This window comes from Homalodisca vitripennis, chromosome 5 (genome assembly GCF_021130785.1).
Source record: "Homalodisca vitripennis isolate AUS2020 chromosome 5, UT_GWSS_2.1, whole genome shotgun sequence".
NCBI classification, from domain to species: domain Eukaryota; kingdom Metazoa; phylum Arthropoda; class Insecta; order Hemiptera; family Cicadellidae; genus Homalodisca; species Homalodisca vitripennis.
This window is the reverse complement of record NC_060211.1, coordinates 167,031,789-167,259,980: the sequence shown is the minus strand read 5'-3', so window position 1 is coordinate 167,259,980 and position 228,192 is coordinate 167,031,789. Positions and strand designations below refer to the sequence as shown.

The 228,192-nt window shown below is 33.5% G+C and overlaps 8 protein-coding genes across 8 annotated transcripts; 4 read left to right on the top strand and 4 right to left on the bottom strand.

The window, feature by feature from the left end:
• Window positions 1-11,889: 11,889 nt before the first annotated feature.
• Window positions 11,890-14,516, top strand: LOC124363702. Its single transcript, XM_046818965.1, has 4 exons — window positions 11,890-11,975; window positions 13,238-13,463; window positions 14,178-14,294; window positions 14,380-14,516. Exons 1-4 carry the CDS (start codon window positions 11,890-11,892, stop codon window positions 14,494-14,496), a joined length of 546 nt encoding a protein of 181 aa, XP_046674921.1. The 3' UTR covers window positions 14,497-14,516.
• A 5,602-nt stretch (window positions 14,517-20,118) lies between these two features.
• Window positions 20,119-27,991, bottom strand: LOC124363953. Its single transcript, XM_046819223.1, has 4 exons — window positions 27,830-27,991; window positions 22,932-23,172; window positions 22,085-22,180; window positions 20,119-20,349 (listed from the first exon to the last, which is right to left on the bottom strand). The coding sequence occupies exons 2-4, from the start codon at window positions 23,169-23,171 to the stop codon at window positions 20,248-20,250; spliced, it is 438 nt and encodes a 145-aa protein (XP_046675179.1). The 5' UTR covers window position 23,172; window positions 27,830-27,991; the 3' UTR covers window positions 20,119-20,247.
• Window positions 27,992-28,313: 322 nt separating this feature from the next.
• On the top strand, window positions 28,314-38,912 carry LOC124363113. The gene is made up of 2 exons (XM_046818242.1): window positions 28,314-29,760; window positions 38,223-38,912. The coding sequence occupies exon 1, from the start codon at window positions 28,743-28,745 to the stop codon at window positions 29,745-29,747; it is 1,005 nt and encodes a 334-aa protein (XP_046674198.1). The 5' UTR covers window positions 28,314-28,742; the 3' UTR covers window positions 29,748-29,760; window positions 38,223-38,912.
• On the bottom strand, window positions 38,126-85,576 carry LOC124363112 (pre-mRNA-processing factor 40 homolog A). Its single transcript, XM_046818241.1, has 18 exons — window positions 85,418-85,576; window positions 81,613-81,850; window positions 79,477-79,543; window positions 77,019-77,160; window positions 72,799-72,947; window positions 72,474-72,523; window positions 72,125-72,211; window positions 70,221-70,357; window positions 68,994-69,254; window positions 67,621-67,849; window positions 66,627-66,760; window positions 65,137-65,251; window positions 63,817-63,929; window positions 62,661-62,768; window positions 61,137-61,331; window positions 59,287-59,394; window positions 55,790-55,942; window positions 38,126-38,369 (listed from the first exon to the last, which is right to left on the bottom strand). The coding sequence occupies exons 1-18, from the start codon at window positions 85,418-85,420 to the stop codon at window positions 38,193-38,195; spliced, it is 2,466 nt and encodes an 821-aa protein (XP_046674197.1). The 5' UTR covers window positions 85,421-85,576; the 3' UTR covers window positions 38,126-38,192.
• Window positions 85,577-91,979: 6,403 nt separating this feature from the next.
• LOC124363111 (MOB kinase activator 1B) lies at window positions 91,980-109,161 on the bottom strand. The gene is made up of 5 exons (XM_046818240.1): window positions 108,901-109,161; window positions 102,020-102,186; window positions 100,965-101,192; window positions 97,425-97,588; window positions 91,980-94,939 (listed from the first exon to the last, which is right to left on the bottom strand). The coding sequence occupies exons 1-5, from the start codon at window positions 108,912-108,914 to the stop codon at window positions 94,859-94,861; spliced, it is 654 nt and encodes a 217-aa protein (XP_046674196.1). The 5' UTR covers window positions 108,915-109,161; the 3' UTR covers window positions 91,980-94,858.
• A 10,767-nt stretch (window positions 109,162-119,928) lies between these two features.
• LOC124363110 (stress-associated endoplasmic reticulum protein 2) lies at window positions 119,929-125,642 on the top strand. The gene is made up of 3 exons (XM_046818239.1): window positions 119,929-120,197; window positions 123,127-123,199; window positions 125,093-125,642. Exons 1-3 carry the CDS (start codon window positions 120,114-120,116, stop codon window positions 125,128-125,130), a joined length of 195 nt encoding a protein of 64 aa, XP_046674195.1. The 5' UTR covers window positions 119,929-120,113; the 3' UTR covers window positions 125,131-125,642.
• Window positions 125,643-128,449: 2,807 nt separating this feature from the next.
• Window positions 128,450-183,416, bottom strand: LOC124363109 (syndetin). Its single transcript, XM_046818238.1, has 18 exons — window positions 183,080-183,416; window positions 170,463-170,663; window positions 168,374-168,510; window positions 167,055-167,232; window positions 162,639-162,827; window positions 161,078-161,269; window positions 157,813-157,939; window positions 156,749-156,923; window positions 153,512-153,701; window positions 151,571-151,771; window positions 150,411-150,493; window positions 147,669-147,861; window positions 145,843-145,950; window positions 144,934-145,116; window positions 137,588-137,746; window positions 134,748-134,869; window positions 129,893-130,082; window positions 128,450-128,732 (listed from the first exon to the last, which is right to left on the bottom strand). The coding sequence occupies exons 1-18, from the start codon at window positions 183,137-183,139 to the stop codon at window positions 128,616-128,618; spliced, it is 2,805 nt and encodes a 934-aa protein (XP_046674194.1). The 5' UTR covers window positions 183,140-183,416; the 3' UTR covers window positions 128,450-128,615.
• Window positions 183,417-186,905: 3,489 nt separating this feature from the next.
• On the top strand, window positions 186,906-198,917 carry LOC124363108 (prohibitin-2-like). Its single transcript, XM_046818237.1, has 8 exons — window positions 186,906-187,296; window positions 189,394-189,514; window positions 191,999-192,224; window positions 193,393-193,518; window positions 194,773-194,880; window positions 195,356-195,433; window positions 196,595-196,691; window positions 198,549-198,917. Exons 1-8 carry the CDS (start codon window positions 187,167-187,169, stop codon window positions 198,662-198,664), a joined length of 1,002 nt encoding a protein of 333 aa, XP_046674193.1. The 5' UTR covers window positions 186,906-187,166; the 3' UTR covers window positions 198,665-198,917.
• The last annotated feature ends 29,275 nt before the right edge of the window (window positions 198,918-228,192 follow it).

Here is a 228,192-nt window from a genome sequence, read left to right as displayed (position 1 = left end):
AAAAGTTAAGTTAAAGTAAAAAAAGAAGTGCGGGTTATCTTCGAAATCCTGGCTTAGAAGGCAAACGTAAAGTAGATTAAAAACGTTTTTGTATAAGTAAAAAAGGTAAAAAATAGTGTTTTATACTTAACAAGATCTACCTGAAAATACAAAAAAAACACACACTTCTCGTTGAATTTTTCACTATGGAACGCATTTTTTCTCTTGACACATAGATAGTTCAAACTTGTTTACTGTTTTGTAATATCACTTTGGGAAGGAAAATACCAATGTTTTTAAGGGAAACAATTTTTAATTCAATTCCAAACGTATTACAGCAGCGGTTATTCAGAGTAACCTGCAGGCCGATCACTCCCCCAACTGTGAAGACTAACAAATATAATATTTTATATAATCAAATATATGCATTCTTAGTATTAAAACCCAAAATAAAAAGAAAAGGCATTAGCTTTTTCCACTCATGTCCCATACCTTTTTCTTCACGGTCTTCTTTTTTCAGGTCAAGTATAAGTGTAATAAAAAAGTATTTATTTATCTTCAACTTCACCAGGTAAAATGGTAAGGTTATTGTTCATACTTTGCATTTGATATTTCCAATATGTATGAAGTCAAAAAACGTTATTCTTTAAAACAACTGAACAATTCACATAGAGATTACTGGAATGAGAAATAAATTAATTTTAACTGATTTAATTAATCTAAAAAGCAAACGTTTTAGGGGCAGAGCTAAAAATATAAAAAATATGATAGTATTAAACATATTCAATAGTTTTATGAAATACTGAACTGGCGTCTGAAATTAAATATATTTTACCAAATCAGCAACACACTTTTTTGTATCACTGAACGATGACAAATGTTCGGAAATCCCTGTTTTCTTCACAATCTTTCCATCGACAAAAACAAACTAAAAAAAAAACTTAAAGATATTATTCCCTTTTAATTCAGAAATGGATTTGGGTTAAAATAAATCGTAAGTAATTACTCTCAGACCCAAAAATTCAAAAGTACTCTAGTTTTTCTAGTACTATTTATATATTTGTTGATAAAACTAAAAAAAATAGGATCAGTGATTTAACTATAAACCAATGCAAAAACATTTGTTTCGTACTATGAATTTAAAATTCACCTGTTGATATCATGCAAAATTTGAAGAGAAAAAACAGTATTTACGATATATTTTATTACTAAATTTAAGCAATCGCTCTTGTAATCAAAAGTAATAAAAGTGTGTGAGTGAATTAGTTTCATATTTATTTATTTTTTGCCGTGCTAAGCAGTTTCAAACGGTGGATAGTAAGTATAGGCAGGAGTGCAGTACTCGCAGTTTCACTCGGTTGTGACGTTCTCGTTAGCCTCGGGGGTAGTAAGAGGAGTGTCGACAGAAGGCACGGTTTGTGTCAAACTCGTAGCAGCATCCGCCACAGCGGTCACGATAATAAGAGGAATCTGTCGAGAAAGACCAAGTTGTACCAACAAAAAACAATTACACACATGTAATTTATTTTAAATCGTATATAATAATAATAGACTAATAAACGCACTTAGGACACTTGTAGGCTTATATAGTCCAGTATACAGGGTGACTGGCTCTTGGTGTGAAAAAATAAATCTGGTAATATAGACTTAGGGCAGTAAGAAACTATTATTTAAAATTTGTTATCTAAAAAATCCTGTTTGTAGCGATTTTTTCCATTTTTCAGAAAATGTATGTAATTATGTAAAAAACAGCATTTTTCTTCAATTTTTACTTTGTAAATAATTTTTTTATTGGTGCTTTCTGAAAGTTTATAAAATTTCTATTAAAAAAATACCATAATAAGCAATTCACATAACTTTATGTGATACTTATTACCAATAAAAGTAAGAAAATTGAAGTTTCTTTTAAAATTAAAAAAAATGTAAACCAATATTTTGAGCAAATTTAAGTGAGATTCAATTGTCAAATTTCACAAAAACTTGTCCATTTAAATAAGCTACTATTTAACATAAAAAAGTATTTATTTCTCTTTCAAATAGCTGGAGAAAAGTTAAGTTGAATGTGGAAAAACATAAAGGTTTTAATAATAAACAAAAAAAATCAGATTTTATTTTTCCATTCACCATACTATATAGGATATATAGGATAGTTAGTAATAGTGATTTTTTTTCTGGAAGGCAGTGTGTACATCAAAGTTTATACTACCCTGAGTCTATATTATTACCAGATTTATTTTTTCACACCAAGAACCAGTCACCCTGTAGTAAGAAACACATCATTGCAAGCCTGGCCTTATGGACAGTTATCGCACCCCACTTCCCCCCTCACCTTGCGGCGTTGCCACATTGTCATATCAGCTGATTCTCAGTATTTTAAGCGACGCGACATTTTACTTCGTTCCGGTTGTTTACATCCGTTTTGTTCTTCGGCGTTAGATTACTCTGTTTGTTTTTTTTCATGTTGTGTGTCATAGTGTAAACACGTGTTTATTTCAATCGTGAAAGTAAAGGATTCATGAAGATAGATGAGAAGTTAAGGTAGTAAAAGTCGCTCAATTGTTGAATTCAGTCGATTATCTAATCATTAATTATTTTTCGTTTCAGTTGGCAACACTGCGCCACGACTCAGGCTTGCATTGTATATCTCGTAATATTACACTTGTTTCATTAGTTATTTTTCGTTACAGTTGGCAACACTGCGCCACAACTCGGGATTGCATTGTAGGCTATGTCTCGTATTGTAACACTTGTTTCAAAAAATTTATCAAATTGAGTTATCAATAAGATATCTTAAAAGTTTTAAAACACTAATATCAGCTGATCAATAGTGAAACTCGAACTTCTTAGAAACAAAAAATACTCTTACAATTTTATTAACATAGTTAATAATAGTTTTAAATAGAATAATAATTATACAACTTAAAATGTTCTTAAAGCTATTATTATACGAATTGCTTGCTTAAGATCAAATTATATTGGTATCATCCTTTAAAAAATACATTGTACCACCCCTACGAGTTAAACTTTTAAATAAATAAACTTTAACCGTATGTTTCTGAAACTGGCATACATTCCATACAGAAAACGAACTAAAGTAATAATGGAAATATTTTTATTCTTGCATCACAGAATTAAAGAATACTTACTACAAGAAACATAGTATAGCAAATAGAACAACATAAAGTTAAGACGCACAAATATTACATGATAATGATATAAAATTACAATGACTAAGAAATAAAATATATTTATCTTCAAAACTGACCCTAGTTTTGCTAATCCCTACCATTTAGGTATTGTAAAATTTCGTCTATATTCATAACTCTGTTTCCATAAAGACTCATTTAAAAACTAATACTAGCCAACATAGAACATCTAGTGACATCATGGTATACGCTTTTAAATTCGCGCGCGCGCGCGCGCGCACACACACACACACACACACACACACACACACACACACACACACACACACACACACACACACACACACACACACACACACACACACACACACACACAATATATATATATATATATATATATATATTCTAATTAATTATATATTAATATATCTATATATATCTATAATATATATTAGATGAATATATAAATATATATATATATCTAATATATATATTCATCAAATTAATTCCATCTTTCTTCCCGGCGGAGCAAGTACTTTTTGTGATTCAACGTTCATTGAAATCATATAGATCTCATTATATACAACAAACACATACATACCTTCATCAAAGTAGCGATAAATTGAGTAATAATTTGTGGGAAGGTCGGTTTATTCGGTTGGTCTTCGGATTTCAATAACAATTCAGGAACTGTAATCTCAGCTCTCAGTTTACCTTCCTGAAACACAATACAGGTACAAGCTTCTTTCGTTGTGTATTTGTTACAAGTCATGATTAATCAGTCATTGTACAGGGTGTCCTGTAACTCTCAGGACAAAGGTACAACACGTTATTGCTCAGGTCAAGACAAACATATTTCACCATATGAACATGGATCTCCGATGCTTAGTTTCCCATCTGTCGGTCTGTGTGTGTTTTTTATAAGAAAATTCAAATCTTAACAACTATTAAATTAAATTATACCAAATTTGGCTCAAATGTTTATAATAACGAGGTCAGTTACTGGAAAAAAATATAATGAGATTATCTTTAGTATTTTTAAAATGGCGGCCATTAAAACATTTAAACTTTGAATATCTTAAGAATTAGCATTTTTTTCTCAAGAATAGCAAGAATAATAGCTTTTAGAGGATTTTAACACAGATCTAATGACACCAAAATTATTTCAATCGAATAATAAACAACTGATTTAGAGCAGATTTACTGTGACAAGACATGGAGATTTGCCGTTTATTCAATTTTTGTATTGTTGGGTGTTCGCTGAGAACCTGTTTTATAAAAAAAAAAAAAAAAACTCATACAGACGGACAGATGGGAAACTAAGCATTGGAGATCAATGTTCATATGGTGAAATATGTTTGTCTTGACCTGAGCAATAACATGATATACCTTTGTCCAGACAGTTGCGGGGCACCTTGTACATAATATCTGGTTAATATGCATAAATACCGAATTCACAAGCCAAAGTGATCAATTACTCTTCATAACGACTCATTATACATAGGCTAATAGATAATGTGATTTTGCTAAAGTAATAATAGTCATAGATAATAAACACTTTGACCAGACATTATAAAAAAAGGAACTCAAGTTGGTCAAAGTAGTAATTTCAGTAAGATGGGGGAAATCACGTGACAAAATGACTTTGTGGAATGACCTAACCTAACCCAACATGACCTAACCTAACCTATAATATGATGTCCTGAGCGTACCTAATCTAATCTAATGATTGGTTAAAGTAATAAATAAAGCATGTTTAATCACTTTGACCAACTTTTAGTAAGATAATTTGTATAATGGCTGGATAAAGTGATAAATATCTCACTTTGACCAAAATCACTAGTTATTATATTACTATAGCTGGATATTATATTATCTAGCCTAAGTACTTTAGCTGTGACATATTCATCAAGACTCTTCTGCGAGTCGGGAGTAGACTTTCCTATTTTTAATTCTGTTGATTTCATAAAGGTTTTTTATTAGGGTGGCTTAGTTAGATTTTAATTTAATGTTTTTCAGAGCGAATTTCTAATAGCTTCACCGAAGACAAAACCAATATTAAAACATTTTTTTATTATTCTTCAACGGTTTATTGATAGAATTATACATCTTGGGAAATTGTGTAATGAGCTAATTTTGTAAAAGTAAAATGGACTGAGATTTCTTTTATTATGTTTAAGAGATATTATTTAAGACAAAGCGTGTTGTTAATAATTTGTATAACACAGAAATTACTTTTTCTATATTGATTGAAATTTTATAAACCCAAAACATGTTAATCCTTTTAAGTCATTGTTCATTTACATACAGGAAATATTTTAAATCCTTATCACCAGCGTTTTTCTGTGGTTCTGATTAAAAGAAACCGCCAAATACCGCTATCCTTGCAACATTACCTATAAAAAATCTTCTGATTCTCAGGATAGATATCTAAAAATCTGTGTACTAAAACTTTCAACAAAATTAACCGCGCCGAATACAGATAGAGTAGTTAATTTGTTGGTGATCTAGGCACATACCAACAGTCGTTATTGCACATGCAATATAACTACGCCGGGTCACCCAGGTTTACTCCCGTATCATCTACATTTGAGTTACCTAATTATTAATTAATACGATTATAATTAATGCAACAGTAACTGTATAGCGATGTTCAAGACAAGTCATTCTGTTGCATTAGTATTTTGGTGCGGTCATTAAAACTACTTTAACTCTAGTTCAAATTGTTCTGTTTAACAGTTTAGTCATAACATATTTTTTGTTTACCGGTGTTATAACAACAGTCGTATCAGAATTAGAAGATTTCGCAGAGTATTTCTCGCTGACATCAGTTGATTTAACGGTCTCTGGAGCAAGACCTACATCAGCAGCTGGAACATCTGGAACCTGGACAGCAGAACTCTGATCTGCAGGAGCCGAGAGCACCACCGTGCACCCTAAGGCCACAATCCACATCCCCACAAGAAATTGCATCCTGAAGAAGATCGTTCTGTAAAAATAATAAATAACGCAATCTTCGCGGAAACATTCATTATAAATTACTACAGTATGTTATAAAGTTGTTATTGTAATTACATCAATACCAACACTCCATTATCTAAAAGTACAGGAATTTGTAAACTCTTCTAATAGTTACACGAACAGTAACTCAAACTAATTCAAACCCTCTGGTATATTAATGAAAAAGATAATGGGATTTCCTAAAAAAAAGTGTTTGGCAATTTCTTCTAAAACCTAATAAATCAAGCTTTCTTATTACCTATTTTTTCTTTGAAAGCGATCCTCTGTTTCACGTTTTCTAACAAAGGGGAACAGTTTTGTTTGTCTTGTACACTAGGTTTGCTGGAAGTTCTAATCGTGTCACTGATTGAAGATCACTTGAGTTTTAAACTTCACTAGTATTGTACAGGTTATCATGCATTTATAGTTCTGGTCAATTAATGGAGGAAGCAACCAATAAAAATACTTTTTGGCATAGTTTCATGATCAACAACAAGACAAACCCAACACTGGCGTTGGAAATATAATTCACTCAAACCAGAAGTGCTCATGCAGGTGCAAAACCTACGAAATTGCGTGCAAAGCCGCGGGTAACTGCTAGTAGTATTATAAATGCGAAAGGACCTTTGTTTATTTGTTTTGCTTTTACGCGTAAACTATTCAACCGATTGTACTGACATTTTACATTGACATTCTTACGATCCTTGGGATGAATATAAGGCTATTCTTTATTTCGAAAATCCCTCTAGGCTATGCTCCAGTGGTCTCTAAAGAAGCAATGTGATATGTAAGTTGTGTAATATTTAATTTAATTTAATTAGTTAAATGTAATCATTCTGTGTAAAAATTGTAACTATGACAGCACGACCATTTATTTGATTAATTATTTAACCAGTACTATCAATTTGTTTACATTTTTATAGAGTGAAGACATAACAAAAGTAACAACACTTCAACATTGTCTCAACAAGGCAAACCAATTAATATATTTAGGATTTTATCTATTTTAGATAAAATATTATTGGTCTGCTATATTGGAAATGTGTCTGATTAGACATTGTGGGAACAAGTGAAATCACAGAGCGATACACAAATCAGTGAAAGACAATTTTTAAGACAGAAAATCGTCGAGGGGACATCGCAATTCTTTCGCATCCATTTCTCACTGATGAAGTACAGTATAAGATACTGATTAGGTATATCAATACTGATATCATTCCTAGACTGAAGCGAGGAAATAGTATGCTATTTCAAACATGAATTAGGTTGCAAGAGCATCTAATTTACTGTATGTAGTTTATATATGGATTACAACTGTCATAATGTAAGTATTCAAACCTGTTAGTATTATGTTAATTTTAGTTTTTAATTTTCAATAACAATATATATATATATATTATATATTATATATATATATATATATATATATATATATATATATATAATTATATAAGGGCTAAACTGTTTTTAATTTAACCTCATTTAAATATATAGGTCTATTGTTTCTTGGGGCAAAATAGCAACCCCCAATTCTGCGTTAGAAACATAATTAATTTGAACTAGAAGTGAAAAACCTGAAATAAGAAGTAGGCCTACTCGTACTTTTGCTTAACATATTTGACATGCTGGTCCTTTTAATACTAAATACTGAAAAATGGATACCTACCTGATGCTTCATACATAACTAATTTAATTTTTAAAATATCATAGGCCCCTATCGTACTATACCACAAGTGCTTTCACTTAATAAAGCTATAAACTTCGACTTTGGAATACCTTTGGAGTGGTATAAAATAGTACAAGCGTTTTACTGAATTCATGGGAGCTTTTCATTTAAATGCACGAAATTCAAATTACGGACGAAGCCGCGGGTACATACTAGTATTAATATATGGTCTCAATAATTAATAATTTCAATAATTAACATGTTTTCTCCAAATATTAGGATGTAAATTCAGTAAGAAAAAAAGTGTAACCGATTTTGTCTATTCTTCGTACGTTATTTATTTAATTAAAAATTGATTTTCTTAAAGTTTACGTATAATTTTTATTGGCTTATTTTACATCATTATCTTAAGAAATTAATTCTTTACAAGTTTTGTTAAAGAATTTTACGTGTTTGTTACACATTTAACAAAGTTAATCTACTTGAAACCTAAATGAAACCTGTTTTTGGACACCGAATTTTGAGTATTTCTTCAGATATCTTAAAAATTACTGCAGCTAGAGGTCTGGTACCAATTTTATTCAATTTTTAAGTTCAATTTGCATAATATAATTAAATTTTACGTCCTGTGTAACGCCCAAAATAATTTAATAGGGCTCCCTTTTAACGGTGGCACTGAAATCTGGGCGAAATCTTTCACCCTGTATAGCTCGCTAGCTAAGCGTTTCTGGACCTATGTGAATATGAACTTTTTTCGATATTTTCACCGTAAGAACAAGTCCTGACAGTTCTCCGTTTCTTCATGGGACACCCTGTATAACTACACTTAATAATTATTTATTTTGAATATAAATAATTGATAGTACAGTAATTTTTTATTATTAATTTTAATATGAATAGTATTAATAATCAATAATACTTCAACTTCTCAGCATGTACTAATTCTCTTAATTATCCTAGGCTCATATAGATTGTCAGATATTGAAAAAATAGCAGTATCTATTCCACTAAATTGTGGAATTTATATAATTTCAGCTGAAAAGCTCAGTTAAAAAAAGACTTCTGTAGCAATTTTTAATAGTTTTTACAATTTATAGTTATCAAGTGGTTCAAAATGACCATTGATGAATGATTGACTGATCAGTGAAGTTATTTTTAAATAAAATTAATATCTTATTTTTTATATGAAATGCAATTGAAAGTATTGGAATCCGAACAATTTTCAACTTAGACCTTCAAAAACGGGTAATATAGAATCTGAGAAATGCTATGTCTAATATCTTAAAAGGGCAGAAAGTATTCGCCATAAAGTGGTTTTTATAAATATGAATAAATTTTAATAGCATTACTTTTCCAGACTATTGTTATTTAATAATTACTCGTACCAAATCTTGTACTCTTATTTCACGTCAGCTAAGAGTTTCTTAGATTTTAAAAGGGAATGAATTACCTGTACGATGATCTGTTCAAAGTTTCCAGGTGATGTGCTGTTGTGACATAAACCTTAGACTCACTCCTCACTAATGGCGATCATCAACTTATCAGTCCATTAGACTTTCATAGGAAATCCAAGAGGTAAAAACAACAGTAAATAAAGAATCGACTAATTTACAAGGCAGTGATGTATAACAGAGAAAACATAGAAATTGCCCCGCGACATATCCAAACAAAAACTAAACATACTGCATGACAAGTTTATATAATTTAAAACAAATACTAATTTAACTATGTTGGTATAAGATACAAGCATACAAATAAATTCCAATGAATTTAGAAGAAATTTGTTATTAAACACACATTTATATCTACATTAACAATTATTCGTACACATCACGTTCTTGTTGCCGCATGAAATTTACAATTAATTATTGAAAGTTATCCTCTAAAGATGTACATTTACATAGGTTAAAAGGTTACATTTTAGGGTTTTTAAATAAACAATAACTGATGTATTCCGCATCATGTTTCACTGTACGCTTGTTGACATCTCCTTAATTACGAAGCTGAAGAATAATCATATTATGTATGATGAGTATTATTAGGAAATTTTGGAAGGCAATTATTCTATTCTTATGCTTACAGATTTTCAACTAAAAAAAGGTGTTATGTGTAAGAATTTTAAAAACCGGCCTAACTTTTTGCATAACCTACGTACTTAATAAATAACCACAAACTGTGTACGTAAGAAAATTCTCATTAGAAAGTTGCAAAATATTAAATTTTAGTTAAATAAACTAACAATTAAGTTATTTTGAAATATTTGCAGAATTTTTATTTGATCTTCACTATTTACAACATAATTTACAATATGGCAAAAATATGCTACTTAAAAAAGGAAGTTCAATCTTGATGTAAAAAATGAATAAACTCAAACATCCCAGCCATTGTTATACAACAATGATACAACAATGCATTGTTATTGCTTGTTCCAAGCAATGGAATACTCGACGTGGAGTTGTTGTCTATTCCTATTCATAGATCTTCTATTTACTGTAAATCATTCACAGTCTCTGCTTGTCGACTCTGGAATAATCTCCCGGATCATATCAGAGGTATTCGTCGTAGTCGGTAGCGGTTTCGGGGGGTGCTTAGGGATCATCTGTTTCGGGCCTCGTCGGGTTGACGATATCATGGCATAGAGTATGGGACGATGGCTTTGTATGAATGGTGATGGGCAAATGTCTGTTAGTTTCCTTATAATTTTTATTTTATTTATTTATTTTAATTTCATGAAAAACCTTCTTTTTATTTTATTATTTTATATAAATATAGATGATCATTTTTGAATGTAAACCAGTAATGTGACCATACTTTGGGTCTTGTTTTACTCTAATAGTATCGTTTATAAATTTATGGTTAGGTGTAAGAGAGGACTATTCCTAACCTAGCCAATTTAATATGTTTTTATTTGTGTTCAATATAGACATTTTTCATTTCATTGTTAGGATATGTCATATGGTAATTGTTTAAATTTGTAAAAATCATATCTGGTGGGATGAAAGCGAAAGATCAATTAACAGCATGAATGTAGAATATTCATCTTTGTGAAAGACCATTCATTATAGTGTACCTCAGGGTTCAGTGCTGTGACCAATTCTTTTCTTCATCAAAGTGTTATTTAAATGTTCTCCTGTTGGTCCTGACAAAATATTCAGACAATTCTATTTGCTGATGACACCATGTTAGTTGTTTTAGATAATAATATACTATAAATATTCAGTATTTTATGATTAAATATTCATTAATATGCCAACAAACAATTTGTTGAGATTTCTGCCCTCTCAATTCTTCTTTTGCAAACCACCCACAATATATTATAATGTTTCTACAACACTGGAATGTCCTACAAATTTTATGTTAGTACGTTGATTGGATTCCGAGAATTTTTACGAAGTATATATACAAATATATTCCATATTATTTTAATGCAGAATACTTTTTTACCATTTTGAACTATTTAATAGCTTACGTTATGAATGGTGAACATTACAGCAGAATATGTTTTAATGTTTTATTCGCTAGATTGCATAGAAGTAGACAACAATATCTCCACATGGTGTATTATACCTAATCTATGTATGTACTGTATATCTTTATCTCCACATTACATTCTACACATAACGTAAAGCAATGGTGGAAAGGAATGATTCAATACGAATGTTAAGTTCAGCTCCATTTCACCTTCCACTTACTGCAGCATCTGAAATCTGAGTAATATCTTGACTCCTGGAATCTGGAATCAAACTCCATCTGAAGAGATCCGAAAACAGTCGGCGGCGAAGAAGCTCAAAACAAACTCGAAAAATGAATATTAAAATTCAGTTTTACATTTTTTTCAAGTGCTCTCCTAAAACTTACAGATTTTTGACATGTTCTTTACCTTTGGGGTACAGATATAGAAGTGAGAATTCATGCAACATTTCTAAATGTCAATTGGTCCTTGAGATATTTTGAGGACAGATCAGACAGACAATAAACTTTGCCAGTTCCCTAAGGGATAAGCTTTGCTAAAACCTAGCCAATAAGTTGATTTTTATTTACAGTTAGTTACCTTCGCTGTTTGGGTTTCCTGTGACAATCTAATGGACTGATTAGCTGATGGTCACCATTAGCTTGGTGACACTAAAGTTCAGATCTCAGCAACTGGCAGATCTCCTGGAAACTGTCAACAGGTCATTTTACAGGTACTTCCTTTCCTCTTCAGCTTTAGCTTTATTAATTTATGTTATTTTAAACCGAAAAAGCTTTTAGTTTCAACCATATGAGTGTGATACAATTGTTTCTGATGGTAATATCAGAATCCTAGCACGTAGAATACATATTTTAAATAAGAAAAACACATATAGGATTTGAAATTTTAGATTATTCTAAACAGAAAATTTGTATTTACAAAAAATTAGTTCACTTAATGATTTAACAATGAAATACATGTGCAGCATTACAACAAATATTTTAAAATAAAAATTTTATAAACACAATTTTTTTCTTTGTTGAATTCAAGATTTGGAATTCTAGATAATAATGCAACTAATGATCAGATTCCATTATATGCCCCAATGCTTAAACTTTTTCAATGAACTTAGAACGTTATAAAACGATGTAGTTGAGTAACAGACCTAACATTCCATCAATCAACAAGCATTTCCAGGTATTGCGATCGATATTGTTGTCGCTGTTATCTTATCTTTCTCGAGAATCCCGATTACGGCAGGCCGCGCGGCATCACATGACTAAGTTTTTTGCACGGTACATAATTGCCTTTCCATTACAATTCAATTTATATTTCTGATCAGCCCCTCTAGAATTTGATATTTTACTGATAGGTACTATCTCGAGGGATGTTTTTCTTTCGTTGACATCAGCGCGGGCTTCGGATTGGTCCAATTTAGGAACTTGTTTATAATTTAAATAATGCCTCTACCCGTGCCCAACACGGTTGTCGATTTCATGTGTATTAGGTATTAATGATCCATATCAACCATATCAGCAACTGGCGATCAGCGTCGATATGGCAACACCGCTTCAAACGTCATCGGACTCTTTTGGTGCGGACCACTATAGAATAAAGTTTCTTCACAATAATCAATATCAAAAAACCAGTGAGAGGGTTATGAACTGCCAGCAACGCTGGTGTATACACAATGCCTTGAAAAGCTTAATAAAATAGGTTTTGGAAGAAATCACCAAAGCATTTACTCTTTTTAGGAAATAGCTTAAACCTTTGAAACTTTCGTTGCTATTGAATACCGTTAGTTTGTGTTATTGTACTCTCCAAATATTACCAGAGTGTGCCAACTCCGAATAATACATACTGTACTGCTTGGTAACAAAGCTTTGGTATTTTACTGTTACAAAAACAAGTTTAGCATTGTAATTCGTAATGAATAAAGTGTATTTAGGGAATTGAGTTACTTATTATTACTTTAACAATAATGCTCTTCTTCAGGATGCAATTTCTCGCGGGGATGTGGATTGTGGCCTTAGGGTGCACGGTGGTGCTCTCGGCTCCTGCAGATCAAAATTCTGCTGTCCAGGTTCCAGATGCTCCAGCTGCTGATGTAGGCCTTGCTCCAGAGGTCGTTAAATCAACTGATGTCAGTGATGAAACCTCTCTGAAATCTGCAAATGATTTCTCTGCAATTGATGTACAGCCGAGTATTGTCTTGACGCCGGTAAACATAAAGATATTTCATTTCTTTAAATTTAATATTAAGTAGAATAATTTAAACTAAGAGTAATTTGGACCAACATATTTTATTAATAATATATTGTAACATAACAGCCTAATTAATTGTTTAGCATATAGCATTACAATTATCCTTTGTTAGAAGTTTATTTTTGGCGATGGAAGGATTTTTAAGGAAACAGGATTTTTTTCCGGACATTTGCCATCGTTGGGCGAAATAAAAACTCAGTAACACTACGTTTCGAGATCTGCAATCTGATCTCTTCTTCAGGTAAATTACTAACCTAACACATAATTACAAGCTAGGTTCAAATAAACAAATCATACCAGAGCGTTGTGACACGCGTAAGTCAGGAATCACAACCACCATGTTGTGTGTCAAATCCACTAACTCTTAAACATGCATTTAATAAAAAACTAAACACAACACTAATTATACAACTAAATTACATAATACAGGTCACAATAGGTCTGCATTCGTCGACCAACCACCTACGACTCCGTTAGATAATCACCAATTTCATTATCTAAATTTAACAAACACGACATATTCTAACATAACTGTTTTTTTTTTTTTTTTTTTTTTTTTTTTTTTTTTTTTTTTTTTTTTTAATCAGAAAAGTCTCTGATTTCTCTCCTGGCTCTTGGATAATGCTCGATATACACAACTAAAGAAGCTTTTACCTCTCTTGTGTTTCAGGACGGCAACCTAAAAGCTGAGGTTATAGTTCCTGTCTCATCTTTGAAATCCGGTATCCAGGGGAATACAACGAAATCCACTCAACTTATCTCACAATTGATCGTTAATTTGCTCAAGGTGGGTAGTTAGGTTTTAGTTGAAAAGTATATTATTGCTTTGTGTTTATATTGACATGGTTTGTAAAATTTGGTCTCTTTGGCAGGTTCCTATTAATGTCATTACTACTGTGGTTGAGTCAATATTTAATGGGATCCCAACCACTCAGGCCGGTGGGCAAGTTACCGTCACTCAGACTTCTCCTGCAGTCGCCAAGACGTAGTGAGGTTACGACACACCATGTACTTACTTAGTACCTACAGTTTGAACATGTTTAGTAAGCCAAAACAAAATAAATCTTAAACTTACTCATTTGGACCCTTTTATTAGTTTTGATTCCAATTTTCTCCTCGACTTTCATCTCACCATTACGTTTTGTGTCTCAACGGTTTGTATAGTATCAATAAGTAAGTTTAAAATCTCATTAAGCAACAAAAATTGTTCTTTGTTTGTTTAGTAGTTAAATTATTATTATAATTCTTTTAATAATTGGAGTGTTAGGCATAGCTTTCACTAAGAAAGCTACCGGCTTAGACTTTGGGGTCCCTCCACATTAGTCCAAAAAGGTGTAGGGGTTACTGAAATCGTGGGAGCTATTCAATTAAATACATAGAATGTTGCAGATAAAATTGCTGCCAAAGCCGCGGGTAAGTGCTAGTATTATTTTAATGCATATACTCATTATTTTTAAATTCAACACTACTGTATATAGAATGTACATACAATGAATGGCATATCCATTACAAATCAGAATTAACTATATTATACACCAGTGGCGGATCCAGAGGAGGGGCTATGGGGGCCCCCCTCCGAGATTGAAAAAAATGTTTTTATGATAAAAAATTAATTAATCTCGTATTGTAACCATAAAAATTAAAACCTAACCTAACCTAACAAAATTGAGCTGGTACGCTGAATTTTTAATTTTATTTTAGGTATGTGTGGGACAACTCCTTACTTACCCACAATGGTTACACTTTCTAGTGGTGTTCTCACTGACCCATCATGTGCACAATTGAGTGCACTACGATTTTTTTTTTTTTTTTTTTTTTAAGGACCCCATGTGCAGTGGAGCAACCGAGTTTTCTATCATAATATTTTTATTTTGATTACTATATTATTATATTACTAATATTTTCTATCATTAATTTATTAGCATCTGGAATTTGACACTGTCATAGACTTGTAACAGACACTGCACTAAGAGGAAGGTGAACTGGAGCTAAACTCAATATTCACATTGTACCAACCTTTCCCACCATAGCTACGTTATGTTTAGTGAACTGGTTAGGTTTGCACTTCACACTCACCCGCACACATTTATTAAAATTGTTTTCAAATATCTGGAAGACGGAAGTGAATGTCTTTATACCGGAACTATCGAGAAGTAACGAAAATCTAACCAGTACACTACATTTTAGTTACTTCTTTGTTTGAAGTTTGTTTTTGACGATGGAAGGATTGTGAAGGAAAGAGTTTTTCAGGACATTTTTCATCGTTCAGTGATAGAAAAAAAATCAATAACACGTCGTAGGTGGTTGGTCGACGAATGCAGACCTACTGTGACCTTATTTTGTAGTTCAGTTTTAATAATTAATGTTGTGTGTTTTTTTTAATTTTTTTATTAAGTGCATGTTTTAGAGTTAGTGAAGTTGACACACATCATGGTGGTTGTGATTCCTGACTTACGCGTGTCACAACGCTCTGGTATGATTTGTTTATTTTAACATAGTTTGTAATTATGTGTTAGTTTAGTTATTCACCTGAAGAAGAGCTCAGATTGCAGAAACGTAGTGTTACTGATTTTTTTAGTTACATTTTTAATATCTGCTAGGAGTGTGAAGTTGGGCTAAGCATTTTAAAAATCGAAACAAATATTGGGAAGTGGGATTAACGGTTTTTTTATGACTGAACTTACAAAAACTAATAAATACAGGACTAGTACGGTAAACTTAATTTTAAATGTTTTAAAGTTGTCTATGCAAAAAGTCATAGCCTACGATTTTTTTCTGAACTAACGAAGAAGTAACGATTGAGATTCGAATGGAAAGTGCAGATTTGAAATTTTCATGGGACCTCAGCGAAGGCTGTTGCGACATTTCTTCCACCTTGTTGTTATAAAGGAACAGGCGTACTCGATGAAGGCCAAATTCGCATTTGAAGTGCAAGTTCTAGTTCTCGGTGGAGTGCGAGCGTGTAGTGTCGCCATATATACACAGGCCGCGGGGACTGCAGGCGGGGAGGACCATGCTACTAGGTGTCGAAAGAGAGTCACTTCTCTCTACCTGTAAATATAGATACAGTAATAGGAATGGTAGTCCCCACACAGAGCCATGAAATGGTAACCTGTGTGGACACTTACACCTCAGTAGCGGCACTTGTTCTCCTTTTACTAATTTAGAGAGACTAATTAACCTACTAGTAACATTTTGGAAATTTTGTAACTTATCATTTATTTTGATGTAATAGGCCTAATTTATTTGTTGTATCACTTACAACTTATAATAAACTAACTTATATATTATATAAACAACATTTTTTATCCCCTTATATTTGTATACATGTACAGAAAATATAATTCTTATAATTAATTAAGATATTACTATATAGACAAGTTTCAACAAAAATTATTTGTCCAAAACACATAATAACTTATATGACCATTTCTTTCCCAAATTTTTAATGGTTATCCCTTAAAAGATATCGAAAAAGTTTAAAGAATTAAAGATGTTTATTGAATATATGTAAAAAAAACTGAATCATTTTGGCCCCATGTTATGAATTCGTAGAGTTTTGCTCGAATGTGGATGGTCGCCATCTTGAAACTTTCGTTCGTTAAAACAGACTAACGAACACATCCTATAGCAGAATTATTGTAATTAACCTGTTAAAGAAATTTGTCAAATTGGTTACTTCCACTATCTCTACGTCTTATCTGAATTACAGTAGTTGTAAAATTGTGGTGTCAATAAAGCGTCAAAATTAACAGCTATTAACTCACGTAATATGTAAAGCTTTCCAGTTTCGCCTAAAACGCTCCATCTTTAAAAAAAATCCCCACATATACCAAAATTGCACGGAGATTAAAGCCAGAAAAATGATAGGCCAGTGAGGTACAAAATATATTGGTCAAGACACACCTTCAACGTTTCCCATACAACACAAAATCTATTCGCCAACATAACTTCACGGTTCCTCGCGACAGACTGACGAATTAATATTAAGTAAAAGCAAATCTAGAGTAAAATTTGTGCTTAGATTAGATAACAATGAGACATAGAAGATGTCACTCCCTAGCCTGCAGTGGTTAACATAAATTGTATTAGTTAATATTACGAGCCAAATCTTCAAAACTAAAGAATTTCAAAATGCTCGATACTGAGTCGGCGAGTTTTTTAATATAAATATCACTTCGAGAAAATAATTTTCTCAGAATCAATAATAATTAAAATTCATTTATTTTTACGACGGTCGAGAATTTTGTCTTTCTTCATTTCACATGAGGCTGTCATCTCTAAATCTCAAAATTAAGATGAATTATTATTAGTTTAGATGTTTGATTCGCACAACACTGACGGGACAATATCCCGTAATGTTGGAATGTTAATATAATTGTAGCACTTTCAAATATTTAGAAAGTCTTGAAACCGTACTAGGCAAAAACCTTTACAACCATGTAATTTTTTTTTAACATGGACTTTATTTTTTTAGAATTGTTTTGCCGACTTAGTCACGTTTGACATGGATTTAAATTAACGTTTTAAGATAAATAAGTCGTGTGGGATATAGGAAGAAATAAAATATTATAAAGTAGTTTCATTTGTGTTTTATAACATAAATAATCTTTTTGCACACGACTTTTGAACATCTACGGTAATATAGAAAGAGTGCGCAGTAACTGTGTAATGAAGAGTTACAGATTTGCAGTTCTCGGTGGAGTGCGAGCGTGTAGTGTCGCCATATATACACAGGCCGCGGGGACTGCAGGTGGGGAGGACCGATGCTACTAGGTGTCGAAAGAGAGTCACTTCTCTACCTGTAAATATAGATAATAGGGATGGTAGTTCCCACACAGAGCCATGAAATGGTAAACTGTGTGGACAATTACACCTCAGTAGCGGCACTTGTTCTCCTTTTGCTAGTTTGGAGATTTAAATAATAATAATAATTGCATTGTTTGTAAAACTAATTAATGTGGCTTTCAATTGTTACAAGTATGTCAACTCAAGATTGACACTACATTTCTGCTGCCACGTGTACCTCAACTTTTAAATTGCACGTCAATAAATAATTTTTTACCTCAATAGTATTCACTTAATGCAATCCTTTATTTTAAAGTCATTGATTAACTCTTACAAAAATAATATCCTAGGAGTTCAGGAGGGGGACTAGGGGCCATGCCTCTCTCCGGGATTAAAATAAGTAAGTTTTCATGAGAAGATATCTTGATAATTCTCGTATTGCAACCATAAAGAATAAAATTATCTTAACGTAATGAACTAAACGTTGAGTACGTATAAAACTAGTTCTAAAAATTTTTATCTTTTGTTGTACGTATCGAAATGTGAAATCACCTGTTATAGTAAAGATAATGGTAAACTAAAACCAAGATGCCCCCATCCGGAAATCAGAACCGGATCCGCTCTTATTTATTTATTTATTCCAACGGTACAGGCCATTTTTATAATAAAGGTAAAAGTTAGATGGCAAAATGTAAATAGTACATGTATATCAATAGTATACAGTAAGAACGTATAAAAACCTAAATAAATACATAAGTAACAGTTCACAACAAAGTACGATAACAAACTGCAAGAATAGTAACAAACAATAGCAGTAAGAAATACTTCGTACTTCCAATTCCGCAGGAGTTGGCCCAAACTGGGCTTCTGCAGGTCAAACTGCCCCAGGAAAGGGTCAGGGTGGGTAAGGTACAATGCCCTCACAAAATTCAAAAAATTCTTCTACACTGTAGAAACAATTTAAGACTAAAAAGTTCTTTAGCTCACACTTGAATTTTTTTATAGAATTTAAATCTTTTACACTAGAAGGCAGAACTTGAAAAATTTTGTTTCCAGAATAATCCTGTACAGTTGTAAATCGTAACAATAAAAAGAAATAGTATTAATACACTTGTTATATACTATGTAAGAATAAACTGATTCCATTCAGCGAACAAAGTCAGCTTTTAACAAGACTAAACTGATTTCTTGCAACAAACGAGAAGTGCAATAATAGCAATATCCAACATGGCGAAGTTATATGTACTGTATATCTCGTACTTTAGAGTTGGGTTTATTTTAAACTTAGTGGAATTCTATTATTGGTTATATTATTCTTCCGGAATTTTCTTAGTTAAATAATATTTTTTTCGATAGAAATTACAACACTGATGCTATAGTTTTATTATTACATTATGTAATACCTATTCGTTTTAATTAACTTACAAATATACAATGTTTTGGTTCAAAAATTAATAGATTATCACCATCTAAGAATTTCTGTTCACATCGTGCAGAATCACTTCACGCAGTAAAAACTTGTCGGCCTCTCTGTGGACAGCCATCATTGGTCAACGAATGTTAAATCAACACTGCCAATAATAACCATCCGTCTATTCATATCAGTTGAAAGCGATCCAATGAACGACCAATATGGCTTCCTTATCGTCGGCTGTCAGCTTTTCGAGAATTTGACGTTCATCTTTTTTGGCGTTATATATTTATTCATTCTTGATTATTTGTAAGATTATTCTAACAACTAAGGTTGCGTAGGTTGTTAATTGATGGAGAAAGGGAGGGGATAACAATACGTGAGTGGTTATGAAACACAAGTCTTACGATTATTCATTTATTATAAACGGGTATTGTACAATTCTTTATAAAAGCTACAAACGTTAAAAAAATACGTTTTGTATACTGGACGATTCAAGTTGAACATGAAATTTCCATTACAAAAATACCCTATTTCAAAGTCAGACACTTGAAAGTATAACTTCATCTGTAGTACCTTCATTTGACGTGCCCGTCGCTCTCCAAACAGCATCACGCAACGAATACAACATCCGGACAGGCAACTAACAATACAGACAAACATTATTCAACATCCGGACAAGTACCAACGATACAGACATCATGCAATATCTGGACAGGCAACTAACAATACATACCAACATCATTCAACATATTAATAAGTATCTAACAATAGACATATGTTGGATAACATTCACCATATGGAAAAGTTTTAAACAATACAGAAAAATATCATTCAACACCTAAACTTACAGGTATCTAACAAACAAAAATCACTCAACATATGGATAGGTATCTAACAATACAGACAAACATAGTTCAATATCTGAATAAATATCTAACGATACAGACAAATATTATTCAACAAATGGTAGCTTATATATATCTAACAATGCAGGCAAACATCATTTAACATCCGAACAAATACGAGACGAATATCATTCAACACATTGTAGCCTAGATACTAACAATACAGACAAACATCATTCACAAATGGTAGCCTAGGCATCTAACATTGCAGACAAACATCATTCAATATCTGAACAAATATCTAACGATAGAGACAAATATCATTCAATACATTGTAGCCTAGATACTAACAATACAGACAAACATCATTCACAAATGGTAGCCTAGGCATCTAACATTGCAGACAAACATCATTCAATATCTGAACAAATATCTAACGATAGAGACAAATATCATTCAATACATTGTAGCCTAGATACTAACAATACAGACAAACATCATTCACAAATGGTAGCCTAGGCATCTAACATTGCAGACAAACATCATTCAATATCTGAACAAAATATCTAACGATAGAGACAAATATCATTCAATACATTGTAGCCTAGATACTAACAATACAGACAAACATCATTCACAAATGGTAGCCTAGGCATCTAACATTGCAGACAAACATCATTCAATATCTAAACAAATATCTAACGATAGAGACAAATATCATTCAATACATTGTAGCCTAGATACTAACAATACAGACAAACATCATTCACAAATGGTAGCCTAGGCATCTAACATTGCAAACAAACATCATTCAATATCTGAACAAATATCTAACGATAGAGACAAATATCATTCAACAAATGGTAGCTTGAAGATGTCGAGAAAAGCGTATTCTGATTCCTAACAAGTATCTAACGATACAGACATACATCATTGAACATCAGAACAAGTATTAACGATACAGACAAATATCAATCAAACTATGGTAGGTATCTAACAATACAGACAAACATTATTCAATATCTGATCTGGTATCTAACTTTAAATCGAGTTAATTTCAACCCAAAAGTATTCTTACAAATAAAATATTAGGCCTAATAAATGTATAATTTTTGTACTCTGCACAAGACAAAGATCTCTAAATCATAACAACAAATTACTCTTCCCTTGACCTTTTTCATAATGCTCTAACTTTTAAGCTGTCTTATAATTCTTCTTCTCTTCTAATAATAATGACATATAAACAAATATTCTATAAGTATAGATCGAAAGGTCGTTTTTAACCATATTATTTTGTATATCTTTACAAATGAATTTTTTAAACTCCATACGCATGTTTTAAACCTGTTCTGCAATATTATGATCTACTGAACAATATAATCGTTCTCTTGTAATATTTCAATATAATTTCAAATAGCTGGCTAAATTAAAAATCCGTTTGACAAATTAAAGTAATTACCGCACTTTTTTACGTTAACCATGTATCTCATATTAATATTAAATTAATAAATAAGTAGTTTTGTTATTTACCTGAATCAAGTAAGAGACATAATTGGAAAAGGATTGCCAATAAGTAGGGCCCCTTTTTTGTTCGACGCCACCTGTTGATGTAAACGTCCTGGAATCCTTAAAATAAAACGATTTCTAAATATTATAATTTATAAAATGTTTATGCCATAACCTAATTTATTGTTAAGCAGACTCAACTATGTGACTCGTGATACTGTGCTGACACACGTGTTTAAAATATCACATTTACTATCAATAAATTAGAAAAACTAAATGTTTTTAAAAATGTATTTAATGTAACCAGTATGTGTGTGTGTGCCGTTCTCAAAAAGGACTAACAAAAAAATAATAAAATTGTACATCAAACAAACAAAATGAACATAAAACACACAATAAACATTTATATATCTCACATCTGTCCATTTGGCCAGGTTTGCAATGATGCGTTTCGTACTGTAGAGACTTGAAACCTGGTACCTGGTACCAAAGAAGAGCCATTTCTCTATTTATTTTAGGGTAAAAAAATAAAAGGACAGTTCATCCGTCTATCTCTCCCCTCACATCGGTTATGTATTATCTTCTCGAATTTGTATGCAAAATATTTACTTTTATCTAGTATTATCTGGAATTCATTCAAAAGCAAGAGTAGACTATATTGTTTTTAGGAGGACAGTGTTTTGTTATGAAGTTATATTTTATGACAGTGTGGCTTGCTTAAGAGATGACAAATTTTAAATTTTAGTATGGATAGTAGTTTATAGACTAAACTGGATGTATCTTCTATGCTCAAGAAACTTCAGAACCAGAAATAGTTTTGTAATGTAATTTCTGGTCTCTGCCAATAAACGTGCCACTATACTATACTTACATACGGTACTACGATGTCATGGTCTGAGATCTTGAGTGTGTCCTGCAACTGGTCAAGGGAGACGTCAACCGTCGCAGGTGGAGCTACGTCGCTGGGAGCGTCAGGCTCTCGAAGAGTTGGAAGGACGTTCCTGATCTCTTCATCTGGATTGACTATAGTAGCATCCTCGACGGCAACACTCTTAGCTGCCGTCAATACTGCTCCAAAGGCAACCAGCGACAGCAAGTAACCGGCAAACATTCTACACACATTCATTTGGATTACTCCTAGTCAAACTCGCTTTAAATGTACGGTATACTGTTTTAGATGCATATTTCATTATAAGAAATGCAAAGGGTAGCTGAGTTGGGTAGCAGTAGTATTCTTACTTTATTACATTCTACATTGAGGTCAAGAACAAAAACATAGGGCCAGAAGCGGCTGCCTTTTACCCCTCCCCTCTCCTTGGTCATCGGCCCTGTTCTCTTTGTTTCAGATGACGCGCCGCGATGCAACAGGAAATGCCAACATTGAGTTCTCCGTCATTGCTTCACCTTCTGTAGTTTGGGTCTAATGTGTTGTTTGTGATTTTGGCTCCTGTGTAGTGACATCGCTTGGATCGTTCTCTCGAGTCTGAACTTCATGCCGTTCGCAAGGTACAACTTCGGGTGGCAGTCCATTGTGTTACAGTTTTATTGTGGATATTTAATTTTGTGTAACAGAGAGTAAGAATTTTAGTGATGTTCATAGACAGGCCTGATCAATCTAGCAACTCCTTATCAGCTGGTTATCAAACAAGCTGCACCTTCAGCTGGCAAAACAATTAACTCCGACTTTCCTGCAAGACTTCGTTGCTCACCGAGAATGATCACCTTGCTTAACTCCATTTTATCCTCTCTATAATTTTATGTTTGAGAGTTGGAAGTGAATCTCCATGAGGTTAACTAATGTCTTTAACTACACTGCTTTCTTCCCGGCCTATTATAGGACTTTTGCCAGATGAGATATTTTAATATTATTTTTTAAATTATAATGTGTTTATCATGAATTTATAAATACTGTTTAATGTAGATATCTGGGAGTTAATTATTCTTTTTTAACCAATCAGAGTAAATTTAGTGGTGAAATATATGAAGCACCTTTGGGTTTAGTGTTGTTACAATTTGTAAATTGTATTTATAAATTGCCATCAATAATTGTAAAAATTAACGTGCTGTTTTAACTGTTTGTATTAATTTTAGATTCAAACATTTTGTTAAATTTGTAAAAATGTTGTTTGATATAATTTAAACGACATTGTTTCATGTCCTAGCACAGTTAAACTGGAGACAACTTGCTTAAATGCTGCTGCCTAACTGATAATAGTGTTCTATTTTGCTGCAAATATTCAAACTGTTTTCTTATAACGGTAATAAAAAATTAATGTTTGCATATTATATAAAAAGAGGTTGTTATGGAGAGGATGATTAAAATAATAAAATAAACAAACACATTTACTTGTTTTTAATTATTCTCGTGTCTATGAAAATGTATGTTGGGATCTGTGTTATGCCTGTTAGTCTATTTTAAGTAAATTATTATTAAAGCTTATCTCAGCTTGATAACCTAACCTACTTGGAACATATGATTGGACGCTTACCTGCCGCTGTGTTCCACCGACAGTGAACCCTTCCGGGGGACTGTAATCAGCTGTGGGTGTTAATGTTAATTGTTAACTACTTAATGTTAATTAGGATTTTTATTGTTATTCAAGCCCATGTGTGGATTTCCTCGAAACACCAGTAACTAGTATGCCTAGGCTGTCTAACTCGACATCAGGGAAATTGATTTTTACTCAAACTTTGTGAAATATATGAACTATGTTCGATATTTTGAAGAAATCGCCTTTGCTCTACCTCGAAGAGCTTCAGTGCAGTGCGTAGTTGAATAATTAATTTTCTATTTTATATACTAGTATGTATTCAGTAAGTATGTGTCTATGTTTAGTAAAATATTGTATAATTTATTGTAATGGGTAAATACTAGAAATATTAGAGTCCGGCCAAGGTATTCTATATTTTAGTGTTTTTCTATCAAATGTTGTTCAACACACTTGGTTTTCATTACTAGCCAGTGTAACTTGTTATGTTAAGTTATTAATTTTTAAGTCAAAACAGTTACTTAGATTTTCCTAAAACTTATCATTTGCAATCAATGAGTTTAACTGTCTTAGATGCACTTGTTTGTCTTCATTCTATATTTTAAGTAGCCCACTACTAGTTTGGTTGGTTACAATTTCATTTATTTATATCATTCAGTAACAGGTGTTTCCTTGTTCCGACTCCGTCCACAAACCCTGAGGCTACTGCTGAAAACAAGTGGCGCCCTCTTATAATCCTGTTTACAGATAACTTTATGATTTTGTTATTGTATGGAAACCACGCACCCTTTCCTCTACTCCTAGATTGAGCAAACTGGGACTGTTACAATTGCCATGTGTTTTAGTTTTTAATGTCTTGCACATTTTTACACATGAGGAAGAGGGTTGATTTCAATTCTCGAAACCTAGTGTTATAATTTGATTTATCATATAACGATACAAATGTCAAAGATATTACTATTCTATCAAATCATCCATCGTCAATAATCAAAGACTATTATTGCTTTTAACTTTACACTCCTACATTAGCCATCCATTATAGTAAACTATAATATTAGTTGGTAAGTGTTATTTTTTGTATCTATTATAGATAACCATTTTCTCTACTTCTAAATTAGTTATGGTTCCTTTATTAGAGATAAAAATAGACTTAGTACATTTTGGAATAATATTGCGTGCTTATAATATTATGAGAGATAGAGAGGATTATAATGAGGTTTTTAAACCGGTTGGAAAAAGTAAATTTGTTAGAACGTAATAACCTTAGAAGTAAATTGTTGAATTTATTGCCACTATTAACATAAAAGTCACGGTTTACACCGCGTCGAAACATTGAGTAGACTATACAATTAACTTCTTAAAATATATTGGCCATGCTTATTTATTTTGGGTATTTATCAACAATAACGTATAATGATACAATACATTTGGAATTAAAATTTAAGATCTTAAAAGATTTTCAGCTCCATGTTATATTTGTAAATTATAGTTGAACTATACATGTATAAGTTTTTCTTAGAATTTCCTCTCAAATAGCTTAGACTAGAGGGGATAAAAAGTAAACAAGTGGTTATGTTTAAATAAAGAGTATGAATTGAATTGAAAAATATATTATATATTTTTATCTAACAATCCTGTATTTATTATATTAACACGACGTAATATCTCCTTAAATCTTTGTAATAAAACGCAAATGCATTGGGCCTTTTTTTGTTTCAATTTTTATGTAAAGCATTTTCGTATTCTACAGTTTTTGCACCAAGCCACGTGATTTTCGAGATATTTGTATTGCAAGTTAAAGCTAGCATTAACTCCATTTTCGCCTCCTCATATATGAACCCGACACTCTACACTTTTAATGTTGATTACTAGTTACTAGGAAGGTAGAAGAGATTGTCACTTATTGAGAGAACTCGGTGTATGATTGCAACCTAAATTATTACACTATAAAACTTGTAGAAATATGTGTTTACTATTTAAAACTATACTTTCTTTTCCAAATAATTTATAATTGCTACTTGATTTGTACTTGATTTGATAAACGTATTATCTAAGAACCTGTTGACTTTGAGTAAGTTATAATTAGGATTATCCAAATGTTTGACGTGTATAATGTAAGCATTTGATAAAATTGTTATAAGGTAATCACGCTTCTAAATTTGACATGTTGAACAACAGAATGGATATAAAATGAATGAATGAACAGTATGGATGTTTGCCCAATTTGAATAGGATCGCTTTATAACTTAGTTATGTCCTGCTATTATTTATGCGTAACTTCTATTTATATTTAGAAAATTGAAAAACCTGGCCATTGAGATCTCTAAACTACGTCACCAACAAAGTACTGATAGTCTACAGATACCTATTTTTTATTATACAATATTAAGCTACATTTAGTCACAAGTAGGTCTGCCTATTAGGTGTGTACATGAATTTTTAGTTTGTTATTTCTCATTAGCGTACTTATTATCAAACCCAAGATTACTTACCTGTTAAGAAAATGAGAAATCCTAAGCAGCTATCTGGGCAACTATTATAGTTTTGTAGCTGCTCTCATCTGGACTAATGGACGCAATAATGCCATTAGGAAAGATAATGTCTATGAGATAAGGGTCAAGAATTAGTGTGCTATCTGACTTTTGACGTTGCAGAAAACATGTTGTTATCACCATTTCTTATGGAAATTTGTAACATGGTAATTAGGAAAGGAAACGGAGATGTAATTATTAAACAATATGAAGGGTCATCATACATTTGTGTATGCAATGATTGTTTAGCAACAGATACATTAGCTTAAAATTAACGCATATAATCAATTAGGTGAGGACCAAAATTTAGATCCTATAAGAAGACATAGTCATCCGTGAAATCTATAGATGAATTCTTTTTTAGAAAGGTATCAATATTGACAGATGCGCTAGTTTTTGAGAAAATTGGAATGGTAGAGTAGAAAAAGAATTAAATACCGAATTAGAAATTTGTTAACATGTCATATTTTGTAATTGACACAATTATAAGTACTTGTCAAACTCGTAAATAATAGTCAATAGTATCTAGTTAATAATTATTTAGATAGCATTTAAGTCATATATAAAAGAAATGGCTAACAATTCTCAGCTGAATTTCCTAAATTCGTGCATGACCCAAGGTAAAGCATTATGGCATAAGCAATGAGATAGAAATATTGAGTCAAATGAGATCCCTTATTGCTCCATAGTCTCAAATGTATTAATTATATTCACCATTAGATAGATAGATAGCCAATAAGTAGGCTTACCTTTTTACTAAGTTCCAAATATTTCTATCACCTGCAACTGTGACAACTATTTCAATTTTGTTTTATAGATCCAATCCAGTTTGCAATACGTAGAGACTTAATTCTAATGCCTTGATAAACAAACAATCATAACACTATACTCAAATTAAACACTGTAATGTAAATAAGCCCAGTTGTTTTTTTTTCGTATATATATTTTTTTAACAACATTAATCCAGCGACATGAAAAACCATATTATTCCCCTGTGAATGCTATGAAAATAAATGTGCAAACATATTAAACCAACACTTAGAACCAAGTAAATAAACGCATTAAAACCCAAATGTTCGTTAGAAAAGACTGAATGGTTTGATTGTAGGGTTTTTAGCAAATTCTTTTTATTTACAATATAAAGTTGAAAAGATTTTTTGAGCCAACAAAGACTACCTCATGATTTATATGACCGTTTCTGCATGTTTACTCCTCTCCTCTCAAGAACTGTTGTAAAACAGCTGTTTTCGTTGTTGCTGTTCTATCCAACCATTCTCAAATAATGAAATTGTTTTTGGTTCGTAATATTATGCCCCACGAGTCCTATCCTATCTTATCCCTATCCCTAATCCTAATTTGAGCGAGTAGTGAGTAACTTTGTGAGTTCAATTTAGTCTATTTGTTCAGTGATCAGTGAGTTGTGGATTGTTTCTTGGTTGAAGAGTGTAGGGATGATGTGGCGTGGCTAGTCATTAGTAGCTTATTTTATCCAGTCTTTATTTACAATGTAATTTCTACCGCACAGCATCAAATCTTGTACGATAAATGTCACCAAATATTTGACCAATTTTGGATTTGTCGTTAAGTTATACATGTTGAATATAACCTCAAAACTTTCTCTGGGTTAAGTTTTATGTACCGGTAAATTAATTTGGTTTTAGAATGTGGTCAATTCGTAAAGATAATACAAATAAAAGAGAGGAAACTGATGATGACGATGAAATAGTGGACAACAGTAAACCTTTTACTTTACAAGATGTGTATAGGAATTTAAACAAACCTAGGTTGGAGGTCCTTCAATGGTTTCAAGAGTTAGGGCTTATTGCTAGAGAATTTTTTTGTAATGCTCCCAACTGCAGTTCCTCAATGACATTAGCACCGTCAACTTGTATTGATGGTTACCAGTGGGTTTGTTCAAATCGTAGTAAGAAACACTCATTCAAAAGATCTGTGCGTAAAGGCACTTGGTTTGAAGGCTCAAGACTTGCTATGGAAGAAATCATATTGATGATATACTTTTGGGTTCATGAATTTATGCAGTCACAAGTTCGCCAAGAGTTAAATATAACAAATTCAGAAAGTGTTGTTGCATATTTCAATTACTGTCGTGAAGTAGCTGTTGATGTCATGGTAAAATCATCCCAAAAGGTCGGTGGTTATGGCTTAGTTGTAGAGGTTATTGTTAGTAAATTTAATAGAAGAAAACCTGTGAAAGGGAAAAAGTCGGAGGAACAATGGGTTTATTGTGGAGTCGAACTGGGAAAAAGTACTAGCAAGTGCTTCATGGAACCTGTAGATATTCATTATACCACAACCTTTATTGAAGTTATAAAGAAGAACGTAATGCCAGGTACCACCATTTACTGTGAATGTTTAAATGTTTATCAGGAATTTGATTTACAAGGACTTCAAGACTTATGTTCTGAACATTCAGTTGCTTTGACTGATAATCTGACAAATATAAACACCATAAATCAGCCAGTAGAAGGTCTATGGAGTTTGCTGAAGCCAACTTTACCTCCCTACAATCGGCAGAGGGACAAAGCCATGTTTACAGGATATCTTGGAGAATATCTGTATCGTAAAATGATAAGAGATTCTTCAGATAAATTCTTGAGATTCGTAAATGACATTGCCACTCTATATGAACCGGCAACAACTGATTAGAATTCAGCAACAGGTAAGCACCAATCCAGTTTGTAATAGGCTAATTTTGTTATAATACACTAAAATTATGTTTGTGGTGTAGGCTATTGTTAGTTAAAAATCTGTTGCCCCAGGCATTTTAACTGGTCAGGTAAGCTACATTAAAAATCATGATTAATGTAGCCTACAGATTTTTAAATTCTGCTAACCAATCCATTTATAACCCTAAATATACCAGGCTGCAGTATAATAAGCGGCCACCAACACCTATCGGATGATAATTATCAAATGATTCGAATCATTGATATTTATGACTAACTTATACAAATGAATGAAAACAAAATGTCAGACCAAATAACATAATAGATATTTCAAAGAACAATATGGTTTTGATTGTTTTCAATCTTAGAAATTAACGTATAAATATTAATATCATTTACAAATTAAAATTTAATATATAATAATTAGAACAAAACAATAACATTTAATTACCCTAGATGTATTTTCAAGGATAAACGTGACTGCTTGTGAAAGAAAGGGGACACCCACGTCACTGTTCTTGCCACCATTAGTCAATAACGAAACACATGATTTTAATTTTAAATGTATTTCCAAACAAAATTTTTCTTTGAATTAATTTTGAGCGAACTAAATTAAGTTTTGTGCTTTTAAAATCGTATTATGTTGAAGCTATATGTTTATATGTAAATAAATGTATTTGTTTCAGATTGCATAAAATAACTAAACTATACTTAAATGACGTTTGAGCAGCTTAGTACCTACGATTATTTTAGCCAATCTGAAATGGCATTTCTGCAGCTACAGATGCCGTCAAAAGTACACATTCATTAATAATTAAAAGTCATAGATGGTTTGATTTCAACTAGGCTATAATAGTACATGATTTTTCATTATATTCATAATACCAAATTTAGAATGTTTAAAAAAAAGTTATTGGGTTTATACTTGAGCCAAGCGAAGTATGAACTTATTTTCTGTATAGACAGATGTGCAACCTTGGACATCTGTCTATAAAATTAGTGAGTACACAATCAAAAAACATTTTTGTTTGAAAGTCGTACAGTATCACTTTGAAAAATATTTATATTTATTATTTATTAATTACAAACAAGCATTTGTCATGTAAATAAATAGTTGTAGGCTACTATGCAATGCATACCAATGTAGAGTATTGGTAAGAAGTGTCAGTCAATTTCCAATATTTTAAAATGTCAATTGTTAATTCTGAGCAATTTCTTTTGTATTTTTCTTTTTTTGTAGCCTATATCAAAGAAAGAAACATGAAAATTAAGTTTCAGTAAGTCATTATTAACGTTGTTGAGCTATAAAAGGACTCTGTGGAATGGACTATCACATCACTCTTTTGTTAGGCATCTTAAAAACATCATCCTTGTTCAACAGCTTCAGAATACTTCACCTGTCAGTGATCAAGACTGAACTTTAATCCCTGCCTCACCAGCCCTAATCGATGACTCCTTAGACTCTGAACCCACATCTCATCCACATTCTGAAGAGCAAACTTCAACCAACCAACAGGACACTGCTTTTTTAAGGGATCTAAGCCTGTTTCCACCATTGTAACAGACTTGGAAAATATTTCAGACAGCCCTCAAATTAAATGCTCCATATTCCACCAAAATGTCCAACACCTAAGTTCAAAAATTGAAATTTTAAAACTAAATTTGATTGAAATAAAACCTGACGTCTTAGCTCTGTCAGAGCATAAAATGTCTGAACCGGAGCTTTCTTTATTACATATTCCTGAATACCAGTTAAACTCCTATTTTACAAGATCTTTTCTTTTCAGGGGGCGGAGTAATGATTTTAGTACATAAAAATATTAAATGCAAAAGAGTTTTAATGCCTTCTGTTCAATCATTATTAATCGAAAAAGAATTTGAGTGCTGTCTGTCTGAAATTTCTTTGCCTAATTTTACATTTGTTTTAGGAATGTATCTATAGATCACCCTTACAAAAACCTTGTTGACGGATTTCCTGTCTAAATTTGAAGCAATGTGTAGTATCTTAACCCATAAGTACAAACATATAATTTTTAGTAGGAGATTATAACATTAATATTTTAAAAAGGGATAGACTATATTACAAACTTATTAGTATTTTGAAATTATATAACTTAACCTACAGAGTTTAACTTTCCAACTCGAGTATATATGGGGGCAGAGAGTGCTATTGACAATATTGTAAGTAACATTAAAGATAAAGAAATGTAAGGTAACAGGGCTAATAACACATATCTCAGACCATGATGCTCAACTCTTTGAAATATTTGGTTTAGTAAACAATAGTAGGAAAATCTTAAAGAAATACTGTAGGAAATTTACACAGAATAATATAGACCTTTTCTTGAATAATCTGTATGGAGAGTCTTCTTGGTTGAATGTTTATCAGGCACCAGTAGATTTCTAAGTATAATCAATTTTCTGACACCTTTTTTTACCATTTTTAACAACTGTTTTCCCAAAATTATTACTTCGTTGAGGGAAGGTGATACAAACCAATGGATGACAGATGAGATAAGAATAAAAAAGGATAACATCTTTCAGTTAGAAAAAAGGTTTAGACAAAATAAAGATGAAAAATTAAAGATAGTTATATTAAAAACCAGAAAAAGGATTTTAAAATCATGCATAGAGAGGGGACAAAAAGAATTCTTTGACAGTAAAATTAAAAATTTTGGAATAGCGCTAAAATTGTATGGGATTTAATAAAAATTACAAGTAAAAAAACAATCAAATCAAAATTCAAACATTAAAAATTGACTATAATGGTAAAACAATAGCTGATCCTATCGAAATAAGTAATACGTTTAATAATTTTTTTTGTTTCAGTAGTTGATCATTTAGTACTACCTAAAATCGATAAGGATAATAAAAAGTGTAATTTTTATGATCCTGTAAAAAACAGATTCAAGTTTAGCTCAGTAAGTGAAAAAGAAGTAGTAAAGTTAATAAATTCTTTTGAAAACAAACTATCAACAAGGTCATGATGATATTTCAATCCAATATTATTAAACAAATTTTGCCTACAATAATAAAACCTTTAACTCATTTAATAAACTCATCTTTAATCTCTGGTAATTTTCCTGATAAATTGGAAGATAGCAAAAGTAATCCCAATCTTTAAAAAGGGTGAAAGTTAATGATCCCTCATGCTACGCCCGATTTCACTGCTTCCAGTATTCTCTAAAGTGTATGAAAGGGTGGTTTATACTCAACTAGTTAGTTATTTGGGTTGAGTGTGAATTATTTGACAAAGAGCAACGTGGGTTTCAGGCAGGAAATCTACAATAACAGCTGGGATTGAATTTATTAATTCTCTAATAGACTCAGTAGATAAAGGTGAGAAAATTGTAGGAATCTTTCTAGATCTTAGTAGGGCTTTTGACAGCGTGTCACACACGAAGAATTGTTAAAAACCTTATCAACGTTAGGTATTCATGGTAAAGAGTTAAATTGGTTTGAGTCATACTTGAAAAAATCGACAATACGTTTGAAATTGAAAATGCAGTGTCCAATATACATGATCAATATGTTTACATCAGAAAATTTTAGCTCAGAAAAGTTAATTATCCCACATGGTGTCCCTCAGGGATCTATTCTGGGCCCATTATTATTTTGTGCTACATACGAGGCTTACCACGATTGATCCCTAAGAACAGTACTATTTGCTTGTATGCAGACGATTCTAATGTAACAGTGTCGGGAAAATCAAAGGAAAGATTAGAGGAATCATCTTTTATTTCACTCTCAATAGTCAAAGAATTTTTTTGACAGCAAAAATCTTTTAATAAACTCAAATAAAACAAACTTCATCTCATTCTGTACTAAGCAAAATCGAAGTAATATAGAGCCAACTATTTTATTAAGTGAAATGCCACTAAAACAAGTAGAGCATACCACATTTTTAGGCCTCAAAATTGACCAAAACCTTAGTTGGGATAAACACATAGACCATGTAATAAACAAAACCTCTTCTGGGTTATATGCATTAAGACAAATGTCTAAAATATGCAACTTAAACACTTTAAAAACAATATATTATGCTATGGTTCATTCACACTTGGCTTACGGTATAAGTGTGTATGTTTCTACAACAAAGAGTAATCTAGACAGGTTACTTCTTCAACAAAAAAGGGCAATTAGGATAAATATATAACTTAAAAAGAGATGAATCAGTCAAGCATCTTTTTGTAGAAACAGCGATACCCAACAGTCATTGGACTGTATATATTGGAAAACTGTTAGCTATACAACAAAATTTGCAAATCCCTCTCAAATTCCCAGTAGACATGATCATGATACTCGAGTACACAGGTAAGTGGAACGGCATAATTTAGAGTTCTACAAAAAAAAAACCACGTTCATAGGGACAAAACTACTATATCACCTTCCCAGAAGCTTTTTACTGGAGCAAAATAATGAGAAATTTAGGAAAAAATTAAAGGAGTCTTTGATTAAATTAGCTCCTTACTCCTTGGAAGAATTTTGGGAAACAGATTTAGAATAAGAATTCACTTAATAATTTTATTTTAATCATTATCAGTTGTATTAGTTTATAAAGTGTAAATTTAGAATAGATTTTTACTGTAAATACTTTGATTGATCACATATTTAGTTGTTCTTTATGTATTCTTAGTGGTAAATCTTCTTTTTTTAGTTCTAGAATAATTTATTTCTTTAAATGCTACAATAGTACTTGTTTTTTGTTGCATTATTGTTAGCATGTTGTAACAGGGACAACTAATTTAGATTTTATTTTTAACTTTAAAGACATTTTTGTAATTAACACATCAATCTGAGCATTTTAAGCAATAATAGTCTTCTTTACTACCAATGATGGTCCATATTGTAATTTGTTTTTTGACCATTTAATAATTGTATTTTAATTATAAACTTCCTGACACTATTCAATGTATCATATGTACATTATTAATGAATAAAGGATGTTTTGAATTTGAATTTGAATAAGAATGTTCATTGTTCACTTGCTCTCATGTTATGTATTACTCATGTAAACCCGCTACCTCAAGATTTCGGAGGTCTAATTGGTAAAGCAGAATTTCAAATTCATTACTATTACAATTAGTCTATAACAAAAAAATATCTATAGAATCATAGTAAAAACTCCAACAACAGTCTAGTTTTGTAAACTGCTTTCTTTCGAACTAACATTTTATATACTCAAAACCTCCTCAAAATGTAAAAAAAAAAAAAATGTAAATGTTTTTAATTGACGCTCAAAGTACTAAAAAAATCCTATACTTAATAAAACCAAGCCAAACTAAAATAACATTTTATTTCAATGTATCTTCCAAATTATATCGAGATAGATCCAAAAATAAAGTTTTTTTTTTTTAAAAATTTGCCATATTATCCTGCTATTAATTGTAGGCTGTTGTTGCTTCTACTTATTGATCAGCAGCAGTGTTGTGGCAATATTAAACATGTTTAATAGAAAAAAATGTTCATTTAATGTAAATTGTTATAAAATACACTTAAATTTTACATTTTTATATATATTATATGTATGTATATGTATTATATGTCTAGTTTCAAACATTGGTACTTATGCAAGTTCTTTAAACTTCCAGTTACTTACCCGGAGTTGTTTAATTTATATATGTTCTTAACCGGACAGTGGTACTGATAGTGTTAAAACAATAAACATTCTAATACTATCCTTATCTTACCTAATTATCAACATGTCTTTCTCTTTGTACTATTCTGAAGAATTAAATAATAGAAAATAGAAACTGAAACTAATCCATGTTATGTAAACATATATGCATGTAAATTCATTTAACCCTTTTAGGACGACACATAAAAAAAAGATATTTTTGCATACACGTGATCTGACAGCTGTTGTGTGTTAAAAAATATATAGATATATTACCAACATGAATGCATAAAATATTTGTAGAAAGATCATAGGACATACTTTTTAGCATGGAGAATCATGATTTTTTAAATGTTTTCTGACTCATAAACATAAAAGCTGGTTACATACAAGGACGTAGCCAGCGAGGAGATCCAAGGGGTCCGGACACCCCCCAAATTTTCAATTTGTTCAATTACTTTTTTTAGTAAACGATTATTATCATTTAAATAATTCAGTATTGCTGACGTATACTGCTGAAAGATCGTTATCAACAAAGGAACGGATCAAGAACTTTTTAAGGAACTAAATGGGGCCATACTCTCTGTCCACTACAGGAAAATATCAGTTGTCTGGACCTCCCCAAAATGTTTTCCTGGCTACGTTCTTGGTTACATGTAGCCTGCATTTTCATCTTGTGGGCTATAAATAGCCTATCCTAAAAGAGTTAACCACAATCAGTATTACCATTGTTTCAACCAGAACAATGCAGGTAATTTTATAATGGTAACTTATCATTGATATCAATGCTGATGAATGAAATATTTAAAATTTAGTGGCTTGAACCAGAATTACTTTTAAAATATTAATTTTGCCAACTACAATAATATATCAAATAATTACTTCCACATTCACAAAGTTGGATCATATAAATAATTAATAATAATTTATTGCCTTGTGATGGGTTGTTTGTGTGGATTTTATACTGTACGAGGTGTGTGCAAAAAGTATCCGACCTTGACGTCTGGCATGAACTGACGTTACTCGGCGGCAACGGCAATCTGGTCCCCTTCAAAGTACTCCCCTCCACAAGCCACTACCTTATTCGAACGCTCCTCCCATTTCCGGAAACACTCCTTAAATTCATTTTGCAGAATGGCTAACAGGTCCTTCGTCGCATTTTGTTTTATTTGTTCAACATCGTCAAATTTTTTCCTTTCAAAGGAATTTTTAATTTCAGAAATAGCCAGAAGTCACAAGGAGCTATGTCAGGGCTGTAGGGAGGCTGTCGTAGTTGGTTGATGTCGTGTTTGACCAAAAAACGCTGAATAAGATTTGAGGAATGAGCCTGGCGCGTTGTCGTGGTGCAGGATCCAGTCACGGCTTGTCCACAGTTCAGGTCGTTTCCTTCGCACTGCATCTCGTAGCCACCTTAGGACCTCAAGATAATACTCCTTATTCACTGTCTGGCCTCTTGGAGCATATTCGAGATGGACAACGCCGTCCTGGTCAAAACAAACTGTCAGCATTGTCTTGACATTGCTTCGACTTTGTCTTGCTTTTTTCGGCCGTTGCTCTTCGTGAGTTTTCCACTGTGAAGATTGAGCCTTTGTTTCAGGGTCGTAGCCATAAACCCATGACTCATCACCAGTAATAACTTTTTTAAATAGCCCTGGGTCACTTTTTATCAAATCCAGATTGTCCTGTGCGATTTCAAGTCGACAGTTCTTTTGGTCTTCTGTCAGCAGCCGAGGAACAAATTTTGCCGAAACACGGTTCATTTTTAAATCTTCGTGTAAAATGTTACAAACTGACGATTTTGGTATTCCTAAATCTTCTTCCAGCTCTCGGACAGTCAATCGACGGTTTCCATTAATTGCTGCACGAACGCGTTCAACATTTTCAGTGTTTCTGGCCGTTGAAGGCCTGCAAGATCGGTCATCACTCTCCACTGATATGCAGCCATTTTTAAACCGCCTAAACCACTCTTTTATTTGTGTATTGCCCATAGACACATCACCATAAACTTTCCTTATCATAGTAATCGTCTCTGATGCTGAATGGCCAAGTTTTTGGCAAAATTTAATGCAAATGCGCTGCTCAACACGTTTAGTCATATTGAAATGCGACGCACACACACGGCAGTACTGTACGGAACAGAGCACTGTGACTCACTGAGTGATCGGATCGTATTCAATGCCTAATATGGGAAGGAATAGGCTCGCCCCTCCCCTCCAATAACCGGCTCGAGCCGGTCGGTTACGCCGCGGCCGCCTACTGGTCGGCGGTCGGATACTTTTTGGACAGACCTCGTATATATCTTACCTCTATGTACTGTCCAAAACCAAACTTTTCTCAAACTCATTCACTACACTCATAAATTATACTGCTTATGTAGAAATACAGTATACATTAAGAGCTAGTTGTAGAAAGCTTCACACCATAAGAATAATTTTGACCACTTATTTTTGTTAATAGAATTATGGTTTGTGTTCAATTTCTAAGATGTGATTAATATGTATCAAAAATACTTTTTAGCATATTTTAGTTAATTTTTTAGAGTATTTAAAGCATAAGGATGGCTCGTACATTCTATTCAAATATATTCGTCTGTTGTTACACAGTCCATGATACAAAACAGAAATAATCAATTGTCTGTTTTATTTACCTAACTAGTGTTTTATTTTGCTGTATTTAGTTTTGAAAAGTTAATAAGAGTACAAAAACGATCAAAATTTGATGGGATTAAGAAAGCACAACAATTTCAGTTATTCAAGCGTACTTTAATACAGTCCCTAAAATACGATATGTACAAGAAATTTAAAATGTTTAATCAGCTTCTTCATGCAATTGTTGCAGGAGTGCGTTTCGCCTCCGTTCCAATTCTTCATCGCTAAGCTCTTCTGACTTGGACTTGTGCGGCTCTGGTCCTGCCGAAACAGCCACTTTGCCCCCCTCCACCAACTTGGGCTTGTCTGGCCGTGCTTCCTCCGGACTCGATGACGGCTGTACAGAGAGCATGTCGTGTTATTTATTTATTTATCTCTCAAACATACATTATAGTAATGTAACGTTGCTTTAATTGTGTAACTTAGTGAGTAAGTTCTATTTTTTTGAGGAGAAAGCTCAAGTTTTTCTGAGAATCCATGTTATTTAAAATATAAGTTGTTTGATAAATTAAGTTTTAATCTGTTCACCGTAGTGTAATAAAATATCTAATTCGAATCTTTAAGGAATATTAATTTCTTTCGATTTATTTAATATTACTCCTATTGTTTTCTAGTGGTAGTAAACTCACAATACATGATTATAAAATGTTTCCATTCGTATTAACTAAAACTACTAAGTTTTATACTTTTTCAAATATCTCATAAATCGTTATAATTTATCTCTATCACACAATTTATGTTACAAGGTTTTAAAATTTCTATAAATTGTTTGAAGTACTACTGAAGCTAGCTAAGGGAGAACAGTTGATACCTTAAGTTGCATTATAACTTTCAATTGTATTACAATCGACAAATAAAGAATCATGTTACTTTTTGAAAAGAGCTTTAATTCAATTTTGCTACATTGCCTCATAGTTAAACATTCTGTATATAATATTTATATCAGACACAGCCAGAAAGTAAGTAAAATTTTGCCAAAATGCCACTGCAGCACTATTGTTGGCACTTTGCACATGTGCACTTTTTTCTTAGTGCATCAGCTTCTCAGAGACGTTATATGGTTGATAAGTCTTGTGTTTTGTGTTTGTTGTGGCATTTCATATGTTTAAAACAATTGATGATTCTGCTGACTGTAATATTCAGTTTGTTATTTCGTTTCTGAATACAAGGAATACGGTAAACGAAATTCATCTATCTCACATTACAGAGATTTTTGGTGAAAGTGCAATTCAACATTTCTTTATTTGTACATAAGTACAGAGGGGAAATCAGGGCCACATGGCTCTTTCTTACATTTAACCTCATCAAAATACTAAACCAATAGATAACTTCAGAAAAAAGTTAATCAACTTAAATCAGTTCTATCAACAGATTGAAGGAACAGCAATGGGGAACCCTTTATCATGTTTTATTGCAAACATTTTCCTAGCAAAATTTGAATTAAACGTGAAACAAAATATGACTTATTTCCCCAGAGTGTGGTTACGTTATGTTGATGATATTTTCGCCATATTTAACAAAAACCAAGAACTTAAAAATTTTATTAATCAACTAAATACATTTTATCCGACTATTAAATTTACTTGTAAAATTGAAACTAATTCATCATTACCATTTTTAGATGTATTAGGGAAAAGGAATAATGGCGACATAGAATATGACATTTAGAGAAAACCCACTTGCAACAACAGATACATACCACACGATTCGAACCATCCACCCTCCCAAAAAAGAGCTGTTTTCCACACAATGATTAATAGATTACTTACAACACCTTTAAAACACGATGAATACTTGAAGGAAATAAGAAACATAAAAAGTATAGCAGCTTTCAATGGATACTCAACTAAATTAATTGACAGTTTATTAAAAAAACAAAAGAAGAATTTATCAAAAACATCAAGAACAACTTTAAAAAGTTAACAAAAAGAAAAACGGAACTGGCAATCCATGAGTTATGGTCCATTTTATAAAGAAATTAAAAAAGTATTCAGAAAACATCTTGAAATGAACATAACATTTTGCACACCAAATAAGATAAATAACCTAAAGAATCCAAAAGATAAAATTTTAGATGAAAATAAAAGTGGCATTTACAAAATTAACTGTGAAGATTGTGATAAAATTTATATTGGCCAGACAAAAAGAACCATTAAAAAAAAAATTAAAGGAACACGAAAGATATTATAAATATGGACAAACTGAAAAATCACTTGAACCTGTCAAATAAAAGGCGAGCTAGGTGGTAAGCTTCTTTATTGAAGATTTAGATAAGCTGACCACACAAGAGTCTGAAGAAAAGTCGAAACTATGTTGAAAAATAAGAAGGTACAAATTGTGTGTAAAAATAAAGTTGTCTTTAAAAAAGCTTTGGGTTTATTTCAATATAGTGTTTACTTTCCGCACATGCCTAGCATCTTCCCGATTGATATTGTTCCTAAACCCAACTTCTTTAGCAATCATTTAATCCTTATTTATCGACAGACCAGTATTTGTGGCATTCTGTGACGTGTGATTCTTAATTAATTCATAATACTTTTAACATCAATTGTGAATATCTTCATTTTGACCTCATAATAACACTGTTGACGTCAAACACTCTTACACACTTATTTTTAAACATAGAATTATGGAAGATGTGTAATTTCAAATATATTAATAAACATCCAAACGCTTTTAATTTTTGGTTATTCAGAAAAACTCTCAAACAATTTTTACAAGTTATCATTTAACACGTTCATGACAACACTTACCCCATCGGGTACAAGTGCTCTTGTACTGAACTTCCGTTGTGTACCCAATCGGGTACATACTGGGCTTTCATAAAGCGTGACGTGTGCCCAATGGCATTTCCTATTTAATGCATTTTTATTGCTTGCCTATCTTTTTAGTTTGTTAAATTTGATCCCACACTTTTTTTCCCTTGGGGCGGTCTACTGCCATGCACTTAAGCCTCAAGGGCTTTTTGCACACCCCGGAAACGCACCATGAGGCCCACCAGTCTACAATTTCAGCAGTTCCACAAACCGCCGAAAACAACCTATCAGGTCCTCCTGGGAAAATTCACCACCCCTGTCCAAACTACCAAAGATGGCATACCGCCACACTTTAATAAATACCTCAGACTATCGTGTACCCCGTTGGGCACAATATTGGGCTTAATTTTTAAGATAAATTAATTTTTTAGGTACTCCTTGTGGTACACAGAGAAACATTAGAAAACATTGAAATAATTTTTGTGTGTGTAAAGTTAGGAAGCCTACATACTTTTCTCGTTATACTTAAAAGATTTAACGTTAAAAAAACTATTACGGTTTATTCCCATTATTATTTAAAATTCAAAGGCACATAAAAGTCAGGAAATAAGCCATCGTCATGAACCTGTTAAATATATTAAAAGTATAACCCTTAAGGCCATGTCACACTGCCGTGGCGTCGCGTCCGTCCATCCATAGTATGAACGTCCGCGTATGCCGCGACGGTCTCGAATCCCGTCAAACTACCAGATACGCGTCCGCCAACGCCACGTCTTTCTAGGAGTTTCTTAAGCATTTCAACTACTTTGAATTTGTTTAGTTATACACTGATAGTAGAATTAATAGTTTGTTATAGCTCTACAAAATTAATTTATTGTTCTGGAGCGTATTCATTAATAATTATTATTATCAAAATTATATTTTCATTATTACATGCAATACTATTTCTATTATGAACTTAGTAATTAGGGCATTCAATACTTTGATATACCTCTTTAAAACTATTGGTTTTTATATATAAGATGCACTTGAAAGGATTATTTTGTAATTTTTGTGTTGGTGTTTTCAGTTTTGTAATAAGTCTTTATGTTTTTAAATAAGGCGTATTTAATTTTGTTATTTGTCTTAAAATAAAATCAAACATAATATGAAAAATAACAAATAAAATGATTGCATATAAACATGACACCAGAGTATTCATTAACCCTAGAACTGGCGGTCATTTCATCCTGGAGTGTCGGGCTGTTTTAGAGCTTCGCGCAAGGGTTTTATAAACAAATTATTAAAAATATAAAATAAAAGGAGTAGGCAGTGGCAAGAGCGCGCGGTGCCCCGGTGAGTGGGTTTGGGGAGGTGCTTTATGCGCATGCGCGAGCCTTCGTAGCATCGCCGACGTCGGCCAAGGATCGCTCCAGCCGCATAGCGCAGCAGACGGTGGCCGACGCGACGAACGTTGCCCCACGTCGGTTATGTCAGTGTGACTTGTCCTATTTGACAACATGGTTAGCGATTATTTTAAAAATCCATTCGCAGATGGACGGACGCGACGCCACGGCAGTGTGACATGGCCTTTACACGAAAAACTAAAATGTGTTGGATGCGAATTTATTATGTCTTAAAATAAAATTGTCATAAATGACCAAAAACAAAAGTGTACAAATGCTTGAGGTTTATGTATAAATGTGTATGAAATGTTCAGATGTATATCAATACAAAAATGTATCTGTTTTATGAGATAATCTTCTTGTCATAAATTGATTCATCTTTACAATCACAATGGTTCTAGAAGAAGATATCACAATAATTAAAATTAAGAAAATATGAAGTGAAAAAGAGAACATTTGAGATAATATAGTTTTTTTCAATTAAAGGAAGCTACAATAACTCTCCCCTCAAAATTTAAAAATAATATATATACTAATAAAAAATTAAATTATAATTTCAGATACGCCAGTGCCATATAAAATGTTGGAGAATGCAGTGACTATTGACCTGAAAGATAAAATAATGAGGACCACTCACTATGACCCCAAAGCAACATAATATTTAATGTACGTAGTTGCTGTGTGACTACTAATTTACGGATTTAGAGCACGTAAAGAATTTGGTATATAAATCCAAATATTAGTTGGATAGGAATTGATATGCCAGTCTTGAGAATTTCATGACCCTAAAGATGATTTATTTATTGTTTAATTATTTTTATGAATTTTTTGTTCTAATTACATAATTAGGGCTTGTGCAGACGAAGTGTAATGACGACTAAAATCACAAACAAGGTCAAAAAGTGTAATTAATTAGCAAATACTACGGAGAGACCATCTGTAACTTATGAACTGATATATCCCTTAGCTTTGACAAATGTACTTTCTTTGTGAAAATTTCACCATTAGTGATTACTGATTTGAAAAGATAACGGGGTTAAGGCAAAGGCTGTTTACAACAAAAGAAATTCAATGTTTCGAGAACTGGTGTCAAACACACCATTGAGGTGTAAAATCTTATAACATAAAATTTAGTATGCAAAAAAGTCATCACATGTCTTCAAACACACAACACTACACTCGCAACTCTCAAAAATATCAACCCGTTAGATTACTGAAGAGTGTGGGAAGTAAGTGTTGGAAAAAGTTAAAAATACACTAATTCCATTGTGTTATTTAATTCTTCCAATTCTCATATGTGCAGATGCACTGGCACTGCAAGTACTGATAAAACCACAGAGCATTGAAATTTTTAAAAATTGTAAGACATTGAATGCAGTGGACGCACATTACTACTTTCCTATCGGTACACAAATGGAAAAAATGAAGGTCGCAGTGAAGGTGTAAAATGTTTTTAAAATTAATTTTGCTTAAATATTATTGTATTATAGTTGTAAATTTTTAAGATAATAACAAGAAATGATTTACCTGAAAGAATCAAATCTGACGCTTTGAATTTTGTTGTCCCAGTACAGAAAATAAAATTGGGAACAAATGAACATAATATTTTTCAAACCTTCTGGTTGCAGCTATTCTACAGTTTTAAGTTTAAGTTATCTAAACTTTCATAATCAGTGTTTATGAATTACCAAGTCGAGATACCGACATATCCAAGTGTGTATTTGTGGTGAATATAAATAATATCGTGTGTGATGGGCTGGTTTAGGATTGGGTGTTTTTTTGTGAGTGTAATTAATTGGTATAAAAATGGTAACTAATGTACAGTTTTAAGTGGAACCTTAACCATGGAGATAACTGACATTGGCTGTGTTGATAGGGTTTGAATCCTGTTTTTAATGCTAAAGTTACATTTACACCATCATCAAAATATTACCTGAACATCTTTCACAAGGCTTTATAAAACCAAATGAGTTGGTGTAGTTGTCAGGTGACAGGAAACTCATTCCAGTACATCCTAGTTTTTCAACATCCTAAAAATCTGATCTCAAGTAGGACTGCATCGAAAGGGTTAAAAATAATTATTTTATTCTCAGATATATCTTTCTCAGTCTGACATTTAAAATCAACCATCAGACATGAAAAATAAAGATAAACAGTGTCAGTCAATCATATAGAGACTGACTTTTTGGCTGGAAGTTACAAATTTTAGTCTTCTTACCTCGTTTTCTGATGCTGATATATCCATGATTTTTATGTGATATCACTAAGTGTACCACGCTCAAAAAATTATAATCTGCAAAAAAGTTTATTCTGAATGTCTTAAATTAATTTGATAGTTGATAATTCTCATTTGGACCCTCACTGAAACTAGAAATGTCCCTATTGATTTCAAACGAAATAGGTTTTGTACTTATAATGCAAATTTTCTCTTGCCTTTTATACTATTATGGATTTGTACACCTATATTCCAATAGGTAAATAATTAATTACTACTTAATTGTAGAAGAAGGTGGTATACAGAAGTTATCATTTAAATTTTAGAAAACTGTGATCCCATTTGAATATTGTAAAACTTATTCTAATTTTAGAGTTCTTTGGGGAAACTATCTCTTTAGAGTATTTGGTTAGACTCTTACATTTAATGATTTGATCAGTACCAATGCCCTTTTCACTACAAATATATTAATGTGAATACCACGATGATAAAATTTGATGTTAATTTACATCTGGTGAATTGTCTTTTGCCAGCTAATTAATCTGGCACATTACTTTTTTATATGCCAAGATTTACACCAAGCCTTATCATCTCTCTGCCAGTTTATTTTATAATCATATTGTTATTATTATTATTAATTTTGTTAATAGTAAATTCCCTACAACTAACACAATGCAATACAATTGATGTAATTATTTTATTTCTCAACCGATTTTAACAAATTTGGCATCGTTAGTATTGTCTGTGTATTTATTGTTAAAAATCGGATGTCATAAATAGGGTTTACAATCCAATTCTCACACTATTCAAAACAGTTTCTCTCAAAAATCACACTCTTCAAAGTCTAACTACGAATTGAGTCTACTAGTTCTCTCATAACACAAAGTGAGTATATCTTGCATTTAACTAAGTTTTGAACCCAATTTGCAGGTTATCGTACAAAAAATCACAACTCAATACAAATTAAATACGCTAACTAGTTCATTATATTATAGACATCAAAACATAACAAGACAGATATACCTTCATATGTATTACTAAATACGAGTACACAGAATACAATGGTTGAAGATACATTTTTAATCAAATTTAACAATCAGTTCTCACGTTACGTTCGGGTCACATTTTCTAAATACCTTGTGCGTTTAATAGACATCATTCAAAGGTCAATCTAACCTCTCCATGTTCCTCTCCAGGAGGGTTAACTTAAGTTATACCTTCCAGTTGAACCTACACTGGATAAAGCATAAACCGAAATGTCACTAACATCAGAGCATCTCTATGGATGTCCAGGAATGGTACATCACTAACCACATATGTCAAGGTAACAGGGTAAGAGGGTTGATCAATAGGTCTAGAGAGTGGATGAAGAAGAGGGTTGATCAATAGGTCTAGAGAGTGGATGGAGCTCCCTCACAGTTCAAGGCTGCTGCTAACCTAAACATGAGGGAATATTGTTCCCTGCCCACTTTGACCACGAGTATTACAGAGCCACTCTTTTCTTTTTCTAAGGTGACATGACTGAGATGTAGTCCCTCCCTATCTCTCCTCTGGGAATCCTGATAGAAGGTGGCCCTAACTGCTAACCTTAACCATCCTGAATATCCTGTCACTCTGGAAGCAAGTGCAAAGGTCCCTTTAGATTGAAAAATTTATAGATTATTATAAGATATGTTTAAGGAATAATCTTCAAACATGGCAAAACAATTGTATGTTAATATTAACACGTTCTTGGTCTGATTGAGAAAAAAGGTACAAGATTTAACTTCCACAATATCTTTACCGTACAAATAGTAATATTCTAGCTGTAATTCGTATTTTCTATACTTATTTTGGCAAATCGTAGACAGCCTAACGCATCTATTTGTGGACAACAACTGATTAGCAGTACGCAAATTACCAAATGCTAAAATATGTTTTTGTAGTTCTTTCTATAAGACTACTAGCTGTTTCCCGCGGCTTTGCACGCTTCTGGTTCAAGTGAATTATATTTCCAACAGTGATGTAGAGTTTGGCCTTGTTGCCACAACCAAGAAAATTTGTCCGAAATGTATGTTTATAACCATTGTACACGCAAATGTACTTTATTATAAAATGGTCTAACACTCAAGCTTTAAGTTCAACCAGAAATTTATTTTAAACACAAATATACATCATAACTTAGCTCCTTCAAATAGTGTTTGGCTATTTAATATACGTAACTGTCTTGTAGTTGCAGTTTATAATGTGCAGGCGCTTTGAAAACATTTATATTTTGTAGCGCTGCCTTGTGGTAAGTTACATACATCAATGGGCATAGCATATAAACCTTCCCCGTGTAAAAATACATAAACATACAGATTTTCATAACGAACAGTCAAATAGTTTCTGAGTCTAATAAACACACAAACATTCATTTATATATATATATATAGATTTAGAAACCTACGGTAACAAAATAATGTGCTTTATAAATAATATTTTAATTAAAGTTCACAATTTATATGCCAATGCCAGCATGCCTGCTGATTCTATTTAAATATCTATCCATACATTTTTACATAAATGGTATATTATTCTGGAAGCTCATGTTATAAGCTACCATTCTATTATTTAAAAATAAAAGATATGACTTGTAGTTTAAAAAATATTTTCATTTCCTTGAATCTCTGCAAATTTCTTTAGAGTAGTATGGTATTCTTAGGCTTATTTTTTCCAGAAGGTAAAACAAAGTTAAAGGTAGAGTTTAGATGAGAAGAAAGTTTGTGCACTACAGATCTCTGACCCGCAATGCTGGACTGCAGTCTGCCCCACGGTAGCACTGTGTTGGTAATTGTTTTTTCTCTGTATTTTTCCGAATTGGATACATGTATTTTTCAAACAGCACAGAAAGAAAAGTTATTAGGTATTACACAATATTACTTCAACACATTGAAAGACACAGAGATAAAAACTTAGAAGTTTAAAATAGATAGTAACGACGAATCGGCACCAAATTTTTTTCATATCAATAGCAACGATATTAGTTTAAAAATGGACTAAAAAGGCAGACATTTTTGACCGGAACTCTAGAAATTTGAAAAAAAGTTCTGAGTGGCCGTCCTGATTTTGTATACTTCCGAGTCCTTTTTAAATATTTTTACTAAAAACATATAGTTGGAAAATATCTATAATAATAGTAACTTATTTATTACCTTCTAAAAATTAAATTTAGTTGATAATCCAAACCTGGCTCCAAACAAGCCCTGTCTTGCAGTCTGGGTACTAAAATACATAAAATATTTTCTTATATTCTTCCTTGCAAACACACAATATCTCTTATATGGTCTCTTCTTTTTTCCTTAGGTGGAATTCTTTCGAAAATGTGCCTTTTGTTAGTCTTGATGGTTGGAGTTTGGCTGAGAGACACTCTTCTACTACTCAATACTTCTCAAAAATTTCTATTCTAAAATGGTGTAGGTATATTGTTAAAAGAAAGCTCTAACCTTCTTAAGAGTTAAAACTCATAGATAGCAAAGTTTTGGCTCAAACTCTACAATATTTTTAATGTACTATTGAAATGCTCAATAACTATTTTAATTTTGAAGAATTGTTTGGGTTCTTGAAGTAAATTTAGTAAGTTCAAGCTTTTCAGGAGGCATTTTGCTTGGGAAATCAGAGATGTCTATTATGGGGTTTTTGGAGTAATAAGATCTTTGAGAATGTTTCTGTGCAGTGCCTCTAAGTATAAAACAATATTCCACCCCAAAAGAAGAGTTCAACAGTAACAGAGGTTCAATCCAATTCTCAAGACTCCTACCAAATATGAAACCTATATCTGATACATACATATTAGTATAATCAGCAATATTTTGCATTAGCTGATAGTACAAAAATATATGCAAATAATATTTACAGGAATGTTAGGACATTATGTTAGGACATCTTGGTCGTCTGCAAGATGGTGGCAGGTGAAAAGTGTATATGTGGTGGGCTCGTGCTCAAAAGCAGTGTTAGATAGGCATAATGCGATAAGATGTGTTATGGAATCTGTAAAAATGGTGGCATATTGCTTGTGCAAGTATTTCAAAGCCTCAATACGATCATTTTAAAAACATTTTCAAGTATGCCAGGAATAAAATGGTACTGTGTTTCTTGCCTTCCAAATGCTGTTATCAAACAAAGTACCGAGTCTGCGTCGGGAAACTGATCTGCATCCGTCGAACGAATCTGACTGCTCCCGCGATTCTTAACGTTGTAGTGACAGAATTGGAAGAAATAACCAAAAATAACCTAAGTTTGTCTAAAAGGTTAAGTGAACTTGAAAATGAAAATAATGTTTTTAGGACACAGCTAAATGAAATTATGCGGACATTTTCCATGCCAACTCAAAAATTGAAACATCCACAAACGAATCCAAAGAACCGAATCGTTCTGAGAACGGTTCAGGGAAAGAGAGTTGTTCCAATACAACGAACAGCGTAATAAATCCAGAAATAGGAATGGAACCTAACCCCTTAGTGAATATGTAAATGAAATTACCGATGACAAAATTAAAAACCCCATCTTACGTGATATTGTTAAAACCCGAACTTCTAAACGGCTTACAAATAGAATATGCCAAGATGTAAATAACAAAAATGTTGAAGCAAGTCTAGGCTCAAATAGTGACTCGGACACTACTCGACTGAAACCTCTTTGGTTGCAAGTGACGATGTTTCTCCTTCTAAGACAGAAAATAAGTTAAATAAAGATTGGGCAAGCTGTTGGGCCTAGAAGGAAAAATGTGAGAAATAAAATAGGAAAGCTGGACAGTGAGGTTAGGAATGGACTTTGCAAGGCTAATCTAGGCCTAAGCAAAAATAGGGTAAGCCCATACCCAGAGTCATCCAAATACAAAAAGAAACACTCTATTATAATCGTGGTACAGGTGATAGTGTCTCATCAAGCCTTCTCGGTGCTAAGAAGGCTTGGTTTCATTTGGGAAAAGTCGCTATGGGAACGAGTGAAGAGGATGTTCAATGTTTTGTAAGTAATAGCCTTTCCTAATATTAGTTTTAGTGTTGAAAAACTTGAAAACAAGGGAGTAAACAAGAGCTTCAAGCTAGGAGTAGATTTTTTACATAAAGATAAGGTTATGGATTGTACCCGCTGGCCCAGAAATGTAACACTGAAGCGTTTTTTTATTCAGAAACACACAAAACTCTCAGTGTAACTTAGTTTTCTCATTTGTCTAACACTCAGTCTAGTGATATTATTCCTCCTAGCTTAAACTCCCAAACAACTAGACATAGGCCTAAGTTAAAAAAGCCTATGAAAAATTAATAGCTCAGACAAGGTAACTAGCCTCAATAAATGTTCAATGTTTAAGAACAAAAATGGAGGTTCTATCTTTCTTTATATTGGAAACTAGACCAAATATACTGTGCATTTCAGAGCATTGGCTAGTTAAAGATGAAATTGATGTGTACACCCAAATTGAAGATTTAATTTTTGGCGGATGCCTATTGTAGACAGGAACATAAAAAATGGAGGCACAGCAGTTTAATGTTAAAAATAATCTTAGATATAAAAAACTTAACCTTGAACAATTTTGTAAAGAACTAACTTTAGAAATTGCCGCTATTTGAGCTCTTGGACTCTTTAATGATCATCATGTCGATTTACCGCTCTCCTGATGGTGATTTTAGATGAGTTTATCCAACTTCTGGACAAATGTTTTACTTTTCTTTCTCGAAAATAAGAAAAAACTTGTGGTCTGTGGTGACTTTAATGTACACCTGGAAGAAAAATCACGGGAAGAGAACATTTTTACAAACATGCTCATTAGTCATGGCCTATACATTTCAAACAGACTACCCACAAGAGGCACAGCGTGCCTAGATTCCATGGCTTACAAATTTTTGATTCTTGGGATTATAAGGTGGAAGTCATTTGAACCTATGATTGCGGACCATAGTGCAGCAGTTATTATGACAATAAAGTCAAGTTTGGGAAATGGTAAACACAAAGAGTTTCATGCATGATTAAGTTATAGTTTTACAAAGCGCCGCGTCATCAAGGATGAGCAGCTTGCCTTTACTAAGGAGGGCTCTAAAAAACGTAAACTGGCCAATTGAATTGGGTGATCACTATTTATCTGAGCACTCCTTTGATAGATTTCTTCAAACCTTTAATTACAATTTTGATATATTTTTTCCATTAAAAAAACCTTTTAAAAAAAACATCCAGAAAAACGGAACTAAATGTCAGTTTAAAGATAAATCTTGGTATAACAGCAGACTTGCGGGAGCAGACTTAAAAACATTAGTAGTTCTTCTAAAATGATCATTATAAATCAGCAGTCTCACCAAATGACCGTGATGAGTACTATGCATTATATTGTAAAACAAATAAACAATACAGACTGGAAGTAACAGAAGCTAAGAAGGCCTTCAACGTCCACACCATCAGGTCATCCTCCAACATGTGTAAAGCGGCCCTGGGATATTATAAACTCACACAGACCTAAGAAACCATATGCTTCCTGCTCAGAAAGTCCTGACAACATAAACAATTTCTTCATAGAGGGCTGTTGAAGAGATAGTGACAAACCTTCCGGAGATGGGACTTTAACCCTCTGTATATTGGCAAATAGGCCTAAGCCTATATTAGACCATTGGTTAGAGGTGCGGCCACTAGATATTATAAAAATAGTAAATAGGCTAAAGAACTCTAAGAAGCCCCGGATATCTATGGTGTTTCCTTGCTTTGTTTTGAAAGCGGTGATCCATGAAGTAGCAAACCCTCTATCAGTAGTAATAAAACAAGTGTCTTAGTCGAGGTATCTTTCCCAGATGCTTTGAAGATTGCACGCACAGTCCCCCCATCTACAAGAAAGGAAATCCTGAGGAACTGGTGAATTACAGGCCAGTTTCAGTTCTGCCAGTGGTGTCTAAGGTCATGGAGTCAATAATGAAAAAAACAGTTGGTTGATTTTTTTTTGAGTCCAACAATCTGCTGAGCAACACCCAACATGGCTTCAGAAGTGGACGTTCTACAACCACTGCCTTATTATCCATAGCATCAAAGATAATGGAAGCTTTTTCGAGGCTGGCGAATCAATGGCTCTTGCGCTCTGGTGATCTGAGCCGAGCATTCGATTGTGTGCCGCATAAGATACTACTTAGCAAGCTTAAATTCCTATGGGATCGAAGGAACAGTTCACAAAACTATTTCCAGCTATCTCGAAAATAGACCAACAGAGGGTATCGCTTGGTGGGGCTACTTCAGGAAGTAGAGAAGTCATGCATGGAGTGCCACAAGGTTTCCATCCTGGGACCTTTGCTCTTCTTAATTCTTGTGAATGATTTAAAGACTGGGAGCAGGGCAGTGCTGTTTGCAGATGACACTACGCTTCCTGTCCCAGAGGAAAGCTGATACACTCCCGTGCTTTCAGGAAGCCGAGGACTTGTTAGCAGATGCCAAGAGGTGGTTCACCACAAACAAACTAAAATTAAACGAAGAAAAAAACACAACGATATTCTGTACTCTAAAAAAATGAGATGTCATAGAGACTGTGATGAGGCCGTTAATTTACTCGGTTTCTGGCTGGACCCGAAGTTAAATTGGAATTGCCACATAGACAAAGTCTGCACAAAACTCTCCAGGGTTTATCTTCTTGCTGAGAAAACTGAGAAACGTGGTACCAGAGCGGTGCCTGGTAACGGTGTACCACGCACTTTTTCACAGCACCTAGCCTATGGTATTCTGCTCTGGGGCCATGCATCAGCATGCAGCAGAATACTTGTTCTCCAAAAGAAGGCGCTACGCATCCATTACATCTTCAGACATCTGGAGCATTGTAGGTCTAATTTCAAACGCCTCAGGGTATTAACGGTTCAAGGCCAATATGTAATGAACTCTCGCTTATATACGTAAAGGAGAATGAATCTCTGTTTGGGAGAAGACAAGATGTTCCATGGCTACAACACACCGCCATGCAAAAGACCTAAACACCCTAAAATGTAGACTTTCAAAATCGTGTTGAACCAGTTTTCCAATAGCAGCGGTCAAACTATACAACAGCCTACCGGAAAGCATCAGAAATATGAACACTATTAAGTTCAAGGAAGCCATATGGTCCAGACTTACAAGTAGGCCTATCTATGCACTCAAGGAACTTGAAGAGACCCACTGTTCTAGTCCCTGCCACCATAAACCTTTGTAAATAGTGTATATAGTTTTTAAATACTTGACAAAATTGTTTCTGAACAAATTGCAACACAGTTTTTAAAACAAAATTGACACAGTCTATCTGGTTTTATCAGTCAAAGACGAAGACATCAAGTATCAAGTATCTATTTCGAAATGTTTTTCCTTTTTTTTCCCACATACAAGGGAGTACCCAAAAGAAACCGGAATTACATTGCCATGTGCGGAGCTTGTATAGTACGCATTTCTGCCTCTAGGTATGTATAGCGAAACTCATAGCCAGTTCAGTGCTTTATCAATCTGGCTTGTTCCGTTCATCTGCAGTGATTGCTTTTGCTAGTGTTGTTTAATTCTTGTTTCGTTTTTTTTATATAAAGTTTAAGTAAACAACGTGCAGCTGTGATATTATGTTTTCTGCACAGTAAAAATGCTGCTGAAACTGTTTTAATGTTGAAAACAGCTTACCAAGATGAAGCTATGAAAAAAACTCAAGTGTACGAGTGGTTTGCTCGATTAAAAATGGTGACATGGCGATTAATGACGAACCTCGTTCTGGACGTCCATCAACTGTCTGAATCGACGAAAATATAGAAAAAAATTCAACAGCTTGTGCTTACAAACCGTCAACAGTGGGTTATCTTTGAGCTCGGTTCAGCGAATTTTAACGGAAGATTTGGGAATGAAAAGGGTTGCTGCCAAGTTTGTTCCTCGGGTTCTGACTGACAATCAAAAGGAACATCAATCAGGAAAAGGAATGTTTTGGCTAAAAATGGCAGTCCGCTGCCCTACGCACCTGACCTGGCATCGTGTGACTTTTCTTATTTCCACGCATGAAAAGGATGGAAATACACAGAAAAGGACACTGATTTGACAACACTGAAGAGGTCAAGAAAAACACAATGGAGGAGGAGCTGTCAGCCATTTCTAAAGATGGTACAAAAAATGTTTTGAACAGTGGAAGCACCAGTGAGACAATTGTATTAGTTGTAATGGAAAGTATTTTGGAGGATATAAGGTTTTTTTGTAAAAAGTTTGAAAATATATAACTTTTAAAAAATAATTCTGGTTTCTCTTGGGTACTCCTTGTAGAGGCTACCGTACTCATCTATAGCTTCAATAGCATTATGTAATTTTTCTTAAATTTAACTAATAACTTTCAACTTTTTTACGGTTGTTGCTTTTAGTATTGAGCCTGTTTTATTCTTTCTCAAAAGTATCCCCTTGCTCAAATTTTAAGCACAGTTTTCCACTACTAGACCCAGCATTTTGGTCATTGTACATTATTCAGAAACGAATCAGTATCAACTTAATTTCCAGTTCTAGTCAAATTCTTCAAAGAGCTCTGTCGTTTGTATAATTACAGGAGTGTTACTACACTTTAAAGAAAGCTATACAGGATTTGTCCGTAAAGTGTTAAGATTGGCTGAAAGGAAGATGGAAGATGTTGCTGCATCAAAAAGACTGTCACAGGTTTTTGAAGCCGACTTCCTGGAAGCCCAGATGATGTCTATCAACCCAGGAAACTATGTTGAGATTTTAAACAATTATATCAACTGAACCATTGAATTTTTTTTACGAAACCTAGCCTCATTACTTCACACATAAATCCTGTATTACAGCAAACACATATTAGTCACAGGTACTGTATTAACAAAGAAAAGAAGAGCATGCTCTGAATACATGTTAATTTTGGTGAAGGTAAAGTGTAAGTACAAATATTTAAAAAGGTTTATCACATTGTACACATTTTTACATTGATAATTAACATTAAAATAAGCTTTAATAAAACTCCATTAGAATAGCAACTTATTCACTTTACATTAGTGAAGTTTTCGTATTATTTGAAGGATTAAAAAGTTTTCCAGGACTTCATGAAACATATTAAATTTACATTAAGGTTTGTCCGAAAAGTACCTGATTTCCACTGCTGGCTGATTATTCTTTGACTGTCGCCTGAGATCAGTTTTGGGAGTGGAGTGAGAATACTTCCTAGACTGCCACCAGAAATTCATTTCGCTCTGCCCAGTGAGAGAGTCAAAGTGCTCTGCTTCGTATATTATCACAAGTGTTTGCATTTCACTACAATTGAACATTGAGAGCAAAGAATTAACATGATGTTTTGTCAGAAACCTGGCAATTCTGCTTTAGAGATAATCTTTAAAATAAAAAAGATTTTGGTGACGAATTTATGGGTGATACTCAAATAAAAGAATGCTTTAGATAATTCAGAGATCCCTACATTTCATGGCTGCGTTTCAATGGAGAGTAATCCAAGACCTGGCAAGCCTTAACAGGTAAACATCTTGCAAACACTGAACCTGATTTTGTGGCAATCAACAAACATTTTTGATTACTTTTATGGCAATTGAAAAAGATCTTTGCATTTAAAAATCTGTAAGTTGTGAAATTATAACCAGTCGTCATCTTGAATTTTCTAGATAACTATTTTAGCTGGGTATCACCTATAGACTTGATATCAAAAACTTTGTGTATCCCAGAGATTATCTCTGAAACAGAATGGTCCATGTTTGATACAGACTAGTCATGGTGAAATGCTATGCTAGCACATGTGATAACTAAGAAACAGAGTGCTGTGATTCTCGGAAGGACCTCTATCTCCGTAACTGATCTGAGACAGACGCTTGTGTAATGATCGGCCAGCAAAGGGAGGTCGATTACTTTCCGAATAAACCTAGTTTATCTGTCTAGGGACGGAATACTGACAACTTTTACAATTAAAAATACCAAAAATATACTAAATACACAAAATATAATTTTTCATTGCCAAGCCAATTGACATAATTCTATTCGGTATAGATAAAAAAAATGTAGAATAAAACAAATTATACTGAATGTGTATCTAAGACAGATCGGTATTAAAAAACATTTTTTTTACAAACTAATGCTTGAATATATAATTGTGAAATCACCGAAAGATATATAATTTTTTATTTCAAAATATTCTTCACAGAAATGAAATAACTTAATATTACAGATTGAAGAAGGACTTTGGACGATATTTGAGTATGAGTGAAGAGAAATAAAAATATTTAAACCACCACTAAATAAAGAAGCTAACAAGTAAATCAATAAAAATTTCCAAATAAAATAGCCAAAAAAATAGAATTTATTTATTGATAAAACGCAACAACCTATGATAAACTAAGAAGTGGAGACAACAAATGGTACAATCGGTCAGTTAGTGGGAGTAGGAGAAGAGAAGATGTTAGGCAGACACCACTCAACTCACCGTCGGGCTGCGACTCCCGCCTCTTCGCTTCTTGTTCTTCTTGCGCTTGTTCTTTCGCTTGTGTTCCGAGTCCGAGCTTTCCGACTCACTGCGGGAGCGGTGCCTGCGCTTCTTACCGGCCCGTGAGTGCCCTCGGTCAGAATCACTCTCAGACTGCACAATTACATTCCTGTTAGTTTACAATCTGCTAACAAACTATATTCCAACAGTTATTACAGTATTTTAAAATCAACATCTGAATGCAAAAGCTTGTCTCACCTAATTCCTGAACAAGATAATATTGGTGTAAAAATTCTTGTCCCTCGAATCAGTAAAAATAATACAATACCAGTAATGTTACGGATAAATATTAACCAAGAAATTCTTCTACAAGACCTCAAGATGCTTACTGAAATACAACTCACATCTTCTCTTAGGATAAAAAGCTTATAAATTGTACTTAATCCTGTAAGAACCTTAGTGCTGCTTCCGGAGTGACAAGATATCAGGATGGGTAAGGTTAGGGAGTAGGGGCCGCCTCCTATCGAGATCCACGAGGAAGAATTAGGGCACTAATCTCAAAGTCATGTCTCCCGGGAAGAAGGGGAGGCCAGCTCTGAACCGGCCTCTCCAGTCAAAGCAGGCAGGAGCCTTGTTGAGGCTAGCAAGAACCTCTGAGGTTAGGGAACAAACCCCACCAACTCCAACAGTCATCTCCCAAAGTATGCTAGACCTATCGAATTACCCTTGCACTCAGAATCTCGACATTTGCGGTTAGTGATGTTCCGCTCCTGGACATCCATAAGGTTGCCCAGATTTAAGTGACACAATGGCTTTTGCTGTACCCAGTGTGGGTTCAACTGGAAGGTATAAACCAGCCAGAAGTGATCCCTGCTGGGTGAGCTCCTTCTTTGGAAGAAGCTTATTTTGCTTTCATTGGAATTCTATCCGCAACATTGTCATCTATCCATTAAAACTAAATTGAGTAGGCAGAGAAAATAAAACAGCTTATCAGTTAGCAATCCAACAACTGTAATCTAGAACTAAAATCAGACGTAAGGTGCCTTTCAAGTGCAAAAAATGGAAAAGGCTAGAAACGAAAGGCCTAGATGGATAAGGCTAGCAGTGAAACAAACCACCACTTCGTAGCACATCAAATAAAACAGTAGAGACGTACATTTCACACATGCTTTTTTTTAGCACACGAAATGTACAAATTTAAATTTAAGTATTTACAAGTATAAAGTATTTACGTATAAAGAACTGTGAATTATTTAGAATAATTATCAGCATAATTTGGAATATCTATCAGAAGTGATAAGAGTATTAAAAAAGTATGTTTTTAATCATATTTTGGAGTCAATTATTGTAGATAAAAACATTGTTTACCTGGGAAAAAGTACAGAATATTTAATGACTATTTGATAAACAAAAGAGCCTGTCTCACAACAAATCCACATGTACTTCACATTCCCTGAAGCAATATGATTCCATGGAATAGCACTATTAAAAAATCAGCCTATAACAGGAAGAAATATATTAATTATTTATGCCGTTAAAGCTAAAACATTAAGTAGAGTTTACAGGATGTGGTCGAATGAGTTCCTTACAAGCAAAAGGTATTACCTCAGACCCACAAGCAAGGTAGAAGAATTGAAATTTAAAACATATATGTACGTCCTTGGCTTCAACAGTTTTGAAGATCAGTAAAAGTTAACACCACAAAACTTATAACATCATCAGAAAATTATGATCTGAAGACAATGTGGCTTCATTTCAGGAAGATGAACTGTTATTGTCATCATTGACCAAATCAAACAAATAGTGCCTTCCCGGATTTCAGCATGGCATTCAAAGCCTCAGTTACAGAACGCTGTTGTCTATGCATAATCAGCTTTTTTGGGAACAATGAAAAACAATGAGGAAAAGAGAATAAATTAATAACTGACGTGAAGTAAGTCCCCAATGGAACTTTAAATGTTGCAATATCTAAGAAGAGTATTTGTTAATTATGTTATTAATTTACTTATTTATTTTGTTCGCGCCAATACAGATCTTGATGATATGTAAATAAAGATGATTGACTATTTACTATTGTTCCTCAAGGATCAATAGGCCTTGATACTTGTGATTTTACTGATGACACAACTGATTATTTAGAGACCTTTTCTGTACTCTCAGATTCAGGTGACTCAGTTCTTATCACAAACAGTAAAATAGTACCAGAAATTGAAATTAACACCAATGCTTTTGTAATTTTTTCCCAAGGATATGTCCGATGAACTATGTGGTTTTAAATGCATCAAAGACCAAACACCTTACTCTTGGTATATATGCATCACCCAACCTTAAAAAGGTCCAAACAAGAAAACCACCTGTTTTAGAACTGACAATTAGATGTTTTATCCAAACTTAGTTCAGCACTTTTCGTAACAATGCATTGCAACAAAAACTTCATACTTCACTATTCGAGATCCATATCTATTGTGGCATAGTTCTCTGGGACATTCGTGCTGGCAGCCCCCAGTGAATGTTGTTTCACAAAAGCTTGAAATACATATTATCTTGGCTGGCCTAGACTTTTAATAAAGCTGCAAAAAGCCTTTCAAAGGCATTGCAATAAAAATGATAATGATTCTTTACATAATAGAGGTATTTATTCCTTTTGATGTTTTTACTCTACAGCAAATGAAAAACATTATTCCAGTCTTTGCTGGAACAAAGTTATTCAAAATGCTTTTGAGAAAAATGAAAAACTGCACTGTACTAAAAATTATCAGGTGAAGTAACCAACAAAACTAATACATGTAATACATGACAAGTAAATGTGGAAAGAAATGTTCTGATTCTGATCTAAATTTATGACAGCTTCTCTTTTTTTCTATCCACTGCTATTTCTGAAGAGAAATCAAGAGTGGTATACATGATGAGTATGTAATTGAATGCATCAAAGAGGCTGTTGTCTTCAAAACTGACATCCCATGCCAAATTTGAGAATAGAAGTCCAATACTAACTGAATTGATGCCAATTCAATGATGGAACAAACATATAAAAAAGTGTATACTTTTCTCAAGTTTGGACCAAAATGTTTTAGATATGTATATGTTAACTGTAATCAATCCTTAAATGATTAAACTATGTAAAAGATTGAAAATCCATTCTAAAGCACACATTTTTCCAAAGTACCACATTAACTACCAAAAGTCTTTTCTTTATCACCAACATTAAAAAACATTATCCAGAAATGTTTGATATTAAAAAGACTAATTTTTGATTGGAGAAGGATATTCTATTGATCAACTACAAAATAAGACAATATATTGATTGATGGAATCATAATATCCCAACAGCAGAAAAAACTGAATAAACTAAACCAACAGATTACCAACATGATTACCAACGGAATTTTAAACTATTTTGGATTCTCTTTATTTCCAGGTTTATAAAAAATCATAAATTACTATATAGACTAAAAACTCCCTCATGCCACTGCCAATACCAGTGATGCACTGCTTACCCCACCAGATCTGGATCGAGATCTTTTCTTCTGCTTCTTATTCTTCTTTGACTTCTTCGATCTGGAATGGTGGTGACTGCAAGCTTCTTCTGTCTCGTGTTGGTACTCCTGTTAGAAAACAAACTTTAAATGTAATCACAGCCCCAGCCAGCCAATACATAAATGGCATCAAATGACATATTTTTTACGGATTGTAAATACATTGTTGATCCTCCTTACTTACTGGACCTAATAATCTTCATTCATGTAAAAATTAAGCCATCCAATAATTAGATTTTATATATTTTATTCAGTTATGTATTACTTATTAATTATTACTTTATTCACAGTGTATTCAGTTGTGTGAGTCTGATGAAGCTTTCCTTAAAAGCAAAAGGTGTCAAAAAAAATAAAATCTAATTATCGGATGGTTTGTTTTTTTAAATTAATGAAGAAGATTGTAAGTCGTATATTAATTATATTTACTAGCATTTGGTTAACACAAATTTAGGATGTACCAGGATCCAAAATTTCAACTCAAATATGAAAAGCTATTATTTATTTTGAATAAAAATCAATACACAGAAGCCACTCTGTCCCTAACTACTAATTGTTATTACACAATATAAGTAAATACATATGTGTAATACCATATAATACCAACTTATATTTAGAGAAAAACTAATGTTGAGAACAAAATTAAACAAAAGAAAATATCACATCCAGTCTCGTTTACAACAATAAGGAAAATATATACATGGAAACTGTGAAAAAGTAAATTATTCTAATTTCCTTATTCATATGCTTCAACATTTTGCCACTGTTGCATATAAAATGAAAGAAAAGTAATCGGACTGCCTTACTAGCCACCATAGTGATATCATCTGTACAGCTCTTTGAGTAATTACTGCAATCAATTCCAGCAAATGAAACAAATTTGTAAAAAATTGTTTACTGAATTTGTTTTACTAAAATGATAAAAACAAAGTCACTTCAAAAAAATAAATTTAAGAAGTCAGTACTTACAGTAGGGCACGTAGTTTTATTTGGTGCAGTCTACTTATTTTTAAACAAACTTATTACTTTATTTTTCCTCATGAACTACTTTGAGTCAGTTTTATCAATAAAACTTGAGTCAGTTATATTTTCAAAAAGAAATGAAAATATTATTTCACATTCTTGCACACTACTATATTTGCATACAAAAAAAAAAAATCACTAAAACACAATTTTTGTATATGGAAAAATAATTTTTTTTATTTCCGTTTTTATTTTAGTACTTTTAAGGAAATCTGTTTTATAGCCAAATAAAAACTCAAATAGGATAACCTACACAGTTTATAATGTTTTAAGTAGTCTTGTTTAAGGACTGTCAAAACATGTTTTACGATATAAAAGCCCTAGATTATAAAAGCCAAATCATCTCTACCAACTATGGCGCCCTATTATTGGCCCTTATTACAACATTCTCTAAAATTCATATAAATTATTGTTGTAGAATGTGAATAAGATTTTCATTTCGCTCAAAGTAGTCCATAAGAAAAAATTGAGTATAATCTTAATTAATTAAACAATCAGTGTAATTTTGATTTAAGAAATTGTTCACTTTCTAGAAGGCTTAAGAACTTTAAAACATTGTTTCAAAATGAAAACTTGTAAGTTTGACAGGGCTTAATTTAACTACTAATTACAGTAACTAAATTTTCGAAAATTTGAAATTCTACAAAGCATACTATGAAACCATTAGAGTACACATACACAAAGACAACACTAAACAGCATAGGTGGTTGTGATATAAATATTGTAACAATAGTAAGTTTAACTTCAAAGTAAGTTAATCGTATTCAGCTTAAATGTTTTGAAATTCTAACCTTGAATATCCTGAGCCGCTCTGACTCGATACCGACAGCTCTGAACGCCTCGTGGTCTGCCAACTTCTCCCGCACATCCTCCCACACAGTGTGATAGTCCACGTCAGTGTCCCGCAGCAAGCTGCGGAAAGACGACTCCAATTTCCTCAGCCTCCTCGATTCTTCTTTCTGTCGCTCCCTTTCCCGTGCCTCAGCCTGAGAAGCGGTTTTACAAATATAATTTGACAACACAAAATCACAAAACTACTAACGCTGGCTCTTCTTCTTCAACTATTGCAATTTATTTTTATCTTTCAATGCAAAAGTGTGCTAAATTATTGTTTTCTTTAACATTATCTATCTTACTGTGAACAGTTTATTATTTTTTGACATGTCCTGCACTCTATTCAATGTTCATATACTATGCTTGTTCAATTCAAAATAAATAACAAATTTTACAAACTATACGTCTATGAATATCATAAAATATACGTATATACTCAATTACAGCATGAAAACACCCTAATAATGTGCCTCATAATAATTTGCGGTGTACTTCAAAAGAAGTTGTAGTTAAGTACTTTATATGTAGTTTACCAACTGCATTTGTTTTTGTTTATATGTGATTAATTTGGCAAAAAACACTTAGGGTCATCATTGCCTGTAAGACAAAAATGGAATTTGACACTTACTGAAATAATATAAGCTGATAACAAAAACTATTAATATAATTCAATTAAGTAATTTATACAACACCCCAAAAATTGAGCAGTTTTTTTTATCAAACAATCTAAATTTATTGGTGATGTTATTCTTTATTTAATTTATTGGTAATATATGCCTTGTACTATGTCTGCAAGTTTTTTAATTTCATCTAAGCTTCACAGTTTTACGTCCTATTACGACAGTTTAGGGAGACCATATGGTCTTTACTTACAGTTGAAAGTTGACCAATGTGAAAGAAAAAGTTCCTCTAAAAATATGAACTTAGAATGTTACATCTGCTTACCGAATGGCTGCAGTATAGTAAGAGGCCACAACTGCAATCGTATAAGGATACCAAATTATCAATTAGAAATACTTAAACTATCAAATACAAAAACATTTTAATAACAGTTATTTACAATATTAATGTTTATCAGTTCTTTTCAATGTATTAAATAACAATATTGTTCCAAATTAATTCAAACAAAGTATAATCACTTATGTGGTATTTGAGTAATGGCCGCTAGTATATGTGTCATGTCACTAGCTGTCACACACATTTATCCTTAAAAACAGTAAAAATTAACTAAATGTTAAACTGTTTTGTTTTGTTACATTTTATAGATACACATAACGTAGATAGTTTTTTATTCATCTATAAATTATTAATAATTTAGATTTAAAACAGCTGAATTATATTATTATTTAAAATATCTATAACGTAATTCGTGTCAAAATGTTTGTTTCTATAGTTTAGATAAAATTAGGTTAGATAAAATCTGATTCAATTGTGGTGTTGGTCTCTTATTATACTGCAGCCAACCGAACATAATACATTACCTTTTCTAACAATGCGTTATAAGTGAGTTTGACATTTCCGGCGTCTAAAGTTGCAGACCTCCTATCCTCACACACGACAGTGGCAAACTCTTCAAAAGTTGTGGAAACCTATAAAAACAAATAATTATGTAAAAAATGTACATGTCACATAAACTAATAAGATAGCTAGCTAACAGCACATATCTGCCTATCCAAATCTGCTCTGAGCTAGTCACACAGAACAAAAAACAAGTGCAAAGGATTCAGAAAACTTTGGCCTGTCCTGGAAGTGATATAAGGACAATTCTCCAAGTGCCTATTAATAATCCAAAGATATTTATCAACCTGATCTCCCTGATGGATTCAATTAAATGAAAAAAAATAATTGAAAAAATGCAAGAGCTTGCTCAATAATTTACACCAAAAAAAAATATTTTATATTTAATTTTAATGTTCTGGATATGTTTGTTTGGTTCATAATCAGATTACGAATGTTTCCTTTCGAAGGATGTAAATCGTGAGATGGATATCTGTTTCATGTACATCAAAACAAAACAAAACTAAGAGGAAGGTGAACTGGAGCTGAACTCAACATTCATAGCAAAACAAAAATATAATACATGAATTTTGAACTATGAAGTAGACGATGTTTCAAGTAAAGGAAATAAATCTGTAGATTTTAATAAAATCTTCCAAATGTGTATATCAAAACACCCTTACAGGGACTGACTTTTTGCACCTTGATGAAGTAAAAATAAAATGTAGACCCACTATGCATCAAGTATCTATGCAAAATTTCCGTCATATTCCCGTCTCCTACGAGTGAGATGACAACATTTAAACTAAACTGGAACTAGATTATGTCTTTTGACACAAATCTAGTGAGTCCTCAAAAAGTATCAAATGTATCTAGGAACATCATTATAAAAATTTAAAAATTATATAATTGGAGAATAGAAAGTAAAAGATAAAACGTAAAGATAAACAACTACATGGTAGAATATACATTATCTGCCTGGAAGTGTGGATGGTATTTTTACTACAAAACTATACTGAAATGAATGCTACAACAAACACAAACTCCCCATAGAATCAATGATTTACAAGCATTTCAGCTTCATATTTCCATTTTAGTTCAGTTTCATTGTTTACACCACAAAATGAAAGATTTACTTACTTCCACATCAAACCCTTTTTCTTTGAGAATTTCTTTTATGATCTTCCTCTCGTCATGGAATCTCGATTTTAGGTCTTCAACATAAAACTTGAACAAGTCCAAAGGTGTTGAACCTAAACAAAAATTATAACTATTAGAATGCATAACAAAACTCATAGTTTATAACTTAGAACAGACAGTATAAACTAGAAAAAAAACCTGGTCTCTAACATTATTAACCCTCCAACTGATGACCGACAGCACAGACTTTCATCAATACCGCTTGTGAACTGATAAAGACGGCAAAGCCGTCGTCAACTATCCGCTATTATTACGCAAAAACCATTTCAGTTATAAAGACATAACTTGCACCAGTCGCAATCCTCTACTCATAAATATCAATTCATTTTACATAGTTTATATTCGTACTATTAGTTGTTTTCAGCTGATATCGATCCAAATGCTGTACGGCATACAGCTGACGGACTATGCAGCTGGTGACGCACTGTGCAGCATTGACGATCTTTATTGCTATAGATGCGAGGTTATTATGAAGACTAGTTGTGTATAATTTATATTATTATGTTGTGAAATGGGTGATCCTCACTGTTCAAAAGATATACCTGATCTATTGGATGATGAAAGTATTAGTTTTGATGATGAAAGTGACATATCGCAAAATGAAGTGCATGATGATTATTTCATTGTCAGATTTGTTGTCAGGTTGTCTGGATGATTATAAACCGGTGGAATGTGAAATGGGTTGTGAAAATTTATAGTGACAGTGAAGACAATTCATCACTATCTGATATTCCTCTTGCCCAAAGAATTCATCAAACACCAATATGGGCACGCGTAATGTCAAAAAAAGTTGTACATACTTTACATTCTTATCAAAAAATCTTTTTTGTGTTATAAATAAGTGTATATATTATGTTATCCTTTTTTTCACTATAAAACTGTGTATATTTTGTACATTTACAGTATCTTACTATCTCAAGTCATGTGACAGTTACATGGAGTGAAACTTAGAAAACAAAACATTTACTATACACATTTTTAAATTTATGTACAAATAAAAAAACAATACCTACTCTAGTAAGTAAATATTCTTATTATTTTAAAATTTTCTCTGGTTTTTAACAAAAAATTAATATACATATCACTTATTACTTAGCATTAAGCACATAATAAACAAAAATCTGAAAATATGCTGCGCAAAGACAAAATCCAGTGTATCATTCTGGGAGTTTCTTATTATCAGTCGGAGGGTTAACTAAATGTTGGTTTTGGAGCTGACATTTATTCTGAAAGAACACATTGGTTCTTGGTAATGTTTACCTGGTTGACCAAGCATGGCCGAGAAGCGAAGATCTGCACTGATAATGGGGTACAACTCAACCCACAGCGACATGGAGGTCAGCTTGCCCTGCTCGTGGAGCTCGTCTAGCAGCATCTGTCACAGAAAAAATGTGTTTTCATTGATTACCTTCACTGATATTATTATTATCTGTTCTTCCTGAATTTTGGTTTGGTTTAAAATAATAATAACTTTATTTTTTTCATATTCATGGACATCACTAAATCGGAAATACTGAAACTAGAGAGTCTGAGTAGTTTTAAGAATCTTACAATACTAAACAAATTGTTTTTATATGTTTAAATCAAATTATAGTACTTTGGTATTATCCGAAGGCCACTAGTTTTATAACAGTTTCTCTTACCAGGGATCTAAAAACTTACATTGCTAAAAAGAAAGGACTTTACTCAAAGTACTGTGGAAATATCTTGTCATTATAACAATTGGTTTTTCTAAGGAATTGATCTTGGTGCACCTTCAGCACCATCCCACACTTCTAACAAAGAATGAAAAACATTCCTCAAGATAATACCTCAATTAAAGCTCAGATCACATGAGCACTAATTAAATTTCCTAATTACATAGCCTAATAATAAATAGTTGATAAGGACAGAGTGGCCTCTTTCTCAACGACATCACTTCCTTTAGGGAGGCACACGACAAAAACCGATCTTCAAAATGACATGTAAGTTCAAAGTAAGTAAAATAATGTCTGCTCTTTCTAATAATGTAGTTTTTGAGGCTCCCGGCAAGAAAAAGTGTTCTAAAAATAGTGGCCTCCGGATAATACCAAAGTACTCAATTTATTTTTTTGATAGAGTACTATAAATTAAAATTTAGGTTCCGTACAATCGGAAATCCTAAAACAGATATAACTAAGAATGTTTTTACCATTACATAACTTTCCAAATTACAAGTTACATTTGTATGACTCTTCTTCTTATCTTAATGATAATGTACAAGAGAATGTAAATGGATAAATATATTTTTATTTTAGCAATACAGCCAGAGTTACCGAAAGAGAAATATGTAGGAATTAATACACAAGTTTTACAGGCTTAATATAAACATTATTATTATTATTATAAATAGTACATCACAAAAATACTAAGGTATTTTTAAATTCAAATGTTTATTAAAGTGACTGCTTAATGCACAAACAAGAGAAATTTAAGAGAAAAACATCCAATCTAAAATAAATTTGTTGGCAAAATCCTGAATGTTCAATACCCCTTATCAATACACAACCAGCTGATAGCACAAGTGTATCGTAAATTAGAGAGGACCAGCTTGATCAACAAGCCAATAAACCAATATGGTCAAAAAGCATTTTGAAATTCTTGTGAATGGATTTGTTATTTGTAACATTTTATAACCTACACAAAATGCGTTTCATTTCTATACAAATTTTAAGTTTCCAGGTAAATATTATTTTAACTGGTAACTGTAAGGAATAACACAAGGAACTTACACCAAAGTTGTCCCTGTTTTTTCTCTGTTGCCTTTTTACGCGTTTCTTTTCTCTTTCCTTCTCTTCTTCTTCCTCCTTTTCAAGTTCTCTTATGTGATCTTCGAAAACAATGAGTGCATCTTCCTTGTCCATACCTAAAAATATAACATTATTCATAGTTACAACTTAGTTTCAAGACTTGTTAATAAAATACCCACTTTAGTTACTTACACTAAGCTATGATTAGCATAAAAATACCCAAAACCCTAAGTTAACACTGACCAATTATACAGTTAAACCTGCCATATCCGGCCTAATGTGGCAATGGGATAGACAGAATGTCTTTACAACCTGATATTGAATTGTGATTTGAAGAATGTATGCCACTACAACAAATGTACTACTGATGTCTGGATTTACTTTTTGAAGACACTACATAATTATGAAAATTTTAAATACTGAACTGAAGTTTTTTCCTGTTAAATTATATAAATTTATATTACAAAAATGTTCATTCTATTTGAAACTTTAAAACGAAAGTAATGCAAATTTTCAATTGTTACAGTTACGTATGTACAAAATCATGTAATTCAAGAGGGTATATAGTACATAAAAACATATTATCAAGAATCAAACATTTAGTACAGTAAAATACTAAAAATTAAAATCTTAACTTAGTGAAATTTTTTGTAACCACATTGTATATTCGAAAGTAACAGCACCGATATCACAGTTTTGCCAAGGTCATTGTTTATAATTAACAATAACAAGTTCGCCATAAAAAGAAACAAAACCTTCGACAGCTCTCTATATCTCTCTCTCTCTCTCCCACCCTCACCTAAACCAGTCGACATGAGGGAGAAAGTTATCAGGCTTGTCCATGTGGTATTTCTTGCTCAAAAAGCATACAGTTACGGAACATTTTATTGTTTGCCACCAGTCGGAATTATCAGGGGTGCCAAATTTTGCAGAGGCAGATATGACAGGTTAGAAGCACAAGCAGCAGCTGACTAACCGAGTAAACTGGCATCATCCGTGAAGTTAGGGTTGTCCAGCAACATCTGCTGTGCCTCCTGCCACGTGGTTCGGTGTTCTATGGCAACCATAGAGTCCAATATTGCTGCCAACTGCCGCATGTTCCTCTTCTTCCGAGACTTTGCTTCTTCCTTCTCTCGCTTTGCCAAGTTGAAGACACAATCATCGTAAATATCTCTCCTTTCCGTGTCAGACACGTTTTTCCAAACCTGAAACCATTTGGTTTGAATAAATGAGTCATTCTCCAAAAGATACAATATAACTTATTCTACAATACTGTCTATTTTCCACTACAATTAATTTAGCTAGTGAAAGTGTTTTTTGTTAATGTAATGAATTCCTACGTGACATTGGATACTGATCACATACTTTCTAATATTTATCATTTTGGCTTCTTTTTACTAGACATACTGAATTGAATTAAATTTATTCACATATCTGTATGTTGCAATCAGTTGACAAAAAAATAATATATATATATACAGTGAAAAGTCCCAACTAAGACTATATGATCTGTGAGTGGGAACGAGTACCTTTATCAGTCAGTTGGTATCTTAATTATCCATGAATAACTAACTGTACAGTACTATTACACAAATAACAAACTTGATTTGGCTATCAGATAACGGTAGTCAATGTGAATGGACTAATACAATGTTTCACTTTTTAATTGTTTACAGTAGTCAGCTTTTTTTATAATTGTGGTTGATTTAATCCATAGTAAACTAAATCAAAAGATTTAACGATTTTGATTTTAACTTACTTTTTTGGCTCAGATTAAATAATTAGTTATTTAGACTAATCAATTGATGATTCTTATACATTTCTTATTTACAATTTTAGGGCCTCAAACCTATGGAGAATGCAAGTGACTGCAGAAGCATCAGTATTTAATAAGACAGAATTCAAATCAGAATAATATATTTTAAATGTTTGTGAAACCAAAAGCCTATAAAGTGGCCAGGGTGTATTTCAAATTAACAGTTGAGTTATGAATAGTCTCGGTATTCTCCTACAAAACTGCGGATCATAGCATTTTCAGACTTTGGATAGTATAAATAATCTTCAAATTGGCAAGAATCAGCCTAGACTAATTTTAGTGCAATAATCATGATGTATTTCATCTCTACAGTTGAATGACAGACAGTAACGAGTTAAAATAAAGGGCTTTTTTCTAAAACAAACTTAATGTTGTTCTTAAACATTCTTACTGAAGAATCTTTCTAACCAATGAATAAATAGTTCTTGACAGTTTATTTACACATAAATATATTTCTCTCCCGAACGTTACTTTCTTCTAAAGATAAATTCTATATACGGTACTAACAAAGTCTTAAAAAATCTACCACTCACATCAAGATCACCAAATATCTCCTGACACCGGTAATAACGCGTTGAGGAAGTCATCTTGTCCGTCGTCATCAGGAATTCTTCCAAGTCCTCTTTTGCTTTCTTAGCTCTCATTCTCTGTTCTTCCTTTTCCTCCTTCAGCTTCTGAGTTTTGTACGCATTGAAAGCCTGTTTCTTCTCATTTAGGTGTTTCAGCTGTGGATAACGTGGGTCGGAGGAGATCATCTTCACTGCCTGCTCCCACGAGGCGTTGCTTGGAACATCCTAGTGAGTTATACAGAGTCAGTTTACAAATAAACTAAAACACAACCACCATAAACCACTCTACCCAATCACCATAACAGATCTATAACATGTGACCTTAATTTAGTCCAGTCTTTAATAAGTCTGACTGATTATCGTAACTTAATTTGTTATCAAATATTTGCAATGCATCCTAATATATTCGTTTCCATTCAGACAATCCAAACCTAATAATAACTTCAAACTAAAATCAAATATAACAGATTGCTGTTAATATTTAACTTTAAATTTTTAAGAATCGTTCGGGACTATTTGTTATCATTACATTTTCTGATCTTATTTACTTCTGTACTTGAAAATTTCTTCTATTCTTCTATGAAATCTATATAATTCACACAAAAATAGATTTATATTTCATGTTGCTATACCTGGGTTACTAACATTGTTGAGAAATAAAATGTACTTATATTATATAATGTACATCCAGAACCAATCTGATATTTACTATTATTTTAGTGATATTATTTAATTGAGACAAATAAATTGTGCAAAAATGTGAAAAAAGAATATGAATAAAGCTGGAAATACATCCAAATAGTAGATGAGCTCAAGAGTGGAGCGTAAAAAACATATACTACAGCTCTACACGTTCATGGCAATATGAAGCAATGACTGTGCAATATTACCAATAATAATAGATATATGCTATCAAACTTTGCATACTAATTTTAATGGGTAAATTTTTGTTCAATCTTAATCTTGGTATATTGTACTACTGTTGAGTAATATTATTTTTAATAACAAAATTTTGTCCAGTACCATAATAGTTACATTATAAAGCTAGGATACATAAGAATGACAATTAATAAAATCATTTTAACTATTCAATATTTGATTTCAAGGTATTATTCAGTTCAGTATTTGCACAGTCTTAATTAATTATAACAGAGACACGAGTGATGTATAAGGAAATTACTCAATACGTACTCTTTCCTTGAGAAGTTCTTTGAAGGCCTCAATGGCTTCTTTTTTGTCTTTGAAGACCAGTTTGTTGGGCTCTGGAGTGCTAGTTCTGCTGTCTGGATTTGACTTCAAGCCTGGTAGTGAGGATGTGCTATCCTCATCTGAAACAGTTCAGTTAGGTTCGGTTTGTGTTTCATTATACAACATTAAATTGATTACATTTCGATTATAATTATTAAAATACCATAATTTATTTGAAAAAAAAACACCTCAGCGTTGAAACTAACTTTAACAGAGAAAAACAATTTAATGATAAGTGAGGTCCATATTAGAAACTGAAAATTATAAATTAACCATTACAATTAAAAATTATAGAATCAAATGTCAATAATTCTATAATTGATAAATTCTATAAATGATATAAAGAACTAAGAATTAGAAGTAGTCAGTTCCTAAAACCAGCATTTCTATTTGAGAATATATAACAGCAAATTTGTTTAAATTCACTGACATTTCTATTAATGACATAAATATATGTATGAGATTGTAACAGAGCACTCTGTTCAGAAATTTTTACCTTAACAAGAGCAACTGCTTCAAACACCTGTTTATTACTCTCTGGTCCGAAGAAAGACATCCATTGCAAACATTATTAGCAGCATTTCTATAATGTGAAACCACTAGTTTTGACTAGTCGCTTGTATTTTGTTATTTTTTATTTTATTTTAAAGTTGTGATTATATCAAGTGACATAAAACTCTTCATCGTGAAATTTGCCATCAAGTGGTTTATAACAACCAAATTTAGTAATGTAAATATGGGGTTTTAGTAGAAACGCAAAATTTTACTATGTTTTTAAAAACATTAAAATAGTTTGGGGAAGTGGAATTTTTAATGTTTTGCATAAAAACCTTATGGAGACATTTTTATATTTTGAAACAAATTTTTTTATGTTTTTGTATACGGCTTTACTTTGGAAATTTTTTTAGTTTTCATTTTTCCACTTGTAATGCCAAAAAAATTGTAAACTGAAATACAAAAACAGATCCAACTGTATAAAAATATTCTTTGCAATGTACTGAAAAAGAAAGTATATAATACAATAAGTATATGCATATAATAGTATATGTTTCAATAATAAACATTCTGCATAGATTTGAATGATGATCTGCACAACTAGCCGAATAGTGCCTGATGTTACATGAATTTCAACAGCCAGATCCAGGGTTAAACGTTTAACCCTTCCCACGCCATAGACAGATATATTAGAATGGTAGACTTTGACCAAAACTACCAAATACAGTTATATCCCATATAACTTATGGGATTATGGAGAGTTTTTTAGTTCAAAAAAGGTCTTCGAAATGCTTGTGCACGCTCCATGCTTATCGCGGTTGCCAAGGAAGTATTTATAAATGACCTTCACTCTGCAGCAGGGGTCATTTTTCTAACTCTATCCACCTGCTAGCCAGTTCTGTGTCTCCTACAGAGCCATAACCAAACATATCCGTGGTGTGTATTACAATTACTTTTGTTACGAGTGCGCCTATACTACGTATCTCGTTAATATTTTTCATTGTGTGGTAGCGTTATGATTAGTTCGAAATATTTATCTTGTTTCATAGTGCGACCAGGTGTATTTTAACTTTAATAGTAAAATTCATTTTTTATCGAAAAGGAATATATTCTATAAAAATATAGGGTTTCTTTTTTTTAATTTTTACGCTAATTTTAATTCAAATATCCTGTTGTATACTTTTTTTGCTTTTACCTTTTATAATTTAGTTATAATAAAAATTTGCTTTGAACTTAAAGAAAAAAATTTTGTTATTTGTCTTGGCGTTATAGGAAAGGTAATGGATTTATTAGTGGTGTGCAAAAGGTTAATACTCCACTATAAAACAATACACCTAGAGACTATTACTCACCCATCTTGACAGGAGGGGTAGGAATGCTGATGGCCGCCAGGGTGGCCGCAACTGCCTGGTCCAGAGCAGACGACGAACTTGACTGGCCTGCAAGAGATTCTACTGGTCAGTTCTTTATGTTACCATTTATAAATCACATATGAATATGATTCTGTACATGCACTATTTAGTCAGATTGAACATGTATTATTCAATTATACTTCATGTAGTTATATTCTGGTTGAAAAGCACCAACAATTACAATAAATTCTACTAATGCTTATGCTAATTTATTAACACTTATTTATCAAACTGCACATGAAAATGAATCTTACTACCGTTATTGAAAACTAAAATGAGTAAAACTTACTTGTTGATGATGTGGTAGATGTTGGTACTTTAGTTGGTACTGAACTTTTACTGAAAAAAGACAACATAGAATTATGAACACAATGTTGACACACTTTCTTTCATATTATAATTATTGCATAAAACGACAATGCATTCTAGAATTATGTTGTATATCTACAATATTACTTTATATAAATGGAAGACATTTTTACTTAAAATGCTATAACTAACCATCAAAGATCAAAGTTTTTAGACAGATAATTGCCTATCTCCATAAGTAACAAAACATTTAAGAAGTAATCAATGTTGTATATCAATCTTTGTTTTTAATTAAAAGAAAATACCTTGACTTCTCTTCTTGTGCCAACTTTACTTTGAGTTCTTCCAGTTCCGGGGGAATGGTCCACCGAGATTCTTTGGTTGACAAATTGTGATAGTAGGTTTTCCCTTGTTCAGATCTGTACTCCTTCCAGGGACATTGGGCTATTAATAACTGAAATAGTAACACGCCATTAAAGAAAAAGTCAAACATAAATTATGTACTGTGCGCATTTAACATATTTTCTGTTTCAAAATAGAATTAAATCGTACAAAACCAGTGTTTACAACACTAAATAAATGAATGAGTAAGAAGTACAAACCTATGCTATAGACTCTGGCTTTCATAATTTATATTCATAAATGAAACGTACGTGTATTTTTTTTTATATTTAAAAAAACCGTTGCGAGAAGAGTAAAATGTTAGACTTAGAGCTAAAGCTAAAAATAGTGTAATAGTGATCTCTTTACCTTTGACTCTAACACTCCTAAGCTCTTAACCATTGTAGAGGAGTCAACTGGAGAAAATACCAAAATTCCTAACTATGAACTGGTAGGAAGTTTCTCTAGGATGCATCATCAAAAAGGAGGTGTAGCCATATATAAACACTTAAATCTGGGAAATAAAGTGGACAGGATTGATTACAATTCCAGCACTAGAGATGATTATGTGAGACCCAACTTATCAAAATCAAAGAAGGTCAAAAGAGCATCTATGTGTTGGGGTGTTTATAGACCACCATCTGGGAACTTGGATGAGGCAATCGATCACTTAACAGAGATCTTGAACACAATCCCCTTTCAACAAAGCATTATAATTGGCGACATAAACGTGGACAACCTAGTTCAAGGACAGTCCCTGTTTGAAACTTAAATGACGCTCTTGCACAATGTGGTGTTAGGAGATTATCACTGCCACCTACCAGAGTAACCCAGCACTACATCAACATCAATTGACTGTGTCTGCTCCAACATCCCTTTACCAGAAGTCACACTAGATGTCTTGACCACAGGGCTTTCGGATTCACAACGCACAGCTGTGTTAAACGAATCTGAAGAAATCACCTGTTCCCACAACTTATTCAATTAGAAGACATCTTAATAAAAATAAACCTTGACAGCCTGAGTGACTACTTAAAGGGACTTAACTGGGGATTAGTGCTTAATGCACCAGCTGTGGACACTGCTTTTAGAAATTTTAGCCAAATACTTAACTCTGCAATGAACCTAACATGTCCTTATAAAAAAACCAAAGCAAAGCGTAATGCAAGAGCTTGTCACTTTAATGATCCAGAAGCTCAAAGACTAAAGACCGAGTTTTTAGAAGCCTTAAATAGAGAAGAAACCACAGGTTGCGTAGCTGCTAAAACCCAAACAGCAGAAAAGAAAAAAGCCTATGATATGAGACTGAAATATCTAAAAAGGCAAGCAATAGTAGACCGCATAAGCAACTCAGAAAACAGGTTCAAAAGCAGTCTGGGACACAATTAATAATGAACGCCATAAGAAGAAACAGGACACTCCACTTGAATTGACAGTCAATGGCAACAAATTAAACAATCCATTCAAAATAGCTGAGCACCTAAATACTTATTTTACAACTATAGCCTGAGATAACACTAAAAGAAGCAGGTCAAACTTCAGATAATCTCAAGGAAGCCTCAATGCACCACCAATGCACCTGAATTTGTTATTCATAGCACTACACAGGCAGAAGTTAAGAAAACCATCATGGCAATGAAATCAAAGCCATCAGCAGGCATAGATGATGTCTCATCTATCTTACTTAAGCACTGTGTTGATGAAATTACACTGCCTCTGACTGATATTATGAACAAGTCCTTAGCTCAGGGTATTTTTTCCAGCTGACCTCAAGATTGCCAAAATAATCCCTATTAAGAAACAACCACAAAGCACAGAAGCTGGCCACTTTAGACCAATATCTCTTGTATCAACCATCTCCAAGATATTTGAAAAAAAATTGTTTTAACAAGATTAATAACCCACCTCATGGACAATAATTTGCTCAGTAAACACCAGCACGGATTTTTATCCTCTAAATCTACAACCACAGCTATCACTGACTTCTTTGAGAATGTAATTGACCAAATTGAAACTGGAAAAATAGTATCTGCTATTTTCTTGGATCTAAGTAAAGCTTTCGACACACTGGGACATAATTTACTTCTTACTAAGCTGATGACTTTAGGAATCCAAGGCAATGCAATAAACTGGTTCAATAGTTATTTGAAGAACAGGACTCAACTAGTAGAGCTGAAATATACAGCTAATAACACAGTTTACCATGCTAGGTCAAAACCCCTCAATATAACAAGAGGGGTCCCTCAAGGCTCAGTACTGGGTCCAGTATTGTATGTATTGGTAACAAATGACCTCCCAGATTACCTAAAGGAGCAAGCCCACACCACAATGTACGCTGATGACACAGCTCTTATACTTGCTGAAAAAGGCCCTAATGATTTAGATTGTCAGGCCTTCATTGCTTTCAATGTGGCAAAACAATATTGTCAAGAGAACGATCTTGCACTAAATGACAGCAAAACTAAACAAATCCTGTTTTACAAGAGCTGCAAACTTAACCGAGGGGTTGCCAATGGTGGAAGTTGACCAAATACCTAGGAGTGATCATTGACCAACATCTGTCCTGGACCCCTCATGTGGACATGGTGTGCAGGAAACTGAGTACTGCCCTGTATGTTGTAAAAAGAATAAGGTCTGTTGCAGATCTGTCAACAGCCAGGGTCGCTTATTTTGCCCTATTTGAGTCTGTTGTGAGGTATGGTTTTGATAATATGGGGAGGGTCAAGTATAGGAAATATGACTAAAGTTCTTAAACTTCAAAAGAAAGCGGTAAGAATATTAGCAGGTCTAAATCATCTTGACTCGTGCAGAGAAGTGCTTTCAAAGACCTTGGAATTCAGACAGTGGTGGCTCTTTACATACAACAAACCATTCTACATGTATTTAACACTGATTACAATAGACTGGGCGAAATTCATTCATATGGAACCCGCAATGTGACAGACTTCGTCTTACAACCTCATCGACTCACCATGACTACCAAGAAGCCATCTTATGCAGGGTGCAAAATTTTACAATCTCCTACCAAGACACCTCAAGAGTATAACAAGAGAGTCAGCGTTGAAGAGGAATCTCAGTGCATGGCTTGCTGACAGGACTTTTTACTCCATCGAGGAATTTTTAAACTGGACATGACATTTTTATCTTGATCTATGTTTTAAACTAGATAAAATTTTTACATACATATTGACACAATATTCTGTACTCAATGTATATGAATAAAGTTTCTCTTTGATTGATTGATTGAACTAGTGAACGGACGCTAACCTTGCCATATGTGCGTACAAGCTTAACTGCTGTTGTAGGTAGCATTGTGCACTTAGACCTATAAGGTCTTTGTGTAGCTTCCAAAGTAACAAAATAAGTAAGCTTGAAAGATTGGGACATCTCCTGCCAAGATCCCATCATTGTACAGCCACCATGAGGAGTGAACACTCACACTCACTATCTTAGCAAGAGTCACCTTGGAAGAAAAGGAGGTCAGCTCTGTTCCAGCCTCTACCAGTCAAGGATGACTTCTACCCATGCTGTTTAGGCTTTCTAAAACTTTTAAGTCCCACCCATTCCAATGATCATGCTCTGCAGTAAATTAGATCTATCAATAAAATGATTCCTGTGTTCTTTCCTAAAATCGTAACAATTGTCATTAGTGATGTGCTGCTCTTGGAAGTCCATTGGTTTTCTCAAATGGAATATCATAATATATTTACCGCACCTAGTGTAGATTCTGCTAGCAGCGTAAACCAACAAAGAGTGTACCATCTAGGGTTAGAACTGTTTTATTATCTGCTCTTATTGCATTATTGTTGACTGTTGCTATCACATTTATATATCATTCTATATATTTCTGTATTTTCAATAATGCAATCTAAAACATAAACTAAATCAACTAATGCTATGTTAATGTTATCTAAATTGAAATGGGACTAGACAAATGTTAAAGTGATTAAACAAATTATGAATCAATTATCGATGAATGGGCACGCATTCTTCTTTGGCGTGAATGAACTAAATTAATCCTTTCTTTGGTATGAGGAGTTGGACTTGACGTTGCCATAGAAGATTTATTTATCTTATTTATAATAACCAAACAAATTAAAATATTATACCCAATGAGGTTTTATGATTTTATGTACAAACTTACTTCAACTGGCGATTTGAGCTCATTTGGTTTCTCCCACATGCTTTGTTTGGTTGATGTGTTGTAGTAATATGTTCTTCCATCTGGAGCCTTGTGTTCCGTCCAATCGTGTTTCTTCTTGTCCTTTCCCTCACTTTGACTGTCCCTAGGGGAAATGTTAAACCATAAGTAGTGAAGTATCAAATAATCTATCTAGGCTAACAGTACAGTACACCAGAATATTACTAGTATTACAGAATATTACTTTTGGATCAAAAACATAGCGTAACAGTACAATTCATTCTTTAACAAACTGACACAAGTAAGTTTTCATTAGTTCACTATTACAATAACTGAAATGGCAAAAAGGTGGTACCTGTATGCTAACCAATTAGCTTTGTAAAACAAAGGAGCTAATGTAGATCAACAATTTTCTTCTTTTTTTTAGTTTGTTATTGATGACGATGGAAGGATTGAAAGAATAACAGGATTTCGGACATTTGCCATCGTTATAGGTTATAAAAGGTATAATACATGTTGAGGATTGGAATGTACCTCTTCGTCAGGTGGGGAAGGTATTAATATATACAAAAATAAGTACCCCACTGTAGCTGTGCTGGTGTGATGTGCGATTGTAATTCTCGTACTCATGATTTGTGCTCAGGACTTGCATCCTGTGCAGTGACAACGCCTGGACTGAACTCCAAGCAGTTTTTGGGTACGTTTGAACCCTCTTCTTTTCCTTCTTTCTGCTCTTTATTTTTGTATGTATTAATACCTTCCCCACCTGACGAAGAGGATAGATTCCGATCGTTGAAATGTTGAGTCATACCTTTTATGACCTATAACGATGACAAATGTCCGAACTCCTGTTATCCTTTCAATTCTCTTCTCCTATCCTACCTACCCCACAATCATTGAAAGCATTTCTAATCTCTCTTATGCTATTGTGTCATATTACATTTAGCTTTGTGCAAATTTGAAGTTGAATACATTACTGTAGAATACATACAGAACAGTGTTTTCAAGTGTTAGAAGCTTACATTTTTACCAATTGGATCAAAAGCAATGTTGTATCTGACAAATGTTGTGTAAGTACAACTTTAATATGTTTTAAAAATAAAATAATACATACATTTATTTCTATTTATTGATTTTATTTAAAACTCCAACTGGCAATCATTACATTTGTTGGCTAACTATTTATTAACAAGATGGTGGCGAATGAAAAACATCTCTCAATATGATCCCTATAAGGAAAGAAACAAAATTCCAAACACTCAGAATTTTCCTTTTAAAAAAAAAACAAGAAATAGTGTGAATGGAGACACAAGAATGCAAAGGTTGTGAATCAACAGAAAACACACATTAAATTTAGTGAAAGGTAGGTTCCATACTAATGGGGTTTTGTCAAAACTTGTTCTTTTTAACACATTAAACTGAAAAGGTGCTCTCTTATAAACTCATTGGAAACACAAATAATGATTCTTTCTGTATACATATCTCATTATTAGTTTTTCATCCAGTTGTAACGATTTTGACATTGGTGTATTAACAGAACTGTAAAAATGTAGATGCAAGAGCTGTAAGCACTAAAAATGTTTGGGAAAACTATATTTAGTTGGAGGGTAAGATCTCCATTAATTTCCTTACGTGTGCATGAAGAGGATTGTATAATAATGAATTACTACCAAAAAGAATTACTGCTGATTAATTATTAGTTTTTTCAAGGTTGGTTAAAATTGTTATAGAAATTGCTGGAACTATTCAATGACAATTTATTATTCTTGGCTGAACAATACCATAAACAAAGAGAGAACTGTGTTACATTGTGTTTTAATATTACAACCTTATTCTCAAAATACATCAATATGAGAATTTATCTATCACATATGGTTAAAAATACCTCACCAAATCGCATGGTTTTTTAAAAACATGGTGTTTATTCTTTTTTGAAGCTTATTTTTGACGATGGAAGGATTGGAAAGGAAACAGGATTTTTCTGGACATTTTCCATCGTTCAGTGAAACAAAAAATCAACACTATCAACACAATCAAGTAACACTACGTTTCAAGATCTGCAATCTGATCTCTTCTTCAGGTAAATAACTAACCTAATACATAATTATTACAAACTAGGTTAAAATAAACAAATCATACCAAAGCATTGTGACACGCTTAAGTCAGGAATCACAACCACCATGTTTGTGTAAACTTCACTAACTCTAAAACATGCACTTAATAAAATGGTGTTTATGTTTTATGACACAATTTTACTGAATAGTTGCAGTATTGTGAAAAATGAAATGATTTTAAACAAAAGATATAAACTAGTCTAGAAGTAAGAATGTTAACTTCATCTCCTTTTCAGCTTCCACTTAGTGCAACATTTGAAGTCTGAACTTGACATTCGTATTGAATCAACCCTTCCCACCACTGCTCTACATTATGTGTAGTCTAGAAGTACTTCAAGGATACTTACCCTCCTCCAGAAGGCAGGCCAGGACTGGGGGAGAGGCCTGGAGAGTCCTGAGGGATGGGTGCATCACCTGGAAATGATAAATTAAGATGTATTAAATAAAGTTTAACACAATAGTTAATAATAAATATATCACATTAAGGTGTTTAAAATTCATTTACACAAATCCACGACTTACAAAGCATTTAGCCTACAAAGTAAGTTTGACTTCAACCATAGCATGTGCCATATTCAACCACACTCTTTGATTATTTATAGATTTCAAATGAACAAGGTGCATTAAATAAAACCTAAGGTTACAGGACAATTTGTTTTAACACCACTCTATATTGAATAAAAGTTTGTATTTTTGTATGCAATTTAAGTTTATTATATGACGCCTTATAGCTAAACCACTGTGAAGAATTGTTTAAAATTGTAAATAATTAAATATTATTAAGGTTTATTTAGGTTATTTAAGTTTAACTAACTTCAGTTTATAATTTGAACAGTTATTTAAGTTCAAGATATTTAGCATGTTAAATTCAACATCTTGCATAGGCATATATCTTGTTTTAACCCTTTGAGTGCCACAGCATATTTTCCAAGTCATGCGCTTAAATTGCCGGAGCATTTCCTTCTGTTTTGCAAGCGTGTGGGGAAAAAACTATATTAAAAAAACTATTCAACCGATTTGAATAATGTTTGTTTAGTTTGTGTGTCATAAAACAACGTATTTTTTCCATATAATATTATAATTTTATTTTTATTTACACAAAAAGAATATAGGTTATAACAAAAAACTAAAAAATGAAAAAAATAAATTTTAAGTTTGAACTAAAATTTTATATATACAATTTTTTTTATATTTTTTTATAGCTATACCATTAGAAAGAACATTAAAAACTGAACAAAAATCATGCATAATATAGTTTTTTACAGTAATATTTAACCAGATACTGCAATATATACAAAATACAACAAAAAGCAATTTTTGTTCAAGTTTGTCAAAAGTTTAGAAACAATATTATAACTATCCTATTTCACTCAATGAAGTAAGACGACTGTAAAATACTAATTATATAAAAAGTATATAAAAATATACACAGGCCTACAATATAACCTTACTTCACCTAAAATCAATAGTTTGATTGGAACTTGCGTTTTACTTCATCACCAATCCAACAATAAAATACACATCACTAAACAAATAAACACGAAAAAAGAAGTTTATAAATGCATTGTAAGTTTTACTGAACACAATTGCAGAATAGTAATAACAACAGTTTTCAGCATAAACACACGAAACTAGCACAATGTAAACACCCAACGAACCAAACTGTGTAGTTAATGGCAACAAGTAACAGCTGACCAACTTATTGCGTCATCTCTTTTTTTTATGGCAAATAACTACAAGGAGGCGGTAAACAATAAAAATCAATCACAATTCATTGTTCAAAACTTGTAGATTGCAACGAAATAAGTTATTTGTCAAAACAAAAATGAATTATATGTGATATTAATTAAATACAAATCGTCTACTGGGTAGATGCCGGCAATTTATGCACATTTCACAGCATCTACTATGTAGACGCTGCGGCACTCAAAGGGTTAATGAATACTCTCATTAGATTATATATATATGTATGTATTTACCTTTAATTTTCTGAATGAAACCTTTGTCAATTGTCTCATCTATGTCATTTTTCATTACTTTTAGTAAATGCAACTAACATAAAAAAAAAAACATTTCAAGTCAATTTCAGTTGTACATAAATCAGAATTTCGCGCGAGTTCAGTATTTTCCGCCGTTTATTAGAAAAACCAGGCTTTTTTCTTTGTAATAAAACACATATATTTTAAATATATTATATTGTATAATTATGACACTTTTAGTTTGAATTCGGTACTATAGAGTACTGTATTCTGGATTGCCTTAAAATATAGACCTAGTTTGTAGGGAAATATATGTTTGACCTTATACAGTATATTGCTAATATTTATAAGTTACAAATAACTCATAAATATTTGCTACTTTTTATTGTTGATACTGCCATAAAATCCTATATATATTTAATTCGTTTAAAGTATTTAATTCTTGAGAGATTAAGTTACATAAATATTAAAAATAATACATACATCAGTTACATCATTTATTACCTGGTGGAGGTCCGAAACCAAATGGTGGGGGTGGCAGGCCAAAAGGCGGAGCCATTGGTGGTCTAGGAGGTAAATGCATATCACTAGGCATCATTGGAGGTGGAATAAACCCTGGAGGAGGTCCACCTCCAAATCCTCCAATTGGTGGAGGGCCCCGAGGTGGAAGTCCAGGCATTGGAGGAAAAGGACCTCCAGGACCAAATTTGCCAGGTGGTCCGACTAAGTCATCCCCAGGATTCTAGAATCACAAAAATTTATTTTAAACCTTAACAGTTTATAACACAAGTGATTATTTTATATACCATCTACTGTTTTAATGCTTTATTTAATAATATAATTAAGTTCTAAAACACGTTAAACTTAGCAAGTTAATGTTTTTTAATTATTTTTAAATCAAGCTTGAAACTCAAACTGTTAAAAAGATTAAGAGCCTATCTAAAACTATTTTAATTTTAGGATGTGCAAGTAAAATAAAATAAAATTGCTGAAATGGGCTTGGCATTTTTTGGACAAATTTTTGATTATGCTCCAGAACTAAAAGGGTTAAAAAATTCTGCAAATCACAAAAAGCCTGGATTAGACTTTAATAAGCGTCCTATACGCTATTTGGTTGTTTTTATATAATGGCTGTTTTTATCCGAATAAATAATTCTATATTATAATTTATTTAATAAAACATATAATTCGTACTTATTAGTTACAGTCATTTTTCATGTGAACAATAAACAACAAGAAGTAACATACTAATTTGATGAGAATTTGAAAATGACCATGAATATGAGGGGGTAGACTTAAACACTCGTTATTCGGTTGTTTTTATCAAATGGTTCGATGTTTTTATCTGAAGCAATAATTCGATATTAAGATTAATATAACTTAGCATAATGATTTCAACTTATTAGTTATGGTAATTTTAATGTAAGCAATAAACAGCAAGAAGTAACTAATATTTTGAGACTTTAAAAATGGCGATGAATAAGGAAAATATATCAGATATTTGTTACAAGTGACGAGATTTGTTTATGAGGCTTCAACATGTGGGTTTGTCTCCTGGTAACCAATGGGGAGAATTCTTTCCTCCATTTCACGAAAGTGGTTACTCATTGATATCTAGCTGGGCAAGTTATTAACATTGTAAGATTTCTTTGATATCTAAGTCTAGGCCATAGTTGGTTTTGTTGTTTTGTAACGTCAGTGCTACATTGGAGTTTTTTTTTAAATTATAATGTACGAGATTCTTCTTCTTTCTGTATTTTATTAAAACTTATTGTGTACGATTTGTACATATCGAAGTTGGATAATATATCGAATTGTCCAATAAAAACAACCGAATAACGAGTGTAGGCCACTTAAGTTTAATAAAGTCTCCCCATATGAGGAAATTACGTGATACAATTCTAGATATACATGTGGGTTTGGCTACTGCCTTCACAAAAGTGGTTGCTCACTTCTATCAACACAATCTATAAATATTGTAACATATTTCTGATGTGGAGGTCTAGGCCATAGTTGGATTAGTTAATTTGTAATGTTATTGTTAACCCTTTTAACCCCAGCCATTTTTCCATGGACTTGCCAGAAAGCCCATGGCAATAAGGGACCGTAGTGCAGAATTGAGGGAAAATACATCTAGTTTTCTTATTTTTGAAGATAATTTTTAGGTTTTTGTTTTAAATTGTTCACAAATAAGTGTACTCTTAGATGTAATAGTTAAAAAGTACTTTTACAGAATGATTTGTTTTTTTTTAGCGTATTTATACATAGAAAAAAATTTTATTTTTTTTTTATTTTTTATAGTTTGGACATGCATAAAGGGTAGAAAAAAAAATTGTAGCCCCTGAAAAATGAAGCAATTTTGTTTTACACATATTTCTTACTACACACACAAAATTTAAAGAACTTTCCTTGATAAATGCAGGAGATATATCCAATTAATTGTATTGCTGCATAAGCACTTCTTCATATATTTCCACATACACGTCAGTAGAAGTATACAGATATGTATACTTGTTTTTGCACTTTTGAAATAATAACAATTGTAAAATAACACAAACTAATTGTACAGTGGTTTGTAAGACTAAAACTGGTTTAATTTTTCAAAAAAGTAAAAGAAATAATATTTACAATATATACATTTTATATAAACAACTCAATTCATTGTCTTCAAAAATAGCACATTCACCACTAATAATAGGGTACTTTGGGATTATACCGACCACACCAGTATGAAGAACACAAAAATATAAATTTATAGAAACAAACATGATAGAACGAAAAAACAACTCTTTAATTACAAAATTACAAACTTACAAGCATTTCCAGGCATTGTGATCGGTATTTTTGTCACTGTCATCTTATCTTTCTCAAGAATCCTGATTACGACAGGCCACGCGGCATCACATGATTTGCACGGTACATAATTGCCTTTTCATTAAAATTCAATTTATATTTCTGATCAGATCCTCTAGAATTTGATATTTTACTGATAGGTACTATCTCGAGGGATGTTTTTCTTTCTTTGACATCAGCGCGAAGGCATGGCACTCGCATTTTGGGTGGCGGAGTGTGATCAAGAATAAAAACAAGTTTTGAGTGTTTTTTCAATAAAGAGTTTAGTTTTAGTTTGATCATGTTTGTTTTTATTGAATTTTTGTGTTTGGAGAAATGTAGAGGTAAAACACGGAAGTACAACAAAGCGACGCACCAGCTGAACGGGCAGCGAGACTCTGCAATCACGTTATCTACTAGACCGCTCGACTTTGACCTCTGTCTGAGGATGGGGAGGGGTTTGCGATAAGACGATTCCTGTTTTATATTGACGAAATATTGTTCTACGCTAATCTAGTAATCAGTAGAAGCAAAATGTCAAATAACGATTCATGTCTAGGTATGGTCGGTATAATCCTAAAGTACCAATAATAGTGTTTATCAAAGTGTTTTCACTCACTCACTGGTAACTTTTCTCTACGACGTTTACTCATGGTTTTTTTACTAATAATACAATAAATCACACGAAAAACAACTGCTTTCAATCACGCAAACTAATTGAGATTATAAGTCAGCATACAACAACAATGCAACTGAAGTCGTCTGACAGCTGACATCGACAAATAAACTACGCTCAACGACGACGAAATACGATGCCAATTGAAAGTTTTATTGTTTTTTGCGTGTAGCCCGTTTCTTCACCGACTACTATACCGAAACTGATGGCATTTGGACATATTGTTAGCCAGCTACATTAAATTCTCGAGACGTCCGGTATATCGGACGTTGGGCATTTTAGCTAGACCACCTCTGTCCGATATATCGGACGCTGGGGCTAAAAGGGTTAATTTTATGTGATTAAAAATTGTAATGTATTATTCTTGTTGTAAATGAATAATTCATTTTTGTTTCGTACAATTAATATATAATATTGAATTTGGATAATAGTTTGACATTAACAATCTAATAAGGAGTATAGGCCGCTTATTAAAATCTCCCTAAACCCTGTCAAAGAACAATCAACTGTCAGATTAGTGTTAATTCTTATATCTAAATAGACTAAGCTAGGCCTGGCCACAAGAAAGCAGTAACATGTCAAGACAATATATGACTCCTCTTTTCACTTGTAAATTCGTGTAGAGATCTTAGGGTTGAATACATATGCTAGTTTATTCATTATTAGGAACAGTAATTTAAGTGAATCAGAATGATGCACAATAAAGATAACAGACGATAATTTTTGTTCTATGAAGTGAAACCTAACCTTAACAAATCACAGTTTCAAATTTACCATCACTATTTTCTACTTATAACTTACCATTGTGAGAGTGAGATAAGTATTTCCTTTAACTCGTTTAAGTTTAGCCTCCACACATAAACACCTTAGTACACTAAAACCAACATTCTGACATCAACAAACTGACTCGGCGTCCTAACTCGTGAAGTGCGTGCTTCGGTCTGGGAAGATCAGTGTTGCCAATTTATTTTACCCAGAGAAGAATTCCTCCCCGATTTGTTCTCACTAACAAATTTAAATTTTCCCACGAGGCCCCACTAAACTAGAAATGTCCCCCACATTCCCTATAATATAATTATTTTGTCATATATAGTAGGTTTGCAAGATATGGCGTAGATTACTACAAAGCATTTTCAAGCAATAAAAAATAGTTTGTTATTGACGATATAATGTATAATGTTTGTTTTTCTTATTTGATTGCTTACCCTTTTTTTAATTTTTGTAAATATTTTTACAATTTATATTAATATGAAGAAGTGTACTTAGATACACGAAAAATTATAAACGTTTTGAACAATTATACCGTGGTTTATTAGTTGAATAGAAAAAATATGTTGAGAATATATATACATCATATTAGATACAACTTAGTAAATACAAAAAACATTACACAAAATGTAGGAGTTGAAGTTTTTGTTAAGTGCCTTTATAGTTACATTTTTAAGTCTACAATTAATTTACACCCAACTGAAATAATGGGTCATTTATAGGTAAAATAGGGTGTTTTTCGAGAATCCTTTATAGAAAAGGTTAAACACTGGACACAACATCTTCACTTACTGTATATTCACTTACTGTGTAAACACTTTCCATGGTCATAGTCCTGATTTTCCATCAATTCTTCATCTTTGATGTTCTCCTTTAGCATTGTGCCTTCTTTGGTGGCAGATTAGCATTCAGCTTTAATGACATCCAGTTGATAAATATTATTATAGCATTTGTAAGCAATTAGGCCCAGGTTTTTTAACTAACAGCTAAAAACTTCTACTCTACCTTTAATCCCAACATTGTAAGTGATAACAGTACCTAGAGTTCCAACTTTAAAGATTGATGTTACAGCCTAAAAATTTAATTTCAAGAATCTTTGACACGAATACAGAGTTGAAAATTGTATTTACTTTGTGTACAGCCATTTAAGCATTTTTTTTTTTTTTTTTAAGCAAACCTGGGTTAACCAAGCACCTGTAAGTAGGCAACAGCTTCTTCTACAGCAGATTTCTAAACATTTTTATAAATGTAGGATATACCTTTAAATAGAGGGTGTCCCAAGAGTAACAGGCGTTTTATTCTCATCAAAATGTGAAAAAGTTCATATAAGCATATGTTCGGAAACGCTTTGTTACTGAGCTACGGCTAGCAAAAGATTTAACCCGATTTTCTGGGAAATGACGAAAATAAAGTGAAACTGGTGTTTTTAAGGCGTAAGGTTTAGGTGTTAAATTTATTGGATTTTATGCAAAGTGAACTGAAAAATTGAATAAAATAAGCTCCAGATCTGTAAGACCACCCATATCTGAGATATCGGACAAAATATTCAAAATTCGATCTCGAAAAACGTGCTTTGTTTAGATATTAAGTACATTAACTTCATTAAATTGGTGATATACACACAAACGTTTTTACTAAAACTTGTATATAATTTAATTCTGAAGAGAATGATGTAAAATAGGCCAATCATAAACAAACACAAGGTTTAAAAAATTAATGTTTAATTAAATAAAACGCACATACGAAAAATACGACAGCAAATGAGAATGAAAAAAGTTAATGTATGCAATTTTAATCGGTTAATAATAACTCAGCTCTTAAGTTTGCGTAATAGAAAACAAACTCTTAGAAACTTTGAAATTAAATTATTTTTATGTTCATACTATTTAACTAATGATATAAAGTGACGCCTAGAAGCTTTACTGGCTTCAAAATGGAGTCTTTCATTTCAGTTTTGCTTAGAGAGAACAGTATGATTTCAGTTTTATTTTCATTAATTTTTAAAACATTACGCTCAAACCACAAAGAAGTGGCATTGATTGTCCTCTTGGTGTTACCAAAAACATCATCATCTATACACTTGCCCTTTACTATTATAGAGCTATCGTCCACGTACAATACAGTATTACTACACAAATTAATTGGCAAGTCATTGACATATACAATACTTAAGAGGGGGCCAAGGACAGAGCCCTGTGGTACAAAAAATCAGTAACACTACGTTTCGTACGTTATATAAGTTATATTATGACTCCATATCCATAATACTGTAATTTATTCAATAAAATGTCATGAGAGATAATGTCAAAAGCCCTGCTGAGGTCCATCAGAGTCAATTCCATGTAATCATGATCCTCAAAGCTTGTCAAGATCTGAGACACAACATTATCCAATACCTGAACTGTTGAGTAACCCGGCCTAAACCCAAATTGGCTATTTGAAAGAATATTATTTACATCTACAAAATCCAGGAGCTGATTCTTAACACAAGTCTCTATAATGTTTTAGAAAACATAGAAACAATTGTTATTATTCTACAATTATCTACATATGATATATCCCTTTTTTTAAGAAGGGAATACTTTTCAAAGATTTTAAACAATTTGGAAATTGTGAGGATAAGCTAAGATTACTATATCATAAGTCAATAGCAGGCTATAATTATAAGAGCAGCAATAAATTTAACTAATTTATTGGATAAGTCAAAAATATCTTCACATTTGGATGGTTTAACATTTTTAACTACGTTACATATGGTTTTACATCTACTTGTTTAAAAACGAAACTGGCAGGTGAATTTTTAGCACTTGTAAGAAATATTACTATCTGGTGTTCTATATAAAGCAATAAATATTGAATTAAAAATATTTATTAGCTATATACAAATAGCTTCAATGAGTCTGGGAAAGGTTAAATGTGAGACATCCAATATTTCAAATTGAGTATGATTTTTAATTAAAATATAGGCCCCACTTAGGGATTATCTCTACAATATGCTGATGCCAATTGAAAACCACTGGGCACATCTAGATTTACTTAATTTTTAAGAAGCCAGTGTTCATGAATTAAAACATCACAATTAGCTTCATAAAAAAATTGTTAATTTATTTCTTCACTGTAGAAAGACTAGCACTGTATGAATAAAGGTTTGTTTCTAGTGGTGCAGTGGGATCTGATGGTGGACAGTTTTCCAAAGAGGCCCACCTTTCCTTTTCCCCATATGAGTGGGGATGAGTGGTTCAAAGCCTGAAGTGAAGACTGCAGCACAGGTGCCATCAGCAGCATTGGAGTCAGTGATTTGGATGTTAAGTGTGCCTTGGGTTGTAGACAGTTCCATCTTCTTGGTCTTCTCCAGTGCCTCACAGATCTATATTGCAAGCCAGTGCTTGCCACTTACATTTAAGTGCATGCCATGACAAGCATGTAAATGTCTATCTGGGTTACTATTATTAACCAAAGAAACATTTGGGAACTCTTGACTAATAATTTCTATTTTTTATTAAATTTTCTAATTTCATTATTAACACACATGACCAATTTTAAGTCATGCCTAATGAGTAAGTCTAGTAAGATTATTCTAGAACCGTTATATCTGTCCAATGCTCTCCCAAACACATTGACTGCATTCTGAGCTTCATTACAAGAAATATCATTAGATCCACATGATATGGCAAGCATGACCCAATTTGTCATGATTAATGATGTCAAAATTCAAAATCAATGTTCAGCAAAACCTCCAGACTTAACAAACCCAACAGCATCCAATAACTCTGAGCGCTTATTTAAATGAAATGTTAAATCATGACCATGCCTATAAAAAAATTAATTTTTGTTTAATTTTGTTACTTTCTCTTATATTAATGAGGTGGTTGTGAGATTGTTGAAGTAAGTTTGAAGTGTCAAGAGTATTAGATATGATAATACAATCACTGGCATCAGACCTTTCAAATTCAGAGACACTTTGGAGGACTTTGAAGAGGTTTTATGAAGTGAAATCTAAATCCAGTAATGACTTAGTTACATTGGATGATCATCTATGTTGCCTCCAAAATGAGGTTGTGGATACTTTTGGCCATTTGTTATCGACAGGAGTATTTTGTTTGTTATTGTTAAAAGAGGAGACGTAAACAGGACAGGTAAATTTCACTGGTCTCAAAAAATTTTGCTGTTCTTGCTGATCTGAACTTTCTTTTTGTAGTATTTTAATTATATGCTTCCAAAAGTGCGTATTGTGTCAAGCAATTTTTTGTCTCTTGTATTATAAATTACACAAGCCCTACAATTTCCAGATTGTGAAATACTCTTGTTTTCATTATCTCTACCTCTTTTTCAGAATTTAGAGTAAAATTAGCTCATTTCTTCACAATTAATTTCTGTTCTAAAGACTATTTCATTTAAAAGTCCATTCTCTCTCTTACAAAATAATATTTTAATTGATTCAATGCTCTCTTCATATTCCTTTTACTTGTCCTAAGTTCAAGAACACGAAGAGAACTTTTGTTTTTCTCTTGATGGAGTTTGTTGTCTGGAAGAACAAAGCAAAATTTAAACAATAGAAAGACAAATGGCAGTTGTTGATTCTATATGAACAGCTGTGTGGTTCAAATAACATAATAGTAGTTATTCTCTTGTTCGATAACACTTGTAAGCTGGATTAAAAAAAACTGGTAGGAAATCCTCACAGCAAAACCTTCTGGTGCAATTGCTGTCTTTAATTTGTTGCTGTGGGTATCTAAAAGAAGACGGAACACTTGCATTTCCACTAAATATTTAGTGTAGCAATACTTAAGAGTGTGCTATGCAAGAGACATGTCTAAACCTGCACACTCAATTTAAATCAGTCAATACTTCCTCACTCAATACGCTCAACATTACATTCACTTCTACTCAAAAAACATGCTCGAATATTTTTCCCAAATAAATCTTTCATGTTATTTATGATTTTTTTCTAATAGGTTTCATTGGTCCTTAAGAATAAAATGACCAATAATCAACTAGAGGTGCCAACATACTCATGTAGATAGTTTAAGACGAATATAAATGAAGACGAGTGTAATAAATGAATGAGCCATTACCTGCTACAACCCAAGATAAACTGATTAAACTGAATCCAACCCAATAAAGAGGTCCTAAGTTATTTCATGGATCCTGGCCTTGGCTATATTGATAGGTCACAGAAATCATAAACTCAAAGTTAATAGTTAACTGTAATTGTAAATGGTAATAGACTTCTATCTTATAATTACTATACATTGTATAGAAATAACATGATGGTAAACATTAGAAATTTGGTCTGTGGGCTAGTTTGGTGGTTGTGTAATATTCATTATGAGATATTTGGAGAACTTGGGTCTTTATTCATATCCAAATAAATATTATTGCAACTTACTATATTAGTGAAATCTGTGAGAAGTACAATCCATTTCTGTGTTTATTCTACAATGAGTTACAGCTGAGATGAGGACTTCACACATTTAACCTGCCACCATTTTGAATTTTATAGTCTTGGAATGTTCATGAATACTGTAAATTCATTCTATACAAGTGTGCATGCAATAACTGTAACAATTGGTGCAATTCACCATGCAATTTGTTGGAATTGGTATAGAATTACAGTAGAGCTAAAAGTGTGTACTACTGTAGTTTGTCTGGAGCCTCAGAAGATTAGGCGGCCCTGACGTGTACACACCATCACACGCGCAGCCCGGCCTACCCACCGTCACGTTTCTTTCGATGACACTCATAATACTGCTACTTTTTTTTATTTTGTTATTTTAGGTTTATATTCTTATAATTTATATTTCATAAAAATAAAGTCCAAACATGTAATGCCTATGAAATTCCTAACCTACTTAGAAATAAGTGAATCAATGATCAACTCAATTTTGTAATATCAGTTACTTATACTTTTCAATAAAAACCTGTTAATATTGTTAATAAAAATTAAAAATAGAAATTTTTATTTGATGATTTATGTTAAATATTAAAGAGTTAGTGAACACTCTCGTTATTAGATTAATAATACGCTAATCCTCGTTATCGTTTTTTAATATATTTTATTTATTTGCTTTATTAACAAGTTTTTAATAAAAATAAAGTCTAAGTAATTGATGTTACAAAGTTGAGTTAATCTTTGTCTCCTTTATTTCTAGGATACTTCAGGAATGCCATATCCATTTCGTGTTTGGACTCTATTTTTTTCAAATAAAATGAATATTTCAAAAATATTAACCTAACATAAAAATTTGCAGTTTTGTGGACTAAAGTCTAGTATGTGAGTCATCAGTACAGTAATGAGTCATCAGTAATGGTAGTCCAGGATGCACATGTGACAGTGTGCACGCATTTGGGTGCAAGGGTCACCTTGTAATTCTCTGAGGCTCTTGAGGTGGCGAGCAAACTATACATATGCTTCTCATCATCCAACAAAAACTCTTATGATAATATAACTTTGGACAGAAGTAACAACTGGAAAATGTAAAAAAATTCTTTTAATTACTTGCTTAAATACAATTAAATATATGACAATTAATCCAATAAGATTTCTTTAAAATATCTGAAAATATACTTCATTGGATGGGTTAATAAATTACACTTTTTTTTAAGATTTTTATTTATTTTTTTAAGTTTCTATACAAATATCAAACAAATAGAAAACAAGCAAAATACAAGCAGGCCATCATTGACATAATTATTTCAAAGTTCCAAAACATTTAAAAATACTGTACACAAACACGTATAAGAATAACAATTAAATGTAGTTAAGAGATTTCTTAAAAACAGATCATTAATATAAGTAAAATTAAGAGAAACTTATCGCAGGCACTTCATAAAAAAAGTAACACTTTATGCATTTCTTAACAGAACCAAATAATCCCAATTTTTTTAAGGCAACAGTTTTGTTACGTTCATAATAAAATATTGCGTTATAAAAAGTTTCCTTACCGTACAAAGTTTTATTACAAAGGGTTTAATTAAACGTCTTATAAAATGTTGTTTTTTTAATTTTATGTATTAGTCAATCCTTAAAGTTAATAAGTATAAAATATGCCTTCATTGATATTGTTACCAAAAATAATTAATTTTTAAAATTAATCATTTAGTAACATGTATTATGATGAGAAAAGAAACAGAAAATAAAATAATACATTATGTAATTGAGAAGCTCTTACAACTTATTGAAGCTTTTCTTTAGTTGCCACACATTGCTTCACTATACACACAGCCTACAATAGTATATTTTAAGTTCATATTGGGAATGATTATTCCCATACAAAATACCTTTAATAATTTTTAAAATGTTTGTGCTTTTTACCTAAAATGTAATTATTTAATTAACATTCACAGGGAAAATTTAAGAGACAGAATTGAATATTATTTAAATTTAAGTTTGAAACAGGAAAATTAAAATTAACCACTAATGAAATATTTAATTACAAGGTACTAAATATTTATTATGACAAGGTAAATTAGTTTAATCCCAACACGACTGACAGAATTTAAATTCCGATAATCAACATTAAATTCAACCCTTTTAAATAGCAAAGTTAGTTTTCACAGATATTGAAAGTTACGATTCAAAAGGCCTATTTTTTTTGTTTATGGTCATGAAAAAAAAAACTACTATACATGGAAATAAACTGTTAGCTCAATTAAAATAAAATAAATTGTGAAATGAGATTGCCGGACCGCAACCCACCACTCCAATCAGACACTAGTATATATTTGACACACTAGCAATATCCGTAGCAAACTAGTGATATCCGTGACACAATCAGTCACTAACTAATGATATCTGTGACACACAGCAATATCTGTAGCAAACTAGTGATATCCGTGACAACACAGCAATATCTGTAGCAAACTAGCGATATCCGTGACACAATCAGTAGCAAACTAATGATATCTGTGAAACACTAGTAAGCTAGTCTGAAATAAATCTGTTACACAAGAAAAGCACAGTTTAATCATTGGTGACAAAAGGTTAATTCAACAGTTTATTGGGGAGCAGTCCGACTAATCACAATATATTACCACTATTACAACCCTGTGTGGTACCTAAAAGAAATTCCCTAATTTTTCCCTAAATTCCCTGAAAGTGCTGTTGTGGAGAGAAGCAATTCTGGTAAAGAATTAAGTAAAATAAATAAGCAAGCAATAGTACTGATTTGAATACAGACAATTCTAATATTATAGGAACACAAAGCTTTCAGTATAATACAATTTTAAAATAATACAAGAGTAAGTTGTGGCAACAGAGTACTTAACTAACAACAAATTTTCCCTTTTAAGACAATGTCACAACCAACAATTTACCCATTAAGGAGTGGGTATGAAATAAAAACGGCACTGATATGTTTAAACACATTTAAAAAAATCCAAATTCAGATCAGGAAACTCCCCCCTTGCTTTTATTTATAACAGCGTATTAACTTATGTGTGGTTTATAGTAATTTGAACTCAAACTAATGCACTAAATATTTGATTAAAGTTAATACATCACATGTTGTTAACTTATTGTTTATGCTATAACAAGACATTTTATATTTTTAAGCAGAAAATGTGTTTATAAAAAACGTTGCTCATTAAATAAACATTTCAAAGTAGGTAACAATATTAGTTAAATAAAACAATCTTCGCCTGAAATAAACTAATTTGTCACAGATTGGTAGCTGAGATTTAATTATATGGTGCTCTTGGCAGTGCATTGATAAAAGACAACCAAAAACTCTGTTGTAACTACGGAGTATAGTGGCTTTAGTGCAGTTCAGCTAGAGTATTTTATGCTTTTTCAAGGGAACCATATTTGGTCTATTATAATACTCCTCAAAATCAAACAAGTTTGTTCTCACTATTTTTCTACATGTTTGACCGGTTGTATGTACAATTGATATCATTCAAAAGATATCGTTTTTTAAATTTCAATTAGAATACAGTTTTTTATAAAAACAATTTTGTACATACCAAAAACTTAATATCACATATATAATATAAATTTAAAAATAATTTAATTTATTACAATATTTTTTTTTTTTTTTAATTAAAAGAAGCAATCGAGAAAGTATTTCATTTACATTTATTAAAACACGGATGCCATAAAATAGCACAAATAAAGTGAATCATGAAATGCCAATTTTATACTCTTAAGAGTATACTGCAGTAAAAGTTTTTTAATTTGTGTTAAAAACTGAAAATTAAAAAAAAACTAATCTGACCTTCAAATAATTACGAAATCTTGCACTATCCCTATCTTCAGTAACATAAACGTTGAACTGCGAAAGTATTGCTAAAATACAAACACTACAGTCAGTTTTACAGTAATACAATAGTAAAAATAAATAAAAATATGTTCTTGTAGTCACTTAAAATGAAGTGTGTCATCGTGCAGAAGGTGTACGAGCTACATAGTGTTGCACCGAAAAAATGCCCTCGCACAGAGAGAAAGACTAGGATCACTGAGTTTGCTGCTAAGTTTCATCGAGTGTCCTTGGCAGTGAGCTTCTCGATGAGTTCTTGTAACGGAGCCAGCTCTCTCCTGTCGATTAAACTGAACTCCTGAGAAAAACACAAATTTATACTTTAATTAATCAACACAAACAAATGTAAAAAAGACACAATTATTTCAACTGTTAATATCTGAATATGCAAGAAGTTCTCCTATTTTGTTTAACCATTACTATCTCTCACAAAGTAAAGTTGTGGGACGAAATCTAATGTGAAAGGTAATTTTCCACTTAACCATATGGTGTTCAATTACGACTTGGGGCTGTAACATTTGTGGCCCACCCACTTTTTTTGGCAAAGCACGACACTCAGGTGTATAGATTGTGGAGAGCATGTGTTTTCGAACAAAAGGTGCCAACAAAGCTTTAAAAGTCACAGCACATCTGATCCGTCTCTAGTAGCACATGAGATATTTGTGCTGCCTAACAAGAGAACATTTTCCTGCTATAATGTTTTGTGTATATTGACCCGATAGTTAAATTTTGTAGTTGTAAAATGACAGATAAACAATTACATCATAGTTGGTATTGGTCTATTGAAGAATAAACCAACAGTTAAAACACTTTAAAAAATTATGCCACTGGATCTCTTAACAGAGGTAAATAATTTAAATTTTGTTTAAGTAACTGAGCATTTTAATGCAAAAATTACCCAATTTTCTTGATGAAAGATAATTAATTAGAAAAACTAAAATACACTTGGACGCACATGGATCGTACGTTAACTCGTTGTACTCGTAATGCCACTAATTGTGACCCTTTCTAATCTCTCACTCAGGTCGAATAAACTCTTGGGTAGTTGTCTCTCAGCTTATCAAGGGTCGGCTAGGTTCGGAGTCCCCACTCAACAATTGTGTAACTGTATATGTCACTTTGATTATTGAAATGGCAGTATTTGAGCTTCAATCTTTCAAACGACTGAGATTTAAATGCGGTTCTTGGGACACTTAAAATGTTTGCCAGCATCAAGCTTAAACTTTTTCGATCGTTTATTTATTCTTTTCTTGTAAATGTATCAAGTAGGCTAGTGTAATTAAGGTATGGTTTTTATTTGCAATATAAAAATAAAATTAGTCTCTAATGCCAACAGAATATAAACTCATTTCAATATATTGATGTTTGGTTCCAACAAATGTACTAAATATTCCAATAAATAGATATGATACACTATAGCAGCTACATTGGTACTGACATCGAGATAAAAAAAAACTCTAAACAATATGTGCTTCACATAGTGACGTACTAAGTTAGTTCTTTACTTGGCCAAGAGATTGCAGCACTTTCCTAGATAAGGATTGTATTTTATACAATACAGTGGCCCACATGAACTGGCCTTACAAATTGAATAAGATAGTCGAAAGGCCACTACGAGTGATGAGCTGAGGGGTCTGGATGTGGTAATAAATCTTTGACCGAAAACAGAGAATAACCATGGCCATCCATAATGGCTCCATGAGCTAAAGGACAATCACATAAGTTGACAAACGAGCGCTAAGAGTGAAAATAGTACACCTAAAAGACTATTTAAATAATAGTTTATTATTTAACATTAATTGTATTAAACAAAACTCAAGGTCGTATTTAGTACAGCCTGCTCTTGACAAATAAAACCCAAAAACCTGTTCACGGTCACGAACTTAGTCTTGTTAAAAGCCTTCTTGTAAATATAAAATATTTTGTAGAGAAATAAAATTTCAAAACTGTGATCTCCAAAACTCAGAAAACTTGTAGTAGACGTTCTTTTGTAGATTACATCAATTGGGATGCTTAAATAGTATAGGCGATTGTTTTACACAGTTTAAAGCAATCTAGTTATGTTTCAGATATGACATAACTTGGTTGGTCCACAACACTCTTAAGATAAAAAAAATCAGTCCTACAATAGCATAATTACATACCTGCACCTACAATAAGGCTGCCTCAAACCAGCTACACTTCCTGTTTTAATAAAAATGACCAGTATATTCAAGAGAAAGAAAAATTATTGAAACTTTCTTTTGGGGTATTTTGGTACTATCCGCAGGCCACTATATGTAGACGTTTTTCTAGCCAGAGACTTTAAAAAAACTACATTATTAGAAATAACAGACTTTATTTGATTTACTGTGAAAATTACATGGTATTATTGTTTCTTGTTTTTTCTGCATCGCGAAATGAAGCGATGTCGGTGAGAAGGAGGATACCTGCACCTACAATAAGGCTACCTCAAACCAACTACACTTCCTGAAACTCTGTTCCTATCTACTACTTGTTATTACAAGATTAAGTAAGTTTATATTAGGTTATCAAAAATATGTTACTAGTAGTACCAAAGTTAAATATAGCCTGGATGAAATGTTCACATGATTTGAGCTTGAATTTGGGGACTATCTCAAGGGATGTTTTTCTCTTTTCACCAAAGTGTGGGGTAATGCAGAAGGGGCCACCAAAGCTTTATTAAGCCTCCAGCAAGAAAAACTCTTCCAAAAATAGTGACCTCCAGTTAACACCTAAGTACCAATATTGGTGAAGATAATTGTGAATTTCAATTGTATTACCTGCACAAAGAAAATAAAATGTTTGAAAGATGTGTTGAGATGTGCTTCTTCCCCCAGCTGTACAACTTCGGAGAAGTGTTGGTGGTAAATGTGTGCATACACTCTGAACAATCTCTTCAGAATGGTTTTTGCTATGGAGAGGAAGTTTTTGGGGAAAGGAACACCTGTGAACAAATTATTCATTGTTAATCAGAGAGATTTTAATAATTTTTAATTGATTTATCAGTTAAAAATTCCATATAAGACTTTTTTCTTAAAAATTAATTAATTTGTTTATATGATTTTAATAACCACCTAAAATTAAACCATAATAAAAGATTCACTTACTTATAAGAATATAAGAAAATATATTTTACTATAACATAAAGAAAATATGCTTTCTTTTAATACAAACAGTATGATATATTAATCTACATTGATAAAATATTACTGATTACATTTCTAGCCCACTATGATCATACCCTTCTCTATGTGATTAACAGTCAGTGAACAATAGAAGGCTGACTAATCATGTTAGATATCATTACATAACCTCTGAAACATTTATTTTACGATATCACAAAACCAACACTGACTCCTATGATTACTGACGTCACTTTCCTTCCTAATCAGCTTTGTTGACCAGAACTCCATAAGCAGTATTGTGGACTGTAGCAGCTTCTTTTTATACAAAAATTAATACAAAATGTTACAACAGATTATTGGCTGAGCTTTAACGAAGCCTATTACTTGTGGGGCTGGAAAAATATAATTTCTGTCTGTCTGTGCACAAGAATCTAAAAAATGAACTGACCTATATATTTGAAATAATTGTGCATGAACCTTCATTTCTACATAAGGAACAGTGAGTCAGATGATAGTGTATATCACATTGGTCGAGTCAGATGTTAGTGTATATCACATTGGCCTTATAGGTAACCAAGATGACAATGATAAAACAGCAAAATAAATACTTTTGTAAACAAACAATACTCCCAAAAGAGATTCAAACAGGTGACATATTAACACTTGCAGCCTAACTATTCCAACACATGCAACATCATATTTTTATAGTGACTAGTTATAAACGGTCATGGTCAGTGGTAAAGGTTTATTTAAAATACCAATATAAAACCCAAATTAATGGAAAGCAATCTGAATGTATCATGTGGCTAGATATATCAAGATCATATGTAGGCATGAAACTTCATTTCTACAAGAATGAGTTCTCTGGTGTGTCATTTTTTTGAGAACTTCATTTTGTATGATTGTCTGTCTGTCTGCCTATCCGCTGGACATCTTGAGAATGAAATCAGTCATAGATTTGAAACTTTACATGCAACCTTAGTGAAGCCTTTTACGACACGTGGTATGGCATAGTTCTAACATGTAACTTTATGATTCATTGCAATATACAATGATAAAAAGTCTAATGATTCTTTCTCTTAAAATTGCCCATATCTGGTGTTCTTAAAATTGTTATAATCTACAGATTTTACTCATAGGAAGTTCACCAAGGTTCAATTTAAATTTAAAACAAATTATTGTGGTATCTAAAATCTTAAAACCACCTTCCACATGTCTATTTAAAATTTGTAAAATTAATCTATACCTTGGAACACATAATTTCAAATACAAATTCTTTTAATACTATGCAAGCTGACCCTTCTTAGTCCTTAGGAAACAAAGAAATTTGTTGCATAATAAGTGGACATTGGACTAATGATTCAGAAATCAAGAAACAAAACATTCATTCATTAAAATAAACAATGAAATATTATATACTTATACATACAGTAAATAAGCTACTTTTAAATTAAAGGAAAGCATTATTAATTATTTCTGTGTTATATATTTATTTGGAGGTATCCAATTTTTGTTCTTATTATTTTAATTCGGTTTTACTGTTTTATAAATTTAGTTAGATAAAATTACTTTTTACTATCATTAGTTAAGATTCCTTGCTTCACTTTATACTTATTACACATAACATATTTGTTCTTTTTCTATTTAAAAATAACATTATTAATTTAAACTCACACAAATAATTTACTTTTTGAACAATTTTTATAGGGAACACTTAGAAATAAATACTTTAGAAAAAAACTGAATTTAGAACTGAACTGAACTCAGTTAAAAACTAAAAAAATGTGAACTACTCTGAAGCAATTGAAAAAGCATACAACATATAAAATAAGATTTTATGGGCATATCAAACGTTCAAGAGGTTCAAATTTTGTATTTTTATAATGCAGTTCATAGTTATGTACAAGATTTATTAAACTGTCACAAGCTGAGTTTATCATTCAAGAATTTTATGTTAGGGGCTGCGGGCAGGGTGACCGGACGTCCGGCTTTTGGAGGACATGTCCTCCTTTTTAATGCTTATCCTCCCGGATTTTTTGTTAACATTTACGTGTTCAAAGATAATAGCATCACGTTAAAAATTCCCAAAGATAAGCCATGAAAGATTATTGCAGCACACACGTGATGGTACAGCATGTGAATTGCTATTAGATTCAGTTGTATGTTGAGTGTTGTCTATAGTGTCACTGACTCACTGTTGCTTCTATCATTGTAAAAATCTGGGTTCAAATCAGTTATAAATTTTAAAGAGAAAATTTCTAACAATAATTGATTCAATCTAATACCACATACAAGATGATAGCCTCAAATAATATTTTATCCATCAATATACACTTTAATAATTTGAATCCCTTTTATTTTTTATTTATATGCCAAAAAAATCGAGTGTGAGTTGTTTTATTTGCATTACAAGCAATACACTACTAATTTATAATGTACTTTTTTAATAATGTAGAAATAAATGATTTTTGCAAATTTTATAAGAATATTTAATACCATCGTCACTTTTGCTTTAATGTTCTCCTTTTTCACCCCCCCCCTTTGCGCCTGGTCACCCTGGCTGTGGGGGAAATTTAAATCCAAATAAATTTTTTGACTTGTACTCCAAACCCAGATAGCTTTTCAACAACAATAAATCCGAAAGCTAGTAGTTATTAAAATAAAGTTTTTCCAATATTATTTATTTTTTACACAAGGCCTTTTGAAACTAAAAATGTGATCTTGATCTTTGTAATATGTTGTTTTAAATTAAATTTTAAGAATTAAGAATTAATTAAGCAATTAAGAATTCACTGGGTTCACTGTTTTATTTTTTGTATTTATAAAAATACAGGGTTTTATGTAAAACCCAAATTTTGTTATATTTTGATCCTGTAACACTATCTTCATTGTACTGTTTCTATCAAATATAACTTTGAAACAATGTGCCTTTTGTCATAAGTTCACATTTGAAAACTTGAGATTTCAACCAGAGACCTCCAGTTTTGGCATATATTTTCCTTAAATTTGGATGAAATTATTTTAAATAAATTCCATATATGTGATTTTGGGGTTGCATTTTGTTTCCTAATATATGTTTAGGACACCTTATCTGACTCACCCTGTATAATATCCAATTTTAACAGTTTAGATTTGTTCTGACCGATTACTCCCGATAATTTTATCAATTAATCTAAAACTGACAGATTTCCTTACCAATTTTGGAGGGAAACAATGTCTCGTCATCCAGCTGATCCTGCACCCAAGTCATTAAATAGTCGATATATTTTGGTGCAGAACATTTGATAGGCTTCTTGACTGTGTGACCGTCGGCCCAGTGGTACTCGTATTTGGGCCCTGCTGACATGATCGGGCAACTCTCCTCGGTGCAGAATTCTGTTATTGTTCCGTACAGCATGTTGATCTGGTTGAAGAAATCAACAGCTGAAAAGAAATTATATGTCAGAAATTTATTTGATTTAAGTGTTTATATATTCACTTTACATAACTGTTCCAAATGTAACTGTTTTTAAATAAAAGTAATTGTACAATATATATTGTGATTTATTTGTTATACATGTTTAAATTGGGTTTTCTAATCAGTTACTAAATAATTTTACTATTGAATTGTAGTTTAGTTTTAGACTTTGCCAATTTTCCTCTTGAGACAGAGGTGCTAACTTCAAAATTAATTATATATATATATATATATATATATATATATATATATATATATATATATAAAATATGAGCACTATATAATATACGAGTATATAAAAGATTTCAGATATCCAAATTTCAGGTGTAATTTCGATGAAGTCTCAGTGTAAAAAAATTTGATACATTTTAAAGAAAATAACTTGGATAATGTGGTCGTATAACAGAAAACACCAAAGTGTCAATGACATTAATTACTTATGCATACTAACATTGTGTACTACAGGCTGGTTAGAGTAAATATATTCACTCCCACACGCCAGCAGGGTTTACTGCCCGTTATATAATATACTGTGCTGTTTGGGAGTCAGTGTTTTAACAATTCGTATTACAACTAGAAGTGTTCCGATTTAAAACAACAAAACAATTAAAATACTGTCATTAAAATATGTCTCAGTTGTCACAATGCGTCTATAGCTCTTTATCTAATTTAGAAATGAGTTCATTTAAATTTAGTAGAGTGAAATCTTTGCATAAAACCGGTAGAGGACTGTTTAGTAATTCATTCGTCAGAGGACTAATAACTACCAGATTTACTATCACAATTTACTTACTATTGACTGCAACCCATTCGTTGAGATCTTCTCCCTCAGGCAGCATCACAGCTAGACGAAGATTGCCCGACCCCAACGTGGCTGCAGCGTGTTTCATCAAGTCATACTGATGAGTTCCTTCTGGAATATTTTTCTTTGGTTTGAAAGTTTTGGAGGAACGGCTTCCACTGTAAAGAAATACAAATATATTTTTTAACTTTATAAGTATTTTCATTTCATTACTAACAGAAAGCCATGTAGAAAAATAGGATAAGTACGTAAGGACGGGTAGGGAAGTATGAATACATAGAGCATCGGTAAAATGCAATACTGACTCACATTTTAAAATTCCCCCCGACTTCTACTTTGAAGATAACTGTACAACTCCTGCAACTGTGCAGTCCCTGAAGCTTTGGTTGTCATCTTATTTCATAAACCAAAGTTTATATGGCTGCTCTAGAGAAGTATGGTCACAATTAATCTCAGTAGTAAACATGTGACAAAGTTGCTATGAGATAATGAGATTCCACTTCAAATAATCGTGCACAAGGAGATGATTTATAGGGAAATCAAGTTCTGATAGATCTTGCACATAGTTTGTGTAACATAAAAATCCGGTTGCTAAAATTGTCAAATTGTAATAATACCATTCAAATCTCCAACATCAATGAAACACGAAAGCATGGAACATGAAACAAGGTGGTTTTGATCTTTATTCTGACATGTGTAAATAGGCAGTGGCCAACCATGTGTTGATGCAGTAGATTTCTCAGAATTTGGTAGTAAAGAACTACCATAGCAGATCTGTTTCATGGATGAAGTGAAAATTAAAAGTAAGCTTATACAACACATTAAGGTATAATGTTCTGAAAAATACATAAATTATGGACTCCCCTGATATTGATAAATGATATGATAACAACAATGAACGATTTAAAAGAATTTATCTATTTTCAGTGAAAGAGGCTACAGGGAAAAGGGAAGCCAAAAATACTGTAGTTACTATTAAAAATATATGGTTACTACATATTGTGATTTCACTGCACTGGAGATGTTAACTTTTTATCTTGATAATTGATTTCCAGAGGTTTATTTGAAGATTCACCTGATAACATAATAAGGTTCATCATCATTCATGAGAATTATAAGAATCAAAAGAAATACAGAGTCTGCCAAGCCCAGTAGATAGTGTTAGCTAAAGAAGAAATAACCAAAGTTACTCCACCTAATAAAAGTTTTGAATACAATCTGAACCATCTTTGTTGTTTCCAAGTTACAGATTATAAGTTTCCAGCAGCTTTAGCTATTACTACTCTCCAGTCTGATCTTGTGGCTTACACTCATTGATAATATTTTGCAGTCATTGTTTTCTAACAGTCACATGGGAAACAGATATCCAAAACTAAACCATATAAACTGAACACATATGTGACTCTGTTGTGCTTAACAAAGTGGCTCAAAATGCTACTTTCCCGCAAATTAGATGTCTTCTCTAAGAAAACACATGAGTGGATTGGATTCAGAGAGGAAGAAAGTTTGCTAATTTTTGGGAGTTATCTCAAAGGCCTAATCAGGGCCTGTTTTCTCTTAGTGTAAGAAAATATTTAACCCTTGGATTGTGAGTGAGGAGGGGAGAATGGCCTCATAAAAGAACCTTAACTCCTATGCTAGGTCTAGTCTTTAACCACTTTCCCTTCATCACCCAAAGATAATTGGATTGATGTTAAATTACTTAAATTCATTAAAACAATCTCAAAACTCACAATTTGGTTTCAGAAAAGGAAAAAACACTAAATACACACTGTTAGACACCTCACATAAAAATAATATGTGCCTAAACTGTGACCAAAGTGTTTGGCATCTTCATTAATTTTAGAATAGCATTTGATTCGGTAAGGTACTAATTATTTAATAAAAAAACTTTAAGTGACTGGATTCAAGAGGATTAATATTAGATTGGTTAAATAATAATGTTTTGCAATAGTCAACAAGTAAAAAGATAACAGACTTCCTTTGTGGTGAAAACCTCTAAGCTTTAGAATACCTCAGGGGATCGTTATCACATCAGATCTGTTATCCTTCTTCAAAAATTATCTTTTCCTTGTACCAACATTTTCATGGCGAAATTGTTGCTTTTACATAGAATGTTGTACTCTTATACTTGTCCGTAAATTAGGATCAAATAAGAAGTTTTGTAACTAACAATTTGATGCTGCTATTGCTTTAAAAGAAATGAAATTGTTACAAATGTTTTTAAAAGCTGTAAACTTACACTGATTAACTCACGACTTCCATGCACAAAATTTCACAGTAAAAGCCACAAAATTTTCATAATAAAACTAAAAATGCTTACAGAGAAATATTTTATTTGCATACTGTTATTCAAAAACAAAGAGAGCACAATGAGCAACTATTAAAGCAGCTAAAATAAACACTTTCAATTTTTAAAGTTCTTTCCGTCTTTTTCAACATAAGGCTTTAATAGAGGGACTGAAGATATACAATACTCACAGTAAAACAAGATGGACATAGTAATACCAAGAGCATTTAACAAATCAAACCTTTCTAATCATTTTATATTTTAGGCCCTAAATGAAATAATGTTCTACCTAAAGAAATCAAAAGTTGTAGTCCAAAATGTTTTTTGAAATGAACTAAAAAAAGTGGTTGAATGACATTGACGATTAATCCATGCTTACCACGACAGTAATCTCTTCAGAAGCATTTTTTCTTACTTTCTTATTTTTACTCTTTAGTGTTCTTATACTTGTACTCATTACACAACAGGCAGGTATTATAGAAGTTTCATTAATTTCTAGTAAATTTACCGCAAGTGATTGATTGTTTTTCTGAATTTATCATTTTATTGTAATATTATATTACTATGTTACTGTCATTACTTTTGGTAAATTAGTCAATAATTATTATTGTCGAACTTGCATCACATTAACCAACTCAAGTCAAGTGAACTTATTTTGCTTTATAGAGGATTGAATTTACTCCAGTTACAATTTAATTTAATTGCTACTGTAACAAATTATTGATCATCAGTGTAATTTTCAAGCTGTGTAATGAAACTGTAATTCTGAATAAAGATTATTGAGAATATGTGCAAAACTTGTATGTACAATAAAACTTCTTGTACTTCATAAAACCGTAATATAATGGCTGTTATCAATTTGTTGCATAATAAATTACAAGGAGCAAAAATAATGTGAAGCCCATATTTATCTTGTGAAAGAAGTGGAACGGGTTGTATACATATTGCAAAATATTGAATGTCCAAATAGTTATCAAAGAGAAGTAATAACACATAAAAACTACAAAATTATATTTAAGCCACTAAAACCACAGTATTAGCCAAGACTGTTTGTCCAATAATGATTGATTTTTCAAATGGTAAATGCTTGACAGGGGATTAGAAAAAACCAAAAACAGTTCAGATGCGGGTAGCCAACAAATTTTTAAAAAACCTTGAAAAAGGAATTAGTAATTGAACAAAGCTAACACTAATGCCTCTGGCCAACAATGGAAACAATGACAGCATCTCTGATGCTGCTCTACAATGATGATGCCAAATGAAAAATATCCATCAGTCTAAATTTCTAAAGATAACCATCATAAAACCTCTCCATAAAAAGGATGATCCTTTTTTACTAAACAGTTAACGACTAATAGCCCTAATCCCTACTATTTCAAAGTCTTTGAGAAGATTGATCTGTCCAGATTGTCTTCATACCTTTCAACGACTAATAGCCCTAATCCTTACTATTTCAAAGTCTTTAAGAAGATTGATCTGTCCAGATTGTCTTCATACCTTTCAACGACTAATAGCCCTAATCCTTACTATTTCAAAGTCTTTCAGAAGATTGATCTGTCCAGATTGTCTTCATACCTTTCAATGACTAATAGTCCTAATCCCTACTATTTGAAGAAGATCTTCAATGTCTCTTGAGAAGATTGTTCTTCACACATTTCAAGGTACTTTTATCATAAACCCACATCTATGCATCTCAACAGGGCAAATCCAAAACTTCAGCTTTGTAGGACTTTACAAATCAAGTTTGTAAGTTTGTTCACGCCTTGGATGAGTCACAGAGGATTGTTGGTGTTCTGTCATTTATCCCAGGCATTTGACTGTGTCCACCATGACACTTTTTTGCTAAACTTTATCAGAAACCTGACTCAACTCAACAGGGCAGTATTCTTCAACTTACGAGGTAGCACAGCATATAGAGTCCTACAGGGCGGCATTCTTTCTCCAATGTTCTTCTCACTAATAATTTGGTAAGTAAATTCAAAGATTTACATATTAATATGTTTGCTGATTATGTCTCCACAGTTACCATTAAATCGAGTATGGTATTGAGAACTCTCTTGTGGTAGATCCAGACTTAGAGATTCCTAAAAAATTAAACTATGTAACTTTTGTCATTTGTTACAGAAGCCATTCTGCTATGTATCATGGATGTTTACACAGGTTACTACGAAAGCTTCATAGGCACGAAATACCTATTTGGAAGTAGATTAGTCCTAAAAATGTTTAAATGCAAAAAAAGTTTTAACAATTATTTTAGTGCTGCTCAACGACATATATGAGCTTCTTTAAGCTTCTTTTAAAGACCACAATATCCTGACTGATCATTGTACAGGAAGTTCTTATCCTCACATTAAAAAACTGTGATCAGCTGTGATAAAAAAAATGTGTACCATACAAAACACAGACAAAACTTGAATTTCATATGCCACAGAACTGCCACTTTCGAGAGAAGTCCATTGTACTTGGGATTTTAACTATTTAACACACTGCCTTTAGTCGTAAAACGAAAACAATCTCTGGAGCCACTTAAAAAAGTTATTACAGATTTGCTTGTCACACATAGGTAAATTATTCACTGAAAAAGTTTTTAGAGAATTAGCAATTTCTAATAATGTTCTTGTATTAATTTAAATCACATATCTCTTATAATTACACATTTATTCTGTGATAGTAGTTAAATATAATTAGAGAAACAGTATAATTAGCGGCTACCATGACAATCAAACCATGAACCAAACTATTGATTATAAGTACTAAAATATTAAATACAAAAACACTCTAATTATTGTTATTCACAATTACTAGCTTTTAAATATATTATTGTTTAAAATTGAGTCATACACAGTAAAATCATTTGTGTGAATAAATCACAAGAACATCTGTTAATTTGTCACTTAAGCTGTCAGACACATTAATCATTAAAACCAACTGAAATTTACTAAAATCTGAAATATCTATTAAGTAGTTTGCTTTGATATTTTGTTTTTTTTTTTTTTGCTTGGTAGTTTAGATGATCAGAAATATCAATTGATTGTCATGGTTGATGCTTTGTATACTGCAGCCATGTTTAGTACTAGTCTAACATGATAGGTCGTCATATTTGCTTTATATTTTATAAAGAAATGAATATGTAACAACATATGGCTAATTGGTTATGCCTCAAGACAGTACCTATATCAATAAAATATAACAATTCTGAGTCTGATCATGTATGTTTGAGTTTCCTAGATCGAATTGACTATTTAGGATGATTAACCTATATTTAAAATAATTATGTGGATAATGTGTTTACATTAACAATAACTGATAATATGTTTAAAATATTAAGTTATATCACAAATAGTCCATCAATCTAAGGACCAAAAGGAATCGGGGTTACTGAGTGGGGAGGGGATAATAAGCTAAGAAGGAGGGATAGGAACGGAACTGGTGGAGGGGATAAATCGAGATATCAATGTTTACACGAATGTATATAGAAATATCTCGCTTAATTCCTTTATACTCATTGCCATTTTAAAATTTTTGTAAAGATAGTTGCTTCTTCATGTTTATTGCCCACATTAAAAATTACTTTAATTAGGCTAAGTTAAAATCAAATGGTTAGGCCTAAATAATTGTACTATTGAATTATTCATTCAGATAAAAACAATCAATACATTCGATAAAAAAAATCAAATAACGACTGCAGGTCGCTCATTAAAGTTTACCCGACAATAAGTATAGTGGTTTAAACTGTCAAGGGTTTTAATGTCTTAGAATGACGTTCTTATATTGTGTAGTTTTGAGTTTGACATGAAATTTTACATTTCATTTCCTTGTGTCAACAAATATGGCAGCCATTTCCTGTAACTGAGAATACAATGTTGTTTCGAAATGGGTTTAATATGTTTGGTGAGTTTTTAATATTTAGTAAACATTAGTTTAGTGAAAAGCCTTTTGAAATTTAATATTTTACTGATGTGTACTATCTCAAGGGCATTTTCCATTCATCGCCATCAGCGTGGCATTGCTGATGGCCAGAGGTATTACTGCTTGACCAATAGTGCCTTTTACGAGCTTAAATACCCCAAATTTAATTGTTAGGCTCTCTGTTGTTTTTTTAAACATGTAATTTTAAAGAATTTTCCATAAAAAATAAAAAAAAAACAAATATTGTGAAGTGATTAAAGTAGTTACCAATTATATTATTAATTGTATTATACAATATATGGTTTGTGGGCACATAAAAATTCATTTTTGTTATTGAGTGTAATAGTCTATAATAAGAAATATTTTTAAAAGTTCTTTTCTTGATCCTTTTAGGTATCATCCATGGATAAAATAATTACTATCCGTTTTCTCTTATAAAAATTTACAATAAACATGATTGTAACACATTGTTACAACTTAAAATGCCTATCTAGTGATATTAAAATTACTGCTAAACAGAAAAGTGATTTCTGGAGCTACTTAAAATCTAGTGTTCTACTATATATAATTTACTGTGTGATATGCGTAATAAAACAATTACGTCTTGTTATATAAACAATTTAATAATTACTGTTTTGTTATAATTATTTTAAGTAACGTTTTCGAGACTTACAACAAGAAGCTCATGATGAATTGTCTTGATCCTTCGTCTGTCAGCAAGTGTCTTGAAAATGGTTATTTGTGCACTAAATGTTGACTAATTTGAAGTTTAGCACATTGTGGAATTGCTATTTAATGTTTAATAGAGCCAAGAGATCAATATTTCCTGATGTTGCCAAACAATGGACATCCTTTTCAAACAATACAACACCAAATACGACTAATACAACTACCTCAGATTCTCAAGTGCGATTGTGCGAAACGCTGTCTGTTCTATTATGTCCAATTGCGCCAGCTGATGAAACAAGATGGAAAGAAACAGCTGATCCTGTCAGAGCAAAAATTTGTATTTGTATTAAAAAAAAGCCAACACAACACGTAAGAACAGTATGTAACATAATACATTATCTGTATATTTTTAATTATTGTTTTAATGTTTGTAAAAAATAATAACGTTAAATTCTAAGTGATAACAACAAGAAAATGCATTTCACTGAACATTATTCTTCGTGCCTTCATATTTCATGAACTAGATTAGTAAGTCCATCATTCCACCTCAGTTAAGTATTTAATTCGATACGACAGGATTAATACTTTAGGTATATTAAAATCTAAAGTATATTCGGATTCAGGGGCTCCCAATGGTATGTTTTAAAATTGCAAAACCACGTTGGGCTATATCACTTGATCGCGTGATCACAAAATGTGATCCTAAACGACCAAACCAAGTCACTTGAATAACCCCAAAATGTATCTCCCAGCTTTGATGCACTATAAACAATATATACATTATTTAAATTTAGGACACATTAATGAATGGAAAATTAATATAACGATACATTAAGACATAGGTACTTAGCTTGTACAGAACTCACACAATCCAAATAAATGTCTGCGCGTTACCAACTTTTAGCACTTCAGCACCTTAAATGATAATATACCTTAACAAAACTAAAACATACATGACGCACAAGAAACCCCTAAATGATACCAAACAATAGATATTGTAATATAACTGAAAGGATGACTATGTTGCTTGTTTTTTATATAACAACTTGAAGTCTGGATTGAAAATTGGGATATGGGATAGATATGTTTACTTCAACAGTCCATATGTTAGTCATTGTTTAAAACACAGAAGGGTTTCTTATACACCAAAAATGACATCTTATCATGGTGTACCCAAGAACCTTCACCTATTTTTTATTATCACCTGTTTATAATCTGTGTATTATCTACCTGTTTATTATCACAAGCCTCACACTGTACTGCTATTTTTAACGGTTTAATGAAATTTAGTAATTGACCATTTTGAGTGTGAATGGGCACGAGATGTCGTTTAATAATTTCAAGTTCTATAATCAGAGATGACAAACTAACTCGGCGAGACGAAGAAACGAAGTAGTGAGTAATACATATTTATTGTACTAAATATTTCCTTTTTAACTTTGTTGTGTTCATCTATTCGTGCAATATCATTCTACTTTTGAAAGTTTAATCCTACTCTAACGTCTCTATCTTGTCGGATGAAGATCTACCCCTTGAGATCCATCATCCATTCCTAAGTCGACAACCCTCTTCTGACGGCAAAATCAAAGTGCATCTCTGGGGTTTTCGGACAAGAAGAACAAGACTTGTCTTGTTGGTCATGGATACAATTTTTTATCTCTGGCATTAACTGTATTAACGGCTACAGCAGAGATAACATTGTCCAATTTAAAGTTGACGTTGGTCTTTGTAGTCAGGAACGTCTTACGGAACTAGAGTTAATATTTGTCCACAGATCTCAAGACGACAATCCATGTGCAGCTTTTGCTTCAACGCCAACACTAATTAAACTTACTAAAACCCAGACTGCATTAAGAGCAATTCTTCGTTCTCAAAAAAAACAGCGTTCAGTATGATAAAATGGTTCATTCTTATGATTTGAATTCCTATTGGTGATAAAAAACTTTTAACCAAAATACATTGGAATAAAAACTTCCATTGTCAGGTTTTTTTTATTTTAAACAATTAAGTATTATTATTATGTTATTGAAATTTCAGAAAACAGTTATTATTTTAAATATTTAATGTTAACGGCAATTTTTTAAATTAATTCAACACTGTTCTATGAAGCAAAATCGAACCATTTTAAACGTTAAAACTCTTGAAATTAACTTATTTGGGTAAGATACTACAAACGAGATGAAAAAAATTGGCATTCCGCTTAACCCATTAGTAAAAAGGTTTCTATTAGGAAATTCAATTTCAATTTAAATTCAAATCAGCTTTAAAAATTAATTAAAATTGTTATTTACAGTTCAATTGTGCTATATAGTCTTTTATTTTTCCCTTTTGAAATTACTATTTTTCATATAAATAAAACATTATGAACAGTGGCTACTGTATCTTAATAAAACCACAGAACAAATAGCATTTAATGAAGTCATAACATCAGTTTTTGGAGTAAAATAAAATAACAAGGAACTAAATCTGGATAGCTTAAATTAATAAGACGTTTTAAAAGTGATTAATTAAATCAAAATAAACATACTACGGAAAATATTATCCACCAATGGAGGCTTTGACGTCAATGCTGAAGTGAGAAACAACTCTATATAGTGAGTCTGATTTGTGTCGTAAATTATGTGGTGAGTAATATTTTCCAAAATAAATGTATTTATATCTACTTAATGCACTTTAAAACATGTTAATAATTTAAATTATCCCAGATTTGGTCCATTTTTATTTTCTCCAAAACAGTTATCATGACTATTAATAATGTCATGAACTGTTACAATTCAATCTTTTTCATTGTTTGTCTATAATATCAATAAAAGTAAATTATGAAGTTTTATTTGACGAGGACTTAGTCCAAGTTCTGATTTCGTTCTAATCAACTTGCTGTGAATGAGTGAAGAAACAAAATTATTTACGTTACAATCTAGCCAATGCATATTTTTCGAAAACTATTAGGGATTATTTTGAGACGCAAACTTACTTGGTCCGATCATATTAGTCACGTTTGTGTTAGATGAAAAGAGTTGTATTTTTGCAAAGACAACTAAAAAGCCTTGCTGGGGAACATTGTTATAAAAAAGAAATAATTAGTGCAACATTATTGAAAAAAACTGTTAACCGGGAACATTATAGCATGAAATATTGATTATAACTTGTTTTCTAGATGCACGATGTCACAAAATACGACGCTGCCAAATTATCTCCACAAAAACAGTATATACGAATACGAGTATTGTACAAAGTGTATTTTTTGTTCTATTAGTGTACAGTAAAACTGAGTTGCAAAATAATATTGGTAAATATGAAAGAAACTACTCGCAGGAATGTCAAATTATTATTTCTATATTATTAAATCATTGTACCAGTTTCCTGATCAAACTTATACAGAGCTTTATGGTATGCAGAAAAGTAATAAACATTGTTGAAACATTAAGAGTGGAACTACTGTGTAATTTTTGGCGGAGTGACATTTCGTTCTATTTCAACCTCGCGTTATCTGAATGTTGGTTGTCGCTGTCGTCATCCTATATTGAAACGTATAATATCATTATTAGCCAATGCATGGGGTTTAATCTGAAATAACGACTCTTTGATCGTTCAGACCAGCTCTTAATCACTGGTACTGGGTAAACATAACAAGATGAAACGAAAATTAATGTAAACTACCCTATCCATAACTTTCCATTTATTTTTCAACTGTACTTCCAAAGCCAGCTTTGGAAAACTGTACCGTAACTTTAGACCATTGATGTTAAATATTCCTTGGATTGGATGATCAAATCTGAATTACAAATGATCTGTTTCTACCAAAAGAATTGGCGGGTTACTGAGGTGGGAAAGTCGAATGAGTCCCACTGTTTTACAAAAACATGCATTCAATCAACGAGTGCTGATGCATTTATGATTGGACAGAAAAATTTGTTTTATACTCTTGAACTTAAAAGGGTTGGTGCTTATGACCATGTAGTTTTTTTTTAACAATAACATATTTATTCTTATTAATCTAGGTGAATTAAAACTGATAATCTATTTTAAACACGATTGAAAACATACAAAATGTGCATACAAATGTAGTAAGCGAGGAACATGCCTATTAATACTTTTAAAATTTGAAGTCTTTCTGGATATGTAGTCATTTCGCACCATTTATAAGCGATTAAAAATGCGGAAAACTGGTGCGGCACTGACGCTAGACTCTGTTCTCAGTTCGGCGGAAGCTTCTTATATCTATTTGTCATGTTATTATCATTATAATACACCAATATAAGAATGATATAAGAACCACGAGGAATGGAATTTAGGTAATAAATTCCAGTTTGTATGGGAACAGTTCAAAAAAGTATTATGTATTTTATTTATACATTACTTGTCATAATGAATCAGTTCAAAAGTACTTAATATTAATTCACATGTTAACAAAACTAAACACAATATGAATTATTGTATTATCCAGATCTTCATAATTAAGATGAAAATAGACAAAACTTACATAATCATAATAATGTATTATTAGTTTTCACAAACCTATTAGTTCTAGTTAATTTTTCAGAACGTTTTAAAAATCTCGTTCACAGGTTGCTGAACAATTAAATTTCTGTTTTAGTCCTAATTTTGACGAGATGACTAATGTAGTTTTCTCCCTGGCATATGAGTAGCACACAACTTTACAAATTATCTATCTATGAACTTGATAAAGTGTATTTATATCTTTTACAAGTAACTGTTGTGCTGATGTTTATTAAATATTTGTCCACTAAAATTCGGATATGCTAATAAAATAAGATGGTTAGTATTAAAGTTATAGCTGATACGGAAAATGTTTGTAATAAACAGTTTACACAAATATAGAACTAATTTCATTCATTAATCCTTAGATATCCTAAGTTGTTCGGTGAAAATGCGATATGTAAAACCTGTGAGATTGCTCTTCTGTAATAGTAGAACCTTTTTACATTCTTCACAATCAATTTTATTTGAATATTTCTGATAACATACCCACAGATGTTATACAGTATAGTTCTCTGTAATATTTGCATTATATTTCATCACTATTAATTAGTGCACGGGTTCATAGAAAGTTATTAAAGCGGTTAGGTGATTGTTATCAAACTCCAAGCAAAACAGCTATAGAAGCACGTACACTATTTATAAACATATTTTTTGAGGGCCCATTGAAGTTGCTTTACATTGGGGTTATTCTGTTCTACCTAATACATGAAAATAATTCCAGGTGGTCCTGAGAAAACGTGTGAGTTAAAATATGACTAAACTTAAGATATTCTAATAATCTACTATGAACCATGTTAATCGCATTGATATTGCTTATAAATCCTAATGCAAAGGTTTTATTTTCAAAGTGTACAAATAATTTATTTGACTGTAAACAATGTTTGAAAAATTAACATGTTGTAGTTTAATTGGTTTCTTAAAACCGTTTCCATGTCGATCAACTATAATAAATAACTACTTTAAAATAAATTTATTCCTTGACACTATATACAGATTTAATAATTAATAAACAACAGTATCCGCATGAATAGCTCGGCACAGTATAAACAATAGCTGCATTTTTCTCAATTCTCAATTCATTTACTACTGTCAAAAAAACATAAAATGCATGGACAATCATCAAAACACATGTATATACGATGTGGTATATACAAGTAATAAATCAATACGGATTCACGACATCGAAGGGTAAGATCCAAGAATAAACCCAAAACATGGTTGTTCTTGTTATCCAATGAGTGCGAGACTACAAAGCGCATTGACAGTAGACATTCCTTGACGAAAGCCAAATTGATTTTCATACAAAACACCTTTAAGAGACAAATAATTATGAGAGTCTAGTAGGCACTAGGTTTTATAGGATTTTTCAAAATGTTGATAGTACTGAAATGGGGCGGTAATTGTTAATTTCATTAGGATGTCCATTGTTTTTAATAGCAGGTCTCACCATTGATGGTTTCAAACTTGATGGAAATTTTCCAGTTACAAATACAAAACAATTAGCAATGTGGACCAGAGGTTCAGCCAATACATAATCGATCATTGGTATAAACAGAAACACACAGCAGTGCGAAGAACGGGCGTGGCGCTCGACTCTAGAGTGACTTTTCTCCTTCCCATAGTAACCAAACCGCGGCGGCAGCGGCGGATCGTTTCAGAGCCCAACTGCAGCCTGAACGAAATATATAAATGCTGTAGACAAATAGAATATAAATACCTGTTTATCTATACAAAATATGCCCGTCATTAGTGCAAGCCACAACACTATTGCGTACTGCCAAGACCTGCCTCACAGTGTAACGAAAACATTTGACTTAGCTTAGCACCAATCAAAAGATCAAAATTTGAGAGTGGCTTATTACCTCAAATCTCACATAAATATCGTAGTTTCAAACAATACAACGAATACATATTCTTACTCTTTAAAATACTGTTTCAATTCTTGAGAATGTTACGCTAGCAATATTATATTATAATATAATATTATATTCAAAATGTAAATGTAAATAATTTGGAGGGGGGGGGGGGTTACTATGAACCCAACACACAATATAATCAAATTTCTCGATCTCAACAAGACTACATTATTTAGAAATCTTCCGTCACAAGCAGGAACCAGATTATACAGAAAACCCCCAGAATACTTTTAATTAGAAACCAATGGCAATTTATTTAAAAGGAAACTAACACAATGTTTGTTGTCCAGGACATTCGACACAGTGCATTGAAAGAATTTAAATTGAACATAATAGGATAAATAACTAAATTAAAAATTTAAGATTTAAATTTGGTAAAATTTAGATTATTTGGATGCTCCCAGGATTATAATTAATTATCTATATATATAAAAATGAATGTTTGTATGTTTGTCCTTTATGGAATCGTGAACTATTGGACCGATCATGATGAAAATTTGTACGTATATGTATTTTTTCCACGGAGAAGGTTTATAAGCTATGCCCATCCCTTTCCCGATTCAGGATTCCGCCCCACTGGTTACAGAAATACCCATAAGAAATGCATTGCAGCAAACATATGTTAACGTCTTTTCAAATTTTTAATCAGCTGTTCTTTGTAAACATATATTACACTTATAGTTTTAAAGCATAGAGTAAGCTTAAGAGAAACGACAAATTTTGTTTAAACTGTTTTTGCAATCACTGTTAAACATAGACTTTACTATCCAGATAATACAATTCAAATTTGACGTAAAAATTCACCTTTAATTGCAATATTTATTTAATATAAACCATGCTCATGCTTGATCAGAAGAGTAATGCAGATATCATAATTACTATCTTACGTTGGCTACAAATATAAAGAATGTTATAAAATCAACCTTAGTTGTTTTTTTTGACAGAAGTATGGTTCTCAAAACTCCGTGTGTACATATTCTCTCGATCGAGACAACAAAGCAAGCTCAATCGTGGCATCGGAGATATAACTAATTTAATCTAAAATTTATTATAGTAAAAAAAAAATTTACTAAGTAATATAAGGACTTCGGTTCTTAAGATTTGCGTGCGAAGCCGTGGGTAACAGCTAGATAGAGGCAGGAATATGGTACATACCTTCATAATACGCCCAAGAGGCTCACGATGGAACGACTATCAATTATCTCAGCAATGTTTAGAATGTGATAGAAAAAGAATAAGTGAATATAGTGTACTGTTTTCAACGGGAAATTGCGTGCGAAGCCGCGGGCAACTTTTGCAAAAAATTATTGAAATGCGCAGCAAAGCGCGCCGGGCCCGCTAGTATTTTATAAATTAAGAAGTTAGTTGAATACACCTGTAAATTGAAATTGATTTATTATTAAAATTGGTTACACCCCTTAATGTCGTAATATCAATAAAAATTGTTATTATTATTATTACCCAACAACTCATTTAGAAACACATATAATTTGGATTATTACTCGTAGAACTGACCAGTATGAGGTTAGTGGATTTTTATGTACAAATCCCAACTACACGAAGCGCTTGTTGCAGTACTGACTGAGTCAGCACTACTGGCCGCATACCACGGCAAGTTCAGATAACAGTTTTCTTTATCAGACAACACTGACAAACACAGATAACGTGTAACCATGTGAATGAAGCTTTAGTTGTTTGCAGAACAGTTATAGTACATTGTTAATTACATTTCATTAGTAACTCGCTAACACCATAAATAGTTTTATTTAGAAGAAATAATAGAGTAGCCAATCACTATGGCGTTTAATTTTATTGATACTATTAACAAATATTCATAAATAACATCAAAATTGTTACTGACATTTCCAGTACACAAATTGAGGTTATGGAAGTTGAAGTTAACTAACTGACATGTCCATACTCTTTAATACCAGCAGACAGCACTAACCCAGCAGTCCGTATTAAGGAGTTTCGTCGTAAATACTGGAATAGAGTCCCGAGGAAACCGTTTTGCCAATGCAAACTTCTTACAATCCAAGCATTAATATTCCAAGCAAAAATTGATATACGATGTTAAGGAAGCCATTTACTGAATTAACTTGTTAATGATTATTCCGAGTTATATAGCCAGTCACTACGGCGGTTAATTTTATTGATACCATAATACAAACTTACTCTTCGTCCATGATATCAAAATTGTTACTTGACATTTTCGATATACAAATTGAGGTTATACAAGTTGTAGTTGACTAACAGTGACAATTTGTTTACACTCCTTAATAGCAACAGCCACCATACGCCAGACAGCACTAACACCGCAGATAGCACTCAGCACGTAATGTAACGTCAGTTCTGGAGTGGAGTCCCAAGGGAACAGTTTAGCCAATGCAAACTTTTCACAATCTAAAATATCCCAAACAAAAACTGTGTTTAATGCCAAGGAAGCAATGTACTGGAGTAATCGGTTAGTGATTATTCAGAGTTATTTGTCTCCTGCGACGCATTCTTTAATAATTCGCAATAATTACTGTATAAACTTCAATTTTTATACTATTGAAAATATTACTATGTTTTTAATAACATTTGATTCGATTACATATTACGAAAGACAAATAATTGATCTAATTTTAAATATTAGTTAAACATATGGAATGAAAGCTTAGGTACTAATTAGGCGTCTCTGTCTATTATTTGTTGCTACGCGTCAAATGATATAGATTGGTAGAAATCAACGATAGAAAAGGTTAAATTTAACCTTTAAAATAATTTACGTGATTGTAGGCTGAATTTAGGAATCTTTTTCTGCCATGCGTGCGAGTCGAAGCCCGCAATGATGGCAAGGTGCATGTCTAACAAGACGCACTTTTCTCACTTCAGATCACTTTGGATGATCTGGCACGGGAAATCATATCAATACGTACCAGATTGTAAAAGCTAAATTTAAACGGTTTTACCTCAATAATAGATTGTAGATAGGAACAGAGGAATATTGTGTTAAATTAATTTCATATTTTGAATTACTATGTTTTTGTTGTTGTTATTTTGTCCTTCAGACACCAGTATTGATCTCAAATGTAATTAAAAACGTCCACCTTGTAATATATTTAACAGTAAAAAACTGAAGTCATACAGTAGTTATAAAGAATTATCCACGCTCGTAATGGCAAAATAGCGTGTGATGGGTGGAGGAAAGAATTATATGAATTTGTCAACTTCTAAAACTACCTGTAAGATTTAAGGGAATGCCATTTTGAGAATAAAACATTTCCAATGATTTATATCCCGGGACGGTTCTAATATGAATAGACTTGATTTTTTTACTCTATTTTCATAACAGCACTGGAACGGCTAACCGCCACAGAAATAAGTAATCTTCAAGTACCTGAATGACATCACTACGCCATAAGTACTGTAACTGCTTTTTAGTAACTGTAAGAAGATAATAACATAATTATACCCGTTATTAATATATACATATGCATCGAATATTTACAAATAATAGCAACATGCTTAGTAAAATGTATACGAAAAATTACAAGATAATACCTATAGTTCCACCAGCCAGAATACTTTATAAAATATATACTCACAATAAAATAGGTTTAAAATTTCCAAAAGAAAGCCTTCGGATACTCCCATTACTTTTTTTAATTTTTAAGATCATTCGCTGTGACTGAAGGGGTTCAATAATTCCCCCCCCCCCATTAACAATTGCATGAACAACCATTAACAATAGGCAAAATTATTGTAAACTATACATTCACACAAACATTCACATATACCTCTCCCTCACAACCAACACCTTTTACTGTAAATAGACAGTTAAAGCCACGCACCGTTGTCTAGATACTTGTAGGAATGTTTCTTTAACGCTCCAACAACCGACTGTGTATATAGATGCACACATATCAGTAAAAACAGCGAAAATCATTCATTATAAGACGTAATAGAGCATAAAGAGAGAAAGCTTTTTGATCCTAATTGTTGTAACAGAACAATCATGTTGCAATGTTATAAAGTTCTTGTTTTATATTCTGGATATGGTGCTGTGAAACGTTTAGTTATTTTATTTATTTAAATTCCCACGGTATAACCATTTTGTAAATTACATTACTTAAGATGAATAACAATAGCAAATGCTCATAAAAACAGTAGGTACGGTATGAAAAATCAAATTCAACAACTAACCATGCCTATGACATAATAAATAAACAGGCATAACACAGATATAACCAAAAGAATGTGAAACATAACAAAAGTGGTAGCAATAACAATAGTGCAATAATAAGTAATAATATAACAAGTAATACAAAATAATAATGCAACAACGACCACAATAACAATAACAATGATAACAATAACAGACTAAATCAACAAAGATAACAATTTATTGATATATACTGCAGCAGAAGAGGTCCTACGATCTGGCTCGACCTACTACTTTGAATTTTGAATGAACACATATAAACTGCAGAGTATGAGTATATCTAATAAAACAAAATCTTATAATACCATAAGATGAGATGCTTAAAAGGCAATGAAATTTTAAAGGCACTACCATACGAACGTCCGATAACGTTGGCATGATTTTGGTCGTGTTGGCAACCGTGTGATTATCCTCACAAATAATACGTCAACATTCCTACTGGCTTGCTGTTGCTTCTTTCTCTTTCTAGTACTACGTTATCCACCCTTTGAGTGAAGTTGAAGTGGTTGAGAGTGTCCACGATTTAAAACTCTAAAAGCTTTCAACAGTTTCAGAATTTTTGAATTAATTTATTAAGTTCACAACACGACAATGGCTCCCAAGCAGAGAATGCGCATAGCAAACGAAAAAGCCAGCAAAAACGTTTTAATTCGTGGAAATGTACCAAAATCATCGGTGAGTACACAATTTATGTTTGATAATTATAACAACTACCCAAATTTTTAATATTTAGATTATTTGCTTTGGTTATAATTATCTTAAACACATTAATATCAGAGTACATACCATGTTTGTGTACAAAACGTAGAATTTCTCATATTTGCTTCCATATGTTAAATATGAAAGGCCGATTTATAGTGGGCTCTTGTTACCGTTTCTTACAATATTTTTTCAGTTAGTGCAGAAATTAGTAGGCTTGTAAACTTTATTTCATAATTTACAAACCCTTTGAATGCCACCTGTTAAGTGTAAAGTAAATTGCTAAGCTATTTAACTTTCATGGAAAGTTTAAAAGCTAAAAGTTGCTTCCTCGTTTTATTTTATATAAAAGTGTAAATATTTTTAAATGGGCTTCTTGAATAGCTCATATTTTTTCACATAAAATACTAGTTAGGCTTATGTTAATATTTTTTATTATGTATAGAATTGAACTCAATTACCTAATGTGTAGTGTGTTTCTCGTTACTATGTTTTCAGTGTTATCTTCCACCAATAGATTATCTGAACCTGGGTCCCCACCCTAGCGGGAATAACCCGTGAATTTTGTTCACCGTGAAGAAACCTTGGTATTTATTTTACAATACCGTGACCATGAAAAATGGACTTATTTTCATGGATTGGGCATTTATAGCCAAGTATTATTATCACAGGTGCATATAAACTGGGGGGGAAAGTATATCATTGTATTATATTGAATGCCTTTCGGGCATTATTGCATTAAAGATGGAAAATAACCGACAAAATTTTGTCGAACAACACTTGGAGGGTTAAGGATCAGGGGCATCACGTGATCTGGGATTCGACTTTTGCAAGCTCGAGTTAATTTTTTTTTTAAAAAGAGCAAGCAGTGCGCAGCACTGCGCAGTGGGCAGGCATCGTTGACAGGATTAACGTCATCATTTCAGTAAAATTGCCAGAGGTACTGTCAAAAACAGAGTTTTCAGAGGATTTCAAAAAATCGTAACTCCTTTGATTTTCGTTGCCGACGAATTTTTTCTTCACTATTGTTTTCAGGAAAAATTGTAGTTTTCAGGAAAAAAAAAATGAACATACCTTTCCATGGTCACGATATTGTAAATTGATACCGAAACCTTAAGTAAGCCGTAAATTTAATGTTCAAACCGTGAAAATCTCTACAACTAGCGATTTAATGAATCAACATGTGTCACGCCGTGACTTTCGTAAGGCCTGTTTTATACGTGAGTGAGAATCATGCAAACCTGATCATGGCAATCGGTCTTGGCGCTATTTACTAGTGTACCAGAGCGGTTTACCTGAGCAAGTGCGAGCTGGCCAAGAGCGTGCAAGAGTGACAATTACAACCGCCACTACTACTACATTGCAGCCGACAGTACTGGGGACGTAGTAGTGTTTGGGGGAGTATTAAACGGTTCACTCTGGCTGCTAGTTGTCGCAGTCGATCGGCAAACTTCATGGGCATGCAAATCTTTTTCCTGCCGTGGAATATAGTTGGTCTAAAAAATACTTTCTTGCCAACCTGGATAGGCACAGAGTGCACCTGGCATTTCAAATGTGTTTTATAATGTTAAAAACTCTCTAAAAAACCTAATGAATAATATTGGATTGTTTGGCATTTAACATGCAGTAATTCACTGAAATCTGCTTAGCTAGTGTCGGACACTACCAAGTTAAGAGGGGTTAACTTCTAACCAAGTTAGGTGGGAGGAAGGGGTCAACTATTGGAACAAGAGGCAGCACTCATTATTTGGGGCAGTTGTGCCTGAATTTGAATTCAAATTAATTTTTTCTCTCGCCCCCATTCAACATTTCTAAACTGTAACTATTTTTTTAAACTTATTGTAATTGGTTTATCTGATAAAAATAATTAGCTTATTTTGTTTAATTAGAAAAAGTTATTTTCTTGAATATTTAAAATTAACCTAGGCTGGTACCCATCATTATACTGATCTAACAGATCTGTAAAAATTGTAAAATACAATGGCTATCCAGAAAGTAAATTGATTACCTATTGCTCTGTAGCCACTAGGGGCGGGACTGTTGTAGTGGTTTCATGTCACTGCATTTCTCATGGTTATCCAGCCATATTAGTGAGAGGTTACTGTCGCTCCTTGTTGTTTTACAATAGCAGTTTAAAATCTGTGACGCGATTGAAAATCTCACAAGTTGTGAAGTGCGATCGGTAATACGGTTTTTGTTGGCTTTATTGATAAATCTCAATAAACCAATTGAGATTTATCGTCTACTCTGTGAGGTTTATAGGAACGATGATTACTCAAGTTGGAGTGCGTCAGTGATGCATTAGGTTTAAAAATGGAAGAACTAATGTGCATGATGACAAACAAAGTGTTTGACCAAAAATTGTCTCTAAAGTCGATGATAAAATTAAGAAGACCGCCGATTCATAATAACAGAACTCTGACTTAGTTTTTGTCATATTTCTAGGAGTAGTTGTACAAAGTTGTTTCTCACAAGTTAGGTTACCATAAATTTTGTTGCAAAAATCAACACACCAAATTGGACTCGAGAAGTCCTGGATGCTTTTAAGTAGGAGGTATTTCCACATCCGCACCTTGCATCCAGTGCCTACACCCTGTTTGTAGCAATGAAGACCTAGCTTGTGTCACAGGTCTTTGATGATGACATGGAACTGCAGGAGGCCTACCAATTTACAGTTTCAGCAGTTCTACAAAACGCTGACAACAACCAATCAATTAGGTCCTCTTGGGGAAACTTACCATCCCTCTCCAGACTACCAAAGATGGTGTAGCGCTCCTTTGCTATTGCAGGACAATAGCGCAGGTGTTCAGTAGATTCCTCCTACCTGTTACGCATAATAATGTTAATATGCTAGTTTTATTTTTCATCAGAGAAGTTCTAATTATGTAAATTTATTTTTTTACAGAAACCTGCAGATGAAAAATACCCAGTTGGACCATGGTTATTAGCACTGTTTGTCTTTGTTGTGTGTGGGTCAGGTGAGTGAAAAAACAGACACGTTTTCAGTGTTATACCAGTAATCTTGACAAATTTTATCATATATCAGTTTTCGTAGAATCGTTGAAAGGAAATGAAAGTGATTTGTATACAAATGATATCTAACTAAACAGGGTTTCCTGAAATTCTCGTCCAAACAATTGAACATTTTCATCTGTTCTTTGGAGATTTGTTGAAAAATTTGTTGTCATCTTTGCTCAGTTTCAAAGTTATTAGTTCCTCTTCCAAGAATGGCTTATATGGGACAACTCAAGGAAAACGGATGAAAATCCCTGGAATGGTAACGCCCACACGCCACAGGTCTCTTATACTACCATAAGGAAAAGATAAATTATTATGAGCGATTTTAATTTACACATGAATATAGTAAAAACAATGTTTCACAGGGTTTCTAAAATGTTGGAATTCTATTTAGTCTTTTTTCACAAATTTTACATACACTTCTCAGTGTTCTAAACAAATATGGGTACTTTGGTATTGTCTGGAGGCCACTCTGTCCCTATTTATTACTTGTTATTAGGGTATAAAAGTGTCAATACTTTCCCATCCTCAGATCGTCTAAACTTTTCCAATGTCAGATCACATTGCGTTCGGCACTACCCTGCACTTCGGGCGTGAAGAGAAAAAAGCTCAGATCATTTGAGCGCATATAATATATATATATATATATATATATGTATAGTAACATATTTATTTTAACCTGTTTAAACCTACTTAATAGTAATAACAAGTAGTAGATAGGGACAGAGTGGCCTCCAGATAATACCAAAGTATCCACATATGCTTAGCACAGATGACTCACTGGAAACGGATCATCTTTCTCTTTTGGCTGGATAAATAGCACAAATATTTCTCATTCCAGGCTCTCTCGCAGCTTCTTGAACAGGGGAGGATTTTGATGATTCAGCAACATCTTATACGTCTTCTGAGATTCTGGGCAGATTAGTTAGTGTTCGACATTGCAAATCTTGAGGAGTAGTGAATTCTACCCATGTCTTTGGCAAACGCAACCTCCATGACATCTGTTTTTGAGATTTTATTGTGAACATAGTTAACAAAAGAGTTATGAGTATGATGTTCGTCATACCATAGAAAAAGTTGATGTTTTAAAAAAAAAATGTTTACATCATTTGTAGTGTCATTGTAAAATTCAACGATATCTGGGTCTAAGACTGAATTTATTCACATTTAATAAAAAGAAAAATCTGTAGAAAGAATTTTATTTTTCACAACAAAGTGAAGTCCCGTAAAAAGTAACACGTCTGAGGGATGATGGGCAGGTCACTGAACACAAGTGGAAGATGGAAGCGACTGGAAATTATGGAGGAGAAAGTATTGAAAGTGGCATCGTTGCTAACCCTCCTCACCCCTTACAAAACCTGTTTTGTAGGAGAGTAGTGTGAGAGATTAGTGTTACCATTCCAGAGATGAAATCTTTGTCCTATCTTGGAAACTATTTGCAAATGTCTCCCAAGAACCCCAGTCATTGTCTATTTACAGTCATTCATGTAACTCAGTTTTTCACTATAAATACTGTAAATGTTTTTAATTAAATGTCTGATCGATAAAAAAAACAACAATCCAATGAAAATTAATTACTGATTATTACATCCTCAAGTAATAACTTCATTAAAAACAAGACAAAATTTTGATTGATGACTAATGTACTCAGAATCTTTTAATGGGGTCCACTATGTTACACCATGACTTAAAAGAATGAAAAATATTAATATAATTTAATTCTTGCCACTCAATGCCAAATCTTTGCTATTACAATTTTGGACAGGATTTTACAATTTTAAATAAGAATTTAGGCTTATTTTTTCTTTAATAAATTATTTGTGATTTTCTTATATGTTTCTTTTGTGTTCCAGCTATATTCCAGATAATCCAAAGCATCCGACTGGCGTAGCGTTTAAACATGGAAAAATATCTCAATGGATGAAACTCAAGATTTCAACTGTCTCAAAGTTAAAATTTGTTGGCGCACAAACTCAGTTGATCGGTTCTATTGTTTAATGAAAATATGTAATTGGGGTATTATTTGTTCAAGTAAACATTTTCATTGTTACTTGTATTTTCATTACTTATTTTATTAAATGGCTATTTCACGATGTTTTAATGAAATTATAACTAACTGTGAGTCAGTATGATCGCTCAATGATGATATAGTGGATCACTTTAATTATAGAGGAGTTTATAAATATTGTAAATATGATATACATATTGTTTTACATGTACAGATGTACGCCAGAGTCCTGGTGAATAAAAGTGGAGACCATTCCAATCTTTTTTACTTATTTATTTCTTTTAATATATGTTATTACAGTTATTTTTGTTCTGATTTTTATAAGTATTTAAATCATTATTTATGGATTGGAAGTATATTTTAGACATTCTTAATAAAGGAAGCTTGTATATTTAGCTTTGTTATTGTTTGCAATGACCCATAACTTTCTTGATAGTTAGTGTATTAGGAGTGTTTAAAATATTGATTGATTGCATAATTTTGTAAGAAGAGTTATCGGTTTCACATAACTTCACTGCAACTCAGATTTACAAAGATATAACGTAGTATTGTAGGGGGGAACCATAGAGGTGTCTATGTATTGTAATAAATAGTAATGATGGCCTTCTCCATTCACACAGTTTGACATCAATATTTTGTGCTGTAGAAAATAACAGGAACAAGATTTAAATGAACATATAGAATATTCAACATATCTTGAATTGGTAAGGTGAAGATCATTTATATGTACGATAAGCAGAAAAACGCTGATGTTTTAAATACTGTCGCTTCAGCAAGCACACAAAATCTGTCCATTCGACCTTGACCTTCTGATAGATAATGATGCACTTCAGCCTTTCATAACAGCTCAGTTCATTACACCTTAGTCAGGCCTTTTTCTTCATAATTGTTCATTGGCAACATGGATATCGTAATATTATTACAGTGATTTATCAATGTTTATCTTGTTTGCGCAATCAGATTTATTTGGTTTTAAAGTACAGGAGTTGATAAAATGCATAATTACATTAACCCTCGAAGTGGCAGTAATTTTTTCTTATATGGCAAGCCATTTTTTAGTGTTTCATACTCGTACTTAAAACATTTAGTAAAAAACACATGTTTACTATAAACCTATGTGTGTAATACGTTGTTTTTTCAGGAAAATGTGGAAATATAATTATGGTATAAAAACTTTATGTATAAATCATTAAAAAAAGAGCACTACATTGTTTTAAGTAGTGGGGCTGCCCCTAGTAAAGTGTGATAATATTATAAATATTAGAATCTGAGATAGCAAATATATTGTTTATTATATCTAGTTTCAGAAAATATATAATGGTATCCAAGTTTTCTGGAAGAAAAATTATATATATTGTAAAAACTACAAATAGTATATGAAAGGCTAAATTTGTTACTATGGGTATAATATTTTTCAAATATTTACACAAATATAATTCTTACACTAAATATTTCCAAAATATACAATATTTAGATAATTATATGCACTTAAAACAATAAATAAATTAACAACCAGTTTCTAATTTTTTTTATTTTTGATAAGGGGTGAGACATACCTAAATTTGTTACTATAGGTACAATTATTTTAAAAATACTAAAAAAAGAAAAATATAATTTTTACTACTATACCCATGATATATCACTAATTTTAAAAATGTCTAGATGAAGACGATCATTCTGGCAAGTTTTATGATGTCACTGTTGCCGAAACAGCAAACAAATTTCACCATTGAACTCAGCAATTCTTTCTGTTTGAATTGGTATATAAATAGTGGTGATAGTGTTTATTTATGTACTATATGAATTGTCAAAACATGTATGTGTCAGATAATGTTGATAGCCACCCATAAATCGATTCAGATCGACATTATAATGTAGATTGCTAGTTGTAGAGTTAATATTAAGACTTCCTTGAGTAATAAATTTGAGTTATTTGTGAATTATGTGAGAACCATCCATAAATGAACTGTAGTGAAATTGAAGGGCGGGTACTTCAGTGGAATTCTACTTAGATTCATAGCTCTCCTCTCTTCTCACAATTGATCTTTTATAGTTTCCAAGATCTATTCAGTGTGCATAAAATTTGGAACACAAGTATATGTTTCTACTTGTGTTCTTTGCTCTATGAGTCCATTTTAGTCTGATACTGATAATGATGCTATTACAATTCTTCTCTCAAGCCAGGTGATAAAGTACTGATTTGTATATAAAAAACCTTTTACAATTTTCAGTCATCCGGTGGAGGGTTGGTGATACGCATATCAGCTTTGCCAAACAGATTAGTTGAAGAGCTAACTGTCATGCTAATCACCTTTTTCTCGGACACACCATCTTGATGAATCACGATCATTACTATCCCCAGGGGTGGAATGTGTCATGTCTGATAGTATTTCAAAAATATAAAGTTTTTTCATTGAAAATTTCTCTTCAATCCCCTTTAATTCCAATATGTCACATGAAGGTACTTCATTATTTGAATTTTTAAGCTTGGGTTGCAGGGAGAAGAGAGGTTGACTTTTAACCCCATAACAGTGATTTTTGGTACTTATTTAGTGAATTTCCAAAGTTTAGTTAATGGAAACGAAGCAATTCATCTATTTGTGCATCAGATATTTCATGGTAAAATAAACACTAGAAATAAAACTATAAATTACTCGAGGACAGATGATATGCAACAACAAAATGTGGTAGCTGTCTGCACTCTGCAACTACAGATAAATCAATCGGTGCAAACACTTATAACAGAGAACCAAGGAGGTGATTCTAGGCAGAAATACTTGTACAATTGTCATACAAATGCTTCTTGCGCAATATTATGGCAGACAACAGAATAAAACAGGAACAATATAACGATGCATAATATTACGTCAGAAGCACACTTTAACGCAATCACTATGAACGTAATATTACGTCAAAGACCATTAAGGGGTTAATAATAAGTTTTCCCCCAAGAAAATAGACTGTTGCAGCAAATTTCCTGTCTTAGTTTTGAAATAAATAAACATGTATATATAAAAAATATGTCAGTATAAAATTTATATAAAGTATTACTAGTTTACCCATGCTTAAATAAATTAAACATTCTTGTATATGTGTTTAACGTTGTGACAAGCAGGTTTGTTTCCTTGTTTTATAAGTTCTTGATTTCTAATAGTAAATATGAAAAACTGTGGAGGAATAGGATTTAATTTATTAGTCTTGAACGATTACGCAATAATTATATTTCAATTGTATACATCAGATCATTTTGGGTTCAATATAATTATAAACAGTGCAACTGTATAAAAACGGAGGTTAATGTAGTTTACAAATATTACACAAGATATACAAGAATATGTACACGCTCTACAACTAAGTCAGTCTTGTTGTCATCTTGTCCCGAGTCGTTCTTGGTCTTCTATCAGACTTGTCAGTTTCTGACGCAACTTCTTGTTAGTCTGACAGGCACAACTGACAAGTGCCAGGATCTGCTTACTTGAATATTCCTGCACATCACAGGATACAAATATTAAATAAAGTGTATTGCTAAAGAATATACTACACAGAGACAGAATTTACTTCAAACATCTTCAGTTTAATTCCTAATAAGAGGAGAAATTATTTTCCTCTTGCAAACAAAGTTTGTTAAGTAATGTAAAGGTCTATTTAAATATTTGAATTAAAACATCATGTCAATTTTCTGGTTCACGCGTGTAAAGGTACTGCTAACACAAATAAAATCTTCATTTTGCTGTAGATAACCATCTTTGTAAGTTAACTAAAACTTCATCAATGCAGATGCACATCTCTTTAAACAATAGATAAAATCTTAACCATTTGTATTCAATTAATTGTAAAACAAACCCTTTTTTTTGCACAAAAAGAAACTGGCTATTTACAAATTCTTTACTAAAAATATTATTAATCGACGTTCTGAAAAGTGGCTGACTGCAGAGTCAAAGGAGAAAGTAGTGAAACAGTGCAGGTTACTACATCTTGTGTGAAACCAAAGCACTTTTTATACACTATTCACTTTGTATTTTACAATCATGTATACTTTATTCTGTTTGATAAGATTTCTTGAAAAGGGTTAATGAGATTACACATGATAATGATGAAGAGGGATCTGACATTTCTTATTAAATATCAATGATGACATTTTAAAATATAAAAGATCAGATAAACCTCCATCATGAATTTAAACACTAACTACGAGTACAAAGAATGTATACGGTAAAATCTTACAAGAAGAGAAGATTGACTAGCTTTGTTACTAGCAACAGGAGAAGATTTACTATCTTTATTACTACCAACAAGAGAAGATTAACTATTCTTATTACTAGTAACAAGAGAAGATTGACTAGCTTTGATGCTAGCAACAGGTCAACAAAAGTAATTCAATCCTGTGAAATAACAAGTAAATGAAAAGAGTTTTTCCGTACATTTTACATCGTTCAGTGATTTAAAAAATCAGTAGCTTCCTTTAAAGATCTGAAATCTGATCTCTTCCTCAGGTGGATAACTAACCCAACACATAACTACAAACTAGGTTAAAATAAATAACTCATACCAGAGCATACTGACACGTATACGTTAGGAATAACATCAAACAAGCTGTGTGTTAAATCCAACAGAGAAGAAACCTAACATAAAAGGATTAACTCACATTGTGGTCTCGTACAAAGGTCTCCAACGCTTGCTCCGGCAGGTAGTATGCCTTGACGTAGGCCTCAACAAACTCCTTACGTGGGATTGGACGGAGAGAGCACATCTTCTCTAGCTGGGACACCAGCTGTGTCCAGTCCAGCTGCATCAGACCTCGACCTCCGTTGGAACATTTCTTAGCACTTGAGAACCTGTGAAATCGCCCAACATGTTAACACAAAGCATATCTTCTCTAGCTGGGACACCAACTGTGTCCAGTCCAGCTGCATCAGACCTCGACCTCCGTTCGAACATTTCTTAGCACTTGAGAACCTGTGAAATCGCCCAACATGTTAACACAAAGCAAATCTTCTCTAGCTGGGACACCAGTTCAGCTGCATCAGACCTCAACCTCCGTTGGAACATCTCTTAGCGCATGAGAACCTGTGACATCGGCTAACACATTAACATAACCCAGATGAATACATATTATATGTTTATTATTGTTTAGATAAATAAAAAATTCTTTCTGTCTCAGCAATTTTGTTGTAGTTTATCTTTAGCTCTTCTATTTTATTAGGTACATCCATTCATCCAAACAAAATCTATACTGGATATAAAAACAGATGTTCATGGTTTAATTTGAACTTCTCTTTAGACATCGCTATGAAATTAAGTGGTTGAAGAAAAATGTGTTGTTTCCATGTTTACTTTCCCTAGTTTAAGTAATGTCAAGTATTGTGATTGCGTCGAAAACTGATCATCTGCCCATAGTCACAGCTACAAGCTACGTGGATTGTGTGAATTTGAGGAAATTTAGCATTTAGGTGTAATTTGTGATAGCCTATCCTGGAATCATTTAAATTTAAAAATCAATGCTTGAAAAAAACCAACATTATTTTCCAAGAGAGAATTTGTTCCGAATTTATAGGTTTCTTACATGTTTAATTCTCTTAGAGCCAGACAGCTTTTAAAAATTCTTATGAAAAATGCCTATTTTTTCAAAGGACTTGCAAAGAATGTCGGGCCAATTTTCCCGTTTTAAACAGCTTTTTTATAAAATTCATAACTTTTGTATTATTGTTAGACATTAACCATTGGTTTCTTGTTTTTGTCTAACAATGTAATGGTTAAAAAAAATTAATTTGGCAATTTTTAGTAACTTATAATTTTGTAAATGTATAAACAAAAAGATGCGTTTGAGGGGCAATTTAATTGCTTTTTAGAAAGCGTACATTAAAAGCTAGGATATTATGCCTATCCTACATTTAATTATAATTACACACACAAAAAATAGAGCACCTACCTTGAAAAACATAAAAGATACAACGAACGATTTTCTCAAAACCATGCAAGAGTCGTGTAAATATCACATTCAACAGTATGTTGGTATTTGACATGCAGAAACGTTTATTTACACTTGGTTGTTTTCAATGGTCGAAATAGTTTCTAAAAATAATACTAAAAACAATTCACACTACAAAGCTAATTTATTTACAATATATAGCCTACAATTTTGTTTTCCAAAGCACAAGGGATGAACACATTTTTGTATCTGGCAAAAGCTGTTCTTGTACGCTTCCTAGTATCAGTGCTTGTACTGTGAATGCTACACACACTACAGTTCTTCCATATTCTTCCTGGTTGTAATTCAATACTATATTCATTATTTTGTGGTCCAACACCCTTACCCATACAAAGAACTTGCCTGTGTTCAAACCATTCACTTGCTAGTGCATCAATACCCGCCAAGTGAACATCGTGACATCAATCCATAAAGATCAATAGAGAGATTGGATTTTTTTCAATCTCTAAGTTGCCTAGATGCAATATGCAAGTTTTGATTGCGTTTGTCCGAACATTATCAAGCAATAAGAAAAACCAGACGGGCTCCTGGAGCGCATGTCGCACGGTTAGTTTAACTTTGTACTATGCGCGCATGGCGCATATTAGCATTTTAAAAATAAACAGGGACTTGCGCTCATGGTGCATATTAGCATTTTTAAAATAAACAGGGACTTGTGCTCACGACGCATGTCAGCATTAAAAGGGTAAACAATTCTCACATTCAGAATTAAAAGATTGGATTGAAACATTGGCTAATAAGTTATCTTATCCATGACTAATACCAAACAAATAGTAAGGTGATGAAATTTAACATGTAGTTCTTGCTTGTAAAATACTATTAGAGCACTTTTTCATTTTTTTATAACTATATTATTTTTATTTCCAAACCAATCAACTGTTATTTTTACTAAACAAATTTCAACTATGATTTTTATTTAGAACATTTTGTTTTATCAAGTTAAAAATAAAGACAAGTTTTTTGACTTATTACTTTATTGTACACCATAAACTATTAGTAATAAAGCTACCAAAGTTTTATATATTACACATAAAACATTTTCACAATTAAAATAAAAAACATGGTTTCTATAAAAATAATTTTCTATTTCTATAAATAACTCAACTTTACTCATCACATTACACAGTTTGGCTTTCTTCAAAGCCTCTTCACACCAAAAGTAACCGAGACATAATTTGTCCATGGCATACTGATACCTCGCTGATGTCTTTTATGTCCCGTTCAAACGGAATGCGACATAGGAGACATATTTCCTCTGCTACACTAGTTGACAGATGCTTGGATAGTTCACTTCCCACTGCGAGAAGATCTCAAGGACGCGTAGCTGGCTAGCCAAGGTCAAAGGCAATACGTATTGATACATCACTGAAGTGTACTCCACTTAGTGTCATTAAGAGATACGTCTAAAGGTTGGGACACACATAACCGCACCGCGCCCGACACGTCAGTCGGCCGTATGCTGGCCGTCATACGGTTGAAAGAATTGCAGCGCAGTGTTTTCAACCTGCAAGTCCACACATGTCCGCACCGACACCAGGACCGTCGTGGCCGCACCGTCACCGATATGTTTAATTTGAATTTTGACGGGCACGGTGCGGTCTACGAGCGGCATCATATGTTGTTTACTGTTGCGTTCTTCTTTTTAAAACTATTTAAGTAGTCTAACACGTTCTATTTTAGTGAATTATTTAGTATTATAGCCTACTAACTCTACACCCTGTGTTCGCGTACAAAATCATATTTATTATTAAAAGTATTACATTTTCTTACCTTATAGTAAACTAGTCATATTTTCTTATTGTGCATATTTTCTTATTACAACAAATTTGAAAACCATGTTGTACCTTAAGTGATTTTAAAACAACTAAATTCGAATTATGAAAAATCTATAAACATTTTTCATTAATTAAGAAACAACAAGCATGTAATTATTTGCGCGAAAATCTATTTTTCTTTGATGTATTGAAGTTACTTGATACATTTATTCCGGTATTTTGTAAGGGTCATAATATTTAGAATGTTTCTATCACATTTTATTTTTTTTTTATTCTTTTCACTTCAATAAAGTAAAAATAAAAAATATTTTATTTACAATAAGATTTTTCAAGCAAGAAAAATCCATGTTAAAAAATAAATAATAATAATAAATCATTTATTTCCCCATAATAACAAACTGAATATTACAAATAAATATTATTGCCAGTGCTTTAATAATAAATAATACTATGACATAACGTATTTACAATAGCAGTAAATAACAAATAAAAAAAATGTTTTTCTACTTACTTTATTTCAATTTTTATGTACATAGGAGTAATAAAATATAAAAAAGTAGGTTACATCCTTTTAGATTTTTTTCTTTTTTTTTAAAACTAATAATTAGGCCAATAGATTTACAAAATAAGAGAAATTTAGGTATCCATAAGAGGCTGTTGCCTGTGTTGGGATACTATATATACAAAAGGGGTAAAAAATAAAAATAGCTGAATCGAGCAACAATGAAATGATAAAAATGAGTTTATTGTAGCTTATGTAGTAAATAATGTACTCTTACGTTTCAAAGTTTAAATTAGTATAACTAGTGTGCTGTATTAAACAAAAAGGATTTATGCATGATTTACAATTCAAATATTAGGCTTTACACATGCAACATTAAAAATATTATATTATAAGTAATTATTTTATAATGCTCTAAAGTGTCTATTTAAATATTTATTATAACTTAGCAGACAAGACTAAACCATACACTAATGTATTATCTTAAACAAATACTCAATATCATTTTGACCGATCAACCATACTCTAATTTTTTTAGAAAATATATTTATGTTTCTACTATTTTTAAAACTAATTCTGGCAATAAATTATTGTACTTGGAGCTATAAAAGAAAAAAAATTTTGTAAAATCTGTTGTTTTTTGTAAGTTCTCCAGTATATATTTTACAAATATTTTACTATGTTTTACAAATTATTATAAAAGGGCTTGCAACATGGCAAACTCTCTGGCATCACACTATAGCTCTTGGGGTTTTAATACAAAAAAACACTAAATATACCGTTTATAGTGTATTTGACCGAAATTCATTGCAATGAAACACAATAAACAAGAATTATAGGGATAAAAAATATAACCAAGATAATGATATTTACAAATTTTACATAATAGCTGATTGTACAAAGCTTTACTACATTAGCATTACTTTAGTAGCATTGCAATATTTCATTCACCACAGCGATTAATAAAAATAAACAACAATGAAATTAAACAATTATCTCAAGCAATACTTAATCTTCCGAATATTTTTTAAGTATCTGTCACTTCGAATTCAAAAGAAACATGTTCTAGTACAAACAGTGAGTTTGCTTGCGCTCGGACTGCATACGGACATGTGTGGCCTCACGGTAAACCGAGCCGAGCCCGCCACCGACAATCGGCCGACTCACGTGTCGGGCACGGTGCGGTTATGTGTGTCCCAACCTTAAGATGTCTGACTGTAAAACCCTTACTTACCCTTCCACGAAAATATCTGCCAGTTGATGTGCAATGTTGGCCCACAGGGTGTCCACTACAGGCTGAGCAATGGTGATATTTTTGGAGATTTCTTCAAGCTTCATACTAAAAATCTGAAGATCCTGAAAAAATGCACACATATGATATATTAAAACACTTGCTACAGTTTACAGATTTAAATAGGGTAACTAGTTGAAGTCCTATTTACTTTTTTCTGGTAGTCAACCTAGTACACACTTATATTTCGGATTACATTTTACTATATAAAAAATCATATATATAAAAGGAATTAAAATATTGACAATTAGGGGTTGGCTTTACGGGTGGCCATCTTCTTGATTTTAACTCCATCAGAATAACATTAAACTTCTTTTATGCTTCATTTAGAGATAAATAAATATTCAAACTCTTTTTAGATTTAGATAGTTTTTGTTGATTATTCAAAGATAACCTCAAACTTTTTTAACATTGTTTAAATACTCAAAAGTATACACTTTACAAGAAAAATTAAAAGGTTTTTTGATTCTTATTAATCTTATCTTTAATGAGACATTTCCTACAGTTCCATGACCAAAAATAAGGGCTTAAAAGTGTTTAAAGCTTAACATTTCAAGATCGTTTCGCTACAGTCAGTTCTTATTAACAGTTTTAAAACTTAACTTAAAACAAGCTCTCAGTCTAAAAGTTGTTTTTTTTTAACCTTTAGTAATTTTGACTGATTTTTCACAATAACTATCAATAACTCTAAAAAATGTCTGTTTTCTTTCGTATCACAATGTGTTCGAAACTAAGTGAACCCAAGTGACGCCAAAACCTTAAATTCTCAGGGCTCTTTGGTACAATGTGGAATCCATGAAATACAATTTATAGTATGAAAAAATGGAGGAAGTTTACATCTTTTTGGCATTATTTACTTAATCCTCTATTAGAAATTTGTTACATTACATTTTTGGTGTATTGTATACTATGATTTATTCTAGCTTCCATTTTGTTGGTTTTGGACCAAAACCAAATAACGCCCGATGGCTTAACAAAATAGAAACATTTTACTCAAACAAATGGTTAAATTAATTTCTTTAAGTAGAAGCCACATTGAGTGTGTGACGCAGTTATGACTAGTGATGAGACAGAATTCAAACATTTATTTGTTCTACCTCCCAACATCTGGTAATCAAACTGTGTCAACTTTATTCAGACAACAAACTTGCTGTCACGGTTGATGCGCATTTAAAATTGATTAATAATACACTATGAAATTGGCTTTGGAATAGGTTTCATGTGGCAATAATAAATCAACAATACATTAATAATTTTGTTGACACTGAAAAGATTTAATAAGGTTTAGAGAAAATATACTTCTAAGTTTGTAACAGAGTTAAAACTGGCATTATTTAATTGATTTGATTAACTTTTCTTGTTTGAAATTATAAAACCGTAACATCTACTAATAATTTTGAGATTACAGTACTTTTTCAGTTGCATGTCAAGACAGTTTTTTTTATAAAGGTACTTCAATGCGTTGCATAAATAAATTAACATTTAATATTGTCAATTGCAATATGATAATGTTACTTTAAATCTTTGAAGCGCACATATTTTACAGGTCAAGTTAAGATAACACTAGTCACTAAAAAACCAAACGAATATTGAGAAAATGTCCTAAAATTCTTTGACATCAAATATCAAGGGGGAAATGAACTAAACAGCTGTTCCCTTAGAGAAACTAAACCAGGATGGTGAAATTAATCCTACCCTTCTTATTATTTTTTGAACGATTTTGTTTGTGTAAATGTGATTGTTAACTCTTTCAACAATTTACTTAAAATTCCACTTAATGTTTCTTCCTGAATTCTCTTGATGACTCTGTTAACTGGCTAAAATGGTGGAGAAAATGCGGTTTTAACGGAAAGTTCTTTTAATTTATAGTTTTTAGAAATATTTTTGTTCAAAAAATTTAAGGCTATTAGAAGAAACCATGTAATATCAAAGTAATGCTTACTTATTGAATTATAGTAAAATGGAGTATTAGTTCTTTAATTTAAAAACAACATTGAGGCGAGGCACTGACACGTTATATAAGCCAAAGCACACAAGGTTTAAAAACAGATTTTATACAAGCTTTTGGTGAGTTATGGGATATTAATATTGATAGTTGATTGCAATATTTTAAGGAGTGAAGACAGACCATGTGCAACTGCTGTATTTATAGCCCAAGTGGAACTGTAGTATAGAATAAAACTGCTGTTTGTATAATCCAGACGGAAACGCAGCATGTATAGCCTAAACAGAACAGTTTTTATAGTTTTTGCATGAGTATACTGAGTTTAAATTGGGATATATATATATATATACATATATATATATATATATATATATATATATATATATATATATATATATATTAAATAGTCCAAAACAGTTCTTCAGATAGTCAAAATGTTACTGTTGAATGCATAACCAAAGTGAAACAACTATTTCAATTATCTGAATGGCACAGCTGTTTCTAAGGTCAAAGTGTAGATCAACTGTACTGCTATGAATATAACTGCAGTTTGCAGAACAGTTAGGTCAATAGCATAGGTCGATATACTGTTTTATGTAGCCTAAATGGAATAGTTTAGTCTGAGTGAATATTTATACACAATCCAAATGAAACAGTTCTTTCGATAGATTAATTGGATTCACTGTTTTTTGTATAAGCCAAATGAAACCATTTTTTGGATTGCATGGAGGATCTGCTGATTGTACAGCATGAATTAAACATTTTGTTGCACTAATTTTTTTCAAGTTGGTAATTAAAATTTATAGATGTGGAATCAAGATGAAACCAAAGTACATACCCTCAATATAAAATCCACATAGTTGCTGTGTTTACTCTCAACATCTTTGACTTCCCAGTTGACCCTCATCATTAATGAGAGAGCTTGCCTGATGTCCACGGCTCGCCATGCTACACAAGCGTACACTGGCCGCCGCACCTCACTGGCCACACTGACTGACTGCACAATACCATTAGTTTATTAGCTTATTACAAGACATCCATCATTAATGTCACAGCTTTGCCTGTCCACAGCTTGCCATGCTACACAAGCGTACACTGGCCACACTGACCTGACTGCACAATACCATTAGTTTTATCAGTATATTACAAGACATCCATCATTAATGCCAGAGCTTGCCTGTCCCACAGCTTGCCATGCTACACAAGCGTACACTGGCCACACCCCTGCCTGCACAATACCATTAGTTTATTTCTCAGCATATTACAGACATCCATCATTAATGGTCAGAGCTTGCCTGTCCACAGCTTGCCATGCTACACAAGCGTACACTGGCCACACCCACTGCCTGCACAATACCATTAGTTTTTATCAGTATATTACAAGACATCCATCATTAATGTCAGAGCTTGCCTGTCCACAGCTTGCCATGCTACACAAGCGTACACTGGCCACACTCACTGCCTGCACAATACCATTAGTTTATCAGTATATTACAAGACATCCATCATTAAATGTCAGAGCTTGCCTGTCCACAGCTTGCCATGCTACACAAGCGTACACTGGCCACACTCACTGCCTGCACAATACCAATTAGTTTATCATATATTAGAAGACATCCATCATTAATGTCAGAGCTTGCCTGTCCACAGCTTGCCATGCTACACAAGCGTACACTGGCCACACCCACTGCCTCACAATACCCTTAGTTTATCAGTATATTAGAAGACATCCATCATTAATGTCAGAGCTTGCCTGTCCACAGCTTGCCATGCTACAACAAGCTTACACTGGCCACACCCACTGCCTGCACAATACCCTTAGTTTATCAGTATATTAGAAGACATCCATCATTAATGTCAGAGCTTGCCTGTCCACAGCTTGCCATGCTACACAAGCGTACACTGGCCACACCCACTGCCTGCACAATACCCTTAGTTTTATCAGTATATTAGAAGACATCCATCATTAATGTCAGAGCTTGCTTGTCCACAGCTTGCCATGCTACACAAGCGTACACTGGCCACACCCACTGACTTCGCACAATACCCTTAGTTTATCAGTATATTAGAAGACATCCATCATTAATGTCAGAGTTTTGCCTGTCCACAGCTTGCCATGCTACACAAGCGTACACTGGCCACACCCACTGCCTGCACAATACCATTAGTTTTATCAATATTAGAAGACATCCATCATTAATGTCAGAGCTTGCCTGTCCACAGCTTGCCATGCTACACAAGCGTACAACTGGCCACACCCACACTGCCTGCACAATACCCTTAGTTTATTCAGTATATTAGAAGACATCCATCATTAATGTCAGAGCTTGCCTGTCCACAGCTTGCCATGCTACACAAGCGTACACTGGCCACACCCACTGCCTGCACAATACCATTAGTTTATCAATATTAGAAGACATCCATCATTAATGTCAGAGCTTGCCTGTCCACAGCTTGCCATGCTACACAAGCGTACACTGGCCACACCCACTGCCTGCACAATACCATTAGTTTATCAATATTAGAAGACATCCATCATTAATGTCAGAGCTTGCCTGTCCCACAGCTTGCCATGCTACACAAGCGTACACTGGCCACACACCCACTGCCTGCACAATACCATTAGTTTATCAATATTAGAAGACATCCATCATTAATGTCAGAGCTTGCCTGTCCACAGCTTGCCATGCTACACAAGCGTACACTGGCCACAACCCACTGCCTGCACAATACCCTTAGTTTATCAGTATATTAGAAGACATCCATCATTAATGTCAGAGCTTGCCTGTCCACAGCTTGCCATGCTACACAAGCGTACACTGGCCACACCCACTGCCTGCACAATACCATTAGTTTATCAATATTAGAAGACATCCATCATTAATGTCAGAGCTTGCCTGTCCACAGCTTGCCATGCTACACAAGCGTACACTGGCCACACACACTGACTGCACAATACCATTAGTTTATCAGTATATTAGAAGACATCCATCATTAATGTCAGAGCTTGCCTGTCCACAGCTTGCCATGCTACACAAGCGTACACTGGCCACACACACTGACTGCACAATACCATTAGTTTATCAGCATATTACAAGACATCCATCATTAATGTCAGAGCTTGCCTGTCCACAGCTTGCCATGCTACACAAGCGTACACTGGCCACACTCACTACTGAAACAATACCATTAGTTTATCAGCATATTACAAGACATCCATCATTAATGTCAGAGCTTGCCTGTCCACAGCTTGCCATGCTACACAAGCGTACACTGGCCACACCCACTGCCTGCACAATACCATTAGTTTATCAGTATATTAGAAGACATCCATCATTAATGTCAGAGCTTGCCTGTCCACAGCTTGCCATGCTACACAAGCGTACACTGGCCACACCCACTGCCTGCACAATACCATTAGTTTATCAATATTAGAAGACATCCATCATTAATGTCAGAGCTTGCCTGTCCACAGCTTGCCATGCTACACAAGCGTACACTGGCCACACCCACTGCCTGCACAATACCATTAGTTTATCAATATTAGAAGACATCCATCATTAATGTCAGAGCTTGCCTGTCCACAGCTTGCCATGCTACACAAGCGTACACTGGCCACACCCACTGCCTGCACAATACCATTAGTTTATCAATATTAGAAGACATCCATCATTAATGTCAGAGCTTGCCTGTCCACAGCTTGCCATGCTACACAAGCGTACACTGGCCACACCCACACTGCCTGCACAATACCCTTAGTTTATCAGTATATTACAAGACATCCATCATTAATGTCAGAGCTTGCCTGTCCACAGCTTGCCATGCTACACAAGCGTACACTGGCCACACCCACTGCCTGCACAATACCATTAGTTTATCAATATTAGAAGACATCCATCATTAATGTCAGAGCTTGCCTGTCCACAGCTTGCCATGCTACACAAGCGTACACTGGCCACACACACTGACTGCACAATACCATTAGTTTATCAGTATATTACAAGACATCCATCATTAATGTCAGAGCTTGCCTGTCCACAGCTTGCCATGCTACACAAGCGTACACTGGCCACACACACTGACTGCACAATACCATTAGTTTATCAGTATATTACAAGACATCCATCATTAATGTCAGAGCTTGCCTGTCCACAGCTTGCCATGCTACACAAGCGTACACTGGCCACACTCACTGACTGCACAATACCATTAGTTTATCAGCATATTACAAGACATCCATCATTAATGTCAGAGCTTGCCTGTCCACAGCTTGCCATGCTAAAACAAGCGTACACTGGCCACACTCACTGACTGAACAATACCATTAGTTTATCAGTATATTACAAGACATCCAAGACATTTGATTGAATTGTCATATTGTAACACTAAGTGAGCACTGGCTTTATACTGAGGAAGCCTCCATGTATGTTCCATATGGTTTTAAGATAGGAAATATTAGTTGTAGGAAAATGTCACTAGGAGGAGGAAGTGTTATATTTGTCAAGCAGGATGTTGATTTCAAGACTATTGATGTGGATAGTTTTTGTATCGAAAGAACCTTTGAAGCGACAGCAGTGATTCTGTCTAGGGAAAACCTTGCCATAGTTACAGCTTACAGACCACCAGATTCTAATATAGACATTTTTCTTAATTTTTTGGACACACTTTTAACTTTTCTGTACAAAAAATATAAAAATTCAAAAATTGTTTTAACAGCAGATTTTAACATAAATATTGTAAAGAAATCATATGAAACAAATTCATTTTTAAATGTTTTAAGATCTTGTAACCTGTACTGTCTGAATCAAGAAGAAACTAGAAGTAAAGCATGTATAGACAATATTGCCACAAATGTATCTAGAGAACATGTTGACTGTATAGTTGTAGAACCTCACTTATCGGATCACGCAGGGATTTTGGCAAAGTTTGGTTGTTTTAACCCAAAATTAAATGGTAATAAGGAAATAAAATATGTTAGAAACCTTTCATATAATGCCACTTTAAATCTTAGGGAAAATTTAAAAGCTGTAGACTGGTTACATATTGGCAATTTTTCAGAGGTTGATCAAGCCTGTGATTACTTTATTACTAATGTGACAAACTCTCTCAATGAGTTTTGTAAAGTGAAGCAGATTAAAACTAACGCTTTGAAAATCCCACACCATAAATGGTTTACATCAGAGTTAAGAAAATTTAGAGAGTTTGTGGTTTGCCTTTATGATAGGTTCAAAAGTAGCAAGGGTACACTTAATAAAAATTACCATAAGAAGGAATATTTAGGAGCTTTAAAAGAGTACAGGTCCAAAATTAGGCAAGAAAAAATAAAGTCAAATGAAAACTATATACAAAATGCCACAAATAAATGTAAAGCAGCCTGGAATGTAATAAAAGCAGAAACTAACTCTGGCAATAACAATAAGTATGATCAGGCAGCAGGCATACAATGTGATACATTTAATGACTATTTTGTTAATTTAGTAAGTAATCTAGATATAGGTAGTGGTTTAAACACTGGTGTATTGGAAAACAATGCAATAGAACTTACAAATAATTACGTCTTGAATTCTAATAGGGCAATAGAGATCTTTAGTTGGAAAAAAATTGTAGATAGTGACATTTTAAAATTAGTATCAAACTTGAGCTCATCAAGGAGTGAGGACTATTACGGGATATCTAACAAAGTGGTAAAGGACATCATAGACATAATTTTAAGACCTCTCACCTTTATTTTTAATATGATTCTGGAACAATCAGAATCAGAATCATTTTTATTGCCATTTTTCTTTACAGAATTGACAAAGTCAGTCATAAAAACAATACATATTACAATAATGTACAGTTAAAAAACAAAAAACAACACAGTAAAATATACTGGCCTACAAAAGTATGAACAAGGTAAATATCCAAAAGCTTTTAAGATAAGTAAAGTTACACCCATTTATAAAAAAGGAGATAAACTTAATCCATAAGTTATCGCCCAATTTCCTTGATACCAATATTTAGTAAAATTTTAGAAGGGTGTATAAAAATGCAACTAAATCTTTTCTTTGTACAAAATAATTTGTTCTGCGATCAACAATTTGGATTTATCTCTGGACGTAGTACTGTAAAAGCTGTAGAAAGAGTAGTGGAAAAAATTCTTTTAAATTTTGAAAGTAAGTTTCTGACGTCTGCAACACTGATAGATTTATCAAAGGCCTTTGACTGTATTTCTCATGAATTAATAGTGAAAAAATTGTTTTGTTATGGTATTAAGAATAATGAACTAAATCTTTTCAAATCATTCCTTAGTTATAGAGAGCAGATGGTTGTACAAGGGCAAGACAAATCTAATTTTAGAGAAATAAAAGTGGGTGTCCCGCAAGATTCAGTGTTAGGACCTTTACTCTTCGTTATTGCCATCAATGACTTAGCTTTTAATACACCGTGTACAACAATATTGTACGCTGACGATACCACTCTCTTAAATTTTGATCAAAATCTTGATGAACTTTTTAAGTTGGAAAACCAGGCAGTTAAAAGGGCATTAGATTGGTTTGAGGCTAATAAACTTATGGTAAACAACAGCAAAACTGAAAAAATAATTTTCTCTTTGAATCACACAATATATAAAGACATTACGCCTGTAAAGCTTTTGGGAATGTATCTAGATAGTAGGTTAAGCTGGGATTATCACATTGAAGAACTGTGTAAAAAACTGGCAAGGGTAACCTATCTTTTGAAAAGGTGTATCAAGAAATATGCTAATTATGGCCTACTATGCATTTTTTCAATCTCATTTGCATTATGGCATAACCCTATGGGGTAACTCTTGTAATTCCAAAAAAGTTTTTGTATGGCAAAAAAAAAAACCCTTAGGATAATAAAAAATGTTGAACCTAGGGCGTCATGTGTAGAAATTTTTAAAGAACTAGAAGTAAAATGACCCTTTATAATTTATATATATATATATATATATATATATATATATATATATATATATATATATATATATATATTGCTGTTTAATTAGTGTTAAAGAGGGTCTTGAGTTGTTTAAAGTACGGCAGGAAGTACACAGATATCCAACTAGATCAAATTATTTCTTAGAATTGCCTCAAATAAAATTAGAGAAAACCAATAGAAGTCACATTAAAATGAAACTTAAATTTTTTAACAAATTACCTGAAAAGGCATGGACTGTACCCTTGCAAAGTTTTAAAAAAATAACAGAAAGGTGGTTTAAACAAAATGTTTTTTATTCAGTGAATGATTTTTTGAACTGTGATATTAGTAGCCTAAGATTTAAAATTATTTATTCATTTATTTATGATATTTTTAACTGTGTGTAGATTCAACTTTTACACCTTACATTAACTTTAGTAAATAATTTATGTACATAGTTTAGTTTATTTATTGACTTTCATATTTATTCAATTGACTTACATGAAAAATATGTGCCTAATATGTATTTTTTAAGGTTTATATGATGTGATCATTGTAAATAATTAGCTATGACTTTGTCAATTGCATTTCTATGGATTGCCTAACGACAATAAAAACCTTGAATCTTGAATCCATCATTAATGTCAGAGCTTGCCTGATGTCCACAGCTTGCCATGCTACACAAGCGTACACTGTCCACACTCACTACTGAACAATACCATTAGTTTATCAGTATATTACAAGACATCCATCATTAATGTCAGAGCTTGCCTGATGTCCACAGCTTGCCATGCTACACAAGCGTACACTGGCCTGAATGAAATTAAATGAAATGAAATAGTTTAAATACTTTTTGACATTAAATTGGGTTGAAATACAATTAAATAATAAAATAAAAATTACATCCTGCATTACTAATTATGCAGGACTAATAATTATTCTGGTAATTTCATTTTGATGACTGGAAGTGGGAGTGGAGATGAACCAGTGCAATCAATGTTCCATCTCCCAGTTGAGTTCTTAGTTAATTGCATATACAGCCCGAAGATGAAAGTTCTTTCTCTGTTTCAACATTCAACACAGCTAGTAGAAGCACAACGCTCTTGGAAAAAACCCTCCTTATGTGTACCACAAATCTTGTTTATAACCCACTAAAAGTATTAATAGACGGAGTAAACTGAAATATTAAATGACTGGTCTGAGAAACCACAGCCATATAAGCTGTGAAAGCATATGCAGTGTCAAAGTTACATGCTTTACCTGGTTGTAAAGGACGTGGAGGGTGTGAGACTGTGGTTGCAGGTGCTCTAAGTAAGGTTTAAGGAATATGAACTGATCAGCCAAGAACACCAGAGACTCTACCGCTACTACTCTCTCCGACAAGCCGTGTAGTGCCTCGTTGCTATTCAAGTCTACCACCATTGACATACTAGGCTCTCCAACCTGCCAACACATTCAACATTTTAATCATAGCATCTGCTAAAAACCGTTTACCTTAGGAATGTATCAGTAAGCTACAATTTTGATTTTCTACGATCAGTAGGAAGACATTATTTTGGTATATAAATAAGGAGATATTTTTCAGGAAAACTGTTTTTGATTCTGAGCAAAATGGTGTAACTAAAGTAAATAAAAGTGGGCAAAAGAAATAACATTTTATTATATTACTACACCAGAGTGAATCCATTTATTGTAAATGTTTATACTTCATTTGTTCATTATTATCAAACTACTTTATGCACATATACAGTTGCTTTTCTTAGTTCTCCAATGCTGTCCTTCAACTGCAAAAATTATTAATACTACGGACAAGTAACACACCATATGAATTTACTTTTCTTCTCCATCTACTCCTATATTAAACACTCCAGCGGGATAGATTGGGTGATCGGTATATTCATAACACTGTTGCTTATTATTTTTACATCATGTACCGGTTTCCATACATGGACATACTAAAAACTAAATTGTAATGTTGTTATTATTAAATATTTTTATGCAAGTGAATTCTTTATGGACAAAGTTTATTAACTTTGTCCACACACTGTTACCACATCACACAATCAATATCAATTCTATGTTCAAATGTAAATGACTAACTGATTTGTTCAGAATAAGTAACGGCACATTCATTTCACATTTTGTAAAACACATTATCAATCTACGTACCTTGTATTCAATGGCTTCTTCTTCTTTTTGGTTGGGTGTTAGCGATTCTTTAATCCTTTTCAATGTAGCTTGAAGTTTCAGGGACAATGTACTACTAGAAGTCACTGCCTAAAACAATAAATAAGATCCCCAATTTTGAAAAATAGGTCTCAACCGTCAAATTAAGCACTACAATTTGTTATAGATTGGTTTTATGCAAACTACCTCGTAATAAGATAGAGAAAATAGTTTAGGATATGCAAAGATTAGCTCATAAAATTTTTAGGAATATACCGTTATAGCAAACTAAGTGGGACCACCACATAGAACAATTAAACTAGTAAACAGAGCTAGAGTAGTTAATCTTTCATGTAATCAAGACGTTGTGTGCACCAGAGGGTTCACTTCTGGCTGGTTTATACCTCCGTTACAGCAAACTAAGTAGGACCACCACATAGAACAATTAAACTAGTAAACAGAGCTAGAGTAGTTAATCTTTCATGTAATCAAGACGTTGTGTGCACCAGAGGGTTCACTTCTGGCTGGTTTATACCTTCCGTAGAACCCATTCTGGGCACAGCAAAAACCGAAGAGTCACTTAAATCTAGGCAACCTTATGGATGTCCAGGAGCGGGACATCACTAACCGCAAATGTCGAGATTCTGGGGTGCAAGAGTAATTCGATAGGTCTAGTCTACTGCGGCAGATGACTGTTGGAGTTGTTGGGGTTCGTTCCCTAAGAGTCCAAGGTTCTTGCTAGCCTAGACATAAGGGTGTGCCACTCCCTGCCTGCTTTTACTGGAGAAGCTGGTTCAGAGCTGGTTTCCCCTTCTTATGAGGGGAAATGACTAGAGATCAGTGCCCTAAATTCTTCCTCATGGATCTCGACAGGAGGTGGCCCCTACCCCTAACCATACCCATCCTGTCACTCCAGAAGCACTGCAAAGGTCCTTATACGACTAGATAAAATTTCTAAGCTTTTTGTTCAAATAGAACAAAACAGAAAGACATTGTCTAACTTCATAATTTCTTTTTACTTTTTTTCATTCTACTTTAATATATCACATTATTTTATGGGCGAATAATAGTTTTGTAATAAAAGCAATTTTGAACTGTGATTTATGTTTCATATAAATTAAGTAATATGCATAAAAATTTGATAATTCTACCCTATAGACCTATACATATGCAGAATGTTGTCTATTACTATAAGAATGCTGTAGTATTTGGGAGTCTGCCGCCGTTTGTAAAATAATAATGTGTAATAATAGGTGTAGATACAGATAAAATGTCAAAATTTAGGTACATTTTTCAAACTTGGTTTATTATTATTTTTGTTTCAGTTTGGACTGTGTATAAATAATTCAGTTTTTTATTTTTTAAATGTTATTCTAATTATTTATTGATTCTTAATTGAGTCCCATATGCACATATCTGTTGCAATAGTTGTGAATACACAGTTAACATATCTTTTGATTAGAAATGTTTGCCACGTAAGAGATGTCAAATTTTATTTTGAATAAATGAACGATATGTGTTTGTTTCATATCAACTTAAAATCAATATAAAGGCTCTAGAACTTTGTATCAGCTACATCCTCTATTTTTCTCTAAGTATTATTAATGTTTAGATATAATACACATCCTGATCGCTATGTATAAGACAGCTTCTTTTGAGAGATTGAGAGAAAGATGAAGGCTGAATTTTATATGAGATTATTAATTTCTATCTGTTCATATAGAAGAATTTTATTGTTTTTATTATTGAGAATTATAATGATTTCATCAGTAAGATTCCTCTTAAATAATTTAAATATTAAATAAATGTTCGAAAGAAATACATCTTACCGGTAAATCAGACGCAAAGAATGAATAGACAGCATACAAGTAGTAGTCAAACAGCTGACTGAGGCAGACAACTACTTCGGTAGAGTTGGCTCGGAGCAACCTACTCATCTGCAGGTATTTGCCACAGTGACGCAGAACTGTCAGCGTGGTGTTGGTCAAGAGAGGACCTGAACAATCGTGGCGTCTTCTGTTCCTGAAATCATTTACAGGGTTTACCATTACCATTTACCACAACAGACTATTATGTAATGGGGTGGTTATGGAATTTACAGTGAGCTGACAAGCTGGAAAATTCAGGGCCCTTTACTGTTTGAGATCCATTTTAACAAACAATACTATATTCAAAAGGATAACAGGATTTTGGACATTTGCCATCATTATAACCTATAACGATGGCAAAAACGTTGAGTTATACCTTTAGTAACCTATAACAATGGCAAAAACGTTGAGTTATACCTTTTATAACCTATAACGATGGCAAATGTCCAAAATCCTGTTATCCTTTCAAGCTTTCCATAGTCAATAACAAATTTTAAACAAAAAAATACTACATTCTCCACACGAAAGCCATCCTACCAGCTTGTTCACAAGATTTCCCCAGAAACAGCGATATACTCGTACACAGCCTTCAAACAAGATGTGCAGAACACTTTAGTGAAGAGGTAAGCCAATAAAACAGTTCTCTCAACGAAGAAAACTCTTTGCACTCAGATTAAGACTTTAAATCTTTTTGCAGCTGGAGAGTAAGTTCCAAAATCTTGAAGAGAAAGATGAAGATGTTGTTATTGTAGGACACTCTCTACAGCCTGGAAGAATACTCAGCAAGGCACTAAAGAGTAAGCACTGAACTTTTGAGTTTTTATCATCTGATATAACTAAATAATCTGAATTACTGTAAATAAACCCTGAAACTGGTGGTCCAATTTTTCTTAGTATATCACCTACAATTTTATTCATTATCACATATATAGTTATATTGTATTCACTACTTTTGTAAGAACCCTTTTCATACAAGACAACAAAAATATTTTTTTTTTTCGTAATTATCTTGTTTTGTAATTCCTCCGAGTGAAAACTTTTAGCAATAGGAAGGCAGAAACCAAGCCTGCTGATTCAGAAAGGTTTGAAGCAACCAAATATCTGGGAACAATACTGTACGGATTTCTCTCTTGGAAGCTTCACATTGATGAGCTGTGGTCTAAGCTCAATTCTACTGTTTTTATATTAAAAGGAAAACACAAAATTATGAATAGACCAACAGCAACAAAAATAGCATACCATGCCCTCTTTATATATATATATCGTATGGGGGACAAAGGCAGCTATCCATAAATAAATAAATTAAAAATTACAATTATTAAAAAGTACGTAAGAACAAATGCCCTCTTTGATTTTGTGTATTTATTATTGAATAATTCCCGTGGGACATCAATTGAAAATCTCTAAGGAATCTGGTTTTATAAAATAATATTTTATTTGAAGTTCATATTTTCTATATCTAAGTTCAGTGCATACATGAAATCTGCTCGGTAGCAACAAACAGAAGATCACTAACACAAGTTTTTGTTGTTCTTTATGTATCAAAGTAATCAAAGAAATACTATGGTTTTTTAATTAATATTTGCCTTCGGAAAATTCATTGACTGAACTTTAGTGAAAGCCTATCGTCAAGAGACTGGAAAATTTAATTTCTGTCAGTCCGCATAATACCTCTAAAACGATATGACCTGCAGACTTGATTTTCTGCATGAAGCATCATTTTTATATGAGCAACACTGAGTTCGATAATGGTGTTTATCACTCCATGGAATTTGCTGAGAGTTACAAAAAATGTTTATGTTGGTCTTAAGGGTAACCATGATGGCAATGAGAAAACAGCAGAATTAATAAATTTGTAAACAAACTGCGTACAATCAATCATATGAGATTTTTATATGTGATATTTTTTATCCATGGAGTAAAACAAAAAAATAACTGAGTAGAAAGTACATGTTCAAAGTCAGTCAGTGACAAGATTTTTAGCACACTCTTGCCTTGTACTACCCTGGCTCACCAGAACTTTTATTATTTGAACATTGCTTTAAACACAACATAATGAAAAATTTCAAAGTACCATTTGGCAAAATATTGAGAAAGATTTCATTTGTAGCCTTGAAATTTTGCATAAAACTTAATTCCTACATAGGCAAGTGTTATATAGTGGTATATGCTAAGTCTATTAAACTTGTACATCTATGTATTGATGACAGGCACTTCCGTTGTAAACAAACAGATTTCTAACATGTTTTATGAGCACTGATGGATTTGTTGAATACAAATACATCCTTTATTAAAGTTCAGGTAGGTAATGTCAATACTCATTTCATCATGGTCACTAATGGTTTGAAAGAAACAATAGTACAATATATAGATATCTACGTATTTGTTCTAGTAAAAATCACATGTTTTGGGAGCTCGTTTTATAATCTATCAAATAAAAAGTAGAGAATACGAACTTCAGTTCTTTTAAGAAATGGCTATTTCCATGCAACTATCAAAATATTATCTTTCAAATAGCCTTGTATTTACGGCTTTCTTTTTCCTTTATAGTGTGGTCTCCAAAGTGTAAAAATACCTTACTTTATTAGACTTTATTTTGTTTACTATACTCATATAAGATCTTCAATAATGCTACACATTAGATTCACATTAAAACAAAGACTATCCTTACATTCATGCAAATAATTTAAACAGAAATATAACCTGTTGTTTTTAGCAGTAACGGCTCCTGTGAGTTCTGTATTTTCCTCGTCACTGTCTTCACTGAAATATCCAGAAGTATAATCCTGGAAAAGAAGATAATATTCTTAAGGCAAACACAAACAATACAGTTAATATACAAATTTACAATTGAAGAAGCATTTATATACATTGTGAGCTAAAAAGTATGGATACACTCTGTTTAGTTTTGGAGGGATAAAGATGGATGGATGGAAGTCGGGACACCTTTCAAGGAAATAGAAGTGAACTTTTTATTTCCTACAAGGGTGTCCCGAATTTCATCCCTCCAAAACCAAAAACAGAGTGTATGCTACTTTTAACTCACACTGTATAGTATTTTGTATTCAAGTTTATTTGGCATTGTATACATATTTCAGAGGTTAAAACAATTTTATTAATTCCAGCGGTGTAAACTCAAAATCTTTTCCCCCCTCTCTTTACTACTTAAAGTAGGTCCTGCAATTTTATAATAGCATGAGACCAGAAAATAAATCATCATTTTATTTACACCACTTTATATTAGCACTGATCCATTTGTTTCAATTTGTTGTTTTAGTTTTCAGCTTGTAGGCATGCAATAACTAACATATATGCTTCTCTTATTTTCAAATACTCCACGATTTTAAGCAAAACCTGTAAATTATTTTTGCTTGAGAAATCTTGAAGTTTGTAGGGATTAAGCAAACTTTAAAGCATATTTATGAAGTCTTATCAAATAAAATCCAGTTCTAGAATCCAGATTATTGGATTTATCTTTCTGGGTTATTAAATATTTACACCAAACCCAGAAAGATGATTTATATATTATGAATTTAAGGATGCCAATTTCAAAATCAATTAAATAGCAAAATCGGTAGTCTTACCTTGAAAACCACCTTCTAGGGTCCACTGATTTGAAAGAAAACAAATTTTACACATAATAAAAAAATTTCAATTGCATTGCAATCTTTTTCATTTAGTAGAGCTCTTTCAAATCAGTGGACCCTAGAAGGTAGTTTTCACCTTAATCAGTAAGACTACTGATTTTCCTATCAATCAGTAACAATCCTTGGCTCTATCCTCTATTAACTCACACCTAATTTTACAAAATTGCATTTCATAATCAAAATAATAACTAAAAATACAAAGAGTATGGCACTCACAGTAACGTCAAGTATATTCTCATCTTGAGAAAGACTTCCAATGTCCGGACACGAATCGAATGGAGAGTCCGATGTGGTGTAACGGGTGAAGAAGCTACCCCCCACGGAGCTTCCATCAAGAGAACCACTCCCCCTAGAGGGTACCTGGACAGGGGAGACCCCTGCGTACTGCTGCAGGGAGTTGCGTAGGCCTCGGAACTCCTGCACATTGCAGCGGTTAATTTAAAAGTGAGATTTCAGAAAAGTTGTTATTTATAGAATCCTTCAAAATATGCATACAAAAAAAAATATATTTGGAATTAAAAGGAAATAAATGTTATAATCCTTACTGAAAGCCTTATTTTCTGCAGTTCATTCTTTAAAGAATTTTCCATTAGAGAAAGTATCACTTAATCAACATCCCACTTCATCTAACATGATATATTTCAATCTCTTCAATTGATTATAAAGCAAACAAATTTAGTGATTATAGCACCTATTATGTATTTAAAAAATATTGTGCTATATATTTTTTTCAGTAATATAGTATGTTTAAATGTGAACAAATATACATCTAATACAGTATCATCACGTAAAGGAGATAAGAAATGCTTGGCATGATTTTGTATGAGTGCCACTTGGTATGCAAATCAATTTTGGCCAAGCCAAGGTCGTCTTTCTCATCTCACACTACTTCAGTTGCTGTTATAGCCAGTCGCATAGTATTATCTACAAGATATCCCATCTTCTTTGTTTAAAGTTTGTTTCTGACGAGGGAAGGATTGTGAATGAAACAGGATTTTTCCTTCACAATACCCCACCTCTTTTTTCAAATGGCTTGTACCTTACAATGAGGCAAATTTAATGTCCATTCACTGAATCTTCGTGCATGACACGAAAGCACAAATTTTGTAGCTACCACTGTGTAATGTAATTCTATTTGTGCATTAGGTTTAATCATGGTAGTATCCAGAATTATCACATACGTATTAACACATTTTATAATGTGCCACCCATTATACATACAAAAATATAACCATTATTGTGAACAGATAAAAATTGTATTAGAATTCTTAGATCACCCACCACATAACTTGTGTTTATGATTTTTCAGTGTTTGGGTTTTCTTGGGTTTCAATCTAATGGCAGAAGTTATACAATATAACATAGCAGTAATATGAGTGAATAAGTATTACTATAAAATTATAGTAATATATATACAACAATAATTAATACAATATCAAATTGATTTCAACTGACAATATGATTGTATTTACAAGCACCTTGAAAGAGCTTATAAAGCAACTCCATTATTTTAATGCCTTAAGGTTTTTCTTACCTGAAGAAGAGGGTAGATTTGAATCCTCGAAAAGTAGTGTTATACTTTATTGTAACATATAACGATGTCAAATGTCTGAAATCATATTATCCTTTCAAACCTTCCATCGTCAATAACAAACTCTAAAAAATGAACTCCTTATATTAACAATTTCATGGCCATTTACATTTGTGAAAAATAGTGCTCTTGGTTATTTTTGAAATAATTTTAGTACTCATCTTATCATAATTTCAAGATGGTGGGCTTTTAAATTTTTGGAAATTCTTATGTTATACACAAAGAGTGGCATAGAAATAGCTTTGTGTGAATTAACATTCAAATGATGTGTCTTTTGTTTGAAATTTCAAGATCATAGCTGAATATAAAATCTTTCTTCTTCTAAACATAGAGGAAATATTAATTACTTAAAACGGATTTTTTAATTAGCTAGAGTTCATTTTGGGCACAATAAAATCTACTGAAAATGTGTTTGTACAGTATAATATTAAAAAATTCTCAGAAATTAAATTCCCTCTAAATACCCTCTTTTAAACCTGAAATTATTTTCCAGTTGTCTTACAATATTTAATAAACAAATCTGTTCAAGTTAATTTTTCTAAGCAAGTGATAAATCAGGAATTTACTTGCAACTGGAGAAGACTGAAGCCATCGCGTACAGGGCAAGGCGTCCACACTTCATTCTCCAGGAAGATTCTCAACTCGTCAAGCCTGGCAGTATGGTAACGTTTAAAATAGTTACTACTTTGCGCCCGCACACAGTTCTGTAACTCTTCTGATTCACTGCCACAAAACTCCTCACCGATCTGTTCCAGCCTGCAGGGTGAACAAGTATTAACTACAACATTTTACAGATAGACAACATGGATTTATCTGTGGCAGCTCATGCCTTACTGACTTAGTAGAACATATAACTGACAACTTGGATAGAGGAAGCAAAGTTACAAGTATTTTCCTTGATTTAAGTAAAGCTTTCAACTGTCTCAGTCATACTTTAACTGTTAACAAAAACAAATCTCTCGGTTTTGTTGCATTAAAAAAAACAAGAATTGGGCAGAGAAGGTTGGAAAATCTATGCCCTTGGCTGTTAAGAGAGGTGTTCCACAAGGTTCCGTGCTGGGTTCTGTTATGTTTGTCTTGATTACTGCTGACCTACCCAAATTCCTGGGTAATATCAGCTACATGACTCATAAACCTATTTACTGACTTTTAAGTATTGACTCAATGTACTGTTCTCAAAGAATATGTCATTAAAGTATATTGTCTATTGTCTACCCAATAATGTACGCCGATGACACAGTTCTGGTTACAAACAATCTGTCTCTGCCACCACATAGAACAACTTTATACACCAATATACCATCCTTTAGTGGGACAAGATTCTTTAGCATGTTGCCAGAGAATCTCAAGATGTGTGACTAAAAATCTCTAGAGACTGATCAATTTAAATACCACAATCTATAGTCTCAATGGGTTTTGTAACTGTTAATAAGACTTCATTTTAATGTTTTCATTGTTTTACCTTACAATATTTGTCTAACGAAAATGTTTGTTAACCTTAATTCAAACAGATTAATGATTCACATTTTTACATTTCTATGGTTTTAAACCTGTTAATCTAACCTTAAATTACATTAATTTTAGTGAGCACACTGACTCTGTAACCATTTTTTATGAATATAAAAATAAAGATACTGATTGATTGATTGATTAACACGTTCAACGCGGGTGCGGTAGATCTACTGCACAGCGCCATTGTTTAGTAACCCAGTCAGTGTGCTCTCAGCACTCATCGTGTATGGTTGTCCGTTTTGCCGCTCGTGGGGACATACTTTTCCTGCATTTTTGTGGTCGCCGTTCTCAGTTAGCGTTTTGTGGTTAGTTTTTAGACTACTTCAAATTTTACCGTTTTTTACCGGTGAATTCAATTAATTGAGGTGGTTTGGAGAGACTAAAACCACTACCAATAGTTTAATATAACCATTTTATGAAAGGCGTGGACCGCAGTGACCAAATGATGTCATATTATCCTTGCGAAAGGAAAACACTGCGGTGGTGCAAGAAGATTTTTGTCCTCGTAATGCAGATGATGTTAGTGACTGCACACTATCTCTATAACGAAGTTCGCACATTAAGTGAAGAAAACAAAATGCCATTGTATGAATTCCGTCTGAAGGTTGACAAGCTACTCCCTGACGTTCCCGAGCCTCCTCGACCTCTGAAGCGCCGCAGCGTCCCCCATGTACCCTCATGGATTACAGAAAAAGTGGCTTGTGGAAAGAGAAGTAAACAAAAGAGGTGCAGAGTTTGCTATGCAAATGGCAGAAAGAAATACGTGATGTGACAGTGTTTAGAATGTGATGGACAGCCTGGGTTGTGTGTCCCACATCGCTTTGACCAATTCCATGACTAATGAAGCGTACCTTGGGGAGGATGGTTGGGTTGTAAATAGTAGTTTTTAGTGTTTTTTATCAATATATTTTTAGTTATACTAAGTGATTTGTTTCCAGTATTATTATAAACAATCGTTAGTGGTCTGTTTTCAAAAACAATAAGGAAAACGATGCGTGCTTTGAAGAGAGACTGGCCCCAGGAGCGTGTGCGGTAGATCTACTGCACGTTTTCAAAATGGTGAAATTCGGCTCTTTTGGTGTTTGATGACCTTTCTGTACCAACCCGTGTCACAACTAAATTGGTAAGTGAATACTAATAAAAAGAAATTAGCCTCTAGTAACACACATTACTTAATTTTTAGCAGCGAAGGTGTTAATTGAAAATGATCATGTATTACTACAAATTTAACCATAAAAAACCATTGCATGCTTAGTTATCATTTCTTTAAAACTTGATACAGATTTAAGTTTTTATTGTCCTTTCAACTTAATTTTTTATTTTACTCCCACTATGTGAATGATGGTTGTTTTACAAACATATTTTAATTATTCTTCAGAAACGTGGTTTATGTATAGATTTGGAGTATTATACAGACTATATATCATGTTTTTGAAGAACAAAGAAACCTCATGTTAAATTATATAGGTGTTTCAAATCTTGTTCAGAGTTTAACTCCCATAAAACACCTCCTGATGTGGTAGGGGAACAACCACCGGAAATGGTGGGTATTAGTGAGTTAAATAAACCGGAGCAAACCACACTAGCAAACTGATTAAAACAATAGAGGAACCTCTGGCAATACTTGGAGAGATTCTCAGAAGTATCCAGAGTTAAAAAAATTCTACAGAGAGAATAAATTAACCATTGATTCCAAAAATAATTCTGTTGATTCCAAAATATTTACTTTGTTCACGCTTAACACTAGAGCATTAATTTTCTTTGTTTGTTCAAATGGTTTTTGCAACTAAATCTCATTAAAAATTAACATTACATTGATTTGGTTGATGAAGCATTAAAACCACAAATCACCAATTTTATTATGTCTTATCACAAGCTTAGTTTTTACAACCCTTAATAACTTCCGATCAAAGTTCAAATAAATTTTTATTGGAAACAAAATCAAGTGTAAACTGAGTGCAAGATTCAGTGGATCCATTTATCACAAGATCTGATCTGACCAATAAAAGTCTGGTATTTACAGACACAACGTAAATATCTAAACCATTCATATTTATTACGATAAACCGAGTTGTACAAACTGTCAAGATTCTTTAAAGACACAATACTTCACAAACAGTGTTGTTTGAATCCTCTCTGTAAAATGATTATTAGGAGGAACGCTTTATTTAAGATATAAGATAATGTCAGTTAGAGTAAGTGGAAAAAGATAAAGAAACCAAAATGATTAGTCACGAAAAACGCATCTTTATGCGACCAACCAAATTAAGATAAGTAAGCATGAAGTTTACCTGTGCACCACTGCAAGAAGTTGTAGGAATTCATCAAACTTGTAGTGCGTGAGGTCAGCTGCCAAGAACAGAGCTGAGACCCGGGTCTGCGTGTCGTGCCACAAACGTTTCAGACCACTCTCCAGTTTCTGGTGGACGTACTGCTCGTACAGGGAAGTTTCAAAGTTCCCACTATCTAAACATGATACACATGGGACTGATCAGAAGCTTTATTTGGTTAGAAAAGTTTAAAAGTAAATTGTAATTGGGTAGTTGTTATAACTAACAATCATTTACACTAATTTGTGAATGATTTAACTCGTGACAGGATCTATATAAATCATGAATTCTATTTGAATCTGCAAGGTTTCTGCAAACTGTTTAGTTAATATTAGTGATGTAAAATTCCCAGAAATCGAGAAAATATTCCCGGGGAATATTGCCAGCAAGTTTTCAAAATTCATACATTCCCGGGAAATTATGATTAATTTGCAAAATAGCTCAAAAACAGAAAATAATAGGTTAAAATAGTAATTATATGATTAAATCAAACTCTAAAACTGAAATATATTTAAAAATAAAATTATAATTAAATAAAACTAGGTAATATAATAAAAATGGGAATATTGGCAATTTTTGGCTTAACAATTTATTATAAATTGTAAAGCTAAAAAAACATAAAGAAACAGTAAATGTATAAAAATACATAGTTTTTTTAATATTTTACATCTAGGATGTTTGAATATGAGTTCAAAGATGAAATTACTTCTTTAAAAAATGCTTGAGTTTTTAATAATGGTTTAGGAATCAAAATCCATTTAGTTCTATAAATTCCCAGGATGTTGTCTAATACGGGAAATAAATGCGTGGAATGATAATTCTTGACTTCAAATGTACGAATTCACTTAGTTAACCTAGTTTTAAGGTTCTTTAACTGTAAAGCATTCAAAATTACAAATTTTCATAAATGCCCAATTTTTGGAAATCTTCCAGGACCAAAGAAATATTCACGGCAATATTCCCATTTCATAAGTTCCCTCCCACTGGCAATATTCCCAGCCTACATCACCAGTTAACACGTTTACCTCCGGCTAACTCCTGGGTACTGTGGTGGCGGTGCCAGTTGACCACATGATGGTAGCTGTAGATAATCTCCCACATAGCTTTGCACAGGGCGATGAGGCACTTGATAAACTCACTCTCAGGAACATTCTGGAATATTACAACCTTGTTAGGAGTCAATCTGGGTATCCGTGAAAATTTCAACGGTAACAATTTTATGGAACTAAGAATTCAATCTGGTTAATTCACGATAAATAAAAGCCAAGACAAAAATAACTAATAAATATAGTAAAAATGTTTGGCAAGAACCCAATTGAGCAAACCAAAATGAAAAAGTTCCAAGAGTGGAAATTACTAATTCCATTATTAAACCTAACAGTACGCGTACTTATTTCAATATAGTAGATCTCACTAATCTGGTGATATATCAAGATTGGAGAACCCAGTTTACCGGAACTGCTGGATTAGTGGAGGTTAAATATAACGCACATAATAATATGTAATATTTCAATAAAAACATGTTTAATTACAAATAGTACTGTATATTGTTCATAATGAGAAAATAAATGAGAATAATAAATATGTTCGACGTGCTTAATAATTTAGCAGAAGTTTTTAAAAGATTTTTCCTTTTTGGCATGAAAAGAATGTCTCAACACATTTTTCAAGTCTTATTAGTGTAAGTATGTCGGTTATAGAAGTATTATTTTCCTCAGCTCAAGTGGCAGTTGTGGAAGCATCTGTATCATATATATATATATATATATATATATATATATATATATATATATATATACTGAGTGCTTAAAAAAAAATGTATACACACTTTGAACTTCCATAGAAAATTTATTTACCGTTCTACAAAGTAAAATTTCAGGAAATTAGAAAGCTTAAAGTCCAATGTAAATGAAACGTAAATAACAAATGTTAATACTGTTCAAATTGGTGACCTGCAGCATCAACACAATTCCGAGTACGAGTCACCACTGATTCTGTACATCGTATCAAAACGTCCAATGAGATTTCTCTACACACAGCTTGAATCTCATTCCAAAGAATGTCTAGGTTACGTGGTTTACGTTTGTACACCTCATCTTTTACTGTGCCCTATAAGAAGAAATCCAGTGGTGTAAGGTCTGGAGAGCGTGCTGGAAACTCGATTGGCCCCCTGCGTCCTATCCACTGGCCCGGCAAATTTTGATCCAGGTAAGCTCGTACGTCCCTGTGATAGTGCGGCGGGGCACCATCTTGTTGAAAATAAAAATTATCATTACCGTATATTGCACGAATGGCAGGAAATATGGAATCAGTTAGCATTGTTAGGTAATTAATACCAGTTACAGTACCTTCAAATCGAAAAGGTACAATGAGTCCCCTTGAAGACAAACCGCACCACACATTTACACCAGGCAAATTTACAGCTTTTTCAATTGTAATGTGAGGATTGTCTTCAGCCCAGTAAACACAATTGTGCCTATTGACAGTTCCATTAAGTTTGAATTGGGCTTCATCCGACCAAATGATGCTACCCATAAATTCCGGTTTACGTATCACCATCTCCTGAACTCATTCACAAAATTGCAACCTTCGATCTCAATTGTGCCTATTGACAGTTCCATTAAGTTTGAATTGGGCTTCATCCGACCAAATGATGCTACCCATAAATTCCGGTTTACGTATCACCATCTCCTGAACCCATTCACAAAATTGCAACCTTCGATCTGGATCGTCGTCACTTAGCTGTCGCACCAGCCTTGGAATGTAAACACGATACTTGCCTCTCTTCAGAATGCGTAGCACGCTGCTAGCACTTACATCACTTTCACGTGCCCCTTGCCTTGAAGATTTGTTAGGAAAGCGTTGAAACAGTTCCAAGACTGCCGTTGAAGACTCATCACTTGTAGCTGTTCGAGGTCGACCTGAATGATCTTTATGCACATCACACACTGTTCCATGAACTTCGAATTTGTCTCGTATGCGTGTAATTGTTAATCTTGAGGGTGGTTCTGTATCATAATCCCTTCTCCACTGTCTTTGAACTTCATTTACATTCTCAAACTTCCACTACCACTTAATAACCTGCTTACGTTCTTCACTTCAAAACTCAAACGTCCGCCATGTTGATATTACAAATTCCAACTAACAATATAACATAAAGGGACGATTATGCTGCCACCAGGCTAAGAAATATAACATTAGCCTTGTAGAGCGGGAAAACTACGATAGTTTAAAGTGCGTATACATTTTTTTGAAGCACCCGGTATATATATATATATATATATATATAAAATAACATGCATTTTTTAATCTCTGCCGGTCCGGCGATTTCAATAAACTGGCTTCTCCATCCCAACACAGGACTGGAGAGATCCTAGTCCATTAGTGAGATCCTACTGTAGTTTTTCAGGTACGGTACTAATACATGGTTTAACCCTTCCCACACCATTTACGGATATATTAGAATGGCAGACTTTGATCAAAACGCCAAATACAGTTTTATTCAATATTATAGATTATGTCTCTTGGAGAGTTTTTTAGTTCACAAAAGGCCTTTGAAATGCCCATTTCTCGCTCCCGATGCTTACCGCGGTTGCTAAGGAAGTATTTAAACGATCCTTCACTCTGCGGTAGGGGAAGGAGAGCGCCCTTTATCTAACTCCGACCACCTGCTCGTCCGTTCTTACAGAGTCATAACCAAACTTATCTGTGGTGTTTATTACAGCTTTCTCAGTTGTCACCAGTGCGCGTCTACTACGTATTATTATTCTTCATCGTGTAGTAGTGTTGTGGTTAGTTTGAAATATTTATCTTGTTTTATAGTAAAATGTAAGTAAACTTTAAGTTTAGTTACATTTTACTATAAAATTAAAATTTATTTGAAATAAACAGTTTTGTAAATAGTTATTTTTTTATTTTTATCAATAAATACGCTAATTTTAAGAAAAATGTCTTGTTTTATACTTTTTTTGCTTTAACCTTTTATAATTTAGTTATAATAACAATTAGCTATGAACCTAAACAAAATGTTTTTAGTTGTCTTGGCGTTATAGGAAAGTTAATGGATTTATTAGTAAAAAAAAAAAACTGGGGATTCAAATGATATCTCAATCAACACTTTCTAGAACCATATAGTAGTATGGAAAAGGTGAAATCTTATGTCTAGTTTGTATAGAAAGAGTGTGGGTGATTTATTTCAGTAGAATTAATTTTAATAGGGTAACATTGTAGCATAAACTAGTGATAAGAATTATTTTTGTATTAATTCACGTCAACACAAAGTTAAATTACCTTACAGAGGTGGGCATATTGCTTCTTGGTAGAATCCGGTTGGATATAGGAGTGGACGACCTTGTACGCGGAGTTGTGGACTGCAGAGGTGAAGTGCATGTGGAGCTGATCCATGGCAATCTGAGTCTTACCCAGCAGAGCGTACGCAGCCTGCAGCTTGCCGTACACGGACTCATCAAACTTGTAGCACACCTGGCACACAATGAATTTGTAGAGATTACACTGTTGAAATAACCACCACTGTTGTATGAGCCGATTTCAAGGTCTTTGGGTCCAAGCTGAAGATAGCACATGTTCAAATCCTGTGGAAGACTGCAGCACTTATCTAGTTACTTGTCATGTTAACACATTGACTGCAGTAAAAATATTTTACCGAATATGAGAATGGCTGAACCACAGTGAACCCTTAAACAGACAATAGCATAAGCGGCGATCCACAGACCATCAGTGGGGAGCACGGCAGATGATGTGTTAAACAGAACACCTTATTCCTTATTCATCTTTCCTTATTTTATTTGATAAAATTCCTACACAGCCCTGTAGCCCACGCGGCACGCAATGTATTAAACAGTATAGACTCTTTCCCTTATTCTGTTTGATATGATTCCTACATAGGCCTGTAGTCCAAGAAAAAGAAAAAATAATGTTAAAAAGAAAAATTTGCCTTTCCTTAACACTATTTAATGGATCTGAGTTTTAAAATATAGTTTTAACTAACACATAACTTGAAATGGATGGACACAGTTTTTAAAGAAATGTTATAACAATTAGAATAACCACGGAAGAAGCATTGAAAATTGTGTTAAAACCAATCTCTCTGAGAAAAAAATGTGCCATTAATACCTTAATAATTATGGTATTTGATAATAAAATGTAAACATTTGATAATTTGTGAAGTGCCTGATGATGGAATCTTTGATTCAGAAAGGCCTTGCACAAAATAAAAAATTATATTGGAAAATGTAGAATTCTTTATACTAGTGATAGTACATTAAACTCGTGTGCTAGTTTATACTCTGACGAAACAGAAAAAGTTGTAAAAAAAATTAATTTTAATTTTATCAATGTTTATTAAATCTACTTTGGTGTGTTAAACCTCAAAACATTCATCTGGGTGGAGGCTGGATTTATCTGGTTTGGTTTGGCTAAATATACCATTATTCACAATATACACAATAAAACACTATTCAAAACACTAATAATCATAGACTATAGCCTAAAAATTGGGGTTACTAAACACAGAAAGGAAACAATCAATAAGCAATCACACTGGCATTTACTCGTATAGCCGAATTTCGCATCAGGGGATAATCGAAAATGTTCAGCTGTTAGCATGTGCGCTTTTCTATGGATCGGTAATCGCCATTAGCAACAGTGAAACACCACTTTGTTTAGTCCAAACTGAACAAATGAATGTCTAGCTGCTCTCTGTTGAATATTTTCAACAGCTAATATTTCAATTTTTACTGAGAGAGCGCTCTGCATCTATAAACTCTTACGTGTATTAAAGATCAGCTTGGCCGCGTATATAGGCGCTAACCACGTTTATGACAGTACTTACATTTGCGAGAGCCTGATCCAGTTGCTCCTCCGCCATGACTAGCGTGTCCTGCAGCTTGCCACTGAGTGCCGCCACGCAGGTGAAGTGCCGGTACATGGCCGTCGCACCCTGGCACTCTACCAGCAGCGAGATGGCCCCAGCGTAGTCTCCAGAAGTCAGTAACTCTTGCATACGGCTCTCCGTCAGTTGCTGTACAACACGTGTTGCATAACAGGCTTCACCAAGGTTTTTTTGCAACATTTCAACTCTATAGCTCATTTAATAATACGAGGGTCGTCCAGAAAGTAAAGAACGATTGCGCATCACGGGCGGCGCAGTTCCCCCACCACCGCGGTAGATAGCTTGTTCGTTAGCCACACCTTCTGCCTCAGTGTGAGCTGAGTAGCGGTACCGTGAGGTCACGTTTGCGTCTCCTATGAAAGTTTAAAATGGCGGCGTTAATTGAAAATCCCGCCAAGTGTGAACTGCGTTTCTGAATGCACAGAATGTTCGACCTATTGAAATTTATAGGCAAATTAAGGCAGTTTACAGTGACAATGCGATGAACGAGTCATCAGTGAGAAAATGGTGCATTCAATTTAAGGAAGGTCGAACTAATGTGCACGACGAGGAACGAAGTGGAAGGCCGTCAAGAAATAAAAATGTTATAAGTCAATCTTTTGTTTTTATTGACTTATAACAAAACATTCTTTACTTTCTGGACGACTCGTTACTGACGAGTTGGCAGCGAAAGTTGATGGAAAAATTCAACAAAACCGTCGTTTCACTTTGAGTGGTCTAGTGGAATTTTTTCCACAAATTTCAAGGTCGCATTTTGCACGAAATAGTGACTGAACGTCTTGGTTATCAGAAAATGTGTGCTCGTTGGGTGCCTAAGATTCTTACTGACGTCCACAAGACTAAACGGATGGGAGCAGCTCTTGAGTTTTTGACTCAGTATGACGAAGAAGGTGATGCGTTTCTTGACCGCATCGTAACGGGTGACGAAACTTGGGTTTCCTATCGAACCCCGGAAACAAAGCTCCAGTCAATGGAATGGCATCACTCGAATTCACCAACAAAAAACAGGAAAGAAAAACCAAATTTGAACACCAGGAAATTGATGGCAACAGTTTTTTGGGACCGAAAAGGCCTAATCCATGTGGAGTTCATGCCGAGAGGCGAAACAATCAACTCAGAGGCCTACATCGAGACCTTGCATCGGCTTCGCCGCGCTATTCAGAACAAACGACGCGGAATGCTGTCGTCGAAAGTGGTGCTGATCCACGACAATGCTCGGCCTCATTGCAGTGCACGAACCAAAGCAGAACTCAATTCTTTCAAATGGCAAATCTTCGGACACCCTCCGTATAGTCCAGATCTGGCTCCGAGTGACTATCACTTGTTTCCAAAGTTGAAAGTGTTTTTAGGCGGAAAAAACTTTTTGGGTGACGAAGACCTCAAAGAAGGAGTAAAAACGTGGCTTCATTCCTTGGCGGCAGAACAGTATAACGTCGGTATAGAAAAACTGGTGGCACGCTACAACAAGTGCCTTGACAGTTCCGGCGATTTTGTAGAAAAGTAGAGTAAGTTTATAAGTATTTATAAATAAATTTTCATGCTCTTATCTTTTGTTTTTATTGACTTATAACAAAACGTTCTTTACTTTCTGGACGACCCTCGTAATAACGTTTTATTTTCCCAAATATATGTACAGTTGTTTTACAAACAATATTTTCTTAGAAACCAAGTCTGACCTCAAGAATAATATTATATATATTTATATAAATACTTAAATGGAAAACAAATGAAATCATCTAACAGTTTTAGACAAGAAAGTAAATAAAACATTTTCAATTCATCACTAATTCTACAACTAAATATCAATATATACAGTACATAATTTGAGAAAATTTTGGGCCTCTAAGGCTAAGCCTGTTTAGAGGTTTCGATTATTAGTAATAAAATGTTTAATGTGCAATCAGACAAAAATTATACTTATACTTTTTTATAAAGTGGTCTAAAACTAAAAAATAAATCTATGCCATTTCTTAAAAAAATATAAATCTTTTATAATGTAAAATATAAAATAATAATAATAAAAATTAAATTTTCTTCCCTGTACTACTATTTTAGTTCACTTTACCTTTTAAAAGAACTTTATAACTTAAAATAAATATCAATACTGATTAAGTATTTAAATTGATTAAAATAATATATACAAAAGAGTATAATCATTACAGTATGAGCAGTATTTGTTCAACATCAATTTCAAGCAACCATTTTTTTACTTCACAAGGAATATTTTCCTATTAGGTGAAGTTTTTATGTTTTCTGGCAATTTATTGAACATTCTAGGTGCTATAAAGTTAAAAGTTCTTGTAAGAAATGTATTGTTTGGCTTAGACACTGTATAAGAGGTTGAAATTCCTAAGCCAAGTATTTTCGTTTTGGGGAAGATTTCCACTTTTATCAATTTCATTTTGAGATGTCCTGCGCACAGATAGACAGACAGACAATCATTCAATCCGTTGAATATTTTAATGCTATTTTCGGGCCCTTTTTAAATGACTGACATAACTTACTGTCTTTGTCACTGCTACAAACAATTTGCAAGGTAAATTTTAAAGATTTAATATTTTGTGCTTGATTGATTTCCTTCTTTAGAATTGGTACATCTCCGATCATTATTAATTCCTATTTAATTTTGCATTGAACAGTTGTAACATTTAATATAAAATAAAAGAATAGGTTGTACAGGAGAACAGGTACTTTTGTTATGGAACTGCCTCACTTTAATTTTAATTAATATAATATATAGAACATTATCAGAAGTTATTTTAATTTATATCACAGAGATGGTAATAAAATTATATTTGAGATATTTTACAATTTGAGGTATAAATACGAGGGCTGTTTTTTTTTTCAACTTCCGATCGTGCCGCTAGATGGTTGGGCGAGCGGTATCGGCCAGCAATGCGCGGCAGTCGACTGCGCACCTCTCCCACTACAACCTCACTCATTTTCGGACGGCCGACGCCATTTCCAATTTATCTAGCGACACATAAACATGGCTACCTTGATAGAATCTCCCGCCAAGTGTGAGTTGAGAAGTTTCATTCGTTTCTTGCAAGCTGAAAGGTTATCTGCAGCAGAAATTCACCGTAGAATGGAACGAGTATACGGTGAAAGCTTTATGAGTGACAGTGCAGTGCGTGATTGGTGTAGGAAATTTAAAGATGGACGAGTTGACATTCATGATGAAGGGGGGCAAGGACGAAAGTCGGTCGCAAACGAAGACCTCGTTGATCGAGTTGACCAAAGTGTAAGAAGCAATCGAAGGTTTAGCCTACGATAACGGAGCTATCCAATCAGTTTCCTGAGATTTCAAGGTCAGCCCTATACTCTATCGTAACTGACAAGTTAGGCTACAAAAAACTTTGTGCGCGATGGGTGCCGAAGATGTTGTCTGATGACCACAAAGCTCGGTGAATGGCGTCAGCAACATCTTTTCTGAACCGTTATGAAGCTGATGGCGAAGATTTTTTGATCAAAATCGTGACAGGAGATGGGACATGGGTTCTGTACGACACCCCAGAAACGAAACAGCAGTCCCAACAATGGATGCATTCAAACTCTCCAAACAAACCCAAAAAATTCAAAAAAAAAACTTTCAACAACAAAAAGATTATGGCCACCGTGTTTTGGGATCAAAAAGGTGTATTGCTTGTTGAGTTTTTAGAGCCAGGTACCACAATCAATGCGGAAGGATACTGCGGTACGTTACAACGTTTGCGGAGAGCTATCCAGAACAAAAGGAGAGGAATGCTCACATCGGGAGTAGTAGTGCTCATTCATGACAACGCCCGTCCTCACAGTGCTGCTTTGACAAAGCGTCTTCTTGACGGTTTTAAATGGGATGTTTTTGACCATCCAGCGTATAGTCCTGACTTAGCGCCGAGTGACTATCACCTTTTCCCGGAACTGAAGAAGATGCTAGGAGGGCAGAGCTTCCGAACAGACGTCGCGCTGCGAGACGCCGTGAAAAACCATCTCAAATCACTGGCGGCAAACTTCTATGAAGAAGGTATTAAGAAGCTTGTACCCAGGTATGAAAAATGCCTCAATTTAAATGGCGATTATGTTGAAAAGTAACTAATAATGTACCTAACTTTTGATAGTAAATTTATTTAATTACTCTCCCTAGTTTTATTTTTATACCACATCGGAAGTTGAAAAAAAAACAGCCCTCGTATAATAAATGATGACACTTATCTCCTGAAATATAATTAGAAAAAAAAAACATTTCTCTTTTCTAACAACCAACTTAATTATAGCATAAAGGTAAATTTACAGTAAGTATATTGGATAGCTTTAAAAATATTCTTTTAAAGCTAAATGCATTTTAAACAAGATAAAATAATTTCATAGTCTTACCAAAGTTTTTATTGAATTTAATGAGCGCAGTAAATCTTGAACGATGGTTCTTTTACGGTAGTTGGCGAGGATCCCCAGGCTGGCTGTCGTGAAGTGTTCCCTCGCCACCCGCAGATCCTGTCTACCTCTCCTCACCATAGACAGGGTCTCATCTACCAGCGTCTGCACCTCGACAATTCTGGACATAACGATAACATTCACTACTGCTGTCAATTGAAACGACACTGACCATTAGTCAGACTGGTTCCGATCTTCAGTATCTTTCGATATAGTCAGTTATTGACGAGGGTCAATGACACAAAAGCATAGTGACACATTTGTTGCATAAAATCTAGTACAGGATCTAGACATTCCCCATTTGTAAAAGGTCGAAGATCATATTAAATCGTAACCGTATTTTTCCATTCATGAAACTCATAGCGTTCAGCATACTATAAGCTGAGCAGTTGTACAGATTTAGAATAGTACTTCCAGAATAAGTAAAGTAAGAAAAGTAAAGATGTCCTATTTTACCAGGTGAAGTTAGAGCTAAGAAGCCCTATCTAACACTTAACCTGGGGACCAAGAGCTTGAAGGTGACTTCCGAACCACCACCAATGGCCAGGCAGGCGGGCTGCTTGCAAGGACAGGATCGCTCAGCGGTCACCCATCCAAGCAGCAGTCACACTCGACATTGCTTGTACCAGATTATCTTGCGATAAACGCTGTATCCGCTACACTATGCCATTGGTAATATAGAAATATATATATGCAGAATATAGAGGCTTAATATAATGCTCTTCTCAATTCTCCAATTTCAAGAAAATGCAGAATCTATAAGCAAAACAACATGCTACAAGATCCATTTTAAATCTCAACCAATTCAATCGTGTTTTCCTTAATATTGTGACAAGTTATCTGAGAGTTGTGCGCATCATTCACTAAGTTCTCAGAAGCAAAGTTTGCCACAATAACTAAACAAGAAGTGCCTAGGCCACTTGTATATCAATGAAGATGAGTATACCTCCTAATTCCAAAATACTTCCATAATTTATATTTTAGTTTTACGTGGACTGTTATGTTTTGATAACACGCCTTGTAAACCATTTTGTACAAAATTCACTCTTATGAAAAACACTTTTATTTGTTTATTTGTGCGTGAAGACAAGTGAACAATATGAAAAGGTGACATTAATACTTACTCTAGATAAAACTACTGTATAAAGTTTTCACTAACTTTTAAGAATATATCCAATAGTTGAATTCCTTTGGTTTCTCAAATAAAGATTCAGTAATTTAAAATTACAGTATAATGGGAACGACAAAGAGAGTAGACTCACCTTTGAAATTCTTGTTCACGAGCTAATTGCTTTTCCAATATCAGCTGTAACACATGGTTGGACACAACTACTTGTTGCTTCTTCAAGTTGGCCAAGTCTCTCTCCAAGAGATCTCCGTCTAGCTCAGCTGGGAGTTTCTAAATAGTAAAAAATTTCTGAATAAGTTACGGTGATGACAGATAGCAAAGGCATGTTGGAAGGTAAGGTTAGGGTTGGTTTCACACAATTTTCTTTCATGTGTCTCAATTGCTACTGTATATTGACTATTTAGTGTAGAATATTTCTTGGTGAATTGTTTAGGTACATTGATTTATTTGTGATTTGAGGTAATTGATTTCACTGCCATGGTATTGTTTGTGAGTATGTATTTCTTGGTTTAAGTAATATTTTGCTCAGTTTGGATAGTGCCTTCAAACTATTTTTGAGTCAACTTTAGGTGTTGTAGGAACTAGTGTGTTTAATATAATTCTATTTGGTTTTTTATTACTTTAATTTCACCCTTTTAGGACCAAGAGCCTTTATTTAGGCTCTCAACATTTTCATACAGTCCATAATCATTTATTGATTAATACAAATAAAACTAGTACTGATTTATGCAGAACTTTATTTGCTTCAAGAATATAACATAATTTGTTATGTTTATGCAATTTTTATACTAGTTTAAATGTTCAATAAAGTTTTATTATTCATAAGGCTGTGGCGTTTGAGGTTAGATGATAACCACCTGCAGCCATTAGTATTGTTGTTGTAATCTTATCTTATCACTTATACCTACTTGTACTTTTAAAGCTTCTGTAAAGTGTGTCATTTCCTGTAGACTTTCTTCTATTTAAGAGAAAATACTTAGCTGTTGTTTTTTTCTACATCTGTTGAGCATTTTTAACATAACAATTTGATTTTATTTCGATCCTGAACAATGAAAAAAGTTAAGTTTATTTTCTGATTTTATATCAAATAAATTGTTTTAATTAACGACAATTGCGTTTTCATGGTAAAAGTCCTTTTGTTTACTAGTAAATACATAAACCTGTACATTGTAAGTATTATTTTACCAATTTTACAAAGATCTTTCTTAATTAAATATATTACAATGTTATACAGAGGTTTGTCGATTAAAATTTTTCAGGTATTTATGGTTCTCTAAATTTATAAAATAAAAATAATATCTACTTTAAAAGCTATAAAAAATTTTAAGATCAACATTTCATAAATTCTACTACATTTCATTGTTCTCCTACTAACAACGAACAAAATGAGACCAAAATCATTATTTTATCATAACAGTTAACGAAATGAGAACGATTTATATATCTATGTGTGTTGTAAAATTACTTTGGCGCTACCGTGACATACTAGCAGCTAAACCGTGGTGCCCCAATGAACCAGTAACTCTGGCATTATGTGACGTGACTTGCCCAATATGCTTACAAGTTAGCATGGGCAAGTTATTACCTTGACTTTTTTTCTTTGATGGTGGTATGAAAGCCTGTTAATGGTAAATAAAGCAATAAATTTTGTAAATTTTTCAGAATTTTCTTTTTTTATCTTGGTTTTTCATTTATGCGGAAACAAAAAATTTGCGTGGCTTCGGTAGGCAAAGGTGTAATATAATTTCAGTAATAAAGGAATTTAAAATACAATAAAGTATTGCAATTTAGGAATTTGTACTACATACTGTATTTTAAAGTTTGATAAATAATTATTGCAACATAAATTTGTCATTAACCCCTTTAAGGTTTCAAACGTAACATTACGTTTACGCCAATGTTTCACAATTTTGTCACTAACATAATATTTAGTTTCAAAACACATTTGTCCTATTTTATTCTATTATTCGTCATTATATTACGCAAGAAGTTTTCCGCAATTAGGGAACACCATTCACGTAGTTTTGACATTTCCCGCTAGGCTTCAGCACCTCCTCCTGTTCCACTGTGAACTCTTAAATCTGAATTATTTCTGACTTTACCAATTGAGTGGCCACTCTTTTTCACTTCTCTTTTTCCACTCTAATAACACTGTCTGAACGTCCCCCCCCTTCCTATATCTAATTAGATCAGATTATTAAGATTCCACTGTGATTACTCACTTTTAATTCAAATAGAGACGGATCAAATCCTTCCTCTTGGTAATAATCCGGCAGTATGGATTCAAGAATGTCTCTATCCGATTGGGTATCCTTATTGTCTTCATTTTGGCCGAAAGCTATCTCTTCGGATTTGTCAGCCTGTGCAGTTCTACTGTCGCTGTCAAACTTTCCTCCCACTATCGGCACTTTACCAGGATTTCCCTAAAAAACACAACAGGTTATTATTACATCTATTACAAAACTATTTAAATGTTACAAAAATGTAAAAATAAGTAATGGATTAAATCAGTATTTTAGCTGCAACTTGTAACTGTAGATTAAAATAAATTTTATATATACAATAAAATAATAATTATAGAAGATTCTGATAATAATATTTAAGCAGCTTGAAGCATTAAAAAAATTAAAGCTCTGTGCTGATAGTCCAAAAATGTTATTTTTTGACTTGAGTGATCATAAACATGATAAAAAAACAAGTTAACCTATCGTTTAACTTAAAATCTTCAATACTGGAATAAGAATAAGATTGAAGTAAAGAAGCAAAATTCAACTTTTTAGTTCACTAAGAATCCAAGTATCAGAATCAATGCTACAAATTCTTTGTTTTTTTATCTTCAAATTAGTAGTAATGTACTTCATAATTCATGTACACTATTTTTGGATGATTTGGACTCTTTTCATAAAGGTTTTTTTATTATACATATTTATTATAAATCAACATTTTTTACTTATTACACCTTTTTCAAAGAGAGATGTAGAACTTAATGCTACAAAACCATTACAATAGAAATAAATGTGTTTGTAAAAAAATGTATGAACTTCTTTCACTAAAAATAGAGGGAAGACGAATCTAGCAAAGAATGATTTTGTAGTAAAGACAAGCTTTAAGATAGCTAAAAATTTCTAAATTTTATTTGGCATCAGAATATATAATGATGGTGTTCTATGTTTTGTAGACAAAAAAATGATATGGTTCAAAGTTGGAAGCATTGCTTGAATTACTGATTTTGTTCCATACATATATGACTTTTAATTCACAGTTGGTACCCATCTGAAAAAAATAAAAAAATACCACTGAAATTAGCATCTCTTTATAAACCCAGTTGTATAAAAATCATGTTGACTGTGTTAATGTATGTACTGTAATAAAATGTCAAACTGGGCTGATAATCAAGTGATTGCCATTATAATACAAGATACTTCTTTGCAAGCCTGGCCGTTTGCCTTTAATATTTATTAACAATGTAAAGAGATGTTAATCAAGAATCAAAATTTTAATACTAGTGTTATCGCACAAAACAAATCTTCTATACTCATGCAAAGTTTAAACAATGTATCTCAGGCCTTAGTGCAATAAACAACAGTTCATTTGACAATAGACAATACACAAAAATTCTTTATGAACATTATTAGCATCATAGTAAAAAAATACAAGTGTATTTTACAAAATACAATTTTTTGTAATGATACAAAGGTTACATTGTAAAATTCAAATGTCATATGTTCTTTTGACAGAATTCTTCTATAGTGTAGAAGGGATGGTCAATGAGCTATTTTTATGTGGTGCAGTTTTGAGTTCCTTCTCTCCTTTGTCTCTCAGTTCTGATGGCAGGAGATTACGAAGCTTCTTTCCCATGCAGGCTTCTTTTCGAACTGTGGACAGTCAGTGTGCTGGAAAGTCATAAAAAATAGTATCTCTGAAGTTGTACTGATACGCATCATCCCGCTATGGTAGGCCTTCTCTTACTGCGTGCATCACAGTTTCTTGAATGTATAGTGATACAACAGTGAAGATCTTGTGTGCTCTAAAATCCTCTCTACAGCTGTAAAGTGGTTGCAGTCCTGCAAGTATTCTGATTGCGCTTTTTTGTGTTTTAGGATCCCTTTGAATCTGACCAGCTGAGGTTCCACCCCATGCTTTTAAGCCTTATCTCATATGACCCTCAAACAAAGCAAAATAAGTTGCTCTTGTTGTGTCATCAGTAGAAAGCTTTGATGTTTTTAATTTTAAATAGGTTGAAACTCAACTTTGCTACAACCAATGCTTGCAATAATATGTCTCCTATTAAAGTAGGAGCTTCAAACCATGTTTATACTAAACATATAGAAAAATACCATAATCAAAACTTATAAAAAATGTTATATTCAAAGGATAACAAAAAACTCACTCGTTGGGGCATTAAATAAAGTTAAACAAAATCCACTAGTCAGAAGATTACGAGGTAGATTATTTGCTACTTCAATAATACCAGCAAAAAAATCAATCCTGATTCTTTATTTGACACCAATTACAATTTTATATCACAAAGACAACACAGCATATATAGAATGCGTAAAAAAGTCCCGGAAACGGTTTATATAGTTTTTACCAATATAGATAAAGTAATGGAGGAATTGGTATATCAATTAATAGCCATAAATGCCTAGTTTTTTAAGGTATTAAAAAACTTTTTTTTCCCTTATGGGGGTCGGACCACGAGGAGTCAGAAAACCCTTTTCCAAACAACCAGCTCCGTCACAAAAACAAGGAAAGAAAGTTTATAGAAAAAAAATTCTTAAATTAGCAGCATAGTTGAGTTTTATATTCAAATTAAAGGTCTTTGTTAGTAGAAAACTACATTGCACAAACCGGACCTCAAAGGGTTCACTCTAATGAAATGGCTGGCTTTTCAATGTAATTTCATCATTTATCAAATAAGTCATTCTCTTACAATAAGAATAACATAATTTAATAATTAGAATTGAAAATGTATTTACTTACAGTTATAGAAAGTGTTCAAAATGTTGTCCAAGTTTCTCTTGGCAATAGCCAATCTGTGGTGGGAAAGCTTTAATAACTTTTTGAATTCATCTCAGGAAGGTATTTGATGAGTTTTCCTCTGTTATTCGTGTGAATTAGTTCTTCTGTGATGGCTGGCTTAGTTAAAAAAACCCCAGGCTTAGTTAAAGAAATCAGTCGGGGGATTTAGATCAGGTGGCCTCTCTACTGCTCCCCTACGTCCTATCCAACGATTGCGGAAAACTCTCTGTCAAGCAGCGCTCGTACTTAGCTAAAGATAATGATGTGGTGCACCATCCTGTTGAAACCGATACTGTGTTATAACTTCGACCAACACAGCACGTAAAAGCTGGTATAATGGTTTTCTCTCAACATCAATTCATATGTCCACCCCATTCAAATTTCCATTGATTATGAAAGGTCCAACAATATGATTGCCAACATCCCAGCCCACCGTTAATTTTTCTGGTTTCTGGGTATGGCGTTCCCTCTATCCAGTGAGGATTGTCGTCGCTCAATAACGACAGTTAATGCCTACTTACATCGCCATGAAGTGTAAAGGTAGCTTCGTCTGAAAATACAACTTTTTGCTAAGAATTTCGATCTTGTTACACTATCTATTCATCATTGTCTCACAAATATTCACTCTTCTGTCAAAATGTCTTCTTAAAGCTCTGGACCGCAATCTGACCTTCATACGGATAATAGTGGTTTTGTTTTTAAAACGTTTAACACTGGATACATGGCTATATCCGTGATTAGTTGCTGCAGTTTCTTGTTGATGTGTGTGGCCTCTTCGATGAAACTTTTTGATACTTCTATGATTATTTTTGTCAGTAGCAGATAAAGGTCTACCACTTTGGCGGTCTTTAATCATTGCGGTATCTAGAAATAGTTGGACTGTTCTACAGACAGTAGACTTTGATATTGGTTGCCGGTCCGGATATGTGTATTAAATAAATGCACAACTTCGTCATATGATCGTACCACGGTCCACCATACCCCCTCATCATATGCAGGTTTATTTCTCAGTCTTGTCAGAGACATCCCTATCACAAGATTCACAACTAGGTCACTGTTAACAATTAAATTAAAAACCCCATCTACACTTTATAAATCTTAATTAAGATCGCTTTGTAAACAGCTTCACATGAGGAAAATTTAAGTTTCCTGTCTAAACGCATTTTACCTCAGATGATAAGATACACTGTTAAGACACTACAGTTTGACTTTCAACAGGAATGTCAATAACATACTTTCACTGAATAGAAAGGGATTGGTAATCCCCACTAATGAGGTTTTCAAGACCAATACACTATCCAGGAAATCCATTGTTGCAATGAATGTTGGCCACACAGAAGAATAATTTCATGCATCACCAGATAAAGGACGAATAACTTTTTTTATTACGCAGCCTTTTAAGGTGTGTGAACCGTGTGTGGTAGTATCCTTTGGGGGGTGGGGGGAATTATGTGTGCAGGGGGGGGGGGGGCGGGGGGCCGTACTTGTGGGGTGGTGGGGGGTGTGGAGCTTTTTTGGTTAGTCTGAATGTGTCCAAGGGAGTAATTGTCTAATGTCCGGGGGGAGGTTGATGGGACGGAACAGTAGGTTTGGCGCCCATTTTTTCTCGTAGTGACAGTTGGGAAGGGAGGGACTATGTCTTGAGTTATTGTGCGGTTGTATGGGGGCGCGTAAACCTAGGTAGGGGAAGCGCGGGGAACTAGGAAGGAAAAGGTATGATTAGATAATTAATTAATAAAACGCTAATCGTTGAGTTGGGTTTGGGGGGGAGGGGGGGGGGGGGGGTTTTTTTCTTTTTTTTGATTTGGGGGGGGGGGGTGGGATTATGGGGGGGGCGAGTAGGTGGGGCAGAGGGGGGTGTAGGTTGGAAGAGGGTCAGAGGAGGGGGGGGGTGGGATTAGGGGGGGGGTCGGCGGAAGCGTGGAAGGTGGGCGTGAAAGTGGGGGGTAGTACTGGGGGGGGAGGGGGGGGGGGCGGAATGGGGGCTGGAGGGTTGCGGTGTGGTGTGGGGTGGGGGGGGGGAGGGGGGAGGGACGGGGAGTGTGGTTTTTGGTGGGGGGTCGGGGAGGGGGGAGTGGTCCGGGAAGATGTTAGTAGAGGGGGGAGGGGGAGGGAGGCTGGGGGGGGTACGGGAGGGGAGCGGTGGGTGAGGAGTAGGTTGGGGGGGAAGTGAGAGGGCGTGGGGTGTACGGGGGGGGGAGGTTGTGGGGGAAGGGTGTGGACGGAGGGAGGGAGGGGGGAAAATAGGGGAAGTGGGGGTTAAGGGGTGGGTGGGGAGGTGGAAGGGGTGTGGGGAGGGGGTTTATACATCGTGGGAGGGGAGTAGGGGAGGTGTGAAGTGAAGATGGGGGGGGGGGGTTGGAGGGTGGGGGGGTAGGAGGGTGGGGTTGGTGGTTGTTTTTTTTTTTCCTTTATGGTTTTTTTTTTTCTTTACTTATTTTTTTTTTGGTTTTAGTGATTACTACTTTTTTTTTTTTAGTTTTTTTTTTTTTTATATTTTTTTTTTTGTTTTTTGTTTTTTTTTTTTTTATTTGGTTTTTTTTTTTATTTTTTTATTTTTTTTTTTTTTTTCTTTTTTATTTTCTTACGTAATTTTTTTTTTTTTTTTTTATTTTTTTTTTCGTTTTTTTTTTTTTATAATTGTAATTTTTTATCTTATATTTTTTGTTTTTTTTTTTTTCTTTTTTTTTTTTTTTGTTTATTTTTTTTTGTTTGTTTTTTTATTTTTTTGTTTTTTTTTTTTTTTGTTATGTTTTGGATCTTTTACATTCTTTTTTTTTTTTTTTAATCTTTTTTGTATTTTTTTGTTTCTTGTATTGGTTTCTTTTGGGGTGGAACAGGGGGGGTTTTTGGTCGGTGGACTGGGTTGGAGGGGAGGAGACAGCGCTGATGGTTGTGAGGCGATTGGGTTTGAAAGGTATAGTACACCGGGATGGGTAGTGTGTGTAATTAGATGGTAGGGTTGGAAAAACATGTAATGGGGTGTGGTGGTTTGTTTAGAATTATTATATGGTTCATAACGGTTGTCTACTTTTTAGTTATTGAAAAGAAAAATAAACATTATACGAAAAAAAGGTAACCCGTATTATACGGGACTTTTTTACCATTCTGTAATACTCTATATATTTTGACATTTAAATGGTGGGGGGTGACAGATATACATTACAAAACTTATCAAACTGTATTTATTTTAAAAATAAACTAAACAAATTTTTGTTAGATTTAATTCACTAGAGGAATATTAAGATAAGTTTTGGAAAAGATTTATGATAATAACTAAAACTATTAAATAATAAATATTAATATGTGTTGTGCAACCACCTTTGCTGATGTTCAATGCAAAATTTCAAGTGTATAGCCCATTTCATTATTGACAGATAGAATGACAGACAATAATATGGCAAAGACATTTTTACAACCCCAGCAAACAAAAGAGAAACTGTGTGCCTACTGAGTGATAGGCTTCAACAGTGAGTGATAGGCTCAGACAAATTCCATGGTTAGACATGCAACACTATAGAATTCAATCTTGTCTATGAAGGAATGAAATTTCAAGTCTACAGATAACATCTTTCGCGAGATATCTTTCCACATAATACATTTACATTTTGTCAATTAAATTGGGTTTCATATCAGTGTTTAGATAATAAAAGTTCTGGTGAGTTGGGGAGGGTACTGCAACAAAAGAGTAGGCTGAGAACAAACTTTGTCATAGACTTTTAGGTTGTGTTGGGGTAGTTAGGCTATATGTATTAAAATGTTAAACGTTTAATACATATTTGGGTAGGGTAGGGTACGATAAGCGGACCCGGTTTTTTTATATCGAAGAATGTAATCATCGATACCTAATATTCGCATCTCAAATCCTAGATTATGAACCGATATAAAAGTATCTGTAGTCCTACAACATGGCGTCGGGCCGGGGGGGCACGGGGGGGCGCGGTGCCCCCCCCAACATTATGCAAAAAAAGAAAAAAATAATATAAATTATCTTTAAATTACGTATTATGTATACACTAAAAGTTACGAATGAATAACTAATATAGATCCCCCGTTAGTCTATCTTTCTGTATGCATCTAATTTGATTCTGTGTGTGTAAAGTATGCGCGTGTTACAACTAAATTTACAAGTGCCGGTGAGCCGACTCTGGCCGGTTGCGCCCGAGCTGGAGCAGCCGATCGAATGCACCCGAGCCCAGCCGACGCCGGCCGAGGGCCTCCGAGCATTGACGACGCCTGGCGGAGGGATATCATACCAGCTCATTGCGCGTGTGTTGTGTTTGTGTAGGTGGTCGCCACGTTTTATTCGTTCAATAAGCTTATTGTTACTAGCTGAGCTGCTATTGTTTGTGTAATTTTTGCGGATGTTCGTTTGTTATCATGTCTAAGAAACAGTCCTCTGCACTAACATTCTTTAAAAAACTTGGAAATTCAAGTGAAAGTGTAAATGAAGATAGACATTTAGCGGGAAGTAGCACTGGAGGTAGCGTTGGTGATGAATCGCCATCTTGTTTACGCCCAGATCGTGATGCTACATTCCAGGGCGAAAGTAGAGATCCTTCATTGGGAGTACAAAGTGCAGATATTGCAAAAGGAGCATTTCAGCCTGTTGATTGTTTTAAGGTAAGCAAGATTCAATCCAAATCGAGGCAGTTCAAAGAAATCCTGGTACAGTGAATTTAATTGGGTCGAATATAGCCCCATTAAAGACGCTGCATTTTGTTTACCCATGCCGACTATTTTGTCAACATAAGTCTGGTCGCGGGGAGGAGTCATTCACTAAACTGGGCATGAACAATTGGAAGAAAGCTTTGGAAAAATTCAGGAAACATGAGAATAGTGAAATGCATCAAAAATCTAAACAGTTTCTCAATGAGTATAGAAAAGCAGGAAGCACGGTAGCAGATTCGTTGTCCTCGGCACATACTAAAATGGTTGAGATGAATAGGAGGTAATTGAAAACATCCTATTCCTTGGAAAACAGAATCTTGCCTTAAGAGGACATGATGAGAATACTGCTTCATTTAACAGGGGGAAACTTTTATAGAACTGCTACAACTGAGATCTACTCAAATGGAGGAAGGAATCCAAACATTAATGAAATCCCCAGTCCATTCATACAAAAGTGCCCAGGTACAAAAATGAGATAATAGATTGCATAAAAAGTGAAATGCTTCAACAAATTGTCCAAGAGGTGAGTGAGGCTTTGGCCTACTCAATTATTTGTGATGAAACTACGGATATTTCAACCCGTGAACAGCTTAGCATTTGCATTCGATACATTACTAAAATAGATGGACACATTAAAATCAATGAAAGGTTTTTGGGCTTCGTTGATGTGTCAGACACTACTGGTGAAAAATTTACATCACACTATTAAACAGTATCTGCAGCAGTTTGGGTATAAGCTTAAATAAAATGCACGGCCAGGCATATGATGGAGCTAGTAACATGAGCGGCAAATTCAAAGGTGTTGCCTCAAGGTTCCAAGAAGAAAAGCCTAAAGCTTTGTACACACACTGCCATGCCCACTTGCTTGATCTGGCTGTTCAGAGATTTTGTGAAGAAATAAGACAGCTTCGGAATTGCTTATCCATAGTAAATCACCTGTATAACTTAATTAATGCATCAGCTAACAGGTTTTCAATATTTGAATCAATATGTAAGCAAAGCGGAGAAACAAAAAATGAAAAGGACTGGTGAGCTTGTCTCGAACTAGATGGACAGTTCGACACAAAGCAATCCATGTAATTCTAAGAGCAGCTCCCTGAAGTGTAACGAAACTTTGGAAGTTATTGCAAACGATGTATCAAATCGTAAAATTGCAGCCGAAGCTGATGGTCTAGCCAAACAAATCAGCACATTTGAATTTGTATTCAGTTTAAAAAACTATTGCACAGCGTTTTGAGTCAGACTGATATACTCTCCAAAGAACTGCAGAGTGAATCTCTTGACATTTCTAAGGTTTTTGCAAAAGCTGAATCAGTCATTGACTGTTTAAAACTGGACAGAAATGATGATGGCTTTATTCAGATGTGGAATGAGTCAGAAGAACAGTGTAACAAATATGGTATGAAAGGTTTGTCAGTTGAAAGGCCTTCACTACCACGCAAACGGAAGATTCCGAAAAAACTTGAAGCTAGTAGTAGCTCTTCAGATGCTGCATTTCATCAATCACCTGAACCTGAACCTGAACAGATGTTCAAGACTGGCATTTACTTTGCTGCTTTAAGACACAGTAATTGTAAACCTGCAATCTCGTTTTTTTCCAAGAACGATTATGATAAAAATCAACTGCATTGCCCAGTTACTATTTTAATTGGACCGAAATTGACAACAACGCTGTTATGGCAATCCAAAAGTTTTATAACTTGTCTTTAAGTTTCTCTGTACATCTTAAGTTTTTTCACTGTTATGCAAAGAACAATTTTGTCAAAACAGACAAAGCAACCACAAGAAATAACGTTCCAAGAGTTGGCTGATTTTTTTATTGAGAATGATCTTCAAGCCAGTGCACCAGATGTTTGGCAGCTACTAGAAATATCACTTTCGTGGCCTATCACAACAGCAAGCGCAGAAAGATCGTTTTCTACACTACGAAGGCTAAAGACATTTCTTCGAAGCACCATGACAGAAGACCGCTTAAGTGGGCTTGCCCTGATGTCTATTGAGCAAGAATTGACGTCTGAATACATGAAAGATAAAAACTAGATCTGTTAGTTGACAGATTTTCAAATCTAGCCGATAGGAGGGCTAATGCTTCATTAGAAGTAACGAAAATTGGTTTCGTTGAAAAACCATTACTGTAGTTCTGTTCACCTTAAAACTTTGTCTTGTACACAAATTTGTTTTTGTGTTATAAATGTCCTTGCAGTTATGTCTAGAATAGAATAAACTTGTATAATTTGAAATTGAGTCTTTTTACAATCCATCAATATAGTAAAAATTGATTAAAACCAATGTTTAACAAAAATACACATATACTTTACTTTAGTTTCTTAAGTGGTAGTTTTCAAAAAAGTTTCCACGGGACCACCCCCCCCCCCCCCGGAGACCCCGTGCCCCCCCAAATTATTAGGTCACGCTACGCCTATGGTCCTCAATAATAATCATATGTTTTCAAATTAAAATATGAATTTTATATTTACAATGACGAAAAAAAAAAATATTATAACCAAAATTAGGAAAACTAAAGACGACCAAATTTGTTCCTCTCACAGTTACAGTTGTTTTTATTCCCCACAGATTTCACATAATGGGATTTATTGGTACGAGTCCCAACATATTGAAGACACGAAAAACATGTCTTATCATCTTTCAAAGCAATGTCGTGTAGCTTTCTAAAATTAACTGCCATTTTTAATAATCAAATGTTACTTATGTAAAATTGAAATATTATCTTACGTGTATTATTTGAATAGTTTTGATATAAGATTATTTAAGTTAATTGTTCAATATAATTAATCAGTATAGATTGATTATATCGATGGTTATGATGGTAATATCGTTTGCCAATTTCGATATAAAAAACCGGGTCCGCTTATCGTACCCTACCCAAATATGTATTATATGTATATATTAAATATGTATTTAAATAAAATTTTAATAACAAATGAAAAACGTAAATAAAAAAAATTTAAATCTTTTATGAATATACTGAATTTGTTTACATAAATATTTATCCTGCTATTTTCTTGTTTCTCAAAAGACTATTTAAAAATATTCACTAACACTCAGTTTAATCCTATTGAGAGAAACGGACCACAATTGAATTTGGTATTCCTCATTTAGAAATGAAGCTTCATGCACAAATCCAAATCTACAGGTCAATTCTTTTTCAATATGTCATGTGGACAGACAGACAGACAGACAGAAACAAAATTTGTCCAGCTCTACAAGTGATAGGCTTTGCCAACGTTCAGCCAACAATATTTTATATTATTTCAAGTGAAGATAAATTTTATATTATCTTATTTCAAGTTAATAACTATTACGAATAACTATAATTGTAATAATTATAAGGACTAGAATGGTAATAATAATATAAGATCACGTGTAATAGTGTAAGGTTTTTTACATGCATGTATATTTTAAACTTTTTTTATTCCTTGTTGATAAATCTCGTATTTTCTGTTATGTATTCTTGTTTTTTTTCTACTTTAGTAAGAACATAAATTAAATCCTGACACTATTCTGGTATATATGTGTATATGTCAAGTGAATAAAGCTGTTTTGAATTGAATTAAATTGAATTGTATTATGACACTAAACAATATAACAGTCATATGGGCCAAAATACTAGAAAGATTAAACTAGAACCTTGTTTGTTCCGAGATATGAGTACCGTCAGTCTACATCTCAATTATTTCTTTATATATCCAGCGGAAAACAAACACAAGCAGATAGACAGACAGACAGACAGAAGAGGAATTTTGCCAGGATCGTTAGTGATAGCTAAGCAAAATAAATATATAAAAACGTTTATAGCACATTCATGAGATATCATCCATGTTATAGGCTTTCTTAATGCTCATCCAAATGCCACGGAAAGATATGCACCATCATCGAACTCTATCTGTCTGTAAACAAATAACACATTTCAATTTTGGTTCGGTAAATATTGATTTATAAATTTTCAGACTACTGTATTTGTGATAAATAAGCCTCCTACTATCTTGTTTTTAAAATGTATATGTCATAGCGTATGATTTATATTTTTATTCTATATGTTGTGTTTTTGTAGCCTACACTTTTATAAAAATTTTTGTTTTTTAATTGTATGTTCTATTATGTTGTAAATAGAGTCTTTTTCAAGTAGAGCAGTCAAAACTTTGTATATTGATATATAATATGTGTTGTAAATATTTATTATTACTGGAATAAAGGGTAATTCAAAGTAAATCACGTTTTAACATCTACGATTTTCTAATAACAATTGTCACATTTTAGTATACAATATAGTCACGATAAATTAAACACCCTAAAATATACATCAACAAGTGCTAATGTTCATTGTTTATACAAATGCAATGTAATGCACTATGTATCTGTTTAATCTGCGATCAGCCCGAGCAACAGCTGATGATGAAAATAACTTTGCACTTCTTCTTTATCTAAAGCCGAGGCAATGGTAGCAAACAAAACTCACAGACTGTCAAATCGTGTCAATTCTACTAGTTTCACCCTAAAAAAATATATCCACACAGTTTTCATTTATCCGCAAAAGCAACTAAATTTGAGTCGCTTACCATTATAGACACATGCTTGCAGACACTAGGCAGCCAACTTTTGTACTTCTAAAAACCGTATTTGTAGACCATAAAAAAAGATCACATGTTTAGAAAGAGGTGCTGTTTTCAGTGTTAGAAGTTTAACTCTTTCAAAATGCAAATTCCCTTCAGTTTAATATTTGGAAATACAGATAGTGTTTTACCCTTCACACCACTTTGTGGCTGGCACTGAGATTCTAAACAAGTTGCTAAAATGAAGTGACAAGGTTTATCGGAAATTTCAATCTATTTTTGTGATTATTAGTTCACTAAGAATACATAGATATCATTTTTGTCAGGATTAAAACCTCTTTTGATGGCTAAATATGTCATAGAAGTGGAGATGACACACCGACTCAAAATGCGTTACTAGCCTACTAGAAGGGTTAATTTACTTTCCCCTAGGGTAGTCTGAGAGACTATGTGTTACCATTAAAGTGTTGTGTCTGTGCATTACGATTCCGGAGTTAATGTAGTGATTGAAAATATAATAATCTTAACTGATAATGGCTTAACACTCAGTCATGTAACTTAATAAAACCTCTTACCTGTTTGGAAATAAAACCCAAAAATTTGTGTTTTATATCCTCCATGTTGAAGTTTTCCATTAGAGACTATTTTATTAAAGTTCACAGTAACACTTTAAAATTTCACTACAAAATAGAAATATTGTGTAGGCATTAAATTGATAGACCTAATTAATTTAACTTCATATAAATGTTTCAGCCAGTATCAACATATAAAACTATTTAATATCATTCTAGCAGGATAATCAGTAAACATGTCAACATAAAATCAGTGTTTTACTTTTTCGTAATGTTTATAAACAAAATAAATATTAATTTTTACTAACTGACACCCATTAGCAACAGAAAAATTGTTTACTAAAACAAAACAGCTGATTAGCTGACAACGTCAATGTAATATATTCCATCAGCTACTAAAATAATAGCAGTAAGAAAAAAAACAAAACAGCTGCTGTGATTTATATGACAATGGCTTATGTGTGTATATATATATATATATATATATATAACTAATATGAACTAATGTGGTCCTATCATTGGAGACACTGGCAGTTGTGGTATCTAACTTAGATATATGGGCTTTATCACATTTTACATACTGCTGTTATGAATCATTCTACTCCAAATTGGAAGTCAGTTAGGAAAGTAGAAAGATATCTGAGAGGCTTTTAGGACAGTGGCCCTCTTAACATTTCTTCCCAGGGTATTAACGAGAGTCTGGGAATGCAGACAGGATTATCTTAAATTAGGCATCAACTTAAAAACACTCATGTAGCCAAGATTCCCAGGGAGGACGACACCACATGAGGAAAGGCCACACGCAGCTTAAAATAACATTCCAAAAACCAGTGTCCGGGATGTCGGCTCACCACTAATGGCCCGGCTGTGGGAAACCAGTTCCGTTCTTGGAGGTCACACGTGTAGACCCAAAATATCCACTGACCAATCAGGGCTCAGAACCCCTGGAGCACGGCACGGTAGGGGAGGCTCCGCCTCCTCTGGAGAGGGAACCACCACCTCAGTATATAGACCCAAACTTAGTCAAAATTAGTAGTTCGATCTCCCAGTTCTTCTCATCTCATCTGTCATCTCGTCGTCTCAGCCTCGCATCAGCGCAGTCGAGTCGGGGCCCAGTCCTGTACGAGTTCTGCCCGGTGTCATTCTCTGTGCTGCCATGTCTTTGTTGGCCCTAGTGGTTACGTTGCTGGGTAAGTCACGCTAGCCCTCAGCTCTTTAGTATGTCTGGTAGTCTCCAGTATTAATCAACCTTGTAAGAACAACTTGTGTTCAATGTATAATTATTACTAAGATGCTTTGGATCAATAAACTTATATTCAAATACTCAAGCACTTAAGTCGCCCTTTATTTGCTATCCTGACATTTAAGGTACACCCCAGCCATGCTTAACACTGCTTAATAAACAATGTACCATATCCATACTGAAATAGAATAATAGATACAATGTAGAAGACAGAATGGCACTTAGAATCCTTTACTTAAAGTGCGACTGAGAGCTCAAGCTGTAAAGGACTGTACAAACTACAAAGGACCAGAGTATAACAAATATGGCTCTTTATCTTCTGTCCAAAAACCCCCAACTGTTTTTTATTGTACTCTTTGTAGCACCACTTTATCTTAGCAGAACTGTGTTAGGGATCTTAGAGTATTGACGTCGTTGGACTTAAGACCAGACCTTAAAATAAAGTACGTTCCGTGCCGCCAAGCATGGTATAAGTGATGAAGATATGAAGATCCTCTACTTTCTCTTATTAGAAGTATCATGGAGTTCCTTCCAGTCTAGCCACATCGATCAGCTTGTGAAGATTCAGAGGCGTTTCCTAAGATTTGTTACCTTCAGATTGAGATGCGACTACTATAGAGTCATAGTGCCTCTGTGGATTTGCTGGCTAATTGTTTTAGTCTTGGGTCATTGGCTTCAAGGATACAACATTTACATGCGGTCTTTCTCAAGAAAATCGTAACTGGTGATGTTGACAGCCCAGACCTTCTAAATAAAGTTGATTTTATGCCAATATCCACCCGCTCAAACGACCTGTTCTTTCGTGTCTGCAGTTCAAGTCATACTTATATAATAGTTGCATGCCAAAGCTCTACAGAATCATAAATGACATAAAATTAATAAATCACACGATTTCTTTTTCGACAGTGTAAAGTATCTCAAGCATGTATTTTTAAAGTAAAACTTTGATATTAATTTATTTCTTAACTTTTTATCATTCCTCGATTACTGTGATATTTATACAGTTAGCTTTTTATGTCTAATCTCGTTTTTATTATCATTTTTACCTATGCTTGATGTATGATTATAATTGTTACTTGGTTTAATTAAACGTTTTCCTTTAGTTTTATAAGATTCCATTATGTATTGACATTTTGCACATGATTATCTCTTGTAAAATGGTGTTTATCCTGAATAAATAAATAAACAAATACGGCAAGCGCCGCGAAAGAGTCACTGTATTGTCGATCGCCGCAGTGCAATTCATCATTAGTCCACACTCAGCAGTGTTGTGCTTTTATTTAAGTTTACTGCAATGAGTGTACAACTATGTTAGTAACATAGCTAGGGAGTTATATGAGTACCTTCAAAACATATTCCAAGAACAGTAAAATATCAATAGACCATAAAATAAGGTGCGGGGGTAATAAAATAATTAATAAAAAGTGGTAATTCCGTTGCATAACGCTCTAGAGTGCATTTACGTCTGACTATAGTACTGTCTTTGATTTACTTACTAGTAAAATAAAATTACTACCCAAGCCACAATATATATTTTTATAATAAAAATTTCAAGCTAGTCATGTGAAATTTACTATCGTACTTTGGATATTTCTGTATCCAAAATACAAATTTTATATTTCGAACAAATATCGTGTGTTTCAACAAACGTTTATATAGTATTTTTACATTACACGGTTTTATTACAATTTCTGATGTATTTATTATGAAATATCTGGTGTACGCTTACAATTCCAACATTTGTAAAAAAGATATTGGTTTAATCTTTAGTACATTTGTAGATATATGTTACTCATTTGGACACAGGGGTCCCCTAAGTATGGACAAAGAGTTCGAATGGTATACGTCTAGTTTTAGGAACATTGTGTATTATACAGAGTTTTTGGGTGGAGCGTTTGAGAGACATCTCAGGAGAAAAACAATAATGAGTTGTTTTGTAATGCAGGTTTTCTCAAACGTTAATGAACACATAAGTGCATTTACGTGAGTTCATAAGTTAATTATACTCGAATTGTAAAGGATGAAATACACGATTAGTAAATAAATCAAATACTAAGCCATGGACAAATAACGTCATTTGAATCCTTGATTTATTACTGAGATATCTCCCACGTACCTTACATCAGAGTATTTTCGTAAAGATAATTTAAAGCAGCACTATTGAGGTAAGTATATTGGTCGAATATTACCTAAACTGTACTGTTAAGGATTAAACCTTTAGAAATCCTTATCCGTAGACTAATGGATACAGTTTTGGATCTCTAACTGAGATTGTGGTTTATAATCCAGGAAAGGCCTTAACGAGTATAGTCATAATACGCAGTGTACAACAAAGCCGGCATAGCTGAACGATTAGGCTTAAAGGAGAGAAAAAATTATAATGTTTGAAACTAAAGTATGTAATAAGAACTAAATCAGCGTTATTGTGTTTTAATAATTAATTAGTTAATTTTTCAAATACGTGAGATGTAACTTTTTTCTACGACCTTGTTCCTATTATAGAAATACAATAATTGCTTTTAAACTTTCAGTCTCATGCTCTTGAACTTGGTTGGTATTCGGTGGTCTGTTCTTGGTTGTTGCTCCCAGAAGAAGAGAAGACTTCTTTTCTCGATTTCTTCTCGTTCACACACTGGCATCGGGTGATAAAGTTGTTTCTGTATATTTTGCACGCCTTGCATCATCTAAGTTTGTTTCTAAATTGTTGTAAAATTTAGTGAGTGTACGTTAGTTGTGGACCAGCCTATTTGTCTCACTTATATAATAAAAAAGACGAATCTAGGATTGTGATTTTTAGTGACTTTGGTGTTTTACAAATTCTTTTTGGTTAGCCGGTAGGATATTAGGATGGCCCAATCAAAATTTACTGATATGGCTAATCGATTAGGAAATAATCCAAAGGGCTTAGGGACTGGCTTGAAAATACTTGCTGCTGCTGGTGCAGCAGTGTATGGAATAAGTCAGTCAATGTTCACAGGTGAATATTTCTAATTTTTAAGTATCTGTAAGGCCTATTTTGCATCACACATGTAGGCTATATTACTTGGTTAAGGACTAAGGGTAAACTAAATATGAAGTTATTTTATACCTACTATATCATGTTCGATAAGCGGACCCGGTTTTTTTATATCGAAATTGGCAAACGATATTACGTAATCATAACCATTGATATAATCAATCAATACAGTTTAATTATTTTGAAAAATAAACTTAAATAATCCATATCAACAGCTGTAAACACTTAAAAATAATACTCGTAATGTAATATTTCAATTTCATGTAAGTAACATTTGATTATTAAAAATGGCAGTCAATTTTAGAAAACTACATGACATTGTTTGGAAAGATGATAAGATATGTTTTTCGTGACTTCAACATGTTGGACTCGTACCGAAAGACCCATTATGTGAAATTTGTGGGAAAGAAACAACTGTAGGCCTAACTGTGAGAGGAGCAAATATGGTCGTCTTCAGTTTTCCTAATTTTGGTTATAATAATTTGTTTGATCACTGTAAATATTAAATTCATATTTGAATTTAAAACATAGGATTGTTATTGAGGACTATATATACTTTTATATCGATTGATAGTATAGGATTTGAGATGCGAATATTAGATATCGATGACTACATTCTTCGATATAAAAAACCGGGTCCGCTTATCTTACCCTACCCTATTTTCCCCTTATGTAAGTGTGTGGGTCAGTTTGTTATTAATAGGGGTTTGCAGTGTAAGTGACCACCAACACAATTAAATCATGATTATTGAATCATCGATATTCATGACCATCTAATAATATCAAAAACAGAAAACAAGATACATTCTTGAAGCTCTTCTCTTATTGGAAATTATCTATTAATTCAAACAAACTCTCCAATAATGTAGTTTTTATTTTTGTGAGGCCTTTCATACTCAATGAGTACATCTTCAGACTCACACAAAGTGTGAGTCTGAAGATGTACTCATTGAGTATGAAAGGCCTCACAAAAATAAAAACTACATTATTGGAGAGTTTGTTTGAATTAATAGAAAACAAGATGTTGGACCAAATAAGCACAGAATTCATAATTCCCTTGATAACATATAAATGTCATCAGCTGCTGAAAGTATTTTAACACAACTTCACAGCTAAAAATAAAAATATTTTGCCTTTATTTTTAATTTTAGGCTTTGGCAAAGTTTAGTAACTAGATTGACAAGTTGTAATAACTGTAGGGTAGGGTCCAATAAGCGGACCCGGTTTTTTATATCGAAATTGGCAAACGATATTACTTAATCATAACCATCGATATAATCAATCGATACTGATTAATTATTTTTAACAAGTCACTCAAATAATCTATATGAACAGCTGTAAACACTTTCAAATAATACAATTAAGGTAATATTTTAAATTTCACATAAGTAACATTGTGTATTAAAAATGGCTGTCAATCTTAGGAAGCTTCACGAAATTGCTTTAAAAGACGATAAAACATGTTTTTTATGGCTTCAGAATGTTGGGTTAGTACCTAAGAATCCATTATGTGATATTTGTGGAAAGGTAACAAATGTAACTGTCAGAGGAGCTAACATGGTCGTCTTCAGATGCAAAAAAGAAGGTAATGGTGGACACAACTTTAGTAAAAACGTTTTCGTTCTGTTTCATTTAGTTAAAGTTATGAGTTTCCATGATTTTGGTTATGTTAATTTATTATTTGTTACATCATTAAATTCACATTTTAATTTAAAACATATGATTGTTATTACTTTTATATCGATTGATAGTCTATGATTCGATATGCGAATATTAGGTATCGATGATTATATTCTTCGATATAAAAAAACCGGGTCCGCTTATTGGACCCTACCCTAACTGTATTCTATAATGAAGCTTAGTTTTGTCAAATAGCCGATGATGCACACTTTTCCTGGAGTGGTAACATTGAAGTAGAAGTGAGGATCGTTGACATCCAAGTGGAAAGGGTTGTAAGGATTTTATATAAAATGTAGATGTAAAATAGTATTTGTTATCAAAAGCATAATAATTTTATGTAACGTATTTAAAGCTTTCTTTTTTTTTGCCTGTTTACAGTTGAAGGTGGTCACAGAGCTATAATATTCAGCAGGTTAGGTGGTATCCAGAACGACATCTATACAGAAGGACTACATTTTAGGATACCATGGTTCCAGTATCCAATCATTTACGATATCAGGTAAGCTTGATGTCCTGCTAGTACGTATTTTTTTAACTCAGTAAAAACTTACTGATGTATAGGTCTGAGGGAAGTAAATATTTAACCCTTTCAGTTCCAGCTTTGTTTTAAATGATATCCACACAAGATCCCGGCAATATTCTAAGGGATCTGGTAAGAATTTCACCTGTTTAATAGATCTTTTAAAAGAATGTTTTTTCATTCATTATTATTTATCTTAAATCCTGAAAGTAATCAGACGTTTTTAAATGGTGCAGCAGTGGGTGGAACCACACCCGCCATGTTGCTGTCAAAACACTGTGGTGTTCAGTACGCATCGAGCTGTAGTTTTGCACGGTCTGTATCTCGTACTTTCCTCACTGTGATTAATTAAAATGTGTTCTGCAATTGAAAGTCACACCACTTGTGAAGTGCGTTCATTGGTAAGGTTTTTTTTAAAAAAAAAAAACATAAATCAATTGAAATCAATCACCAACTATGTGAAGTTTATGGAAATGGAATAATGAGTGAAAGCAGAGTAATGCAGTGGTGAATTGACTTTAAAAATGGTACACCAATGTTCATACAATAGTCGTACCGGTCAGCCTAGCCTAGTGACTGAAGATTTGATGGTGAGAATCAATGACAAAGTTCTTGTGAATAACTGAACTCTCTGAACATTTTCCACAAATTTCACGACGTTTGTTTCCATGAATTGTTTTAGGGAAGCTTGGATACCACAAATTTTGTGCTAAAAATCCTTACGGAAGATCACTCACAAAAAACAAAGACTTGCTGCATTGTTAACTTTCTTTGAATACGACAAACATGGTAATGAACTTCTCTATCGTTTTGTTGCTGTTGATGAAACATGGGTGAAGCATGTCAACTGTGAAACAAAAATGCAGTCTATGGAATAGGAGCACACACATTAAAAGAAAAAGTTTTCCAAACTCAGAAAGATAATGGTAACTGTTTTTTGGGATGTTAAGGGTGTGGTTCTGGTTGACTTCCTTGAACGAGGATCAACAATCAACTCAGAGAGGTACTGTGAAACATTGCAGAAGCTACGGCGAGCTAGGGGAAAATTGCAAGACTCCAAATTCCAGGATTCAAGTCTGCGATAGTATCAGATTCTATATATAGAATATATATGCTGCACTAAGAAGAAGGTGAACTGGAGCTAAACTCAATTTTAGTTTATCGTATGTTAACGAAAAGGTCTGAAAATCCATAAAATTGCGCAGTTGAGGGCTTTATTTATGATTAGGCTCTCCAAAGTGTTATTTATGATTGCAGTTTGATACATTGGTGCTAAACTTCCCAAAAGATGTTTTTATGGAAAATTGTTTTAACACCAAAATATCAATTTTAAATCTGATTTTGTTTGTAATAGGTATTTGCAGACTAGTTTTAGGTATTTTACATTGTACTATCAACACTTACTTTTTATATGTTTTTATTTTATTGTAAACAACGAAATCTTACCTAACCATAACTCTCCTGCACATTTATTAACCACCCTACCCATATTTTAACCAACCTTCCCATATCTCAACACATCATACCCATATCATAAACCTATCTTACCCAGGGCAAGTATACTGATCTTGAGGAGAAAGAACAAATCTTGCGCACCTGACTGTCACTCACATACTTCAACTGACTATACTTAAAGCAGACTGCTGCACCAACGTGTTGTGTGTGCTGCACCCTACTGACTCCCCCTTACTGTTGAAATAAAGTAAAACAATACAACATATATTAATGTTCAATGTATGTTTTTTCATTACGATTATGTACATTTTTGGTTATTTTAAACTGAAAACATGCAAAAAGTAAATGTTATTTTTTCATGAAAACTGGTGTAACAATATATTATTTGGGGTAAGGGTGATTTTTACAACAGGGTAGCCATTAAAGTTTTTTTATTGGCGATGGGTGGTTTGAAAGGATAATAGTATATTAGACATTACCTATCATTATATGTTATGTTACTAAAAGTATACCACTACGTTTCTAGGATTCAAATGTACCCTCTTTCTCAGATGTTAAAAAACAAACATGTACTTAATATAACATTTGGCAATGAACTACCAATAAAAATATTGGTATCGTACCCGTCAATAGCTTTTGAAGACCAGACAAGAGAAAATGAACCCTGGCATTGTCAGTTCACAGAAGTCAAGAGCACAAACAACACGCCACATCTGCGCAAGGTAAAGAGGGTAGATTTCAATCCTCAACACGTAGTTTTATACTTTTTGTAACATATAACGAGGTCAAATGTGTAAATCCTACTAGGGTAGCTATTATAACAACGGGTAACTGTATTACAATAACGGATTTTGGGTTTTAACATTTCTGATTAGATCAGAAAAGTGTAATCTTCTAAATGTTCATTATATCATATCGTAATATAGAGTGTTGATATTGTATCCAAGGTTAGATTCAAACAGTTTTGCATTTTGTTTTCTCTACATATTTTATCGTTTGAAATTTCAGGTCCAGGCCAAGGAAAATTTCTTCTCCTACTGGCTCAAAAGATTTACAGATGGTATCAATAGGTCTCCGAGTCCTGTCACGACCAAACGCTTCCAAGCTCCCAGAGATGTATCGACAGTTAGGTCTGGACTACGATGAGAAAGTGTTGCCGTCAATCTGTAACGAAGTCCTAAAATCAGTCGTTGCCAAATTCAATGCCTCACAGTTAATAACAATGAGACAACAGGTAAGCCGAGAATAGATTTTACAGTTCAGAGTTGATTAGAAAATTAAAACTAGAAAGCCAAGTTTGTCAAATATTTATAAAAAGTAATATACTATGTCTGCCAAATATATGTAAAACGGTTGAATAGCCTTTAGTAAAAACACTTTTAAAAATTGTTATTTACTCATTTACTAGGAAAATTTCTTTAATGCTACCAATTAATACAAAAAAAAGTCTGAAAATCTTCTATCTACCAATGAAAAAGACAGTTCAATTCAATTAAGTATAGATTATTATTTTGTATTGTGACGTTTAACGTCAATCAACTGTTTAATGAGTTTAATTTCATGCATAAAACTAAAATTTGCCAAAATTCCAAAAACAAAATACTACAATCGTGAAATAGTGGCTCCTCACTTTCTTTTTCCTCCAGTCCATTTGTCAAGACAACAATTTTAGTCCTGGTAATGTAAGTTAGTTCATCCATTTTTATCTTGGTGCATAATTAATTGTATCACTCCTTCATAATTTCTCACTATGAAATTCACAAAGTTAATGAGAAATGATGTATTTCAATGAGTTAACAGTTTTTTTACCAATAAAATCAAATTACAATATTAGCGGTACTTTGGATTGTTGCCAAAATTTAAGCTATCACACTAAGTTACTTTGTTGATGGTCCTTGTATAAAAAAACTTAATTACTACACTATTTGATATGTTTTCCTCATTTTTAATATATTTTGTTATGTAAATGGTAATGTGAATGTTGAGTTCAGTTCCAGTTTACCTTCCTCTTAGTACAGCGTCTGGAATCTGTCCCTGTCACAGACTTGACTCTTGGAATCTGGAGTCATGTTCTTATAAAGAAATCCAAAAAATGAATGCTTTACATCTTTTCAACATTAGAGACACCTGGACTAAAAAATATAGTGTAATCTAGGTGAAGAGACGCTGCACTAAGAGGGAAGTGAACTGGAGCCGCACTCGAACATTCACATTGAATAAACTCTTTCCACCATAGTTAGGTTATGTGTAAATGGTATGCGTGCATACACTGTATTGAGGAATATTAATGGCTTTTTGGTTAATCGCAAATCACTTTGTTGAAGTGATAACTTAGTAGATTGTACCAGCTGCATAAAGGTGTGTAACCCTTTTGTTGCTTAGTTTCCAATATTTGTTCACAGGTATCATTGAAAGTGAGACAAGAGCTGATAGAGAGAGCCCAAGACTTCAACATCATTCTAGATGATGTTTCCATCACAGAACTGAGCTTCGGCAAGGAGTACACAGCTGCAGTAGAGGCCAAACAGGTAAAGTTCAGCATTTAGGATATTCTGCGTAGCAACAACATTTAATTTACGGTCGACCAAATATAATAAAATCCTAGAAAAAAATTATTAATGTACAGTGTTTGATGTTGAAAACACATGCAATGGCTTCCTTCAAGTGTTGTGTGTATTGCCTAGTTAAAATATTAAAGGAAATTACGTCTTGTAACTATTGAAATACGTATTCATCATTTTATTTTCAATGCTCTTTCATGTTAATCTTTACATTAACTACATAGCAACAATAATGTAATTTATTATGATGTACTAAACCTTTCTTTACGTATTGTTCATGTAAAGATACGTTTGGCGTACTATGCTTTTCAAGATTTAGGTATTCATCAAATATATATGTTGGTTTAGTGAACATGTACTTCTAAATTTTAAATCTTCATATGTCTAAGGGAAAAGCCATTTTTTGAACATGTCCAGATACGCCAGTAACTTGATAATTTTGTATTCATTATACAAGAAAGGTCTTTTACACCTTTGTTTGCAGTAAGGCACAAAACACATTCTTGTAGCAGTTAAATTTTACATTGTTTCATGATAATTATTTTGTATAACGTAAATAGGAAAATCATACTAAAACATGAAACAAATGTGTCATCTTTCAGTAATTCAAGCATTGTATTATAACATTCAACATGTTCATATTCCATTCCTCTAAATGAAAAAAATGTTTTTATAAATAAGGAAATGTTTTCTTTGGAAGTTGTAGGCGTTCAAAAAACAATTCAAAATTTTCCAGTGTTGGTATTGACGTATGTCCGTAGGTTTGACTTTTAGGACAATGTACAAAAATTCTTCACTTTGTGCCACATTCTCCTTTGTCAGGCTCAGTCAGCCTTTGCCAATGCAGAAACACCATTGTGTACAAAGTGACATTGGTCTTTCTAGTTACAAGGTCAAAGTTTAATCAGGGGGAATGTGTGCTGTAGCAGTAGTGGCTGAGATTCGTTGCATTCAAAAAAAATACAAACACCCTTGTATTGGATGTCACCGTTTATTCAGAACTAATACAAATTCTCTGTTATAACAAGGGTTAATGCAGGGAAATTTGATGTAGCATCATCATTAAATTGATGCTCAGATCCTTCTGATTTTACTGCTATTAGTTAGGTATTATGTATAGTTACAAAAAATATATAGTTGCAAAGTTTAGTCCATGTTTTAGAATTGGTATGAAAACATGTTTATTTCCGTAGTTATCAATAAACTAACGGTTATTTTCAGGTAGCTCAACAAGAAGCACAGAGAGCAGTCTTCGTAGTCGAGAGAGCAAAACAAGAAAGACAACAAAAAATTTTCCAAGCTGAGGGTGAAGCAGAAGCTGCCAAGATGATATCCTTTTATGACATATTTTAAAGTCATCTTTTATTGAGCAAACAATGATTTAAAAATCTTTTTATTGAAGCTGGTACTCAAAAAGTTAAAAATTAACAATATTATAATAACTTTAATTTTTCTCTCTCTCTCTCTGAGCTTGTGTAATACTGCAATACGGTTAGTAAAATTTATCCCAATAGTGGTCAAATTAGTAAGTATTTGGAACTGCATAAAAAGTAAATTTGAATACTTCTTTACTATTTTTTTATAACTGAACATTAGCGAATTGCGTCAAAAGATTTCTTTTTTTTTTAAGCTTAATCCATCAAATTTCAATGAATCAGTCCTATTAATAAAGTTTGTCTTAATCAGTACACTGAATTTATAGGTTCCATGTGTCACACAAGAAGAGTATAGTTTGAGGTGTTGTCAAAACAACTTTTATATCCTTTTGAAGTAACAATGTATTATCCTTAACTGTATTGTTTACTTGGGTATAGCTGTTGGACAGAACCCTGGTTACCTGAAACTGAGGAAAATCCGAGCAGCTCAGAGCATTTCTCGAACGGTAAGTTACAAACCTACTCTCTGATATTGATTTTTCATCAGTTACATTAACATAGATTATTTTATACAATGTTTATCACAACCCTACAACATAGGGGTATATTTCAATATCAAAAATACTAAAGCTGAAAACTTAAATTTACGCAATGTGTAATGATAATCCAAACTTTTACATAGATTATACATTATTCTTATTAAATTTATAAAAATATTTAAACAACATATTTTTAAAACAAACTTTCAAAATTAACAGAGTTTAAAGCCAAGGATTATTGTTAGTTGATAGGAAAATCAGCAGACTTACCTTGAAAACTACATTCTAGGGTCCACTGATTTGAAAGAAATGCTCTGTACTCTGGGTAAAAAACATTACAGTTCAATACAAAATTTCTAAATATGTGAAAAATAAGTGTACTTTATGTATTCTTTCAAATCAGTGGATCCTAAAAGATAGTTTTTTAAGGTAAGACTGTTGATTTTCCTATTAAATAGTAACAAAAATTTCAAAATAAAATTTAATTTGCATTCCCCAGCCAACAAATATATAAACAAAAATCGTTAGTTAGGGCAATTCTATCTCAAATTAACACACTCAATATACTTTACCATTCTAGGTTTTGGTAACATTTGTGGTATACTAATAGTGAATGCTGAGACTAAGAAGAATACCAAATTTTACATTTTTTATCTCAAACCTTAATCTTAATTGACCTAGAGAATTGGGAGAGGTAATTTTTCAACATTTGTATGCGATTCTCCTATCTAACAATAAAATAATATCTACATCAGCTTACACTAAATTAATAAGCTAATTACGATATATTTCTATGTTATTAATTCTGATCACTAAACAAATAACATGAAAGGAACCAAGTCCAGGCCAGTAGGATTTAAGACTATATTTTGGTTATGATACTCGCAGTTGACTATTGAGTTGAATAGATGATTAATCTTATGTTTAGTAAGATTCGTGAAGAAGGCAGCCCAAGACATCGTTTTCCTGTTCACGTTTTTACTAGGTTTTATGCTTATTTTTACGTTTTTAGAGTCTCACATCTAAAGATGAATAATGCTCTCCTGGTTTCCTTTTGACATCCATCGTAATCAATATTAGCAGAAGCAAAATCAAGACAGGAGCTTAAAGATTGAAATTGTTTTGCAGATTGCCAACTCCCAGAACAAGGTCTACCTCAGTGGATCAGCTCTTATGTTGAACATCAATGACCCTGCTTTTGACGACCTCAGTGAGAAGCTTAAAAGTAAGAAGTAGCGTAGTTACACCTCCTAGTTAGTTATATAGACAGAAATTAGTTTCTCAGTGCCTCGAGATTGGATTGTGACCAAGAAGGGAGAAGGGCCAACTGGAAATGTCATTCAGATAAAACTATTGTGTACTCATATTAGTAACTGAATTTTGTATTTGGAAGTTATGAACTGGTGGTGTCTTGTTATTGAAAAATTGTAATAAAATCAATTAGTTTTCAATTTATGTTTTTCTTACACCAGAAGCCCCTGTACAATACATCGTTGGTGCTGTGCTAGCTTTGAATTGTTATGCATTTGTCAATTTTTCACTTGATTTTTTTAGTTACAGTTACGACTTTTATTACTACTTGTTAATAAAATGTTTTACTCGTCTGTTTTAAGGGTTATTTTTAAGCCTATATCCTTCCCATTGATCCTGTCCTGTGTATGCTTTGGGGATTAAGGTATTTATACTTTGGTAAATAGAAGTTTTCCATTCTTACAATCCAGTTTCAGAATTTCCAGGTACTTTATATTACATTTTTAACACAATACATAGTTTTTCGAAGTAACGACCGAAACAATAAATATAATCTCTTTATGTCAAAGAAATAAAAAATTATTATGTCATAAATCTTGTATTGTGTCGACAATTTTTTAAAGTGTATACGAGTTTTTTGCTTGGTATATGTTGATAGAAGTTTAAATACCACAATCTCTTATCGCAATTAATTTTAATTTGGTTATTTGTTATTAACATCATAAATAGCCTTAATTGACTATATTTTGTGGTACGATACTTAAACAATGATAATGATCTGCGTGTTATTGCTACCAATTTCAAAGTCAAGTTGTTAATCTATCATGCTGTTGTCATTTATTGTTATCATATTTTATTAATTAAATTCATGTGGTAGAAATGCATGAAAGTGTACATATAAACAAACCACAGTAGAACTTCAATAATTAAGACCAACAACTGCAGCCCAAAAATCCGGTGAACCAGAAAAAGTCAAGAAAAACAAAAATAAAAGTAAATATATTTATAATAAACAGATACAAAGAAGTGTCGGAAGACCTGATAAAAACTTTACGAAGGTCTTACGTAACTGATTGTAGCTTTTTTTAATTTGCAACTATAAACATTGAGTTTTCTGTGATCGTGGCATTGATAAGAGGCATTGACACGTGCATCTCAAACGCGTAGTACGTCTTTGACTTATTAAGTTACTATGTGCATTCTACTTACCAAAACTGGTTCAAGTTAACCAGAGATCTTAGAGGGGTCGAACTTACAAAGGTTCTATTGTACTATAAAAATGTCTTAATTCATTCTATGTGTCTATATTTGCACACGATATATTTCAATGAATGATATGTTATTGCAAAATAAGAATGTATTAATACTAAAATAAACAATTCTAAAATTTTGGTTTTGGATATTAGGTTACATTTCGTCTTTCCCATGATTCAGGCATTATCACGTTGGATAAATTTGCACTGTTATATAAATAAAAATTATAAACATAGCGTACATTGTAAAAATCAACATTTATGAAGTAGTATGATCTTATGGCTTACTCTTTGAAAATGTAGACTTAAGAAAACAATATACGTAGAAATAAAAATAAAATTTTAGTGTAGGAGTTCGTGTATAACCTTTGCAAAAAGAACTATGTCCTAAATGCAGTGTAACATTTCAGTGGTTATATTTTCTTTAATTTTACATTCTCACATATATTTTGAACTAAAATTAGTAATCAATTGAAATATTTAACAATGTTTTTATACAGGTCCAAGAATGCTCTTAATTTTTTCTAATGATAAAACCTGTTCTCTCCAATTCACCCTGAGGTTAGATTGGTTTACAGGCCCGCGGCCATATTTCTCACCCCAACCGGCCAGGGGGGGTGGCGGGGAGGTGAATGCGGCTGTGACCGACACTGTCCAACAAACGGCGGCGCAGATAGTCACCAGTCGGGCGTAAAGTCCACGTCCACACACATTATAGACAAATGTACAACTACCTCTTTGGAACTCAAATTTCTTGATTGCGACATTTTTAATTTGGCTTCAGTTAAAAAATAATGCTTAGTAACTTTAGAAGACATTCACAATACTTCCCTGAAACTTAATTTCACAGAGAGCTTCGGACACTTTATTAGTTAAGGGAGTTACTACTGTAGTTTTTGTAATAAGTAATTTTTATGTAAGGGAAAATTAAAATAAACTAATACGTTTTTTGTAGTTTCATTCTAAACCTAAAATTAGATCCTTGTCATCGACAACTCCAAAAATGTAAGTTCTTTGAGATTTTGTAGTTTTTTAACATTTATTTAGATTTTAGATGTTTGACACGTAGGTTTTCCAAACTGTGCTAAAAGGCTTATTTCTTATTAATTATACTTTTATACAGTTAGTATTGTATTTACTTAACCATTTTCGTATACAAAATATTTAAATATCAATCAGTTTCCTCTCAATTTATTCATTTTAGCAGCATTTGCTTATTTGTAGGATAGTTGTGCTTTGAAATGTGTGTCTTTTGTTTTTGTGAGGCTTTCAGTGATTTCTTTTAAGAGGAAGGTGAAGACAGGTAGTCATTTGAGCATTGTACATATAATACATCTAACCATAGTCAACAACACAATTAATGTGATTTTGTGCTTTTAATGAAATAATTACGAAATGAAACAAAATGTCAATTCAATGTTTGATTAGTAGTTAACAACTTAACTCCTAAAACGCTGAATGTAAATTTCTGTACTTCCCCATAACGTCCCAATATCATAAAAAATAAATTTTAATTTGTTTAAAGCTCTATTTGAATTTAGTATTTTGAAGTTATTGTAGGACAAAAAAATATAAAATCTGAATGTTTTTAAGGTTTTTTATTTTTAACAGATTAAACTGCATGAAAATACCAAACATGGAATTCGCCAATTTCAAAAGGTTTTCTGAGTATCAAACTGAAGTACTCATCTGGCATAGTTAAAAATCGCTATTTCAAGGAAATAAAACTCCTATTAGTCACCTACAACTGTAAACAATGTGTAGACATAATCATGCAACAGAACACAAGAACAAAGCTTATAACGGCGACCTCAAGAGTTGCATTTGCTCTCTTTCCAGATAAAAAAAAACACCAACATAAAGTCCAAAATGGCAGTTGGTAGCTACAAAAATCAGTTTCTGATCAATAATAGAAAGCAATGACCAATGAAATGAAGCACAGCTGTTTGTCTAGCCTTCAGTCAATGTTCTAGGGCATTCTATCATTAGTTGTACAAACTACAATTCAAGGCAAAAAACAAAAATTTAAAATTACGATATCTCCTGTTATACGCATTTTGAAAAAATTTAACCACTCAAGATTTTCCATAATATGCGTGAGAAGGGTTAAGGTTTATTAATGTGATAGTACATAAACAAAGCTTCAACACAAATATATATTAATTTTTCCTTTTACCCATAAAATAAAATGATTTAAATATTTGACAATGAAGTAATTATTTTATGAAGCTTTTTAATAGAATACCACTTAAAAGATTAACACAATTTTATTAATCTAAATTGTGCAATCCTTATGTACTGTGGATTAATGTCTTATATAGTGGGATAATATCTATGGCATAATGTAAGTTTTAAAGAATAGTAGAGTAGTTGGCAACTTGTTTTTGTTTGTTACAAAAAGATTAGATCTACCCAAGAAAATTCAAAGTGTTTCTAGTAGATTGAACAATTCTGCAATTTTGTAATAAAGTTATAAATTCTAAGAATTAAAAAACCACAATTTCTGCGTAATTAATGATAATGTGTTGTGATGATGGAGAAGTGGTAGTGAATAAGACAAACTAAAGAAAAACTTAATAAAAAATACAGCTGACTGTAACATGCTACTACTTAACTGAGCTTATTGTCACTGTATTATTAAATGGGTTAAATAATCTGTGGAAATAGAAATAAAAATGTATGTATACTTCTGAAAAATGTTTGACCTATATTGTGGTGTTACATTCGCACAATTAAACAACTGACTTGTTCATTTTGACCTCTTCCTCTAAACCCCATAGAACAAGATTAGAAGCACAAGGTAGGTAAAAATATAAACAGTGTAGTGCAGTGACGCACTTAATTTGCCAACTGGATTGGTATTTGATGTAATTAGTTCAATCTGATAAACACCTCTTCTATACAGAATATAAAAGACAACTATTGTACCTATATTTATCCAAAGAGGTAACAAGGAGCAGGATCTGTAATAAAAAATAAGATAGTAATAAACCGATATAACAGAGCATCGAAAAAACCTGGCAGAATGTATCGTAATGAGTTATCGCACAGAGGGACAGACTTCCTTTTGACTCCAAAATCAACAGAGTTCTTCCTTAGGTCAAGAGGAAACTGTATACTAATTTTAATGTCTCTACGACTTCCCTATCCAAAGTTAACGAAGGACAGACAGAACTGCCCTTTGACCTTTTGACCCCAATATGTCTCCACCTTTTGACCTCAGTTCTTCCTTGGACAAAAAAAAACATGTACGAAGTTTTAAGTCTCGGGCTCTTTTCTATGGTGATGTATTTGCACAGACAGGCGGTCTGTCCTTTGATCCTCTGATCCCAAAATTAATATCTTGTTCAACTTAAGAAAATTTGTAAAATAACTCTCAAAAAAAACCCCCAAAACCCCAATTTCAATCCCCACATCCTAAACCTAAACACCAACTTATACACTATACCAAAATCTAAACACATACTTCTTACATACTTTCTACAACCAACAACATATATACTCCATAATAAATACAAAAACCCTCCCAACACCTCACATTCCAATACTATATTTCAAATAAACAAATCAAACAAACAAAACAACACCCCTAAACCTTCCACCCACACCCAACATCACAAACACCCAAAAACAATACCATTAACATTCCAACACTCACACCAACCCACCACCATTAATAAAAACCATAAAACACACCCATCCAAACCGACCCACCACAACCCCAAAACAAAACCCCCACACCACCTTCTATACCTTACAAACCACCATTAACACAAACACAAACCACAACCACCCACCACAACACATAAACCAAACCCCTAAACACACAAATTCAACCTTCCACAAACACACACCCTACAACCATACCATACCCAACATAAACCTAAAAAAAAAAACAATAAATACACAAACCCAACAACCCCAAACATCATACCAATACCACACTTTTTAATATTTTATCACATACCCCTCTCACTCCCCCCACTAAAAATCAACACCAAAACCATACTCACTAACCTATCCCTAAACATCATACCCCCCATTTAAAAACTACCCTTAATATTAACACCAAAAAAAAAACCCCAACCCCCATTCCATACATTTTTTAAATCATTCCTCCAAACCCCAACAAAACTCCACTTCCTCCCATCACAAAACCTCAACATACTACAACCACCATACACACATCATGACCTAGTACACCACTACACCCCACCCTCCCCCACTTTCACTCATCCCTATCCACATCACTATGATATCCCCCAAATAAATTTTAACTCCCTCCATAACTCTCTTTAATCACCACCAACTCTCCCCCCCTACACCTCCCCAAGACACTCCCTATCCTCCCACCAATAATCCCCCCCACACAAACACCCTCCTACAGACCCCCCCCTCTCCCACCATTCAAACATATCCATTACCCTCTTCTCTCACCCCACAATATCCCACCCCCCAACCTATGTGTCCCCTCTCAACCCACCTAACCCATAATCCCTACCATCGCACATCCCACACCACCTCCTCATGTCCTGTCAAACTCACCCATTACCAACAAAGATGATTAACCCTCACAAACTCTACATCCGTGAAACCCAACACCACCCAACACCCCAATGATAACCCACCATCCACATACTGTCCTCGAAAAAGGGACATCCTAACACTCATACCTTATACACAAGATATGAGAAGAGAGATCATAGATATCTATACCTAAACTCCCAAACACCCATAATCCCCCATTCCTATCTTCCACATCTCCACAAAGTTACCCCAGCCCACTACCATAGTAATCCCTCATCACCCCCAAATACCTCACCCCCAGTCCCAATACCCTTATACTCTTATACTTCGTCCCCTATCCACCCTACCACCCACTCACCCACAAACCCACAACAACTTTCCCACTCACACACATCTCATAATATCCACACTAACTCCCCTCCCACACACCCACCCCCCCCCTACATACTCAAATTCTTACTCCCCCTCATAGTTCTCCCATCCCAAAACCCACCATAAAGACCAGACCATACTCACACACTACCCCTCATCACTTCACCCACCCTACTACTCCATAGTCTACCCTTATCTATCCCCTCTCAACCTTACCCACTAGAAAACTGTCCTTATCAACAAAACACAACTCCCTCTCTAATCCCCCCTCAGACACTCAATGTACTGCTATCTCTCCCCCACACACCCCAGAGTGAAGTGTCCATCCTCAGAACCCTTCCATTTCTATCCACGTGAATAGTATTGAATAGACCTATATACAACCACCCATCACCCCCACACACCCCCCTACAACCAAACAACCAATGTATATCCACCCGTGTAATCCATCCACCTACTCGTACACCTCCTCTCTAGTCCTTCCCAGCCGCACCTCCACACTCCACACAGCACTCCTCCTCAATCATTCACCACTCTCCGCCACTACCTCCCCTACCCTCAACCCCTCATGTCACCGTCATAGACTCTAACCAAATCAACCAACCTCAACTACATCCTCTACTATAACAACCACCCGTCTAACTCTCTCTGCATGTTCCCTACTCTGTCACAGATACAACTCACACACAGACCCAAACACTCAACTCATTCCTCACTTATCTAAACTTCTCACCCACACACCCCTGTCACTCCACCTATGCCACTTGCAGTGATAGTAACTCCTCATCGATCCCCCTAGAGCTCACCTCCTTGTGATTCATCTCCCCTCTGTCCTCTGTGTCCATACTGCACACACTCACCCACTCTCACCTACCCCACCAATACTACTCCCCCGTAACCCCCATCAACACTGAAATCTCCCCATGTACACTAGTACCCATCCATACTAATATGTAACGAGTCACAACCTCACCACCGACACCCAAAACAATCAACTTAAATAACCAAAAACCTCAAACTTTTAAACTCAACCAGTGTGTATATACTCCCACCCAAATCAATACCAATACGTGCACCACAGATGTACCACACCTCACTTCCACAAACATCACTGTAGTGACCCACCCGCTAGTGATAGTTATGCTATATGTCATGCCCCCTCACCATATGATGAAATAGAATAAAGTCATACGTACTACATTCACATACTATTAAACACTCACACGCAACACACACCTCACCACCACTCCCACCACCACCTCCCAACTCTCCCATAGTAGATCCCCGTCTACCCTCCGTCAATCTTCATCACACACTAATAACACCCACAAACAATCCCCCCCCCCCCAAACCACCCACCCATCCAAAAACCCACCTTATCACTCCCCCCTCACTAACACCAAAAACATCACCCTATCCAACCCACTACCCCAATCGTTAATATCCTATTATCCACTCCACAACAACCCATATCTCTGACAACATACATACAGATTCGTATCTCCATCCTGCCCACTCCACTGACACAACAACACATCCACTCCCCTACTCAACGCCCCCCCCACACCCATCTCCCAACCCCCCCCTCTTAAAAACCCCCCCCCCCCCCCCCCCCCCACCATACCACTCACTCACATAACCTACAGATCTATACCTCACAATAAATACTTTGTAACTATTACCACCCGCACCATCCCGACTATGTATACTCTTCCCTAATGTGTTATAACACTAACACTGTGTTCCAAACCTTTACCCTACCATATACCCTCTCCAGTGTAAACACCCTCACCAGTCCTCCCCTGCACTTCCCAACCCACTCTATCAATCGTGCTATCCTTAAATTTACTATTAGTGTCCTACAATTGTACCCCATCACCTCCTCAGCACCCCATCCACACATTACTCTACCCTCTCAATTTACCTTTCCCTCCAATACTCATCCACCACATCATACAACACACACACTACACTCCCACTCTCACTCCAACAACACTTAAACTATCCATCATCCCATCCATCTGCAGTAGTTGTCCACCCTCACCTCCCTTAATCGTCAAAGAACTCTATACTCTTGTAACTCACAAAAACACCTACTGTTCCTACCATCCACTCATTCAGATAAACTACACAAGTTGAATCTTCTGCACCCATGTATCATGCCTTCTGTATTCGAGCTCTTCGACTCATGCCCCCACTCATACCTCATCCATATCTTTTCCCCCTTCAATCGATTCTCACTCCACCAATACAGAATCAGTCATACTCTTATCATAACATCTCCACTCAGAGTATGTTCTCTCTCTCCTCCCACACGTGTCAGTACAGCAAACTACTACACCACTTTCCCACAAACATAAAAAAACACATATACGCTCTTTTAATACCATTCTCTCCCGAAGATAAATAAATTCCCTCCCCCCTACCCCATACATTCCCTCCCTTATATCTATTGTTCAATTATGTTCAAATCACCCAAAAATATTCTACACACCTCAATACCCATGAAATCTTACCCATTACCACTATTTACCCATCTAGAACCATACCCCCTCCCCCCAATAATCTCATAACTTTTCCCACAACCACTACACTCTTCTATCCGACCAGTACCTCTAAATTTAATCATAACTTCAACACCAAATCATACCCATCTAATATACTTAAATTCTTCACATACAACACTATCCTCCCCCCATCCCACAAAACCACCCCCCACTCAACATATACGTCCTACCTCAAATAAATTCCACAAATATAACTAACTTCCCTCACTCACCATATACTCACCCTCATCTAACCACACCTCCCCACCACATCCAAACCAAACCAAGCAAACTACATCCCACTATCGCCCAATTTATCACTCTCACCTTATACTACCCCCCCTTAAAATACAATCTCCTCCCTTCTCCTCTATCTCAACTACTATTCCCCCACCCTCTCCATTGCTCAATCCCCTTCATAAAAACTCCCTTCCACAACCCATCAACCCCAACCCTCCAACATAAACTCCCATCAAACATTACACCTCTCTCCTCATTATTAAAACCCCTAGACCCCAATAAACACCATACCTTTTCCCCCATCCTATACCTCCCACCCCCCCACCATCACAAAACCAACCCCCACCAAAAAAATCCCCACCCCCAAAACCCCATCCCTCTACCCAAACCACTCACCAACTCATCATCAACAAACTTCTCATCCCCTTCAAAAAAACACAAATCAAATAAACCCCCCCCCCCCCCCCCCCCCCCCTCCACCTCCCCTTCAACTCTCAAACACAACCAATACCCCAATAAATAAATCATACTCATTCCACCCAACATACATCCACCTTTAACAAACAAACTACCAACCCACATAAGCGCAAAATAACAACTTACCAATCACACCACCACCATCAATAAACACATAGTCTCCCCCCCATCCAATAACTCACATAAAAAATTATCAACCATTCATAAAATCATATCAACATAATATCAACCCCCCCTAAAAAAAAACTACCCCCTCAAACTAACACCCACCACCACACCCCAAATAACCAACACAACATATGTGTAATCCACACCATCACCCAATGCTGGCCCATAACCTCCTACACATCTTATCATCACAAATAACCAACGCCCCAACTCCCACAACATACCGCTGTTGTCCCCCATCCTACTTCTAATCATACTACACCCTTACACTCTATAAATATCATTACTATCTCCCTCAGTGTTCCACTACAACCTCATCATACCCTAATCTCTCCCACGAATAGAATGTATGCCCCATACCAATCCCATACCACATCACACCCCATCCAACCCCCCAAACTATTGCCCTGTCCAATAAGTGTCCCTACCCACCCCCCCGTACATTGTCTGCTTCCTATTGATAATATTGGATGTTGAACCATCACCCCCCCATAAGTACATTGCAAGGTAGCAGACATATTAACCCAATGTCAAACTACACTGACCCTCACACTAACAATCTCTCACGTGATGTGTCTACTCTATTCTACCTGCAGTAACTCGCTCAAAAGCCACGTCTATAAATTCACAAGTTTCCGAGTATCAGTGCTTCTCTCCCATGCTTGCGGCATAAGCATTCGTATCTAATCTATAATTATTGTGAAGTACCTATCCATCTGCCAAAACGATTTAATTTTCTACATCTTAATTTTTTCCTCCCTTCCCCCCCCTCAAATCCCCAATCATTCAAACATATACCTAAAATCCTCTTATGTCTCACCTCCACCCTCCCTCCCCTGCGCTTCACACCTATGTTCTACATATAACCATGATTACAGGACTCACACGAGATTCGCTTTAGTAACTCACGAATACTGTCCTACATACACCCCCCCCACACTCCATACCTGTCTGTGCATCATATAACATGCCTATTGTCCCCAAAACCATACTCACTACTTATGTATCATCCAGCATGACCACAAAAAATAAATCATTCACCCTCTCATCAAAATCACATGAGTGACCACACTCGCCATAGCAGTCATAAGATGTCAACAACTAGCACAATTTACTCTGTAGTCTATATCGCACTGTTACCTTATTGTATAGACGTAGACACACCTGTCCTACACTACTACACTGAACTACTGTGCTTAATCGTAGTTTCACCAAACGAGCCTCGCCTTCACCGTCAGTGTGTGTCCCAAGATAATACGTACTTAGCCCCGTCACGCAAACTACGACACCTTCACCAGAGAGTGTCTACATCCCTGTATCAGCACACCTAATCTATGTACCTAAACGCATTTCATATATCAAGAAGATTACATACAATCTCCAGGCGATTCACACCTCCCTCATCCAACCTCATTAATCTTCCCCACGATCTCCGATCTACTACATGATAATAACATCTGCTCCCCCGCCGGTATATCAATACTATCCCTAGGTCAGAATACGACACATCTCGTGTACATTTCACTAGACTTCTCTCGAACCGTATTGTCCAGTGCACTCTCTAAATTCTTGCGCCACACGCTATCAAACCTACTGACCATCTTGATGCCAAGTACAATGAGTCAGTCGAATACTCTCTAACCTGTGTCTTCTCCAAATGCCTACATACCTGTGTATGTAAATAAAATTTCTGTCCTCAGAAGGCTTTCCAAAACACCCCAGTCTATTGTAGTCACTAGTGTCCTGAGTGTTATGCAGAAATTGACATTCAATCTCCATCAGTATCATACATATGTATCTAATGCCTATAACCCCACCCCAATTAACAAATACATTATATATAGTGTATGTCATAATTTACTATTTTAAAAGTAATCTCTATCACACAATTACCCCAACAACACACATACTCAAATAAATACCCATAAAATCTCCAAGAGATCCTACTTTCCACCACCGGCCCCCACGACACGATAACAAACCTTTCCCAATAACCAACAAAATACAATTACTTCAATTTCTTGATATTATATCTACTAACACCCACCCCTCTAACTACAATCCCACACCACCCAACATTTCAAACAAACTATAGAATTTTGTGTCCATCTCACCACAAACACTTCGCCTGTCTTACAATAATAATCGTACTATCTGGTCGTAGTAAGGCCGTGCTACTGTTTGCGTCATTAAATATTATTAATATTTTCTTTAATATGCAACAAGTATTGCGTAAGAACGATGCCAGAGATCGGAGACGAGCACGCATTAGTGTGAGAAGAATTGAGAAAGCTCAGCTAGGATAATGTCACACCCCAGTATTCCCTGCCATGGAGCGCGGAGATACGTATTATGCTCTGCCAACCAGCCCATCATCTCCGCATCACCATCCTCACAGCAAGTTCACTGTAAGTCCCCTGAGAAGTGTAATAATGTTATCCGCGTCTACGATGCAAAGAGAGCCACCTAAGAGTGACTTCTACTGGTGATGCAGTAAGACTGCTGATCATGTGCTGATGTCAGTTATATCCGCTAGTCTATGGCTGCGATGCATCAGATGGATGTGTACGCGCAAAGTGAAGCTCTGCTATGCTCAGTTGAGTACTCTATATCTCTATATCCTATGAAGGTCAGTAGTGTAGCTGATTATAGTGATTCATGTATCCATTCTGGAAGGCTAAAGTACTATACCCTCGTGCTTAGAATCATCTAGTTCCCGCCATCCCCCTCCGTCATCTTAGCTCCCCCCCACGAGTTGAAACCCCCCCCGCCCCCCGCGCCCCTATGTACGCCACTATGTCACTGGCGGCCCTGCCATATCCTCTCCACTCCCCGGCCCCCCCACCTCGTCCCCCCCCGCCCCCCGCCATGGGCGTAAAAAAACCCTTTTTTACGTTACAGAAGAGAGCTGTGAGTCAGGTTAATATGTGGCGCTCGGATCAAACCCATTGTAAACCTTTATTTCATATGCCTAGGAGTAATTTCATTTGCCATCACTGTACGTCTTCTCAACCTTGTTGCATATTAAAGAAAATAATTAATAAAATTATTGACTCACACAGTATTCAACGGCTTTAAACACAAGATATAAAAATAATGTGAACACGAAAAGTTGTATACTAGGACACAAAATAGTTTTGAATACATTGGTATATAAAATGAACATTGTTTTACACAAATAATAACAAGAAATTGCCGTACAATAAATTTAAATCAGCAGTTTAAAAGCTTCCTAGTCGAAAACTAGTTTATATGAGGTCTTGTGAGTATGTTGACATAGTTAAATCTAACTTTAACTAGAAAATATTCTAGCCTTAGTGAACTTTGACCATTGTTATGGTGTACAGTCTACAACAATAAAAAATCTTGAATCTTGAACAAATGATGAACCTTTTCATAGGTAATAGTGTTAATTTGCTTTATACATTTCTTATAACCCAACCGTCAGACTCATATATAATGGCAATATTAGTGTCAGTTAATGAAGTAAAGAGACTGAAAGTTGTTATTTTCAGCTAAACCGTTAGTCTTTAATTATTCTAGTTTTTTTACTGTCAGACAGTTGCTGTGTGTAGATTTAAATCTATGAAAAAATTTGATATTTTCAATCATTTTCATATTTTTTATCCTGACTAAACTAGCACAACTGACAATCAATTTTTTCTAAAAAGAATTCCTTTATTTGATTTTGACATAAAACTAGGTTCGTGCTTAAATAGTACTTTTATCCCCCAGACAATATTAATAAGGAGTGGTCTTTGATAATACACAGGGGAAAGTGATCTCATTGGTTCATTTAAAGCAGGATTCATTCCAAAACAAGTTACAAAATTATGAGTAGTGATCCTTCTAGATGAGTAAGGATGTCAATGTAAAGCATGGTTCTTACACTGTCACAGCTGTTAACATCTCTAAAATACCACATTACAGCAGTGTATCACGGTGTGGGTGTTTTGCACTTCTTCAAAAACTATTACATAAAAACCAGGAAATGGTCAATATTTTTTGCTGGCTTCCACCAACCTCCTCTCCCAACAAGGATATTGGGCTCTACTAAGTATAATAGTTTGCCCTAAGCCCAAAGCAAAAACTATGTTTACATGCATATCTAAACTGTGCATAGTTCTTAAAAATAATCTGTAATAATCTATAATATAACAGAAGTAAAAATTTTTTCAGGAAGTAAACATATATTTTTCTAGTTTTTTTATATTATTTAAATTTTATGTAATAAAAGTGTGTAGTCATTTTATTAATTCTTTATTACATTTCTTTTTCAGGTAAAAAGGATGTAATTAAGATGAAACAGCACGTCTCACCAAAACGCAATGGACAAAAAATCCACACCGTTTTTAATAGTGCTGAGTTGTGTATAATAAAAAATTCCGTAATGATTTTTGCAATTGTGATTGGAATATTATAATTAAAAATTTTTTATTTTTTAGTGATAAATATTCTTTTAGTTACTAAATTAATACTGTGTTTAATCAAATCAAATCAAATCAAAACATCCTTTATTCCATATAACATATTACAATGCATTGGTTTTGCGTCAACTTAGTACAATCATGTGTAGAGAACAATTTACATAGGAACAAAATACATAGGAAGGACTAAATAAATTACGTATTGCTATTAATGTAGTCATCTACAGAATAGAAACAGTGTTCAATAAGATAAGCTTTAAGCATTCTTTTAAAACAAAATAAATCCTTTTCAGCTCTAAGAGCATCAGGAAGAGCGTTAAAAAGGGACGTGGCATTGTAAAAGGTGTGATGTTTAAAAAAAGTAGTGGAATGGTAAGGAATATTCAGTTTATGTTTTTGTCGAAGATTGTTTCCCGACTGAGGAACAAGGGACTGGAAAACACCATGGTTTCTGCTGTAAGAAAATCAAGGTCTGAAAAACAATAAATGCTTGGGAAGGTAAGCAATTTAAGTTCCTTAAAAACAGGCCTGCAAGTCTCCATTCGACGGATGCCAGCTACTATTCTCAACTGCCTTCTTCTGCAAGACAAAAAGCCGTTTTGTACGACAACTTTCCGATCCCCAGATTGTCACTGCATACGAAAGATAAGGGAAAATTAGAGCATAGTAGGTTGTTAAGAGGATCGCAGCGTTTGTAAAAGGTGCTAGTCTACGAAGCACAAAGATTCCAGAACAAAGCTTACGTGCTACATAATCGATGTGGGATGAAAAATTCAGGTTTCTGTCTATAGACAATCCCAAAAACCTAACATGCTGTTCAGAAAGGATTTCCATTATCATCAACCCAAACGCTGAGATTATTAATGCTATTAGATGAGATTGCGAATTCAACAATTGCGGTTTTAGCAGCATTTACCACTAACCATTTTCCCCTAAACCATTGAACAATCTTATTAGACTCCACAAAAGTGCTAACCTCCATGGCCTCACGACATTGGTTTTCCATTACGATGGACGTGTCGTCTGCAAACAAACACAACTGGGCCTCCGCATATAACAACTCCTGAGGTCGTTTACATATATAATAAACAGAAGAGGGCCGAGTATGGAGCCCTGTGGCACCCCCGCCTTAACGCTCAGCACATCCGAGTAGCATCGCCTCACAGTGCCTGCAGCATCGATGAAGGACACTTCTACGGCCTGTCGACGATCCCTCAAATAAGATGAAAGCCATTGGTTCGCCACTCCTCGAACTCCAATGCCTTCGAGCTTTTCCAAACATGATGTCATGGGAAACCACATCGAAAGCCTTCCGAAGATCGAAGACACCGGAAGCAGACCTACCTCTATCCAAGGCATTTACTATTTTGTTGATGAGCGTAAACATTGCATTGACAGTTGACCGTCCTTTAACAAACCCAAACTGATTCTCAACAAAATACTGTTGTGATTAATAAAAAGACCAAGTTTAAACTGATTTAATCTTTACTATTACAACATGTTCTGCAGTAAGAATAATAACTTTTGTTTGTGTCAGTTCACTGGCAGTATTCTTTGAAATATGTGTTTCCATGCAAGACAATTTTTAGAGATTTTTTAAAAAGATGTTTTTGGGATCTCCTATTTAAAAAGCAGTTTATTTGAAATGTGGCAAAATATTAATACAGGCCTAATAATTGGCTGATTTTTTTTTTGACAATAGACAATAGACAATTTCTTATATTTACATATTCATAGAGAATAGTACATGCGTCATAAAACAAAAGTTGTGGTTAGTAAAAATTTATACAATGGAAATAGTTTTTTTGTCATAGTTATATAATGCAAAGTTGATACAAAGTTTGATGTCCAGAGGGAGCTCTTGTCTTCTGCTGCACTGAGTCAGGTGCTCTAGAATTGGACTCTGAATAGTAGGGGCTTCCTTGCAGCCATTTTGTTAGTTGGTTCGCGAAACACTGAGGTGGCCTGGTTTCTTAGATGATCGGGCAGGTGGTTGAAAAAACAGCGCTCCTTGGTATGAGGGTTTCTTCTCAGAGAGGCTTAAGCGGTGGTAAGGGTCAGGGTGAAGTTTGTGGCATTTCTTGTGTTATATGGGTGTAGTTCCTGATGTCTTAACTGCTGTGAAGTGACTGCATGCAGAATGGTTTCCTGGATGTAGAGTGAGATTGTTGTGAGAATTTTTAGTTGTTTAAAAGATTCACGGCAACTTTCCTGGTGATGTAGTCCTGCTAGGCATCTAATTGCTCTTTTTTGTAGAGTAAGAATCTTTCCCATGTTGGACGCTGTTGTTCCTCCCCATGATACTATTCCGTATCTTAGGTGCGTTTCGAAAAGAGCAAAGTAGGCAACTTTGGCTACCTCCATGCTACATACTTGTTTTAATTCTGCGAATTACATAGATACTTGAGGAGAGTTTCTTACTTAGTTGGTCTATGTGGGGCTTCCATGACAATTTCGAGTCAATTGTGATGCCTAGATATTTGGTCACATTGCTTACTTCCAGGTCCAGGAGAGGTGCTAGGTTTTGCTACAGTGAAAACAATATAAATGTTTTTATATATTTCACATAAAACATTGTATTTTGTATAAACATTTACCTAAGTGAACAATAATGACTTTGATTAAATATTTACTGTTTATATTTGATAACATATCAAAGTGGTTTCAATGGAATTTCTCTGTAAAGTTTTAGTAAAAAAGTTGTAACAGATTGCATTTTAAGTTTTGGGTTAAATGTATTAGAACCAGAGGCAGAGCCATTATAAATATGTTAATTTGATACAATTCAATATGTAGGCCTAATTTAAAAATTTCCTCTAAAAAATAATGGTTGTTTTCATTAAAAAAATTAAAAACACAAAATTAATGTACAAAAAATCACTTTATATGTTCTTGTATTCATTGTTAGTTATAATATTTCAATTAAATCCTACAAATGTATACAAAACAATTCTTAATAAAATATAAAACATTACATTTTAATTTTGAGTGCAATAATGGAATTTAAATTATAATAAAGACAATACGTATAGTTTGATTTCTTTAACATTTAGCACGAATATTTGAATTTATAAATATATCTAGACAAACTTTTCTTTTTTTTAAATTTTTAGTAATTGTTAAACTTAGCACTTTTTAATTTTAAAGAACACGCTTGTTAAATTTGTATGAAATTCTCAAAACTTTTAGTTCATTAAAATAGTTTTATAGAAAGATAAATGTGTCTTTTCGCCCAAGAAGTGTATCTTCATGGCTGAGGTTGCTTCCACAATTTTAAGTCTGTAGCTAATTTCATTGACATATCTTGCCATATGGTACATTCACATTTTTGCTCATTAAGTTAGGATTCATAACAGAATGTTTAAATAATAAAAGTTCTGTGTGAGCTATAAAGGTTTGTATGATGCAAGGGTGCACTATAGACTCACAATTAACATGGAAACCCCACATTGACCAACTGTGTAAAAAGCTAAGGTTCAGGCACCTACTTTATTCGTAGGATAAAGCAGGTGAGTGGCCAGAGCATGGCTAAGGTAGCTTACTTCGCTTTTACTTGAATCACACTTGAGATATGGATTAGCTATTTGGGGAGGAACTGGCAACACCTATAAGGAAAAAGGTTTTAATACACCAAAAAAAGAGCTCTACTAGATGCTTGGCTGGACTTCACTTCCAGGAAAGTTTGTCGAGAAACATTTAAACGACTCAAGATCCTCACTGTAGTAGCTCTCTACATTCGAGAAGTAATAATCCATGCATGCAGTGAACACCGAACAAATTAGACACCAAGACCTACATCAACACAGCACATGTAATGCATCAAATTTTAATCTACCATTCCACAAAACTCAGCCTATACAGAAAAAAAACCGTCTTACATAGGAGCACTCTACTACTACAATCACCTACCAGAAGACTTATAAAAAGAGAACCACCACACCGCTTCAAGAGAAGTCTGACTGAATGGCTATCTACAAAACCATTCTACAATGAAAAAGAATTTTTAGACTCACTTATTTAATGTAAACTTTTAAGTAACTTTGACGGCATGTACTGATCTCTAATGATTGTCAATAAAGTAATATTGTCTATTGTCTACTGAAATCAAAATTTTTTTGTCATTAACTCTCTATAGTAATTATATTTTCTTTTCACTCTATAAATTAATCACATTTTTAAATCTCATATAATTGGACTTTTTTTTTTTTTTTTTTTTTTTTTTTAACAGAGGGCCAGGTTTTCCTAGGCCTGGTAGTTGCCTCTCAGCCATCCGGCTTATTGTGCACCCTCTCCCAGGTTTAAGCTGTATCAAATCCCAGGCCTTTACAAAACCATGAGATCTTCTGAACAATGCCTTCCTGTTCCAACCCCTCTTCCGTATGCATAAGAACACCTAGGGATCTTGAGCGTTTGCTCTGTAATGCCGGACATTCCAAATATGACGTGCTTGGCTGTTTCGTCAGCCTCGCCACATTTCCTGCACAGTGTTTCCTGAACTGGAATACCTATTCTGTTCAGGTGACTTCGGAATATCCAATGACCTGTAATAAAACCAGTCACCTTTCTGATCTCCGTTCTACTCATTCTAAGGGCATCTGCTGCAATGTTTCCTTGATGGTCCCTTGAGCATCTCCGCTTTGCCTGTACATTCCCCTCAGTGTTTCTCCAATGTTGTAGGTGTTTGTTAGCCATCCACTTGGTAACTGATCTACGTGCTAAGTTATATGAGACCCCACAACGTTGGTTCAGGACCGGTAAGAAGACGGTTGGCTCCCAAGTTAGCGCAACCGTCTGCCCCTTCATTTCCTGTGATTCCTCTATGTCCAGGCACCCAAGTTAGAATAACTTTATTGGTTTTCGCCAGCAATTTCAAGACCTTATGGCATTCCCAGACTGCCTTCGAATTACAGTCATGGTTGGCCAAGGCCTGCAGAGCAGCCCTGCTGTCCGAGTTAATGTAGATGTTTTTTGCCTTTGTAGCCCCTTTCCACATTAACTCTTGCACATTCTGCAAGGGCTGTAACTTCAGCCTGAAAGACAGTTGCCAGTTTACCTAGGCTAAAGCTTAAGTTAACCCTCGGTCCCTGGCTCCCCAGACCCCTGCCCCAGTACCCTTCAGAGTCTTTGACCCGTCCGTGTACCAGGTTAGAGCCTTCTTCATGTAGTCAGGCTCACCTTTTGACCATTCCTTCCTCTCAACAATGTTGACTTGAAATGGTTTTTTCCCAGTCCGTAACCTTTGCCATTCTGTCAGACATCATTTCTAGAATATCCAGTTTGAGAATGTCAACGATCTTGGAGTGCTTACTAGCATGGTGATAATGCCAGTTCCCATTGCACTTCAGTCTGTAGGCAGCCATCCTAGCCTCTCCTATGACGAATATGTCTAGGGGTGGGAGGTTTAGCACTACTTTCCATAGCAGCGGTTGGTGTTCCTCTCATGGCACCCGTTGTCCCCAAGCATGCCAACCGCTGTACCTTTGACAGGTTTTTTGCGGCAGTCACCTGTTGGACTTTTGGCCACCATACCACTGAGCCATACACCATCATTGGCCTAATGACTCTGGTGTACAGCCAGTGTGACATGTCGGGTCTAAGCCCCCATGTGCATCCTACTGCACGTCTCACCATCATCAATGTAGTCTGAGATCGTCTGATTATGAATTCCATATGACAATTCCAGGTGAGTTTATCATCCAGTTTGACACCTAGATATTTGAACTCCCTGCTTAACTGTATCTGGCCCCCACATAGGACTGGCTGTGTGATTTCCAGTTTCCTTCTTCTTGTAAATGGTATCATGACGGTCTTCGAAGGATTTACTACAAGTCCTTCTTCGTCACACCATCGCTCCACAATGGCCAGTGCTCTCTGCATCATTTCCAGACACGTTACCATATGCTTACCTCTTATGAGTATAACAACATCATCTGCATAGCCTTGAGCATACATACCCTGTTCATTCAGAGTCCAGAGTAAGTCATCCACAACTATGTTCCACAGGCTTTGGTGATAATACACCTCCTTGTGGACATCCTCGCTGCGTTTTGACCTCTCTTGTGATTCCGCACAGAGATGCCTGTGCTCTTCTGCTCTTAAGCATGTTACTTAATCCACCTAACAACAGTTTCCTCCGTACCCCTGGATGTAAGCTTAGACACTATAGAGTGAGTACTCGTATTATCAAAAGCTCCTTCTATGTCCAGGAACACTGCTAAAGCTATTTCCTTTTGTTCAATAGCTTGCTCAATCTTGCCAACCAGACAGTGTAGGGCTGTTTCACAAGATTTACCTTTCTGATAGGCATGTTGATTTGGATGTAAGGGACGATTGATGAGGACTGTGTCCCTTAAATGCCTATCCAGAACCTTCTCCATGGTCTTGACAAAGAAGGATGTTAGGCTTATTGGTCTATAAGCCTTTGCAACCTCATAGGAGGGTTTGCCTGGCTTCGGGATAAATATAACCCTAGAGGTCCTCCAAGATGAGGGTATGACTCCTGTCGCTAGACTAGTTCTAAACAGTCGTAGGAGCAGGGGTATCACCAAGTCCCCACTCTCCTGCAGTAAAGCGGGAAAAATGCCATCGGTACCTGGTGATTTGAACGGCTTAAAAGACTCCAAGGCCCGTTTTATCCCTAAGTAGTTGATGACAGTCTTTGCACAGTTCCAGTCCACCTTAGACGAGCTATCTCTAGGTTCTCGCCGCCATTCACTAACAACTGTTTCACTGGTTTGAAACGATCCTGGGAAGTGTGTATTCAGTAAACACTGAAGAGTCTCCTCAGGATCCTTGGTGTGAGTCCCATCTTCCCTAAGTATAGTACCCACCGCATTTGTGGGGCTTCGAGCTAGGACTTTTTGGAGTTTTGCGCAGTCAGGAGCCTTATCAATACTCTGACAGAATTCTCTCCACGAGTTTTCTCTTAGCTCTTCTCACCTCTTTATTGTACTCTGTTAGAGCAGCAGAGTACCTATCCCAGTTCCCTGCACGTTTGCATGTATTATATGCTCTGCGAAGGTTTTTCCTCAAGGTTTCCAGCCCCTGGTTCCACCAACATGCTTTTTTCCTTGAGTTTTTCTCAATCACGGGGCAGGCTTTGTGGTACGATTCTATCATGGCGTTTTTCAAAGAGTTCGCCATGTCCCTCGACCCCTTGCCCCTGATACCCATTTTCCCTTACTAGATTGTTTTTTAGCTCTGCATTGAAAGCTACCCAATCTGTTTTCTTTGGGTTTCTATAGGTCTCCTTTATTTTATACGACCTCATGTCAAAGGAGATATACTTATGATCTGAAGCAGATGCTTCATCAAGCACACTCCAGTTTAAAACTTTAGTTGCAATAAAGTTGCTAGTCAGAGTTATATCTAAGACCTCTTCTCTTACCCCTGCACCTCTTCTTTGTACAAAAGTAGGTTTACAGCCTTGATTCATAATAACTAAGTTAGATTCTACTATGAAATTCAAGAGGCACTCACCCCGATTGTTGATGTTGCTGCTCCCCCAAGCGGTGTGTTGTGGTGGGCATTCGCGTCACAACCGACAATCAGGTGCCTCCGCGTAAGGGTTCCGAACTCCACAAACCGCCTCATCTCCGCAGTTGGCGGTGGTTCTGGAGAATCGTATGGGAGGTAAACTGATGCAAACAGGATTCTGATGTTGCCATCACCTGTCTGCAAGTGAACCTCTGTCACGGCTGTGTCTCTAGAACACATTTGTGCCATTTTTAGTGATTTGATTTTGTTAATAATTGGACTTCATTGATGTTTATTTTCAAATTTATTTATTCTGATATTTTGTCACTGTTATGATGGTTACTTATAAGACCAATGTTAAAATATTCATTAACACACAACCAAAGCCTTTGGAGTGATATGCTTATTATCAAACTCAGTATTGCCTATATAGAAATGAAGTTGCATACAAAATTTCAAGTCTATAGATCAGTTCGTTTGTGAGATATCATGCTGACAGACAGACAGCAATTACATTTTTCCAACACATTAAGTGATGCCTTTGATTTGCGTGAGATATCTTTGAGTTAGTCTTCACTAATGCTCAACATTAGTGTATGAGTTCTCATAGAGTGACTTGGACCATCATAGCACTCTAAATGGTCTATGAAGAAATGATGTTTCGTACTTACATCTCATAAACATTTCAAGTCTATTGCACAATTTATTCTCGATGTATCCCATAAAAGATAGACAGAAGAGAAATTTTGCCATCCCCCTGAGTGATAGCAAAATTTGCAAAACTTCAAGTAGCAATTCAATTCAATTCTTTATTCACACATTTGATTTGTACAATTTTACAAAAAACATACAAATATTGTGTTTTGTCAAGTATGTAATATAATGGAGTAATTTATAATCAATGAAAGACAAGCAAGAACGAGATACCTTAACTTTCTAATTAAAAATTGAAAGGAAGTCAAAAATTAAACTCGAGGAACTCCTTAAGAGAATAAAACACTGAACTCTTTAGGAGGTTTCTCAGCGATCTCTTAAACCCAGAAAGGAAGGACATTAATAGTTATCGACCCATAGCTTTGGTCTCAGTTTATTCAAAAGTGTATGAAAAGGTTTTCTTATCCTGGTTGACAGCTCATCTAGTGACCAATTACAATAAATCAACATGGCTTCCAAAAAGGAAAGAGTACACTATCAGCCCTATATCGATTCACAAATGATGCAAAACTTCAAGTAGTTCAATTGTAATCGGGATATAACAGTTAAAATCTGCTAAAACTCAGCCAAAATCCAAGGAGGTCTTACACTTTAAGATGATGTACTCCATCATCAAATTAAATGTTTCTTACTATATAACTGAAGATTCTTCTAAATTTTCAAGGTATGCCAGACGATTGCTAGAAATAGACAGTATTCCAATAAGAAGAGCTCCTCCCTTTTCAATAAGAGATGTAATTTCTTGAAAATACAGTTAGTAGCATACATAAATTGTTTGATTAAGTAAAAAAAAAGCAATAGGCAAATAACGTTAGTTTTAAAAATTAAAATTTTGTTCGTTCTCTTGGGACAAAAAGCTTATAAATTGCACCTAGTCCTATAAGGACCTTTGTGCTGCTTCTGGAGTGACAGGATATTCTGGATGGATAAGGTTAGGGGTATGGGCCACCTCCTGTCGAGATCCATGAGGAAGAATTTAGGGCACTAATCTCGTCATGTCCCCTCAAAAGAAGGGGATGCCAGCTCTGAACCAGCCTCACCAGTCAAAGCAGGCAGAGGGATGGCACACCCTTATGTTGAGGCTAGCAAGAACCTCACCAACTCCAGCAGTCATCTCTCGCAGTAGACTAGACCTATCGAATTGCCCTTGCGCCCCAGAATCTTGATATTTGTGGTTAGTGATGTGCCGCTCCTGGACATCCATAATGTTTGCCCAGATTTAAGTGACACATTGGTTTTTACTGTGCCCAGTGTAGGTTCAACTGAAAGGTATAAACCAGCCAGAAGTGATCCCTGCTGGGTAAAAAGCAATTACATTAAAAACTTAAATAAATTTAATTTAGAAAATATTTGTATTCAAACATTTGCAGATAGGAGTAATTTTAAAATTATAATAATAATGATACCAGTTTGATATACAGGGTGTCTATTATTTCCTGGGATGGCTTAATATTATTTTAACCATTACAGACAGAGAACACTTTATGTGTTACTAGTTATTTTGTTTTAACTATTTTATTCAGTTGACTGCTATGTTCCCAGGACGTGGCCCGCAAGGAGCCCAGAGGAAAAATTTGAATGAAAGCATAGGTTGAGTAGCATATTTATTAGTAGAATGTAATGCCACAAACCTAACCTCAAAAGATCATCCTAACGAAAATGGCGGTCCTATAGTAGTTTCAAAACATTGTTAGTATCAGCATTTGTATTATTTTCATTTTATGTGAAGAGCAAGTACAACAGTGATGAAGAAATATTCGAACACCAAATTAAAGGTTTTTATCAGTAAATACAATTTATGTTTGTTTATTTATCTGTAAGAAGTCAGTAGTCATGTTTGCATATGGAATAATTAATAGCAAAAATAAAGAAAGATACATTTCTTTCAAGAAAAGTAAAAATGGATTTATATTAAACATGGCAGGAAAAGGACTGTTTGTAAGTAAACATTGGTTTTTTTAGTGAAAGTAGAGGACCCGAATTTTCCAGCTCCTAGTGGTGAAATTTATGGTCACAGTTATGACCAAATTTATCCATTCTATCCATTTGGATTAAAAAGTAAATGAGACATGATAATATTAAAAGTCAGCATTTTAATTTATCCTGTAGCATAGACCTGTGAGTCTCTGGGGGTATACAGAGAACCGGACGGTTGGAAACCATTGTTTTAAGATTTCCCTTATTATCCATGGATAGTAGTAGAATAAGAGTATCATTGATGTGCAACAGAAGATGTTTCACTCAGCCAAACACTTAGTATGTATATATAGAGCTACTATCAGCAAAGTCTTTGAATGGAAGACGTTATTCAGTTATACTCATATGAATTAATTTGTAATTAATACCAATACATATAGCATTAATTTTATTACATGCACGTTTTCTTTTATGAGGTTACTAACGTACCAGGAAAGAACGAAAACAAACATACATACTGCATTACACCTCAGAAATGAAAGTACAACAAAACAATATATTACAGTGAAAGAGAAATAGTATCATTGTAGCCAATGCAACACACATAGATATTTAACCATATGATATTGACACATGTATTCATGTGGCCCATTTCATGGAAGGTATGTAAACATCGATAAAATCACTTTTAGGATAACTAATTGAAATATTGCTTATATCAAGTGTTGATTATTTAAGAATTGTGGGTCATTCATGGGTGAGAATTGTTCTGGAACACATGTTGAAGATGAGTCTGATATTCACGTACACTTTCACCATAGTGAATTTACGGAGTCAGACCAGTTCAGTTTGGTGGAGGACAGACCAACTTCATCCAGCTCTTCAACCTCCAGCTCCAGCTCCAGTAGTCTTCTTAGTTTCCATTCCGCAGTTACTGAACCATCGAGTCAAAAACACATAAATCGTCTCAAAAAAGAATCACCATCGTTGTGTAATTATTTGAAATCTGAGTCCACATCTTCTGCAGAATTGACTGACAGTGTAAGTATAAATATTAGCATTTGCTATTTTATTTATTTAACTCTAGTAAAGGTATGTAAGTTTTCTGTAGTGACGCAGTAGTGTAGGTCTAATAGTAATGTATTTTTAAATAATTATGTAAACCTTAATCATTGCCCTAAATAATGTAACATGTAACACATAATTTGTTCATAAGAAGAAGCTGAATGAAGTAAGAACTTAACAGTTTAAACAAATTTTATTTATAAGTTCTATTACATTTCAAATACCATATAAAGCAAATATGTGTATCTAAATTCTGTGCCATAAGTAACTTTAAAGTTTACATCATAACAAATTCAAAATATCAATTTTTTTCTCAATATTTTGTTTATTTCAAAAATGTATAGTTTTAGTAATAAATTTAATATGTAAATATAAAAGTATACCTTTATGTTACTTTATGCAAACGTGAGTCATATATTTTTTACTATTTTTACAGAACAAGCTAGAAACAAATAAAAGTACCTGTAAACAAGATCCTTCAAAAATATATGAATACTTTTGGTCAGAAATTAAAAACCTAAAGCAATACATAATGTATTTATTCAACTGGGCTGTATTTACAATATGTACAATTCATCCAAATGAAAAAATGACTCTATTAACAGTCACTGAGCCACCTTCTTCCGATTTACAAAAAACATGTAGGAAGGAAAATAAAACAAACGTTATCAACAAATAGCTAACAACTGCCACTTCTATCTAGCGTTACGATAAATAAGCTTCATGAGAAACATATTATTTGCTTGAAACATTCTTTTAAAACATTTTATTGATTATATATTGTTCAAAATCTGTTTAAGGAAGTTCAGAAGCAATATTCCCTGGAAGATATGTAGTATTAGTTTACGTTCCAATACATTTCTTCAACGTAACTTTAAAAAAAGTATGGAGGTCTTATTTTACTAGGAGAATTTAGGGGTAAGAAGAAACTGGACACCAACAGACAAAAATGGTTGTGCTCATTGTTCCAACATTGTCTACCAACCACAGAGCCTAGCATTTTAGGGTGCCTAATAAGACAACAGAATACTTGTTTATTTCTCGTAAAATACTATTTTGTACGTAGAGAATTGTCAATAATTTAAATATACGTAAGATTACAGAAACACAAAACTAGACATTTTGGTATTAAAAAAGTCAATAATAATTATGTTAAGCATACTTGAACACAATATGAAACTACCATAAGGAACAAGCACAAACATGACTCCTACCAAAATGTGTTATCAATCATTTCATAAATACCGAGACTCAGAAAAGCAAATAGTTAAAGTTATTAACAAATACAAAAATCTGAAACCTGGCTTACCCCCACCAAAAGCCATAATCATGGCATCTCACAGAATTACAATCATGCCAAATAAAGTTTAAGATATTTCCAAAACATTTATTTTCATTCAGATTCTTTTTAATAAATGATTGTCTGAGTCAACAACCATCCTAAATGAAAGAAATTGGTAAAATTTTGCAAGTCATGTATAAAGTTGATTTTTCAAATTATGTTATAGCTTGGAAAGGATAAGAAATGAAAATATTATCCTATGTGACAACTGTATATATTTTTATGAATAAGACGTCTTTATGTTAAGTAAATAATTTGAAAATCTCAAAAATATACAAACTTAGAAGAGTCAGTATATGCAATGAAATAAAAAAGATGCTTGCAGTGATTCAGTTGGACACAGATTGTATATTATTCTTAATGTTCCCTTTTGGTTTAAGAAAATTCTATTAAAGCTTAACAGAGTTATTCCATCCCACACAACCTTAAGGCCTTAACTCGTGATATTTTGGAAGTTTGAAAGTCCTTTAAGCATCTCCGAATTAACTAATTTTAATAAAAACAAAGAGAATACAGTTTTTTAACAAGCCGTGCTAGTTTTAGTGGCTGACAATTAATTTCTTATGGATAATTCTCTGTAAATACTATGAAAATCAAGATAGTGTGCTTATACAATAAAAATTGGGCTAGAGCAGACATATCAAAATAGTCTGATGACATTTGAGGCAGAGTTTGCCGTACACTGCTGATCACAATACCGGATGTCTGATTTTGAGACAGATCAGTAATTTTTCATACATGTAAAATTGGCAACATTGTTGGCACAGGATGTAGAGATGGGATTGAAATGCAAAACCACCAAATATTGGTGCAAGCTGATTAGTAGAGTCCTTGTTTGGCTGACACAGTGAACATCTTTGATGAAGCTTGACCAAATCCTTTATAGGTAATATTATTTTGCTTAGTATCTGGTCAGATAATTTCAATTTATTCTTTTGCTGCACATGTCTGTTGCTTTGGAAGGGTAAGCATACAAGAACCCATATTAACATGCTCTAACGATTTACTGTAACTTTAGAAAAGTGTTTTAGACAAATGCATTAAAAAAATGTCTAGAATTTGATAACATCAATGAAATAATACTCTCTATTTGATATTGTAGCGTAAATTGCACAAAAATGGATTATAAACCAGGTATTAATTAAGTATAATTTCACTAGTTGTTACATTTTGTTTTGCAGCTATAAAACTACAATTCTTTTGTATGGACAGTAGATCAAATTATTTTCTACGTTTTTCTGCTGTTGTACCTGTCATTAAAACATTGTCCATTACAGCCACAAGAAGGATCAGAGTCTGACATTTCAGAACGCAAAGATGTTGAAGATGCTTGTGCACGGGAAGATGATATTTTCCATAAAGGTGATTTTCCCTTCAAAACTCACCCTCTTATAGATCCTGTTGGGTGGATTAAATGTGCATCGAATCAAGACCCATGGAACAAAGATAACTATTTTACAATGGGTATGTCAAGAAGTTGTGATGGAATTTTAACTCCTGAGTTAATCTCTGAATGCGCAAGCAGGCTTGATAAGTTGCCCGACTCAAAAGCATTTGTCCTGACAAGGCTGCACATCGAACAAAAGGTATCATAATCTTAATTTTCACTATAGTATATATTTTTCTTAAGTGTAAATTTATTAGTGTAATACAGTAGCTTCCTTTTTACCTGGTTACCTTGCGATTACCTGGAGATCCTACCGGATAACGATTTGGCTAGATAAAGCGATGTGTTCTAAAACTCATCAATATATTACAGTTACCTGAACAATAAATTTATATCTGTATGAGCTAATATAAGAATTATATTATTTGCTCAATAGTCATAACATAACATTTCTGTTACTCACTGATTTTTTTACATATACCGTACAGGATAAAAACAAATAAAAACAAACGCAAATATATGTATATATTGCATATATACTGAACACAATTAATAATGCAGTCACATCTTATAAAAACGTTTATAACGTACTGAATCTAAAAAAAATGGCAAACATCAACATACTAACAAAACTAGACGAGCTAATCAGAAATTCAAGACTGTACAGGAATAAGCAAAAGGCATTCAAGTTGCAAGAAGTATGTATGAGTCATAGAGTTTACTTGCATCGTTGCCGGTGGTCATTTCAAGATCACAATCAGTTAAAACAATGTCTTTTTAAAAAGTGCAGGTTCAAAGAATGCTAATGTTTTTAAAACAGAGACCAGTAAAAGCAGTTGCTGGTTAAGAGTGAGGCTACTTTTGTGGTCAAAGATAATTCAGTTTATATATTATATTTGCATAAATTAAATTTTTTTCAAAAGTAATGTGAATCAGATTTATATGTGAGCTGTTATTAAAAAAAAAAACAAAAAAAAAAAAAACAATGCTATCATAGTGTAATTTTTGACGATTGTGCTTAGTTAAGCTTTTAGTAAGTTTAGAAATGTAAAGATCCAGTTGGCTTATCTTTGGTTTCTCTGATCGTCTCTTATCTATTCTTTGAAAGTTAGGTTTCCATAGTGTTGGTAAATGGAGTAAGCAGCATTATTTGGTTGGGTTTGCACCTATGTCTACGTTTCTGACGTGCTTTTAAAATTGATGATCTAGTTCTAAAAATTAAAAAAAGTATTCATTGAATGTTGAGAGTGAAGCACCACCGCCCACTGATGCCATGACGTGGCGACAGGCTGATTCACATGCGGTCTATAGCAGCACCAACTCACTGGAGAGTCACAAGGTACTCAGTGACGATATTCTTGGAACAAGCTCGGTCCATTTGAACTTTCTAGGGTTTCTCTCCCTGATTGGTCACCTCCCAAGAGGCTGGCCACGCTATGTGTGTGTGGGGGGGGAGGGGGCAGCACCAGCACTCTCAACACTCAATGAACGAATTATCATTTTGTAAGATTTAACTAATTTCTAGAATGTTGTCATAGCCTTATAAGACATTTATGATCCAAAAAATTCACATGAATAGAATATATACACCAAGATGCTTCTAATACTATTCTTTGTGTAGTATTTGTATTATTTACAGGGGTTGGAAGACATCTCTGTTTTGGAACACTACAAATATTTCCAATATATTGATGTGTCATGGAATCTCCTTGTCAGTCTTCACGCTCTTAGCAATTGTACCTATCTTATATATCTGAATGCGTCACATAATAAGCTGACAACAGTTCTGGATTTTAAACCTCCCTGGTTCCTAACCCATGTCAATCTTGAGAATAATGAAATTAAGGAAAATCGGGCCCAAAATCTGTCAAATTTTTGGTCACTCTGTCATCTCAATTTATCTTCTAACTTCATTGAGAAAATTGAAGGACTTGGACATCTAAAGTAAGTAGTGTGAATATTAATACAGTGAATATTTTTTTGTATTTAGAAGTAAAAATGTTGAATTTGTAATATGTATTGCATGCATTTTTATTAATGATGTTAATTAAGATTTTTGCACTGACCCTTTTTGTACAAATACTGCCATAAAAGTGTGTTATTTTTGAGTAAGACTTAAGGGTTAATTAACAAGAGCAGTCCTTAAAAATAATTAAGCTATAAAAAAATTGAAACTCTTGGAGAATTTAAATATTAATTGTTAGAAAGATAGTAACATACAGGTACACTTAGAAGATATAACTTCTCTTTTAAATAATAAGTTAAATTAAAGAGATAAAACGGTTTCAATTTTAAACATCTAGTCAGTCAAAATCCTTTAATATATTTTTCTTTGAAACCGGAATAACATAAAAAGTTGAAATAAGTTCCACAGATCACAGCTGAAGATAAGGATATGAATGTTTTATGGTGGGTATATTAAAAAGAAATATTTCAGGGAAATAGTATGTTCATTATGAATATAAAATTGTTATTTCCATAAATAGATTTCATTACAAATTATATAGTTCTTATAAGTATATATCTTGTTAATAAGATGTTATATAAAAATGTCATTATCTGAAATCATAATTCATATGTATATTGCAAAAGTCTGATCCTTTACTTAAGCTGTTTTTCTTTTGGCTTTTTTACAATACTGCACAATATCCTACTTTAAATGTCTATAATTTTTTGTGGAGTGAGCCAAATTTTTTTCTCTTCTCTTGGTCTTGGGAGGTCATCTTGAATAGTTGGGGCTCTAAATGAAGAAAAGTTATCCTAACCAGAAATGTATTGCATCACAATTTAAAACAGCTTATAGGTGCATAGTCTAAAACTAAAGACTTCGAGTTCGGGTTAGGGGAAGTACAAGTTCAAATCCCGTTTTAATCACTTTATGCCAGTAACATTTATCTATTACTGTACTGACTTTACACTTTTAATAAATGAGGGGAACTGACATATTTGGTTGTATGTGGATCCAAAAATCAATTGTTCAAAATAGAATTCATTTCTAAAAGAGTTTCAAATTTAAATAATTTAAAAAATAAATATTTAATGCCCAAATTATCTAGATGGTATGGATGGTAGATGGTATTGTTGGGCCAAATCACTGTTTACGGAACAACTAGTTTATTTTATTTTATTTATTTTCTAAAAATGCACTACATAATAACTTAAGTTACATACAAGAATTTATTGGAAGTAATGTCTACAAAGACCATGAAGTTGTTTATTTTATCAGATTTTTACTAGACTGTCCAGTATTAATATTACATACGAGAATACAAATGAAAAAAATGTTCCTTTCTTTTAACTATTTGGAAGTTTATAAAATGGTACGGTATTACTGAATATTGGTTTACCAGGTATTTGAGATATTTAAACCTCTCCCACAATAAAATAAAACGGATAGAAAAATTTGGATTGCATTCACCTAGAAGAGTTCAACCTTGAGTATAATGAAATTTCGGAGTGCGATATGGAGGAAGGAGGTTTACAAGCATTAGAAAACATCAAGATATTGAACTTGGCCCATAACCAGCTGTCAACTCTTGCACCATTTCAGGTAAAATTGCTATT

Excerpts from the sequence above, each read along its gene's own strand:
- LOC124363702 (XM_046818965.1), top strand. The coding sequence starts at position 11,890 with ATGGTCACCATTAGCTTGGTGACACTAAAGTTCAGATCTCAGCAACTG. Across the intron at positions 11,976-13,237 it reads GTCAACAGGTCATTTTACAG|GATGCAATTTCTCGCGGGGA; the intron begins GTACTTCCTTTC and ends GCTCTTCTTCAG. Across the intron at positions 14,295-14,379 it reads TGATCGTTAATTTGCTCAAG|GTTCCTATTAATGTCATTAC; the intron begins GTGGGTAGTTAG and ends TCTCTTTGGCAG.
- LOC124363953 (XM_046819223.1), bottom strand. The coding sequence starts at position 23,171 with ATGTTTGCCGGTTACTTGCTGTCGCTGGTTGCCTTTGGAGCAGTATTG. Across the intron at positions 22,181-22,931 it reads ATGACATCGTAGTACCGTAT|GATTCCAGGACGTTTACATC; the intron begins GTAAGTATAGTA and ends TTTTATTTTAAG. Across the intron at positions 20,350-22,084 it reads ATGTCTCTTACTTGATTCAG|TTGCCTGTCCGGATGTTGTA; the intron begins GTAAATAACAAA and ends CTGTATTGTTAG.
- LOC124363113 (XM_046818242.1), top strand. The coding sequence starts at position 28,743 with ATGTGGTCAATTCGTAAAGATAATACAAATAAAAGAGAGGAAACTGAT.
- LOC124363112 (XM_046818241.1), bottom strand. Across the intron at positions 72,948-77,018 it reads AGCTCAAATCGCCAGTTGAA|TTATTAATAGCCCAATGTCC; the intron begins GTAAGTTTGTAC and ends TTACTATTTCAG. Across the intron at positions 70,358-72,124 it reads TACCCCTCCTGTCAAGATGG|ATGAGGATAGCACATCCTCA; the intron begins GTGAGTAATAGT and ends GAACTGTTTCAG.
- LOC124363111 (XM_046818240.1), bottom strand. Across the intron at positions 97,589-100,964 it reads ATTGTTTCCCTCCAAAATTG|GTGTTCCTTTCCCCAAAAAC; the intron begins GTAAGGAAATCT and ends ATTTGTTCACAG. Across the intron at positions 94,940-97,424 it reads ATTTTATTTTCTTTGTGCAG|GAGTTCAGTTTAATCGACAG; the intron begins GTAATACAATTG and ends TGTTTTTCTCAG.
- LOC124363110 (XM_046818239.1), top strand. The coding sequence starts at position 120,114 with ATGGCTCCCAAGCAGAGAATGCGCATAGCAAACGAAAAAGCCAGCAAA. Across the intron at positions 120,198-123,126 it reads GAAATGTACCAAAATCATCG|AAACCTGCAGATGAAAAATA; the intron begins GTGAGTACACAA and ends ATTTTTTTACAG. Across the intron at positions 123,200-125,092 it reads CTTTGTTGTGTGTGGGTCAG|CTATATTCCAGATAATCCAA; the intron begins GTGAGTGAAAAA and ends TTTGTGTTCCAG.
- LOC124363109 (XM_046818238.1), bottom strand. The coding sequence starts at position 183,139 with ATGGAAAACTTCAACATGGAGGATATAAAACACAAATTTTTGGGTTTT. Across the intron at positions 153,702-156,748 it reads CTTCTTGCAGTGGTGCACAG|GCTGGAACAGATCGGTGAGG; the intron begins GTAAACTTCATG and ends TTCACCCTGCAG. Across the intron at positions 137,747-144,933 it reads TCCACGTCCTTTACAACCAG|TCAGTCAGTGTGGCCAGTGA; the intron begins GTAAAGCATGTA and ends GGTATTGTGCAG.
- LOC124363108 (XM_046818237.1), top strand. The coding sequence starts at position 187,167 with ATGGCCCAATCAAAATTTACTGATATGGCTAATCGATTAGGAAATAAT. Across the intron at positions 187,297-189,393 it reads AAGTCAGTCAATGTTCACAG|TTGAAGGTGGTCACAGAGCT; the intron begins GTGAATATTTCT and ends GCCTGTTTACAG. Across the intron at positions 192,225-193,392 it reads TAATAACAATGAGACAACAG|GTATCATTGAAAGTGAGACA; the intron begins GTAAGCCGAGAA and ends ATTTGTTCACAG.